The following is a 262,061-nucleotide window of genomic DNA, read 5'->3' as shown; positions in this document are numbered from 1 at the left end:
CTCGGCCTGGTCCCCGATGCCGGGCCCTCTCTGCCTCCCTCGTGAGAGGAGGGCAGGGCAGGACAGGGGTTCCGGGGGTGCCGGCAGGATGGAGATGGGCCTGTGCCCAGCTATGTGTGAATCAAGGGTATGGTGTGGTTCCTAGTCTCCAAGCTTGGCACGCGTGGCCTCCCCTAGCCCGCCTTCCCCGTCTGTGGGATTGGAGCAGCAGTGGGTTTTTCTGTGGAGTCCTGGGGGTCCTTGGCAGCCAAGGTGGGCACCACACAGAAACCACTTGTCCTTCCCTCCCTCGACACCCAGGACGGGCGGCTGCTCCAGGAATTTAACAAGATTGAGCCCCCGCTGATTTTTGAGTGTAACCAGGCGTGCTCCTGCTGGAGAAACTGCAAGAACCGCGTGGTGCAGAGCGGCATCAAGTGAGGCCCACCCCTGCAGCCTGCCCTCAGCCCATCTCTCCCCCGTGTCCCCCCACCTAACACCAGTCTCTCTCCCACCCCCCAGAGTGCGGCTACAGCTCTACCGAACGGCCAAGATGGGCTGGGGGGTCCGCGCCCTGCAGACCATCCCCCAGGGGACCTTCATCTGCGAGTGAGTAGGGGTCACGGGGTGGGTGCCCAGCCACAGCTCACTCCCAGGTCTCCCTCTGCTCTCCTCCCTGACGGGTCCCGCCCCTTCTCACCGCCCCTCCCTGGCCAGACTTCACCTGCCCCCAGCCTGCCCAGAATGCAGAGCCTCCTGCCACCACCGCCACATCGCCCCTCCCTGCCTTTCCAAGCTGGGAGACACACGGACATGGGTCGGAGCCGCACTCTGCCACTGGGCGTCCTTAGCCAAGTTCTTAACCTCTTTGAGTCTCATTTCTCTTGACTGCAAAATGGAGGTGATAATGCTACTTAAGGTGGATAAAGTCCGCCTCCACTTTTCCCAGCATCTGTCATCCCCCTGTCCCCTGCCTGGCTCCTCCACCACGGCTTGCAGACTTCATCTAGGCCTCCTGTGGCTTCATTTGCCTATTTAAAAGACCATCCATTTTCTCTCTCTCTCTTTTTTTTTTTTTTTTTAAGATTTTATTTATTGAGGTAGAGCACAAGCAGGGTGGGGGCAGAGGGAGAAGCAGACTCCCCGCTGAGCAGGGAGCCCAATGCGGGGCTCGATCCCAGGACCCTGGGATCCTGACCTGAGCTGAAGGCAGATGCTTAACTGAGCCACTCAGGCACCCCCATTTTCTCTTCATTGGGTCATCTCTTGACTGTTCAAGTGGCCCCTTCCTCCTGGACGTCAAGTTCCCCACAGCCGTATAGATCTGTGGGATCCATGGACGCAGACCGGGGCAGTTGACAGATGGTGAAGGAGGATTCCATGGGGTTGTGGGGAGGGGCAGGGCCTGGAGCTGGCTCCCGATAACCCCTGCTCACCTTCAGAACCACCGCTTCCTGCCCCACAGGTACGTCGGGGAGCTGATCTCTGATGCCGAGGCTGACGTGAGAGAGGATGATTCTTACCTCTTCGACTTAGACAACAAGGTGGGCAGGAGACCCCTCTGTGCCTTGCAGCCAGTCAGCAGATGGAAACGTGGGGAGAAGGGACTTGGGGTCCGTGAGTGGGGGGGGTTGGCCAGGCAAGCAGGGTAGTGGTGGATGTGAAGAGTGCCACCCTCCCCTCAGGATGGAGAGGTGTACTGCATCGATGCCCGTTACTATGGCAACATCAGCCGCTTCATCAACCACCTGTGCGACCCCAACATCATCCCCGTCCGGGTCTTCATGCTGCACCAAGACCTGCGCTTTCCACGCATTGCCTTCTTCAGTTCCCGGGACATCCGGACTGGGGAGGAGCTGGGGTGAGGTGTCTCCGATGTGTGCCCCGGGTGTGGGAGATGCAGCAAGCCCGGCACCAGAAGCCGAAGGCTGGGGAGTGCCTGGTGTCCAGGCATGGATTAGAGTCGAGCCTCTCAAGACATCAGTGTAAATGGAGTTCTGAGCCTCCCAGATTCTGAGTCAGTAGATTTGGGATGGAGTCCAGGGTTCTGCACCTCTGACAAGTCCACAGGCAGGGCCCGTGCGGTGGGTCCATGCACATAGAAAGGCTGGGAGCCTGTCAGGAGAGGGTGGGGGTGGGTGCTTTGGGGCAGGCCTGGGCCCTGGCTCTGGATCCCATAGCCCCTTATGCTCCTCTGACAGGTTTGACTATGGTGACCGCTTCTGGGACATCAAAAGCAAATACTTCACTTGTCAGTGTGGCTCTGAGAAATGCAAGCACTCAGCTGAGGCCATCGCCCTGGAACAGAGCCGCCTGGCGCGCCTAGATCCCCACCCTGAGCTGCTGCCTGAGCTCAGCTCCCTGCCCCCCGTCAATCCCTGACAGTGGACCACACATGCACCCCACCCCTGGATGGCCACCAGCTCAGCAGCCCCCTCTGCCACTTGCTGCTCATAGCCCACACTTTGGGGTGCTGCCATCCTCTCTCCCTTCCCCCTTCACACATTCCTTGGCCAGAGACCCCCCCAGCCAGGCCCTGGAGGTCTGACAGCCCCTCTCTCCCAGAGCTGGTTCCTCCCTGGGAGGGTAACTTCAGGGCTGGCCACTCCCTGTTCCCCATCCTCAGCTGAAGTTTGATGAATTGAAATTGGGCCTCTATGCCAGCTGGTTTCCTTTGTTCTCAATAAATACTGGGTTTGGTAATAAACTGTCTTACTGATTGTTGGGGGGCCAAGGGGTTGGTCAGGGAGGAAGCACACATGGCTAGAGGGAATGTGGGTCCAAGGGACAGAGCAGGATGGGAAGCAGGCTGGACAGGTGTGGCTGGTGTGGACAGCCACCAGAGGGGAGGGGAGGGTTTTGGGGAGACCACTGTGAACAGGGTCCAGTCCAGGGCTAAAAGGCAAATCTCAACACTTAATCTGGAGAGTATAGGTGTGAGTGAACCACAGCTGAAGTAATTTGCAAAAACATGAAGGATTTTCTTAAAGCGTGCCATGGTGCACGGAGAGGGCGGCAAGCAGGAAAGCAGCCCTGCGCCGGTCCCAGGCTCGGCCTTCCAGTCCTCCAGCAGGGCACTGCCCAGGCGGAGCTGAGAAGGAGGAACCACAGTGTGTCAGGACCATAGGCGGAGGTGGGGCTGTGACGTGTGCGAGGGCGGGGCGGGCGGCAGGTGAGTCGCTAGGTCTCCCTGGCTCCAATCACTCTGGAGACTGAACCATGGGGGGAAAACAGGACGGGGATGAGGCCCATGGTGAGTCTGAGGGCAAGGCTGGGGCAGAGGCCCAGAACCGTCGGAGGGCGGGGAGGCCAGTCTGGGCCTGCTCTGGGGGAGCGATGGCTGGGGCTGGCCCCAGGGAGAGGAGCTGAGGGGAGTCCTGGGTCCCCGAAGGGAGGGCACGTAAAGAGCTGGTGGAAGGAAGTAGAGTCAGGGTCCTGGGAGGAGGATTGGGTTCAGGGGCTGGGGGCTTTTGCCAGGGAGCCTTTGGGGAGTGAAGCTGGGGTCTCCATGAGGAGTTGGGGCTGGAATCTGGGTCCCTCAGGGCAGGGCCCTGGGAAGCAAAGCCTGAATGGAAGAAGGCAGGGTCAGGGTCCTGAGCAGGAGGATCGGGCTCAGGGGCTGGGAGGGTCTATGTGCTGCAGAGCTCGTGAGGGGTGAGCCTGGGGTCTGGGCCCCTGTCAGGAGGCACAGCTGGGGTCCCTGTGAAGAAGAGGAGTTTCAGTCTGGACCCTGGGTCTCTGAGGGAAAACGGTGCTAGAAGTCTGCTTCCCAGGGTCTCTGTGAGCAGTGACAGCAGAAGTGGGGTGTGTTTGAGGGTCTCTGTGAGGTGTTAGGGCTGTGGGCCTCTGTGGAGAGGAGAACGGGGCCTGCCTCTGGGGTCTCTGTTAGGAGGGGGAGCCTGAGGGAGGTACCATGAGAGATAGGGGCAGGGGCTTCACAAGGGCTTCCTGTGAAGGGTAGGGTGAGGGGAGAGCGAGCAGGGAGCCTATCGGCAGAATTTCCATGAGGACCCAGGGCTAGGAGCCTGTCCCAGGGAGCCCTAGGATTAGGGGTGGGGTGGTCTGAGATGAGAGGGAACTGGGACACCAGCCTCTGGGATCCCTGTGAGCAGGAAGGACAACGGGCCTGCCTGCAGGGGTCCCTTGGGGCTTGGAGGTCTGAGCTCCTGGTCTGAAGGGGAGGGAATCCCAAGGGAGGGGCCTCCCAGAGGCAAAGCTTGGGTTCCTAAGCAGGCTAGGGGAAGGAGCAGTAAGGCCTCCCTGGTAGACTTCCTGGAACAGCTTTGGGTCAATCATTGATCTCATGTCTGAGAGCCATGGAGGGACAGAGTCCAGAACACCTAAGGAGAATGGATCTCACCCCTTCCCACACTCTTGCCCAACCCTCTGCCCTCCCTCCTCTGTGCCAACACAGGACCCCAGCTGCCTGGCCCCACCTCCTCCCTGTGTGTACTCAGGGAGGACCAGGAACAGGACATGGCCACAATCTAAACCGACCACAATCTCAACCGCCAGGCTCAGGTGTCACCCTGACTGCTCACTCAGAGACTGGCAGCGGCCTGGGGTCCCTTTGGGTGGGGGGGCTTTACAGGGGCCCCTCCCTGCCCAGGTCCTGCAGGAGTTAATGCCTTTGGCTCCAGTTTCTTTCCCTATGGCTTTGGGCCAGAGAGTGGAGGTAGGGCCTGGGGCAGCTGTGGGGAAGGGCTGTGACCTCCCTGAGGTGTTCTCGATTTGTGCCCACCCTAGGCTGGGTACAGGGAGGGGAGAGGGCTAAGGATGGGGGCGGGAGAACCACTGAGGTGGCTTGACTGAGTCCCACATCCCAGCCACAGTGAGACGCAGGAGAAATGGGCCAGGATGGAGGCAGGAGGCGAAGGCTATTTCCCTGGCTGCCAGCCTTGAGGTGTGAGCTGGAAACAACCTTTTAAGGCCCCCTTTCCCCTTCCCTCCAAAGCCAACTTGGTAGAGTTCACGGTGAGCAGTGAAGCTGCTGACCAAGCCTTAATCCTACCTCTCCGGCTCTCCAGCTTCTCCTGCCAGCCCTGCCCCTGTCCATCTCTCCCCCCACCCCCAAACTCCTGAGGGGCAGGGAGGATCCTGGGCCAGGGTAGGATCATGCTGCAGGGAAGGATGTGGGAGGGACAGGAGATGCGGAGAGACATCCACGCAGGGCCTCACTCTCCCTACTCTTCCCTGTGCACCTCAGGGAAACCAGCCAAATATGACCCCTCCTTTCGAGGTCCCATCAGGAACAGGTGAGTTCTGGGCCCTGCCCCAACTAGGGGGTGGGGGTCTTGGTTTTGCATTGTATTTGCTGAAATATTGGTAAGAAGTTTATAAAAAAGAAAGCTCCCGCCCCAGGAAAATGGAGTCCTTGGGTGAACTCTTGTGTCTGGAGTGGGCACAAGGGGCCTTCTGGGGGTGCTTTCTATTTCTTGACCTGGGCGCTGGCTACACAGGTGTGTGCTCTTTGGGAAAATTCATCCAGCTAGGCACTTACAAGTTGTTCACTTTTCTGTATCGTACTTCAAAAGTTTACCCACCCAGAAAACGGTTATTTTGTTTTTCTGTCTTCACCCCCCCACACACACCTTCCTGAGGACAAATAGAAACAAGTGCTTCTTATTTATTCCCTGGTGCATTGTGAGAAAAAGGGTTTCTTAGAAAAATAAAATAAAACCTACCGACACCCATCCTCAGCTTCCCCCAGCTCCGACCCGTGAATCCTCCAGAGCACACGCCCTGCCTCCCCCTCCAAAGGCCTCCCCCACTTCTCTCCCAGGAGCTGCACAGACATCATCTGCTGCGTCCTCTTCCTTGCCTTCATCCTGGGTTACATCGTGGTGGGGATCGTGGGTGAGTTTCCAGCGGGGGTGGTGCTGGGGCGGTGGGGTTGGGCGGGGGGTGGGGGGGAGGCAGCAGGAACCCCGGGCTGGGACCATCCCCAAGGCTGCTCCCCCCCACACACAAGTCCTGCCCTCTGGTGACTCATCCCTGCGTCTGCTTCCAGCTTGGGTGTACGGAGACCCCCGGCAAGTCCTCTACCCCAGGAACTCCACCGGGGCCTACTGCGGGGTAGGGGCCAACAAGTGAGTACGAAGGAGGAAGAGGGGCAGATGGGAGGAGAGGTGGGTGGCGGGCCGAGAACACGATCCCAACACTCAACACTCAGGCTCCAGATCCTTCCTCGATTGCCCACGGGCCACAGCCTCCCTGAGTCTCACCATGCGACACCACGTTGAGCAGCCTCCCTTTCTGGGCAGTTGGCTTCTGATTCCCCCAAAAATGGGAGGCAGAGCCATGGTTAAGTGCACGGGTTTTAAAGTTCAGAGTTTGGCGTTTGACTCCCCAACTGGGCTAAGTGAGTTCTGGTCGTATGGCCTTGGGCAAGGTAGTCAACCTCTCTGAGCTTTGATTTCTTCATCTGAAACTCAGGGGTTTTACCAGAAGCCATTCCATCGGTTCCGCAGGCAGGAAACTTTCAGTAAATAATAAAACCTTAACAACGACAAGGCGTTTACTCTGTTCCGGGCAGAAGGTGTACTTTGCACACACAAACTCATCGAAACCCTATGAAGCAGGTCTTATTACCTTACGCCTGATGTAACTGAGGCAGTGGGCAGTCAGTGACTTGCTCAAGGTCATAAAACTCTTAGCCATTTGGTAGCAGTTTCAATGCTCAGTTACTCTGGGCCATCTTCCGGGTGCCTCGTTGTCTCTGCAGCTGAACGGAACTTCCTAAGGCCAGGAGCTGAGCGCTGTGCGTCAGGGTGTGGGCCCCGCACACGCTGCCGCTGGGCCCACTGTATTCTGGAGGCGCGGCCCCTGCCGTCCTCTCCCTGCCCCTGACCAGGCCCTGATGCCCACACTTCCTTCCCTCCCGCAGAGATAAACCGTATCTTCTCTACTTCAACATCTTCAGCTGCATTCTGGCCGCCAACATCATCACGGTCGCTGAGAACGGCCTGCAGTGTCCCACACCCCAGGTCAGAGCCTGGGACCCGCCTCTGCCCAGATCACCCCCAGGGTCCAGGCCGCCGCCCCTCAGCATGCTCTCTGCCCCCAGGTGTGTGTGTCCTCCTGCCCCGAGATCGCATGGACGGTGGAAGTCAACCAGCTCTCACAGAAGGTTGGGGAGGTCTTCAACACGGCAAACAGGAACTTCTGTCTGCCAGGGGTGCCCTGGGATATGGTGAGAGCTGCCTCCAGCGTCAAGGCTGTGGTCAAGGAGGAGTCACGTGGGTGGGGGGAGGAGTTGGGTAGGTGACTATGTGGGGGCGGGGGCTCCCTCCTTCACCCTGCTCTGTGTCTGCGTGTCTGTATGTCCTCCCCGACCCCCAGCCGGTGATCCAAAGCCTGCAGCAGGAGCTCTGCCCCGGTTTCCTCCTCCCTTCCACTCCAGGTGAGAAGCTGCATTCCTTCCTTGGGCAGCACTAGTCCTGTGTTCTCACTGCTCAAACGAGGAAACCAGGCCCAGAGAGAGTAAAGTCATGCAGCTTGTCTGGCCGAATTGGAATTAGCACGGGTCTTCATTCTGCTCTCTGCGGCTTGACCCTGCCGTCTTGTGCACCTGCTGGGCACGAAGCACCCAGGGGAGACGCAGGGCAGATGAAACTGCTCCGCGTTTGAGCTGCATTTTAGGTGCAGAGATCAGAGATGTTGGCAAAGACACGGCATGAGCGTCCCGTGGACACACAGCTGGGCAAATGTACCCACACGTGTTAATGTCTGCGCACTGGAAGCAGACTGGATGTCCAGCCAGACGCACAAGCAAATGTGTCTGGGTGCTGGGATCACTGTTGACTTTTTAATTTTTTCTATATGTTCTTCTTTCCAATAGTCAATGGTATTTTTAATAGGAAAAAATTTTAATTATAACATGAGAAAAGAGAGCCAATTCTCCATATAAGCACAATCAAAAGACCTCAAATGAATGCTCCAAACTCAGATCCAGATTCCAGCACTTTCCAGCTGTGTGGTCTTAGGCCAATTACTCAACCTCTCTGTGCCTTGTTTCCTCATCTTTAGAATATAAATGCCAAAGTCAGCCTGCCTGGCAAAGTCATTGGGAGGGTGGAGATAAAGTGCCACAGGAGATGGGGAAGGGGTGAGAAGACTTCCTGGAGGAGGTGACGTGGAGATGGAGCTGAACAGGGAGTAATGGATGGGATTTCTGGAGGGAGAACACTCAGAGAGAGGCTCAGGGAGAGCAGAGGTACGGAGGTGAGGGGAAAGCGGGCTGAGCTCAGATGGTGGGGCCTTGAAGCCTGGCCAGGGAGCAGGGTCACTCCAGGGCAGAGCTGCCAGAAGTGTCTGAGCAGCAGAATGCTCTAGAGCCCTGGAATGAGGCATGGTCTTCCTGGCTCTCGGGCAAGGGGTGGGTTGAAGGGTGGGGTGTAAGAGTCAGGCCAGAGGAAATGCGGGTCTCCACCAGCAGCGGCAAGGACGGGAGGAAGGAGTCCTGAGAGACAGTGAGGAAACTGGACGGGGTTCCCTGGGGCAGGAACTCCCTCTTGGCTGTGGAGTCAAGAGCAGCTCTCTGGGTGGGGGAGGGCAAAGCCCACCTCTCCTGCCTTCCCTAAGGCTACTGAGGTGCTGGGTGGAGGCCAGAGGCTTTCGAGGCAAAGCTCTGGGCCCTCCCACCCAGGAGCCCCGGTTCTCTCCCTCCAGCTCTGGGGCGTTGTCTTCCATTGCTGAACAGCACTCTACCTGAACTCCCAGGGATCTCCAGCAACACCTCCATCTCCCAGGGGATCAGGTGGGCATCCTCCTGCCCCCACATCTCTGTCCCGTACCCCTTCCCCCCCACAACAACCCCATCTGACTCTGTCCCTCCCCAGCAGTGGTCTTCTTGACAGCCTCAATGCCCGTGACATCACTGTTAAGATCTTTGAAGATGTTGCCCAGTCCTGGTATTGGATTCTTATGTGAGTCTCTGATTCCCCTACCATCTCCTTCCCTGCTGCCCTCCCCCATCCTCTGGCCCCTAGCCCAATGTCTGAAACAGAAACTCTGCACTGACCCCAGACCCAACAAGATTTATAAGAGAAAGGGGGTCTAACCTGGGGACATCGGGAGTGTGAGGCATTTGGGAGCCTCTGAAAGGGAGAAGATTTAGGGGACCAGGGATGACCCTCCACTACCTCCCCCTGCCTACAGTGCCCTAGGTGTGGCTCTGGTCCTGAGCCTGCTGTTTATCCTGCTTCTGCGCCTGGTGGCCGGGCCCCTGGTGCTGGTGCTGATCCTCGGGGTGCTGGGCGTGCTGGCGTACGGCATCTACCACTGCTGGGAGGAGTACCGAGTGCTGCGGGACAGGGGTGCCTCCATCACCCAGCTGGGCTTCACCAGCAACCTCAGCACCTACCGCAACGTTCAGGAGACCTGGCTGGCCGCCCGTGAGTGCCTGCCTGCTGCCGGACCACCAGCCACGCGGGGCTGCCCCGGGCCTCGCCGAGCCCGGGCCCTGACGCACGCCCCTCTGCTCCCTGTCCACCCTCAGTGATCGTGCTGGCTGTGCTCGAGGCCATCCTGCTGCTGATGCTCATCTTCCTGCGGCAGCGGATTCGCATCGCCATCGCCCTCCTGAAGGAGGCCAGCAAGTCAGGACCCGCCTGGGAGGGAGAGGGGGCAGAGAACAGGGGTGCAGGCATGGAATGGCAGTGCTGGGAAGGTGGCGGGGAGCCCCGGAGAAGGGCAGAGTTCACTCAGTGGTTAACTCTGCTGTGTGACTCAGTTTTTCTGAGACTCGATTTACCCATTTGTGAAATGGGGACAATAATAGTTCTTTTTTTTTTAATTTTATTTATTTATTTGAGAGAGTGTGAGGGAGAGAGAGCAGGAGCCGGGAGTGGGGGGCAGAGGGAGAGGGAGAAGCAGACTCCCCGCTGAGCAGGGAGCCCGATGTGGGGCTCGGTCCCAGGACTCCAGGATCATGACCTGAGCCGAAGGCAGACACGTCACTAACTGAGCCACCCAGACGCCCGGGCAGGGTTCGGGGGTGGGGGGGGGCAGCGGGCAATAATATTTCCTACTTTGTAGGGTTGTCATGAAGATTAAATGAGTTAGTATCCTGTCGGGTTCCCAGAACAGGAAGCAGGCTCTCCGCGAGGAGCAGTCAGAACGGTGGCTGCCGTTGTGCTGGTCGTGGCTGCCGGGTGGAATGGCAGGAGCCCAGGCAGGGAGAAGTAGCCGCTTGTTCCCACCCAGGACCTACCTGCCAAACCCGTCAGGAGACCCTACTTTGAAGACTCCGTTCCCTTAGCCTCCCTGAAGCTGCCCCAAGGGGCTTCTTTGTGATTCTAATTTCCTCCAAGGGTCCCTTGAGCCTGATTTATTCAGGTCGGTTCATTCAGTGAGCACCTACTATGTGCCCAGCTTGGGGGACAGAGCAGGCCCTGGCAAGGACAGTGGCGGGGACCTTGCCAGGGTCAGCCCCAGGACAGGGTGGGTGGGCGCTGGGGCCCGGGGCCATATTGATGGACTGCTCTTACCTCCCTACAGGGCTGTGGGGCAGATGATGTCTACCCTGTTCTACCCTCTGGTCACCTTTGTTCTCCTGCTCATCTCCATCGTCTACTGGGCCATGACCGCCCTGTATCCTTTGCCCACATGGCCAGGCCTCCTGGGGCGGGGGCGGGGGTCGGGGAAGGGGCGTTATTTACCTACACAATGCCTTAGTGCAATTGGAAGAAGGTGCCCCTTCCTCTGGGCAGACACAGGCCTGCCCCTGGACGGAGTCGAAAGACTGAGCCCAGGCTGATTTCCAGCCCTTTGTGCAGTGAACAACCCTCGCAAGTACCTGGGAAGGTGTCCCTGAGGGGGGGACCTGTGGAGACCCCCCGTGTGACTATGTCTTCTTCCTTGACTTCCCTCTGGGTACCTGGCCACATCAGGGCAACCCCAATATGTCTTCTGGGCCCCCAACGCCAGCTTGCCCAGCTGTGAGAAAGTGCAAATGAATGCATCATGCGACCCCACGGTGAGGGGATTTGGGGTGGACATGGTGGGGGGCACCAGTAGGGCTGAGGTGACCTTAGGGCCCGGCTAGTCCAAATCCCTCATTGCACAGCAGACACTTAGGACCAGAGAACAAGAGGAGTTCCCTCAAGGTCACACGACAGGCCCCCAGCAGAGCCAGAAAGGGAGCCGGCAGTGGACTCCGGACCCAGCCCACCTCCCCCTCAGCCACCCCTTACTCAGAGAAGGAAACTGAGGCTGGAGACGGCTTGCGGCCCTGGGAATGCCGGGTACCAGCGCTTCCCACCCTCCCCGGACTTGCCTCTCTGCCAGGAAGACTGTTAGCCACTTCCACCTCCAGCCTCAGTCCATTCATCTGTAAAATGGAGACACTCATAATACCCGTCCCTCGCCCCTCCGTCCCTCCAGGTGGCTGAGAAGATTCAATGACATCAGGCACATAAAGTGCTTTGTACGTGTCTGGCACCTGATAAGAGCTGATAACTGTAGATGGGTTTTGTTTCGTTTTTCAAAGCTTTTTGCCTAGGAACACAGTGCCTTAGGCCATAGGCAGAGGGGGGAGCCCGCCCGGAGAGAAGCTGCTTCCCCACACTGTCCCCTGTCAGGTTCCCGGAAGTGCACGGGACTGCAGGGAATTTGCTGTCCTCAGAGCTTTCGTGGGGCCACCTCTTGGAGCTGGGACGGGGGCTTTGCTCACAGGCACCAGCCCACTCTAAAACAGGAGAGGGAGGGAGGTTGGTTTACATTTAGGGAGGACCCACCCTGTGCCAGGCACCAGGTATGCAAAGCTCCAAATGACCTGGTTCTCCCTTCTAGCTTGCTCTGGGTCTCGCTGTGGAGACCGACCCAAACCGACAGTTACAAAGTGGAAAGTGGTTTATTTTCTTATAAAATTTCAAAGACACACTCAGCAATTTCAGCCATTCTCAAGATTTTTGTCACATTTGCAGGGAAGGTTGTTTTTTTTTTTTTTACTTCTGTGTTTTTTACTTTTTGTTATGGAAATTTTCAAACCCACACAAACCCTCAACTTCCCACTGTCGTTGTTTCATCCATCTCCACTCCCCCACCCCCATAATTCTTTTTTTCTGGAGTTTTTTAAGGTAAATTCTGGACATAAGTGCCAATTCACCCGTAAACACATCAGGATGGATCCCGACACATAAGGACGTTTTATTTTTTTATTTTTTTTTAAGTAATCTCTACGCCCAACGTGAGGCTCAGACTCCCAAGTCCGAGATCAGGATCTCAGGCTCTACTGACGGAGCCAGCCTGGCACCCGGACAGATGAGGACTTTTACAAGCATAACCAAAGGGGCGCCTGGGTGGCTCAGGTGGTTAAGGGTCTGACTCTTGATTTGGGCTCAGGCTGTGATCTCAGGGTGGTGACCTCAGGGTGGTGGTATTGAGCCCTCCGGTGGGCTCCCTGCTTGGTGGGGAGTCTGAGATTCTCTCCCCCTCCCTCTGCCCCTCTCCCTGCTCATACTCTCTCTGTCTAAAAATAAATCTTAAAACACACACACACACAACCAAAAAAATAATAATAATAATAATAAAATTCATTAAAAATAAATTAAAAGCATAACCACTATACCGTTATCACACCCAACAAGATTAACAATGACTCCTTAATACCATCTAATGCCCAGTCTGTTCATTTTTGCTAGAAAGCATTTTGGTTGAAGTTGCCGGGGCTGGTTTAGAGGGGATTGCTGATTGAGTGCCAGGGAGAGAGCTAGGTGCTGGTCACGCTGCCTTCATACCATTAAGGCTTGGCCCACACAGCCTCGGAGCTCTTGTGCCCATATGGAGACTGAAGGAAACCCAAACTCTCACACACTAGGCAATCTGAACCCAACTAAAACCTGGAGAAGAATCTTCTGGAAGGAAATGGCTTCCCCAACTCAGGGAGGCTGCTGCTTCCCTCCCTCTGCTCTGGGAGTGGCAGGAGTCCGCTGAGAATGACCCTCCTCTGTCACCCCCAGGCCCAGCCCGTGAACTCCTCATGCCCAGGGCTGAGGTGCGTCTTCCAGAGCTACTCATCCACAGGCCTGGTTCAGCGTTCGCTCTTCAACTTGCAAATCTACGGGGTCCTGGGGCTATTCTGGACCCTCAACTGGGTACTGGCCCTGGGCCAGTGTGTCCTGGCTGGGGCCTTTGCCTCCTTCTACTGGGCCTTCCACAAGCCCCGGGACATCCCCGCCTTCCCCCTGAGCTCTGCCTTCGTCCGCACACTCCGGTAAGCCCAGGGCAGGGGGCTGGCAATTGCGAGCCTGGGAGTCTCAGGGGTCCTGGAGCTGCCTCTGACTCCCTAGCCCCTCTGCAGTTACCACACTGGGTCGCTGGCCTTTGGAGCCCTCATCCTGACCCTTGTGCAGATAGCCCGAGTCATTTTGGAGTACATCGACAGCAAACTAAGAGGTGAGCCGCTGGCCCCTCGGGGAGGGGCGATCAGGGGACAGTGACCAAACATGAGCTCCGCCTTTCTCCAGGAGCCCAGAACCCCGTGGCCCGCTGCATCATGTGCTGCTTTAAGTGCTGCCTCTGGTGTCTGGAGAAGTTTATCAAGTTCCTAAACCGCAACGCCTACATCATGGTGAGGCCCCCGCACGAGCGGCCCCTTGCTCTGGGGTCCCTTGGCTCAGGCCCCTGCCCTGGCCCAGGTAAGCGCCATACAGGTGACTCTGACCTTTGACCCCACTCAGATCGCCATCTACGGGAAGAATTTCTGTGTCTCCGCCAAAAATGCCTTCATGCTGCTCACGCGGAACATTGTCAGGTCAGGCTCTCCCCCTCCCCCACGATCTCCCACCCAGGCCGGCTCCGTGGGCATGCCGCGCTCGGAAGGGCCTCGAGCTTGGCTGAATGTTCTGCTGCCTTCATCTTGAAGCGTGAACGATTTTCATTTTGCATCTGTCACAGCAACTTATATAGCCAATCCAGTTCCTAGCCCTGCCAGGCCCCTCATGCCCGACCCACCCCAACTTCCCACACAGGGTCTTCGTTCTGGATAAAGTCACAGACTTGCTGCTGCTCTTCGGGAAGCTGCTGGTAGTTGGAGGTGTCGGTAAGGGCCAGGGCTGGGAGTTACGGGGACAGAGGGCAGGGGCACAGGGCAGCCACAGAAGTGACCTCAGAGGAGTGATGACACTGACCTCCACACCTCTCCCACAGGGGTCCTGTCCTTCTTTTTCTTCACCGGTCGCATCCAGGGTCTGGGTAGAGACTTCGAGAACCCCTCCCTCAACTATTACTGGCTGCCCATCATGGTGAGTGACTCCCCAGCTCTGCCTCACAGTCCAACCCACGAAAGGAACTCTAACTTGCCCTGTATCTTCCAGATCTCCATCCTGGGTGCCTACGTCATTGCCAGTGGCTTCTTCAGCGTTTTTGGCATGTGTGTGGACACACTGTTCCTCTGTTTCTGTGAGTGACACCCCCGCCACTACCCCCAGATTTCAAGGTACCAGATTGTTTAGGGTTTTTTGGACACTTGGGTCTTCTAGAAACAGCAACTTTGTGAGTTAAAGGAGCCAAAGTCAGAGGAAGCCTCTTCCACCATCCTCAAGCCAGGGGCTTGTGGAAGAAAAGAGGAAGTGACCTGCCAGGCTGACAGGGTCTCCCAAGAAAGACCATTCCAGGGCAGAACCCTAGAAAACGAAGGTAGAAATTGGCCACAGAGACTTCCCAGCAGGTGGCTGTAGTGAGTGAGGATTTTCTCACCCTCCTATGACCATTGAAGAACCCCATTTTTTTCGATATAGTAAGTACTGTAAAGGTATTCTCTCTCCCTTAGGATTTTCTTAACATTTTCTTTTCCTTAGCTTATTTTATTGTAAGAACACAGTATACAGTACATATAACAACAAAATATGTGTTAATCAATTGTCATCAGTGAAGCTTTGGGTCAACCTAGGCTATTAAATTTGGGGGGAATCAAAAGTAACAGGCGGATTGTTGATTGCGTGGGGGTCAGCGCCCCTAATCCCTGTGTCTTTCAAGAGTCAACCCTACATCCATTCAGGGTTTAGTATGCACTGCAGTCTGCAATACGCGGTTGACACGCATTTTTTTCTGTTAAGCCCTAGCACGCTATGAAATACAGTATTATTGACCCCACTTTACCAAGGAGAACCTGAGATTACATAACCTACCCAGTAGGTTACAAAAACTGCCCCCAAAAGAACAGCCCGTGGCGGTGCAGCCTGGAAACCAGGCGACTAGTCTCGTCTTCCCCGATTTTCCCGGGAGTGGGGGGGCCCTCGAGGGTCCACTCTAAAGGTCTTTGTTGCGGCTCAGTGGAAGACCTGGAGAGGAACGACGGCTCCCTGGACCGGCCCTACTACATGCCCAAATCCCTTCTGAAGATCCTAGGCAAGAAGAACGAGGCGTTCCCAGAAGACAAGAAGAAGAAAAAGACGTGAGAGACGCGACCCTGATCCAGGGCTGCACCCCTCCTGTACAGCCTCCCAGCCTCACCCCGCCTTCCAGATCTCGATTTTGTAGTTTAAAAAAATTATTAAAGGTTGATATTTTGTTTTCTCAAAAAGTCCGGGACTTTTATTCACTCTATGACGACTTACAGCTTTTTTTTTTTTTTTTTTTGCCGCCTGGGTCTTTAAAATAGGCCCCGCCCCCCTAACCCGTCCCAGGTGCCATACCCAATCAAAAGGCTCCTGAGGAGTAATGCCAGCCCTTCTTCATCCCAGCCAATTAGTTTCTAGTCCGGGTCACAAGCTCCGAGGCTTCAAAAGGAGCCAATTGGAAGGTCCAGCTCCAAGGCGCTGAACGGTCATGTGAGGAGTCTGAGGGTGTGAGGGCCAATTAGAGTCGCGGAAGTGCGGCAGGTGGCTAGACTCTGGGCGGGTTGGGGGAGTTGTGGGCGGGGGGGGGGGGTAGTAGCTGGCATTTAAAGGGCCCGGTCAGCTGACAGACTCCAGCCCGCGTCTAGCCCTGGGGGCCTGGGTCCCGGCTGCCCAGGAAGAGATGATGGCAGACCGACCCGGCGCAGTGCTCCTGGGCAGACCCGGGGAACCCCGGATGCCGGGGTTCTGGGGAGGCTGTAGAGTTCAGGTATTTGCTGCGATCTTCCTGCTGCTGTTGTCTCTGGCAGAATTTGGGGCTGGGATAAGGAACGACTTCAGTCTGGTGAGTCTCCCCTCGTATATCCCCATCCCCAACCCACTCGGGTCGTCTATGCCCAGCGTCTCCCGGGATGCGGGCTGCTGAGACCCCGTCCTCCGAGGGACTCTCCGCCGCTCTCAGACCCGGTTGCCTCCATCCGCACCTAACCCCTCTCCTTCCCCGGCCCTTGTCCTCCTGCCCTCCGAGTCTCCTCTTCATTCGAGCTCGTTCCCCTTTGGAGCGCCCCACCCCCCCCACCCCCCCCCGCTGCCCAAAGGCGCCTTCTCCCCTCATAGCCCTTACCCGGCTCCGAGCCCCCAGCTTTGCTCCAAACTCTCTTCCGTTTCCCCTTCCTTATTCTGCCCCCGACCACACTCTGATCCCCAACATCCCGGCTTCCCCAGGGAAACTCAACTCCGAGCCACTATTCATCCGTCCTAAAACCCGAAGTCAAGTTTGTCCGTTGACCCTTCCTTCCTCCTGTCTTGGCAGGTTCAGCCGCTGGTGACCATGGAGCAGCTGCTGTGGGTGAGCGGGAGGCAGATCGGTTCTGTGCACACCTTCCGAATCCCACTCATCACAGCCACTCCTCAGGGCACTCTCCTTGCCTTCGCAGAGGCCAGAAAAATGTCCACATCAGATGAGGGGGCCAAGTTCATTGCTCTTCGGAGATCCACCGACCAGGGTATAAAGATGCCCGGGTGGCAAGGGCTGGTGTTAGGTTGCATGGGTGGGGAGCCTGACCTGCCCAAGGGTCCTGAGGATAGGATAGGACCCCTGGGAGAGCTGGAGCCCTGGGTCTCAGAGGGGTAGAGGGAACTTGAGGAGGGAAGCTGTCCAGAGCAGTGATCTAGAAGTTGTGATCACCTAGGAGTTGGACATTCAAACATTTATTGAGCACCTGCTATATGCCAGGCCCTGTTCTAGTAACAAACTATAGAAATGATCCCTGAAAGTATAGTCTTGCCAGGCCCTGTTCTAGATTCTGTGAATAGGGTTGTGAACAAAGCAGACCAAAAATCCTTGCTCTTGTGGGGCTTATATTGTCTGCGGGGAGACAGACAATAAACATAATAAGTAGGTAAATTTATTTTTTGTGTTGGAAAATGATAAATATAATGGAGAGAAATAAAACAGGGTGCTGGAGATTGGTTGCAATTTTTTTAAGGATTTTATTTATATATTTATTTATTTGTGAGAGATCGAGAATGAGAGAGCACAAAGCAGGGGGAGTTGCAGAGGTAGCAGCAGAGGGAGAGGCAGAGGGAGAAGGAGAAGTAGGCTCCCAGCTGCGCCTAACCGACTGAGCCACCCAGACGCCCCTGGTTGCAATTTTAAACAGGTGACTCTTGAGTAAAGGAGATGAGAGTAACCCTGAGGAAGAGTGTACCAGGCAGATGTCACAAGCCTGTGCAGAGGCCTCCAGGAGAGAAGTATTTGAGGAATGGGAAGGAGCTTGGGGGGCATGGAGTGAGCAAGGGTAGAGTAGATAAGGTCAGAGAGGTGAGGTGGGACAGGTTTTGTAGGGCCCTGGGGCCACTCCGAGGCCTTGGGTCCTTAGCAGGAGGTAGAATTTAACTGGGAGTGATAGAAAGGGCCCCTTCAGAGTGCTCACCCTGGATTACTTCTCTTTTCTCTTCAGGCAGCACATGGTCTCCGACAGCCTTCATCATAGATGATGGGGAAACCCCGGATGGGCTGAACCTGGGGGCAGTGGTGAGCGATATGGAGACGGGAGTGGTGTTCCTTTTCTATTCCGTCTGCGCTCATAAGGCTGGCTGCCAGGTGGCCTCCACCATGTTGGTGTGGAGCAAAGATGACGGTGTGTCCTGGAGCCCTCCCCGGAATCTCTCGTTGGATATTGGCACCGAGATGTTTGCCCCTGGACCAGGCTCCGGCATCCAGGTATCTGTCCTGAGATGGGTGGAGGGGCCTGCCTTTTGAAGAGTCTGGGAGATGCACCCCGTTGGGCTTCTTCCCAGGGAGAGAGTCTTATGAAGTCAGGTTTCTGCTTAGATGGGATTCCTTGGAAGAAAGGGATATCCTGGGAAGAACTCCCTCCCAAGGGAAGATGGAACTTTGTCAACAGGCCTGTATTAGCCCATGTGGTCCCTGGGCAGAATGGAAAAGGGCACCCCTCCCTTGGAGCAGACGCAAGCCTGTGCCATGGTGCACAGCTGGGCGAGTGAGCACAGCAAGCATGGCTTTAAGCTCCCGTGCACCCTGTGGCTTGACCCCCTTGTCCTGCACACAGCCTGTCCTCCAGTGTACATCCTGGATGTCCTAAGGAGCTTATTCTGCGAAAGAGCTCCTTGATTCAGGCAGTGGGTGTCGATGGGATCCTCCTGGGACCCTCAGTAGCTAGGACAGAATGGAAAGGGACCAGATGTGTTCTCACGCTTAGGAGGTGATATGTTCCCCTTCCCTGCCTGTGAGCCCCTTCAGTGTCTCCCTCAGTGACACCCAGCTTCCTTTCCCACAGAAACAGCGGGAGCCAAGGAAGGGCCGCCTCATCGTGTGTGGCCATGGGACCCTGGAGCGGGACGGGGTCTTCTGCCTCCTCAGTGATGATCACGGGGCCTCCTGGCGCTATGGCAGCGGGGTCAGCGGCATCCCCTATGGCCAGCCCAAGCGGGAGAACGATTTCAACCCCGATGAGTGCCAGGTCAGGAGTCCATGTCTGTTCCCCACCCGCTCCAGCTGCCCTGCCCTCCAGAGCACCCCTGCGCTCACAGACCCAGGATCTGGCCGCCCAGCTCTGTGCCACCCAGCCTGCTTCCTCAGGGACAGGGTCCTTTGCCCTGGCCCCTCCCTGGGTCTTGCTGAAGCGCGGTTCTCTCTGCTAGCCCTATGAGCTCCCGGATGGCTCGGTGGTCATCAACGCCCGGAACCAGAACAACTACCACTGCCGTTGCCGAATTGTCCTCCGCAGCTACGATGCCTGCGACACAATCCGGCCCCGTGACGTGACCTTCGACCCTGAGCTCGTGGACCCTGTGGTAGCTGCTGGAGCGGTAGCCACCAGCTCGGGCATCATCTTCTTCTCCAATCCCGCCCATCCTGAGTTTCGTGAGTGTCTGTTGGGGGGCCAGCGGGGGAGCCCCTGTTATCTAGAGAAGGCGTGGCCGGGGCGCCTCCTTTCCCTGACCCTCCTGCCCTCCCCAGGGGTGAACCTGACCCTGCGCTGGAGCTTCAGCAATGGTACCTCGTGGCGGAAGGAGACGGTGCAGCTGTGGCCGGGCCCGAGTGGCTACTCCTCACTGGCAGCCCTGGAGGGCGGCGTGGGCGGGAAGGACGAGGCGCCGCAGCTCTACGTCCTGTATGAGAAGGGCCGGAATCAGTACACAGAGAGCATCTCCCTGGCCAAAGTCAGCGTCTACGGGACACTCTGAGCTGCACACCTGCCACAGAGTACAAGGCCTTGGACTTAGCCTTCGGGACCATGGGTCCATAGAGGATCTGCTCGAGTTGCCTAAAAGACAGTTCCACCTTCCTAATTTAGACTCTAGCGTTTGGTGAAACCAAGTTCTCTTTGACAGGGAAATCGCTCTGTTAGGACTGCAAGCCTGGCTTCTTCCACACGGGAAGTCCTGCCCTCGCTGAGAGCACTTGCTTTCCACATCATTGCTGGGTTTGGCCCCTACCCCTTCTGCCTTCCCAGGGCGATGATTGGCCCTTTTCTTAGGCAGGACTAGGCAGGCCTGTGGAATTGAATAAATGCGAACTCAGGGAATTGGGGAAGGCCGAGCTTCCTCTTTGGGGTAAGATGCCGGCTACGGAGCGGGTTGATGAAAGTCCTGGAAGGGCAGTATTTGGATTCAGGGTAAAGAACTAGGTGCACTACCCACCTGGACTATTTATAAATCGAAATATTTGTAACTTAACTTTTTAATGAAGGCGAATGAGCATTTGTAGTCTGTGTGGTTCTGTCAGCGCGCATGTCCGTGTCCATTCTTCGCGTACACTTGTTAAGAGGCTGGGAACGAGCTTTGGGGAGGAAGCTGGTGTGCTTCTTGCCCGTGGAAATCGGACTTTGGCAAATTAAATCCTTTCCCTTTCACGTTCTTCTTTCTCACAGAAAAACACGTTCATCTTCATAGGTGTAATGAGGAGTAGCAGGGGGAGCCCCGTGAGATTTTTAAAAATTTGTCCTGTTGTCTGTTGCTAAGATGGAGTGCTCTGTGAGGCAGGGGCCAGCTGTGTGAAATGCAGATGGGAACCTCTCCAGGCCAGCGTGGCGGAGAAATAAGCCCTGTGACAAATCATATGAGAAAACAGCGCCATCCTCAGGCAGGCGCTGTGAAGAGAATGGGCGGCCTACAGATGAGGGGGAGAGCCATAGCTTTCCTCTGTAGGGAAAGAAAATACGATGCCTAAGTGAGGTGGTAAGAGTGTTAAAGACTGAGGAGTAAGGGCCACATTCACTTACAGTTAGAAGTTCATTTTACTTTCAACTTGCTTCTCTAGTTATCCTAACATCTAAGAAATGTTAGCATAATTCATTCCATCAGATAGAAAAAAATGGAATAATCTCACTATATGTGAGGATATGGTTCAATTTTATTGTATTTGATCCAGAATTTGTGATCAATAATGTAATACTTCAATTTTTTTCACTTACAGACGTTTTTAAAAACACAAAGGTAGAGAAAATAGCTTAATGAACCCCATGTATACCCCATGTGTTCAATATTTGCTTCCTCTGATTCTTTTTTCTTTTCCTCTCCTTGGTTGAAATATTTTGAAGCAAATCCCGGACTTTGTGACGTTCACCCCAATGTTAAGTATGTATCTCGTTCTTTAAAATGGAACGTTATACTGTGTAACTGTAACAGCACTGCACACCCAAGTCATTAAAAATGACTCTGTTATCATCTAATATCCATCCAGCCAATGTGCAAATTTCATCAAATGTCTCAACAATGTCTTATTTATAGTTTTTGTTCAAATCAGGATCCAAAGAAAACCTACACATTTCATTCTGATGTCTCTTAAACCTAGGTTAATCTGCCATCCCACCTCCCTTCTTTCTTTTTCTTGATACCATCTATGCAGAAATAGGGGCATTTGTCCTATGGAACGTTCCACTCTGATTTGTCAGTTTGCTATGCAGACTGTCATTTAACTTCTTCCTCCATCCTTCGCATTTCCAGTTATCAAACCTGAAGGTTCGGCCTCCGATTCCATTAAGGAGGTGGGGGCGGGGTGAGGGGGGCAGCAGGATCCCTTCCCAGGTGGTGTGTGCTTCCTGCTGCCCCCTCTCAGGGGGCAAGTACTGAATAAAGCTGGGCTTGAGCAGTGGGTTCAAGTGGCCACAGCCTGACCCCTCCTTTGTAAGTTCCCCCCGTCAACCTTCCAACTGACAAGTTCATCCACAGATGGTTTTGCCTGAATCAGTTATTTTGAGGGGTTGTGAAATGTTGATTTTTAAATTCTATTATTTCTATCCCATTTATTACCTGAAATTCTTCAGTAAAAGAAAGGGCTTTCCCTCATCAAAGTTGTTGGGTTACCCTGAAGCATGGTTTGTAGGGAAAGGCAGGATAAATGCTTAATTTCCCCCCTTTACTTGCCAGTTGAGTAAACCGATTGGTGTAATACTCTGCCTTGGCCAGTAAACCACACTGTTACCAACCACACAGGGGACATATAGGGGAAGAATCTGTGGCCTGCAGGAGGACATCCGAGGGAAGAAAGGAGGGAGAAACCCGGACCCCAGGCAGCGTGGTTGGTGGGGTGGGGGGTCTGCTTTTCTAATGAAGATCCTAAGATTGGTATGATGTGGGAAGAGTGGAGAGGGTGGTAATTGCAGCAATTGGGACAGTGCTGTCTAATAGCACTAAAAATTGCACGTCTGACAAGGTCTTGCTAACAGTGTTACTAGAAATACTGGGGGAGGGGGCGCCTGGGTGGCTCAGTTGGATAAGAGTCTGACTCTTGATCTCAGGGTTGTGGGTTCAAACACAGCATGGAGCCTACTTTAAAAAAATGCTGGAGGAAAGAGAAAATGATACCGTGAATGTCTGAGCTACTGTGCTATGAAGTAGATGTGGCAGAAGGCTTGTGAAGAGTGACCTTGTTCCTTCTTAGCCAAGAACCGTAGCTGAGAGAGGATTCCCCCCCACCCAGGAGGGCTAGGACTTCGCGTTTTTAAAATTTTATTTATTTATAATACAGAGAGAGAGAAATAAACCCTAGTGGGGTGAGGGGCAGAAGGGGAGAAAGAGGGAGAGAGAATCTGGAGCAGACTCCCCCCTAAGGGAGGAGCCCGATAACTGCTCGATCTCAGGACGCTGAGATCAGGACCTGAGCGGAAACCCAGAGTTTGACGCTCCCCTGACTGAGCCGTCCAGGTGCATGTCAATGGGAACCGCCCGAGAGGCTGATGCTGGGGACTTTGGACTGTAGTTTGAGAAACTTCCTTACACATTTAGCCTAGACTTAGGAAGAACAGACTTCAAAACACTGTAGAAAAGATTTCAAGGCGTGCCTGGGTGGCTCAGTTGGTTAAGCATCTGACTCTGCTTAGGTCATGATCTCAGGGTCCTAGGATCAAGCCCCACATCCGGCTCCCTGCTCAGTGGAGAGCCTGCTTCTCCTTCTCCCTCTGCCCCTCCCCCCTGCTCATTCTCTCTCTCTCTCTCTCTCTCTCACATAAATAAATAAAATCTTTCAAAAAATCTCAAAAGAGAAACAGTTTCAGTAGGAAGAATTCATGTCTAAAGAAACCAGTAACCCTAATAGCTGGTAGGGACCAAACGTGCCTGTTTACCCCAGCACTTTGAATGCCCACCACAGCATATGGCACATGGTGGGTGCCTCATACTGGAGGCAAGACAGATCCAGTGTGGGTAAGGACCTAGGCCAGTGGTTCTCAAAGTGTGGTCCCAGACGGGCACAGGGGATCTCTTTAATGTAAAAGGGGAACTGGAAGGAATGTCTGGAGGCCGTAAGGAAGGTACAGTGCTTATCCGTACAAATAGGACAGAGCAGACATAGCCTGCAGCCTGGTGAGTGCCTCATTCTAGACTGGAGCCCGGGGGCGGGGCAGCACAGGCCACTGCCCTTCACCCCTCCCATCCCGCTCCCCAGCCCCTTGGCTCAGGATTGAACTCTGGGCTCTCTCTCCCTGTCCTCAGGCTGCCTTCAAACAGTGGGAAAAGATCATAACAACTTAGGCTGAGCAGTTAATACCAGGGACCAGGCACCAGGTACACCTTTTCACTAGTCAGTCCTCACAACCAGAAATTGCTACCAGGAGGGAGCAGGAGGAGGTCAATCAATTTTGCCCAAAGAAAGATTAGGAGAGGGGCGCCTGGGTGGCTCGGTCGGCTAAGCATCTGTCTTCAGCTCAGGTCATGATCCCAGGGTCCTGGGATCAAGCCTCATGTTGGGCTCCCTGCTCAGCAGGGAGTCTGTTTCTCTCTCTCCCTCTGCCCCTCCCCCTGCTTGTGCTCTCTCTTTCTCTCTCTGTGTCAAATAAATAAATAAAATCTTTTTTTAAAAATTTAAAAAAGAATGATTAGGAGAGAAGATCTAAGACAAAAGCCTGCACTACTTTTTGACCAAACAAACCTGACTCAAATTACCACAATGAGAGAGTAGGTTTCCCTTTCCTAGTATTTCCTAATATTCTGGATAGAATAAAAGTACATTTTTAGGGGCGCCTGGGTGGCTCAGTCCTTAAGCGTCTGCCTTCGGCTCAGGGCGTGATCCCAGAGTCCTGGGATCGAGCCCCACGTCGGGCTCCTCTGCTGGGAGCCTGCTTCTTCCTCTCCTACTCCCCCTGCCTGTGTTCCCCCTCTCGCTGGCTCTCTCTCTGTCTGTCAAATAAATAAAATCTTTAAAAAAAAAAATACATTTTTAGCGTAAGGCTTAGCTGGCAGAAAAGTAAGGGAAATCTTCAAAAAACCATAAGTAGTAGAAAGCAAGAATCCAGAACATCAAGTGGGCCTGGAGGCTCTATTTGCCCTGGAGACATCAGCCAATTCTCAGCGCTGAAATCAGGGTTTCGGTGGATCTCAGATTTGCAATCAGGAGATAAATCCGGGGCCTGAGGACAGAAAATTAAACAAGAAAGTTCTTCCTGGGGGCGCCTGGGTGGCACAGCGGTTGAGCGTCTGCCGTGGGCTCAGGGCGTGATCCCGGCGTTGTGGGATCGAGCCCCACATCGGGCTCCTCCTCTATGAGCCTGCTTCTTCCTCTCCCACTCCCCCTGCTTGTGTTCCCTCTCTCGCTGGCTGTCTCTATCTCTGTCAAATAAATAAATAAAATCTTTAAAAAAAAAAAGAAAAAGAAAGTTCTTCCTGTCCCCTCAACCCATCCCCAACAAAGCAGGACTGCACTTTGGGTACATGATTTTTTTTTTATTTTTTAATTTTTTAAAGATTTTATTTATTTATTTGAGAGAGAGAGAAAGCACGAGCCGGGGGAGGGGCAAAGGAATACGCCTCCATAAGCCGGAAGCCCGATGCGGGACTCGATCCTAGGACACTGGGATCATGACTTGAGCCGAAAGGAGACACTTAAGGGACTGAGCCACCCAGGCTCCCCTGGGTGCGTAATTTAAGAGAACACCCAAAAACTTGGGAATCAAGATAAATCACGCTCGAATACAATATTTCTAAAAACCAAATTGGCAAACTACAACTCACAAGCTGGCTGCCTCTTTTTGTAAACAAAGTATCAAAAGGCTACGTCTTCAGTGCATGAACTGGCTCTGACTTTGTTCTGGATCGAGGCTGGAGAAGTGTCTCTGGAAAACTCCTGTGGGACTAGGACCAGAAATCACATGCTCTGTGGCCACCAACTCTGCAAGCCGCACGTTTAGCGGTACCAGAGCCTCAGCTCAGCGGTAAGTACATGTTGTTTATTAGTCTTTAAAGTACACGTAATCAGGGGCGCCTGGCGGGCTCAGCGGTAGAGCATGTGATGCCTGATCCCTGGGTCATGAATTCAAGCCCCACGCTGGGCCTAGAAGTTACTTTTAAAAAGTAATAATAGTAAACTGTACATTATTATTAGACACACTGTATATATGATATATACATAGTTGGCTTTTTGCCTCAGTATCTTAAGCCCATCTAACTTTGCTATGTTGCTGTCAATTAACCAATTTAAGGGACATGTGTTGTTTGACAATTACCGATCTTGGTTCCATTATTTTTAAATCCCTGGAGATGTGGAGATGCCCTGCTATTGGGGTGGGAGCCTGGTAAAGAGCAACATCCAGAACTATCGTGGGTCCGCTGAGGATGTCATGCCAACCAAGCAGAGATCAGGGGAGGACCAGGGTCTCAGCATGTCTGGGTCTCAGCAAGGCATTTGATAAGGTCAAAGGGACCACGGGGAAGTTTCCTGGATCCACGCATACAAAAAGGAGAGGGAATTCATTTGCCACCTGCTGGAGGAGACTTTCATACCAACTCCTTACACACACAATACTGGAAATAAAGGGGAAAAATGAATCATTTATCCTGCCTTTGCGGTGGAAACAAATAATTCAGATTAGACAAAATACCAGTTGATGAAATGACTTATTTATTACTTGTTTTACAGAAGAATATCATCTAATGAGTGGAGGAAGGATAATCAAATTAGAAAAATCATCATTTTGCAAACCTGAATGAACTAGGGTGAAGGAATTCAGAGCGTGTCGCCCCACAACATGGGGTGTTGGCATATTGACTATTTTGAGTTAAAGGCACTTGAGAAACTGCAGGTGCAAAGGAGGCTCTCTGTCCTTCCTTTTTCTTCCTGAAGGCAGGAAATGAAGCTCCCATGTGAAAGGTGCCCGCCCTGTAGCCAGAGGAAGGAAGACATTCTCATTATCAAGGATGAGAGGCTGAGATTGAGCGAACACTACACAAATACCGACCGTGTTAAAACAATTCCGATTTCCGGGGCACCTGGGTGGCTCAGTCATTAGGTGGCTGCCTTTGGCTCAGGGTGTGATCCCGGAGTCCTGGGATCGAGCCCTGCATTGGGCTCCCTGCTCTGCTGGGAGCCTTCTTCTTCCTCTCCCACTCCCCCTGCTTGTGTTCCCTCTCTTGCTGGCTGTCTTTCTCTCTGTCAATTAAATAAATAATCTTAAAAAAAAAAATTCCGATTTCCTCTTGCCTCCCCACAGTTTAGTCGCTTTGTCACAACTGCCTCTCTTTGTTCAACCCAACAGAAAAGCAAGTAATTTTCACCATGTCCTTGGGTCTTCATTTCCATATAAAGGCTCCAGTGTCATGGGAAACTTACATTAAATAAATTTGTGCGCTTCCTTTCTGTGTGTTTGTCTTAATGTTCAGACCCAGCCAGGAACCCTACGAGGGTCAGGGAACACTTTCCTCCTCTACACAGGACAAAGATCATCAATGAATGCTAAAACCATTAGGTTAAAGGTTGATGGGGAATTGGATATTCATTCATATGGTGCCAAATCTTGTCAATCACAAGTGGGGAAAGGACCTTGACAATGAAGAGATCTAGGGGTCACCACTTCAACTGGGTGATCAAGCTGAGATCAAGAATGGGACAAGTATGGAGCGCCTGGCTGGCTCAGTCAGTGGAGCATGTGACTCCTGATCTCAGGGTTGTGAGTTCAATCCCCACATTGGGCAAGGAGCCTACTTTAAAAACAAATAAATAAATAAATATGGGACAAGTAGATATGATGATCCCCCTGATCCAAGGCCCTGTGAAGCACATAGCATGTGGTAAACTGAAAATCATCGCCTAAAAGATATCCACATCCTAATCCCTGAAACCTGCGAACACTAACTTTCACAGGGGAAAAGAGAATTTGCAGGTGTGATTCAGTCGAGGATTTTGAGATGGGAGTTTATCCTGGCTTATCCGGTGGACCCTACATGCAATCATTTATACGGTTGTATCGGGAAGCAGAGGAAGAGTCAGCACACACAGAGTGAAGGGAAGGAGGCGATATGCACAGAGGCAGACTGCAGTGATGTGACCACGAGTCACAAGGAAGGCCAACAGCTACTAGAAGCTGGGAGACAAGGAATGGATCCTCCCCTAGGGTCTCCGGAGGGGACAAGGCCCTGTGGACACCTTGATTGTGGCCCAGGGAAACCCTTTCAGACGTCTGGCCTCCAGAACTGTGAGGGAATAAATACCTGTTGCTGTAACCCCCAGGTATGCAGTGCTCTGTTTCAGCGGCCACAAGAAAGTACTACACGGTGTCAGACATGAAGTATTCTTGCCCAGGCGATGTAACCGGAATCTACATAGGCCTTTAGGGGCAACTTCCCGTTTAAAGAAAATGCAGAGAAGATTGAGGAACAAGTTCAGAACACCAAAAGGGCACAATTAGACAAAGCCAATACATGGAACATTCTACAAGATGACTGGCCTAGTCTCTTCAAAAGATCATCGTCTCAGAAAGGAGAAAAGAAGGAGATCATTCTAGAATCAAAAGACTAACAAGATGTAACATAAAATAAAGTGCTTGATCCTTGATTGGATACTGGCTCGCTAAAAAATGGTAACTGCCAGGGTGCTTGGGTGGCTCAGTCGATTGTCAGACCATTGATCTCAGCTTGGGTCTTGATGTCCGAGTTCAAGCCCTGTATTGGGCTCCACAGAAGGTGTGGAGCCTACTTAAAATTAAAAAAACAAAAAACAACAAAAACCTGCCACAAAAGACATTTTGGGAACAGCTGGAAAAATCTGAATATCAATTAAATATGAGTAAAATTAGGAATTATGGTCAATTTTCTTAGGTATGATAGCAGTGTAGTGGGTATGTGGGTAAATGTCCTTACACTGGACATACTTATGCATGCTGAAGTATTTAGAGATAAAATGTCTTGGTTATTCACTTTGAAATGAGCTTGCCGAACTTGTATATATGCATACGCATACACGTATATAATTTAATATATATTTTTTTAAATTTTCTTTTATCATTTTTTTAAAGCAGGCTTTAGGGGTGCCTGGGTGACTCAGTTGTTAAGTGTTAAGTGTCTGCCTTCGGCTCAGGGCGTGATCCCAGGGTCCTGGGATCAAGACCCTCATCCAGCTCCCTGCTCAGCAGGATGTGCGCTTCTCCCTCTGCCCGTCCCCCTGCTTGTGTTCCCTCTCTCACTGGCTGTCTCTCTCTCTGTCAAATAAATAAATAAAAATCTTTAAAATAAATAAATAAATAAATAAATAAATAAATAAATAAAGCAGGCTTTTGGCCCAACATGGGGCCTGAACTCAGTGACCCTGAGATCAAGAGCCACATGCTCTACTGACGAAGGCAGCCAGGAGCCCCTACATATTTTTATTTTTTTAAAACTCTTTTTTAAAAGATTTTATTTATTTATTTGAGAGAGAGAGAGAGATAGCAAGAGCAGGAGGGAGAGGGAGAAGCAGGCTTCCAACTGAGCCAGGAGCCCCACATGGGGCTTGCATCCCAGGACCTTGGGACCATGACCTGACCATTAACCAACTGAGCCAGCCAGGTGCCCCACTGACATATTTTTGAATACGGAAAAATGTTGACAATTGTTGGGTTTAGCTGTGGGTATGTGGGTGTTCTTTGTACTATTTTTTCGGGTTATTTTAGGGGGGGAGGAGCTAGAGAGAGGGAGAGAGAGAATCATAAGCAGGCTCCACACCCAGTGCGGAGCCCAGTTCAGGGCTCGAGCTCACGATCCTGAGATCATGACTTGAGCCAAAACCAAGAGTTGGATGCTTAATTGACTGAGCCACCCAGGTGCCCCTACCTACTGTTTTAAAAGCCTCAGGGGCACCCGGCTGGCTCAGTCATGAGAGCATGCAACTCTTGATCTGGGTCATGAGTTTGAGGCCCACATTGGATGTAGACCTTATTTTTTAAAAAGTTGCATAATAAAAAGTTTAAAAACTAGTTTTTTATAACAATTGCTTGGCCTCCTTTAGAAGAAAATAACAGGTGTGGAGCACAGCCACTCCCTGTATGCCAGTAGGAAATGGGAAGCGCCCTGACCCCAGTGATTCCTGCTGTTGCAGGCTCTTCAGAGACAGCTCCCACACCTCCCCACCCCACCCTAGTTTATTACCTGATGTCAGCAGATAACTGGGGATTATTGATGACGTCTCTATCTTTGCTACATTCTTTAGAATTTAGTGGCTTACTGTCAGGCAATAATCAGCCTAGAATTGACCCACTACCACCTGAGGTTCACCTGATTGCCAGAAATAATATTTAGCATTTTAAGAGTCAGCAGATACTTTAACCCTTAGGCATAGCCTGTTTCCTTATTCTTTGAGAAATAACACAACAGGGGCACCCGGGTGGCTCAGCTGGTTAAGCATCTGCCTTCAGCTCAGGTCATGATCCCAGGGTCCTGGGATCGAGCCCGGCATTGGGCTCCCTGCTCAGCGGGGAACCCGCTTCTCCCTCTGCCTGCTGCTCCCCCTGCTTGTGTGCGCACGTGCTCTCTCTCACTCTCTCATGAAGAAATAAATAAAATCCTTAAAAGAGAGCAAGAGAAATAACGCAACAATGAATCATGGGAAAGTAGGATGTTAGTGGATGGGAAAGTACTACGATAAACAATCGAACAGATGGCCCTGAGCTGCTCCAAGCCCGATGGCCCTGTGTGCCCCTGGGCAGAGCTGTTCTGGCTGTGGCATTGTAACAGACCAAGGCAAGGGCAGCTCTACGCACGCAGTGCTGAAGGCTGGGGCATCTCACACCATCCTTCGTATTAACTTCCTTTTCAAATTATTCACCTGTTTTTTAAAAAAAGTTATTCACTTGTTTTCTCTGCTCCACTCACTAGTTTTCTATTCAGTTGTTCTGTTATTTAACTTGTTTATTGTGCTTACGTACTCGCTCATCTCAATTTGAGTATTTCTGCTTGTTTTTTTTTTAATTAAAAAATTTTTTTAAAGATTTAATTTGGGGGGGTGCCTGAGTGGCTCAGTTGATTAAGTGTCTGATTCTTGGTTTCTGCTCAGGTCAGGATCTCATGGGTCGTGAGATTGATCCATGTGTGGGGCTCCATACTCTGTGGGGAGTCTGCTTGAAGATTCTCTCCTTCCCTCTGGCCCTCCCCTAAATTGTGCTCTTTATCTCTCTAAATTAAATAAATAAATAAATAATCTTTTATTTATTTTTTAAAATATTTTATTTAACAGAGAGAGTCACAGCGAGAGAGGGAACACAAGCAGGGGAAGTGGGAGAGGGAGAAGCAGGCTTCTGGCTGAGCAGGGAGCCCGATGTGGGGCTTGATCCCAGGATCCTGGGCTCATGACCCGAGCTGAAGGCAGATGCTTAACGACTGAGCCACCCAGGTGTCCCAAATCTTTTAAAAAATGTGTTTAAGAAAATTTTTTGAGAGCGAGAGCAAGCCATCAAATGAACAGGGTGGGGGAGGGGCAGAAGGCGAGGGAAAAAGAGAATCTCAAGCAGGCTCCACAGAGCCCGAGGCAGGGCTCGATCTCACGACCCTGAGAACATGACCCAAGCCGAATTAAAGATTTTATTTTTTTTAAGATTTTATTTATTTATTCGACAGAGAGAGAGACAGCCAGCGAGAGAGGGAACACAAGCAGGGGGAGTGGGAGAGGAAGAAGCAGGCTTATAGCAGAAGAGCCTGATGTGGGGCTGGATCCCATAACGCCAGGATCAAGCCCTGAGCCAAAGGCAGACGCTTAACCGCTGTGCCACCCAGGCGCCCCTAAAGATTTTATTTTTAAGTAATCTCTACACCCAACTTGGGGCTTGAACCTACAACTCCATCATCAAGAGTCGCATGCTCTACTGACTGAGCCAGCCAGGTGCCCCTCACTTGTTTCCTTTCCAAATCCATCTGCTCTTTCTTTGTAATACCCTGTTTGTGCACAATAGATTAAATTCTTTCCTTTATCTCTTTGAACATCCTCAGCCTTCGTGCTGCTATCTGAGTTTCTTCGCTATAAAGTCACCTGCTGTTGGGTCTGCTGACTTGCTCCTGCTGGGGCGGATGCCCAGGGTTTTGGAATCTGGCTCATTTTGGATGTCTTCCAAGGGAGCTCCGTGTGTGAGCTTCGCAGTCTGCACGTGTCCCTGTGGGAGTGACTTAGCGTTTGCCTTTGCTCAGCCCTTCAGAATTCACAGGTCCCAAACCATGTTTTAAAGTTATTAAGAGGGGTGCCTGGGTGGTAGGGGCGCCTGGGTGGCACAGCGGTTAAGCGCCTGCCTTCGGCTCAGGGCGTGATCCCGGTGTTATGGGATCGAGCCCCACATCAGGCTCCTCCGCTATGAGCCTGCTTCCTCCTCTCCCGCTCCCCCTGCTTGTGTTCCCTCTCTCGCTGGCTGTCTCTATCTCTGTTGAATAAATAAATAAAATCTTTTAAAAAAATAAAGTTATTAAGAAATAGTTCAGACATACAAAAATATGAAAAATTATAGTGAGCTCCCATGGAGCCCCTATGTACACACCTCCTTGACTGCCTCACTCTCTACTCACCCCCTGGTCACAGCCCAGGTCACTACCAGCTTGAAGTTAGCATTTAGCAATCCCATGCATTTCTTTCACTATATTATATTTAACTCTAAACAATAGTTAAGCTATAAATATTATTAAACATACATACTACATTTGGGCACCTGGGTGGCTCCGTTGGTGGAGCGACTGACTGCCTTCGGCTCAGGTCATGATTCTGGAGTCCCAGAATCAAGTCCTATGACAAATCCCTGCTCAGCAGGGCGTCTGCTTCTCCCTCTGATCCTCCCCCCTCCTGTGCTCTCTCTCAAATAAGTAAAAATCTTTAAAAAATCTTTAAATACATTATATACTACATATGTATTCTTTTGTAACTTGTCTTTTTTTCCCTTCACATTATGTTTTCGAGAGGTTAATCCATGCTGCCATGTTAGTCATACCACTACGTGTAACACATCACTGCTCTGTGGTATCATATTTTATGAAAATACTACAATTTGTCCATTTTCCTGTTGGCGAACATTTGTTTCCTTCCCCTCTCCCCCTTACAAACAATCACCCATTACCAATAGCCCATCATCACCAAGGACTTTTGTCTACATAATCTCACATACGCATGGAAGTTTGGTTAGGGTGCACTGAAGGTGTATTCCGGAAGTGGGAACATCGTGTTGAAGAGAGTGTGCGTCACACTTCATAGGTATTGCCAAACTGTTTTCCAAATGGATGGTATAAAGTTACAGTTCCACAAACGACGTCCAAAACAGTTCTTACTCCTCCACTCTAGGACTTCCTCACCACCCAAATTACATCCACAAGCTCTGCTGACACAAGTTTCAGTCTCCCCTACAGACGAAGGCATGTGGTTGTGACCCCAGCCGGCAAGCAAAACCTTTACTTCCAACATTGACAGGAGAGCGCCCACCAGCTCCTGGCTTCATGCTATGTGGCTGAGGCGGAATGGACAGTAGATGAGTTCAGAGGCAACAAAGCTAGACCTGGGAGGTCCTTGTTGGGTGGTCCTTGTGAAGACTTTGGCTTTCAGTCTCAGTGAAATGGGAGCCATTGCAGGACACTGAGCAGGCGGGGGGGAGAGACAAGTCCCAAGTCATGGTGCGGAGAGAAACTCTGGCTGCTGTGTGGACATAAGGCCACGATGGGGTAAGGGTGGCAGCCAGGAGACCCTAGGAGGCTTTGTTGGAGTCATGTAGGTGAGCTGAGGAGAGCGCCTACCAGAGCGGAGGTCTGAGATGCAGTCCGATTTGGGTGTTATTTTTAAGGTGACACCAGCAAGATTTGCTGACAAATTGGATATGTAAGGACAGGAGACTATTCAAACGCACATGCACGTATAAGGATTAATGTACACAACAGTCCTCGGTGGTGGGGCGCTGGGCTAGCTCCGTCAGGAGAGTATGTGACTCTTGATTTCAGGGCCATGAGTTGAAGACCCATGCTGGGTGTAGAGCTTACTTACAAAAAAATTTTTTAAAGTCCTTGGTGGTATTGTTTGTAATGGGGAGAAAAAGAAGTAACACACATATTCTCCAACGGGGAAATGGATAAATTGTGGCATATTTGTAAAATAGACTATCGTAGAGCAGTGATGTGTTACATGCAGTGGTGCTAGGACTAACATGGCAGCGCGGATTAACCTCACAAAGATAACATGAAGAGAAAAGGCAAGTCACAGAACACATACATGGTATGTAATGTTGAAGAACACGCACAGCGAGACAAAGTATCGTTTAGAGTTACGTAGAACGTAAAGAAGTCGAGCAAACTCCAAGCGTTCTGAGCAATCAGCAGGGCAGAGGTGTCACCTGGGGGGGCTAACAGACTGGCCGTTGGCTGAGGCTTCCAGAGAGGAGAGGCCTGGAGAGACAGGCGGAGGCCAGGCCCTGGGAGGTTCACTGTCTGTGGCGGCTGAGAGAGGCCAGCCTCTGCCCAGAGTAGTATAGAGAGCTGTGAAATCTGGCCAATGGGTTAGGAGGGCTGTTTACTTCTGAAGTTACTCCTCTTGTAGAGCATGGAATGTTCTGGGATAGAGGTGTTAACAAATCACCATCACTCCTGAGGGGACACGCTGGGGCTCAAGGATGCAGAAGGCTGGAATGTGATTTCCATACCTGAAATAAAGTTCGTGCGACCCTCGCCATGGCTGTAGCTCAATCTTACACCCCAAACCTGGAGCTGGTTCAGGAAGGAGGGTCCCAACACCCGGGGGGAGGACTTGGACCAGACAAATAAGGGCAAGAGAATGCAGAAGAGACCTTACGTACAAGAAAGGAAGTTGACCATCTACTAGTCACTAGTAGGATGAGTAAGTGAAGTACTGACTAGGCTATGCACATTAATGATTAAGCTATTTGAAATAATATAACTGTAGCTAATACCTAAATAGGGTTTAATGTGTGCGAGGCACTGTTTAAGTTCGTTTGCACATATTTAAACCTAAAAACTCTTTGTAAGGGTAGGTACTCTCACCCACTGACAGATGAGGAAACTGTGATAGAGTGGGTAAGTAGCCTAGACAAAGTGTATCAATCTTGCTCCAGGATCTTGACCAGTCCCCCTACACTCCTATGTGATACCATTAACCTAGAAAAATGCACTTACAAATAGAAGTCCCCATATATAGTACCCAGAGACACCCATCAATATAAACAAAGTTTTTAAAGTTTTTTTCCAAAATAAAAATGGACAGAAATGTATATGGAAGGGTGAAATCTAAATTACAGGAAAACAGATGAACAACAACAACAAAAAAATCAAGTTGCAGGGGTGCCTGGGTGGCTCAGTTGGTTAAGCATCGCCTTAGGCTCAGGTCATGATCTTAGAGTCCTGGGATCAAGCCCGTTAGACTCCCTGCTCAGTGGGGAGACTGCTTCTCCATCTCCCTCTGCTCCTTCCCCCTGCTTGTGCTCTTTCTAATAATAAAATCTTTAAAAAAATCAAGTTCCAGTAGGACTACATGAACAATTATTCCATATTTATTAAGTTCAAAAAGATACCAAACATAGCATGTTGTTTAGGGATATATTCAGAGTAAAAGTGCAAGAAAAGTCAGGGAATGGTAACAGCCACAATTCAGCTGGGTAGTTCCTCTGAGTGGGAGGGGTTAAAAGGGAAAATGAATCAAAGGAAGGTTGGTTCAGTTACTGGTAATGTTCTCAAGCCAGGTGACCAGTATAGCAGACAGAAAGGAATTTGAATCCAGACTGATACTTTCTGACCTCAAGCTAATTATCTCACATCCTGAGCCTTCCTTTCGTTGACCCTGAAGTGAGGTAGATAGTATCAAAGTTACAAGGTCGGGTTTTAAGGGTTCAGTGAAGTGAAGCACGTGAAAAGCTTAGCGCAGATCCAAGCACTGCTGGCCGTGAAGATCAAACAGGATGATGCCTGAGAGCCAAACACAGTTACGTGCTTGGGACCTTGTATCATAAACTAGTACGTTCTTAGTGGTACTAATTCAGAAATCCATGGAGGAATAAGTCCAAGTCTCCTCCTACCCTCACCCACCCCAGTCTCAATCCCCTCCACAAAAGTAACCTTGACTGATAACAGACTAGTTTGGTTCTTGTCTTAAGAACAAAAACCCAAGTGAGGGATTTAAAGAATCTTAATTAAGTATTACCTACTTTAATCCACAAAGTTTTAGAGAACAAGTCCCTTTTAAACAGGACTAATCCTAAGGTTTTGGGCCAAGGACTGAAGCCCAGGGAATCCTTTACTAGGGAACAGCAATAGGAGCAGCCAACTGCACTCTCTCTTCCAGGGAGTACCAACCAGGGCAATGTCAGGAAAAAATAAAACTAGCAAAGGTGATTAAGTAAAATAAAGGTTGGGGGAAATCTTTCCTAATTTATTAAGATTTATTTTAGAGAGAAAGAGAGCTAGCATGTGCACAGGCAGAGGGGCAGAAGAACCTGATTCCTTGCTCCATTCCACAACCCTAAGGTCATGACCTGAGCTGAAATCAGATCATTCAAGTGACTGACTACACCACCTAGGCACCCCAATCTTTTCTAATTTAAAGTGGTGGTGGGTATCTGCATGGTTCAGTGGGTTAAGTGTCTGACTTTGGCTCAGGTCATGATCTTGGGGTCCTGGGATGGAGCCCTATGTAGGCGTCCCTGCTCAGCAGGGAGTCTGTTTGTCTCTCACTCTGCCCCTCCCCAGGCTTGTGCTCTCTATTTTAAAAAATTGAAGTAAAAAAGTGGTGGAGACCAAGCTATAAATGCTCAGGAGGCAGGGGTGTCTGGGAGGCTCAGTTGGTTGGGGGTCTGCCTTCAGCTTAGGTCTGTCTCCAAGTCCTGGGATGAAGGCCAGGCCCTGCAGGTTCCCCACTCAGGGGGAGTCCGCTTCTCCCTTTCCCTCCCACCCTCCCATGCTGTCCCTCTCTTGCAAATAAAATCTAAAAAAAAAAAAAAAAAAAAAAGGTTCAGTAGGCAAATACAGAAGAAATGTTAATTTTTAAGAGATGATTAAGTAGGGGCATCTGGCTGACTCAGCTGATGGAACAAAGGACTCCTGATCTCAAGGTCTGAGTTCGAGCCCCACATTGGGGGTAGAGATTACTTAGTGACAAGTTAAAAAAAAAGACTAAAAAGTAGTAGGAGTTAATAGCACCAAACTGGTGCCAAAAGTTACCCCTGGGAGTAGTGATGACAGGTATAGGGAAAACAGGCAACCTCATGCGGACACGGATGTCACCGAGCATAAACTCGTACAACCTTATGGAATATACTGTGCATTGTTTTACATGCTTAAATCCTTTGAAAATTCTACTTTTGGAAGTGTAGTCTACCACACAACTTCCGATGGGTTCAAGAAACAGGGAATCAGCACTGGTTATACAGCATGACTAGAAACCTAAATGCCCCCCTCCCACGAACTGGATAATTTAGAAGTTTTATAGCAACAGAAATTTGTACATGCTGGTGGAAAATCATCCTTGAAATAACAGACAAGTATGAATATGCTTTCTTTCCCAATTTTTACTGTGGTGAAACACACATGAAACTTACCAACTTTTTTAAAGACTTTATTTACTTGACAGAGCTAGAGAGAGAACACAAGCAGGGGGAGCCATGAGAGAGGGAGAAGCAGGTTCTCCACGTAGTCAGGCTCCAGCCCACCCCAGGACCCTGGAATCATAACCAAAGGCAGACGCTTAAGCAACTGAGCCACCCAGGCACCCCCATCTGAACCATTTTTAAGCACACAATTCAGTGGTATTAAGTACATTCTGTAATCTTGAGCAACCATCACCACCATTCATCTCCATAATTCATCTTGAAAAACAAACTCTTTATCCATCAAACTCCCCATTTACCCCTTTCCTCAGCCCCTGGCAACCACGATGGGTATATACGCTTTTAAATATAGACCCAAAAGCTTTTAAATATAGACCCAAAAGGCCAACTAAGCATCTGTGTTAGTCTTTCAACACCCTAAAAACCTTATTTGTTAACATCTAGTCCATTAAAATCCTATGGCAGACCACCTAATTTTAGTGTCAACCTAGTTTTAACTTTTTGTACACAGTTGCAAAGAGGTATAGCTAGCTGTCAGCTGTGATGCTCATTCACAGACGGTTACCTTTCACTTCCCGAAATCTTTTTGTACCACCTCGTTTTTATGGAAACCAAACTTTTATTTTGCTTTAAAATATTTTATTGGAATCCTTTTCATAAGAACAAGTATTTACATTAAACAAGTCTAATTGGTCTAAAAATATTTAAGCGTCTCAATATTTCTGGACAGTTTCTTTCCTCCAGTAAGTTGACAGCTGCTCACACAGGTTAATGCAGGAAAGCCAGAAGGATGTCCTAGGATCTGCCCAACACCAGATAGGAGATATCCTCTGCATTAACAAAACCCTGAAATTTCAAAAGAGAACATATATTAGAATGATGCAGGCAAATGGAATTGAAACCTGAACCTGGGCACGTAGGGGAAACTACACCAGTGGTTTCAAAGACCCTCAGAGAAATGCTCGTGGTCCAAGAAGGTTATTGTTACCACTCTGGGGCTGCAAGAAAAAAGGGCACTCACCATAGTAGCCAGGGAGAAAGAATGTGGCTCTTCACTGCTCATCACAGCCTGGAGGTTCAAGTGGCAGGAGCCATTACCTAGTCGTCACAGACATCTCTACACAGCATTTCTCCAAGAGGACGAACTCCACCTTAACCCACCAGATCGGTACCTCATCTGAAAGGGCTTCCAGAATAATCATGCTAGAAAGATGAAAACAGGACAGACAACCAATGAGAAGGACAAACCAAGTTTAGGCCCCCTTGTCGGCCCCTTCTCTGAAACTCAAGTATCCAGTTCTCCAAATGAGTCAGAATTTAATTTTTGACATCAAGACCAGCATCAGAGACTCTAGTCTGAGAGATCATCATTCCCATTTAAGGAGACCTGGGTCAGGGGAGGCCATGCTGGGAAGGGATGTAATACACTGAAAGGCAACTGCCCCAGTATAAAGATGTATTAAATGAAGAGTAGAGATAGAAATGGGAATAAAGTGGGGGGGGGGGGACACACACCTCAGAACTGGAAAAAAAAAAAAAAAAAAAAAAACCTCCACCAAGGGAACCCAGAACGTAGGAGTGTACAGTAGGAAAGTAGGTTTAACCAGGCTAGGACAAAAACACGGGGAGTTACAAAGGATTTTTCAATAGTCACAAAAGAAATGTGAACCAAAAAAAGTAGTCCTTGGAAAGTCCCCGGTAAAACTTGCATTGCTTCCCGTGTTCATTAGAAAACAGGTTCCATACTTGCCCCATGAAAGAGAGAGCTTTGGAGACAAGATGGTGAGACGCACTGAGAAGGATCTCACACCTAATACTCACGTTCATTCAACGGTAACGCACCGGCGGACATCTTAAAACACCTAACGGATAAATCAAACACAGGGATTCGTTACTAGTGAAGGTTCTCAGCCACCAGCTTCTCCCCAGCCCACGTATTAGGAAACCCCAGCCCGGGGGAGGGAGATGGTCAGCGCGCTGCGGTGATGGCGTCAGCGAGACACTCGGAGTCACCTGGGTTCATCATTACCCCCGTCTTCCCCCAGGACCACCACCAGCCACTCCATCTCGCAGTCAATCCACTCACCCTCGTGGTGCTGCGGACCAGCCTGCGAGGACCAGGGGCCTGGGAAGAAACAGGGCGTCAGCCGAGGCCGGGACGACTCCAGCCAAGTCCCCCCTGACCTGGGCTGGGTCAGTTCCAAACAGTGGCGTCATGGACGCATCAGAAACTCTAGTCTGTAATGGCAGTTCATCCTGCTCAGCCCGAGACTGCGGCCCCCTCAACCGGTAGGGCCCCGAGATACCTACACGCAGGAAGCCGTGCGAAGACAGCGCAGGACGCCGGGGCCGCCGCCTCCCCTTGGTGTAGGGGAGGGAGCCCCAGCTGCTCCCAGCAGCACCGCAACATGCCCAAACTGAAGGAGTCAGACCGTCGCACAAAAAGAGCGGCGATGGCGGGGCCCAGCTATTTATAGCAGCGTGCGGTTGGGGGCCTGACCGGCATGGCTGTCTTCGTCGATGCCGGGCTCGACCCACGGCCTCTTCCCCTTCGTTCGTCCAAACAAGAATAAACCAAGTGAAAGAGAGGCCAGGGGTGAATGTTTCACACTCTTCCGGGCAAATATTAGGGCATATTTTGTTAATTTTGAAAAACAAAAGACGGATGACTGTCTTTCGACTGGCCGGGCCGGACGCATGCGCAGCTGAGCTCACTTCCTTAGTGGCCGCCCCACGCAGGCTAGTACCCCCTGGAGTAATGACCTATGGACCTGTCTCTCGTCCTCACCGGTGCCCGCGTGGGATCCAGGTCCCTCCAGGAGGCTGTCACCCGCTTCGTCTAGCCAGCGAAATCTGAATTCGCAACCCACTCGAGCCCTCAGACCTGTCAGGCACATTAACCTTAGTGTCTTTTTTTTTTTTTTCTTTAACAGCTTTAAGATATAAATGACATACAAGAAACAATTTCAAAAACACCGTTTGAGGGTGCCTGGATGGCTCAGATGGTTAAGCGTCTGCCTTCGGCTCAGGTCGTGATCCTAAGGTCCTGGGATGGAACCCTGCATCTGGTCCCTACTCTGCGGGGAGTCTGCTTTTCCCTCTCTCACTCTGAATCTGTGTCTCATGAATAAATAAATAAAATATTTTAAAAAATAAAACAAAATACACCACTTGAAAAAAAACACCATTTGATAAGTTTATTTATCTATTTTCAGGTATTTTTATTTATTTTTGCTAGAGAGAGCGCGCGACTATGAGCAGGAGGGGAGGGGCAGAGAGAGAAGCAGGCTCTCCACTGAGCAGGGAGCCCTATGCGGGGCTCCATCCCAGGACCCTGGGATCATGACCTGAGCTGAAAGCAGACGCTTAGGGGGCTGAGCCACCCAGGCGCCCTGCTCCCCATTTGATAAAGCATTCTAACCTCTTTAAAGTGTACAGTTCAGTAGTGTTGAATGTATTCACGTTGCTGTGCAACCGATCTGCAGAACTTTCTTATTTTACCGTACTAGAACACGATACCATTAAAGTACTCCATTAAGCTAAACTACTCCCGTTAGACTACACCCCATTTCCTGTTTCATGTTCTCTTTATGAGCAGTGCGTGGCCTGGGAGTTGGCTGAACAGCAGACATGTTCAGTACACTCGATATAGCACCATACATCTCGGCGGTGGGGGGGGGGGGGTTGGAAGCAAAACAAATTATGGTGGTGTAGCAACATCCAGGCCCTGTTCTCCCTTTGCTAGTTTTTGCTCCCCCAGAAATCTGGTCATTTGCTCTTGGCCACTTAATCCATCAACTCATAAATTATCTCAGATCCCACCTTCCTGGACACTTCTATACCTCCTCATTTATTAATGCAGTTAATGTTTGGTCATGTATGTTGACATCTTCATCTTTTGTGAGAAAGCCACTTACGTGAGGGGATGAGTTGGGGGTTCCAGAACATAGGAAATCAGTCTTTTTTTTCCCCCTTAGTAATCTTTACACCCAACATGGGGCTTGAACTCACGACCCCAAGATCAACAGTCGCATGCTCTTATCAACTGAACCGGCCAGGCGCCACCAAAATTAGTCTTAAGTCACATAATTTAGGCACAGTGAACACATTAAAATTTGGAAGGAGGCCACTGTGGGTGTAGGAAATAAATCTTTTACTTCTGCAGTCATCATTCATTCGGCCTCCCTTGCCCCACGATTTCAGACTTCCATCAAAAAATCTCTCCCAAGGGGCACCTGGCTGGCTCAGTTGGGACAGTATACAACTCTTGATCATGGGGTAGTGAGCCCCAACTTGGATGTAGAGTTTAAGAACAAAAATAAATAAAAATAAAGAATAAAAACAAAAAAATCTCTTCCAAGAATCCTATAGTATTCACTTGTACATTTGATACATTTCTCAGCTCCCAGGGGCTGAGTTCCACCCATAGCTGATGTTGCAAAGTAACTTTGCTTTAAGTTCCAAGATGTGTGTATGTGCAGTGAGGCGAGGCGATGATTTCTCATGTTGTTTTGTTTTTTTAAAAAAACATTTGGAGGGTTTTTTGTTTGTTTTTCAAACATTTGGTGGTGGGTTGTTTTTTTTTTAAGGGTTTTGTTTTAACTCTCTACACCCAACATGGGGCTCAAACTCAGGACTCCGAGATCAAGAGTTGCATGCCCTTCAGGTGCTCCTGAATTCTCATATTCTTTTTTTTTTTTTAAGATTTTTTTTATTTATTTGACAGAGACAGCCAGCCAGCGAGAGAGACAACACAAGCAGTGGGAGTGGGAGAGGAACGCTGGGATCACGCCCTGAGCCGAAGGCAGACACCTAACGACTGCGCCACCCAGGCACCCCACGAATTCTTCTATTCTGATGTTGTTTCCTAAAGAACAACTTCCCAGCCTCAGGGATTCTCCTTTTTGAACCATTAAGCTGTCCTGGGAGATTTCCCTAACCTCTACCACAGCTGCTGCGTTAATCAACACTCCAAGGCCTTTCAAGCCTTCAGGTTCCCCTTCACAGCAGAAAGACCCTTCCCACTAACTGCTGCTCCTCCAAGCCCGGACAACTTCTTCCCTCTCCCATGCCCCCAGCCCTCTAAAGATGTAATCAGGAGCAGCTTCTGATGCAATCAGTTTTCTCAACATTGCCTGCACATTAGAAACACTCAGGCAGCTTGAATTCTCTACAATGCCTTAGCCCACTCCCAAAGATTCTGACTCCTAGTGGAGGCCTGACAGTGGGTATTTTTTTAGCCTCCCCCAATGATTTTTAACACACCACCAGGTTGGAGAAATATGTCTCCAATAGCTTGCAGCTATTTATTCTCTCTACACCTGGCAGGTTGCGGGGGTCAATAAAAGGTACGAAAGCCCACAACTCCTGCTGCTGCAGCAGTTCAAGTGCACTTCCTACAGCCTATGGTAGGAGCCTGCAGTGTTACATAGTTCATTATTTTGTAAGACCGGCCTTTGAGAATTGGTCCAGGAACCAAAAGAACTTACTATATTTCTTCTCCTTTACAAGCTTTCAAGGAGGGCTTCCTCTACTTTGTCATTCCTAAAGCATTGGATTTTTCCTAGAGGGTGAAGATTTATTGAAACAGAACTTGAATTTTAATTTGTTTTTATTTTGGAGTAGTTATTTCCAGCATCAGTATTGGGGAGGCAGGAGGTTGGGATTCTATCAGGCTAAGGAAAATGTTAAGGACCTTTAATCTAACTGCTAGGGCAGGAAGAATCCCCTAGGGAAGGGTTTGTATGGTAGAAAGCCCATTTCCTTGATCTTGTCAGCTCTATGCTCTAATTTGATGTTACTTTAAAGTCCTACAGTTTTGAGAATGTCCCTAAAAGGAAAAGGAGGTTACTGATCGTTGCAACTGGGGTAAAACCATCCCTTAGAGCCAGACAGGAACCCAATGTCAACAGTGTTCAGGCAGTGTGGAAAAAACCCCAGCACTTGTTGCTAATTTGCCCTGGATGTAGTTGAGGTGACCACTTCCACATGTTAATCTATAAAAAAATTTTAAAATACCTAATTAGAAGGAGGGGAGATGAGAATTACTGAAGATTACTGGGGTGAAGCAAAGAAGCTGCTTCATTGTCATGCCCCCCAAACCCTCAGACTCTCCCTCCTCCATGCCCCTGCTTGGGTAAGTGCAGCTGGGGTGACCATGGCTGAAGATGCTGCTTGTCTACGGCACGTTTCTGCTCAAAATGATGTAGAACTTTAAAAGTGAGGTCATTCAGACAAACTGCTTTATTTTAAAATGAGACAACCAAAACTAAGGCTCAGTAATTTGCACTTGGTCACCCAGCTGGGATTTACAGAGCTACACTGTGAACCTGCATCTCCTTTTTGCTGCTTTACACACCCCAACATCATTCATAACCTAAATAAAAGACTAGAAGACTCACAGCTCAGCGGGGACAAATTAAGGGCTCTGCACACATTAAAAGTGAGAGAATAAGGAACCATGAACCTCTCTCAACACTGCCTTTATTTTTTTTTTATTTTTTAAAAATATTTTATTTATTTATTTGACAGAGAGAGAGACAGCTAGAGAGGGAACACAAGCAGGGGCAGTTAGAGGGGGAGAAGCAGGCTTCCTGCTGAACAGGGAGCCCAACGCAGGGCTCAATCCCAGGACCCTGGGATCATGACTGAAGGCAGATGCCCAATGACTGAGCCACCCAGGCGCCCCAGCACTGCCTTTAAACCCACAATAACTTCCCCCCAAACCATTTTTGCAGCTCTCATCCCTACTTCTCCCCTAAAAAGGTGCACCCACAAAAGTGGGCACCTGGAATTGTTTTCTAGCACAGATGTCATTTACAACCTACAATTAAGTCCCAACATAAATAGCCAAAGTCATGGCTCCTCACAGTGTACATCCCTTCAGAAGTACTGTCCCTTTCACCCGTCTATGGAATTCAGACATTCCAAGAAGAGTCCATTATCCCCCCTCAAATAAAAGTAGACTCATATTTTTAACATTTTATTTTTCATCATGAAGTATACAAATTATAAAAAAACCAAACCAACCGAAACAATCCATGACTTCTAGTGTTTACATAGCCAAATTGGACAGAGGGTGGCAGTGTTTACTCATTGTACAGAGAAGAAAAAAAAGACTTAACAGTACCAATTACATTAAATGCAAAAAATTCTACTGAACACATTAGTATACCACAAAGAAATAATAAAGACAAGTACTATCAGGTTATAACCTAACTTTAGAACGAACTGAAATAGTAGAAAACTGAAGGTAGAAAAACAGCCCAGTGCAATAGCAAGGTCGTCAGGTCACCTCTGACTTGAAAAGAAACATGGAGCAAGGAAGGTAAGGACCCTAATCCACCTCCTCGATGGTGGGGCCAGACCCAGAGCCCCCTTTGGGGGCCTGAGCCCCAAAGCCGCCAGCCCCAGGGCCACCCGCCCCCTGGTACAGTCTGGTGATGATGGGGTTACACACCTGCTCCAGCTCCTTCCTCTTGTGCTCAAACTCATCCTTCTCGGCCAAGGTGTTGGCGTCCAGCCAGGAAATCACCTCCTGGCACTTGTCCAGCACCTTCTTCTTGTCGGCCTCGCTGATCTTCCCCTTGAGACCCTCATCCTCCACGGCACTCTTCATGTTGAAGGCATAGGACTCCAGGGCGTTCTTGGCAGACACCCTCTCACGCTGCACCTCGTCCTCAGCTTTGTACTTCTCGGCCTCCTGCACCATGCGCTCAATCTCCTCCTTGCTCAGGCGGCCCTTGTCGTTGGTGATGGTGATCTTGTTGGCCTTGCCCGTGCTCTTGTCCGTGGCCGTGACGTTCAGGATGCCGTTGGCGTCGATGTCGAAGGTCACCTCGATCTGGGGCACTCCCCGGGGGGCGGGGGGGATGCCACTCAGCTCGAAGCGCCCCAGCAGGTTGTTGTCCCGCGTCATGGCCCTCTCACCCTCGTACACCTGGATCAGCACGCCGGGCTGGTTGTCCGAGTAGGTGGTGAAGATCTGCGTCTGCTTCGTGGGGATGGTGGAGTTGCGCTTGATCAGGGCCGTCATCACGCCCCCGGCCGTCTCCAGCCCCAGCGACAGCGGAGCCACGTCCAGCAGCAGCAGGTCCTGCACGTTCTCAGACTTGTCCCCCATTAGGATGGCCGCCTGCACCGCAGCCCCGTAGGCCACCGCCTCGTCGGGATTGATGCTCTTGTTGAGGTCGCGCCCGTTGAAGAAGTCTTGCAGTAGCTTCTGCACCTTGGGGATGCGGGTGGAGCCCCCCACCAGGACCAGGTCGTGGATCTGGGCCTTGTCCAGCTTGGCGTCGCGCAGCGCCTTCTCCACGGGCTCCAGGGTGCTCCGGAACAGGTCGGAGCACAGCTCCTCGAACCGCGCCCTGGTGATGGACGTGTAGAAGTCGATGCCCTCGAACAGGGAGTCGATCTCCAGGCTGGCCTGCGTGCTGGACGACAGGGTCCTCTTGGCCCTCTCGCAGGCGGTGCGCAGCCGCCTCACGGCTCGCTTGTTCTGGCTGATGTCCTTCTTGTGCTTCCTCTTGAACTCCTCCACGAAGTGGTTCACCAGCCTGTTGTCAAAGTCCTCCCCTCCCAGGTGGGTGTCCCCGGCCGTGGCCTTCACCTCGAAGATGCCGTCGTCGATCGTCAGGATGGACACGTCGAAGGTGCCGCCACCCAGGTCAAAGATGAGCACGTTACGCTCCCCCTTGCCGGTCCTGTCCAGGCCGTAGGCGATGGCGGCGGCCGTGGGCTCGTTGATGATCCTCAGCACGTTCAGCCCCGCGATCACCCCCGCGTCCTTGGTGGCTTGGCGCTGCGAGTCGTTGAAGTAGGCCGGCACGGTGATCACCGCGTTGGTCACCGGGTAGCCCAGGTACGCCTCGGCGATCTCCTTCATCTTGGTCAGCACCATGGACGAGATCTCCTCGGGGTAGAACGCCTTGGTCTCCCCCTTGTAGCTCACCTGCACCTTGGGCTTATCCCCGTCGTTGATCACCTGGAAAGGCCAGTGCTTCATGTCCGACTGCACCACCGGGTCGCCGAACTTGCGGCCGATCAGCCGCTTCGCGTCGAACACCGTGTTCTGCGGGTTCAGCGCCACCTGGTTCTTGGCCGCATCCCCGATGAGCCGCTCGGTGTCGGTGAAGGCCACGTAGCTGGGGGTGGTGCGGTTGCCCTGGTCGTTGGCGATGATCTCCACCTTGCCGTGCTGGAACACCCCCACGCAGGAGTAGGTGGTGCCCAGGTCGATGCCGATGGCCGCGGTTTTCGCCATGCCGCTGTCCTGCTCCCTCGCCCCGCGCTCTGGTTCAGGCTCTGTGAAAGGCGGTCGGTCGGGATCCGCGACGAGATGCTCGGTCTCTTCCGAAGCTGCACACCCGAGAACGTGCGGGATCCGGACGCAGCAGGTCTGCGAAAGTTGCGCTGACGGACACCACACGAAACCCTGCGGGCTGTCTGTGGGTTTGCTGTTTGTCAGCGGCGGGGCGGCTCTGTGCTTATAACGCTTCAGCCAGCCCCGCCTTTCCCGTCCTCGGCCAATCGCGGAGCTCTGCGGGGCTGCCAGGTCGGGAATATTCCAGGGCTTTCGGCTCGCGTCCTGCCTCCAGGCTTTCTGGGACCAATCGGCATCCTGGGTGCCGCCCCTCCCAGAACTCTCCAGACTCTTCTGGGATTCTTGGGAAGGAACTCGAGTCCTAAGGGGAGGGAGGAGAGCAGCTGGGATGGGTGGATGTTGATTCCGCCCACCCAGTCTCCGAAACCCCTGGCGATGCTGTGCCCCGGTGTTGAAATTGACCAGAAAGACTAGCACTCGGCTGGTAATTGTAGTGCGGTGAGACGCTCGTGGGGTTCAAACTAGTTTGATGGTTTAAGATAGGATGAAGGGCTACACGACTCCCGGGAATACCCCAGATACAGAAAGTTCCCGAGTTTCTCGAAGTGGGTGGGGTAGATGTGGGTCAAAGAGACTCTGATTGGACTGTGGTGCTGACGGACGGGGCCGCGTTAGTGGATCAGTACAAAGGCCTGGGCTGCCTGAGGATTGCTTTGGCTTTCTGCGGCTTTTTTCCCCTTGGATTTAAAGCGGAAAAGAGAAGGAAAGATAATGCAATAATAGTTTTGACATCATCTTTAACCTACACGGATGGAATATCTGGGGATGGGGAATTTGAATCTTTTAAAAGAAAATCAAGTAAACAGGTGGTTCTTTAACTGGAGAACGTCCCCGTTGCCCCAGAAAGAACAAGCTGGGTCAAGGGCGGGGGGGAGGGGAAAGGCAGGGCTGGATCCGCTGAACCCATTTGCCTAGGGATAAGCTCAGGCGGGAGGAAGAAAACAACTTTCCGTAGGACTTCTGCTGTCTTTAAGGCCTTTGGGGCTTTTCAGTTTCCCTGTTCTTCCCAGCCTGCAGGTCTGGGCCACCCTCTTCCCTCTTTTCCGTCTGTTAATTCCTGGTTCATACTCAGAACCCAGAATTCGGTCTTCTGCCCTCTCCCTTTCGCCCTTAGGCTGTCCACCCTTTTTAAATGAAATGCAGAGGATGGGGAGCCGGCGAGGGAAGGGCGGGGATATTCTGTCCTAAACAGCATCATAAGCCACAGCTGGTTGCAGGTGGTCCCTTTTAAACAAACTGGTCGGGAATCCAGATGGTGAAAGGTGGGAGGGGTTGATCCGACCCAGGTTCTACTTCCAGCTCCTTTAAAACTAATTTGTCATGCATTTAATCCACCCACTTAGTTTTTATCCTACATTCCAACTTCCTGCGGGTTATCCTCCCTCCTGCTTTGAATACAAACACTTTTGATCATTCATTCCACCCCCCCCTTTTTTTTTTTATCATTTGCAGGCATGGAAAACCATTTGTGGGGTGCCTGATATGAAAATCTAAGGGACTTTAAAGTAATAGCGCCGGGCTCACAGCCCACCAAAAATAGACTCATTCTGTTTACACATAGTTGAGCACAGTAAACACAGTGGAAGAAGGCAGTTTTTTGTATGTTTGTTTATATATGAGAAGGCAGTTTTTGATGAAGGGAAGGAATCTTGCTTTTGAACATTTTGCTCAGTTGGAATTGCCTTCACAATCCCGTGTGTGTTTGTGCAGGCAAGTGATAACTTTTTTTTTTTTTTTTGCATTCAGAGGTAGCTCCCTAATGAGTCACCTCCTAATCTAGTCAAACTGGTCAAACTTAAGGAATTTTCCATTTCTTTATGCAATCTCTGGCGACTCCCCAAGCTTCCGTTTCAGCTGCCCGATGTGTCAACACTTCTAGGGACCCTTAACCTCCTCTCCTCCTCCCTAGGGAAGCTTCCTTGCCATTAGCTGCTACTAGAGGCAGTCCTGGATTTACTCCTTCCTTCTCTCCAGATCTGCAATTTAGAATATTTCTTTATTGGCCGGAAGCAAAGGGCGTCACTTTACCCACTGCCTGGTAGGTAGACATGGGGATAGGATCTCAAATCTTGCTACTGTTGGTGTAGCAGCAAAAGATCCACTAGAAATAGTTTTCCGTGAATCATCAGCTACACCCTATAGCTGACCTACCTTTTGAGTTAAATCTCTCTTTGTTGAGGGGTCTGGGAACCCAAATATCTATATTCCTTTGCCACTTCCTGACAAGGAGAGGGTCTCCATTTTACACTGGTTGCCTCCCAAGGCAAAACCCAGTCACCGTTTAATTGGTGTCTAAGGTTACTGTAAGAACCCCAAGAGATTTTCCAGAATTTTATTTTGGCTAATTTTGCAGTCAGGTTTTTATCGGATTTGGCATTTTAAAGGCTCAAGTGTCAGGTTCCCCAAGCTGGTGTGGCTGTCAGGTACTTCTTTAAGGGTGGGGAACAAAAGAGAGAGAGCCAAGAACTTGGTGGTTCAGGAAGTGCGGAGATGAGCTTTCATCACCCTGAAGCTGCGGGTGTTGGTTTTTTTCTTCTTTCCTTTTTCCTGCAGTTTCTCAAACAGTTTTCTCCTCAGTTCTTTTAGTTTTAAAAGATGGTGCAATTCTAAGGTTAGTTAGAAAAAAGCCAAAGAGATAACTGATATGAAACCTAGAGCCAGGCATAAAGGTTGCAGTAACTGGGGAGCGCTGCAGATTTCCAGAAGCTTGGGGAAACCTGGGGAAGGGAAAACCTGCGTTTGCATCTGACTCTACTTCCTTGTAAATAAAGGCCGTTTTTCTTCTTTCTCCCTGTCCTCCTTCTTCTTCACCATGCAGTACTTGTAAGTTAACTAACACAAGTCTCTGTATGTCTAAAATAGAATTAACAATATCCTTCTTATAGGATGGTAGCATCAGGAATTAATAGGATAATGCTTCTCAGGCTTTAGTTCTGTGCCTGGGACAGAGTAGTGCTCAAAAGTTTGCTCCCTTTCTCCTGTCTTTGTTGGGATCCCACACTCTAGGGTCTGACCTCTCAATCTTTCTTCTTGGGGTGCTTACAAGGTTGGGGACTACTGCCAGGACAATGGCATTGCTTTCAGTTTACTGATTTTTAGGCAGAGGCCATTCAGCCAAACTTTTTCTTTTCCAGAGATGAACACAGAAGATCAGAGGTGTTCAGTGGCTTAGTCTGGTCACCCTGAAAGCTAATTATAGAACTGGTGATTGAGCCTACATGTCCTTATACTCCCTATTTTGGACTCCATTCAATGTTGGCATATGCATCCTAGCCTTTCATTCTCTTAAGAGAGGAAAACAAATGGCCACAGAAGGGAATGAAGGGAATGTCAGGGCTCTGTGCGCATTAGGGGCACCACGCGGGTATGTGACCAGCCGGGGACTCCCCTCCTGGCTGCCACTTCTGACTCTTGATCATCCTCCCCGCCGCCCGCTCCTACCTTTCCAACCCTTCCAGATCTCCTAGCCCCGCCTCCCCTTCCCTTCATAACAGACTGTTCGGTCGCAAAGGGGAAAGCAGGGGGGAGGGGGGGAGCCCTGTTACTATGGCTAGGCTGGAACACAGTTCGCAGAATCTTCTGGAAATTAAATATAGAGCCATGACTAAGCTTGATGTTTTAGGGCGGGGTTGGGGTGTGTGTTGGGGGGTGGAAACGGGACAGTTTGTTGAAGAGTGTTCTTACGAGTCAGTCCCCGCCCCCGAACCCAGAAAACTCCAGAAAGGTCCTGACAGCGGTTAAAAGGGGGACAGAGCGCCAGCCCCCGGGACACGGACGGGGCGGGGCGGGCCGCGGGGCGCGGAGGCCGCCGCTGGGACCTAGCGGCGGGGCTGGCCGCAGGATTGCCTGGCCGGTACCGGGGTTTTGTGCTTGTGTTTTCAAGATGGGATGAAAAGAGAAAAAGGTCGAGATCTTCACAGTTCCTCTCACACTGGGTAATTTATGCGACGAAAGCACTGGAAAGTCTTGTAACTCCTACAACTAAGCCGAGGAGTCGGTGGCCGGACGCCAGAAGAGGAGGTCCCCAGAGCCCGAGGCGAGCGCGCTCCCGGCCGGCGGGGACGCGCGGCGGGCGGGATCCTGCTGGCCTCGCTCTGCCGCTCCCTCACCGCCCGCCCTCGCTCCTCGTGCCCGTGGGGACGTTGGGAGCGGTAAAAAGGTCAAAGGCCCTGGGAAGTGATTCTCGTCTTCTGGACTCCGTCTTCCCCCTGCCCCAGTGCTCCCCGGTTGTGCCCTATCCTTCGATCCTTGAGTGGGCGCGACGGGGACCGACGGGCGGGGCGGGTTCACCCCGGCCTCCGGAATTCGCTCCTCGGCCCGAGCCCTTAGACTTTCTGGGAGCGGTGCTCGGAAAGGGGGCGGGACTGGTGGCGTTGCCCTGTCCCAGTACAGCGGATTCCCAACAGGTGACCGAAGGGGACCGATTTACGGTTTTCCATTAGAGCAAAGGTTGATGACAGTTCCTGTTTCTTATCTCTACCGTAAGGATCGCCCCCTCACCTGAAAACAACCCCATCTCCTCTTTTAACCGAAAGCCCATGTCCCTACCCACTTCTTTAATATTTATAAAAAGTTTGTTGTTTTGATTATCTTTTTCATTTTTGATGACAATCTTGTTAAACACCAGAAATAACAGTAAGTATATATGTTGCTAATAAAGCAGTATCTTGGGCTCAAAAGGCATATACAATCATTCGCATTACCATAGCCACTGGCCTTCTGAGGGCTGGCATAGGGAGATGAGTGGGATTGCAAAGGAATTACGGGAGGTATTTGATTTAAAAAATTATTTCCCCGCCCACAGTTACTTTTCTTCCATGTACCTCCCCTACCCCCAAATTTTCTTCTGTTACCCAAGATATCACTTTCTCCAGGGATGGCACTGCGTTCTCCTTACTTTAAATCTACAATTTTGGGATGCCTGGCTGGCTCAGTCCGTTAAGTGTCTGCCTTCAGCTTAGGTCATGATCCCAGGACCCTGGGATCAAGTCCCCTGTCCAGCTCCTTGCTCAGCGGGTAGCCTGCTTCTCCCTCTGCCTGCTGCTTGTGTGGTCTCTGACAAATGAATAAAATCTTAAAAAAAAATAAATTTATAATTTCATCAGTCTGATCTCTTTTGACCTTACAAACTGATTATTTAAGTCCTCGGTGCAAGGGTATGCAGGTTATAACTTCTTATATTGATTTCTTAATATAAGAAATCCCACTCAATAACTTGACTAATTGGGCCATAGAAACTTATTTTTGCCAGAGGTATTTCTGAAGATTTCCCTGAACTCTCTGATCAAAGGCGTTTGGTAGGTCCTTCCCAAACTCCACCTTTTTCTGTCCACCCTCCCTGTCCCCTGCCACCTCTCTCCTAAGCAGGGGTGGTGGCTGCTGCCTTGAAGAGCCACTGTGTTATCTGCAAATGATAGTCACAAATGTTCCTGCAAGCTTCAAGGGGGAGAGGAGGTCCTGTAGCAAATGCATATCCTCATGAAGACTGGTTTATATCGTGGCTAGAGTCCACAGCCCTACAGTACAAGTGTCTTGAAGGTTAGAAGTGCCTTTATAAGCTGGCCTGGAAGCCTAAACGTCTGTTAGATTTCCATTTTCATACTTCCGGGACAAAGTCTACATGTATGTGCCATTCCCAGAATACTGATTTTCTTCAGAGGCTACTATTTACTAAAAGGTTTGGTGGGCTCTGAAGAACACACAAACTCAGAAAATGCTTTTATGGAATGTTGAGTGAGACCATTTTTTAAAAGTTGTTTTTGTTGTTGAAGTGAAATTAACATAACACAAAAACCATCTTAAAGTGCACAATTGGGGGCGCCTAGGTGGCACAGTGGTCGGGCGTCTGCCTTCGGCTCAGGGCGTGATCCTGGCGTTATGGGATCAAGCCCCACATCAGGCTCCTCTGCTAGGAGCCTGCTTCTTCCTCCCCCACTCCCCCTGCTTGTGTTCCCTCTCTCGCTGGCTGTCTCTATCTCTGTCGAATAAAATAAAATAAAATCGTTAAAAAAAAATAAAGTGCACAATTGAGGGGCACCTGGCCGACTCAGTCTGAAGAGCATGCAACTTGATCTCAGGGTCACGAGTTTGAGTCCCACGTTGGGTATAGAGATTACTTTACAGAAAAATAAAAAATAAAGTGGACAATTCAGTGGTACCAAGTATATCCACAATGATCTGCAACCACCATGTCTATCTTGTTCTAAAACAATTTTGTAACCTCCAGATGCAACTGATTTTTAAAGGGGTTCACTCCCCAAGCCTTGAGGATTGCAGCAGGGCCTTTTCCAACAAGGAGGTTGTGAAGGGGATTATTTCTAGAATGCTAGCAGCTAGGATAAGGTAGTGCATGGGAAGGGTACCTGTAGTAGGCCTCCCCTCTTCTAAGTTTCCCCCTTCTAAGTTAACAAATACTAAGCCTTTGTTATCAATCCTAGTGTTTATCTGATATAATTGTATGGGATCCCATAACGTAAAGGCAAAGGGGTAATGATTGTGAAACCCAAGGTAGAACCAACCCACAACCAGGCATAGTTTAAAAAAAAAAAAAAAAAAGCCCCGTGGACCTGGGACAGCCTGGCAAAAACTGATGAAACTAGAGTTGGAATCCAGGTTTTAACACCTTTGTCCAACTGGAAATTTTTTTAACCACTTAAGTAATTTTAGTGAAGCCAGTAACTTTGAAGTCTTCCCATGTGTTCACCTGTGCAACCTGAACACTACCTAAACTCAGTGTGGTGGAATGAGGATTCATAAACATATAAAAGGCCCCAAAACAGTGCCTGGTACATAAAAGCACTGAAATATTAGGTCCTTCTGCTGGGGCACCAAACTCAAGGACAGTTCCTTGCAGATACTCACTGGGTACTTAAATAACCATTGACAGAAATGTGACACTTCTATCTCAGTAACCTTTCAGAAACTAGAACTATAGACTGAGGCATCAAGGCCAGACTCTTTCATTATAACATATTAGACCGAGAGGTCAGAGTAACTAAAGCCTAACTGGGCAAGCCAGTGCTTGAACTCACATTTCCTCACTACCAATTTAGGACTCACCTGTTCTTTCATGCTGAAACCAGATTACACATCATGGCTCTGACGTATCAGGCGCACTGACAGTAATGGGCAGCCAGGACCTTCCCACCTAACAGCCTCTCCCTTCTCTTTTGCCAGCTTCTCAAGGAACACCCACCCCACACCCCTTTTCCAGGCCACCCTTACACAAGGTCAACCCCTTCATCAAACGTAAGGCCACTATGTCGGTAGCCCTTAACTTTTTCTACACCAACAGACCCAACCCACTCAAAATAAGCAGTTTTTTTTTTTAAATCTCCCAAAAATACCATTTGCTTAAAAGAAAGAGATCACAATGCAATATATAGACTTACTTCTCCAGATCCTGCACCACTACCTAAGATACAAATTACCATTCAGTTTTAGACCAAAAAGACAACCTGTACAGACTCTAATCTCAATATAAAACACAGAAGCAGGCAAGACAATCAAATTATTGAGTTTATTTACTCAGCAGAAAATAGTTAAAACAACAAAACAAAAAAAGGCCCAAGTTTGGTGTGGATATTACAAAAAAGAAAGGCACAAACGATGGCAGTATAAATTCTTGCTACATTTAGATTCTAGAAAAAAAGGAACTTCGTGACTCCACCAAAAGAGACAGTTGAAATTAGGCAAACAACAGGCAAAGTTGAGAGCTGATGAAACGCAGACATGTAAGGCAATGCAAGAGTCCTGAATCCCAACAGTCTCTGAACCAAACAAACAATTTGGGGAAGAAGTCCTAATCCACCTCCTCGATGGTGGGGCCAGACCCAGAGCCCCCTTTGGGGGCCTGAGCCCCAAAGCCGCCAGCCCCAGGGCCACCCGCCCCCTGGTACAGTCTGGTGATGATGGGGTTACACACCTGCTCCAGCTCCTTCCTCTTGTGCTCAAACTCATCCTTCTCGGCCAAGGTGTTGGCGTCCAGCCAGGAAATCACCTCCTGGCACTTGTCCAGCACCTTCTTCTTGTCGGCCTCGCTGATCTTCCCCTTGAGACCCTCATCCTCCACGGCACTCTTCATGTTGAAGGCATAGGACTCCAGAGCGTTCTTGGCAGACACCCTCTCACGCTGCACCTCGTCCTCGGCTTTGTACTTCTCGGCCTCCTGCACCATGCGCTCGATCTCCTCCTTGCTCAGGCGGCCCTTGTCGTTGGTGATGGTGATCTTGTTGGCCTTGCCCGTGCTCTTGTCCGTGGCCGTGACGTTCAGGATGCCGTTGGCGTCGATGTCGAAGGTCACCTCGATCTGGGGCACTCCCCGGGGGGCGGGGGGGATGCCACTCAGCTCGAAGCGCCCCAGCAGGTTGTTGTCCCGCGTCATGGCCCTCTCACCCTCGTACACCTGGATCAGCACGCCGGGCTGGTTGTCCGAGTAGGTGGTGAAGATCTGCGTCTGCTTCGTGGGGATGGTGGAGTTGCGCTTGATCAGGGCCGTCATCACGCCCCCGGCCGTCTCCAGCCCCAGCGACAGCGGAGCCACGTCCAGCAGCAGCAGGTCCTGCACGTTCTCAGACTTGTCCCCCATTAGGATGGCCGCCTGCACCGCAGCCCCGTAGGCCACCGCCTCGTCGGGATTGATGCTCTTGTTGAGGTCGCGCCCGTTGAAGAAGTCTTGCAGCAGCTTCTGCACCTTGGGGATGCGGGTGGAGCCCCCCACCAGGACCAGGTCGTGGATCTGGGCCTTGTCCAGCTTGGCGTCGCGCAGCGCCTTCTCCACGGGCTCCAGGGTGCTCCGGAACAGGTCGGAGCACAGCTCCTCGAACCGCGCCCTGGTGATGGACGTGTAGAAGTCGATGCCCTCGAACAGGGAGTCGATCTCCAGGCTGGCCTGCGTGCTGGACGACAGGGTCCTCTTGGCCCTCTCGCAGGCGGTGCGCAGCCGCCTCACGGCTCGCTTGTTCTGGCTGATGTCCTTCTTGTGCTTCCTCTTGAACTCCTCCACGAAGTGGTTCACCAGCCTGTTGTCAAAGTCCTCCCCTCCCAGGTGGGTGTCCCCGGCCGTGGCCTTCACCTCGAAGATGCCGTCGTCGATCGTCAGGATGGACACGTCGAAGGTGCCGCCACCCAGGTCAAAGATGAGCACGTTACGCTCCCCCTTGCCGGTCCTGTCCAGGCCGTAGGCGATGGCGGCGGCCGTGGGCTCGTTGATGATCCTCAGCACGTTCAGCCCCGCGATCACCCCCGCGTCCTTGGTGGCTTGGCGCTGCGAGTCGTTGAAGTAGGCCGGCACGGTGATCACCGCGTTGGTCACCGGGTAGCCCAGGTACGCCTCGGCGATCTCCTTCATCTTGGTCAGCACCATGGACGAGATCTCCTCGGGGTAGAACGCCTTGGTCTCCCCCTTGTAGCTCACCTGCACCTTGGGCTTATCCCCGTCGTTGATCACCTGGAAAGGCCAGTGCTTCATGTCCGACTGCACCACCGGGTCGCCGAACTTGCGGCCGATCAGCCGCTTCGCGTCGAACACCGTGTTCTGCGGGTTCAGCGCCACCTGGTTCTTGGCCGCATCCCCGATGAGCCGCTCGGTGTCGGTGAAGGCCACGTAGCTGGGGGTGGTGCGGTTGCCCTGGTCGTTGGCGATGATCTCCACCTTGCCGTGCTGGAACACCCCCACGCAGGAGTAGGTGGTGCCCAGGTCGATGCCGATGGCCGCGGTTTTCGCCATGCCGCTGTCCTGCTCCCTCGCCCCGCGCTCTCGTTCAGGCTCTGTGAAAGGCGGTCGGTCGGGATCCGCGACGAGATGCTCGGTCTCTTCCGAAGCTGCACACCCGAGGACGTGCGGGATCCGGACGCAGCAGGTCTGCGAAAGTTGCGCTGACGGACACCACACGAAACCCTGCGGGCTGTCTGTGGGTTTGCTGTTTGTCAGCGGCGGGGCGGCTCTGTGCTTATAACGCTTCAGCCAGCCCCGCCTTTTCCGTCCTCGGCCAATCGCGGAGCTCTGCGGGGCTGCCAGGTCGGGAATATTCCAGGGCTTTCGGCTCGCGTCCTGCCTCCAGGCTTTCTGGGACCAATCGGCATCCTGGGTGCCGCCCCTCCCAGAACTCTCCAGACTCTTCTAGGGCTTTTTGGGGCTAGCGAGCCTTCGGGGAGGGTGGGGTCGGTGCAGGAGGTGGGAGGGGCTGGGAGGGGCTGGGAGGGGCTGGGAGGGGCTGGGAGGGCCGGAGGCAGGGCGGGGGCGAGAGTGTTGACGCGGCTCCCCCAGACGCGTTACAATGGGGGTGCTGCCTCTGACCTCATGCGTTAGTAAGCAATCGGGATGGTAGGACCGGAGTCCGCTCAAAGTTGTAGGGCGGGGCGGGTGGGGGGTGGGGGAACACCGGCTGCGCATTTTGGATGTTGAAGGAGCCCCCACCCTCAGGGGCTCCGCAATCAGAATATTATCAAACTGGATCGGAGGCGGCGGGACAATAGGTGAGCCTGGAGGGCTCTCACTGAAATGGAATGGCAGTAGGCAAGATTAATAGATCCGTGTTGAGAAAATGCTGGAACGTTCTATAGTTTTAGTCTAAGGTAATGGGGCATTGACCAATCAGGGAAGGGGAATTCTGCGGTATGAGCCAAAGTGGGTGGGATTTGTCAGAGCTGCTGGAAAGAGGTGGAGAAGCTCATCTATTAGTGTCTTCAGATAGGTGTCTTTTTCCAGAGGATATCGGAGGAAGAGATTGCATGTTGCGCTCAGTCTCGTCTGAGAAAGTTTGTGAGAGTTTCATTGGGTTCCAAGCAGCCATTTTCAGACTGGCCCAATACTACTCCCAACAAATCCCTAACTGAGAGTAAGGGAGCTGTGGAAGGTAGCTAAACTGAAGGGTGGAGATTAATGTCTCCGGAGGAGACCAGAACATAAAATAATCTTAGTTAAGCAGGAAGACAGGTACAATCGCAGAATAAAACATCACAGATAAAGGAACAAGACAGTTGAGGTAGGCTATGTGAAAATTGAACACAAAATATGCTCACTGCCTCCCACTTGCTTCCAGTTCGCTAAGAATACTTTAGTCCAGAAAGCACTCTCTGTGAAAGAAGGGACTGGAAAAAGATACTTGTACACCGAGTTTATGGCAGCATTATTCACAATAGCCATAAGGTAGAAGCAGGCCAAGGGTTCAAGGAGGGAATGAATAAATAAGCAAAATGTGTTATATACATATAATGAATATCATTCAGCTTTAAGAAGTAAAGAAACTCAGACACATGTTGTAACATAGATGAACTTTGAGGGTATCGTTCTAAGTGAAATCGGCCAGTCACAAAAAGAAATTACTGTATAATTCTATTAATATGAAGGCCTAGAGTACTCAAATTGATAGAGACAGAAAGTAGGGTAGTGGTTGCCAGGGTCTGGAGGGAGGAGGGGAATTGAGAGTGGCTTAATGGGTATAGAATTCTAGTTTTGCATGTTCAAAAGATTTCTGGAGGTTGGTCAACAATATGAATGAACTTACTGCTGAGCAGGACACTTAAAAAACAGTTAAGGTGGTAAATATCAAATTATGTGTATTTTACCACGATTGAAAGTAATAAAAGAGCACCATGCCAAAACTTCATCTCATTTTTTCCTCTCAGGCCTCGGAAGACCATGGCTGCTGCTAAAGGAATGGCCATCGGCATCGACCTGGGCACCACCTACTCCTGCGTGGGGGTGTTCCAGCACGGCAAGGTGGAGATCATCGCCAACGACCAGGGCAACCGCACCACCCCCAGCTACGTCGCCTTCACCGATACCGAGCGGCTCATCGGGGATGCCGCCAAGAACCAGGTAGCCATGAATCCCCAGAACACTGTCTTTGATGCCAAACGTCTGATTGGCAGGAAGTTTAATGATCCTGTAGTACAATCAGATATGAAACTTTGGCCTTTTCAAGTAATCAATGAAGGAGGCAAACCCAAGGTAATGGTGTCATACAAAGGGGAGAAAAAAGCTTTCTATCCTGAGGAAATCTCTTCTATGGTACTGACAAAGATGAAGGAGACTGCTGAGGCTTTTTTGGGCCACCCTGTTACCAATGCCGTGATCACTGTACCAGCCTATTTCAATGATTCTCAACGCCAGGCCACCAAGGATGCAGGTGTGATTGCGGGTCTCAATGTGCTAAGAATTATCAATGAACCCACAGCTGCTGCCATTGCATATGGCTTAGATAAAGCAGGTCAGGGAGAGCGACACGTCTTGATCTTTGATCTAGGTGGAGGCACATTTGATGTGTCCATCCTGACCATAGATGATGGAATTTTTGAGGTAAAGGCCACAGCCGGGGACACCCACCTGGGAGGGGAAGACTTTGATAACAGGCTGGTGAGCCACTTCGTGGAGGAGTTCAAGAGGAAGCACAAGAAGGACATCAGCCAGAACAAGCGAGCCGTGAGGCGGCTGCGCACCGCCTGCGAGAGGGCCAAGAGGACCCTGTCGTCCAGCACCCAGGCCAACTTGGAAATTGATTCACTTTATGAAGGCATTGACTTCTACACATCCATCACCAGAGCCCGGTTTGAAGAGTTGTGTGCAGACCTGTTTAGAGGCACTCTGGAACCTGTGGAGAAGGCCCTTCGGGATGCCAAGATGGATAAGGCTAAGATCCATGACATTGTGTTAGTGGGGGGCTCCACTCGTATCCCTAAGGTTCAGAGGCTGCTGCAGGACTACTTTAATGGTCGTGATCTCAACAAGAGCATCAATCCTGATGAGGCGGTGGCCTACGGGGCGGCAGTGCAGGCAGCCATCTTGATGGGGGACAAGTCTGAAAAGGTACAGGATCTGCTTTTGTTGGATGTGGCTCCCTTGTCCCTAGGGTTGGAAACGGCTGGGGGTGTCATGACAGTCCTGATCAAGCGCAACTCCACCATCCCCACCAAGCAGACACAGATTTTCACCACCTATTCAGATAACCAGCCTGGGGTATTGATCCAGGTGTATGAGGGCGAGAGAGCCATGACCCGAGATAACAACCTCCTGGGGCGGTTTGACCTGACTGGAATCCCTCCTGCACCCAGGGGAGTGCCTCAGATTGAGGTGACCTTTGACATTGATGCCAATGGTATTCTCAATGTAACAGCCATGGACAAGAGCACAGGCAAGGCCAATAAGATCACCATCACCAATGATAAGGGCCGCCTGAGCAAAGAGGAGATCGAGCGCATGGTTCTGGATGCTGAGAAGTATAAAGCCGAGGATGAGGTTCAGAGAGAGAAAATCTCTGCAAAAAATGCTTTAGAATCTTATGCTTTTAACATGAAGAGTGCTGTGAGTGATGAAGGCTTGAAGGGCAAGATTAGTGAGTCTGATAAAAAGAAAATACTGGATAAATGCAATGAGGTCCTTTCGTGGCTGGAGGCCAATCAACTGGCTGAGAAAGAGGAGTTTGATCATAAGAGAAAGGAATTGGAGCAGGTGTGTAACCCAATCATCACAAAACTCTACCAGGGAGGATGCACTGGGCCTTCCTGTGGGACGGGGTATACTCCTGGAAGGGCGGCCACAGGCCCCACCATTGAAGAAGTAGATTAATCTTATCTGGAGTTGGAGAGTTCTAGGGTGCCTCTAAGATGAATTTTGTTCCCCTCATCTTCAAACATTGTTATAATTATTGAATTGACTGTCCTGAACCTAAGTTACCATCCCTCTGGATTCTGACAAAAGAGTCTCATATACCATCTTTTCACAATCCATATTTCTGACTCTTAGGAAAACTAGGCCCCTCTGAACCATTTGACGAATTTGAATGTCTGTTATTTATTTCCAGCCTCCCCAACTTTCTTCTTCCTGTGTGGATGGTTAAATGTCACTCAGTAAATTTGTTCCTAAAACAAATTTCTTCTGGTATCTTTATTGATTCATTATTTTTTAAGTTCATTTTTACTTATTTTAAAGATTTATTTATTTTAGAAAGAGTACGCACATACGCGTGAGCACATGTGAGAACGCTGAGGGGAGGAACAGGGAGAGAGGGTGAGAGAAACCCTAGCAGACTCCACACTCAGCTCAGAGCCCGATGTGGGGCTCGATCTCACCACCCTGAGTTCATGACCTGAGCTGAAACCAAGAGTCTGATGCCCAACTGACTGAGCCATCCAGGAGCCCCTATTTTCTAAAATTTATTTATTTACATAATCTCTACACTCAGTGTGGGGTTCGAACTCATGATCCCAAGATGAAGAGTCATATGCTCTTCTGACTGAGCCAGCCAGACACCCCTCTTCTAGTATCATCAGACTGTGAGTGTACCTTGAAAAGGTACAGAGTTCATGAAGAGCATGAGTGTGGTCTGATTGTGAACTCATTGTGAATGATTAAACTGGTAAGAGGAAAGTATTTGAATTTTCATGAGCTAATTGTTTCAAGCAGGAAAATAACTTTTGATCATCAGGCACTTTTAGCTCCAGCTAGACCAGTGGCTAACTATAGTTTCTGCTTATACTCAGTGATAGACTGGTTTAGGTTCTTAGGGTTCAGCTGGGGGGGACAAACTTCTGCTTGATGTCCTTATGACATTTATAGGTGGGGTCTAGGACATGCAACGTCTGTGTACTCATAGAGTCTATTATTACATCCTTTACATGCAGAAAACATTTTTACAACAAACTGTTGACAAATGGGTAAGATGAGAATTGGGGGATTTAAATCTTATTCCTTGAAAAAAATATTTCACCTACTGTGTCATAATATCAAGTATTTATAAAACCCATAGGGGGCATGAGTACAGAAGTCTGTATAACTGTGCACTTGCGTCCTTTAGTGTTTGAGGGGGCATATTTGGAAGTGAAATATTAGAATGGGAATTTCTACCCCTGAGCAAGCTTCTGTTTGGTTTTACTCAGTCCTTTACAGGACAGCCCTAGGCAAAAGGGTGTAAGAAAGCTGGACTGAGATTGGGTCCTTGGGAGAAATATGTTTACTGGGAACCTTGAATAAAATCAAGATTAGCGCTCAGGCTCCTGATCTCGGGAATTCTGCAACATTTTATTTTTTAAACTTTTTATCGAAGTGTAATGGATATAGAAAAGTGCACAACACAGGAGTTTCCCCAAGTTCCTCGACAGTTTTCAATAGAGTGTCTGCGGGTGGCTCCAACAAGAAAAACCCCAGAGAGGCGATAAGCGTCTTCAAAACTCCGGTAACAGCTCGGGCTCGCGCCTGCGTGGTGCAAGCCCGCCAGTCCGGGAGGAAGTGGGAAGGCAGGAAGACCCGCCCCTTTCCCGGCTTAAGCGCCCCCTGGGCTCTCTCCCGCCGGTTCTCCCCGAGCCGCGAGTTCGCCGCGCGCTCCTGCCATTACTCAGAGCTTCCGCGGCTCTTTTCGTTGCGCCTGCGCGATTCCGTCCCGCCCCACGCGCGGGCTCGCATCCCGGCTGCCGCCCGGCCCCAAGCCCGCTGTTCCCGGCCCTCGCCTTCCAGGTCCGGCCGGCAGCCCGCGGCTTGAGCACCATGGTAGGTACAGTGACGTCACAAGGGGGCGCCCTGGTGGGGGGAGCGCGGGCGTGCGGGCCGGTCGGAGACGGCGGCGGCGGAGAGGCGGTGTCTAGGCTTTGACCCTCGCGGCCAAAGTTGGGCCCTGGGGTTTGCTCCTGTTCATAGTTCCTACGCCTCACATTCTGGGGGGACACACCTGGGAGCAAATGGGATTTTTTTTCCCCCTTGAGTGGGAACAAAACAAAAGAAACGCGCGGGAGAGTTGGGGACAGGAAGGGAGGGAAAAGCTAGATCTCAAGGAGTATTTCTGTGACGGAGGCCAGGCTTTGGGAGGGCGAGAATGGGATGCTTTCTACAATTCTGCCCACTGGGGGTTGGGGGGGCGGCAGAAGCCCAGGAGAGGTGGTCGATTGAGAGACCGAGCCGGAGAGCCCGAGGGGTGCAGGGCAGAGCGTCTCTCTGGAGCTTTAAATCAGGGGCTCAGTCAAGTGTATTTGGGCTCTAGCCAGTCATCTCTGTCATAGTATTGTTTCCTGTGAAGTTTTGAGAACTGTCAGAGATGTGGCGGGGATCCCAATACCAGTATTTGGGAATACTAGCAGAGGGAGGGACACTCCTTCCTACCGGGTACCTTCCCATATGATGGTCTTCCCTCTCTGGCCCGATAGCTCTTCTATTCCTTTTTCAAGTCCCTGGTGGGCAAGGATGTGGTCGTGGAACTCAAGAATGACCTGAGGTAGGTACCTGTTCCAGCAAGTCGGTGGTGGGTGGCTATATGCAGGGCTCTGGAACCTCTTTGACGGCTGGGCAAAGTGGGAGAGATAAAAAAGGAATAAATGACCTGTGCCTTAAGCTTAAGGTACTGGAGAGCTGTCAGAGGGCAGAGGCATCAATTTTTTTTTTTAACAAAACGAACATTGTTTAGTTTTTTTCTGATAAGTTATTTACTCCTTTGACCCAGCTTATAGAAATGTATGAATCAGTTCCACAAGTAAAAGTGTATTACAAAAGTGTTTGTAGTTTTATTTGCCATAGACCCAAATTGGAACAAATAGCCATTTACAGGGAATGGGTTAAGTTGTGGCACTTCCATACTATGTAGCTGTCACAGAGGAATAAGATATATTGATATGGAGAGCTGTTGCAGAATAGTAGATGTGGCACGATCTCCACATTGTTGAAGAAAATGTAAAGGATAAACCAAAGACCAGTGCAGTCCCTTCTGTCTACTGCTTTACAGCCTGTACCCCCTTGTGTCATTAGCTTCTAATTAGCATCCAGGCATGGATAAGTGCTGTATCCTTGGAGAGACTTTTTTCCTGGTCCTTCTAGCCGAGTAGTATCTGTCGTATAGTCTGTTTTCTTCCTAGTGGGTGCTTGTCAAATTGTGATTTCATAAAAGTATGTTTATTGTTTACAGCCTGTCCTTCCTACAGGGCCAGGACCATGTTTAAGCTCACCTTTGTGTGTGTACCTAATGTCTACCGTAGGCCTGGTATATTGTAGGTGCTTAATAAGTATGTATGGAAAGAAAGAGAAATAGCTAACATTTGAAAACATCCTATCAACTAAGCACTATTCTGAATACATTTATTAACTCATTTAATTCTCATAATTCCTCTATAGGAGACATACTGTTGTTGCTATCTTACACATGAGGAAACTGAAGCATAGATAGGTTAAGAAACTTGCTCAAGTCTGCACAACTAGTAAATGACACAGCCAGAACTGAAGTCCAGTTCTGTCTGGTGTGTGCACATTTGCACACTCTCTTTTATTTTTATTTTATTTTATTTTTTTAAAGATTTTATTTATTTATTCGACAGAGGTAGAGACAGCCAGTGAAAGAGGGAACACAAGCAGGGGGAGTGGGAGAGGAAGAAGCAGGCTCATAGCGGAGGAGCCTGATGTGGGGCTCGATCCCAGAACGCCGGGATCACGCCCTGAGCCGAAGGCAGGCGCTTAACCTCTGTGCCACCCAGGTGCCCTTGCGCACTCTCTTTTAAATTAAAAACGATCTGTCAGAGAAAGACAAATACCATATGATTTCACTTGTATGTGGAATTTAAGAAACAAAATAGATGAACATGGGAGGAAAGAAAAGAGAGAGGCAAATCAGAAAACTCCTTTTTTTTTTTTAAGATTTTATTTACTTATTTGACAGAGAGAGAGAGGGAGAGAGCACAAGCAGGGGGAGCGGCATGGAGAGGGAGAAGCAGGCTTCCCTGCCGAGCAGGGAGCCCAACTCAGGGCTCAGTCCCAGGACCCTGGGATCATGACCTGAGCCAAAGGCAGACGCTTAACCCACTGAGCCACCAGGTGCCCCCAGAAAACAAACTCTATTAACTATAGAGAATAAACAGGATTGCTGGAGGGGAGGGGAGGGGAGGTAGGTGGGGGCATGATGGGTATTAAGGATGGCACTTGCTATGATGAACCCTGGGTGCTCTATGTAAGTGTGAATCACTAAATTCTACACCTGAAGCTAACATTACACTGTATGTTAACTAACTGGAATCTAAATAAAAACTTGAAAATAAATAAATAAAATGGGGTCATATTCTTTATTCAACTGTGAAACTTGCTTTTCATTTGGCAGTATGTTGTGGATATTTTCCATGTCAATAAAGTTGATCTTTAACATTCTTAATGTCTGTATGGCATTTTTATTTAGCTGGCGGCAACTAATTTAATCAATACTTTGCTGTTGGACATTTAGGCTGTTTCCAGTTCCTTGCTTTTACAAATGATGCTGCCCTGGACATCCTTATGTGTGCAACTTTGTACACATCTCTTTCTTTAGGGAAACAAAATCGTTTAAAAAAAATCCTTTAAATGAAGTATACATTTAAAGTATTGTTACTTATTACCTGACTCTCCTTTAGAAACTTCTATTTATTTATTTAATTTTCTCAATTTTTAATTTAAATTCCAGTTAACATAAAGAGTAATATTAGTTTCAGGTGTAGAATTTACTGACTCATCACTTACATTCAACACCCAGTGCTCATCACAAGTGCCCTCCTTAGGGGCGCCTGGGTGGCACAGCAGTTAAGCGTCTGCCTTCGGCTCAGAGCGTGATCCCGGCGTTCTGGGATCGAGCCCCACATCGGGCTCCTCCGCTATGAGCCTGCTTCTTCCTCTCCCACTCCCCCTGCTTGTGTTCCCTCTCTCGCTGGCTGTCTCTATCTCTGTCGAATAAATAAATAAAATCTTAAAAAAAAAAAAAAAAAAAACAAGTGCCCTCCTTAATACCTAACTTTTTTTTAAGGATTTTATTTTTAAGTAATCTCTGCACCCAGGGTGGGGCTCAAACCCACAACCCCAAGGTCAAGAGTCGCATGCTTTAACAGACTGAGCCAGCCAGGCGCCCCTCCTTTAGAAACTTTGAGTCAGTGTATCCCCACACCCCCCTGCCCCCAACAATATCCCCCACGTTTCTTTGTGATATAATTTCTCAGTATGGGAAACATTGACATGGTATTGATGGCATATAGATTGGGGCCATATAGTGAGTCAAGTATGGAAGTCAGAACCACCTAGGCAATTCTATGAGATAATTTGTGTCAGAACCACCTAGGCAATTCTGTGAGATGATTTGTGTCAGAACCACCTAGGCAATTCTGTGAGATGATTTGTTTTTGGTTTTCCTCTTTTCTCCTTTCCGGGTCTTCCACATGGCAAGAATAACTTAGCAGGAACTTAAAAGATTTGAAGGTAGTCCATTGGTATGGGAAAAGAGCTCTCTCACACTTCTTGTCAGACCATTGTTGTGCTATATATTGTTGAGACTGAATGAAATGACACCACCTATGCAGTTTCGAAAGTTACTTCACCGCTGCAGACGGTAATAGGGTGTTGTCACAGTCTTCCCAGCAGCCTGGGATGTGGGGAAACCACCACCGAGGAAGTATGTCTCTCAGGCAGTGGATTTTAAAGACTTAGAATTTAGCGAAAATTGGGGTCCAACAGAGACTGCCAGCTTTATTTTTGGCAAGATAAGTACCTTTATTTATTTTTTTTAAGAATTATTTATTTTAGAGTGAGGTAGAGAATTTTTTTTTTTTTAGAGGGGAGAGGGGCAGAGGGAGGAGGAGGGAGAAAAGCAGGTTCCGTGCTCTGTGCGAGCCCCATGTGGAGCTCGATCTCAACCCTGAGATCATGACTTGAGCCAAAATCAAGAAATTAAAGAGTCAACACTTAACCAACTGAGCCACCCAGGTGCCCCGGGGAGAGAGAGCCTTAAGTAGACTGAGAGTGGAGTCTGATATGGGGCTCGATCTCATGACCCTGGGATCAAGACCTGAAGAACTGAAAGTGGCTGAAACCAAGAGTCTGACAAAAATATTTTATTTTCTTTTTCATTACAATGCTTTTTAAAAAGATTTTATGTATTTATTTGAGAGAGACAGATCATGAATGGGGGCAGGAAGCAGAGGGAGAGGGAGAAGCAGACTCCCTGCTGAACAGGGAGCCAGACACCAGGCTCAATCCCAGGACCCCAAGATCACGACCCAAGCTGAAGGCAGATGCTTAACTGAGCCACCCAGGTGCCCCCAAGAGTCCGACGCTTAAGCAACTGCACATTACAGTCATTTCATTAAATTTTTTTTAATAACAAAAAAATAGCAAGGGCAATCAAAGTTATTCTTAGGGAAGAAAATATTGACAACCTTTAACATACTACATATGCACTCAACACAACGCTATACTAACTTGTGTTTCTTTGTCTCAGACTTACAAAACCTTTGAGCACATATCAGTGTTTGAGAACCACAGTTCGAAGGAACATAGAATCTGGTGATGACATGCAGGGTGGTTAGGATAAATGTGGCCAGGATGGCGGCTGGCCTAGATTGAGGTGTAATTAGACCTTGGCTTGTAGAGTCAAACTAGAAAGAGAATTATAGAGATGTTAGGAAAATGTCACCACACGATGGGGACATGGGTCATGGAGGATGGTGAAGCACAACTCAGGATTTGAGGTTGTGAGACTGTTGAGGCCATTGCCAGAAAGTAAAGAAGTTGGGAGAGAGGTTGCATGCCTTGGAACCCTGGTGTTCTGATAGCATTCCTCATTCACATTTCAGAGGGCCCAGGGATTGAGGAAGGGAGAGGACATCCTTGTGCCTGCATCATCAAGAACATTATTAAGCTACTTTGTATACTTTATTATTTTTTTAAAAGATTTTATTTATTTATTAGAGAGAGAGATAGCAAGAGAGCATGAGCAGGAGCTAGGGAGTGGAAGAAGCAGGCTCCCCACTGAGCAGGGAGCCCGATGCAGGGCTTGATCCCAGGACCCTGAGATCATGACCTGAGCCAAAGGCAGACGCTTCACTGAGTGAGCCACCCAGGCGCCCCTTGTCTACTTTACATATGGGGTTCCAATGCAACAAATGTTTGAAAATAGTTGATGGTTTGGGGGATCAGACAGATGTGGACTCAAGTCCCTGTTTGTTCTGCACTTGGACACATTACACAATCTCCGAGCCCCCGTTTGGTAATAGCTACCTTGTGAAGTAGCTGTAAAGATTGCAAATACTATGTGGAACACGGGCCTAGTTTGTAACAGTTGTTTAATACCAGCTGCTAAGAGTGCCTTGGTTTTAGGAGATGTGAGGTCTAAAATAACACACTGTGATAAAAGCTTTGTCTTTCTTGTTCCTGGGCTTAGGAATGCCCCCTTTTGGTTCTCTCTTTTCTTGACTTCCCCCAACCATGTTGTTATCCATGCTCTGAAGTCATCTCTCTGTTGATTTTGGTGTAAACTGATTTCTTTCCTCCTTCTCCCCCAACAGCATCTGTGGAACCCTCCATTCTGTGGATCAGGTAAGATATGTAGGAGCTTAGAATGGGGTTTTGGGGAAGGAGAGGGGGGGTTTCAGGGTTGGGTACTTGCATCTTGTCTCTAGAGCTAATGATGGTGTTCATTTTCTCTTCTTAGTATCTCAACATCAAGCTAACTGACATCAGTGTTACAGACCCTGAGAAGTATCCTCACATGGTGAGTTGGTGATGGTGAAGAGGAAACAAGCAGGACGCTCCTGGGTGGATAGCTGACATTCTTTTTTAAAGAGTTTATTTTTATTTATTTAAGAGAGAGAGAGAGAGAGCGTGCCCACGCGAGCTGGCCAGGGGACGGGGGGGGGGGGGGGGACAGGCAGACTGGGCACTGCCCAGTGAAGCACCCTGAGGTCACTACGTGAGCTGAAATTGAGTTAGATGCCAAACCTACTAAGCCACCCAGGCGCCCCAGACAGCAGACGCTTTTAAGGGTGTTTTCTAATTTGTCCATCTTGGTCTAGTTGTCAGTGAAGAACTGCTTCATCCGGGGCTCAGTGGTCCGCTATGTGCAGTTGCCGGCAGATGAGGTGGACACACAGTTGCTACAGGACGCAGCAAGGAAGGAGGCCCTGCAGCAGAAACAGTGATGGTTCCTCCTCCCCGCCCTGCCCCTCTTCTGTTGGTAACCTTTCACCTCAAGCTGCAGGACCCCTCCCTCCCATATTTGAGGGTTTTTGTCTTTTTTTTTTTTTTTTAATAGTGGTGGAGACTTTTTTTTTTTTTTTTTCCTTTAAGGGATGAGTGGATGAGAATAATAATAGTGGGGAGCAGCTCTCCTGTGTTGAGGAGGGGAGGATAAGTCGGCTGGGGAGCTGCAAAGCCTGCCTTGTCCTCAGCACCTGCCTTTCTCACTCCTTCCCTGGATGTGGTGGGAGAATCTCCCAGATCTCTCCAGGGCAGCATGTGATTCATTTTGGGGATGGAAGGAATCTGTCCCGCATCGGGAATAAACTTATGATGCACACTTGAGTTCTGGTTCTGCGTGTGTTTTGGGACAGAGCCGGGAGCGTGGGAAAGGGATGTTGAATTCATCCAAGCCCTGCTACTCTGTTACGCCAACCAGGAATCCAGCCCAACTTCCCAGCATTATCTGCCACTGTTGTCCCTGGTGTAAACCGCATAATACCTCACCTGGGCTACACCATGTTTCTTGAACTTGCCCCTACCTGTACGGCTCTCCTAGGGTGGTCGTCTGTTCGTGCTGTACCCACGAGTACCTGCTGCCTTTCCATCTCTGTCCTGTTAACCTGACGGTTAATGTTGCGACACCAAAATGCGTTTGATGCTGCTGGATTGCCTCCTCAACCCAGCCAAATCACTGCACGCTTTCTGAATATAACCAATACGACTAATACGAGTGGCATAATTTCTATCGTGGAGAGTTAGGACTGGGAATGAAGCAAACTGGCTCATTCAGCAAACAGGAGTTTCCTCTACACAGGCGTTCTCAGTACTAAGGACCTCCCGGGCCGTTCAGCGCGACGCCTGCTTCTGCGGGAAGGACCGGGCCACCGGGAGGAGGCTGGGCGCCCCCTGGGTCCTCGGCCGCCAGCGCCCGGCCCGCGGGTTCCCCGGCTGCCTGCTGGGCGCCGCCCTCCCGGCCGGCCCGAGGACCCGCGCGGGGTGCCCGCGGTAGCGCCTGACGGGAGCGCGGTCCCGGGAGCGTTCTCCGCTGTGTGCCCGCGGCCCGCGCCGGCCCTCGTGAGCGCGGCCGGCGGCGGGCGGCGCGGCCCCGGGCGGGTGTGGGGCAGGGCAGCGCCCGGCCGCGCAGGCGGAGCACGGCCGCCCGCGCCAGGACCCGCGGGCCCGGAAACGCTCGTTGTCACAAAGGGGGGGAACACGTGGGCGCTCACGGCCCGGCGGCGGTCGCAGGGAGCTGGGTCGCCCGGAGAACCGCCCACCGTCCCCGCCCGCCTGACTCCTCGGCCCCGGCCGCCAGGCCGGTCCACCTTCGGCCGGCGTTCGGCCTTGAGGTGGCTGTCCGTCTCGGTGTGACCACCTCCCGCCCGTACGTACCTGCGGCCGGAGCCCGCGTCCTGCCGGACGCCGCGGGGCCGGGTTCCCCGAGCCGCCCGCAGTCCCCGAGCACGCGCGATCATGGGGAGTCTCCCACTGGCACTACCACTCCGAGAGCCGGGCCCTTGGCTCTAAGGCCCGGTCAGACCTCCAGCCCTGGGGGTCCTGGGCGCCTGCGGTGCGGGAGTCCCCACGGGGTCCCCTCTGTTCTCCCAGTAGGATGCCTCTGGGTCCCTCAGTCATCCCCTGTCTCTCTTGCTCCTTAGGTTTTCTTCCACCTCGTTCGGACCCCCTGCGTAACCATGTCCATCCTGTATGTCTCCCCTCACCCCGACGCCTTCCCCAGCCTCCGTGCCCTTATAGCAGCGCGCTATGGGGAGGCTGGGGAGGGGCCGGGCTGGGGAGGAGCCCACCCCCGCATCTGTCTCCAGCCACCCCCGACCAGCAGGACTCCCTTTCCCCCACCCCGCCTGCCCGCCCTGGAGCAGGGGCCCGGTGGGCTCTGGGTGTGGGGGGCCACCGCTGTGGCCCAGCTACTGTGGCCGGCAGGCCTGGGGGGCCCTGGCGGTAGCCGGGCCGCCGTCCTGGTCCAACAGTGGGTCAGTTATGCCGACACGGAGCTAATACCAGCTGCCTGTGGAGCGACGCTGCCGGCCTTGGGACTCCGGAGCTCTGCCCAGGACCCCCAGGTGAGTGGGAAGAAGGAAGAGGGGGAAATTTAGAAGAAAGATTAGAATGGGTAATGAGACAGGAAGACAGTGTGTCGGAAGTGGAGAAACACTGATCAAATCCCAGATTGCCACCTGGTATGATAACCTCAGGCAGGTGTTTCAAACTCTGAGGCTTGGGCTTCCCATCTTTGAGAATGAAAGTTTTCACGTTGAGGCGCACGTTGAAAAGATGAAAAGAGGTGTGCAGAGCACAGTCTCGTGCGGTGTGTTTTACAGCCTGGGAGTAGAAGTTTGAGGAGTCGGAAGCTGATGAAGGTGGTTATTGAGAAACATAGGAAAAGACTGGAGAGAGGAGGGGCAGGTGGTGCAGGAGAGGTAGCCATCCTCCCGCAGATGGAGGAGAAGGCAAATGAGGGAAGGAAGGGAGAGGAGAGAGAACTAGACCAGATTGAGTCTGTGTGTCCTTCCAGAGCGGGCCATCTCCTTGCAGAGTTTTGAGCACGTGGTAGATCCTTAGTATTTCATGAAAGAATGAATGAATGAGACGAATATGTGTTTGAGACCCTGGCTTGCTCCCCTATCCAGCTTACTCTGTCTGCCATAGAGGTCCCCTCTCTGGAATGCCTTGTCCCCCTCAGCCTTATTTATTTTTCTTCAGAACACTTACAGAGAAAACTAGGGTAGTGCATTCTGTATTTGCACGTTTACTGTCTCCCCCACTGGAGTGTGAGCTCCATCAGTCAGGGCCTGTGCTTGTCTCCACACTCCTTAGAGAAGTGCCTGTCCTGTAGAACGTGCTAAGTACTTCTTGAAGCGGTTACTGTGTTGCTTCATGCAGTCTAACTTCTGATGTTTAATATATTGCATCTGGCACATAGTGTTCAGCACGAATTTATTGAACAAATGGGAATATTTTTGTAATGACCATTTGGCCTCAGAGGTGGTGATTTGTGGGAGCAGAAGGGGGCCCCATGGATTGGGTGGGGTAGGGGTGGGGATTGAGGTGGGCCCAACCTTGTTTCATACCCCTTCCCTTTCCTGCTAGGCTGCCCTGGGGGCCCTGGGTAGGGCCCTGAGCCCCTTGGAAGAGTGGCTTCGGCTGCACACCTACCTGGCTGGGGAGGCCCCCACACTGGCTGACCTGGCGGCTGTCACAGCCTTGCTGCTGCCTTTCCGTTACGTAAGTCACTGGGGCCTGGAGAAGGACGAGGGCAGCTCCCCTCAGACCTCGCTATAGGGTGACTAAGCATATTTCATTTCTTTTCACCCTCCCAGGTCCTGGACCCCTCTGCCCGCCGGATCTGGGGTAATGTGACTCGCTGGTTCATCACATGTGTCCAGCAGCCAGAATTCCGGGCAGTGCTGGGAGAGGTGGTTCTGTACTCAGGGGCCAGATCCCTCTCTCAACAGCCGGGTGAGGAGGGGTTCCTCGGGGCCTTCTCTGTAGCTCACTTTCCTTTTTTCTCTTAGGAATGACAGGAAGGGGCCTGAGGGAGGATGAGGTGGGAGACCAGCATGGGGAGCCCTGGGCAGCTGGAACGGCCCACCTGAAGCATCGTAGCCTGATGGACTGAGAGGATTCCCCAATGGGCTAAGTTGGCATTTCTGTGCCTCTGTCTAGGCCCTGAAGCCCCTGCACCCCCAAAGACGGCTACTCAACTCAAGAAAGAGGCAAAGAAACGGGAGAAGCTAGAGAAATTCCAACAGAAGCAGAAGACCCAACAGCAGCAGCCCCCCCCAGCGGAGGTGAGAAGCTAAGGGTAGAACTGGAAGGTTGGTGCCATGGTGGGTAGATGATCTCTCTGCCTACATCTCTTCCCTCCTAAGCAGAAGAAACCAAAACCAGAGAAGAGGGGGAAACGGGATCCTGGGGTCGTTACCTATGACCTCCCAACCCCAGCTGGGGAAAAGAAAGGTACGGGAAGGGGGAAGGGACCCCTACCCTTCATTTCCACCCTCCTCAGCTTCTGCTTTTCTTGGTGCTACCCCTTCCTGCTCTGTCCTTGCTCCCACCACTTGGCTTTGGAGGATTTGCACACACCCCAGATCTCCCAATGCCTGTCTGTCCTATGATATGAGCAAGAGAGGCCTGGTGCCTCTGCTGGACCATCGTGCCAGCTGCTCCCAGCCTCAGGCACTGACCCTCCCCATCTCTCCCCCAGATGTCAGTGGCATCATGCCTGACTCCTACAGCCCTCAGTACGTGGAAGCTGCCTGGTACCCTTGGTGGGAGCAGCAGGGCTTCTTCAAGCCCGAATATGGAGTGAGTGGGCTCTTCTGCCCAGGCCTGGAGGACACGTGGGAGGGTGACAGCAGGGCCGAGGGACCCACTGCATGGGAGGGGGCCGGGAAAGGTGATGTGAGACCTTAGCATGTGTCCATCCTTCCTCCCCTAGCGTTCCAGCGTGTCCGCACCGAATCCCCGGGGAATCTTCATGATGTGCATCCCGCCCCCCAATGTGACAGGCTCCTTGCACCTGGGCCACGCACTCACTAATGCCATCCAGGACTCTCTAACCCGATGGTAAGCTCCTGTCCTCTCCTCCAACCGGTTCCCTCGGCCTTCTCCTCCTCACTCTCGTGCTCCCTTCTCTGCCCTGAACGGCCGGCTGTCCTTCTTCCATATGGGCCCTCAGCTCTGCCCCCTGGTGGTGCTCGGCTTCTCTCTCCATTAGTCCCATCTCTGATCATCAGCACCCTCTCCTCGGCAGGCAACCAGCACCCCTTGCTTGCAGACTCTCTTGTCTCCCTTCTCTTGTTACTAAAAATAGCATAATTTTGAGTTAAACAAGAAATATGTGAATATACTTTTGTAGGAAATTTAAAGGTTCAAGTCTCTGACTACATCCCTGTAGCCCTACTCCCTCATGAAATTTAGCCAATTTTACCACTTGTATGTGTATCATTCCAGATCTTTTATCTATTTACTTACAAATACGTGTATCCATAGAAATTTGTAGTTTTCTTTTTGGGTGGGTTTTTCTCTCTCCTGTTCTTTCACATAAGGGATTCACACCAAACGTGTTACTCCACAACTTTTTTTCATACTTAGCCGTCTGTTTTGGAGATCTTTCCTTGTTCTTGTGCACAGACTGACTTCATTCTTTTTCATTGTGGTGTAGCGTTCGACAGTGTGGCTGTACCATAACAGAGTCACTTTCTTATTGATGGTTGTTGCCTAATTTTTCTCTCGAACTCCTGGCTGGAACTCACATTCCTGAATATACTTTCTCAAGTGCGAGTGGAAGGATCTCTCTGGTGTACTACCGGGATGTGAAACTGCTCGGGTGGACGGGCTGCTTATGTTAAGTTGCCTCCAAAATGGCTTCAGTGACTTACACCTCCATGATTGCCTGCGAGGGTATTCGTTCCCCATGCTCTTTCCGACCCTGGCCGTTTTCCGTGTTGGTTTGCCATCCAGATAGGCAAAAACATGGTACCGCTGTTACTCCTGATTCCCGAGGCCGTGCCTGTTCATGTTTCTCGGCCAGTCAGGTTTCCTTGTGTATGAATCGTCTGTACCTGTCTTTCATCCATTTTTCTATTAATTCTGTTTTTTTTTCTTTAATTGGTTTGTTGGACGATTTTTTAACATTCTGGATATTGGTGTTTTGGTTTGTTACATATACTATAAATGTTTTCTCCAGTTCCAGCACTTGCTGCTCCCCCGACACCCTAACAGTGTTGGCAAGTATATAACCTAATATTCCACAAGACGGGTTCCTTTAAAAAGGTATTTTTTATTTATTTGAGAGAGAGCACAAGCGGGGAACAGGGCAGAGGGAGAGGGGGAGAGAGAGACAGAGAAGCAGACTCTCCAGTGAGTGCGGAGCCCAGTGCAGGGCTCTCAGTCCCAGGACCCTGAGGGCGTGACCTGAGCTGAAACCAAGAGTCGGACGCTTAACCAACTGAGCCACCCAGGCGCCCCTAAAAAAAGTATTTTGAAACAACTTTTTGTCTTTGGAAGCCAAGGTTTGTTTATTATATTTTAAGTTTTGAGAAGTTTTTCTAGGGTCCTACTTACCAGATTAATTTGGTCGAAAAATACTACTGGACAGCACTATGTGCCAGCTCTGCTCTGGGCACTGGGGATATGTCAGATTTAAAATTTTGCGAGGAATTGAAAGCTGGAAAAACAGAGTTGGTTAAATACATATAACACAATGGTCAAGTTACTAACAGAAAAGAATGAACACTTAGAAAACTCTTAAGGTAGCTTTTTATTTATTTATTTATTTGAGAGAAGAGCGAGAGGGCGCAAGGCGGGGGGAGGGGCAGAGAGAAAGGGAGAAGCAGGCTTCCCGCTGAGCAGGGAGGCCAATGTGGGGCTCGATCCCAGGACTCTGGGATCATGACCTGAGCTGAAGGCAGACGCTCAACCAACTGAGCCACCCAGGCGCCCCGGTTTGCCAGTGTTCTTCAGCTTTGTGTCTTGTTAAAGAAGGCCTGGCCTGCCTCAAAGTTAAAGTCGTTTTCATCTGTGTTCTGTTCTGTTCTTTCTTTCTTTTTTTTTACTTTTGAAAAGTGTGTCATTTTTTTCTAATGCTTTTCTAATAGTGTTGAGTTCATGAATCGGACTAGAATTTATCTTTGTGAATGTTGGGAAGTAGGGAAGTAATCAGCTAGTTGTCCCAAACAGATGTATTCAATTGATTGTCCTTTCCCTATTGATAGGAAATGCTACTTTCGACGAATGCTAAGTTTGCTCAGATCTGTTTCCAGACACCGTTTTGTTCCCTTAACCTGTAGCTCTGTTCCTACGTAGTACCTTACTGTTGGAATAATCGTAACCCTTTCCTATGTTTTTGCTTTCTGGTTGGACACAAGCCTCCTATTTGTTCTTTTGTCAAATTGCCTTGGCTGTCCTTGCACGTCTCTCCCTAATTTTAGAATTGGGAGGATCCCTCCTCACCTCCCCTTTCTTTCCTGAGTCCATTAACTCCCTGCCCAGGAGCCCCTTCTTCCTTTGGTGCCACGTCCGCCGGCCCACTCACCTCAGGTCCTCCTGGCTCTTCCCACAGGCACCGCATGCGAGGGGAGACCACCCTGTGGAACCCTGGCTGTGACCACGCGGGCATTGCCACTCAAGTGGTGGTGGAGAAGAAACTCTGGCGCGAGCAGGGGCTGAGCCGGCACCAGCTGGGCCGAGAGGCCTTCCTACAGGAGGTCTGGAAGTGGAAAGAGGAGTGAGTGTGCAGCACCCCGTCCCCTGTCCAGATAAGACGTCTATAGTGTCCAGCCCTGGCTGCAGGGCCAGACCCTCACGGAGGCTGAGGGTCAGTTGGCTCTGGGGCCCAGGTCACTTTCAGAGGGACAAGTGATCCCCGTACTGTCCCGTCAGCCAGCTCAGGTCTCCCTCCAGCCCAGGCCTGAGTGCCTCCGGGCCTGTCCGTCCACTTCCAGGAAAGGAGACCGGATTTACCACCAGCTGAAGAAGCTTGGCAGCTCTTTGGACTGGAATCGAGCCTGTTTCACCATGGACCCTGTGAGTAGGAGGGGGCTCAGGCCTGGGGCAGGAGTGGGAAGCTCCTTAGAGCGAGTAACCCACAGAAGAGAGCACAGACGCTGTGGCCCTCCCCTAGGAGGAGAGCCCACTGCCCCTAGGCAACCACCAAGGGCTCAGCTGCAAATACCACTTCTCACCCCTTCTCGTGGCCCTTGTTACCTGGGAGCTCACATTCTTCCAGGTGGCACATGATAGGGCCTCACTCTCCTGTGGAGCCTGGACTCCCAGGATTCTCTTCACCAGCACCTGGTCCTAGCTGGGTGGCTTCCCTGCCATTTCCAGAGTCCTTGGGCTTGTTGCCTGCCTTTGTGTCCCCATAGCCCTCTCTCCTCTTCAAGAAAAGTACTTCTCTTCTCCAGCCCTCAGAGGGGTCTGTGTGCTGGAGGGTGGGACTTCGGCCAGCCCAGGTCTCACCAGATCCTGCCACCTTGGCAGGTCTGCTTGGGCCCCTAGGCACCTAGGCGCATCTCTGCCTCTCCCTGCTCCCTAGAAACTCTCCGCAGCTGTGACAGAGGCCTTTGTCCGGCTCCACGAGGAAGGAGTCATCTACCGCAGTACCCGCCTTGTCAACTGGTCCTGCACCCTCAACTCAGCCATCTCCGACATTGAGGTGTGCTCCCGCCCCAGGCTCTCTCTGTTTCCACCCCCAGCCCTGGCTCCTAGGCCACTTCTCTTAATACCCGTGTCACAGGTGGATAAGAAGGAGCTGACAGGTCGCACTCTGCTCTCCGTGCCTGGCTATAAGGAGAAGGTGGAGTTTGGGGTCCTTGTCTCCTTTGCCTACAAGGTCCAAGGCTCAGGTAGGAGCTGGGGGGACCAGGGTCCTGGGCTCGGTGGAGAAGGGGCCAGAGCTGAGACCACAAGGCCGCATGTCACCCCAGACAGTGACGAGGAGGTGGTGGTGGCAACCACTCGGATCGAAACAATGCTGGGAGACGTGGCCGTAGCTGTGCACCCCAAAGATCCTAGATACCAGGTGCGGCAGGCGTGCTGCCCACAGCTGGGGAGGAATGCTGGCTGGACGGGGCTCCCTCACTGTGAGTGAGGGTGGGATGGGCACTGAGCCCCTTGGCGGAGGAGAATATTGGCTGAGAAACTCATCTTCAGCTCCTTTCTGGCGCTGAAGATGGAATTTGGGTGTTGGGACAGTCAGGGCCCTGGGGAGGAGGGAGTTGGGTCCAGGCCTTCTTGAGTTTTTGATGTCACCCTTCGTCCCCAGCACCTGAAGGGGAGGAGCCTGACCCACCCATTCTTGTCTCGGAGCCTCCCTGTTGTCTTCGACGATTTTGTAGACATGGAGTTCGGCACAGGTGAGTAAGGGGCTGTCCTCTGGGGAGAGGAGGAGGCCATGAGGCACACTCCGGTCATCCATCTTCCCTCTCAAAGAGAAAGAAACAGGCTTTTCCTGAACCAGCAGGACTTGGGCTAGGTTTCAGGGAACTACTAGAGAAGTGGGAGACGAGGGTGGTCTGGGAGCCACATCTTTCAGTAAAAGGGGGTGTGTGTGGAAGGAGACTCCGCTGAGTCCCTCGTGCCCCGGCACCCCCACGAACGCCCCAGGTGCAGTGAAGATCACCCCCGCACACGACCAGAACGACTATGAGGTTGGGCAGCGGCACGGGTTGGAGGCCATCAGCATCATGGATTCCCGAGGGGCCCTCATCAACGTGCCCCCGCCTTTCCTGGTGAGACTGCCGGGGGTGTGGCGGCCGGGTCGAGAGCCGATGGGGTACCTCGGCGTGGCCGTGACGGGGCCCGTCTCCCACCCAGGGCCTCCCCAGGTTTGAGGCCAGGAAGGCGGTGCTGGCGGCCCTGAAGGAGCGGGGACTCTTCCGGGGCGTCGAGGACAACCCCATGGTGGTGCCGCTCTGCAAGTGAGGCTGGGGGCTGGTGGGGGGGGGAGAGGGGGAGGGGGTCCTTGGGGCGCTCACCACTTGATCCCCGGACCCGTGTGTCCCCGCAGCCGGTCCAAGGATGTGGTGGAGCCTCTGCTGCGGCCGCAGTGGTACGTGCGCTGTGGGGAGATGGCCCAGGCCGCCAGTGCCGCTGTGACGCGGGGCGACCTCCACATCCTCCCTGAGGCCCATCAACGGACGTGGCATGCTTGGATGGACAACATCCGGTGCGTCGGCCCCTCGACGTGGCGGGGGGGATTGGGCGAGAGGCCAGGCAGGGCACAGGCCAGGGCACCTCCCTCCCCTGCCTGACTCACCCCCATCCCCCTTTGCAGGGACTGGTGCATCTCCCGGCAGCTGTGGTGGGGCCACCGCATCCCAGCCTACTTCGTCACAGTCAGTGACCCAGCCGTGCCCCCAGGGGAGGTGAGAGCTAGGCCGGAGCTGGACACTGGCCCATCTCCGGGAGCTGTGGTTTCCTGGGGTCTTTGCTGGCGGGAGGGGGCGGGGCAAGGCAGAGGCTCCCCCTCGGCCCTCACTCTGACTGTGGCAGGACCCAGACGGGCGGTACTGGGTGAGCGGGCGCAGCGAGGCCGAGGCCCGGGAGAAGGCAGCCAAGGAGTTTGGAGTGTCCCCTGACAAGATCAGTCTCCAGCAAGGCAAGGCAGGGCCTGGGGTGGAGGGCAGAGCCGGGGCCCTGATCCTCATCTTTACCTCCTCTGACCTCTGACCTTTGGCCTCCTTCAGATGAGGATGTATTGGACACCTGGTTTTCTTCTGGCCTCTTCCCCTTCTCCATCCTTGGCTGGCCCAACCAGGTATGTTCCTGAGGAACCAGCTTGGGGTGGCGTGGCGGTCTGGGAGGTGGGTGCTTGGCCCACCATCATGCCCTACTCTGCCCCCAGTCTGAAGATCTGAGTGTGTTCTACCCGGGGACGCTGCTGGAGACGGGCCACGACATCCTCTTCTTCTGGGTGGCCAGGATGGTCATGCTTGGCCTGAAGCTCACTGGCAAGCTGCCCTTCAGAGAGGTGTGAAGACTGCCGAGACCCATCCCACAGTCCCTACCTAACCCCCCTCCCGTGCCCCAGCTCGGGCTCAGCACGCATGGGGACGCAGGGCACAGCCCGTGGACAGCTGTGGGTGGGCCTGGCCAGTGAGGGCTTGTGGAGACTGTAAGTCGGCCGGGGTTCCACGCAGTGATTCTGCGCCCTGGCTTCCTGGAGGAGGGAGTACCTCTAATTCCCATGAAGGTGCCGAATGTACTGGCAGGGACACCGAGGGGTCTAAGGTTCAGAATGGGGCCAGCTAGGTGCAGGGCCCAGGGCAGGCATCGGGGTCTGGGTGAGGGGAGACATGGTCACGGGCCTTCCTTGCCAGGTCTACCTCCACGCCATCGTGCGAGATGCCCACGGCCGAAAGATGAGCAAGTCTCTTGGCAATGTCATTGACCCCCTGGACGTCATCCACGGAGTCTCCCTGCAGGTGGGGCTGCACTCTGGGCCAGGCCGCGAAGGGCTCTGGGGCTGCGGCCCTCTGACTGCTCGCACCTCACCCTTAGGGCCTCCACGACCAGTTACTGAGCAGCAACCTGGACCCCAGTGAGGTGGAGAAGGCTAAAGAAGGGCAGGTACTGCGGGCGGGCTGCAGGGCTGCGGTGTGGGCCCGGGAGGTGCGGCCGCCTCAAGGTGCCCGCCATTGACTCCTCCCCACAGAAGGCAGACTTCCCAGCAGGGATTCCCGAGTGTGGCACTGACGCCCTCCGGTTTGGACTCTGTGCCTACACGTCTCAGGGTATGGCCTCCAAAACCTCTCCGCCCAGTCCCTTCCCCTTCCCCGCGGTGGGCACAAGTCGGGAGGGAGAATGGGGAGAACTCACCCTTCACTCCCACCCAGGTCGTGACATCAACCTAGACGTGAACCGGATATTGGGGTACCGCCACTTCTGCAACAAGCTCTGGAATGCCACCAAGTTTGCCCTCCGGGGCCTTGGGAAGGGTTTTGTGCCCTCACCGACCTCTGAGGTGAGGGCCTGCCAGGCAGCCAGGTGGGCAGCACCCCCGCAGGCTGCACACCGGCCGCTCTGGCCTCAAGCGTGGCCCATGCTGTGTCAGGATCGCAGCCACAGAGTTGGGTGGCCCAGCCCCTGCCCTGGAGGAGCCTTCATGTAACTGAGGGGATGGATGGACACAGGACAGACAGTTACAGTGAAAGCATGGAGTATTGGGGGTCCTCCCCCAAGGGGGTGGGGGGGGCCTGTCCTTTTTCCTCCACACACTGGGTACGTGATGATTGCTTCGGACCTGTCAGGCTCCTGAAATGCAGACGTGCCCATGGTTGCTACCCCCGTGGGCTTCTGCCTCCTCCCCCTGGGCATATAGCGCCTCCTAGCTGACAGGCTCCTTCTTCCCAAGCCTGGAGGCCACGAGAGCCTGGTGGACCGCTGGATCCGCAGCCGGCTGACTGAGGCCGTGAGGCTTAGCAACCAAGGTTTCCAGGCCTACGATTTCCCAGCTGTGACCACTGCCCAGTACAGCTTCTGGCTCTATGAGCTCTGTGATGTCTACCTGGTGAGGAGAGACGGAGTGGGCGGTGGGGGCAGCAGAGCCCTGGGCCTCACTTTGCCAGTGGCTGGCCACGAAATGTGGGCCAACCTGTCACCTTCCCAGTCCTCACAGGCACAGGGAGGGCTGGAGGCTAGACCTTTTCCACCCCTGAGCCCTGTGCTTCCCGGTCCCCTAGGAGTGCCTGAAGCCCGTCCTGAATGGGCTGGACCAGGTGGTGGCCGAGTGTGCTCGCCAGACCCTCTACACCTGCCTGGACGTTGGCCTGCGGCTGCTGTCACCCTTCATGCCCTTTGTGACCGAGGAGCTGTTCCAGAGGCTGCCCCGGCGGACGCTACAAGCCCCCCCTAGCCTCTGTATTACTCCCTATCCGGAGCCCTCAGAGGTACGGGGTATGGCCTGGGGGTGGGGGGGTCTGGCTTGCCCACCAGCCTCCCTCACTGCCTCCTCCACCCCACAGTGCTCCTGGAAGGACCCTGAGGCAGAAGCTGCCATGGACCTGGCCCTCAGCATCACGCGAGCTGTGCGCTCCCTGCGCGCGGACTACAACCTCACCCGGATCCGGCCTGACTGTGAGCCTCCGGCCCCCACACCCGCCTTGTCCCACTGTCCCTTCCATCCACTCGGACCGTCATCTGGCGCGGTTGCCTCGTGTCACGTCTCCTGGGGGCCACATCTCTCCTTCCTCCTCCTGCATAGGTTTCCTGGAAGTGACCGATGAGGCCACAGGCGCTCTGGCGTCGGCAGTGTCGGGCTACGTGCAGGCGCTGGCCAGCGCGGGTGTGGTGGCCGTCCTGGCCCTGGGGGCTCCTGTGCCCCAGGGCTGTGCCGTGGCCCTGGCCTCCGACCGCTGCTCCGTCCACCTGCAGCTGCAGGGGCTGGTGGACCCGGCCCGGGAGCTGGGCAAGCTGCAGGCCAAGCGCAGCGAGGCACAGCGCCAGGCACAGCGTCTGCGGGAGCGCCGCGCTGCCTCGGGCTACCCTAGCAAGGTGCCCCTTGAAGTCCAGGAGGCAGACAGAGCCAAGGTGTGTGGTGTGGGTGGGCACTCCTTCGTGTCCCTCACCGGCCGCTCCCTCCATCATCACACCCCGTCCCACAGCTGCACTCTGCCCGGCCCTGGGCAGTCACGGGGGAGCCGGTAGCCTGAGCCCCTTGAGCAGGTGGGGTCCATGTAATCTGTCCTCTTACACGAGGGGCAGGCAGCAGCGGGGGCACAGCCCGGGGTCACACTAGCAAGGTGAGGGTGGGAGGCAGACCTAGAACCAGGTATCCTGCCTCCCAGCCAGAGCCCTTGTGCCTCACCCAGTGCCCGGAACGTGGCATCCCACATGGCCGGGGGCCGGTCTGGGGACCACCTATAGTCAGGAAGCCCAGCGGGTTCACCTGGGGTCTCCAGAGAGGAGCAGTGGGGTGAACCGTGTGGACGCAGAGAGACATGAGCAGAGGCCGAGTTAGGAGCCTTGGCGGCTGAGTGGGGCTGTGTCCGTTCTCCTGGAAGCCCGCGCAGGGCTTGGGGTATTACCGTTGCCATTTTACAAACGGAGGCCCAGCGCCTGCCTAGGAGCCTGCATCCCTAACCTCTGTGCTCCACTATCCACCTGGGGACGGGGCTGCTGGCCCTGAGGCCCCTTTGTTTTTGGGGACTGACCACTCTAGCAGAAGGCAAGACCTGGGAGGTCAGTGATGCTGGAAGAGAAGACGGGTGCTGCTGGGGAGGCTGGGGAGAATTAGGGGGATGCAGGCCGGCCAAGCTCACACAGTCCCCGAAGTACTCCCTGCCTGTGGTCCTCACCCATCTTTCCTACTCGGACCCCTCGGCCATTGTGGGCATTGTGGGTCACCTGTGTGACCCTGGGCTGTGCCCCCGCTCCTGGCATTTGTCTCCTCTCTTGGGCCTGGGTCCTCACCACCCACCACCTCCTCTCTCTTCTTCCACCCCCAGCTCCAACAGACAGAAGCAGAGCTCAGGAAGGTAGATGAGGCCATTGCGCTATTCCAGAAGATGCTGTGATACACCCGACTCCAATCCTCATAACCCCCAGTGTCCACCGTGGGGGTGGCAGCAATAAAATATTTTACCACAAAGCCATCTGTTGTCTGTGTGTGCTGGGGCTGGGGAGGGGTGCTGAGGGCCCGGATGCCTGCACCCTCGGACGCAGTGGGCGCGAGCAGTGCTAGGGCTGCAGGCCAAGCCAGAGGCGCTGGATGGGCAGAGAGGTGCGTCTGTCTGGGTCTGTCCCTGGCACTGAGCCAGGCCTGAGTCATGTTGCTCACTCCCTTCCTCCTCCCAGCTCTTCTCCACTCACCTCTGCACTGCTGCTGAGGGAGGCCCGCCCTGGTGCCAGCTGCTGCTTGCGGCCTTGGGCGGACATGAGTAGAGGGGCCAGGGGCTGCCGGTGCTGCGCCCCCCCCGCCCCCGCCCAGGCCTCCCTCCCCCTCCACTGAGTCCCACTTAGGTTAATTATAACTCTGACCTAAGTGCCCTGTGACGCCACACCACAGCGGCCCTACGGAGACCCAGCAACCAGGTAGGGGAGAGGCCTGGAGAGGGGACTCAGACTTTCTGTATGTACGGGGGTATGGGGGGGTATCAGTCTGGGGGTGGGGAGGGGGGTTCTAGGGGAGCAGCCTCAGCCCGTCTCCTGCAGGTGTCTGTCCCTATTAGCCTGATAAGGCCCTCAAGTTATCTGGGCAACAGAGGGGAGAGGGGGGAAGCCAGCTTGTGACCCGTCAGGTGCTCGAGGCAAAGCAGGTGCCCAGGGAGACAAACAGCCAGACCCACCCTGGATTTGCAGCTGCTTCCTACCCTTGAGAGCCTCTGTCCCCCAGGTCCATGTCCCAGCCATGCTCCCAGCAGACGTGCCCCTCTCCCACCTGAGTCCGTCCGCGCTGCTGCTGCTGCTGCTGTTGCCCCCCACATCCTCCTTCTTCCCCAACATCTGGAGCCTCCTGGCTGCCCCGGGCTCCGTCACCCACCAGGACCTGACCGAGGAGGCGGCCCTCAACGTCACCCTGCAGCTCTTCCTGGAGCAGCCGCCCCCAGGTCGGCCCCCACTTCGTCTTGAGGACTTCCTGGTGAGCGTCCCCAGGTCCTGTCTCAGCTGGATTCCCCAGTTCCCTGGACTTCTACTCCCTGAGGGCCCTGCTTGCCAAGAGAAGGGACATCCCCACTAACTCGCCTCCCCACCTCTACCCCCTGCAATGACAATAGCTAAGAGTCCTGGTCCTGAAATCAAGAATCCCCACCCCTTAGAAAGGTCCAGAATTGCCCCTCCCTCGTAGGACCCAGCTCCCTTGTGGGGCCCAGTACTCTCAATTCCTGGCACACCTAACCCGAGTGACAGTTGCCGAGGAAATGCGGGCAATGGTCCAATCCCAGGGGCCCCTGTCCCCTAACCTCTCTCCAGGGCCGCACCCTCCTTGCCGACGACCTCTTTGCTGCCTACTTTGGACCTGGGTTTCCTTCCCGGCGGTTCCGAGCAGCCTTAGGTGAGGTGTCTCGTGCCAACGCAGCCCAGGACTTCCTGCCAACATCCAGGAATGACCCCGACCTGCACTTCGATGCCGAGCGGCTGGGCCAGGGGCGCACGCGCCTGGTAGGGGCTCTCCGGGAGGCCCTGGTGGCGGCCAGAGCCCTGGAGCACACCCTGGCCCGCCAGCGCCTCGGGGCCGCGCTCCATGCTTTGCAGGTGAGAACAGCCTGAAATGGTCAAGGGGTCTTCACTCCAGCTCTTCCCATCCCCCAGACAGAGGCTTCCTCACGGTGCCTCCTTGATCACACCTCTCCCTGCTCCAGAAGGGATGGGGCACTGCTTGCCAAAGCCCTGAGGCTGGTCCCTCGTCCCTGCCCCCCCTCCAGCCGGCAGCAGCTCGGCAGGAGAGAAGAGGGAAGCGAGAGGTCTGAGGTGGGCCGGGGGATCCGGGCGAGATGGGAGGAGACGCTGGGAGACTCCCACTTGGGGAAAGCTCCCTCCTAGGCAACAGGCAGAGGGCATGGAGGGCACGTGGGGTATCTGACAGCGGCAGCAGCGGGGGTAAGAGGAGGCATTCCAGATGGGGAACTCCAAGGAGTGGGAGCAAGGGCTGGGGATTGTGACGACAGTCCCCTCTGCCCCCTCCCCCCAGGATTTCTACAGTCACAGCAACTGGGTGGAACTGGGGCAGCAGCAGCCACACCCTCACCTCCTCTGGCCAAGGCAGGAGCTCCGGAGCCTGGCACAAGGTACCACCATGACCCTGGGGCTGGGGGAAACCCACAGAGCCGCGTCCTGTCAGCCTACCCAGCCGCTGTCACATCCTCAGGTCACATAGGATGTGAGGTTGCTTCTCCTCTGGAACGACCCGTGAAGTCCCCCAGCCCAGCCAAAGGCCAGGTCACTTAGATAGCTTCCCCAAGGTCACACAGGGGAGGACAGAGCCAGGACCAAGGTCTGCAGACCTCAGTTGAGTCCTCTTTCATGTGGCTTCCTCCACCAACATGGCATGGAGCATACAGTCCCTCTTCCTTTCACCTAACTATGACCAGAAGCTGCCTCCTGCCCACTACAAGTTGGCTCGTGTCCACAGCTCACAGAGGGCTCAGTCCCTGCAGTACTGCTTCCCACGCTTCTGGGTTTCCTAGCACAGTCCCCATCTCAAACACTCAGTCTTATCACCAGACGATCTCCAGGTTTTTGTTCAGAAAGCCTAGAAGGGTACATATGGGCTTTGGCCAACTGGGGGGAAAGCCAAAGTTTGGATGGATGGGGATAAAGGTCAGTGGTGGCAGAATCCTGGGCTCTAGACCCCTGTCCTCTCTTCCCAGTGGGCGATCCTACCTGCTCTGATTGTGAGGAGTTGAGCTGCCCCGGGAATTTGCTGGGCTTTACACTGCTCACGTCTGGCTACTTTGGAGCTCATCCCTCCAAACCTCCAGGTACCAGGCAGAAGTAAGGGGAGAAAGTCCTTTCCCTTCCCCTGGCCCTCTCCCTGGGGACCTCAGAACTGTAGGCCCTTGTCCCATTTCCTGGGAAATGGCATTGCATCCTGGAAAAAGGCGAGGATGTTGGGAACTGTCGGGTAGGGGAAGATCTTCTCACTCAGCCGGTGAGACTTCTCCGTTACCCAGCGGCAGCTTTGGGGGGCTGACTGGAGGGATCAGGGGATCCACCGTGTACTGTGATGACTGACCCCTCCAGATTTACTCCAGATTTGCCCTCCACAAAACATCATCTTTCTTGCTGATCCTTTGCTGAAGACTGAGAGATCAGGCGAGTCAAAGAGGGCCTCGTTTTCTTAGGAGGCAGTGGCTTGTTTACCTTCATCCTCCAGATCTCTTTCCCCAACCCAGGGAAGTGTAGCCATGGGGGCCGTTTTGACCGGAGCAGCTCCCAGCCACCGCGGGGAGGCATCAACAAGGATAGCACGTCCCCGGGCTTCTCTCCCCACCACACGCTGCACCTCCAGGCGGCAAAACTGGCCCTTCTGGCCTCCGTCCAGGCCTTCGGTCTCCTGAGAAACCGCCTGGGAGACAAGGGTTTCTCCAGGTGAGTGGCCTCTGTGAGATGCACTCCTCAACGGACGTGTGCTCCTGGGGGACCTGAGTGAACAGGGGCTGGGGACAAACGTGCAGACTCTTCCCTGGGTCTCCGGCCTGCTCCCCAGACTGCTGGACATCAGCCCGGCCTCCAGCCTGAGCTTCGTCCTGGACACCACGGGCAGCATGGGTGAGGAGATCAATGCTGCCAAAATCCAGGCTCGCCACATTGTGGGACAGCGACGGGGCAGCCCCATGGAGCCTGTCCACTACGTCCTGGTGCCTTTCCATGATCCAGGTAACCGGTCTGGCGAGGATAGTGGAAGGAAGGGAAGTCCAGGGCAAGGGGTGAATGCCACTGATGGGGACGTGGGCCTCATGGCTCCACTTCCTCAACAAAATGGTGACGCTTCCTGTGGTTGAGTCTTTTGTGGTACCTGTGTGCATATAGGAAACCATCGGCCACTCTGCTGTTTCCAAAACAGTAGCACTTTCCACATGAGGGTAATCGCGGTCCGTGCTTAGGCAGGGGCCTCTGCTTCCATGCTAATCAGCCATTCTCAATTCTCTCCATTTCCTGTAGCCGGAGGTTTGATGAGGACGTGGGCTGGTGGGTGCAGGCCCCCATGAAGCCTCTGAGACAGCTAGTTATAGTGTATTTCCTTCCCCCACTGAACTGGAAGTCAGTCCATCTGACCTGGGCCGACCAGTCACTGTGCATCGTTAGGCTGATCATTTAGCCTTTTTGGCCTCAATTTCATCATCCATAAAATGGGTCAGTACTTGTCTTATCCTGCCTATCTCCTAGGGTTGAAATGACCATCCAATAAAATACCCATAGGACTGAGGATTCCCTACGGGCAGGAGTTGAGTCCGATTTGCCTGCATAAATCTTACAGTAGCTGGCATTTAATATGGGCTTAACACATATTTGATGATGTTTTGAATAATTAAGAATTTAGCACTTATTATGGGTCAAAGCACTATTCTAAAATTTACAAAATCAACTCATTTAGTCCTAATGACACTCTGAGGTAAGTACTGTTATTTTTCTGGCTTTTCTGGTGAGAAAACTGAGGCCCCAGGTGTTTTTCATACACACATACCCAATAGAGGCCCACTCAGGACCACAGGAGATGCTGCCATTTTGCTAAGGAAATGAGGTCCACTTTCCCCCCAAGGGTAACTAGCCTTTGCCCTTGCCCTGCCCATATAAATATATGGGAATATTGTTATTTCAATACTTGTTCACCCCTGGAGCACAGCAGGCCTCTTGACCGGGGAGGTGGTCCTGGGTAGGGAGGGATAAGGGACCCCTCTCCTCACTCACCTCAACCTCCTTTCTGCCTCCCCAGGGTTTGGCCCTGTCTTTACAACCAGTGACCCTGACAGCTTCTGGCAACAACTCAATGAGATCCATGCCTTGGGGGGTGGAGATGAGCCTGAAATGTGCCTGTCAGCCCTGGAGGTCTGCCCTCCCCCTCCCCTTCTTCTCCCTCCCTTTCCAGGTCCCACCACCAAGGGGAACGAGAGCCTTCCTGGGACCTCCACCTCCCACCCCACCTTCAGAGCCTAGTCCCCCTAGCTTCCCTCCAGGGTTCCAGGGTCCTGTTTCCTTCAGTTCTCTCCTCCCTGGTTCTACCCATTACCCCGCTGCTGCCATTTGTAATAGCAGTGCTGTCGCTCTCTGCCAGCTGGCTCTGCTGCACACCCCTCCACGCTCCGACATCTTTGTCTTCACTGACGCCTCCCCCAAGGACGCCATTCTCACCAACCGCGTGGAATCCCTGACTCAGGAGCGGCACTGCAGAGTGAGCACAGCTGATGGGAGGCCCGACGTAGCCACCCAGGGATGCGGGGAACCCCGTGACGACAGTCTCGTAAAGAGCATCGCCCCACACTCTGGTGGCTGAACCAGCCTTGGCCTGGGGCGGGAGAAGCAGACAATGGGTATAACGTTTCCGGATCCCTTCTCTGATGCTGAATTCATATTCGAACCTGTTGCCAACAAGCCACTTGAAGAACTGGAGAACTAGTTGCCAACAATCCGCTATGTGGGTGACATATGGTGACAGTTACAAGAGAGTGGCAACGACTAAGTGAAGGCCTAGGGGCTGTGTCACTGGGAGACCCCGCAGCGGCAGTCAGAGGGCAGACAGGGACCTCGCCACTAGTCATCAGCTCTGCATCGCTTGGGCACGGGAGACCCCCATTTACAGTGGTAGACGGCACTGGGAGTACTCAAGTACTGGCCTCTCTTCTGGTCACAGGTGACGTTCCTGGTGACTGAAGACCCATCGAGGCTTCAGGGCCGAGCTCGGCGTGAGGTCTTATCCCCTCTGCGTTTTGAGCCCTATGAAGCAGTGGCCTTGGCCTCAGGAGGAGAGGTCATCTTCACCAAAGACCAGCACATTCAGGATGTGGCCGCCATTGTTGGGGACAGCATGGCTGACCTGGTGAGTAAGTATGGGCACCAGAGGGGCTAATTCTTTCAGCTGAGAACTACGGGTGTGGGTGACACAGCCTTTCTTTCTCATAGGTTAATGGTTTAATCCTGCAGTCAGAGGGTGGGAAAGGAAGTTTCTCTCCCCCTGAGATCCATGGCTACCCACCTTCCACATAGCTCCTTCCCTATGAATACTGCCCCCTGTCCCCCAACCTTGGCCTCCAGTAGTCTGTCCTCAGGGCTACCACAGGAAGTCCTGCCATCTTTTAAGGAGGGGCAAGAAGCGATTGCCTCACCCTCAGTCCCTTGCCTCTACTTTGTCATTGACCGTAACTCCATCCCTGGTCCTGTGCCCCTCTCTATCACGGGCCTCCCTTCTCATGTGTGACTTAGTTTCTTCCTGTCTCCACACTTCTCCTGTCTTTGTTCCCACCTCGTTTACTGCTTAATCTTCTCCCCCATTTTGTTAGGTTACCCTTCCCCTGGAACCTCCCGCTGTGGTGTCTGGGAGGCCGCTCGTGTTCAGGGTGGATGCGCTGCTCCAGAGGGTCACGGTTCGGATCCACAGGGAGGTCAGCAGCTTCTGGATCAGGAACCCTGCAGGTACTTCCCCGTGTGTGTCTCGGGGCAGAGGGAAGAATGGAGGAGGATGAAGGGTGACGTACTAAGGGACGGGAATTGTCTCACGTGCCAATCTCGTGCTCTCCTACTCCCATCAGGGGTCTCCCAGGGCCAGGAGGAAGGCGAGGGGCCTCTAGGTCACACGCGCCGCTTTGGGCAGTTCTGGATAGTTACCGTGCATGACCCCCCCCAGACAGGGACCTGGGAGATCCAGGTCACAGCTGAGGGCACGCCCCGGGTGAGAGTGCAAGGTAAGGGGGGAGGTGTTCCTGGGAAGGGAAGGCTGCAGAGCTCAGAGAGCACGACCAGTCACATTCATCTCAGGAAGTTCTCTGATTGCCTTGGCCGTCCTCAGCTCAGACATCCCTGGACTTCCTCTTCTACTTTGGGATTCCCATGGAGGATGGCCCCCACCCTGGCCTCTACCCCCTGACTCAGCCAGTTGCAGGTATATCTACCCGCCCCGCCACCCCAACTTGTCCATTATTATTTTTTAAAAGATTTTATTTATTTGAGAGAGAGAGAGCACGTGCAAGAGAGAGCACAAGCAGGGGGAGCAGCAGAAGGAAAGGGAGCAGCAGACTCCCCGCTGAGCATGGAGCCCGATGCAGGCCGGATCCCAGGACCTTGGGATCATGACCCGAGCTGAAGGCAGATGCTTAACTGACCGAGCCATCCAGCGCCCCCGTTATATATGTTATATATAATTATCTATTTAATTTTTTGTGAGTTTTAACATATCTAATGGAGTGCGCTGAACTCCATCATACACACAGCCGGATGGGTTTCGTATAGTTGCACCCATGTAACCACCCGTCAGTTCAAGATTTAGAACGTTTCCAGCATCCCCAAATCTCTCCTGACCCTGCCCAACAATATCCCTCAGAGGTAGCCCCTTTTCTCCATCCGTTCTCCCCAGGAATAACCCTGATTCCAAACACCATTCGTCTTTTTCTCTCTGTCTCCGACTGTCCTGCGGACCATCGTTCTCCCCTCCCGTCCCCTGTCCCAGGCCTCCAGACCCAGCTGCTGGTAGAGGTGACAGGGCTGGGCTCCAGACGCAAGCCCGGAGATCCTTGGCCGCATTTCTCCCACGTGGTCCTTCGAGGGGTCCCGGAGGGTGCCGAGCGGGGCCGGGTGCCTCTGGAGCCCCTGGGACCGCGGGAGCGAGGTCTCCTCGCCGCCTCGCTCCCGCCCGCGCTTCTGTCCACCGCGGGACCCTTCTCTCTGGAGTTGATCGGCCGGGACGGAGAGGGGCGGCGCCTGCACCGAGCGGCCCCCCAGCCCTGCACCGTGCTCCCGGTCCTGCTGGAGGTGAGACGCCAGGGGAAGGTGCGCCTGCGGCCGGCCAGAGAGAGCTGCAGCCGCGGCTCCTGCCCTGACCCGCCTCCTCCGCAGCTCGGCGGCTCCCCGGGCTTCCTGGCCCCCGGCAGCAGGGCCCTGCTCAGCGTCCGCGTCGCCAGCTTCTCGGGTCCTCAGGATCTCGACCTTAGGACGTCTGTCAGCCCCAGCTTCCCTCTCACCTCCAACCTCTCCAGGTACAGCCCCCGAGCCCTGCTGCTCAGTTCTGGCCCACCTTTTGGCTCCCGGGCATGGGGGCTTCTGGTGCCTTAAGCCCCTCCTCGCCTCGCCTTGCCTCCCCTCCCGAAGCGGCTTGGCTCGGCCCCTCGGCCCCTCGGCTCTCAGCTCTTCAGCTCGCGGGCCCTCGGCGCGGTGAATGTGTCCACTTGGCAGGGTTCGCCTGGAACCGAATGAGACCGCCTGGGGACGCCTATGGTTGGAGGTCCCGGACTCAGCCGCGCCAGACTCGGTGGTGGCGGTGACTGTGACCGCGACAGGTCGAGAGGCCAGCCCAGTGCCCCCGACCCACGCCTTCCTCCGACTCCTGGTGCTGGGCCCGGCCCTGCAGGTGAGGCACCCCCACTTCCCATCGCAGGCCACGCAGGGTCAGGAGAGGTCGCTGTAGGCTTAATTTGGGTACGGACACCCTGACAGTCTCTCCCCCTTCTCCCCAGGACCCGCTGGCCGCCCCTGCCCACTCATCTGGCCCCATCCTCCCCTCAACCAGCCCGGCCTCCACTTGGGTGACTTGGGGAAGGGCCGGGGGAGGGCGAGTGGGCAACCCCTGGTGGGGCACAGTTGGAGGGGTGCTGCTCCTGCTAGACCTGGCCTCCTGGTGACACAGGAGGGATGGGTCTCCAGAGCTATTTTCAATCTTGCCCCGTTGGTGAGAAGGTGACATGGGCCTGGGGACCCCACCTCTCCCAGCTGCGATGGAGGTTTTCCTTCTCATGCACTTGTCCCTCTCTTTCTTAGTGAGATTGGGACAGAGGACAATGGATTTTCCCACAGTGCGCTTTCTCTAACCCCGGTGGGAACCAAACCAAATACCTCTTTTTGGAGAACGTTCGTTCCCATCTCTCCACAGCATCTCTTTACTCCACTACTCATTCACGCTTTCCCAAGCTCAGGTAGAAGGAGAGGTGCATGGGGAGGAGACTACGCTTGGGAGTGGGGTTTATTTATAGAACTGTTCTTATTTGAAATTCTGAGGAAGCTCCTATTTTATTTTTGTATTTAAAGTTGAAGGACAGTTTCAATAAACATGTCTTCTCTAGAGAGGGATTTCAAAGAAAGATCATTTATGCATATCATATAAGGGAGACTGAGGGCATAAGACAGCGAGAAGATGAAATGGAAGTTTTCAGTTGCAGAGAAGAAACTTTACACCAAGATGTTTGGACTTCAGTTGACCCATGACCTGGAGCCATTTATCTGTCAAGAGGCAGAATGAGGAGACTGGGGGTTCTGACTCAGCCTCCCCCCTCACCAAATGAGGAAACCCAGAGGAGGCTTTATACACGGGTTGGGCCCTGCTGCATCTTGGGGCAGCCCGGCTGAGCGGTCTTCCATTTTGGCTGAATGCTTCCCTTCTGCTGCCTTGACAACTCCTGCAGAAGAGGAGAGAAACAGTGTGGGCATCTGTGCTCCCCCTCCCCCCCCACTCCCCTACAGTTTACCTGTTGCTGCTGTAAGTTCTGCTTCCTTGGCCTTCCCTTCCAGTCCTGGGCAGCACAGGAATTAGCCTTATTTAAGGCATGTGGGGAGAACTGGGGGGAGGAGGGCGAGATTTGCTTTTTTCTGTGAAACCAGTGTTGATCCCGAGTCCCCTCTCTACCCGCACTTCCCAAAAATCTAAAGGAAAAACAATAAACTCACCTTCTCCTGAATCAGATTCTGCAAACACATGTTCACCTTTTGAATCTGGGCTAACTGGGGGCCACGAGGCTCTGAGTGTAAATCTGTTAGAAAATTCTAGAGGAGGAGTTAGAGGCTGAACAATATGGTGAAAACGTGAGATCCATCTGCCACTCTATCTGTCACCACAGGCCATACATCTTCTCCATCTGGATCCCCCTCAAGGCAGGTGGAAAAATCTGATATTCTCCACTCCCATCTCTTTAACAATCCAGTTCCTCCACTCTCCTCCCCCCCATAGCACAGTACCCCTTTCCTTATTCTGTATGGATCCTCCCTGTCTAGTCCTGACCCATTGGAATAATCCAGGCCACTGCCCCATCTCAATGGAGTGATCCAAGCCATGTCCCTCTGAATGGAATGCAGGCGGCCTCCTCCAATCCCAACAATGAACACCAACCTAACACGTGGTGGCATCCAGTCATTACAATGCTGCTTCCAATTCACATCCCTGCCCGTTAACTCTTCCCTTTCCAGGGTGGTGTCGGGCTGCGTCCACATGTCCCTGCTCCCCCACACCGCACAGCAGCCCCGTACCTCACCAAGAGCCCCTAGATGCAGCTGTCGTTGCTGTGCCTCCCTGAGACGGCCCTCAAACCAGGCCCGGCCATGCCCCAGCAGCTCCAGCCCCTGCCACAGGGCATCCTGCTCCCTCTCCAGAGCCTGCATCCTCTGCAGCTGGAAGGCAAGAAGCAGACGCTGGCTTGCTCCACAGCAGGGCTCTGGGCCGCCGCCCTCCTCTCAATCCTTGGTTGGGTTCGCCGTCTGGTCACTGAGTGTGAGCCCAGACTGACCGCTGAGCACCTGGAGGTGAAGGAGCACCAGGGAGAAGACTTACGGGCCCTCAAAATTGAGTGGAAATATAGGGGCAGATCCAGGGATGGGCTTCCCTGGGGCCTCTTGCTGGACTAATACTCACCCAGAGGAAGAAGCTCCGGGCCCCTGGGTCTCGGCGGCTTGTCCCCAGTGGCAGCAGCAGCACCGTGTAGGGAGCCCGGACCCTGGGCGGCCCACCGGGACCCTGGCTCCCCATGGCTCTGAGGTGGGAAGGGTGGAGCCACGCCCACTGGTGCCAGGGCTGGTCCCTCCCCTTCCCTCCTGCCTCGTGCCAGTCCTGCCTTGTTTTTCAGCCTCCCCGAGCCCTTTCTGCTGTGTCTGAGGCTGGGGTGTTCCTGCTTAGGGGAAAGACCGTCTCTGTTGGGCTTCTCGGTCTTCTCATCTGCTTTTGTAGGGTCTGTTGAAAAGGCTGGTTCTCGTGACGTCCGGGGTGGAACCCAGGTGTCTTCCTACAGCAGTGTCACTGTGTATGTGTGTGTGTAAGCGGATTTATTTTTAGTAATCTCTACGCCCAACGTGTGGCTTGAACCCATGACCCCAAGATTAAGAGTTGCACTATCCCGACTGCACCAGCCAGGCACCCCGGGTCCCTGTGTTTTTAATGAGGCAGGGCAGGCCCCTCTGTGGACTTCGCTTGGTGTTTTATCTCGTTCTCATTCTTTTGTTTTGTATTGGCTGGTCGAAAGAAACAATAACTTTGAAGTAAACTTTATTTCTAATATGAAACAAAATTTCCAGGAAAGCTGAGAATTCTGGGTCTGAGGGAGATGTGGAAACAGAGGGGGCATGCCAGCCGGCTGGGTTCTCAGGAGGTGGAGGAGGGCCAAGGAAGGGCTCTCAAAGGATGGCGGTGGCAGCAGGCAGCACTTCCTGACTCATGAAAAGGTCCAGGTCCAAGTTGGGATCTTCCAAATCCAGTTTCAGAAATTTGTCTACTAACGTCTGGTAACTGAGGGGAGAGAGGATAGCGGGGTTTATGGCAGAATAGAAAACTGAGTCCCCACGCAGAAGGGAGAGGCTGTGGCATGGGGAACCCAGGAAAATTTAGGGATTTCAGAAACAAATCATGGGCCTTTGAAGGACAAAGGGGCTGTCTGGGTCCCTGAAATGGGGAGAAGAGCTGCAGAACATGCTGGAAAGAACCAGGACACTGGTCCGCAGGCTCACTTTTCCATTTGCTTCTCCTTTAGCAACTCCTTGACAGGCTTTATGGGTTTCCCGTTGCGGATCAAGTCTGAGACCTGGCAACAAGAAGTGGGGGGTGGGGGGTGGGGGTGAGGGAGTTGGGTAAGAGAACGGGGAAAAAAAAGGGTCAGAAATCCCATGGACCAGAAAGCCAGGCTCCTGAGAGGAGCAGTCACAATGGTAGGGAGCCCTGACAGAGGTGTTTGACCTTTGGCTCTCACCTCCTTGCCACGAGTAAGGAGTTGGTCAGGAAGCCCCGCCTGGGCAGCTGTGTGGGAGGCATGGCTGGCCTTGGCAATACCTTCACACACCTGATAGAAGAAGACTAGGTCGTCCCCATCCTCACAGGTCTCCATGGTCTTAAAAGAGATAGAAAGGGACAGCGTATCATGAATCACTCTGCGTCCTGCCCTGAAACCCTGGGCCGATCCCTGTGGGGAGTGAGAAACGGGAAGGAAGCCTCTGTTCTGAGGAGCCTGTTCTGGGTTCTGGGAAGTGCTCATCCTAGGGACCCCTAGATGGCTGGATTGGTGTCCTTACCAAGTACTGCACAAGAGGCCCCTGTGGCAGCAGCTGGAGCTGAACAAGGCTCAGAAAGTTGGTGGCCACAAAGATGTGAGGGCACATGGGTCCAAGTGCCAGCCAGTGTCGTAGGACAGCGGCCAGAAGCGCGAGCCCATCCACCTGCACAGGGCGGGGGGAGGGTACGGAGCCACAGGTGTCCCCGTGTACACCTCTCCACCTGCCCTAGCCGTCCCCGTCTTGCGCTTTCCTGTTTCTTTTCTGCCCACATACCCCCATTCCTCTCCTGAGCGCCCCCCCCCCCCATTTTCCCCTCCTCGGTTTCTCATCAGTTTGTCTCCTCACCGTGTTGGTTCCCTTTCCAAATTCGTCAATGAGGACCAGAGACTGCTTGGTGGCATTGTTCACTGCTTTCGCCACCTGCTGGGCACCAGGTGCACAAGGGAGAATTTCAGTAGTGTTCAAGGCCTGCAAGGCACTGACCGCAGTCTGCCTGGGAGGAAGGCTGCCTGTGTGTGTCCACCCTACTGGACTGCAAGTTCATGAATGACGAGACTCGTGTTTTGTTCATCCTTTCATTGCCAACAGGGCCTCATGCAAAGCAACAGTTCAGTAAAGGTTCACGGTGTTGATTCTCCCAGTCCCTGAACTCGGTGCTCCCTGCCCCTAATACAGACAGCACGAGGGAATGGTTTTCGTGTTCTGATCATTTTTCAAAAATAGAGTTCCTTCCTCATTAACACCCTCCCCCAGTCCCACCCCCGTTTGCTCCCTTTGACCTGGTTGAGGTCGAGCATGAAGGTGGAGAGGCCCAGGGAGATGGATTCACAGCTGTGGATTCGGGTGAAGATGGCGTCTACAGCCCCGATTTCAGCTTCCTCTGCTGGCACAAAGCTGCCCACCAGCGCCATGAACGTGATCAAGCCTACCTAAATATGGAGGAGACAGGGTCTTGGGCCTGGTGGTGTGGGCCGGGGTGGGGGTGAGGGTGAGGCAAGGCTGAGGGGTGAATTATAGATCAAGGAGGAGTGGGCACAGTTTAATAGGAGAGGATAGCCCCCTCAGCTCTCTTTAGAATCAGAAAAGAAGGCAGGAGAGGGGGCAGAGGCACACGGGAACAGCACGGACCTGTTCAGAGATGGGAGAGGCTTTCAGGGCACAGAGGGATCTGTTAGAGCACGGCTCTCCCTCAAGTAGAGAGGAGAACATGCAAGGAGCAGGGGGTGAGCACGATGGCCTTTCCATGACCGGTCAGGTCAGAACACCAGGCAGGAGCTGCAGGGACCTGGGTTTGCAGGCGGGTGGGAGATGGAGACAATGAAGAAGATGCCAGAGGCCCAGTGTGCAGGGACTGTCCTCACCTGTTTGAGGTATATGCTCTTCCCTGAGGAGTTGGGTCCAGTGATGACTTTGACTCTCCCTCTGTCCCCACCACATTCTGCAGAGTTGGGCACGAAGGTTCGGGCACAGAGTTCCATCAGAGGATGTCTGCAGTGGGTAGAAAGGTACCTCCCCCGTGGCCCCTGAATGCAGATGAATGAAGCCACCAGAAGATGGGGCCTTTGGGCTCCTTGTGTCTATGCCTCCACCCTCTTCTGTTCTCACCTGCCATTCTGGATTCGGACCCCCAGGAGTTGGGGGGAGTAACGGGGCCTTGAGTAGCCATAGTCCCGGGCAGCACTGGCAAGAGCCAGCAGGACATCCAGGCGGGAGGCAAGGTCTAACACCCGGCTCAAGACAGCGGCCCTTGCCAGCACCTGGCACTGCAGCTGGTACATCCACAGGGTCTCCTGGTCTGGAGGCAGGGGAGGGAGGGAGCTGGGCATCAGCTCCAGGGGAAAATGAAGAGACAAAGAAGGCAGCAGACACCTGGAAACAGGCTTGCAGATATAGTCTGAGACACCCCAAGACATTGAGGGGAAAAGGTGCAGAGTCAGAGTGAGAGGGAGAGCAGAAAGAAAGGAGCCTCTTAGACTGTCCTCCAAGCTGCCCGCTCCCCTCCAGCGCTTCGCTTCTCCTCACCGCGGATGTCACAGTGCAGATCCCCCAGCAATGCATCCAGCTCCTTGGTTCGAGCACTGCGATAGTGCAGCTTCTCCTCTGACAGAAACTGGGAACAAGGGCTCAAAGCTGTGGGCTTTGCATTCTTGGTCCCCATCCTCTCTAACACCACCTCCGGCCCCACCCTGACTTTTTTTTTCTTTTAAAAAACTTTTACTTAAAAATATAACAGATACAGAAAACTGCATAAAACAAATATATGGCTTAAGGAATTATTATGAGGCAAATACCCTTGTAACCAACCATGTAGGTTGAAAAGTAGATTAAAAAACTACAATTTTGTCAGCTATCCCAGAGAGCCAACCTAATCACGAACCTCTCCAACTCCTCAAAATCACCTCTATTCTGACCTTTCCGGGAATCTATTCCTTATTTTCTTTATAAGTTCATCACCCAAATATTCTTTTTTTTTTTTTTAAGAGAGAGAGGGAGTGGGTTGGGGGAAAGGGGCAGAGAGAGAGGGAGAGAAAATCTTAAGCAGGTTCCTTGCTCAGTATGGAGCCTAAGGCAGGGCTTGATCTCATAACCCTGAGATCATGACCTGAGCCGAAATCAAGAGTTGGATGCTTAACTGACCACTCAGGCTCCACCCCCCAAATATTCATCTTTATAAGACCTTCCCCTGATGATTTCTACAACTCTTTTTTTTTTTAATTCCAGTATAGTTAACATACAGTGTTTTATTAGTTTCAGGTGTACATTACTCAACAATTCTGCACATTACTCTGTGCTGGTCAAGGTGAGCGGACTCTTAATCCCCCCTTCACCTGTTTCACTCATCCCCCACCCACCACTACCCCCCACCCCTGTAACCATCATTTTGTTCTCTACAGTTATGTATAGTTATGAGTCTGTTTTTTGGTTTGTCTCTTTTTCTCTTTGTCCATTTGTTTTGTTTCTTAAATTCCCCATACGGTGAAATCATATGGAATTTGTCTTTCTCTGACTGGCTTATTTCACTTAGCATAATACTCCATGCCATTGCAAATGGTAAGATTTCATTCTTTTTTTATTGCTGAGTAATATTCCATCGTATGCAACACCACATCTTCTTTTTCCATTCATCTGTCAGTGAACACTTGGGCTGCTTCCACAGCTTGGCTATTGTAGACAATGCTGCTATCAACACAGAGGTGCACAGTTTTGTGTTCTTTGGGTATATTTGGGTAAGTACTCAGTAGTGCAATTCCTGGATCATAGGGTAGTTCTATTTTTAATTTCTTGAGGAACTTCCATACTGTTTTGCACAGTGGCTGCACCAGTTTACAACCCCACCAACAGTGAGGGATCCTTTTTCTCCACGTCCTTGCCAACACTTGTTGTTTCTTGAGTTTTTGATTTTTTTATTTTAGCCATCCTAACAGGTATGAGGTGATATCTCACTGTGGGTTTTTTTTTTTTAAGATTTATTTATTTATGTATTTGAGAGGGAGAGAGGGGAGGGGCAGCAGGAGAGGGAGAGAAGCAGACTCTGTGCTGAGTGCAGAGCCCACTGCAGGGCTCGATCTCATGACCCTGGGATTGTGATCAGAGTCAAAATCAAGAGTGGGCCCACTTAAACGACTGAGCCACCCAGGCGCCCCTCATTGTAGTTTTGGTTTGCATTTCCCTGACGATCAGTGATGTTGAGCATCTTTTCCTGTGTCTATTGGCCATTGGGATGTGTCTTCTTTGGACAAATGTCTGAACGTGTCTTCTACCTATTTTTAAATTGTATTATTTGGGTGTTTTGGTGTTGAATTATATACTTTAAGTTTTATTTATTTAAGTAATTTCTACACCCAACGTGGAGCTTGAACTCACAACCCTGAGATCAAGAGTCTCATGCCAAACACCCCTTAAGTTCTTTATATCTTTTGGATACTAACCCTCTATTGGGTATGTCATTTGCAAATATCTTCTGCCATTCAGTAGGTCGTCTTTTATCGGTTGTTTCCTTTGCTGTGCAGAAGCTTCTTATTTTGACATAGTCCCAGTAGTTTAAAGATTTATTGATTGATTTACTTATTTATTTTAGAGAGAGAGCACGAGTGAGGGGAGGGGCAGAGGGGAAGGGAGAAGGACAAGCATACTCTGTGCTGAGCAAGGAGCCCAACGCAGGGCTTGATCTCACGACCTGAGCCAAAACCAAGACTCAGAAGCTTAACAGACTGACCCACCCAGGCGGCCCTATGTAGTCCCAATAGTTTATTTTTGCTTTTGTTTTCCTTGCCTCAGGAGACATATCTAGAAAGATGTTGCAATGACCAATGTCAGATAAATTACTACCTGTGCTCTCTTCTAGGATTTTTATGGTTTCATGTCTCACATTAAGGTCCTTAATCCATTTTGAGTTTATTTTTGTGTATGGTGTAAGAAAGTGGCCCAGTTTCATTCTTTTGCATACAGCTGTCCAATTTTCCCAACACCATTTGTTGAAGAGAATGTCTTTTCCCCATTGCATATTCTTTCCTGCTTTGTTAAAGATTAATTGACCAGGGGCGCCTTATTTTATTTATCTATGTGAGAGAGAGAGCACAAGCCAGGAGTGGGGGAGGAGGGAAGGGAGAGAAGGGGCAGAGGGAGAAGCAGACTCCCCACTGAGCAGAGAGCCCAACACAGGGCTCAGTCCTAGGACCCTGAGATCATGGCCTGAGGCAAAGGCAGATACTTAACCAACTGAGCCACCCAGGCGCCCCATTAAATAAAATCTTGGGAAAAAAAAATTGACTATATAATCATGGGTTTATTTCTGAGCTTTCTGCTCTATTCCACTGATTTACATGCCTATTTTTGTGCTAACTTCATACTATTTCGATTACTACAACTTTGTAATACAACTTGAACTCTGGAATTGTGATAACTCCAGTTTTGTTTTGTTTTTTTCAAGATTGCTTGAGCTACTTGGGGCCTTTTATGTTCCGTACCAATTTTAGGATTGTTTGTTCTAGTTCTGTGAAAAATGCTGTTGGTATTCTGATGGGGATTGCATTAAATCTGTAGATTGCTTTGGGTAGTATAGACATTTGAACAATATTTGTTCTTCCAACTCCAGAGCATGGAATGCTTTTCCATTCTTTTGTGTCTTCAACTTCTTTCATCGAGGTTTTATAGTTTTCAGAGTACAGGTCTTTCATTTCTTTCCTACCCTGACTTCTTTCCCTTTTATCTCAGAGCTGGTAAGGATCAAAGTAGAACTATAGAAGAGACATCCCATATTGGACAGTGCTGATGGGTTAAGGCCCTCCCTCAGCTGCTGACTTATTTCTCTTATCACCCCCTAAAGAGGTCAAGGGTCTTACCATGAAGTCCAGTCCTTCAATCTCAAAGTCACTGGCCTCTACCATGGAAGGCAGGCGGGGAATAGAGAGAAGGAAGCCAATCTGAAGAGAGTAAAGAGGTAAAACAGGGAGTAAAGTACGGGGCACCGTATCTCCCTGGAGGACACCAGAGACCCCTGAATTCGACAGTGCTTCCCTCGGGGGCTTAAAGCTACCACAGGGTGTTCATGTTCTTCAGGCTTCTCCAGGAGTTTTCTCATCTAGCAGTGTGTCCTTCAAAAGTTTAATATCTCCCATAAAAGATCCCTGGGGGTTACATCCACCCTCCTGCCCTCACCAGAGGGATGTAGATGACACTGCATGAAGGAATACGGGAGTCCAGATTCTCTAGCTCCTTCCGGGCGACCTCAGTGAGGAAACTGGGAAGTCCCATCAGCCTTCGTTTTTCTAGGAGGGTGGAAGATGTGGGGGTATCAAAAGTAAGGTTCCCACCCTGTGCCATGGTTATCCCTGGTTGCAGTGGCCACCTACTGATGATGGTACCCCGTCACTGGGTGGGCTCGTGTTTCAGGGCTCACAGGCCCAACTGCACACCCAACACTCACTTTCATCAATGTCAGGATCTATGTTGGGGAGGACTGTGAAGCGATTTTCAGCAAGACTGCCCTCAAAGTCCACCTGAGGAGATAAAAAGTCCAGTTGCTCATCACCCAGAACCATCCCCAGTCCTGTTCCTCACCTCTCCTTGGGCTTCTATTCTCCTTTCATTTCCTGCTTTGACCCTAACCCTCCAAGCATGTCTCTGATGTTCTGCCCCCTCCTCTCACCATCCCATTGTTTGGTCATCCAAATGACCTTGATGTCTCCCATCTTCAACACCACATTCCCCAGAGCCCGGTCCTTCTCCACCCTCCAATCCCACCTTTCTCCCCTAGGTCCCTAGGAGCTCTGCCTCTTTCTTCCACTCACCACCTTCCCAATGAGGCTGGCAATATGGTGCAGGTCATCAGAGAACTCTTGGGCAATGTCCTGAAAGAGCTGGATGGCCTGGGGCAGGGAGCGGCAGGCATCCCTCAGACCCAGGGCACTGTACACAGTCTGTAGCAGAAATGGACAGAAGGTGGGCTGAGGCGACAGGGAAGGACAGAGGAGAAAACACATGAGAAAGACAGAAGATCTCAAGGGCAAAGAAGAAACAACAAGTGAGGAGATGGCCTCTGTAAAACTCTGTGTCAGGCACTCCACTCAACAGTGAGGCCACGAAGAACTAAAATATGGCCCCTGTCTCGGATGAGTTCGTGGTCTAGTGAGGAAGACAGAAATACACCCAGAAGATTTAAAAGTAAAGTGGTAGGTTATTTAATAGGGGAGAGGACTTCATATTGAGGAAGGAGACAGAGAAGTGGGGGTATGAAAGGCAGAGAAGTACATGAGCAGAAGGGGCAGGCACGACGGCACTGAGGTGAGGGAGCAGGGAGAGAGGAGGGTGAGAGTCAGTGACAGTTAACTCCCCAGGGTGAAGGTTAGTGCCCTGCCAACGTTCAACTGAGTGAACACACTGACATCTACTGAGCCTTACTCGGTGGCAGAGGACACAAGTATATAAATCAAAGGGTTTACAATCTAGCAATGACGGAAACAAACAAGCAGCAAAAACAATGCCTACCCCACAAGACTGATTGATCAAGTTATGAAACTGACTAAAATTAAGGAAGCTCAGAGAATAAGACTAATATGGGCTAACATCGTTGGGGATATCTTTACAGAGAAAAGGAAACGAGGGGCCCTTGGGTGACTCAGTTCATTGGGCATCTGACTCTTGATTTCGGCTCAGGCAATGATCTCAGGGTCCTGGAATTCAGTCTGGAGTCAGGTTCCACGCTGGGTATGGAGCCTGCTTGAGATTCTCTCTCTCCCTCTCCCTCTGCCCACCCCCATCTTCACGGGCCACCGAGAGTGTGCTTATGCATCTCTCTCACTTTCAAAAACAAAAAAAAGGAACCAAACTGGGTCATGAATAAGGCTATTCAAAGGAAGGAGGGTATTGTTGAGAGCAAGAGCACGGGCAAATAGCAGTGGGAAGAAGAGCTAACACTTCCGGAATGCTTACTTCCTGAATGCTTACTAAGTGACAGGCAATGTTCTAAAGTCTTCACATATATTAATTTCATTCATTCCTCAAAATAATCTGAGGAGATAGGGACTAGCATTATCTCCATTTTACAGACCAGCAACCTGAAGCACAAAGAAATAACATAATTTGCTCAAGGGCTCACAGAGTAAATAAAAGAGCTGCGATTTGAACCCAGTTGTCCGGCTTTTAAACACCACACTATACTAAGCAGAACACAGTGGGTCTCCTCGGCAGAGTGCCCAAATGCAGAGCCGGCCTGGCTGAAGCAGAGGATGAATGTCGAGTAGTGGGAATGGAATATACAAATAGTTACATACAACTGCTCATGTTCATAGGAAACTGCTGTAGGTAATGAGAAATGGGTTTCACACTGTCAGAGAAGGAAGTTGCAAATGAGGAAAGGAGGAATACCCTGTGGTATTGACCTGGAATCAGAGGTATGAGTATGAACTCGTGGGTTCTTTAATATATCAATAGATCAATTCAGGAATATAGATGCGAATGCATGGGTTAGCATATAGCATACATGGATTTATTTCTTTTTTTTTTTTTTTAAAGATTTTATTTATTTATGTGACAGAGAGACAGCCAGCGAGAGAGGGAACACAAGCAGGGGGAGTGGGAGAGGAAGAAGCAGGCTCCCAGCGGAGGAGCCCGATGTGGGACTCGATCCCGGAACGCCGGGATCACGCCCTGAGCCGAAGGCAGACGCTTTAACGACTGCGCTACCCAGGCGCCCACATGGATTTATTTCTTAGCTCTGTCTGTAGTGAGAAGTGACAGATACCCCAGTAGCAATAACCACATCCAGTGTCCAGACCTTGGTTTCTAATACTATTCTTCAAAGAAAGTAACCAGGACTCCTTGGAGAAATGGTTGATTCCAGGGCTGGGGCAAGGAAAATGTAAGATGAGCCTGGAGCATCTTGTAGTGGTAGAAAGTTAGGGAGTGTTCAAAAATGGACTGGGGGCCATGTCAGAAAGGCATTATCAAATCCTGTATGAATTTGAAAAGCCAATCTGAAGGCCAAATGGGCACATTAAAAGTCAATCTGAAAAGAACTCTCAAGGATCTAAGCTAGAAAAATTTGAGCAAAAATAAACAATGATAGCATTGAATTATAACTCATAAAATATTTATGAGATATTTGGACTACAGTGATGTAACATGTTAACATTTTTTATAAGATGTTAACATTAAGGGAAGCTGAGTGAAAGGTATTTAAGAACACCCTGTACAATTTTTGCAGCTTTTCTTTACGTCTTAAATTATTAAAAAAAAAAAAGAAATTAAAACAAAACAACAGAAGGATAAATCTTAAATTTTTTTTTAAGAAAATGTTATCTATAGGTGGAAAGGGGGAAAAAGAAACAAGAATTAGTTGCCTAGCCCTTGTTTGGGAGATTACATTTTGGAACTGTGTAAATGTTTTACATAATTATAAAGGTAAATTAAATTTAAAAAACCAATTCCTAAAAATAAAAAATAGAATGAAACAAATGAACATAAATGTATATTTAGATAGTGACATAAGCAAACAGAGAGGAACTATTCTAAGTGACTAAAACACAGTAATTTGGCTGTATCCTTAGTAGAGGCAAAAAGAACTTCCCTTCTCCCCCCAACATTTCTTAAATTATTTTCAGCAATAATCTCGTTGGTAGTAGTGTTGGTATTGCTATACTAAGATTGTTGTGGATGTAATGTAAGAAAAGGCAAATGAGTGATATTCTAATCTTAGCATTACTGGTGTTATTGAGAACCAGAATCTCCGCTATGGAAGAAGAAATGTTGAAGAGGATAGTATAGGAATATACAACGTGAGAACCCTGTGCTTCTGAGTTTAAATTGTTCGCATCAGTACTAATTTATCATGTATTTTACTTTTTAAAAATTTCTAGATATTCTGTAGAAAAGCCTTTAAAGCAATAAGCAAAACATGCCATGCACCCTCTAGGATTTAGACTGTGATACAGAAATGCCATTTTTCACTAAAAGGAACCAGGGCTCTTTGGAGAAGTATCTGGTTCTGGGTCAGAACCAAGAGATGTATGGGCGTCTGGCTGGCTCAGTCAGTACAGCACACAACTCCTGATCTCAGGGTTGATTTCAAGCCCTGCCTTGGGTGTAGAGATTACTTAAAATAAATAAATAAATAAATAAATAAATAAATAAATAAATAAATAAATAAATTTTAAAAGATTTTAATTTATTTATTGGAGAGAGAAAGACAGCCAGCGAGAGAGGGAACACAAGCAGGGGGAGTGGGAGAGGAAGAAGCAGGCTCCTAGCAGAAGAGCCTGATGTGGGACTCGGTCTCATAACGCCGGGATCACGCCCTGAGCCGAAGGCAGATGCTTAACGACTGAGCCACCCAGGCGCCCCTAAATAAATAAAATTTTTTAAAAAAGAAAGAACCAGTAGATATAAATGACATATCTGGTACATCTTGTCAAGCCAGAGAGCAGGAGGGAAGCTAACAAGTGGGGACGTCTGGGGGTCATGTTTAAAGGACTCAGAAGCCAACATGAAGAGGCTCCCATTGGCCACAGATGGAATAAGCTGAACATGTAGAAAGATTAAAAATGCAGTGGACTGAAACACATGTGTAAATCTGAGTTCGTGATGATATTAAAACAACAACAAAAAACACGCTGGCTACCTTGGGGCATGTTAGGGAACTAATAATTTCCTATATGCTGAGTGCTGGTAAGTAAAGGCAGGGGAGAAAATCAAGCGATTTCTATGATATGAAATGTACCACTGAGTAACCAAAAGCAGATGAGAGGAGGTTTCTCTTTACAGAAACATTCAGACTAATAAATGGAGAAAGAATGACAGAATAACGCTACTTTGCAATCCCTACGGAATTAATGGACTTAGGTATTAAACATCAAAAGCTGCTAACATCACAAAAGGAGAGACAGACATATCAGGCATTATATTCCTCTGCTTATAAAACAACATTGAAAAAAAATCAAACGTGGATTTCAACAATCTTCTAGATTCAACTATTTACAAAAAAATCTAGAAGAGAGTAAAACATGTCAAAAACACATATAGAATGTAATCCGCAAAATCCAGCTTAAGGAAAACTCTACTGGACAAACAATCCAACTTCTTCACCAAATAACTTGCATGGGGAAAAAGAGAGCTGAAGATTGAGATAGAGATGGAAGGAGAACAGTAAAATGAAAAAGGAACCCACAAAGGGGATTTCAAGAGACATCATCCCATTGCCGTATGTTGAACATATTTGCATGCTAATCAAACAAAATGTATTTTTTTTAAATCATGACATTTAAGAGAGGATTAGAAATGTGAACATCAGATAATTGATGATATTCAACAATTATGCTAATTGTTAGTAAGATCATGGTATTGTTATTCTTTTTTTTTTTAAGACTTTTATTTATTTGACAGAGAGAGAGACAGCCAGTGAGAGAGGGAACACAAGCAGGGGGAGTGGGAGAGGAAGCAGGCTCCCAGCGGAGCAGGGAGCCCGATGCGGGGCTCGATCCCAGGACCCTGGGATCACGCCCTGAGCCGAAGGCAAACGCTTAACGACTGAGCCACCCAGGTGCCCCTGTTATCCTTTTTTTAAATTAATTTTCTTTTAGAAATCATGCTAAAATAGTTATGGATGAAATGATATGATGGCTGGGAACTGCTTCAAACTAATCCAGGAAGGGGAAAGGGGAAGAAGATATACATGAAACAAGATTGGTATCAGTCTAGGTGTTAAAGCTGCATGGTGGGTATGTGGGAGTTCATTATTCTAAATTTTTTTGACAGTTTCCATAATACAGAGTTGTTGTTAACGTGTTGGGATAAAGTTGGATGGGTAAGCAGAGTACAGAGGGTCTGGACTGCCTGCTGAGAGGCTTAACCTGGACCTCTGGGCTTCTAGAAGGGAGGCCTTACCTTGTACAGAACTTGCCAGTCGCTGGCCTTGGTGTGGGACAGCTTCATCCGTTTCAGAATCAGCTACAGTCAGACAAGGGGACGGCCACTGTTTTCCTTCTCCCACTCTAGTGCCCCTCAAGACGCCCAATGTCCACTATTGACCCTCAAGCTCCCTCCCCACCTCCCTGCCCCACCCTGGGCTCACAGGCACATTCTTGATATGACCCAGCAACCGATGCAGCATTTGAGCCATGTCCAGATTCTGAGGTAGGAGGAAAAACTGAATGACATCCAGCCGAGAATTTAACTCTCCCAGGTCCAGAGTTGGACGTGTGAACCACAGTCTAGAAGTGAGGGATGAAGTAGGGGGGACCAGAGATTACATCTGTTCTCATCATTTTTTTTTTAATATTTTATTTATTTGAGGGAGAGTGAGAGAGAGCGAGCACGAGGAGGAGGGAGGGTCAGAGGGAGATTCAGATTCCTCGCTAAGCAGGGAGCCCAATGCAGGGCTCGATCCTGGGACTCTGGGGTCACCTAACCAACTGAGCCACCCAGGTGCCTCCTCATCATTGTCTTGATCTCAATTTGTGTAAGTGTGTGTTTGGAGGGCCCTGGGGATTGTGGTGATACGTATCTGTACTGGCAAGCCCAGTGTCCTATCTATGCTGGTGTGTTTACACATATCTACTAAAAATCTCTGCATGTGAGCATGACTCTGTTTATCATGGTTTTGATGGATGTGTTTTGAATGACCATGTGTCATTCCATGTGGATATGCAATGGAGCTTGTCAATATTTAGAGGGAGAGCAGCCTATTGAGGTATTTGTGTGCCAACACTCTAGCTTTCTCTGCAGCTGAGTAGGAGAGGGTGAGTCAGCATGAGTTTATCTGCATTTGGCTGTGAAAGTGCCTCTGGGTGTAATAGCACAGACGTTCGTCTTTTCCTGTTCTTCTGTAAAAGTATATAGCCATTCCATGTGGAATGGTAAGTCCTCAATTCATGATAATGGTCATCTCTGCAGAGAAAAAAGGATTGGGAAGGGACACTTAAGAGGCTTCAACAACAGCGTCTTTTTTTTTTTTTTTTTTTACTTTTAAATTTATGTATTTATTTATTTGAGAGAGAGAGAGAGAGCAGGAACATGGGGGGGGGGCAGAAGAACAAGCAGACTCCCTGCTAAGTGGGGAGCCTGATGCAGGACCTCCATCCCAGGGCCATGAGATGATGACCTGAGCCAAAGTCAGACGCTGAACCAACTGAGCCACCCAGGACCCCCTCCTTTTTTAAGGAAGCTCTATGCCCAATGCGGAGCTTGAACTCACAACCCCAAGATCAAAAGTCACATGCTTTACCAACTGAGCCAGCCAGGCACCCCTTTAATAATATTGTCTTATTCTTAAATTTGCAGGTGCAAACAAAGAGGTTTATATCATCATCATCATCATCATCATCATCATCATCATCACTTCCTCCTTTTGTGTGCCTGAAGTACTTTCTAATAAATTAAATTAGTATATAATAAGAAATGTTTCATCTGGGTTTGTCTAATTCTGGCTGTCCCTGTCTTTCTATGGCTGTGAAGAATGTGAGACTCTGCAAGGACCTGTGAGCCCATGAATTCCTTTCTGCATTAGAGCATGCTATCTTGTGTAAGAAGCAACCTGTGGAGACAATGGGCCCTGAGGATATGCATCTCACACTATAGTTAAGGCCCAGTTACCCCGGGTTAGAAAACCTCAGGTTAGGGGCGCCTGGGTGGCACAGCAGTTAAGCGTCTGCCTTCGGCTCAGGGCGTGACCCCAGCGTTATGGGATCGAGCCCCACATCAGGCTCCTCCGCTATGAGCCTGCTTCTTCCTCTCCCACTCCCCCTGCTTGTGTTCCCTCTCTCGCTGGCTGTCTCTATCTCTGTCAAATAAATAATAAAAAAAAAAAAGAAAGAAAGAAAGAAAGAAAAGAAAACCTCAGGTTAGAGTGAAGCAGAGGGTTGAGTGGGATTCGAGGGTGGGTTTTAGGCACCCCTGCTCCTTAGCCACAGGCAGCTCCACCTGCCACAGTGTAGGCCAGACTGTGATACCTGTCCTCCCTGCTTGGAGAGCTTTGCCAAGCTGCCTGTTTTGTAAAATCCTGATGTTTTTCTGACTCATGTATTGCTCGTGCCAGTAGAAATCTTAGTCAAGCTAAACCTCCTAATTTTACAGCTGAGAAAATGAAGCCCTTAGAGAATAAGCAGCTTATCCAAAGTCATCATGCTAGTAAGTATAGCTGGGTCTCAAACTCAGGTCTGCAGACAGCTAGGACAGTGCTCTTCAAAGCATACTGTGACATTCAGTCACCTTCCTGGTGCCCTGTCCAGGTGGGCCAATTGGGTCCTTAGTTCATAATTCAGGTTATGATTCCATGCCCTGCTGGAACCTACGTGGGGGATCTGTACTCCTACCCACCTTTAACTCTGTTCTCTTCTCCCCTAAGAATTCCTTCCCTCTCATCCCTGGCTGAGAGATCTGCACCTGTAGAATGTGGGGGTAATTAAATGATCCCAATTACCGGGAGATGACCTTAGGGATTATCCTAAATTAACCTCCAAAAGACACAGTGCAGGGCAGGTGAGGTGGGGAAAGAATTGCGCATCTGTGGGCCAGCAAAGCTTTCAGCTCTGAGTTTGCAGAGATGATGTGACCAGTGTGCTTGCATCTATGTACCGTGCTCACTTGTACCACATCCAAGGCCGTGCCAGGCACTGAGGTCACAAGCATGACTGCTATATGGAGCTTGCAGTTATGAGAGCGAGCAGGTTCGCTGACAGCTAACTCTAAGCTGATGTGACTGTGCAGGCACAAAACATAAACAGGCACTAAGCAAACGGGAAGGTGCGTGTCGGTCTCCTTACAGGCGCTTGTGAAAGTTTCACGGAAACTGTACTGGGCTTGCACCTTGAAGAGGAAAGACTTTCCAGAAGGAACTGCATAAACACAGGCTTGGTGTATTTCCATGACAAAAAGTGGCCCAAATGGCTGGAATATAGGGTGGATCCAGTGAGAAAGGATTTGGGCCAGGCTCGAGAAGATAATCATGGAGATTTAAGCTGAGGTGAATGCGAGGGGCTTTGAACACCACACTGCTAAAGATGTCGGTCTTCACTCCCGCAGGGAATGGGGAAGCCTCCTGAGGTTTATGTTACTTTGTTTCTACTTAAGGTTTAAAAAAGTGGAGTGAGGTGTTCAGGTATCTACTTTGGAATGACAAGTATTTTGGAAGGAAGGACAGATTAGAAAAAGAGATTACAAGCAGAGAGACCAATTTGAAGGTGACTGTGATGCTCCAGGTTGGAAATGATTATAGCCAGAATTAGAGCAGTGGGAAGAGGGAGAGAGATGGCTGAGAATCAATAGGCCTTAGTGAATAATTGAATATGAAGGGTGAAGGAGAAGCATCAATCCAAGGTCCGGCGCTTGAGAAGCAGTATTGCCAGCAATGCCATTAGCCAGAAAAAAAGGATGCACGAAGAGGAACGGGTCCAGTGGGGATCAGTTTAGACGCTCTGAGTTTGAACTGCCTATGGCCTATGGAAACTGCAAGTGGGGATGATGTGGGGTACACACTCCACATATGGAAGTTGGAACTAGAGACTCAATTTTGAAAGTCATCAGAGAACAGCTCAAATTTGAAGTATGGTTTTTATAATTAAAGATACTACCATGTGGGGTGCCTGGCTGGCTCGGTCAGTAGAGCATGTGACTTTCGATCTTGGGAGAGTGAGTTGGAGCCCCACGTTGGGGGGTATATTGTACTTAAAATAAAAAAATCTTTCAGGGGTGCCTGGGTGGCTCATTCAGTTGAGCATCTGACTTTGGCTCAGGTCATGATCTCGGGGTCCTGAGATCAGCCCTGTGTCAGTCTCCCTGCTCAGGAGGGAGTCTGTTTGTCCTTCTCCCTCTGCTCCTTTCTCTCTCTCTTAAATAAATAAAATATTTTTTAAAAATCTTAAAAAAAAAAAATAAAACCCAGGGCACTTTGGTGGCTCGGTCCATTAAGGATCTGCCTTCAGCTCAGGTCATGATCCCAGGGTCCTGGGATCGAGTCCCTCCTGCTCCATGAGGAGTCTGCTTCTCCCTCTCCCTCTGCCTGCCGTTCCCCCTGCTTGTGCTCCCACTCTCTCTGTCAAATGAATAAATAAAATCTTTAAAAATAAATAAATAAAATAAAGTCCTACCATATGAGGTAGAAACTTCCAGTTATTAAAAAAAAAAAACAATGTACAGCATAAGGAATATAGTTAATAATACTGTAACAACTTTCCATGGTGACAGATGGTAGCTAGATTTATCGTGGTGATCACTTCATAATGTATATAAACGTTGAATCACTATGTTGTACACCTAAAACTAATATAATATTGTATGTCAACTACACTCCAATAAAAAAGAAAAAGATATTATCATGCGTGCATTAGTGTTTCGGGACTGTGTTTCTGCTGCTTGTGTGCACGCAAGTCTACATCATCAATGGACAACTAGCTACCACAGGGGGTTGTTGTAAGGATTCAATGCATTTAGCCAGCATCTGGGAAAGGGCAGTTGTTTTTATTACTACCGGAGAGAGTGGTGTATGTGAGCCTATAGACTGCATGCATGAGCCTGTGGCATGCCTGTCAGACTCACCTGAGCAGCTTCTCTCCCCACTTACAACGGCATCTGTTGAGGATTCCTGCGGGGAGCAGGGGCAGGGAGTAAGCGTGTTACAAGGGAGGGACAGGGAAAGGAATGTGTGAATGTGTCTAAACCGAGGCATCCGGGCCAAAGGTTCGGGTTTTGGGCAGGCTGGCCTGGGGGCGTTCCCCAGATACAGAACACAAAGGCAGCTAAAGCCAGCGCCTGGCCAGAAGTCTGAGCCAGGATTACCTTACATGGGCTTAGGGGAGGGACGGGCACTCCCAGGAACAGTCAGCCAGAAAAATACACAGACTGGTTGTAGTTGGAACCACAAAGAGCCCAACACATATATGTAAACATTAGACACAATCCACCGAGATATGCACAGTGAAACCATGTGGATACTTGGGGCGATGTCCCCACTACACCCTAAAGCAGAAACAACTGATAAAGACTCAATGCCAATAAAATAAAGGCAGTTATGTAACCCTCTCTATACACGGGGCCTCCCCAAGTCCCTGGACAGGTGCACAACTAGCAGAAACATCCATACAAGCCCAAGGAATGAACATGGAATTGGTAAAGTCAGAGAGCATAGGCAAACGACACTGGGTAACAGTGGGCGAGGGGAGATGCCCAAGCTCAGGGAGAGTACAAAGAGGATAAGAGAGATGGATGGGAGTGGAAGAGACATCTGGCAGTGGGAGTGAAGTGGGAAGAGAAGGGCTGGGACACGTGTTTGGAGGGAGTTGCTTTTCTGGCAGGCTTCCGCAGTATGGGATGAGGGAAGGGGCATACCTACCAAAGAGGCTGAGCCCCTCCTTCAGTCCACTGGCCACTTTGTACACTGAGGGATGGGACTCACTCTTAAATATCTGCAGAACGCTGTCAGGGAGAAATGGAGGAGTCTGATGTAACTTGGGTTTTTAAAGGGAACTGAGAAAATGGAATGGAGGTTGGGAATACACTCCTGAGATCAAGTGTTGTAAAGTCTGTCCCCGCACTCAGGAAGGTAGGATATCTATTTGACACCTTTGTGTTTTTCTTCCTTTCTCTTAGCCCTCTCTTCCCTTTCCTTCAAGGAGACAGACCTTAATAACCCCAGGATTAAAGAAACTAGAGCCTCTTTAGGATTATTAGAGCATTAAACTTAATCCCTTTCCCTCCCCAGAGACGACAGCCTGCCTCCATCTCCTTACCTGTACGTGTCTTGATCTATGCTCACCAAATGGGTCCTGAGGACAGAAAACAAGCAAAAGGGAAGGTGGCTGGGGTAGGGACAGTGTGAGTTCATTGCTAAGTTCCACCCTTCTCAGTCGTCTCCCCAGACCTCCACATCCCCTTCAGGTGCTCCTATGTGTTCTAGAGCACTTTACCTGATGGGGCACCGCCCACTCCTCCTACCCCAACCCCGTCTTACTATTCAGGCCTCCCAATCCCACCTAACTTTGCTTGAGGTTAGGGTAAATCACCTACAACACAAATTTCTTAAAGCCCAGGATGGGGACGCTGACGTTATAGTCTTCCAGTTCAACCCCAATTCTTCTTCGACCCAGGAACTTGAGCAACCCTCCAAGCGCCCGAACCTGGGAGGGGATCAGGAATGGAGTTGAGGTCAATCCCAATGTCTCAAGGCTGGACAACACCAGGGAAAACTATTATTTTCCAGGGCTGGACTAATACTTCCTAGGATTCAACCTTAGGAATGAGGTGCTTGTCCCTTCCCCCAGCCTGCTGCATCCCAGCCCCTGCATCCCAGACCGTTCTCACCGTGAGGAGGCAGTCAAAGGGAATAACGGAAGAGAGGAAGAGGATTTTCTCAGTGGTAGTCATGGAGTCTGGAATGAAGGCATAGTTTCCAGAAAGGAGGCGCTGTTTGCTTATCTCCAGACCTATTTTGGGAGAGGCATAGGAGAGAAAGGTAATGAAGCCCAATTTTTCACCCCATTTTAAGAATGAGACAATACTCTCTAACAAATAAATAAAACCAAAAACAAACAAACAAACAAAACAAAACAAAAAAACGACACAGTAGAAGCAAGAGATGATGTGACTTGCCAAGCTGCTACAGGGAGTTAATGGAAAGCTGGAACAAGAACCAAATCTTCAGATTCAGTCTAATTCTCTCTTTTATATTTAATATAAAGATCTTTGGCTGAGAGCACAACCTGAGAAAGATAAGTGACTTAGGAAGGTATCTATTTGGTATTTGATGTCAAAAAGATCATCATTAACAGAGGAATGAATAACACTAATGTCTTAACATCTAATTAGGATAGAACATTTCCTATCCTTTTTCCAAGCCTGGGAAGGTGATGTAAGTACCTTATGGATCATCAGAGTCACTTTTTTTTTTTTTTTTTAAGGGACAAATGGCTTGGTCTAAAAGGTGAAAATTCCAATAATCAAAGCTATCCACAAAGTGTCACCACTCCTTCTTCTCAGGGAAGGCCCTCATCCCTAGACTTGTCTATGTGGAAGTTTCACAAGGTTTCAGGTTATTAAAGGTTAGGGAGCAGGAGAGATCTTGAGGACACTGGTTATGGGGCTTGGAGAACACAGAGGTTAGGATGAGATAAAGCTAAGGGAAGACTTCTGATGATGGGGCTGGAGTAAGGAGAAATGGTAGGGAAACTGGGATGGGGGGCTGGGCAGAGCAAGGAAGTACCAAAATCCACACTTGGCAAAAATATGATTTCAGGTCTCTTAGGTTCTTTGTGCTCCTGGGAGGCTGTGGGGGAAGCAAAGAAAGGGCCATCAGTCCGGACATCTCAGTCCCCTGCTTCTGTCCCACCTTCCTACTCACCCAACTCTAGCCTCCTGGCTGTAGCTCCCTCCAAAGCCCTTTAGTCTCCTGGAATATTCCACAGTTTAGTCCTTCCCCCATTTTCGCTTTTCCCTTTACCCAGTCCTTACCAAGCTTCCCTAGAAACCGAGCCATATTCTCATCCTGTTTAGCACTCGTAACAATAGACCGGGGATTGATTTCATCCAACACTTAGAAGGAGAATGGAGACCAAATGAGTTAAAGGATCTTTATCCTCTAAGAAGGAACCCATAGCCCTCCCCTTGCTATTTCCCTCTAACCCCTCCAAGAAACCCCTCAAAAAACAAACAAAAAAACACCCTCATTTCCTCCCTCTAAAAGTAAGGGGTGCTCTGCACATTGGGAGCATAGGTACGGGTTAGGCATGATGTTTTGGAAAAGAGTAGTAAGACTGGCAGGATGGTAGGAGGGAAGAGGAGTGGCCTGGAGATTGTCACTAGACTATAAACCTCTGAAGGACAGACATGACTGTTTTGCCCAGGACTATATGTCCAGCACTTGATACACTGTAAACACCTAATAAATGTTCCTTGAGTAATGAAATGAATTTCTACAAACAACAGAGAGAGCCTCTAAGAGTCAAATAATAAAACAGATTGAGTCAGGTGAGGATATATGAGTGAAACACAGGTCCAGTCCCAGAGTAGAGGAACCCATGGATCTGCCCCTACCTCTCTGGAGAAGCTTGAGACTTTCATGATCTGGGGCATCTGGCATGAAGTGGATGGTGGAGTCACTAGTGTCGTAATAGGCAATGCCCAGGAATCCTGAAGTCCACAGGACACACAGATGGATCTGTCCGGGGAGGAAGAAAGGAAACAGATATTTGAACTGGGTTATGCAGGGTTAAGCCATGTCTTGCTTAATTGTAATGATTTTATCAAATCCCTGAGATAGTCATCATCATCCCCATTCAGTAAGTGTGAAACAGAGCAGAGGTAAGCGACTAGCTTGCTCTTCCCAGCCCATTTATTATTATTTTTTTTTATTAAAGATTTTATTTGACAGAGAGACAGCCAGAGAGAGAGGGAACACAAGCAGGGGGAGTGGGAGAGGAAGAAGCAGGCTCCCAGCACAGCAGGGAGCCCGATGCGGGGCTCGATCCCAGGACCCTGGGATCACGCCCTGAACCGAAGGCAAACGCTTAAAGACTGAGCCACCCAGGCGCTCCCCAGCCCATTTATTCTAACATCCCGACGAGAGTCCAACCGAAGCCCCACTCTCCGGATCCAAGCGCCTGCTGCTGACAAAGCCACCCCAGAGACCTCCGCTGGCTCCTGCTCATTGTCCTCCTCCTCCTCCTCGGCCTCCCGGTGGCCTGGCACCGGGGCCGGGCTGGGAAAGCTGGCCGAGGCGGCCCCGGGCACCGGGCACTGCGGCGTCCTGCCTGGGATCGCTCTGACGATGGAGGCCATGGCCTTGGACGCTCTGCGGGAGCAGAAAAATGAAGGCGGTTCAGGGGCGAAGTTTCACTGCGAAGAGTCTGGGGTAGGGGGTGCGCAGAAACGCAAATCCACCCAGGACTTCTGGAAGGGGGCTGAGGCTCAGAGCTGCGAGGGCCGGGGAGAGCTGCGGAAACATTTTGTTTTTAACATTTGTGGGACATTTTGACGGGCGACTTCTCAGGTACATCACTGAAGTCCAGACTGCAAAACTCCACTCGCGCCGCCCTCATTTCGGTCGTCCAGAGGTTGTACTTTGGCTGGAGGGCCCTGTGCGGGTTGTCTGTACCTCTCCTCTCTCCGCCATTACCAACCACACCCCTACGACCGCACCCCTAACCTCTTGACTTTCCTACCCCAGCCGTGGGCAATTCGCGGCGTTTTCCCGCGTTTTTAGTCACCTGGGTCGCTACGTGCGCGAAACCGCGTCACTTACAGCCTTGCCCCCGCAGGAGGGGCATACCTGCGTGAGGACGGGGTGCGCGCGCACACGCCCCGCCCTTCTTAGCGGCTATTGGTCAGAGAGATCTGGATCCTGCCTGGAGATCCAACCGAGCGCGCGTGAAAGAGAATAGCAGTTACTAGGACGGCTGGACACTGATTGGCCTATTCGCATATGGGGCGGTGCCAGAACGTTCAAACTTCCCGCCTGTGCCGTGCTTATCCTTCCGGCCTCTGGTCTTCCGGATTTCTGGGCTTTGATTGACGCGAGGTAGAATCCGTGAGAAAGTCGGAAGCGGAGCCTGAGTCAGAACCCAGGGAACTGGTCTAGGGGTATTGGCGGGGAGCTGGCTAAAGGGGCACAGGGGAGTTGCATGTTTTTCTGGAGAGTGGAGATAAGCAACATTAATTAAGCCTGTGCCAACAACTCTAAATTAATATTTGTACCCATGAGGGACGCCTGGGTGGCTCAACTTTGGTAAAGCATCTGCCTTCGGCTCAGGTCCTTATCCCAGGTTCCTGGAATTGAGTACCGCGCGGCTCAGTAGGAAGCCTGCTTCTCCCTCTGTCTCTGCCTATTGCTACCCCTGCTTGTGCTCTCTCTGACAAATAAATAAATAAAATCTTTAAAAAAAATTGTACCCACTGATATTTATGAAAGCTTAGGACAGTGCCTGGTAAACTAGTAAGAGCTTCTGCGTATTTCAAATAAATAAGCAGAAGTAAGTGAGACTCCTATCTTAGCCCTCCTTTGCCTATTTCCTTGGTGCAGGGTATGACCACCCCCACGAGGGCACTACTGGGCCTAATTTTAATTTTGGTCTCCCCAGAGGAGGTAAAAGCACTCAAATTACACCAAATTCTGGGGGAGAGAAGTAGACCTGGTAACAACTACACCCCCATTGAGACATGTCTACACCCCTCTGCAGGTGCACACACACCCACAGCCTTAAAGACAGAGGGGTGTCATTTATTCACCCAGCAACTATTTAGTGCCTACTCTGAGCCAGGTGGTAGACTCAAAATACTGAACATTAATTAAGTATGGGCTTCATGAAGCTTGCTTTTTAGTGTGTGTGAGATTATGAGGGAGACAAATAAATACATACTTTAAAAAACAGATCCCTTGGGACGCCTGGGTGGCTCAGTCAGTTAAGCATCTGCCTTCAGCTCAGGTCATGATCCCAGGGACCTGTGACAGAGTCCCACATGAGGCTCCTTGCTCAGGCGAGCCTGCTTCACTCTCAGCCTGCCGCTCCCCCTGCTTGTGCCCACCTTCTCTCTCTGACAAATAAGATCTTTTTTTAAAAAAACAAATAAAAAATAAAATAAGAAACAGATCCCTTAAAATGCACCTTCCTCTCCAGCTTTGTCCTAGGAATCCTGATGGGGAGATCCCATTCAAGAGGTTAGAGAAAATGGTGGGTTAACCCGGCTCTGCTAAACAATGTTTGGAAAATCCCCTCTAGCAAGAAAGGTGGGGGAGGGAGTTAAGGACTAGGTTAATGCTTACCCCTGGCAAACTGTTGAGCAATGGAGCTATGGAAACCTGGAAAAGACCGTCACAACTCTTAAGGCGTGGCAGGGAGGGACACACCTTCCAATCTGGGGTGAAAAGAGATTAGGGACTGGTTTACCAAGCCAAGGAACTAGAGGGAGTGAAAAAAAAAAAAAGCCACCCTTTGAAGGAAAGGGTAGATACTGAGACAGGAGAAAAGCAGGGGTAAGGAGATGAGACTAGAGGGAAACCTCTGATGCAGGATTTGGGGGTACAGCCCAGGGGACACTGCTGGATAATACCAGGAGAGGGCAGCATTACCTGTCATCTGGTAAACTGAGGCGAAATACCTTGTGGGTAGCCATGCCAGCCAGCCAAAGTCAATATTGATGATCAAGCCAGCTCTAGCCATAAAGCTGTAGGAGAGAAAAAGGCAAGAAGCTGCCAAAACCTGTTTGAGCTCAGGGCTGGCCCCATCTGCCTGAGGCGTCTCCCAGAAAGGAGATCTTTGTGGGGCAGATTCTCTGATGGACATTGATCAGCTGGAACAGAAGAGGACCCTAAGAATAGGGCTGTTTTGGCCTCCTTTCCTCAGATGGAAGGGATCTTGTGTGCAGAATCTGAGGGTCATCCATGGAAGACACTCCCCCCCCCAACACACACATTCATGGAATCATTTGAAGACCTTACAGGATCTTACAATTCAAGGGAGCAAACACTGAATATATCTCCTCACTGGCAAGGAGAGAGATAGGCCTTCCCCCAGGGAGGAGAAAACCCACAGAAGAGGAAGCAGGAGAGGAAACCACTAACTGCTGGGTTTCCAGCAGCACGTCTCCACCCCAGACCTCCCTGAAGTCTCCCGTTCTTTAAGTGTCAAGGCCTGTTCTGCTCCTCTATGTCCTTGCACTCCACGGTGTTTTTCTGAAACTGTAGGTCTCTTGTTAGCAGGTGGTGAGGAAGAAACAGAAGGTATGGTAGGGTAGGAGAGAGATGCAAGATATAGAGGCCGGAATATGTCCAGTTTGAAGGACATATTAAGCCGTTTTTCAGCAGATCATAAAGAGTTTGACAAAACTCAAAAAATCAAGCTATTCTTCCTGTACCTCTCTACTTATTTGTGTCCCCAAGGACTCCATTTACATTATTCCCTCTAATCTTTGCTTAGGACCAGCTACCACCCCCTCCAGGGTCAGTGCAGCTCTATTCTAGGGCCACAATAACCCCACTCCCCCCTCCCCATTTTCTCATCTTCAAATGATAAGTGAGAAAAGGGCAAGGGGCACAGGGAGGGGCCCGGGATGGGGGCAGAAGTTGAAGCATTAAAGCTGACTAGGCTACTGAGGACAAGCAGACCTCCCCCAGCCATGAGGCCCTTTGGCCCAGCTTCTTGTTTCCCTAGCAGAAGGCCTGGGTATCTCCCCTCCCATCCCCTGCCCTACCTTTCACCACTCTCTTCCCCCAATCTCAGTGTCCACTTCCAAGTCCCTGTCCTGCTAGAGTCTGGAAGGAACGTGGGAAAAGGAATAAGCGACCACCTTTACATTCTGAAATTCCCTCCCTGGGCCCTCATGAGCTTGACCAAGCTGTTGGTGTCGTTTCTTGTGTGAGGGTGGAGTGAGAGTGTCCTCTGATTAATGCAGCAGGGAAACTGAGGCAGAAAAAAAAATCCTGTGTTCAAGGACAGACGGGTGGAGAAACAAGGAGGTTCCCAGGATTCCCTCTCCTTAACGCTCCCATCCCTTACCCTCTCCCCTCTGGACCCACTCCCTAGACCGTCGAGTCCCGCCCCCCTCCTGTCCCCTCCCCAGGTTCAGGGCGGGGCCGGTCGGTGAGTCAGCGGCTCCCAGATCTAGCCCGGGAGGGGGTAGAGCTGGAGGGGCGGGGTGTGGGGTACCCTGGGCTGGTGGGGAAGCCGTGTCTCGTGTGAGCGTGTCTCATCGGGCTTGTGTTGCGCTGAAGGGACAGCCCGAGGTCTGGGGGAGAGAATCCCTGCCTGTGAGACCCGCCTTCCCGGCCCGGGCCCCTCCCAGTTCCCCCAGCGCCGGCCGCTTCCTGGTCCCCGTCGCAACCATGGCCGAAGAACAACCTCAGGTTGAATTGTTCGTGAAGGTAGGAACACCTTCTCGCGCGTAGGCCAGCCTCCCAATTCTGGAAGGCAACTCTCACCTTTACCCAGCTCCGGCCTTAACGCCCCAATCCCTTCCCTCCCGACCCCCACCCAACCCCACGTGCAGTCTTCAGTGTGCGCGCGTTGTGGGGGCGGCCTCGGGAGGGGAAGACGATTGTTGTGAGTGCGGGTATGAGAATTCTGTGCGCGACCCTGAAAAGTTTGTAGAAGTGCAAGTTTTCAGCAGCCTAAAGGGCCGGAAGGTAGAGAAGAAAGTCCCAGGAGTTGAGAATATTGCCGGGCTGGGGCGGGGGGGGGGGGAGGGACAAGCTGATGGGAAGACTGGGAGAGAAGGGGGCAGTGGGACCCAACAGGGTGTGGGAGGATCAGAGGGAAGCATCAGGACAGGTGGTCCTACGGGAAGACCAGAGTGAGGGGTGTCTTGGGGGAGACTTGGACAAGTGTGCGAGTGTGTGTGTCTGTGTGTCTGTGTGTGTGTGGCAAGGCAGGTTTCAAGGAAGAGGGTGTGGTGAGGGAGGCTGAGAGGAGATCCAGGGGCAAGGACTGGTGGGGTGGAAGGAGATGGGAGGGTGGGAGTGGAGTAGTAGCGGGGCTGGAGAGGGGGTGGGCCCGGAAGGGTCCCCGGGACTTGGAGAAGCAAGAGAAAGGGAGGTGGCCAGATGGGAGTTTAGCTGGGGCTACCAGGATAAGTGGGGAGACGGATCAGAAGGAGGAAGAGATCTGGGTTAGGGTGTTTAGGGTTTGGGGGTTTTAGCAACAGGAGGAACAGGGTTGCCACAACTCTGTCCTGTGTGGGTGTGGATGAGAAACGGTGGTCCTTTGGCCTTCAGTGATGACAGCGGAGACAGCGGACTAGCGGACTTCACTCTTTCTGCTCTGCTCCCCTCCCCACTCACTGCAGGGGTGTTCTTACCCAATCCTGGACCTCATCTCTGCACCTCCCTCTCTGTCTGTGCCTCCTTGTTTGCACATTCCCCCCACCCTTCACTTTCCTGCCGCCTCTCTCTCCACTTCCCCCCTTTGTTCGTCCTTCTTTGTGCATTCCTGCCGCTTTCTCCCTCCTTGCTGCTTGGGGCTTCCTGGGAAGCCATTCCCTCTCCCTGTGCCCAGCCGTGCCTGGGTCCGCCCCCCCTTAGGTGTGGTCCCCACCTCACTCACACTCGCCTCAAGGGCCGTTTTTATTCCTGGCTGAGGCTGCGCTACAGATTCTGGCCTTGGGTCCAGTGAGAGGAGAGTTATCTGGAGCCGGGGCCGTGTGCTGGGAGACCCCGCAAGTAGTGTGTGGGGAAGAGGAAGGTGGCCCTCCGCTGCCCAGGCCTCAACCTCACAGGTCCCTGCCCCCACTCCTTGCCAGGAAGGAAGCTGCTGAGGCCGGAGACAGCGTGAGATGAATCACCCTCAGCCTAGGGGGAGGTCCCTTGGGGGATGAGGTCACCACTTGCCAATTAGAGGGCAGCCCCCCTCTTGCAAAGCCCTCTGCATCTTTAGGGTGAGGCTCTGGGCCCCTTGACTCCCCACCCAGCTGCCAGAAAGAGGGTGGAGGTATAGAGAACCAGAACTCTGGCTTTCAAACGCCACCATACCTTGTCCATTCGCAGGCTCTACCGCATTCAGGAGTCCAGGAATCCAGGCCTCTAGCCTACAACCCTGGCTTCACCAAAGTCCCTCTCTAGGGATGTGAGAGTTAAATAAGTTTTTGTATGTAAAGTGCTTAGAATAGCAGGTTAAAACTGTATTACTCTTTGTCTTCTCTCTCTAGGGTCGAGATCCTCCTGAGTTCTCCCAAATCCAAACCCTCTGCCTACCTCCCACCTGTCCTGAACTCTCTGGGGAACCAGAAGCTGACCTTTGCAGAAAACTTTCCCACTGATCTGCCCTAGGTTTGCTCCACCTCCAGAGTGGAGAGCCCACGCTGGGGAGAGCTTTTAGTAGTGAGACTGCATGTCATGACTAGGCAGAAAACAGCGTGATCTGAGAGTAGGAGGTGCAGAGAATGGCCTGGGGTAGGTGGGGTGTACCAGGCCTGACCTTGGGGTGGGGGTTACTTTTCAGGCTGGCAGTGACGGGGCCAAGATTGGGAACTGCCCCTTCTCCCAGAGACTGTTCATGGTGCTCTGGCTCAAGGGAGTCACCTTCAACGTCACCACTGTTGACACCAAGAGGTGGGCCAATTTCTGTTCCTCTAAACACCCCTTGTGCACACACATGTGCACACACACGCTCACCCATCTTAGTCCTTTCATCCTGCTCCTTTTCCCCCTCCCTCTACCACCCAGAGCTCCTTTTTCTTCCCACATCCCTCCACCTCCCCTTTCTGATTCTCCCTGACCCGCTTTTCTTGTCCTGATGCCTGGCCTCTTCTCCAGGCGGACCGAGACAGTTCAGAAGCTGTGCCCAGGAGGGCAGCTCCCATTCCTGCTGTATGGCACCGAAGTACACACAGATACCAACAAGATTGAGGAGTTTCTGGAGGCAGTGCTGTGCCCTCCCAGGTACAAGGGCATTTGGAAAGGAAGGGGTGAGTAGGGTAGCTGGGAGACTCTAGGAAAGAGAGAGGTTGAAGAAATGGAAAACTGAAATGGTGGTGGGCTGGAGCAGGGGAGCTGAGGCTTTTCCCCAGAGGATATCTTCTCCTGTTTCTCCTCCTGGCTTTCAGGTACCCCAAGCTGGCAGCTCTGAACCCTGAATCCAACACGGCGGGGCTGGACATATTTGCCAAATTTTCTGCTTACATCAAGAATTCAAACCCAGCACTCAATGATAGTGAGTCTCAAGGGTTGGAGGCCGGGGTCCTAGGAGGAATGGAGAATATCCAGGGATTGGGAGGCATTGGGGCACTGGAAATTCTGATATTGGGGAGATGGAGCAGATTTTGGCAAACCTTCACTGCCTCCCACCCCAGCCCCCTTATTTTTGTTTAAACCCCATATTTCCTTGCATTTTCATTGGCTGTGACTTTTAAGTTTCTCTCGTTTGTCAGCTAGCCTCTCCTGCACCACTGGGGAGGTTAGTTGGGTTGGCTGCTGGCCTGTTTTCTGGCAGAAGAGGGTTGTGCTTAAGAACAGTGACTCTAGGGGCACCTGGGTGTCTCAGTTGGTTGTGTCTGCGTTTGGCTCAGATCATGATCTCAGGGTCCTGGGATCAAGCCCTGCATCCAGTCCAGCTCCCTACTCAACAGGGAGTCTGCTTCTCCCTCTCCCACTCTCCCTGCTTGCGCTTTCTGTCTCTGTCAAATAAATAAAATCTTAAAAACAACAACGACTCTAGATCCAGACAATCTGAGTACAAACCCTACTAGCCATGTGACATTGGGCAATTCATTTAATCTCTCTGTAAATCCATTTCCAGATCTATAAAATGAGGATAACAATGCCTATTTCATGGGTTGATGTGAGAATTAAATGAGTTTATGTAAAATGCTTAGAATAACACATGGAAAACGAACTATATTTGTGTCAGATACTATTATTTTGGACTGGCCTCACCATTAGTATTCATTCACCTCCCACTCCCCAGGACCTCCAGGACTATGTCACTCTCCTGATGTTCTTACCAATTCCCCTTTCTTGCACAGATCTGGAGAAGGGGCTCCTGAAAGCCCTGAAAGTTTTAGACAATTACTTGACATCCCCCCTCCCAGAGGAAGTGGATGAGACCAGTGCTGAGGACGAGGGCATCTCTCAGAGGAAGTTTCTGGATGGCAATGAGCTCACTCTGGCTGACTGCAACCTATTGCCAAAGCTCCACATAGTACAGGTGGGTGGTCATTGTATGAGCAGAGGGTGGCCACTGGGATGGCTCTTTAAGAAGCTCCCACACAGGTTTCCCATGACAACCACTCCAAAGGTGGTTTCTTTCTTAAGATGGTTTCTATGGATTGCTACCAACAGCAGACACACCTCATTCCTTCTTGCCAGTCATTGCTGCAAGGCCATTGCTTGAGAGAATTACGTTCCATGATACAGGCTGTGGGTGCAAACAGACTGGCCGGGAGTGACATACCCCAGTGTTGCTGTAAGAGCGCTCTTCCTGTCTCTCTCACTGCCGAATCCCCCCATCAGACAAAGCAGGCTTTTCTGAAAATCAAAGCTTTAACTCTTTTTATAACATCGGTCTCCACTTTGTCTTGTGGCGAAAAATGAAAACTGCTGGTTCCCATGTTTGTGTCTTAGCCTCAGAGCTGTGGTTTAGTTTGTGAAACATAGGCCTAATGTCAGTCTGCCACAGACCTCTGTATTGAACTTCTGTGTACTAGGCACTGAAAAGATAGATGACGATTGGTCCTTGCCCTCAAAAGATTTGAAATCTAGCTAGGAAGATAGAACAGTCACATGAAAGTTAAATAGCAAAACATGATTAAAAGCCAAATGAAAAATAGGGACAAAAGTCACTATGGAAATTCAAGTGGAGAATTTTCCGATTTGTGAATTAGCATCTCGGTAAAATCAGGAAGAGAGAAAGGCACCTTGGAACTGGTGGGCTGAGAAGGGGTTGGTTGTAAATGGCCAGGATTTCAGTGAGTCGAGAGGAAGGGCGGAGACAGAAGATCGTGAGGAGTTAAGAAAGCCGACTGGAGAGGATGATTCATATGGGAGGTAAGAATCACAGGAAGAGAAGCCAGAGAGTGGGGGTTCTTGAATGCCTGGACAGGAAGGCTAGATTTTATCCTGTTAAGTCTTGGGAGAAGGAAAAGACCAAGAACCTGGCAGCCAGTGTGGGTCCCCTGAGGCTAACATGTTGGTCCCTCTGCTCTCCGCACCCCCAGGTGGTATGTAAGAAGTACAGGGGATTCTCCGTCCCGGAGGCGTTCCGTGGAGTGCATCGGTACCTGCGCAATGCCTATGCCCGGGAAGAGTTTGCCTCCACCTGTCCGGATGATGAGGAGATCGAGCTGGCTTACGAGCAAGTGGCCAAGGCCCTCAAATAAGTGCCTCCTGAGGCTCTGTCTCCCCTCTCCATTTTCTCTACAAAGACACCAGCGGGTTTCCACGTGGCTATCCAAGGGACACACTCCAAAATGGCCAGTGGGCAGAGAATCCTGGAGCACTTGTGCAGGGCTGGCTGGGGGGCTGAGGGGAGAGATGGGGAATCTAGGTAAGATTTTTATTGTGGGGTGGTGCGGGTAGGACAATGTATTTCAGTAATAAAATACAGAATGAAAATACAGTGTCGTTTTACACAAAGGGGGCTTGAGTGTGGGTAACACGGAATGAAAGGTGGGTCAGTGACCTTTAGCTCAGGGCCGAAGCCAGGAATTTAGAAGAGGGGTATTTGTGGTCAGGCTTCCATCTTTCGTGCCGGTCCACCATAACGCTGTCTTGTGGTCCATGTCGCATTTGCAGCCCAGCCGCCAGGGCCAGCCAGATGTGGGTGGGCCTGGGCAGCACTCACGGGGCGGGGCCGAGTTCTGAGGAGGGGAACGCGGTCCCCGTGGGGTGGGCGCGGCGTAGCAGGGCGGAATGGGCGTGGTCTCGAGAAGCCCTGCCCCGTCCCGCTTAGACAATGCCCCGGAGCCGCCAGACCGTCGCGCCCCCGCCCCACCGTAGTTCTTGAGCTCGCCTACCCAGGGACCCCTCAAAAGCCAAGAGCTCCAGTCCCCGAGGCTTGAAGACTAGGACTCCCATCTCCAACCAACTCTGTCCTCAGGGGGGTGGGACCCCAGCCAAGATCACAGAGCGCAGGAGTCGCGGTGGCCGCTGGAGGTGAGTCTAGGGGTTGGCGATGTCCCCTGGACGGTGTGCGGGCCGGAGCTTGAGGGTGCCGGGCCCGTGCTTGCAACGGACAGAGTGCGGGAGGCCGAAATTTGGGTGCGGAGCTGAATGGGGTAGACTTTGGGGAAGATGGACCGGGAGACAGGGTCCTGGAGCCGGGAGCGGCGTCTGCTCCCTGGGACCACGCCCCCGGTTTCCCCGCCCCTTGGATTTCGTTTTTAGACCTCTCCCAGTCCTCCGGGACTTGGTCTGGTTTATACTGGGTCGCGCTAGGGGCAGCACGACCGGCCGGGTTGGAGAGAAGCTATTTAACTCCTTAGGTTCTAATTCCTCCCTCGTTGCCCCTCTTCCGCTCTCTCGTTTGGGCATTAAGGACTTCCACTTCCCTGTCCCTGAATCTCTCCCCAGCTGTCTCCTCCTGTCCCATAACCCCTTTGGGTCCCTCGCCGCACTTCGGGTCCCTATGGCAGCGAGCAGCTGAGGGTTAAGGGGGCGGGGCCGTTGCATTTTTGGGGAGTGAGCGCATCCTAGCGGCTGCCAAGAGGGGCGCCTAGCAGGGACCTCGCGAAGCCCCCGAACAGGGGCAACAGGTGTTTTGAATATTAGGGGTCCAGGTCTTGTTGCTCGGACTCCCTCCCAAGAAGCAGACCCAGAAGGGTGCGGGATGGAATGGGGTCGGCAGGAGAGGAAGGTCTGGAGGGGGTGGGGCGAAGTGGGAGGGGCGCCCGGAGATGGCAGAAGGAAGACCCGGGCGCTCTTAACCACCCCCCTACGCCCTTCTGTGGATGTCTCTTTCTCTGCCTCCCCCTTTCTGTCTCTTCTCCCACGCAGGTGAAGTAAAAAGAGAAAACTAAGAAATCAGCGCGGCCGGAGAGGGAAGACTGTGTGGATGGGATGGGGACGCCAGGGGAGGGGCTGGGCCGCTGCTCCCATGCCCTGATCCGGGGGGTCCCGGAGAGCCTGGCTTCGGGGGAGGGTGCGGGGGCTGGCCTCCCAGCTCTGGACCTGGCTAAAGCTCAGAGGGAGCACGGGGTACTGGGGGGTAAACTGAGGCAGCGATTGGGGCTGCAGCTGCTAGAACTGCCTCCTGAAGAGTCGCTGCCGCTGGGACCGCTGCTTGGTGACACCGCCGTGATCCAAGGGGACACGGCCCTAATTACGCGTCCCTGGAGTCCCGCCCGCAGGCCGGAGGTGAGCACCAGGGTCGGGGATTGGAGGGTAAGGGGAAAGGAGGAGCTGGACGTGCGGGGCTTTAAGAATTGCGGGTGGGAATGTCTCTGCCCCGCGCCCTCTTTCCTGCCCGAAGGTCGAGGGAGTCCGCAAAGCCCTTCAGGACCTTGGGCTCCGGATTGTGGAGATGGGGGATGAGAACGCGACGCTGGATGGCACTGATGTTCTCTTTACGGGTGAGGCTGAGGTGCCTGCATCCCTGGGGCTTGGCATTGGGAAGCATCGTTGGGGAGACTAGGCCACGTCGGGCCTTGTTTCCAGCTCAGTCTCGCTCTCAAACCTCCGCGGCCTCCCTGGGCTCAGGCCGGGAGTTTTTCGTAGGCCTCTCCAAGTGGACCAATCACCGAGGAGCTGAGATCGTGGCGGACACGTTCCGGGTGAGGAGCGGGACCAGCTTCGTGCTGGGGAAGTGGGGAGCGGATGGGGTAGGAGGGGCGCAGGGAGGGGGCGCGGAGTAGGGAGGAGCCCAGAGCAATCTGTGTTTGAGGGAATCCCCTCACCCCTCCCGCGTCCCTGAATAATTTCCCTTGTTGCCCCTAGGATTTCGCTGTCTCCACAGTACCGGTATCGGGCCCCTCCCACCTGCGCGGCCTCTGCGGCATGGGGGGACCCCGCACTGTCGTGGCTGGTAGCAGCGACGCTGCCCAAAAGGCTGTCAGGGTGAGGAGGGGCGGGGTTGGAGTGGGGCAGGTTGGGGCGCGGCCAACAAAAGTGGGCGTGGCTCCTGGCTCGGGAGGCGGAAAGCCGGGAGGTTCAGAGACTTAATTCCAACCCCGGCCCTCACGGAGCCGTCCATCTAGCATGAAAACACGTCAGAAAGCAAGAAGTCACTATAGCAGGACAGGGACGCGGAACACAGTCGATTAACATCGTCTTCCCGGGTTTCAGGAAACTTCCCAAAGGTGGCATCTAAGCTATGACGAAGAATGGATGAGATTGACTGGTGGGGGCTGGAGAAGGGGAGAAGAGGGTTGCGGGTAGTAAGAACTGCGTGTGTGTCCGAGGTGGAACCTAACAAAGGTCACTAAAACGCTTAGAACAGTGCCTGACACATACTAAGGGAAGTGCTTCCTATCATGATTATACAACAAATGTAGCTGTGTCCCCAGTCCTTAATGGTGGTAGGGCCATCAGACTTGGTTGTGCAGTGGCTCTAGGACGTGACCACTTCCTCTTTCCTCTCTCTCAGGCGATGGCAGTGTTGACAGACCACCCCTACGCGTCCCTGACCCTCCCAGATGACGCAGCTGCTGACTGTCTCTTTTTGCGACCCGGGCTGCCTGGTGTGCCCCCTTTTCTCCTGCACCGTGGAGGCGGGGACCTGCCCAACAGCCAGGAGGTGAGGGAGAGCAGGAGCTCCACCACCACCAACAACCAGAGGAAGGAGTCTCAGGCCTTCCTGGTGGGATGAAGATGGGGTACCTTCTCTAGAAGCAAGGGGGGGGGGGAGTGCCACTCTGAGCTGGCTCCAAGAAGGGCCTGGCTGTGGCCTCAGGGTCTTACTCCCCTCTCCCCGCTTCATGTCCTCCCTGCAGGCACTGCAGAAGCTCTCTGATGTCACCCTGGTACCTGTGTCCTGCTCGGAACTGGAGAAGGCAGGCGCCGGGCTCAGTTCCCTCTGCCTGGTGCTCAGCACGCGCCCCCACAGCTGAGGGCCTGGCCTTAGGGTTCTGGCTGGCCAGGGTTAGGGCAGCATAGGGAGTAGAAGGGGAAGGAGGCTTAGATAGAGGACGGTGAATAAGTAGTAGTGGGGAGAAGGCCCCAAAATGGGGGGGAGGGCTTAGTGTGGGAAAAGGGATAGAGTCCATTGGGTGAGTCCTCTTCCTCAGAACTAATAAAACAGAACTGACCTTTTAGACTGGGCTGTGGCTGGTGTCTTACTGGGATAGGGCAGGGCTGAAATCTGAGGTTGAGGTTAGTCTTTCATTCATCAAACCCTCGTTAGGCACTTACTGACTCACTGCCCAGCCCTATCGTAGGTTTTTGGGCACAAGACGGACAGGATAGCATTTCTGTTGTGGGAAGCGTTTATGAGGTAGAGAAGAAAGAATAGGGTGGCTCACTCAGTTTATCTAAATGTCAGATGATTCAGAGACTGGTAGATTACCAACCCACCCCTAGTTGATAGAGAAGAAGAAGAGAGGCTTCCAGGGACGTCCATTTTCATTCACTCATTTACTGAGGCTTAGCAGTAATATAAAAGGGTCAGTCTCCCGATAGCAGGGAACTCACAGTACATTGAAATTGAAATACAGGTTGTGATGGAACAAGTCACAGGGTGTTGTTGCTAAGAGATAAATAGGGAGACTGCCTGCAGGATCAAAATGTATGCAGGGGTGGGCAGAGAGGGTCAGGCATGGCTTCCCAGAAATGACTACATTTCAACTAAGTCTTGGGGCTAAAGAAGAATTAGCCAGGAAGGTAGTGGGGAGGAGGAAGAAGGGTGACCCAGGACTTGTGTGGCGTGAAGGCACATTTGGAGGCTGGGATAATCTCTCCCAGGCTGGCATGCTGTGCGTATGTGGAGTGACAGAGACAAGCCTGGAGGGTAGGCAGAGTGCTGCCAGCACCTTGTACCCAAAGCCAGGGCCCATGGGTCCAGAGCTGAAGGTTACGGAAAGAAATCCTGCAACTCTGGAAGACAGGCTGTGAGGAGAAGCTTCACATTTGGGGAGGATCTCTCTGGCTTCAGGGAGGAGGGCAGGGGCAAGAGGATGAGGTGGGGCTGTGAGTCACCCAGGGAGGAAATGAGGAGAGTATATTCAGGTGGCAGCCCTGGGCGTGAAGAAGGGTATGGATTTCACAGTGACATTAAAATAGAAAGACAGGACTTGGTTCATTGTGTGGGAGTGAGCAGAAGGAGGTCTGCATGACTCCCAGTTTCTGGCTTAGGCAACTCATCAAGAGAGACTGCAGAGGAGGATTAAGTGAATGACGATGAGTTGGGTTTTGGATATGCTGTGGGCAAAATGCCTACGGCCAACCAGGCAGGGATATCCCGGGGATGAATGGGAAATCCCATTACTTGAGATCTGAGCTGGAAAGAGTTCTGAGTTGGTGTTTGCAGAGGTGAGGGCTGAGGACTGGCTGTGGATGACAGATTACCAGAAGAGAGGGAAGTCAGATAAAGAACCTAGAACGGTGGGGAATACTATGGGGGTTGGGAGCAAGGAAGAAGAGTCCAAAAGGAAGACGCCAGCATTAAAGAAGGAAGAAATCAAAGACCAAGCTAAGAACTCTACTGGGTGTGGCCATTAGGACCTCACTGGCAACCTCATGGAGAGCTGATGAGCAGTGGGAGTGGAGTGAAGGAAAAGACAAGGCGTAGGCCCCTGGTTCAAAGAGCTGGACTGTAGAGGGAAGGGAAAAGACAGACAACTATCTAGGACTTGTTGATGTCTTAAGAGAGGGACGCAGGGCTGGATCAGGTTTAGAGAGGGCACCAGTGGTGAAGAACACATGTAAGTTATAGGAGATATGGGGTAACCGGAGGAGCAAGGTCAGTGGCAGAGATAGCAGGGAACCCAGGGCTCCTGATGCTCAGGCTAGCACTCATTTCTATCCTGTGGTGCATTTCTTTGCCAGGTGAGGGGCCAAGAAGGGGTGGGGAGTTGTGGGGAGGTGGGAACCTCCAGCTTGTGAGGTTTGGAATAAGGGCTTCCCTTCAAACTACAACCGCATAGATGGTGGAGGCATCAGTCGGGACCACTGGGGACAACCGCAGGGGCCTTCTGAGGGCCAGATGATCCAGGTCTGCGTAGAGCAGGCTCTGAAAGATGGGGAGGAAGGCAGGAAGGTCTCAGAAGTCTGACTCGCTGGAGGATTCGGGGATTCAGACCTCTTTCTCGGTCTACTTTTCTCGGGGATTCTGGCCAACCCCCTTCCAATCCCCAGGCCCTTACCGCCTCCTGGTCCAGGTCCCCTGCAGTCTTAGGCTCCTCCTCCTTTACTGGCCTCTGGGGCTTGACTTTCACGAGTGGATCTGTATAGCGGAGACAGAGCTGAAGAACTGAGAGGGAGTGACTTACACTGTGCTCCCAGCAAGGGCTCAGACTCAGGAATTGAGAGGTGGGAAATGTGGGAGCAGTAGAAGGAAAACGGGGTGGAGTTAGTCTCACCAAATCTGGGGAGTGGTCGAGGCGGGTGCGGGGGTGATCGTCTGTAACGGATGTATAAGTCTTTGAGAGCCACCAATTTTGTCTCTCGTCCTCCTCGGGGCCAACAGCAACCCAGCAACTCGAAGGCTCAGACCCGCAAAACAATTTAGGCTCCACCCCCACAGATAGTTCCGCCCACGCTCTGATCCAGCTCAGGCTCTAGCTTCGCCTCCCTAGCCAGGGCTCCGCCTACCAGCCTGCGGCCTCGGCCCAAGTGTTGACCTCCACCCCCCCCCCACCCCCTTCTTCTCTAAACCACACGCTGGAGCTCTAGGTCTAGCTTCTGTCTGAGAAGGTTATGGTCCTGCCCCTCCCGCCTCTGGTCGCGACCCATTTAACCAGGCCCCGCCCATTGTGCTCACCTGAGCCACCACCAGACCACGCCTAACGCCCCGAGTCCCAGCACCAGCCCAGCGCCCAGCAGGGGGATCAGGAGCTGGGGATTCATGGACCCTGGGGGAAGGGAGGGCGGGGTGGTGGTGGATACTGAAGTCAGGGGTGTGAAGACAGAGAACTAGCGCTCCCGCCCAGGAACCCCCCAGCCAAGGCCTCTCTCCCTCCCGAGGGTGTGTGTCCGAGTTAAGTGCCGTGAGCAAAGGCCTGGACCTACCGTGGGTAGGCCCCGGTGCCCTGCAATCAGCCCCGTCCCCTAGCACGTGAAGCACCGTTCGGCTTTCTTCCTCGTGGCGGCCCCTGCAGAAAAAGGTGCCTGAGTCCCCCGCGCTCAGGAGTAGCTCCAGCCGCCGGATACTAGGGTCCAGGGCACGTAGGCGACCAGCAAAGGGCTGGACTGGAGACACGGTGGGGGTCCCGCTCGATGAGGCCCACAGGATTGGGCGGCGTCCTTTGGCCAGGCCCTTGCAGGCCGGGAAGCTAGGGGCCCAGGCCCAGCGGATGGGATGCGAGACCCCTACGCAGGAGAAATTCAGCCGGTCTCCAGGGCGGCCGTCCAGTGAAGCTGGGGTTGCAGGAGACAGGGGTTAGGGCAAGTCCACAGGGCGAGCCGAACCCCACTCCCGTCTCCTCCCTCTGCCCCCTCTCCCCTTTCCTCTGCGCTCCCGCCAGCCTGGACCATCCCACACACATCAACCCTCCCCTCCCCATCGCTCGCCCCTCCCTCAGTCTTTCTTCGCTTCCATTCCAATTTTCCTAGGGGGAGATGGCTTACCCCCGGGGTCCCCCTGGGCCCTTGACAGCAGCAACGGCAGCAGCTGCAGAACCAGAGCCATGGCTGGGATGTGGTAGGGATAGGAGGCGAGTGTATCAGCGAAGGAGACCGGAGGGAAACTGGGGGGTGGGGAGGGGCGCGTTGGGGGCTCCGATAAGAGCGGGGCGGGGCTACCAGCTGCCTGGATCCCTCTGGGAGTCCTCGCTGGCTCGCTCACAACCCTCAAACAATACTCAGTTGAAAGTGGTACTCAGACTGGTTACAGAAGCACTTTCTGGTACTTTGACTCCTGCAGGGTAGCAGTGGCCCCGAGCATCCTGGCTGTCTGAGTTCAAGTCCTGCCTTCGCCAACTACTAGCTGAGTGACGTGGGCGAGTCGTTTAACTTCTCTGGGCCTGTTCGTTCATCTGTAAAACAGGGATAAAAGCACCTACCTTCTAGAGTATTGAGAAATAAAAAGAGTAATACATCTAAACCGCCTAGAACAATGGCGGGCACACAGAAGCCCTGGCTGCTCACCATTACCATCATTGCAACTTCTGTTCTTGTTCTAGGTTCTACTTCACCTCTCTGTGCCCACGCTGTCCCTCCTGGCCAATGGTCCTCCACCCAAACTGGCAGGTTTTGATTTGGGAGACACTTTGGAGCCGGCCACATGCCCCACACCCTGGACATCATTGGCCCTCACTGAACTAGAGCAACCCAGGCCAGGCCAAGCCCTCGTTTAGCCAGGGCAGGTTCCAAGAACCTTCTATGCGCCTGAGGCAGCACTTCGGCAGGCAGCCCCAGCCTATGCCTCTGCTGTTGTGACATCACAGAAGCCCTTGTTGACATCACAAACCCTTCATCCTTCATCCTGTGGCTGAGCAGGGGTTGGGAAGACCATGTCAAGGCTGAATCCAGATTAAGTTGGCCCCTTCTGTCCTCAGTTTCTGCTCACATGCCCCTACCAACGCCCCCCAGGAACCCAAACTGGGCAATTAGTGTGGGCCGCACCACACTGCCCATTTCCCAGGAAGCAGGCGGCACTGCCACCACAGCCGCTGTAACATCACAGGGGCCTTGATGATGCCTTTTTAGAGGACTGGGCAGGCAGGGCTGTCAGCTGGAAACCAGGAGGGGTGTCTTGGCCTGAAACCAAGAACCAAAATGGAGCTGGCCCTGAGTGTACCTACCCTGCACTACCCCTCTCTCCCATCCCTACTCCCTCACCGAGTTCTGCTTAGTCCCTCCCCACCCCTGGTCATCTGGGTGTAAATGGGGAAGGAGGGGCCACCAGAGGCAGGGAAGGGAGGGACCGTTGGGATTATAAATTCCAAAAAGGCCACTCAACTCGCAGAGCTGGATCCCTGAAAATCTCTCTCAGCTGCTGCACTAGCTACCATCCCCGGGACCCTCATCATGAAAGGCCTTCTCCTGCTCACCCTGTCTGCTCTGCTCTGCTGGGTCTCAGGTGAGCACCGGGGGGCCCTAGGGACTTCTACACCTTACCCCACCCATTGCCCTCCTTTGCCCACTGCTCGGGATCCCAAGAATCCCTAGCCCCAGCCAGCACAGCTCTCCCACGCCTCCCTGTGACAGGGCCCTTGTTCCATTTCTCAAGGATCCATGTGTCCTTCACACTTCTCCCCACCTCCAAGACCCACTCTTTTAACCTGCCAGGGCTCCAGGTCCCCTGTCCCCCATTCCATGACCAAACCCAGCTTACTGCTTTCTCCCCTCACCACCTGCACTCAGCGGAGTCCTCCCAGAAACCTAGGCATCCAGCCTGGGGCTTCTTGTGCGCCCCACCCTCCCCACCTACTCCTTCGATTCTGTTCTGTCCTTCAAGCAGTGGCCTTTACTAGTTCAGCGCTGCTATTCCCTGGGGAGCATACCCTCAGGGACACAAGCTTTCTGGAGGGTCCCAGTGATCTCCCAGAACCTCCTGGGGAACTAGAGAGATACCCCAGCCTTCTAGGGTGGGAATGCCAGGGCTGCTCGCCCCCAGGATGAAGTGGATTTGTTCCACAGAGGTGCAGTCACTGGGCTCCTCTACCCTTGGATTGAACCCCACCTTCACCAAACTTGGCTCATGCAAGCCTAGAATTAGCTGAGGTGGGAGATTGGAGGGTGACACTTTCTGCACCCACCCTCTCCATTCTCATAAGGTGCTCAGACAGTACCTGCTTATCTTCTCCCCACATATTATTCCTTCCTGTTCGAGAGCTGCCGGGGTGAGAGGATCCCACTCGGGTCCGGTTCCTCTGCCCACTCTCGTGGTGGCCCCAGGTGGTGAGAGTAAATTGCTAACGCTGGCCACAGGTGGCTTTGTTGCCAGCCTCAAGTCCCAAGCCATTGATGCAAGTGTTGCAACCATGATTTTTATTTTATTTATTGGTGCTTTTTTAAGATTTTATTAATTTGAGGGGCGCCTGGGTGGCTCAGATGTTAAGTGCCTGTTTTCGGCTCAGGTCACGATCCCAGGGTCCTGAGATCGAGCCCTGCATCAGGCTCCCTGCTCGGCGGGAAGCCTGCTTCTCCCTCTCACACTCCCCTTGCATGTGTTCCCTCTCTTGCTGTCTCTGTCAAATCTTTTTTTAAGATTTTATTTATTTGAGAGAGGGTGAGCGAGCACAAGCAGGGGGAGCTGCAGAGGGAAAGGGAGAAACAGGCTCCCAGGGAGCCCAATGTGGGGCTCGATCGTGGGACCCCGAGGTTGTGACCTGAGCCAAAGACAGACGCTTAACCAACTGAGCCACCCAGGCACCCCAACAACAACATGATTTTTCTTTGTAGTATTTCTTCCCATTTCAAGTCTCCGTCTGTGACGTCTTCTGAATTCCTTCGTCTTTTCCCCCACCTCCTCCATTCCTTGCCCACGGTACTCTCACATTCCATCTATCCCTAGCCCCATGTTTTTGTTGGTAGCTCTGCCCCTCTTGACTCATCCCCAATGGGGTGGGGTGCAGGACGATATTTAGGGTGTAGACATTCACAGAGCAACAACTCCACCCTCACCCACTTCCACTTTTTCTGCTTCACTCACCTGCTCTGTCACCACCAAACCCAACAGGTCAGAACACCTACTTGATTGGCTCTTCTCCACCCTACCCCACAGCTCGGCTGGTCCTCAGGTGAGTCAGACACCCCATCACGTCAGCCTGACTTGTGTCTTCCCAGCTGACATTCGCTGTCACTCCTGCTACAAGGTGCCCGTGCTGGGCTGTGTGGACCGGCAATCCTGCCGCCTGGAACCAGGACAGCAGTGCCTCACAACAAATGTGTACCTCGGTAATATCCCCCTCTTTAGTGGGGAGAGGGGGCCGGTGGGAGACTCTATGGCGAGGGCCGAGACCCAACTGTGGCTCAGACTGAGATGGGACAGTCCCAGCAATGATGATATTTGGCCAAGGATTCTTATGTGCCAGGCACCATTCTATGACTTTACATGTATTGTAGACAGTAACAAGTCCAAGGCCTCACAGCCACAAGTCCAAGGACCAAGATGGGCGTGAGGGCGGTGGGGGACAGAAGTGCAGGAGGACAGTCAGACTTACTGAGAAGAGATAAGGAGGGGAGGGCCATGGGAAGAGTCAGGAAGGAAGCCTGGTGGGTGCATGGGGAGGGGAGGTGGACATAGGCAGGCCAGGCACCCGTCCTAGCTGACCCCATGGCCCACTCCTACCCTCAGGTAAGATGTGGGTTTTCTCCAACCTTCGATGTGGCACACCGGAAGAACCTTGTCGGGAGACCTTCAACCAAACCAACCACAAGCTAGGCCTGACCTATAACACCACCTGTTGCAACAAAGACAACTGCAATAGCCCAGCCCCTCGGCCCACCCCAGCCCTGGCCCTTGTCCTCCTCACCTCTGTGGCTGGCCTTGGCCTCTGGCTGCTGCACTGAGACTCATTCCATGGCTGTCCCTCCTCCCACCTGTCTTAGCCTGAGTTTAGCCCTGTGTCTCCTTGTCCGCCAGCTCCCTACACTGGTCTCTCCTTAACTCCCTTCACTCAGAAAAGCATTTCTCCAGGCTCTTCACATTTCTTTAATTAGACAGTGGTCTCCCCACCCATCCTTCCACCTTACATCCTCCACTTGGCTTTTCCCGAGTCCCTTCCCACATCCCTCTCAACCTCCCAGATCCTCCACTGGTCCCCAGAAGAGCTCTGCCCTTTGTGTCCTGCACTCTACTGTGCCCAGCGTGGGGAGGGATAGAGATCTGGGCCTGAAACAGGGCTTCTGTCCTGTCCCCTGCAAAGGCTCCCAGGAAAGACCTGATGACCTCACTGTACGGGGTTGATTCCCCAAACCCTGGCCCCCATACATACCTCATACGCATGCTCACCTCTTTGCATTTTGAGTAATAAATGTCTATGTCTGATAAATTGTGTGTTTATTGTCAAAAGACCTGTTGTCAGAGGCCCCCTCTCAGGAAATAACACTCTCAGCTCCTGCCCTTCTCCAAGAACCCTCCAGGTAGTTTCCCTGGGAGGCTGGGCTGAGGCGAATGGAGAAACGAGTTTTTCAGGCCTCCATCCTTCCTTCCTGTGTCTGGGATTGGCACACAGGTCCCAGGGTTTGGAGCAACAATCCTTATCCCAAATTTAGCGCACACCTTTGATGTTCTGCCAAGAAGGAGTTGCAGCCTGGCTTGAGGGCTCCCCCAAAAGGCTAGGAGGGCTGCATGGGGATCCTCGTAGCAAGCCCCAGTCCCTCAGGTTAGACTCAAGGGGCTCACATGGCCAGGTTACTAAGCAGGGCACCAAGCAATCCTCCCATCATGGTGCTTGCGTTTCCTTTCTCAATCCTATAGATTCACATTGGGAACCAAGTTGCAAACGGGAGAGGGGAGAACAAACCCAACCAGGTTCTTTGATTCCTGGTGACCCCAACTCAGCCCAGAGCCCACTCCCCTCAGTGGTCCTCACTGCTAGGGAGGATTCTCCCTAGCAATAGGATCCAGGAGTCACTTAGGGCAGAGTCTCCATTGCCCTTTGGGGTTTCATTGGTTAAGGAGCACACTCTTGGGGCGCCTGGGTGGCACAGCGGTTAAGCGTCTGCCTTCGGCTCAGGGCGTGATCCCGGCATTGTGGGATCGAGCCCCACATCAGGCTCCTCCGCTATGAGCCTGCTTCTTCCTCTCCCACTCCCCCTGCTTGTGTTCCCTCTCTCACTGGCTGTCTCTATCTCTGTCAAATAAATAAATAAAATCTTTAAAAAAAAAAAAAAAAAAAAAAGGAGCACACTCTTGTAACTAAGTCCTCTGACACTTTGTAACTAGAGCATGGATGTCCCCATAAAACTCGTGCAATTCTCCCAAAACAAAAGATAGATGGCATTTTCCAGTCAGCTCTAGAGCGGTGGATAGATTTTAATGGCTCACAGAGGGGTGTTTGTCTTCTCACCTCGGATCTCCTTTGTTCCTCTGCTTCCTTGCTCCCCTCCCTTTCCCAAGCCTACTAGCCTCGCCACAGTGCTGGCAAGAGCAAGGCCAGGGCAGTGGCTGCTGTAGTCAAGATGCGTGGCGGGGCCGCAGTGCTTGCCACATCGCTGTTACACAGGTCTCCGACGCAGCAGTCCCTGTGGGCTGTGTAAGTCACGTCTCCCACCAACTCTGTTTCCACTTGATTGCAATGATGGGCCGCCATGCAGTCTGGATAGTGATGAATCAAGGTCACTGAGGCTGAGAGAGAGAACAAGACTGGGGTGTTGGACTCTTGACTTGAGGGCTTGCCTTCTAGGGCAGAGTGGATGTGACTTCAAGGAGCCCAAAGGGATTCTCTGCCCCCTCCAAAAAACACCTCCATGAAACCAAGTGACCAAAATTAACATCGACATCGTGAGCCCTCTGATTCGATGGCACTGAAAAGGACCGACCTCCCTTCTGTGCTTTTCTGGCCAAAAATTCATGACTGCAATCTAATTATGAGAAAATAGTAGATAAATCTAAATTGAGGGATGGTCTCTAAAATAACTTATGGGGACTCTTGAAAAGTGTCAAGGTCATGGAAGACAAAGACGCAGAACTGTCGCAGACCGGAGAAGACTAAGAAGACAGTGCTAAATGCAATGCGGGATCCTGGTTTGGGTCCCGGACTGAAGCCAACATCCTTCTTGTCAGTTCAGGTGGAAAATGTCCCGTCACCCACAGGCACAGCCGGACCGGCCGAAGAACACACACGCCTAGGCTCAAGGGGTAGGAATGCTTGCTTATCACTCAAAGGAACCTGCGGGACGAGTAGTTAATCAGTGCTATCCGAAAGACATATCGTTGGATATGCCTAACGAAATGTCTAACATAGAGAATAAAGGTATTTTTTAGATTCCAAGTCTCTGGAGATGGAAAAGACCTCCAGGGGACCAGACGAAGTGGCAGCAGAGCGCCTGCTAGCATGACCTCGCAGGCCTCCAGTCAATAGCGCCCACCTTCTCAGAAAACCCCTAGCCCCAATTTTGCCCTCAAAAACTCTCACGTGCAAGCTGTCAAGGGGCAGGGGTGGGATTTTGAGCATCAGCTCCCCACTCCTCTGGGCGGCACCACTCCAATAAATAGCCTATCTCTCTTCACTGCAAAAACCCTGTGTCAGATTTCATTGGCTTGCTGAGCACCGGGTAGACGCACTCTCATTTGGTTTGGCTATAGGACCAGAAAAAAAGACATGAGTAGCACATCCGGCTAAACTGAATAAGGTCTGTAGAGTAGTTGGTAGTACTTTTTTTTTTTTTAAGATTTATTTATTTATTTGAGAGAGAGAGAACAGAAGGAGAGGGAGAGAATCTTTAAGCAGACTCCTTGCTGAGCAGGAAGCTCAACTCAGGGTTTGATCTCAGGACCCTGAGATCATGATCTGAGCTGAAATCAAGTGTCAGGAGCTTAATCGACTGAGCCACCTAAGTGCCCCTAGTCAATAGTATTGTCCCAGTGTTATTTTTTTATTTTGATCATTGTACTATGGTTATATTAGATGCTAACATTAGAGGAAGGGAGGTGAAGGATATACAGGAACTCTACTATTTTTGCAACTTTTCTGTCAATCAAAAATAATTTCAAAATCACACACACACACACACACACACACACACACACACACACACACACCCAGGTCCTTAGCTAATGTCTGCAAGTTTGGCTTAATATTTTGGCCCCTACCTTCAAGGGACAGAACTTTTTCAACCACTTACAAATGAATGGCCTGTGAGACTCCGGAGAGTGAAGAGGAGAAGGTGGGAGTACGTGGACGGTGGGCTGCTGAGGGGCTCAGTGCCAGAGCCACTAGCGGCTACGGACTGCTCTGCTCTGCCATGGCGCCATCTGCCCAGAGCCAGACTGAGCCTGGAAGGTTCTGGACACCAGAAGGATCCAAGTAGGAGCTGGAGGCAGGGGAGGGCTGGGGGAAGAGGGAGAAACTGAGGACTCACGGTTTCCAGACAGCTTGTTCTGCCCCTGGCCAGGCTGGGGCTTGCGCTCTGGGAAGCCACAACGCCCCTCCTCCCCGCAGGTGGTCACCGTTTCTTTGCAGGAGCTGCTGGGGCCTCCTTTGCACTCGAAGCACTGCCTGTGGTTTCCTGGCAGGAGAGAAGAGGCGCTTGACCTGAGCTGACCGGGAGCCAGCTGGTAGAGGGGGCCAGGCTTTGGCTGCCTCCTTACCCAAGGCAGACCCCAGCAGGATGCCGATCAGGACCGTGGCAAGTAGGGAGTTCATTGTGTCAGCATCACCTCTCTCCCTTCCCCTCTCCCTGGCTCTGATCAGCCAGCCTTATATCCCCCTTGCCTTGTGCTTTATAGGGCAATAAAAAGGGAGGAAAGAATCTCCCCCAGCAGGCACTGGGGCCCCATTGGGGACAGGGAGGGCCCCCCGCGGGAGAAAGAGCTGCTGGCATCCTCCATCCTCCGGAATCCCCAGATCCCTCCATCCTCAGTGGTGCTCAAGCTGTGGCCCCAGAACTCCTGGCCAGAGGGCCCTCGGTGGTTTTCTTTTCCACCTACATATCTACACAAGGTCGGCTTTTCCCAGCATACTGCAACCAAAACAACATATCCCAACAGCCTGAGCGCAGAAGCAGGTGTGATAACCCGGCCATCTTCCATTCAGCCTGACTTCTACGTAATTCCCAAAGTGTAGAGCCACACTCCTCTGCTGTTGGGAGAGAAGTTACTTTTCACAAAACTGTATTTTGTTAACATGTAATAGGTTTATTATTTTTATTTTTAAATAAACCTATTTAAAATGTTCTGTTTTGATTTTGAATATAGTAAATACTATAGTAAATACCAATATTAACTCACACAAAGAAAAGATCTTTTGGGTCTTCAGTAATTTTTAAGAGTATAAAGAGATCCTGAGATTAAAAAAAAAAAAAAAAAAGGATATCCGTCTCCTCTGCCCTCCTCCATCCCCTGTCTTACTCCTGACACATCCCTGCTCTGATTCCCCAGATCAGGCTCTCCTCCTCAATGTCTTAACCTCAGTTTTCCAGAATCTACCACCACCTCCTATATACTTTCTCTGCATTCCTTCCTGTCTTTCTGAACCTCCCCCCAGTGGAAACACATCTGTCCCTCCGGCCCCACCCATGATTAATTCCTTCCTCCGCAGTAGTAAAGCTGGGAGAGATAATTATGGGGTACAAATGTTGAGGCTTGGGGGGATCAAAGGGATGTGAAGCTGGGTGGGGTCCCACTTACACAGCTGAGCTTTGTGTGGAGGGGGCAGGTGGGAGAGGGTATTCTTGATTCCACATCGAGACACCACGCCCGGGACAATCCCGGGCCAGGCCTTCTGGGAGGGTGACCTTGAGAGGCTCCAATGCACGGAGAGGGGAAAGATGGAGCAAACAAAGACAGGGAGCTGAGCTGACAGAGCCGAGAACAGCTTGAGACAAGGGGAGGTGGGGAGGAGTGAGGGGGAAGGTGACAGACAGAACTCTGGAGCGGCAGACGCAGCTGAGAGCAACAAACACAGAGCAGAGAAGACCCTGAAGGCTCCAGCCGACTGAAGTAGGGGGTGGGGAGGATGTGAGAGGTGTGGGGCGCAGGAGCCGAGGGCCCATGGCCCCTACTGCGTCAGGCTGGTGAATCTGGTCCCGGTTCCACCCCCCAGATTCACTCCCTAGGTGTGTTTGTTTACTGGTCCCTCCCTGTCTTGCTCAGTTGCTCCAGCTCTCGGGATCTCAGGGTGCAGATCACATTCTCCCAGACTCCTGAGCCCTGGGTCCAGCCATGGGCACCTCCAGCATCTTCCTGTGCATCCTGTTCCTCTGTGGGGCACTGGGTAAGGGGGGCCGGTGGGGAGAATCGGGGAAGATGCTGAGCAGAGAGCTGCCTGGGCTTTAGAAAGAAGAGCTCCCAGGAATGGCCTCAGGCCAGGAGAAGCTGGAACCAGAAGTTTCTTTTCCAAGGCATTTGAGAATAACTCTCTGCTCCTTGCAGCATCTTGACATGCCTCTGTCCTCCTTCTCCCCTGTTCCTTATTTCACCTCTTGCTTCTTTGCGGGGACCCCGCGGTCAGTGTAAATTCTTACTTGCTCTCTGTCTGCGGCACCATCTGCTTAACTTCACTGCCACCCCGCCTTCCTAGGTCTGACTTGTGGTGTCACTCTCTGCCTTCCTCTCTGACTCTCTTGGCTTCTGTCACGCGTCTGTGCGTTTCTCACAACCTCTGGATCCCTCTTGCTGCTGTGTCTTTTTTTTCCCCGAGTTGTCTCCCCTCCCTTCCCTATGTCTCTTTTTCTACTTCTATCTGCCCTTCTCCTTCCCTTTCCCCATTTCCCTCTCCCCACTTTGTGTGTCACCTCTCTGCATGAATCCCTGTCCCAGATCTGAGCTTGAGCCTCTCACAGGCCCCTTGGCCTCTCCTGATCTCTGCGGATCCCCACAGGTCTCACCACGCCCCCACCCCCTGCCCGGGGTCGGCTCCGCTGTTACACCTGCAGCTTTGCCAAACCCTGCTACCCTGTTCCCACCAAGTGTCAGGACGATGAAGCTTGTGGCATCAGTATTGGCACCTCAGGTAGGACTTGGGCCCAATGGCCCTTCTCCCGGCCAATCTCCATCCAACCATCCATCCATCCTGCTTTCCCTGTTGCCCCACAGCCCTTGCCTCCTTCCTTCCCCGGGCCTCAGCATTCTCTCTTTGTCCCACAGAGCAGAATGAGATCATCGAGCGGAAAGGCTGCCTCCCACGGGCCCAGTGCCCTCTGCAGGGCCGTGCCACCTACTGGTCGCGCTCCTACGCTCTGCGGCACCACTGCTGTGAGCAGGACCTGTGCAACACGGCCACCACGCTGCGGCCGCTCCCCAGCCCCCTCCTCACCGCCCTTCTCCTCCTAGTGGCCAGCTTCACCTGGGGAGGCCCTCTCCTCCGCTGGCTTCACAGTGATCTGCAGCCTTCAACCCAGGACTCTGCCCCCATCACCACCGCCCTCGAGACACCTGCATCTAAGATATGCCCAAGAACCTAATTCTGTAGAGACCTCAGATGCCCAGCCTCACACCCTCCCAGACCCCTCCCAGGCCTGGTTCCACCTAGCCCCTATAGGCACCTGCCCAGAGCCCCGCCTCATAAAGAACACCTGTTCTAGGTCTTTTGTCTTTTCTAGATGCCCACTGCTGATGCCCTATCTCAGCTCCAGGTCTTGGGCAAGGCAGGCAGTTTGATGGAGCCGCGGGTCCCAGGCAAGGGGCTTGAAGGGGCACCAGGTATGGTGAGGAGAACAGTCTTGCTAGAAAGATTAATTTGGCAGGTCGGGAACTCAGGAGGGAGGTTCTTGGGGGAACTGTGAAGAGTAAATTTAATAAAAGTGCTATCTGGGACATTGCTCTGTGTGTGTGTGTGTGTGTGTGTGTGTGTGTGTGTGTGTGTGCGCGCGTGCGCACTCTCTCTCTCTCTCTCAAAACAAACTAGACCTGTTTGGTGGGTTGGGCTGGGCTGCTGGGTCCTGAACTGTAACTTTCACCTCATTCTCCATCTGTGTCATTCGCGTCCTGCTTCTTGCTAATAGCTTAGCTGTAGCATGAAGGCTTTCGGTGAGACTTCCGCGAAAGCTTTTCTCCAGGGAGGCCCAAGCTTGAGCAGACTCACAAAAGGGCATCTGGTGGAGCTGCCTGTGAGGGCGTGGTGGGCAGTCTAGTTCCTCTCTGCCTGACACTGGGAATGGACCAGTTAGGAGCATCAGTGGCCTCCCCTGCTTGACCAGCCCAGGCTTGTCCGTGGTTCACAGACAGCCCAGGACACACCCCACCAGGGAATCCACCCACCCACCCCTGTGGACACTCCCTCTACGCAGGGAGATAGCATGTGACTCTTGGGGCTCCCAGGATGTCAGGATGTTGATAAGCCTCTCACTGCTCCGGACGCCACATGAAGCGCTAGGATAAGGAGGGTGACTCGGAGTGGGGACTAAGCATAACCACCCCCATCCTGAGTCAGTGCCCTCCCCATCCATGCAAGGAAGTCTGAGGTCTGATTAAAGGTGCGTGTTCTCCCTCAACTTCTCTGTGCGAATAAGATTGAGTGGGGATGAGGGGATGGGGGTGGGGGGTGACCTGGCTTAATTTAGAGGCAACCCGAGTCTTCCCATTCTCTGTTATTCAGTCCTCCCGCTTGGTGCTTCTGTTGTTTTCCCTCTCTGCCCGTCTCTTTCCTCTAACTTGAGTCCCTTCCCTTCCCTCTTCTTCAGTTCCCTCCGTTTGTCCTGTGGTTTCCCCAAGACTGACTCTCCACAATTGCTCAAGTCTCTGGATTCTTCTATCTCGTTTCTGCCCATCCCCACCCCTCCTCACCCCCTCGTCAGCCACCCTGGGCTCCCCTCAATCCCACGGTACTGGGGACTCAGGGCTGCCCCTTCACTGGCTGCTATGAAACAGGAGACTACACCTTCTCACAGGTGACATCACAGAATAATGCTTCTGCATTCCTTCAGTGCCTCCCCAAAACACACACACACGCACACGCACACACGCACACGTACACACACACACACACATAGCTTGGCTGCTGGAGACCAGCTGTAAAGTAGCACTCTCAGCCCTTCCCCCCTTGCCAAGGTTTTCAGGCGAAGCCTTCAGGTGCCAAATGGCCAGAGAGACAGCAGGTCACACTTCCAGCAGATGTCACGGAGATCATCTGATCTTGGGAGCAGGTGGGCTGTGGGTTTTGTGAAGTAGAAAGACAGATTAAGCATACTTCCATTCTCCAACTCCTCAGGAACGGAGACCCCCATACCCACCCCAACCCCAGTCTCCTCTGGGATTTAAGCCTGCACCCCCTAGTGTTCCTCACCTGAGATGGGCCAAATGGATGTTCTCATAGACCTGGATTTCAGGTTTGAACTGAGGAATCGAGGCATCTGGGAAGAAGGAGCCACCTGGGGTACAGCAGAGAAATCACCAGATAACTCAGAGCTATATTTCTTACCATCCTCCTCCCCTGGAGAAGATCGGGTATAGAGGCAAGATGTGAGCTCCACCCTCTGCCTCACACCCACATGTTCTCTTCTTTCCCTCTGGGAGGGAGGGACTCACCTTGGCGCTGAGCCCCCTGGACCCTCTGTCTGCAGAGCATGACGCTGAGGGCCAGGATGGTGAACCCCTGACCCACTGTGAGCGACAGCATCAGGATCCAGGACACATCCCAGCCCGTGGAAGGGGCACAGAGGGCAGGGGAGGCATCCATGGAGGCTACAGTAAGGGCAAGACAATAGGGATAAGGAGGGAGGTGGTGAGGGGTTTGTTCCTGTGCCCCAAAGAAAGGCTTCCCCTCATAGTCTAGTGGGCTCTTCCCACCAAAAAAAACTTCATAAGCTTCTTTGCCCCCAGTTTCCACCAATCCACTTGGCCCATTTTCAAGCCTCTCATGCTGACCCCGTCAAGCCCTGTTGGTAGCGAATATCGACACACCCCCACCCACATATGGACAGCTAACTCCAGAGCAGACCGTCAGCCATAACTGCAATCTTTCCTCAAATCCTTAATAGTAATCCAAACTTGCAGGAAAAAGTAGTGCCTTCCAATTCATTCATTTTTTCACTCATTTACTCCATAAGCATTCCCTGAGTGCCCACCAAATGCCAGGTGCCATACTCGGTGCTGAGGTTGTAGAGAGACCCAGTCACTCTACCTGGCCTTTGCTTACCAAAATAATTGCCATTTGCTCCTCCCTCCTGCCTTGTTAATGGGTTATTCTACATCCAATAGCATTCGTCTGTGTATAATGGACTTCTAATTATAAAACAATTATATATATTTTTCCCCTTCTATTTTCACTCTCAGTAGTCGTTATAACAATAGCACATATATCTTTTCTTCAAAAGACAATTCCCCCATCAATAATTCTTCTTCTCTTCCTCTCTGCTAGGAGATAGTCCACAAAAGACATAGATTACCCTATTTCTAAGTAATGGTATATTCTGCCAGAGTCCTCCTCACCCTTTTTGGCCAATGGTCTACTCCACCAGAGAATTGGCTTAAACAACCCCCTTCTCTGTTAGGGAGTTAGTCAGGGAGAAAAAAGCCCCCCTCCTACAGGTGATGGTCTGTTCCACCAGAAATAATCCCCCACCCAAATCTGGCCAAGTACAAAGTCTCGTGCTCCTCCCCTAGCCAGCAGGTGCGGAATGCACCAGAGGCAATATCCTCTCCCACATTCTCCCTCAGTTTACCTGCCAGGCTAAAGCTGACTCCTTTGTGGTGAGGCACGAGGCAGCGGATGATTCTTGGTCTGTGTTCCCCGGGCTCAGAGAGCCCCTCCCCAGGACACACCAAGAGCAGGGCAGCTCCATCTCCCCAAAATGACTGTACATGGCCCCTCACAGAACCCTTTCCCTCTAGCCAGGTCACAGAGTCTAGGCGTCTGGCAGGGGCCACAGAGCACAAAAGGACAGAGCAGGGGGATCCATCTGCAGCCCTCGCGGATAGCTGGGATCCTGTGGGGAGAGAGGGACCTCTTAGTTCTCTGCTGGACTTCCTGGTCCCCAGTGGCCCCTAATCCACATGCCTTCACTCACCTCTGAGCACGGAGACATCATACACCCTCCAGTTCTGGTACTTGTGGTGCTGACCCAGCACGGCACACCAGTACCGACCGGCGTCTGCCTCTTTGGCCCCTTCCAGCCACAATGAGTAGTTCCCCAGCACTTTGAGCCTCGATGCCCTTATGGGCTTCCCAGGGTCCGGGGCTGGTCTGGCCACTTGGACTTGGGCCACCAGGGCGGTGGAGGAGCCTGCTACAGGACTGCGGAGCCAGGACAGGAGTTCGTCTCCACTCAGCGTGGGTGGTAAGGGACATGGCAGCTCCATTGCCTCCCCCAAGGCTACATAGATGGTCTGGATGTTGTCTGCGGGGTGGAGGTTGTATGAGACTAGAAAGCTCCATCAGATCAACAGCTCCCACTTGACCTCCAACCCCCAGCTTCTGCCCTCTCGGGGATCTCCCAGCATGGATCTGTCTATGAGCACGTTTCTCAAGTGACAGCTACAAAAAAGTGAGGAGGGGAGGAGAGGGCAGGGCCTTCCTCCCCTCTCCTCCAGTCGGTGAGGGAATCTGAAGGCAAGAGAAAAAAGGCTAGAATAGTTGGCAAAGGCCCTTTCTCTTCCTCTCATTGGATGCATTTTCTCATCTATTCTTATTTTCTAAGGGAAATTATACATAACCAAAAAAAAAAAAAAGAAGAAGAAGAAAGAAAAAGAAAAGAAATAGACTGTACAAAACAAAACAAAAGCTCCCAAAATTAAAAAATTAAACATTAGGGACGTCTGGGTGGCTCAGTTGGTTAAGCACCTGCCTTCTGCTTAGGTCGCAATCCCAGGGTCCTGGGATTAAGTCCGGCATTGGGTTCCCCGCTCAGCGGAGAGCCTACTTCTCTCTCTGCCTGCTGCTCCCCCTGCTTATGCTCACTTGCTCACTCGCTCTCTCGCTCTCTCATTCTGATAGATAGATAGATAGATAAATTAAAAATTAAACATTAAAAAAAGAAAGAAACTGTACATGACCTGGACCCTCATTGTCTCTGGGTCTTCCCCAGAATTAGAGGCAGGGGGAGTCAGTTGGGGTAAATCTATCTTCTTGAGTCAGATGCCTTCCCCAGGCCTCTAAGGAGAAATAGCAGTAGTTCCTTACAACCTTTGGAATAGGCAAAGAATCCCCCACCTCCTGCTCCTTACCTGCAGCAGCCCGGGGGGGTCCACATAGGAACGGAAGGAGGAGGAATAAGGCGGCCATGGGGAGAGCCTGCCAAGTTCTCTTGCCCAGGACCTGGTGCCCCATGGAGGAAGCAGAACCCAGATAAAGTCCCACGCTCTCTGGTCTGCAGTGACATGGGCCTCTAAGGGGATGGGAATGCTGGGGAGATAAAAGACTAGCTTCATGTCTACTAGGGAAAAAGTGACCATCACCTTTCAGTCCCGAGGGGTACAAGACCCAGTCCAGGGTGTTCTGAAGATAATCTCCTCACACTTCTGACTCCACATCAGCTGAAGGACACAGATCAAAGACTTCATGCTAAAAAGCCTGTGCAGAAGGGGGCACAGCTGTCCACCTTCATTCAGTCTCGAAGTACATTCTGTGCTCTCTCCTCCATCCTGAGAGAGACGCCAACCATGAGCGAAGAAGCTGAGTCTTCATGTTGGTCTCCACACAGCGCAGCATAAGGCTGCATACCTGGTCAATACTCCATAAATAATTTAGAATGGCTTTCCCTGTGGCTGCCTGGCACACCACAGACCTCTTCTGAGCCCCTGATGAGTGGATTAAGTTACTTCCGAAGGAAAAGGATAGCAGGAGCCTGGAGAATTCACCAAATCCCGTTACCCCAGGCAGGATTCTCAAAGCAGTTCTTCATATAGCTTTAATAGTTTTTAATGTGTTATTTATTTTTAAAGGTTATTTAAAATTTTTATGGTTGATATATTTTTAATTATTTATTTTTTAAAAGATTTTATTTATTTGAGAGAGAGAACGCATACGCCTGAGAGAGCACAGTGGAGGGGGTGGGGCAGAAGGAGAGGAAGCTGCAGACTCCCTACCAAGCAGGGAGCCCAATGCAGGGCTCAATCCCAGGACCCCCGGGGGATCATGACCTGAGCCAAAAGCAGATGCTTAACTGACTGAGTCACCCAGGAGCCCCTTTAAGTTTTTATTTTAATTCCAGTTAGTTAACATACAGTGTTTTATTAGTTTCAGGTGTATAATATAGTGTACTTCTATACATCACCTGGTTCTCATCACGACCAGTGCCCTCCTTAATCCCCATCACCTTTTTTACCCATGTCCCACCTCCCCAACCACAAGTTTGTTCTCTATAATTAAGAGTCTGTTTCTTTTCTTTCTTTCTTTTTAAGATTTTATGTATTTATTTGAGCCACCCAGGTACCTCAAGAGACTGTTTCTTGATTTCTCTCTCTCTCTTTTTTCCCTTTGCTTGTTTGTTTTGCTTCTTAAATTCCACATATGGGGGCGCTTGGTGGCTCAGTCAGTTAAGCGTCTGCCTTTGGCTCAGGTCATAATCTCAGGGTCCTGGGATGGAGCCCCATGCAGGCTCCCTGCTCAGTGGGGAGCCTGCTTCTCCTTCTCCCTCTGCTGCTCCTCCTGCATGTACTCTCTCGTGCGCACTCTTTCTGTTAGACAAATAAATAAAATCTTAAATAAAATAAAATCTTTAGAAAAAATTCCACACGAGTGAAATCATATGGTATTTGTCTTTCTCTGGCTGACTTATTTTGCTTAGCATTATACTCTCTAGCTCCAACCATATCATTGCAAATGGCAAGATTTCATTATTTTTATGGCTGCATAATATTCCATATATATGTGTGTGTACACACCCACAAACGCACATACACATATCTCACATCTTCTTTCTCCATTCATCAACGGACAAATAATGCAATAAACATAGGGGTGCCTGTATCTCTTTGAATTGGTGTTTTTTGTCATTGTTGTAAAATTGTTTCTTTTTTTTAAAGATTTTACTTATTTGAGAGCAAGCGAGCACAAGCAGGTGGGGGGGGGTAGGGGCAGAAGGAGAGGGAGAAGCAGGCTCCCCACTGAGCAGAGAGCCCAACATGGGGCTCCATCCCAGGACCCTGGGATCATGACCTGAGCTGAAGGTAGACCCTTAACCGACTGACCCACCCAGGCACTCCATTAAAATTGTTGCTGATGAAATATTCCATGCATACCGAAGACTATATCAAATGTAACATAACAAGTAAAAGAAGCAAGAAACAAAGAGCATGATTTGTATGATTCCATTTACATAAAGTATAAAATTAGGCAAAACTAATCTATGAATTTAGAAATTAAGATAGTGTTTACCCTTGGTGGGGCAGGTAGTGACAAATCAAAAGGAAGAACTTGTAGATGTGGTATAATGTATTCTTGATCAGGATACTGATTACATGGAGATATTCAAATGGTGCACTTTTCTGTATAGGTGTTTACTGCAATAAAAAGCTAAAGAATGTATATATTATGTAGGTGTAAGGTACAAAGAAAAATAAAACAAACCTGAATATCTATTAAGAAATAGTATTACCATTTCAAAGATCCTCTATGCTGTGTTACACTATTCTAAATTTGCTCTTTATCTTTCACTCTCTTGATCGTTAAATTTTCTTTTTGGACGTTATACAATGGTGTCATTTTGTATGTAACCTGTGGCTTTCTTTTTTCCACTCAACATAATGGTTTTGAGGTTTTGAGATTCATCCACGCTTAAGAACGATAATTATTCTTTTTTTTTTTGACCAGTATTTCACACCCCTTAACAATACTGAGTCCTCCTACCAATGACTGCGATGTAGCTCTCCATTTATTCAAGTCTTCGTTTATCTCTTTCAAAAACTTGTGTAATTTTCTTCATAAAATCTTGCATTTCTTTGGTTAGGTGTATTCCTAGACACTTTTTCTTTTTTGTTGCTATTGTCAAGTGCTCCTAATTTTACCCTTCGTTCCCACTGTCGCTCGACAGCCTGCCAACATTAAGGAATTAAAAAAAAAAAGGACTTAACTACGCCTGATGATCTAACTCGCCGCGATCTAAACGCCTCCAACTAATTTCTGACCATTGCTCTACCCGTAGGTCCAACTGCACGAAAACCGTCCCAGGCAGCGCGGAAAATGTCTCCCTCGGCACGAGGCGGGGCCGGTACGTGCTGACGCCAAGGGCACGCAATACCTTAGAGGCCGGGAAAGGGCGGGGCCGGCAGGGGGACCTGCTGCTGGGAGAGCAGCGGCCGGAGCGGGGGCCATGGCGAAGCTGCTGAGCTGCGTCCTAGGCCCCCGGCTCTACAAAATCTACCGGGAAAGGGACTCGGAAAGGGCCCCGTCCGGCGTCCCCGAGACTCCAACTTCAGTCACTGCCCCCCCTTCCAGCTCCTGGGTGAGTCGTGTTCTCCCCTGGTCAAAAACATGGTACGGCCCAAACCCTTTTGCGGCCTTCGCTCCCCAGAAGGGCCCATTACTGGAAATCGGGGGAGCCTGCTTGTCAAGCCAGTTGTCTGCAAAGTGCTCTTTGTGCTTCCTGGGTTAAAGCCACGCCTGCGGACCGGCTGCCCCTTTATCGCTGTTTGCCACCGCTTTCTCGTTCTGACTGCCACTCCTTGCTTTTTCCTCACGCGGCCCCCCACCCTGTCTTTCGTGGTTCGTGCTGGTCCCAGTTGACTCTAAGTCCTGGAAGAGACCCTGCGCGGATTCGAGAGCTGGATGATTTTGCCGTCTGACTCTCGATTTCTTCTGACTCGGCGCCTTCCCCGGTTTTGTTTTATCTTCCTTCTACCCTGGCCTTGAATTTCAAGATGACTTCGACATGTGTATCCGCTACCTCCCACCCGACAGCCCACCCTATCTTGGAGACCCCAGGGTCATCGCATCCGTGAAAGCTGGGGGTGGTGGTAGACTGTGCCCCTACATTTTCTCTACCTTTTCATTGGTAGTTTCAGATTGTGTTTATTGCCCTCCACAACTGCCTGCTCTCGGCCACGTTCTCTTCCTTAATCACCCTACTGTTATTTCTGATCTTCTTTCCCTCTTAAAGTTGTCATGGTGTCTCCTTTCTTCTCTAACTCCTCTCCCCACACGCACATGCCCACAACTCATTTGAAACTGGGTTGTGGAAAAGGAGCACAAAATGTCCAGTGAGGCTTTGACTTTTCCTCGCAAGTCCAGGCCCCTATGTTCTCATGGTCTGGGGTAGAAAATCAGGTTTGGAGTGGGGGTTGGGAAGAGGGGCTTTTTCCAGAGCCAGAGATGTCCCAGAAGGGATAGCTTTGGAGGCTAGAACCAGAGGACACATCAGGGCTCTCAAAGGGGAAGGGGAAGGGCTTGTCAATGGACATGGTCCTTGACACAGCCATCCGTTTTGGCAGGATACGTACTACCAACCCCGTGCCCTGGAGAAGCATGCTGACAGCATTCTGGCACTGGTATGTCTGCGCTGGCGTCTGGGACAACTGCGTCTTTTCCTACCCGGTTGGCCTCCCGAACTTTCTCCTCCCCAGCCTGGGAGAAGGCAGCGCCCCTGGGGGTGGGGGAGGTTCTGGGCTCTGCAGCTGACCTCTCCAACACACACGTGGACACACTCTCAAGCACACATACTTGGCACTCCCCTTTTGTGTGTGCACTGCTTTCTCTGGGGCAGCCTGAACCCTGAGGAAAATGTGTTTACTCTTGGGACCATCTGCAGGTGCTGAGTCCTGTGGTCCCCAGTGACCTGTCCTCCCTGGCAACTAACCTCTTTGGCTGCAAAGACAGCTGTTTTCTCTGGCAGGGTTCCGATGGTGACGTTTGTGCATCTCTTGGGGACCAGGCCAGGCGCTGTCCTGAGCAGGGCTGATTGAAAAGGCTTGATGAACTTGAGCAGAAAAAGAAACTGGCCTTTAAACATGATGAAATTATGTTCGGAGAAAAAAGGAAGAAAACAACCTGTACCTAATTTCCCCAGCCTCTGTTAGGCTTTGATACATTGCCTTTCAACAAATATTAAGCACCTACTGTGTTATGCACAGAATAGGTACTTGGTAACAACCTCCCTCGGGTTATCCACTTTGCTCAGAGACTAGGCCTGGAAATGGCAGACCTCTGTGTGTACTGATTGCTTGTCCCTGTCTCCCTGCTGCAGGCTTCAGTCTTCTGGTCCATCTCTTATTACTCCTCTCCCTTCGCCTTCTTCTACTTATACAGGAAAGGTCAGTGTGGTTTCAGAGGTGGTGGGCAGGTTGTTGGCAGATGAGCTGACCCCCCGAAAGAGGAAAGGGGACCTGTGAGGATGGCTTGGCTTCCCTCTTCCATCAAGCATCTTCTTCCTCCAAGGGCATGGCTGTCCCAAAGAGAGGGTATGGGGCGGAGGTTGGGGCTGACCTGGGAAGAGAAGCCAAGGAGCAGTGGGGAAAACTTCTCATATAACACCTTTCCCCTCCCAGGTTACTTGAGCTTGTCCAAAGTGGTGCCGTTTTCTCACTATGCTGGGACATTGCTACTACTCTTGGCAGGCGTGGCCTGTCTCCGAGGTAGGTCCAGAGAGAGCCTGGTTTGGACCTATCCTTCCCTGGGTAAATATTTATTAAGTATCTTTTGCAAATGTAATTTTGTGCTGGGCCCTGAGGGGGAATAATTGGGAATGGTGAAGACATGATCTTTTCCTTAAAGGGCTTGGTTGTAAGTATGAAAAACTAAGTATGGCAGAAAACTTTGCTGTTACCTGGAAAAGATGCATACACCCTACAAGAATTCCCCATATGTCCGTATATATGTTTGTAATAGTCCGAAACTGGAAACAAGTCCATGGCCACAAAGAGTAGGATGGATAAATACGTTAGAGCGTCCAGTTCTACAACAGAACACAACACAGCAATGCAAGTAAACAAATTTAAGCTACCCCCAGCAGTGCAGATGAGTCTCACAATTGTAATGTTGAATGCAAGAGGCAGACGACCAGATAATGTATGCAGCGTGTTTCCATCGATGTAAAGTTCAAAAGGGATGCATATAGAAGTAGCAAAACACAGGCGTGGTTATCTTGAAAGTTAGGAGAGTGATTACCTGGGAGAGGGAGGGAACGGGATGGGGTGGACTCCTGGGGGGACGTGACTGTCTTCTCTTCCTTGACTCGGGTGATGGTCACATGAATGTTTGTCTTGTATTTTTTAAACTGAATGTGTGTTGTATGTTATATCTCACAATTTAAAAATGAAGAGATGATCCAAATCATTGCCCCTTGGCAGGTGCACATGACAAAAACTGGGCAAGGGAATGCTTGGAGAGGGAGTGGCGGGTCAGGAGCTGGATGGCTGCAGTTGGGCAGGGGTGAGGACCTTCTGGCTGCGGTGTTCTGCCTCCTGATCTCCACTGGGCTGAGCTCCCTCCTCAGAGAGGCCTTCGCTGACCTCCCAATCTAAAAGTAGCTCCCACTCCTTGGTTTTGTCTTACTTTTAAATTTTATTTGTTTTTGATTTGGGCACAAAAATTAAATACAGAAAAGTCCAGAGAACACAATATCATAATAATTATTTTCCTAAGATTTTATTTATTTATTTGGCACACAGAGAAAGCAAGCACAAGCAGGGGGTTGGGCAGAGGGAGAGGGAGAAGCTCAGCAGGGAGCCCGACACGGGTCTCCATCCCAGGACCCTAGGGTCATGACCTGAGCCAAAGGCAGACACTTAACCGACCAAGCCACCCAGGCACCCCATTATCATAAAGAACTGAAATGCTTATGTTCTGTGATATTGCTTCAGGTACCTTTTGTCAATACCTTTTGTCAGAGTTGGCATTCCCATTGGAATCTTCCCCAGTTCTGTGTTCTTCTTTCCACAGAAGTAACCATTGCCATTTGGCGTGGTTTCTTTCCTGGTCCACATTTTTATACTTTTGTGAAAGATAGGCCTCATTTTATCAAATCTAGGCTGTTATGAATTGTAAACTGCATTCCGATTTCAGTTTTCAAATGTGAAAGAAAAATAGGCATTTTAGAACCTATGAAATATGGTAACTGAAAACAATATATAGCCATTCTTTTGTTCATTTTACATTTTTGGCACAAATGGCATCACGCTGTACAAATCATTTTGCACCTTGCTTGGTTCCGTAGTATTTTCTGGGGTCTCTACCCCTGATGATGATAGCATTGTAGTTCGTTCTGGTTTTATTTTCTTGATAGCACTTACCCCTCTCTGAAATGTACTTGTTTACTGGCTTACCGTTTTTCTCCAGCGAACCCCACCCCCAACCAAAGCCCCAGCCCTCAGGGCTAGAACCTGTGTGTCTCATTTCCAGTGCCTCCCATGCCAGTGGTGCCTGCCCCTGTCAGGTCAGTGGAAGCAGAGAAGTCAGGGCTTGAGACTCCTTGGCAGTGAAGAGAGAGCAGACGTGATCGCCAGAGGGCCAGGTGAAGAGAGGAAAGAGAGGAGCATTGAGGATGGCTCTTGTTGCAGACAGGAAAGTGGAAGGGAGGCTGGGAGGAGCAGTCTGGGAATCGGAAGGTGGCAGAAAGGGACCCAGGAAGCGGAGGAGGAAGGAATCTCGAGGGACAGTTGGAAGAGTAGGGACAGAGGAGGGGCACTCGGATTCAGTGAGGAAGTGATTATGGGGCAGGAGCGGGAGCCAGGAAGCCAGATGGCAGGGAGTTAGACCGTGTGGGAAAGAGATGGAAAGCAAGCAGCAGAGAACGCTGGCAGGGACAAGAAGAGAAACTCTGTGCTCACCGGGGTGAATAGTAAGGTTGCATGACGCTGTGGTAAGACTGGGAAAGTGAACATTCTGGAGGGTGGAGGGTTGGTAGCCTATCAGGAAACAAACTAAAGCCGCTGGGTGGAAGGAGAACACTGAAGCCAGATACGGAGGAAGGAGGTCAGTTCGACTCTCCTATTTCCCCAGACCCTGGGCCATCTGTTCCTTTTCCTCCCACTTCTCTTTCTGGGGCCTTCTCCTTGCCCATCTCTAACCCTCTTCCTGAAGCTTACTCAGCTTGCTCTTCCCACTTTTCCTAACACTGTTTCCTATCCTCTCTCTACCAGGCATCGGCCGCTGGACCAACCCCCAGTACCGGCAGTTCATTACCATCTTGGAGGCAACACATAGGAACCATTCTGCAGAAAACAAGGTGAGAGGTGCCAGACGGGCGCCCTGGCAGCAGTTTCCTCAGCTGTGTCCCCGGAGCGCCGGGCGCCAGCTTCTGCCCAGGGGAGGAGGTGGGTTTTGCCACAGACCACACTGGGTTTTCGCTTGCCCATTGCTATATCCCTTCTCCCCAGTGCAAGTGAACTGTCCACCCAAGGGATCTTCCTCTCTACCACTGCTAATGGAATGTTCCATGGTGTTTCTTAGAAGGGGGTCTTCTATCACAGCAGCTCAGTTCTGTAAATGGTGTTTATTTTGGCCGTGTGCATCGAACACTATGCTAGTTTTGTTCAGGGATGGGACAAGATGGACAGGTATGTCCACTCTTGTGCCCGGAAGCACAGTGTGGTGCCAAGAGGGAGAAAAGCCAGGGCCCAGTGTCCTTGGAGTTGTGCCAGCCCATCTGGTGCTGGAGTGTGATTATGTTGCAGAAGGGGCTTTGGGGCCCCGTAAAGTTCTTTCCTGTTACAAAGCGGTTCCTGGGAGCAAACATCCATGACCACCACCATCATGCCCCCGCCGCCGTTTGCGGAGCAGTGGAATGATGCTCTGGCACGCCGCCGTCTGAGGCGTTTTGCACACACCCTTCCCGACCCTCACAACAACCACAGGAGGTGCTATTATTACACCTCGGAGGGAACAGACATAAAGAGGTTAAGTGACAAGCAGAGTCACAGAGCAAAGGAAGTGGCTGGGTCTGGATTTGCGTCCAGGTCTGAGCAAAGCCTGCCTGAAATTTGCTTTTCTTCATTTTGTTTTGTTTTGCCATTTACATTTTTGTACAGTGTTTCTATTGTTCCCTCTTCGTCAAGTTATTTCTGAAAATGTCAAAAAAATTCTGTGACGGAAAATAAAAAACAGCTCTGAAAATAGAGTGCTGGGTGCTCCGGGGGTGAGGGAGGGAGCACAGCAAAACAGAAGACACAGCTCCCGCCACCCTCAAAAAGCATGTGGGCGGACTCGGTGGGGTGACTGGAGGCGTAGATAGTCTGGGAGGCGTCCCCAGCCCCTGGCTGCAGAAGCTGAGGGAAGGGAGGTGGCCATGAGGATGGAACAGTCAGAGAGGGCCTCATTCAAAAGGTAGTCCCAATGCAAAGGAACCACCGTAGGCATGACTTCCCTCTTTCCCTCTCACCCAGCCTCATCAGGACCCCATCAGGTAAAGGACCCAGTAGGGGAGGGGGGCATGACGAGCCAACAGACCCCCCACTTCCTCCCTCACAAGCACCAGCACCTCCAGCCACCCATTCTGGGAGTGGGTCTGTCTTACATTTTGGAAAAGCAAGACTGTTAGGTTCCTCTTCTGGAAGCAGCCAGGGCAGTCTTGATAGCAGATAGGGCATCCCCTCTTGCCTGATTTTTCTGGCCATGATGGAGCTTACCCTCTGTAAACTGGGGGGGCAGGGGGCGGGGTGTTGACTTGTCTCCCCATGATTGGGGGGGCCCGTCCTGTGGATGATGAGGTTGACCAGGGTGGGTAGGTAGGCCTGTCTTCTGAGTCCCCCTTTGCCTCCCCTCCTCTTTCTCTCCCTGCCCACCACAGAGGCAGCTCGCCAATTACAACTTTGACTTTAAGAGCTGGCCAGTCGACTTCCACTGGGAAGAGCCCAGCAGCCGGTGAGGTCCCAGTTCTTTCACTCCCTCCCTGCTCTGCCCTGTCCTACACCTCCAGCCCCATCTCCTGCAGCTCCAGGGCCTGCTGTCCAGCGCCATCTCCTCGTTCCTAGACCCCCCTGCCCTCCGGACCGCAGATGTCCAGCTTTCCGCTCCTGACTCCATCCTCCCCCGCATCTTTCCATCCTCAGGAAGGAGTCTCGAGGGGGCCCTTCCCGCCAGGGTGTGGCCCTGCTTCGCCCAGAGCCCCTGCACCGGGGGACAGCAGACACCCTCCTCAACCGGGTCAAGAAGCTGCCCTGTCAGATCACCAGGTGGGAAGCAACAGGGAGGGAGGCCAGCTGGGGTGGAGGGGATGTGGAGCGGGGACTCCAGGACTGGGTGCTCCATTGTAAGGTAGCTGTCATTTATTTGGCCTCATGCTGTGTACTTTGCATTGTTTGTGGGAGTTTCTAATCTAGATTTTTATGTGAAGAAAAGATACTCAGAGAGGTCCAGAGTCTCACAGATGGTGAGTGAAGGATTGGAATACTAACACAATTCTGTCTGATACAAAAGCTCTTTCATTTTGTTATTTTAAAAATTTATCTATTTAAGTAAGCTCTACGCCCAACATGGTCCTTGAAGTCATGACCCTGAGAGCAAGAGTCACATGTTCTACCAACTGAGCCAGCAGGGCACCCCACAAAAGCTCTCTTAATGAGGCTGGGAGGGAAGAATGAGGTTGGGGGTGTGGTGGAAACACATAGCCTTAGCCGGAGCAATGCCTGGTGGCAGCTGTGTCCCTGTCCTGGGCCCTCTGCACCTTGGCTATTCTACCTTAAGCAAGCTACAATTTCTGCATCCGTGAATAACCCACCTCGTAGGATTGGTGAGGTTAAGTAGGGTAACATATTCACAAGGGCTTCCAGCTTGCCTGGGGGCCTGAGGTCAGAGCACATGGCAAAGCCCAAGTAAATCACAGTTGAGGACACTGATGATGTCAGAAGTAACAGCAGTAAGTGTCCATATCTTACGTGGCTCAGATGCTGGGGGAATTTTCTGTTGCTGGAGGCTGGGAGGCAGGTTCCGGGATACCAAGGAAAGGGGAGGGCTTAGTGATCAGTGTGGATAGTGTGCGGATTGGTCAGAGGGGAAAGCCAAATTTTCAGTTTTCAGGGGATGCTGGACAGAGTGGTACGGTGTTTTTCTGGGGACAAATCCAATTTCAGGATTAACTGGAAATGATTAATTGTCTTTTTCAGGAACAGCACCTCCCAGTCCGTCAGGATTAGCTCATTGGTTCAGTAACTATTTAAGCCCCTACTCTGTGTCGGGCTCTGGCCACCTGCTACATGGCGGAGACAGGGCACATGGCAGTGACTAGAACAGTCAGGTCTCTGCCCTGGCGGGGTCTGCAGTTTAGTTTGGTGTCTTTCAAACTGTGGATCTTGAGGCGCTTGGGTGGCTCAGTTGGTTGGGCGTCCAACTCTTGATTTTGGCTCAGGTCATGATGTCAGGGTTGTGGGATTGGCCCACTTCTAGCGCCGTGCTTGCTGGGGAGTCTGCTTCCCTCCCGCTCCATCCCTCCCCTCATACACATACATACACTCTCGTGCATACACACACACTCTCTCTGTCTCTCAAATAAATAAATAAATCTTAACACAAAAACCAAACTATGGATCTTGACCTGTTTGTGAATCTTGAAATCAATTAAGTGAAGTACAGCTGTCATTTTTTTAAAAGTATTATTTACTTGGAGACTTTTAATAAGGTGCATTTTTTAAGATTAATTTATTTGAGTGAGAGAGAGCGAGCGCATCCGTACACAGGCACACACGGGGTGGGGTGGGGTGGAGGAGGGGCAAAGGGAGAGAAAATCTTAAGCAGACTCCGCACTGAGCCCGGAGCCCCATGCAGGGCATGATCCCACGACCCTGAAATCATGATCTGAGCCGAAACCAAAGGTTGGACGCTTAACTGACTGCGCCACCCAGGCGCCCCTGAGTTGTACTTACGCATTAACAGAATCATAATTAATAATAACTTTACTTTTACTTATCATATACAGAAAACATCATCTCCTAAACTTTTCAGTATTTGTACGGATGTGTGTACTGGGCCACAATGTAAAATGTGCCCCTTATAAAGGTTGTAGTAAAAAAAGTTTGAAAAACACCAGCTTGGTACATATAATTTCATTAAGTCCTTCAAAAGGCAAACAAACCAAACCTGTAAAGGTCAAGAAAACAAAACTGAAGGTCAGGGGTGAAGCAGGCCCCACGGTCTCTGGGTGCTAGGGCTGGGTTGGTCCCTAGCCCTCCTGAGGTCAAGGGTCGGTTAACCCCCCCTCCCTGTTCCCCGCAGCTACTTGGTCGCGCACACCCTGGGGCGCCGGATGCTGTACCCCGGCTCAGTGTACTTGCTCCAGAAGGCCCTCATGCCTGTGCTGCTGCAGGGCCAGGCCCGGCTGGTGGAAGAGGTGAGGCGCCCCCGCCCCTGCGCCCCGATGCTCCTTCCCCCCCAACCAGGGTTGTGACCTCCCACCCCTCACATGTCCCTCACTCAGTGTAACGGGCGACGCGCGAAGCTGCTGGCCTGCGACGGCAATGAAATTGACACCATGTTTGTGGACCGGCGGGGGACAGCCGAGCCCCAGGGACAGAAGCTGGTGAGGAGCAGGGAGCCCAGAGGCAGTTGGGGGCGGTGGCAGTGGAGGCTCTGGGGATCGCAGGTCTCCAGCAGCCACAAGGAAGGACAGCTGGGGATAGTCCCTGTCTCAAGACCTCTTGGTGTCGGAAAGCCCTGCCATAGCAAAATGGAGGAAGTAGGAGTTGCTATTCAAGGACCAAAAAGTAATCTCGTAATAGTTACCGCTTAGACAGCATTTGTCACATAGAAGGCATATATTTCATCCTTACCACGACCCTGTAGAATAGGAACTATTTTTATATTGCAGCCCATTTTACGGATGATGAAACTAAGGCCTGGGATAATTTTCCCAGATCACATAGTAAGTGAGAGAGCTGGGATTTGAACCCAGGCAGCCTGGCCTCCCAAGTGGCCTGCCTCCATGAAGCAGCCGTGGAAGGAGCCCTGAGCCAACAGTCTAGGGAGCTGGCTTCTGGTCCCGGCTCTTCCCGACTGCTGAGAGAGTCCATGCCAGCCCCGCCATCTCTGGGCTTCGGCATGGGGCACTGTGGAATTAGAGTTTATCTGACTGTAGGTCTGGAGCCCAGAGATGGAAAGCGAGTAGCATACCACACAAAAGAAACAGTCATGGGAAAAAATAGACCCCAAAACTAGAAAGGAAACAAAGTATCCATAACCCCATTTCTGAGAGCCAGCCCCCTGCTGGTCTTCCAAGGAGAAGCGGACACTGTGCTGGGTGGTTGAGCAGTTCCTCTTCCTCTGAGGGCTCAGTTTGCTAAGCCTTTGCATCCACTTTGCTTCTCTTCTTACGCACCTTGTGGGGTGAGAAATTTCCATTCCCCTTGAAGAGAACAGGCCCTTTCCTCTTCCCTACAAAGCGGCCACATCCTACCGCGTGGGGGATTTTCTGTCCCAACGTGGCTCCTTCCCAGCCCTCCTTCCGGCCTCCCTCCGTAGGTGATCTGCTGTGAGGGGAACGCGGGCTTCTATGAGGTGGGCTGCATTTCTACGCCTCTGGAAGGTAGGCCCGCGCCTCAGCTCTTTTGCCCCTGCCCTTTGGAATGGAACAGCCCCACCTTCCCACACTGACAGAACCTCCCTGGGCCCGATCACCTCATCTGAGCGAGGTTTAAAACGCTCACATCAGGGGCAAAGTGTACTCCCCATTTGCTTTGCTAACTGTACATCGCTCCCCTTGGGCTGTGTCCCTAACAGGATGGCCTCTTTCTGTCCCCCCTACACAATCACTTATCTCTCCCTTCTGCTGCCTCAGAACCTCTGGTGTCATCTCCCCATTCTGGGAAGGCTTGGAGTTCCTCGCCTCTGAGTTTGGGGGTGTTTAGAGCTCCACCGTTCTGTTGCTCTTTCCCCCAGGGCTGGAAGGGAGGGAGGTGTGCTCCATGAGGTCCTAGCCCCTCTCCCTCCTCTGTTGCAGCTGGATATTCAGTCCTGGGTTGGAACCATCCAGGCTTTGCTGGAAGCACGGTGAGACCCTCTCTGAAATCCCTTTCTTTTCCTGAATTATGGTCTGTTTACCCCTGGTCAGCCACTGGAGTTAGGGAAAGGGGTGTGTATTTTTTTGGGGGGCTCAGCAGGAAGTCAGACCCCTCCTCTTGCATTGGGGAGTGGTGGGCAGGCTGGTTTCTGGGGAGTGCAGCCCCTCCCACTACCCTTTTCTTCTGCACCCTCCCTGTCTGTTGCAGGGAGCTGCAAGAGTCCATGCTGGGAGCCTGCGAGTAACCCAGGTGGCATTTGGTGCTGACTCACTCCTGCCTTTGCCCTTCCTCCTGCAGGGGGTGCCATTTCCTCAGAATGAGGCCAACGCCATGGATGTGGTGGTCCAGTTTGCCATCCACCGCCTGGGCTTCCAGCCCCAGGACATCATCATCTATGCCTGGTCCATCGGCGGCTTCACTGGTACCAACCTGCCTCCTGCCTCTCCCCTCCCAATTTGTGCCACCCCTACCCTACCCCAAGGAGAGGTAGGGAAGTGCACTGGGGGCCCGGCAGTGGGGTCGAGGCTTAAGGGAGGAGAGGATGGAGGTGGGATATCTGCTTGGGTCTGGAAGATGGTATCCTATTTGTATACATTCACATTTCTTCTACTCTTATGCCCATTTTTTTTTTTTAAGATTTTATTTATTTGAGAGAGCGATGGGGAGGGGCAGAGGCAGAGGGAGAGAGAGAGAGAGAGAATCCCACGCAGACTCCCCGCCAAGTGTGGAGCCTGACACAAGGCTCAGTCTCACCACCCCGAGATCATGACCCAAGCCAAAACCAAGAGTTGGATGCCTAACTGACTGAGCCACCAGGTGCCCCTCTTTCGCCCATTATTAAAAGAAGTAGGGCAGGGCCCTGGGCAGCGTGGGGATCAGGAAAGTGAATCTTTCCTCTGCACATCGTCTTTGATGCCCTTTGATGTTCTCTCTCCATCCTCTCTGGATAGTACCCTGGCCAAGTGAATTGAGGGGTGAAGGGAGACCTGGGGCTAGCCTAGTAGGGAGGATGGCGTCAGCCTGTGGGGTCAATGGGACAAGGGTGGGGTGGTGGGCAGTAGCCCCTCGGTCTTCACCCTTCTTCCCTGTCCTGGTACCAGCCACGTGGGCAGCCATGTCCTACCCAGACATTAGTGCCGTGATCCTGGATGCCTCCTTTGATGACCTGGTGCCCTTGGCCTTGAAGGTCATGCCAGATAGCTGGAGTGAGTGCAGCTCCCAGGCCTGCCCTTCCAGGGAAGGGGTGGGCTGGACCTGGGAGCTTAATTCTAACTGGAGATGGATCCTTTTTCTGTGGGTGGGGAGTGGGTCCGCCCATTGTTGAGAAGCAGGAGGACTCCCCTGTCAGGGGCCTCAGTTTTCTTTTTCTGTGAACAATGGGGACCTTTGTGTTGGGCAAGGGCTTTGTCTTTGTCGTCCCTTCACTTTTATCCCACTCCAGGGGGCCTGGTGACCAGGACTGTGAGGCAGCATCTCAATCTGAACAACGCAGAACAGCTGTGCCGGTGAGGGCAGGCCAGCGCCCAGCATGTAGCACCCTTCCCCACCTCCCCCTGCACAGGCTCAGCTGGGTATTTGAGCAGATCTCCCAGTAAGGCCAGACTTTGGGCAATGCCCATTCTTAAATATTTTCTCACCCCTGGGTGATGGGCTAGCCCATGGCTGGGGGTGGCCAGTTGTCACCATCTCCCTCTGAGCACTCCCTCCCCACAACTCTCTCCTCTGAAGGTACCAGGGCCCTGTGCTGCTGATCCGCAGAACCAAGGATGAGATCATTACTACGTGAGTGCCTGGGAGGCTCTGCCCTCCTGGATCCCAGACGGAGCTAGGAAGTTGCCCCTCCCACCTCTGCCTACCAGAAACCTGGGTATCCAGACCCTTCCTCCCCAACCTCCAGCCCCTGCAGTATCCATTCTTCCCACCCCAGGGTTCCCGAGGACATCATGTCCAACCGAGGCAACGACCTCCTGCTGAAGCTCCTGCAGTATCGGTGAGCCGGGGCGGGGTGGGGGGTGTGTGTGTGTACATGTGTGTACTGCCACTGGCACGGCAGGGAGGGAGGGAGAAGGGTTTTGGGGTGAGGAGCGAAGGGAATTGGGTCCTGACCTCCCGTCCTGGTGCTCCCTCTGTAGGTATCCCCGTGTGATGGCAGAGGACGGTCTGCGAGTGGTGAGGCAGTGGCTGGAGGCCTCCTCACAGCTGGAGGAAGGTGCCAGGGGACGCCGTGAGGCCTTTGGGTGGGGACGTGGCAAGGCCAGGTCACTGACGGGCGCCCCTCTCTCTCCCTGAGCAGCTTCGATTTACAGCCGTTGGGAGGTGGAGGAGGACTGGTGCCTGTCCGTCCTCCGCTCCTACCAGGCAGAACACGGGCCTGACTTCCCCTGGAGTGTGGGTAAGGAGGTCCTGGGGCAGGAGCGGGTGTCGGGAAGAGTCCAGGAGGGGGATGAATACCGGGATGTATGTATGGTCCCTGTGTGAGTGCCTCTTCCCTGCAGGGGAGGACATGGATGCAGACGGAAGGCAGCAGCTGGCCTTGTTTCTGGTGAGCTAAGGGGTGGCAGCAGGAAGGGGGTGCCGGAACGGCCAGGGGGCGCGTGTGGGGCTGGGGGGCAGCATTGGAAGCTGCGGCTTGTAGAGAGTGAGCGGTTTCAGGGGCCGTGGAGGCGTTCGGTGACTGCTGCTCACCGCAGTGCTCTGCACCGCACCTGTCCTGCCCTCTTTCTTCAGGCTCAGAAGCATCTGCACAACTTTGAGGCCACACACTGCACCCCACTCCCAGCCCAGAACTTCCAGATGCCCTGGCACCTCTAGCGACCACAGTGGGACTCGTTCTGAAAGAGTGGGACAGGAGGGGACATGAGGAAGGATCCTCTTATTTGTGATTCTCTGTGTTCATGTTGCTGTTTATAGTTTGTGGAAAGTGGGGGACTGTCCCCCTTCTCACTGCCCTCTTGCACGTTTCCCCTCATCCATCCGGCAGTACCTAATCTTCCCCAACACACACCCTGCATTCAATGAATGGGTTATTCCTAATAATTAATAAAAAGGTATTTTTTCTACCTTCTGGCTAATTGTTTGACTTCCCAAATGTCCAGGATCCTGTGGCTGGTAGTGGGGACAGCTGAAGTCCCGAAGGGCTGGGTTTTGGGAAACCCAACCCCGGCCAGCCAATTTAACCCTCCCCATCCCTGCTGTTCCCCCAAGCCTTCAGCCCCCAACCTGAACTGTCCTCATGCAGTGGGTCCCCAAGCCTCCCCGTCCACTGGTCTGTCTAGTAGTAGTACCACGTACAGCCTCCCCTGCCCGCGCCCCAGTCTGTCCTGCGTGACCCTGCAGCCGTCCGAGGAGCTCATGGTTGCCCGCTCTCTGCTTACAGCTTCACAGCTTTGTCGCTTACAAAGTGTTTTCTAGTACCTGATTTCCCCTACTCTGTACTCTTCTCCTGATTTCCAGATTCAACCCGCGTGGCTTCACCATCAGTGCCCCCAGTGTTCCTTGCTCAGCTCTTGTTATTCCCATGGGGAGTGAGGAACACCCACCCCCCACGTCTTAAGCAGCAAACCCTACACACCTCCTCACCGTGTCATCAAGTCTGTCTCCTCACACATTTGTTGCAATTCCACAACAGGGCCTGCCAGGGGCTGAGGCCTGGGCACCAAGGGCTTATGATCTCCCAGAGCCACACTTCACCCTTCTGGACAACTTAGAAGAAATTCCTTAGGTTGAACCTGAGGAAATTAGTTTCCTCTAACTTCTGTCCTATTTCCAATCCTTGGATTTCATGAAACAGAATTGGTCCTTCTCCCACCCATCAGTATGTTCCCTGGCCACCTCCTTCTTTGGGAACCTCTTTTCTAGATGAAATTCCCACAGATTTACCCTCCTTGGCCACTGTTTTGAACAAGCTTAACATGGGGAAGCAATAATGCTTTGATGTCCCAGATGGCCTCTGGCTAATTTCAGGGTCTCCTGGAACCCCAGGGCATGAAGCTCCTTCTGCAGTCTCTGGGGCAGAAGCAGACTGAGTCTCCACTGGAAGGGTGATCTCTGGGACTTGTCAGGTGATATGACACCTGGATATTTGGGGTTAAAAGAGAGGAGGTGGCCACAGTTCCAGAATGCTCCACTTCTGGCAAATACTGGAGAGTTGATGCTGGCACTCCGCTCCTCTGCCTGTCCCAGGGGGCACACAGGGTGGGAAGCGTGGAGCATGAAGCTGTAGGGCCAGTTGCTGGATTCTGAATGTCACCCTCCCTGACCTACCAAGACAGTTAATCCCCTAGAAAACAACTCTGTTCAGCTAAGTTAACAACCTTCTTGAATGCAAATAGGGGGCACCTTCCACACCCCGGAGACAAAGGACTTCCCCTTCCTGGCCATGGCCACCAGGAACTCTGTTGACCTGCCTCAACCACCATTTCCCCCTCCCCTCTTCTTCCTGCACGTACTATAAAGAACAGTGGATGTTATGAGGAGCCCTTGGATATCTGAAGTGGATGGAGAGGGGGAGGGAGATTTGAATTCTGGACACCCCCACCCACCCAGGGGCCTCCGTCTACCTCCTTAGATTACTCCCCACCTGATAAAGCTCACATCAGCTGTTTGTTTTCAGAACAACCCCTCACCAGGGTGGAACCAGCTCCCTGTCCAATCCTCACCCCCTATAGCAGGGTTCCAACAGTCTCAGGAGAAGAACAGCTGAGATGCAGATCCCACAGCTGCTGGGGCTCTGGACCTTGCCTTCCTGGGCACCAGGTAAGGCCCGGACGGCCAGGCGTCCCCGAGGGGCTGGGCACACTGGGAGAGAGGATGGAGGCTGAGACAAAAAAGAATTAGCACCTGGGCAGGAAACCTGGGAAGGAGAGGCGGGCCCTAGCCTGGGCCATTCCTCATCCTTCCCTATCTTTTAGGCGCTGGCTCTACCTGCGCTGCGTTCAGTGTGAGCTGCAGGAGTCGGCTCTGGGCTCCATGTTTGGCCTGAGGATTTGCTCCACTTCCCCGGGAGGGGCAGGTGTCTGCTTCACGGCTGTCACAAGTGAGTGAGGGCCACGTACCTATCCATTCATTCAGCCAGCCACTCAACAAGCCATCCCAACTCCCTGAGGAACCAAGTCATTCATTTCTTCCCATTCATTTATATTCGGATTAAAGATAGCTTCTCCATGTCCTTTCCAGACCACCTAGTCTAGCCGTTCGGCTAACAGAACTTGGCTCTCGCCCAGCCCAATCATCTACGGCCCCGCCCCCTGTTGGCCCCGCCCCATACCCCCTGACTGTAGAATTCTGTCCTCAGGCCCCACCTCCTTCTTTCGTCACTCGGCGGCTTACCCCCAGGTATCCCCTGTCCCGGGGGAGGGGCACTCAGCGCAGATACCGCCCTTCGCTGCTGTCACCATGGCGACTATAGAAGCGCCCCGCCTCTTCACCCAGGGAAAGCCTCCTCGGAGCCCGTCACCATGGCAACGAACTCGGGAGGCTCTGCCAGCGCGCTGGCCGCGCCGGGTGGCTTAGACTGGGGAGTAACAAAACGAAACAGGGGCAGCATGGATGGCCCTGAGGCCACGCCCCTTCCGAACAACACCTCTTCCAGCCCCACCCAGCCCAGCTCCGAAATACCTCTCCTGTCTTCCCTCCCGCTCCGCGCGGGGCGCATGGTCTCAAACTCCACAGCGAGTCTTCCCGGACCTCTCAGGGTGACTCCTTCAGGGAGCCCAGCCTCAGCTACCCATAACTCCCTAGTGCTTGGACTTTGAGCTGCGGTTGTATTCGAGAGAGGGATTCTGAGGACGCTGTGAAATTCCCTTTTAACTCCCTTTTGCCCCCTTCGCTTCAAGAGGAGCTCCCGCTCTCTGATTCTCTTCGTCTACCACTCTGTCGTTCATTCAACAGACATTTCGGCTGGTGCCAGGCGGCCCCCCACTAACTTCATTACTCTGACTTTTCAGTAATACATTTTTCTTATTTCATTCATCCCAAGGCTCTTGGGAGCGCAGTGGCGTGCGTTTTCCTTTCGTGTTTCTTCTTTCCCGTGCGTCTCCCTTGGGGCGAGTCTTCGTCCATTTCTTCCCATCTTCCCCATCAGCACCTCGAGGCCGGATGATTCTTGGATGGTCCGGGACTGTAAGCAGGGAGCCCTCCTGCAAACGGATAAGTGAAATCTTAATAAAACAAAAATAAAGTGAAAACCCCGAGTCCCTCAGACAGACTGATCTGGAGAGGGGCATGCAGAGGGCCCGCCAGGTGGAGAAGCCGGGCAGGCACCGTCCCCCGCCCCCCGCAGAGGAAGGGGGCGGGCGCCTGCGACGCCCACCGCCACTTATTGGTTGTTAAGTAGCCTCGCACCTGGGAGGGTTGGTGGCGCCACAGCGCCGCCTTCCGGGGAAGCCTCATAGTGCTCTGGGTGTCCGTTAGGGGTGGATGTCTGGGTCGGATGCGGGCGTGGCTTTCCCAGGTTTTCTTCTCAGCGGCTCCCGGCCGAGAATGGAGCTCGGCCTGGGGGCCGCCCCCTCATCCTCCTGGGAGCCTTGAGATGCAGTCAAGCTCGGAAAGCGAGCGCACGGCGCCGGAGCCTGTGGGCGCCGGAGATCAGAGCCACTGACCTGCTGCTGAGCTTAGGCGGGGCTGGGAAAGGGGGGCGTAAGGAAATGTGCTGGCCACCCGGAACCCCCACAGAGGCCACTGGACTGAATAGGACACTGGGGACCCAGGTGTCCTCGCTTTGGGATTTCTTACCGTTCCACGTTTTCCCCATCTTGGAAAATGGTACCACCAATCACCTCCTTGTGCAAGCCTATTCCCCCACCTTCCCTCTTTCCATATTCAGTCTAACTCCAAATCTGTCCAGTGTTTCTTCCAAATATGTGTCAGATTCATTCATGGCTTCGCCTGCCTCTCTTCTGCTAGAGCAGGCCGCCATCTTGTGACTGGACTCAGGAATAGCTTCCTAAATGTTTCCCCGGCCTCGCAATCTTTTACAAACAGAAATCTGATCTCACTGCTCTTTTGGTCAGTGCCTCCCGGGAAGCACTCGTCTCCCCCCCCCCCCCATTATTTCTTGTCTCCCCCACTAGACTGCTCTGTGAGGGCAGGGATTTTGTGCAATGTTGTATCCCCAACACCAGATACCGTGAATAAACTTCTGTAGATTAAATATGAAAGAAAGTTTCCCTCTCATTTCCCTCTTGCCAGGGTCCTGTCCCCAAGCCAGGAGGTTAGGCCTTAGAGTGGTCATGGGTGAGGACACTCTGTCTCTCTGGCTATTCTGGCACTGATTGCCACCCCAAATGGGTGTTACCTGTCTCCTTCCTCTTGGCCAATTTCTCTTCCATCAATATAAGCCCCAGCTGGAGGCTGGTGGGCAGTCATGCATTTTATGGCAGGTCCTGCAGGTAGTCGGAGTATGGGGCCCCTGGGCCTCCACAGCACCCCCCAAGCCCTTTGCATGGTCCTTTCAATAGCGCTGGTCATGATGAGCTTGGTGTTTGGTAAGTGGCTCTAAGAGGTCAGACGGGTCTCCTGGTCTGCAGGGTAGAGAAACCCACAGACACCAGGTGTCTGGGTCCATCTGCTTAGGATGCTCAGGGAAACCCAGGCGGGAGGAAAGATGGGATGGATGGGCTTGGTGGGATAATGCCTGGGGATTGGTAATGGACTGATGTTCACTCTGAGGGAGATTTCTAGTTATCACCCCAGGGCCGTCTCAACAGCAGTGACCTGAATGGAGATATTGAAGGGACCCATTCCAATCTGGGGCAGTGCAGAATAGGAAGGGTTCCAGGAATGTGCTAAATGACAGAACCAGGATCCACAGACTAGAACAAGCCTCAATCCAGCCTGATAATCTCCTCACTTGGCTGCAAACCACCACCTATGTAGAAACAGGATTCAAAGTGTTTGTTCAGTATCTGCCTTACACTAAGTGCTCCGCTGGGTCTGGGGACTCACAAACATGTGGTCTGGGCCTGGGACCAGAGGAAGAGGGAGGTGTATATACTCGTAGTGGGGAAGGGCTTTGGTGACGGAGTTTAATATGAGTCTTTCCAGTGATAAGACCACCAAAGGAAGAATGTGGTGGTGGGCTGCTTGAGGTCTGTCTACACAAAGCACAGATTCCTCCTATCCTGTGATGATGCAGACTTGTTTTCACTTCTGAACACTACAGATTAAGAAAGCATATTCAAAAGCGAGTCCATAGGGATGAGGGACTGTAAAACAAGAGCCAGAGGACGAACTGTCTTCACTGAACTGCCCAAAGCTGGGATGAGCTGTCCCTGCCTAACCTTTGAACTTAGAAGCTTGCAGAGCGCTGGGCACACGTTAGCACCTCAAATACATGTTGAATGAGTGAATGAAATCCTCTTAATGAGTTCCTTATTTTAGGATGTGTAAGAGCAGAGAATGGAGATTTTAACAAGGACTAAAGCCTCTGTTAGAGAATTAAGCGAGATGGTTTTCAAGAATTGGTGATTTTATGGTTTTCCAAGATCGGGAGGTACGGAGGGGGTTGACCAGCCAGGAAATTAGGTGGGTTTGAAGTTAGTGTTTCTCTGTGTTCTAGGTAACTTTGATCCTGAACCCCCTCATCCAGTTCAGCTCCCCAAATACCTGCGCTGCTATCGATGCCTCTTGGAGACCAAGGAGTTGGGATGCCTTCTTGGATCTGACATCTGCCTCGCCCCCCCTGGCAGCAGCTGCATGACTCTCCTCATAAAGAACAGTGAGCTGCTTGTCTTTGGCTCAGCCCATTCCCAAAATGCATCTTTCGGCTGCACCCCGCGCCAGGTTCCTGCAACTCCTAGACGCTGCTCCCCATCTTGGTCTCTCTTTCCTTACCTTCAGAGCCATTCTCTGTCTCCGCTTCCATGCTCCTGTTTCCTCAGGCTGCAGCTGACCGGCTTCTGCCTTCCTTACAGCACCCAGCCTTGTGGGGGACCCTTGTGATCACCAGATCCCCCTGCCTGTCCTCAGGCTGCCTTCTCCCTGCCTGACAGCCACAGGTCCTGCAGACATCTCTGCTTCATCCACTGCTTCTTCCCAGCCTCTTTCCCTTGGTCTTGCCTTATTCTCCTTGACCCTTAAGGGTTCATGTTCACCAAAGTTCAGGCCTTAGCTGTCTTCCCGCTTTACTCTTCCCACAGAGGATTTGCTCTGCTTCCTCCCGAATTTGAATGTTAAGCCAAACTGTCATGTCAAATGGCCCTCTGGACAGCTCCACCTCATTTTCAATTTGCTGAAAATTGACTATATTCCCCTGTTCCTCATGCCTGCTCTTCCACACAATCCCTCACACTTTTCTTTCTCTTCTCCTCTTTTCTTTCTTCTTTTTCTTTCTCTTTCCTTCCTTCCTTTTTCTTCTTTCCTCTCTCCCTTCCTTCCTTCCTTTTCTTTTTCTTTCTTTCCTCTCCCCCTCCTTCTTCCTCTTTCCTTCCTTCCTTTTCTTTTTTCCTTTCCTCTCTCCCTCTTTCTTTTCTTTCCTTCCTTTCTTTCCTCTCTCTCCCTCCTTTTTCCTTTCTTTCCTTCTTTCTCTTTCTCCCCTCCCCTCTCTCTTTTCCTTCCTTCCTTCCAGCTGGGTGCCCCTCCCTTACCCTTTTTAAAACACAAAACATGTATTATGTGCCAGCACCATTCTAAGCACTTACAACCCTCTGAGGTAGGTATTGTTATTACTACCCCACCCCATTTTACAGATGAGGAAACAGAGGCACAGAAAGGTCAACACCTTGCCCAAGTCTCCTAGAAGCTGAGTCAGTTTGTGGTGATTCCAGAGATGGTGCTCTTAACAACCACTACATGAAATTACCTTCAAATTCAAATTCAAGTCTTTTTATTACACTTCTTAAACATAGATATGGACCAATATCAGAGTACTCAAACATATCAAAGAGAAGCCTCTCCCAACTTCTTATATGGTCCCGGCCAAAGTGATGGTTCTCACCCATCAAGACCCAACTCAGCCCCCTACAACCATCATCATATTTTGAATGGCTCTTTCCTACCAACCTTCCACAAATCCATAGCTGGTGACTCCTGGGCATTCCCAGCCCCTGCCCAGTTCCAGGAATCTTTGCCTTTTGGGGGTCCAGGGAAAGGTGTGGGGGCAGTGATCCTAAGTCCATATGGAGTGAGGGGGTGGAAGGGTTTGGGGCTGTTCCTGGGGCCTGGGATCTCTGTATCACTGGTTGCTGCCACCCTTCCCCAGACAGTGGCCCCGACATCATGGTGAGTGACTGCCGCCGCAAGGAGCAGATGAGTGATTGTTCATATACCCGCTCTTCTCCAGTGTTTGGCTTCTGGATATTTTCTCGATGCTGCTTCCGGGAGTTCTGCAATAATCCCCAGAACAGAGTCTTCTATATTCCTTAGAATTTCTGCAGAAACTTTTAGAATAAAATCCTGCCAGTCGCCTTTCATCTTCCTGATTTCCAGCTGGCTGGCACAGCCAGAACAACTTCCAGTTCCTTCTACCAGGCCTCCCAGCCTCCCTCAAGTTACTGGACCCCAGCCCTATCTGCCTCTTGGTTGACACCCCTCAACACCCTATTCCCAACGCTGTCCCTCTCAGCTGCTTTTTTGCCCAGCTTTGTCCCTTTTCCCACCATAGGCCTCTCTCACCTCACGTCCCCAGGTGTTCCTCCCAAATAAATTGTTGTGCAAAACATACGGCTTGTGTCTCTTCTGGTAGTGGTGGAGGCTGACAGAGGCTGAGGTCCTGCCTGACTGCCCCATTGTGGGGGCAGGTAAGGGGCTCCCAACTCTGCTGAGCTCTGCTCCTGCCCGGACTCCATGTCTTGGATTCAGCTCTAGGCACAAAAAAGTGAAGAGGAACAGGAAACACTCCTGCAAGGAAGGCCAAAAGGGAAGGGGGCATCCTTGGCAGTGGGGTCAAACCCAGAGCTGTGTGAGAACTGGAAGGGAAGTCCACAGGGGCAAGAGAAGGGTGCTGGTGGGAATGGAGCTATGAGAGGCCAAGGCCCAGGGAGAGGGTTGGGGAGGCACTCTGTGGAAGAGTCCCTAGGTCTCATGGAGCCCTGGCCGGATCCCAGCCTCAGCTTCCCTCTTCAAGGACTGTGTGGGAAGTTACTGCAGTTTTGGGCCTTGCATTCCTCAACCTCTGAGACCATCCTCCACTTGACTTGCTAGAGCTGCATAAACCTAGACTTTTACACTGAAGTCAGAGGTGTTGGAGAAAGTGGCCCCAGACAGAGGCGAGGCACACTGAAGGTTTGGACCTATTTTTTCTACCTCCAACTGCTCCCTGACCTACAAATTAGTATCGGTGCTTCCTGCCAGAGCACAGGACACGAAAGGGGCACAGAGCTCTGTTAACATACGCGCAAAATGTGTTAAGTGAACATATATGCTGCATGATGCCATTTGTATCAAGCACAGACAAAACTCCTCTAAGCAGCTACAACTCAGGACATTGGCTACTGCTGAGTTGGGGATGTGCCTGGGAGGGTGCACAAAGGCAGTTTTTGGCGCTGATAAAGGCCTTTATACTGACTTGGAGACTGGTAACACAGGTGTGTGGTTTATAAAAACTCAAGTTATGATGTATGCAAGGTTCTGTGTTTTGCCAGAGGTTTAAAAATAGGCCAAAGGGGCACCTGGTTGGCTCAGTTGGTACAACTTGTCACTCAATCTTGGGGTCGTGAGTTCAAGCCCCATGTTGCGGATAGAGATAACTTTAAAAAGTAGTAATCAGGAACTTGGTGGCTCAGTTGGTTAAGTGTCTGCCTTTGGCTCAGGTCATGATCCCAGGGTCCTGGGATCAAGCCCAGCATCAAACTCCCTTCTCAGCTGAGGGTCTGCTTCTCTCCCTCCTCCCTGCTTGTGCTCTCTCTCAAATAATAAAATCTTTAAAATTTAAAAAGTAGTAGTAATAATAAATACATACATAAATAAATACAAATGCCACAATCCGTATGTACCTTTGTCCCTAAGGTATGTGTCAATTTTGGAGGCTCTAATTTCACCTGTGCACACACTTACGTGCATTCTTTCAACCCTATGAGGTACTATCCTTCCTTGACAGGTGACCAAACTAAGGTAGAGACTAACTTACCCAAATGGCAGAGGGGCTGGGACTGGGTCCCCCAACCACAAAGCTGCACTACTTTTCAGAGAAAGGTTTCACAACCCCAGCACTGGTTTACAAGACTCAGAAGGGCAGGCACCCAGCTGTATTCATGAACATCAAGCCCAGAGCAGTGTGTTTATTGTATGTATGGAAAAAGTTATGAATATTCATTATTGCTTTCTTTATGCTTGTGGTTTTTTGAATGAAGTATTAAAGATCTAATCATGTATCTCTGAACACCCCCCAACACCCCAACCTGCTCCGTAATGAGGGGTCCTGGGTGCCAGTATCCTAAAAAGAACAGGCACGAACGAACTCAGATCCCTCAGTACCAGGTAACTTGAGATACAGACCTGGGCCCTTTGGTTTGTTCCCGAGTTTTCCTGGTTCAAAAGAGAGTTTTCCCCCCCTCTCTTATCTGGAAAACCCTGAGGTAACCAGGGGTTTAACTTTCTAGGTTTTGTTTCTAAGGCAAGTTTGTCTGTTTTTTTAATTAAAGATTTTAAGTAATCTCTACACCCAACATGGGGCCCGAACTTACAACCCCAAGATCAAGAGTCACATGCTCTACTGACAACCAGCCAGCCGCCCCTGTGGGGTAAGTCAAAGGCTGACAGAAGTCATACTCCTCATCGCTGAACAGATCTCTAGCTAAGCAGAAGGTGGGATGGTTATAGGCTCTTAGGGGGCAAGCCATGAGGAAGCCACAAAGGCCAAGTGGAGTGGGCCAGGCTGTAGATGGTTTGATCCCATGCCCAGTCAACCTTCTTTAACTGGTCTATACTTGCCCATACCTGAGCCTGACCCCATAAACAGTGTGACACAGACTTAGCCCAGTCCATTTATTGTGGAGGTTGTGGAGAGCAAGCAGTAGATGTGGAAGAGAGCAGGCCAGACCCTCGCCTCTCCTCTCCTCTCCCCTGGCATCTATTGAAGTGGGTGTCAGGACTCAGTGACGCGAAGTGGGGCTGAGAAAGCCAGGGACTGCAACGAAAGGAGAGCAGCAGACAACCAGGGCAAGGGTGGGGGTGGAGGCAGTGAGGCAGGGACACCACAATGCCTAGTCAGGAGATGTGCACAGAAGTCTACCCTTCATTCTTCTTGCTTCAAGTTCAGTCTGGGTCTAAAGACAGGCATAGGATGTGATCTACAACCAGATCGGAATGGGGACAGCAGATGACCAGATTGACAGGGGACTGGAAAGATGAAGGGGATGATGGACCCCGGTGACAGGAAAGGGACGAGGAAGCCACTGTGTCTTCCCAGGCCAGCCTGGGCAGACTCTGACCTCATTATTTTCTGGGAGGTGCACCACCACCAGTTTCTGGGCAAGAAAAGACACCAAAATCGTAGTCATGATAGAAGTACAGTGGAAGGGAGGCCAGAGAAATCACAGAGCAGAGAACGTGGGTGTTCTAGGAGGGCAGTGCAGGGGGCTGTGGTGTTAGGGGAGAGATGCTGGAATAGAGTGAAATCCAGGAAGGCTAAGGCATCAAGGCCTAGCCCAGGGAAGAACCAAAAGCCCCGAGCTGTTGAGGAACAAATATATGCGGCGCAGGTCAGCAATGGACAAGCTCAGGTTCGGGGGCAGGATGGCCGGGGGGTTCGGGCCTTCGGGCTCCTTCCCAGCATGGAAGCTGTGGAGGGGCAGTGAGAGGTTCAGGGCCTGGTAGAACCACTGAATCTGGGACTCGGACAGAGGCACAGCCCCGGCCCCGGCTGGGGGATCAGGCGGGGAGCTGTGGAGCTGGGGGCTGGACCAGGAGTTGCAGTAATCGTACTGGCAGCACTGAGCCTGGTACCAGTACTCCGAGAAGTAGGTATTGCGTTTTTCTTGGCAGCGGTAAGAATTATACTGTCCACAGCCTCGGATGAAGAAACGAATCTTGGTATCTGGAGAAGAGGGAACAGCTAGCTGATAACCCCCGCTGCCTCCCACAGTCCCCAAACCTGGTATCCTTACCCTAGACTCTCCCCATCCCTCACCCAGACTTCCAACCCAGACTCCTCCAGAAGGGGCCAGAAAAACTGGCTCAGCAGCTCCCCCAGAACCCTAGACTACTCCTTCCAGGATCCTGCTGTCTTCCTCTTGCACCCCAGGCCCTGAACAGCCCTCATCTGAGAGGAAAGGAGGCCAAGCCATGGTCTATCCCGCCAGCAACCCCTTCCCGGGGCTTGACTCACCATAATAGATGGTGATCACCATACATGGCGATGGGGTGCTGATGGTGCACTTCTCTGAGCCTGAAATGCAGCCCGTAGAAGGGTCTTCTAAGAGGCAGAGGTGGCAGGTTCGGACTTCAGGAACAGGAGCTGGGAAAGCAGCAGACAGGAGGGATGGGAGTGTTGGCTCATTTCAAGTTCTCTGCCTTGTGGGGAGCCCGTGAACCAGCGTTACAGCCCCACCCTCTTCCAGGACTCAGTCACCCCTCCCTCCTTGCCCCTGGGCCCCACTTACCTTTTCCCACTGCGAAGCCCACCATGACCAGCACACCTACAAGCATACGGCCCTTCGTGATGGGATTCGGGGGGAGAGGGCAGTCCCTGCGGGGTATCCCGAAACCCCACCTTCCTGTGACCATGCTCCTTGATCCTGAGCTGCAGGGTGGTTTGGACAGACAGTTTGAGCAGGAGCTGTAGACGCAGAGCTATATTCCTTGGCTGGGGGAGGAAGTTATTAACTTGGCTGGAGGACAGCATGTCCTCACCCACAAGGTCGGGTTCCTGAACGTGGGAGCAGCGGCCCAGACACCACCACCTAGGCCTTTATCCAGCTGTCTATCTTTGTCCCTCGTGCCCTTATAAGATTTATTCCCACACCTCAAGGGTCCATGGATCAGCTTCTGTCTCTGGTACCACATGCTGTCCTCCCTACACAACAGAACCATCCCTACTGTGCTGGGAAAAACTTTGGCCAGGCACCCAGGGCCCCCATCCTTCTGAGATGAGCATTGTCTTAGCTCCCCCAGCAGGGGGCGCACAAACACCACCTGACAACAATTCTAGACCTTGTCCCTCTCTCCACCCCCTGCAGTCCTGTTTATTTCAGGACCACTTGCCCTGTAAAATCAAAATCGAAGATTTTGCTGTTGATTATACTCCTTACAGTATAAATATACAGCCTTAGGTGGCCGAAAAAGAAGAAATATGTCTCTACACTTTGAAATCTGTTTTCCCCTGGTCTTTTCCTTGTGGCCTTGCACATCTCCATATCCAGTACTAGAAATTCTGCTCTACTGCTAAAAACCTCACCCAAATCCACTGGGGATCAATCTGTGCTGGTTTTCAACTTGAGGAGGGTGGGCTGGGCCATGAGGGTCCCTGGAATCAAGCACGGCTGTACCCTCCCGTCCCCCAACCCCAAGCACCAGCAGACCAGCTCATGGCCTTTTCTTCCACTTTATTTCATATTCCCACCACAATAATGACTCCTTTAATTTAAACTAAAAACCATAGAGGGTTCCTGAAAGGGTTGCAGCAAAGGATCGGAGGTGTCAAAGACTGAGGGACAGGTGGGATGGGGAATCAGCGAATCGTCTTGACTGGGCTCTTGAAGTTGCTGGCGGCTTGGAGCTGCAGCTGGTAGGCCATTGGATGGATCTTGAAACCGTAGAGCCTGGGCCGGGGCAGAGGTCAGAGAGGCAGCAGGGTGAGCCCCACCCTGGCCCTGCCAGTGGCCTGAGTTTCTACCTCCCCACCCCAGCTTCTCCATGGGTCTGCTCAGTGCTTAGGACAGGGCTCCCAAATATCTTCCCTCCAGAATATTGGGAAATGCACCTTAAACAGCCATTAAAACTCAAAGTCTAGGCTACATGTAAACACACACACACGTAGGTGATTGTGTGTTTGTGTGTGTGCAGATCAGCGCTTATTTCAATATAACACCAAACTGTTCTTCCCAGTAAACATGATATTCCAGAAACACAAACCACACTTTCTCCTGGCAAAAGGCTGAACATCCAAGATGATGACAAGAACAGCTACCATTTAAATGGTACTTCAGGTGCCAAATGCTTTTCAAAGCAACTATCTAAATACACCCTATTGGTCAGATACTATCATCATCCCGGTTTCATGGATAAGGGAACAGAGGCACAATGAGGCAAATACCTTCTCTAACGTCACTTGCTCTGGGAGAAGCAAACCTCAAGAAAGGACCATGCCCTGTCCTCCCTTCTTTCTGGGGAATCCCGAACCTTTCCTTTGACCCTGGGTGACTCTATCCCTGCTCCCCACCTGGGCACAAACTGGTTGGCGGGCCGCTTGGGCCGGTACTCGGGGTGCACCATGAAGAGCATGTGAGGGAAACCGGTGCCGAAGTAGGCGCCGTCCGTGTGATGGTGCCTCGATGACTTGGGTGTGTACACGTCCATGCACTTGGGGCAGTAGAGCTTCACCATGGCCTCACCTGGGATGTCCGAAAGGCCTGGGAGACAGCCAGACTCAGCAGGCCGGGCACCCCCAAGCCTGCCCCACCTCCCTCCCAGACTCAGGCCCAGACTTGCTGAGCCCCAACTTCTTCCCAGGAGGACCGGCCATTTGACGTGGCCTCCTTTCCCTCCTCCAACACTTACCGATGGGAAGCATTGGCTGGTTCTCACAGTACACACGGGGACAGTAGCCAAAGTCTCCCTGCTGGTACTTTTCCAACTGAGGTGAATAAAATGAAAGGGGTTGGTGGGTAGGTATGAAGAGAAGAGGCGATCCCCTCATCAGCCCAAACATTGCTCTGTCCTCCACTCCTGCCTTTCTGTCCAGAGACCCCCTTCAAGCTGGCCCAGATGGGCCCTCATACTCCCCTGCTTCCTTTCCTCCAGTTTGGCAGGTTACAGACCATCAGAGCCATTCGCTGTTTGTTCCCTGAGGAAGAGGCAGACTGCGACAACTTCCTGTCCAAGGTCATGTCTCCCTCCCTGTAAACACCTCAGTCAGCACGACCCCAATTAGGATTTAATTCCCAGGCCCCATATCTGGGGTTCTTCCCCTCTTCTCAGCTACATTCCTTGACAAGATTGAAAACATGTGACTCCTCGCTGTAGGAACCTCGGTTTCCCTTACTGCCTCAGAGGAGTCAAATGGGAGCAGAGAGGCCTCACCATCTGGGCGATGCCACGGTTGGTGAGGATATAGCGGGCGTGGATCAATCCATAAAGCATCTCGGCTGCCTGCTCAATCAGGTCGCTCTGGTTGGGGTTGTCTTCCAGCTCTTCATCTGAAACATGGCCCCAGCCAATTGCAACCACTTGTCTTACAGCTTTCTTAGATGCCCCACCCACCTCCAGGGGTTGCTGGCTACAGTTTGCCTGGCACCCATCTTTGCGCCACCCATCACCTGGGCATTTGACCCAGAAGCCTGGGCCTCTGGCCCTTCCACCAACCCAAGGCAGCTCTGCCTTCTCTCTATGCCTCTGCAGCCTTTACTCTCTGCTCTCCCTCCCAACTCTCTCCTCAACAAATAAATGAAAAATATCAATGCAGAAGAGGGAACTCTAGACTAAAAGGTGCAAGGCAAAACAAAGAAACGGGAAATAAGACCCATGGGGAAACTAGCATTAGGGAATAGAGCCAAATTACAGGATCAGAGCATGGAAACAGGTGGTGTAAGTCACAAAACCAGGCAAAAGTCAGATGAGGGACCAAAACGGACAGGACTTTGGATAAAGGGAATCAGAGAACCAAAAGAAAATTTAGAAATTCAAGAAGCAGATAAACAAGAATATGAAACGAAAGAAAAAAACCCATACACACACAAAACCACCCTGAGGGTGCCTCACCAGGCTCCAGGTCCAAGATCATGTCTAGAGCTTGTCGATAGTGAGGCACCTGCTCATTGAGTCCAGTGAGATTGAATTTGTCCTGGATGTAGTCTTCATCTACCTGTCAGGATGTGGAAGTCAAGAAGAAACCCATAGCAGAATCCTCAGCTTTGACCTGGGCACGTTGCTCTAACTGGTGCCTTATTCTCAACACAACTGCTTCTGTTTCCCGCCATTCCCCAATTCCAACTCAGCAGAAGTACTTGAGTCTTTTTCCCCAGTTCACATACACTGCCTTCCCATAAAAGCTCCGGGCTTTTTTAAAAAACAGCTACAACAATCCCCTCCTTAAAGAAACATTCCTTTCAAAATCCCTGTTCCTACTCCTGCCCCCCATCTCTACAAATCAGTTTTGTCCTCTCCTTAGGGGCAGTTGGATCTCTAAGAAAAGTGGAGACTGAACAGCTTGGGTCCTGTGGGCAGTTACAATCCTTTGTGTTATTAGCACACAACTTTGCACATTATAAAACATCTTCACAAACAGCATTTTAATTCTAAGAGACTCCCAAAGTATGGACTACCAGTACCAGTCTAATAATAGTAATAATAACAATAATAATAAAGTTGACTTGTCCAATGTTACATTGCTGGAGAATAACAGGCTTGGGATTTGGGCAGTCTTGTCACTTCACAATTTAGTGAGGGGGTTACTGAAAGGACTCTCCCCTGACATGAGAAAGTTTCTATGGCAGCCTGTGAGAGAAGTGTGTGGAAGCTAAATATGTGGGAAAATACAGAGACAAACTTTGTGTGGAGATAGCTGGGAGACTGAGAAGAACTCACTTCACAGAAGAATTCATTGCCACGGAGCCCACAGAACCAGGAAATCCAGGACACCTCCTCTGAGCTGCTCATCTTCACGTCAGCTGGGGGGGGTGCGGAGAGTGTAAGTAAATCCCAAGCTCTCCCACCCTGCCTCTGGTATCCTCCCTCCTCCCACACTTTGCTCCCCAACCATGGAAGAATTTGGGGCCACCTTTCCTTAAAGGATTCTAGACTCTGGAGCACCCCTCTCCAGTACCTGTTATTCACACCTCGGCCCCTTTTCTGAAGTTAGAGAATCTCTGGAGTTCCACCACTTTCGAGAAACCGACAGGTCTTGACCTACCAGTCCTACCCACATCCCTAGCGCTCCCGAAGACCTGCCCCCTCTCCTCTTCACGTCCACTCCGGCAGGGCTCTCGGCTCCAGATCCCTATCCTGCAGGTCTCTGTATGTCCCCCGCGCCTTTCCCAAAGGTTCCGAAGTTTATCCTTTCCAAGCAAAAGCTGGGCCCCTTCTTCTCTCACGGCCTGGGGGTGGTGGTGAGGTCCCTTTCCCGCCTCCGCCCCTCAGGCCATCCCCCCCTCCCCCAGTGCCGGACGGGGTCACTTCCTTCCCCACCCCCACATCACCGCGCGGAGACCCCATGTGCCGCGCCTAAGGACAGAGGACTCGGCGCGGCGACGACCTTAGACTCACCGGCTGGACGGGGACCGGGAACAGGGTGGGGGAGGGGAGTTGCTTGCTTCCAAGGAACCGCGACGGCTACAGCGCAGGCCGCGGACCCAACCGCGGCAGGCGAAGTGGGGTGGGGGGGGGAGTGGAAATTGGGGAGGGTGGGGAGAGGGCAACGCGCAAACGCCAAGGGTCGGGCGCCGCAGTGAACGCCGGGAAATGGAGTCCCCGGTGAAGAGAAACTGGCGAAGTGAGGGAAAAGCGAACTACGAATCCCAGGACGACTCACGAACGACCCTGGCGTCGCGAGGCCCATGAGCCAGACGCTCGGGGGCGGGGCGCAGCGGGGTGCCACCGGAAGCGGAAGCGCAGTACCCCGTTCTGGGCCAGGGAGTATGGGAAATAGAGTTGTAGGATCTGGCGATTGAGGGGCCGAGAGGGGGCGGGGAAAGGAACGAGGCCGGCAGGCTGGTTTCCTGTAGCTCCCCTCACGCAGCAAGGGTTTGCTTCAGGCGCTCGCCTGATGCCCAGGGTACTGACCTCATCCCCGGGTAACCCACTGGGTGCTCACTGCCTGTCGAGCCTCTCGCCCGAGTCAGGCCTGCCGCTGGAGGCCCCGTCGGGGCCCGTGTTTCACCCCGGGGTCTGGTCTCCTCAGGCGGGAGGTGAGGCCGGGCTCCTTGCTGAGGGACGTGGGAAGGGTGGGCTGGGCCGAGGTGAGTGGTGTAAGAACCAGGACGGCCCCGTGCGCTAACCTGAGGTGGCGCCAGCCATTCTGCTACTCGTCCCCTTGCACTTCTCCATTCCTCTGATGGGGCCTTCTGCTGCGGGCATTAAGTGTGACCTTCGAACCCTGGTCAGAATAATGGTGAGGGGCAGCGTGACGTTATTTCATTTCACAGCTTCGGGGCATTCCACGGGTTTCCTTCCGCCTCCTCGGAGCCTTTCTTAACTCACAGAGTGGTTTCACGGCTCCAAAAAATGAGCTCGGAGCGGGGTCCACGTTCGGGGAGGCGAAGGGCATTGTGGGGGCGTTATGTAAAAGAAGGACCCCAACCGACAGATCCTCTGACCTCGCGCTACCTAGGCACGTGGCATTTTGAGCGGATGCTATTGGAAAGATCCCGGGGCGGGAAGCTGAACCTGGCGCTTTGCACATGCCTGAGCCCTCAAGTTATGTTTTGCGTTGTTGTTGTTGTTTTCCAGTTACGCGTGTGTGTTCGGGTCGTGTGGCTATTTGATCATCAGCTCCTTTGCGTAGAGTAGCGCCATTTCGCGGTACGGAGACTACAAAGTCACGGAGACTGGAGCTTCTCCCAAATCTGCTGCTCACTTCCGTAGAAGCGTTAAAGTCTGTTTTTGTTGGGGAAGACGGACCCTGACATAGGATCGAGGAAGATTTAAAGGGCCAGGCTGATTGTTTTCTTAGTGATAAGTCTTACCTGGTGATCAAGTTTCAGAGAGAAGCTGTTTTTATTTATTATTGGTGAGGATGGGGGCAGAACGCAGGACCTCTGGGCAACTCTCATTGAATCTTCGTTAAATTTACCTTTACTAAACAGTATGGGCTGTTATCCCCAGTTTTTCCACATGACCTATGATCCTTAGGCCCTGCAGGGTCCTAGGCTGTAGTCACTTAGGGAACAAGAGGATTTTTTTTTTTACTTTAAGGGTATTTTTCCTCCTCCCAGCAGATCTCTGGGGGTGGCTTTGGTCAGTGCAGAGCCACCAAGGGATTGGCTTGCTTTTCTCACACTCCCTTTATCTAGTCTCATCCTCTCAGTTCTCCCAAAAGCCATGTCCAGGCCCTCCCTCATCACCTTCACCCCAGCCACCAGCCCCAGCGACCTCTGGAAAGATGGGCAGCAGCAGTCACAGCCTGAAGAGGTGGAGCCCACCTTGGATGGGGCTGCAGCCCGGGCTTTCTATGAGGCCCTGACTGCAGATGAGAGCAGTGTCCCCGAATCCCAGAGATCTCAGCCTGAACCTGCCAGTAAGAAAAAGAGGAAGAAGAGAAGAATGATGAGGGAAGCTGCTGCAGGAGCCTCCGGAGGACATGGACAAAGGAGATCCCTTGAGGCAGAGGACAAGATGACCCAGTGGATACTGAGGGCAGCTCAGGAGGGTGACCTGGCAGAACTAAGAAGGCTGTTGGATCCCCGTGAGGCAGGGGGAGCTGGGGGCAATATCAATGCTCGGGATGCCTTCTGGTGGACCCCCCTGATGTGTGCTGCTCGAGCAGGCCAGGGGGCTGCTGTGCGTTATCTCCTGGGCCGTGGAGCTGCCTGGGTGGGCGTCTGTGAGCTGGGTGGCAAGGATGCTGCTCAGCTGGCCGAAGAAGCAGGTTTCCCTGAGGTGGCGCGCATGGTCAGAGAGAGCCATGGAGAGACGAGGAGTCCAGAGAACCGGTGAGGGGAAGCCTTAGCCCATGCCCATCTTTCAATGTGTTCTGCCCTTCCTAGCCACTCCACACCAGAGGCTCCAGCACGGAGCTGAAGTTTCTATCCCTGATCCCCCAGTATAGGTTGATAAGATGGTGTAATAGAGTGATCATAAACATGAGCTTCCTGGGTTTAAATCTTAATTCTACTTACTTAGGCAAGAACCGAATTTTTATGTGCCTAATTTTTCTTATCTGAAAAATGGGGGTAATAAGAGCACCTTTATTAAAGAGTTGTTAGGATTTAATGGGTCAATAATACGGAAAGTGCTGGAATGATGCTTACCACGTAGTAAGCATTGTATACATATTAATTGTAATCGTTATTATGCTTTGCCCAAGAGCTTGTGAGGCCTGGTTGCCATTTCTTCTCCCAAATGTTCCCCTCTGGGTCCCTCATTGCTAAGTGGGTTGGAAGGCAATTTGTTTTTTAGCAGAAAGACTGGAAGGACTTCCCACCTTGCCACCCCCTTCTGAGGCCTCAACTCTTTCCCCTGCCCTGAACTCTTTCTCTTTTTTCCTCTGCAGGTCCCAATCCCCCTCCCTCCGGTACTGTGAGACCTGCGATGCCCACTTTCAAGACTCTAACCATTACACATCCACTGCTCACTTGCTCTCATTGCCCCGTGATCTCAGGTCCCCCAGCCTGCCCCTTGGGGTGCCCACCTCCAGCCCAGGCTTCAAGCTGCTGCTGAGGGGAGGCTGGGAGCCTGGAATGGGACTGGGACCCCGGGGTGAGGGCCGCACCAACCCCATCCCCACTGTCCTCAAGAGGGACCAGGAAGGATTAGGCTACAGATCAGTGCCCCAGCCCCGAGTCACACACTTCCTGGCTCGAGATACTCGGGCTGTGGCTGGGAGGGAGAGAGCCCCTCGGGTGACCACACTGAGCCGGAGGGAGGAGAGAAGGCAGCAGGAGAACGACAGGGCCTGGGAGCGGGATCTGAGGACATACATGAACCTTGAGTTCTGACCTTGGTAAGGTCTGATCCTGGTCTATTGCCAAAGTCTGAACTTTGGCTTTTACTTCCTGGGGTCTGTCCAGGTCCCAGACCCTCAGATTTTAGTCAGTGGAGTCTGCCTTTGGGAGAGAGGAGCCAAGAGCTGAAAAATAAATCAGACTTCTTCTCTTTTGTGTTTATTGACTTTTCTGGAAGCTATTGTGGGAAAGCCAGACAAGTCTGGGGGCCACATGCAAGTCCCACCTGAGCCAGAAGGGGTAGCCCTTCCTGGTGGCATGATAGTGTCACCTCCCTGCCAGTCTGGTTCATTTTTAGGTCCTAGCCCTTGCGTGGAATACCCCACTGTTCTTTCAGTCCCCTGAACTAGGAATTGCCCAAGCTCTGTGCCAGTCTCGCCTACCCCAGGAAGCGCCCCATGAGCACTGCAGCCAACTCAATCACTGTTTTTGTTTTATTTTTTTTCAGCTGCTGATTTTAAGGTCATATACTATATGCTAAGAAGGGGAGTAAGACATAGTCCCAACCTTCTAATTGCTCATCGCTAGAGGTGGAAGCAGTTATGTGATCAAATATACATACAATGCATGGTGATAGGGGAAGCCTGGGAAAGCTTATGAAGGTGATGAAAGTAGTAGGGTCTTGCAGGAAGAGGCCAGTGGGCTGGGAGGGCCTAAGAATAGCCAGCCTCCTCGCGCATGGGTGGCTTAGTCGTTAAGCGTCTGTCTTCGGCTCAGGGTGTGATCCCGGAGTCGTGAGGCTTGATCAAGTCCCATACCTGGCACCTCCGCTGGGAGCCTGCTTTTTCCTCTCCCATTCCCCTTGCTTGTGTTCCCTCTCTCGCTGGCTGTCTCTCTGTCAAATAAATAAAATCTTAAAAAAAATATATCTAGCTTCTACGGTGATGTTGGCTGAACTAGAGCCAGAACCTCTCAGTGTACATTTGGCCTCCCAAGAGTAACCTTTAAGTCAAGGCTCTTCATTTTAAGACCTGAAAACGCCTGAGGGCAGGAAGCACATTCTATTTGTTTACACTTCTCTCCCTTCCCTTCTGCTGCTCACACCAGATGCTGGGCTCAAGGAGAGCTCACTGTTGTCGGATCCAGGAAGTAAAACCTGCATGGAGGGGCAGGGAAGAGCAACACAAGTCCCAGAGAAGCAGCTTGCTTTTCAGGAAAAGCCTTTCTTGAAGTCATGGACATGAAAAGGAGGAGTTGGGGGGGTGGTGCAGGGAAGAACCAAAGGGCAGGAGGCTAAAGGGAGCGGAAAAGTTTACGGGAGCACTGACGGCCCAGGGACCTGTGGGTGACGAGGAAGGATGGCTGGGTTTATATTCCCGCCCCCGGATCGCGGCCGGAGCCCTGCGGAGCGGCGCGTACTAACGGCGCGGGGGCGCGGGGGGCGGTGGATCTGCAGGGTCCGCCCCGCGAACTGCGGGCTCCGCCCCCGTCTGTCCCTCCAGCCCCGGTGCAGCTGCTTCCGGGCTCTGCGGCTCCAGGCGGCCTGCTGAGGCCGCGGCCCCGACGCCAGGGCGGGACGGGTCGCAGCGTACAGCTCCCGGACGCCTGGGTCCCCCGCCAGGGGACCCAGGCTTGGCCTCGCGACGAGGACCTCCGAGGACATTTCTGGCCTGACCTTGCGGAGACCGCGCCTCAGCCGCGTGCTCGGGCACCGGTCGGGCCGCTTTGTAAGATTCCTAGCTCTCTAAATCGAGAGAAGAACGCTGCTGGCTGGAGTTTGAACACCTCTCTCCTAACCCCCAATAAGAGACTGCCTGTTCTTGAGCTCCCTTAGGTCAGCAGTTCAGGACTCTCCAGATTGGGAGCACCTGAGACCCAGGGCCACCTTCCTTCCTTGGATGGAGCACCGCCTCCCCAGTTTCTGGGGCACCTTGGGGCGTGGCCTTGGTGAGTGAAACTTGGGGTGCTGCCTGCAGGAAAGGAAACCCAGAAACCCAGGAGGGACACGGTGGGGGTGATCCAGGCCTTGTCAGGTCCTGGGGATTCTTGTCCTGGATCTTTTGTTTGGGGTGGTGGTAGTGAGTGAATTTGTATGTGCCTCCCTTCTTTACCTCAAAACTGAAAAGGAAACAAGCCACTTGCTACACTCAAGGCTGCAGGACATCCAGGGAAGTGGGGAGCCACTTCTAAATTCAGAGTAGGACTCACGAAACAGATAACAGTTCTTCGGAGCTTGAACAGACTCTGGCTTCTGAGGAGACATTCAGCCCCCAAACCTGAGAATCGAAGCAGTTCCAGGAAGCAGCCCCAGGATTTGGGGGCTCACTACACATCCCAACCATGTTCCTGCGGCGGCTTGGTGACTGGCTACCTCGCCCTTGGGGCCGCCGGAAACCAACGAAGCCTGACCTGCCTACCCCAGAACTCAGACGAGTGGACAGCTCCTCTGAGAATTCAGGGAGTGATTGGGATAGTGCCCCAGAAACCATGGGAGATGTGGGGCCTCCCAAGACCAAGGACCCAGGGGCACGGAGGAGCTCTGGGACTGCTCCAGAACCAAGTAGGGAGTCCCAAGATGAGCAACTGGGGAGCAACAGAATGGATTCCTTCAAGTGGGACAAGACTGTCTCTAACACTCAAGAGTCTGGGAGACTCGAGACTGGAGGGACCGTTCCCAAATGGGGCCGGGATCCTGTGGGCTCAAGTGGTGCCAGACCTGGAGTGTCCCCTGAGGGGGTACTCAGCCCCCCTGGGCCGAAAGTCCCAGTGGAGAAGCCAGGGCGGCGTCAGAAGCTGCTGGGCTGGCTGCGGGGGGATCCAGGTGGGGGAGCAGGGGCTCCCTTGCAGTACCTGGGGGGCCCAGAGGAGTGTCTGCAGATCTCAACCAACCTGACTCTGCACCTGCTGGAGCTGCTGGCCTCAGCCCTGCTGGGGCTGTGCTCACGGCCTTTGAGGGCAGCTTTGGATGCATTGGGCCTGCGCGGACCGCTGGGCCTCTGGCTGCATGGGCTACTGTCCTTCCTGGCTGCCCTGCATGGGCTCCATGCTGTGTTGAGCCTACTTACTGCTCACCCTCTGCACTTTGCCTGCCTCTTTGGTCTCCTACAGGCCCTGGTGCTGGCTGTCAGCCTCCGGGAGCCCAGTGGGGAGGAGGAGGCCACTGACTTGGAAGGCGAGAAGTTGGAGAGGGAGGGTGAGGAATAGAAGGGAGACCCAGGAGAGGGGCTGTGACTGCAGGATAGGGTGTGACCCAGTGCCCCCATCCTGAATGGGGTGGGAACAAATTGAAGATAGTGTGGCCTGTAGGATAGTGGGGGCCATGACCCAGATTGTAAGCACAGGGACCTCAGGGATGGGGAAGAAGCCCCAGAGTATGAGGGCATGGCCCCCCTTCACACCCAGGAGAGAGTAGAGCTGTTTAGGCTATCTGTTTATGGACAATGGGGATATCGCCCTTGAATTCACCAGCTGTTGTTACTTTTTGCTTTTACATTTCTCCCACTTCCAGTTTTTTCTTTCCACCTTTACTTTTTAAAAGAAATAAGTGTGGTGGTGAAAAATAAAGACTAAAGAGTCCTCTTTACCTTTCAAAACTACCCAGGGGTGGAGGAGACCAGAGGCAGGACAGACAGGCCTCTGACTAGGGTAAGAGGGTGGTTGGAGACCCAAGGGATCCCTTGGATCCTAGGATCTGAGCCACCTAGGGAAGAGGGACTTCAGTGAGGTGGGTGGATTAAGGGGTGTGGATAGGAGCCTATGGTGACAGGGATCCTGCAGGAAGGATCTGGGTGTTCCTAGGAGCTAGGGGGAGTGGGGATGGTGCAGGCAGTGTTGAGTATTGGCAGGAGGGCCAATTCAGAGGGGTTGGCAGCTCAGACAGGCAGTATGGGGAAGAACTGGAGCTTGGAGTCCCCGCTCTGGGGTTAGGGGTTTGCACACTCAGCAATAAACAACTGTATCACACCAAATCCTAAATATACCACTACAAAGAGTTACCACCACTCAGTGTCCTTCCTGACGCCGCCCAGCTGGGGGTTTATGTGGTGGAAGGTCCAGGAGGGAGTACTGAAATGGAGGTGGGGGGAGACAAACCCAAAATGAGATGAGGATTGAAAAATCATCTTTATTACTCTTGAAAGCGAGTTGGGAGTCTCCAGCTTCTCCTCCCCCACAGCACAAATGCAGCTCCCACCATATCCATCTGGGGGCACAGATGAAGCCACAGGTCAGTTACTGGACAACTCGCAGGCCTCTGGTGGGAGGAGGGAGAAAAGAAGAGGATGGAAAGGACGGAACTCCAGGGAGATAAGCAAGGTTGGTGGTAATGGGGTGGAGGAGAATGCATTCCCGCTTTCCCCCCGCATCAAAGAAGGGATCCCTGAGGCCTTTTTCCCTATGTATCTAAACCCCTGCCCCTTTTATCCACCACAAAGTCAAGAAACCTCTCTTTTGAGTAGCCCAGAGCCCATCTGGCTCCCTCAGGTGACACCACAGCTCTTGGCCACATCCTTCCGGTGCCATCACAGCCTATGACACAGATGGAGGTGTCAGCACAGCCACTTTAATGATGTCAGCCTTTGACCATGCCCTTCAGTGACATCACTTGAGTCCCTTTCATCTGGTACCTGCAGAAGACTTGGTGAGTCCTAGTTCTCTTCTGTGGGACTTTACCCCCTCACCTTGATTCCTGGGAGTCAGTAAGAAGGCCTTGAAGTCCAGGCAGGAGGTCAAGGACTGGAATTCCTCCAGGCACTTCTCAGGAGGGTGTGGTGAGCGATCTGAAAGAGTGGGGCAGGGCCAGGCCCATCAAAGTCCCAGCTTCTCAGTACCACCCTGGTGAGGACCTCATGGAAGCCCCCAGCCCTTCCTGGGGTGATATCATAGCGCCCAGAGTGAGAGGCTCTCCTGTCCTCCTGTTCTTTCTCTCCAACCCTGCCTGCCTAGCATCCCCACTCACTGTAGAGGAGGTAGCGCTGGTAACCCTGGCCCGACTCTTTCAGCACGATTCCACCTGGGCATGAGCTGGAGAAGAGCTTGGTCTTCATGTCAGGGCGGCCTGTTGGGGCAGGGGTTGGGGGGAGAGGGTGAGGACAGAGATGCAAAACCAAGCAAGCCCAGGGGACTTGGGGAGGGTGAGGGCTGGAGAGAACTAACCTTCTGTTCTGAGATCTGTGCTCCCCTCAGTCAGGTGGTAGATCCACTTTCGGGGCACACAGAGCCCATTTTTCCTGTGGAAATGGTGGCAAGGACGAAAGACTGAGTGACACCCCAGTCACACAGTACCAGCCTCTATTTATTCCATCTTACTGTCTTTGAAGCCTGGGTCCCCTTGGGTTTCAAGCTACCAAGGGACAGTTGGTTAGGCCCATCTCTCTTCAGAGGGAAACTAATAGAACTGTTAAACTCGGTAGGCCAAAAATAGCGGGTATCACAAAGACCCTAGCTCTTTGTGGGTGAGTGCTCATGTTTTGGGCAGAGACTGCACCCCCTGGTGCCTCTGCCTCCTCACCACTCACATTCGGATGGTAGCGCGAAGCTGGAGCTTCTTGGGGGCAGAACCTGTAGCCATGTTGAAGACAATGTTGTCCACAGGGTCAAAAGTCACCAACTCCTCCTCGGTGGGAGCTGCCCCTGCGATAAAGTACCACCTGCCCAGGTGTGGCTCTGGGAACTGCAGAGAACGAGGGGATCAGAAGAGGGTGGGTCCCCACTACAGGGCCCATTCAACCTCTTCATCATCACTCTTAAGACGGCAGGACTTAGCAGTGGCGTGGCAGCTGGTTTTTTCCAACGAGGGGTTGGGTTATGACAGGAAGTCATTAAGCGACTTTTCCTTTGTAGCCCCAATTAACCTGAGTAACCGTCCACCTCCCAATTCTACCATGTTTCCACATTGATGGCCAGAGTATTAATACTTTTACTTATTCATGCATTCATTATTGTGATACTCATACCCTTTCTCCCTTCCTTTTCCAGCGTGGCTTCTGGTCATCCAAGGCCACCCACCCAAGTCCCTCGGAGCCCCCACCATCAGCTCCCCCCTTCTCAGTCCATACCTCTTTCCCATCCACTCCCTGGGTTGTCAGTGGACTATACTCAGGGCACTGGTAGATGGAGTTAAGGAGAACAGCACAGAGGTAGAGCAGAGCTGCCCATATTTGGTGGAACATCTTCAGGAAGGAGGGAGCTGGTGCTCTTCGTGAAGTGGCTGGTGCCTTAACTGCTCTCTCTCCCCCTGCTAGTTATTCAGTTCACTCTGCTTCCAGCCCCCTTGCCTCGACCCTTGACCCTTTCACCTGCTAATGAGTAACTTCAACCTTGTTTTCCAACCCAAACCTGTATTAACTACAGTGTTTGGGCCTTCCTCCCCCTCTTCTAGATGCCATCAGTCCATAATATACCCTGGCATGTCCAGGGTCTCTCAGGAATTATGAGAGCTGAGCCCTTTAGGTAGAAGCCTGTGGTCTTTCAAGTCGTATCTGAGCTGGGTACCTGCTCTGTTATACAGCACTGAAGAGAGTTGAACTGATTCTTTCATTCATTCACCTAGCAAACTGTTGTGAGGCCCAGCTGTTTGCCCAGCTAAGCCCTAGAGACATAAAAATGAATGACATAGTCCCTGGCCTTCAGAGCAGTAAAACAAAACAAAACAAAACAAAACAAAAAACTAGCCTGATAAGTTCTTTAGAACAGGTATGAACCAGGTGCCAGGGCCTGGTGGATGGGAGGCCTTCTCTCTGAAGTTTGTAATTAGGGAAACAATGTGTACACCCCTGAGAAAAGTTCACTGACACGAGCTCATTCACTCAACATTTATTACTAAAAAGAGGCTACATCATGTAAGGGTTAGAGGATAGATACTGGTGTTGGGCAGAGTGGGTGCACACCCTAACTCCACTATTTGTTAGATCTTGGACAATTTTATTAAACTCTATGCCTGCTTTTTTTTTTTTTTCACTTGTAAAATGACCAAATCATCAATCTCATAGGATTAAAAGAGATAATGCATGTAAAACCCTTAGCAAAAGCCTGCACATGGTTAAGTCCAAAGTAAATATTCACTATAATTAATGTTTGTAAAGGCACTTACTGCAGTTTCTGGTGGACTATAGGTTCTCAAACAATAGTACGGAAAGAATTGTCAAGAGGCACTCATTGGATAGTGCCAAGTGGGTGGAGCAATTAATGCAATGAAAGACGGGTCTTCCTTAATAGATTATGTATAAACCAGACTGTCAAAAAATTTCTAAGAGGTAAGGCTTGCTGTGGGCCTGCGATTTAGTGAAAAGAACAAAATTTGAGTGATGGGTATATGAGGGCCCATTATAACGTTTGGGGGTAATGTTTGCCACTTTTTATAGTAAGAAGCATATATATATATGTGTGTGTGTATATATATATATATACACATACACATCTGATACAACAATTTATTGGGGCACTAAAGTAGAAGTGCTTGACCCGGGGTCTGGTAGGCCTGGACTTGTCAGTTCTGCCTAAGTGTACTCCCCTATAAAATGGATGTAATAACTATCTCAGGTGTTGAAAGGCTTTTAAATGGGGCAGTTCGCAAAACCCTGAGCAAATTGGCTGGCACAAACCAACTGCTCGCTAAACAGGTGTTTATTAGAACTCTTAACTGCAACAGTCCTGGGACGTGGGCAGAAACTACGAATCCCAGAAAGGCTGTGGGCACCGGGGGCAGACAGAAGTTGCAGCGCCGCGGGGCCAGGGCCCTTGCCCGAGGGCGGGGCGCGGGCTTAGCCGGTAAACACTGCCCAGTCCACCCGTCGACCCGGATCAGCGGAAGCCCTTTGGTGGCCCCTTCAATACCCCAAGATCGGGAGCTTGTGCTTTGGTCCAGTCTGACTGCACTCGCTCCCAATTCCCAAACTTGGAGGCGCCCTTTTCGACGAAAGTCCTGAAAAGCAGTAAATCCTTAGTTCCTCCAGAACATGGCGTGTCCTTCCGGCCGCACTCCGCCGGCGAGGAACATGGCGCCCACACCCGGCCAAACGCCCACCGGCAGCACCGAGGTCAGTCCCAACGACGCGACGGCACGCACGAGCACCTAGAGAACCACCTCCAACCGCCTAAATAAAGGATGACTTCCGGAGGCGCGGAAGGAGGAGCGCCGCGAGGGCCAGTGAGAAGACAGAATTTTAGGAGGCCAGCACAGTGCCGCCTTTCAAATTCTCTACCGGCCAAGACTTTAACATAGATTCATGTGGCACAATCCCCAGAGCCCAAACTCCCAAGAGGCACACAACTGTCCACAGCCTTTCGAGGGATAGAATCTCATCTGGTAATTATTTTCAGGCACTTACAGTAGCCACCTCAATCTCCCACGGCTCATGCGCGTGCACAGAAGAAATGTACAGCGTTAGCGGGGGGTGGGGAGGTGCCTAAGAGTGTACGCATGCGTAGTGCGACGCACGCAGGCGCAGTACGGTCCCCCGGGCGACGGTGGTGGCGGCTCTTCGGGGTGCTCGGCTCCCTCCCATCCAGGCCGGCCCCGGCCCGTCTCACCCCAAGGAACTCACTGTTTGGGGCCGCGAACTTCCTCATCGTGCCCCACAAAAGTAAAGCTTGGGGGGAGCCGGAAGTACCGCCTAGAGATCCCCAAATACTATCGGGGAAACGGAAGTGGCCATAGGTGGCAAGTTGGGGGAGACCGGAAGTGACGGTACCGTGGGGAACTCGGGGGCGGAGCCCGGGGTGGTGGTGGTGGTAGTGGTGGGGTGTGTGTGTGTGTGTGTGTGCGCGCGTCTCTCTCTCTCTCTCTCTCTGGTGTGTGTTTGGTGTGTGTGAGTTGCTTCGCTCTGCTGGAGCATCGAGGGAAGGCGGAAGAGGGGGGCAGTCCGCTAGCCAGTCTGGCCCCCCGTGAGTGTCCATCATCTCGGGTCTGTCGTGACTTAGGCGGGTTCGATGGGCGTGGCGTGGCGCGCGTGCGCGAAACCACTGTCTCCGCAGAGTCTGGCGCGACCCCCCGTTCTCGTGTGCTCCCTAGGGTTTGCCGACCTTTGGGACCTTTGTCGTATCGCGACCGGTGATGACACTGGTCTCCAGTTTCCTACCTTCCCGGCTTCCTAGCCTGACTGGCCCTCCCTTATTGTAATTGGCATTGTGGAGCCCCTCCCATCTCCCCGTCCTCCAGCTCCCTATGCCGTCGATCTCCTGCCCTTTGTGTTTCTCTCTCCGTGCCCCGGAATCAGAAGGGGGATGGGGGCGGGTGTGAGTGTGTGTGCTTGTGTGGGAGAAACTCTTTAGGTCTTAGGGCGGAGACTCAGGCCAGGGAGGCTTCCGGGTATATAAAATCTGCTTTGGGCGACAGCAGGCCTCCCTCCCTCTATTCTTCCTTAGAGAGCTGTCGGCCATGGAGCCCGGTGATAGTACCAGTACCACTACCAGTATGGAGGAGCCTGACAGCCTGGAGGTGCTGGTGAAGACCTTGGACTCTCAGACTCGGACCTTTATTGTGGGGGCCCAGGTGAGACCCCAACACTTCTGGAAGACACCCATTAACTCTTCCTCTTAATAGGCCACTTATCCTGAGAGAAGAGCCTGATTTTTTTGGTCCTCGAATCTTCTTTCATTGGTTCCTTTGTTCGTATTTTAGACAGGACGTTTTCTGGTGTTCCTTGTTGAGTGAGAAGGTGTGGCTTCTGTTGAGTGAGGCAGATTTTGTTCTTCCTTTTTCCACCTTGATAGAACTCAGTGTAGAGGGAAATGTGGAGGAAGGGGAAATCTGTATGCCATCATCATGAGTGAACTCCAGCCCATTGGAGACATGGCTCCTGCCTTTGGGAAGGGAAACAGAACAGAGATCCAAAACTCAAATCTTAAAAACAAAAATTAGGTCTGTATTATGTTTTTAAAGGCTAGAAATCAGAGCCCATAGCGCAGGTAGATAGACCCCTAACAAACTGTTGAGTGGAAGTACTAGTATCTGTGGCATAATTTGAATGTTTTCATTTTAACGCCAGAGCCACAGCTGTCCGTGCCATTAATTCCTGTAATACTTGGAGACAAAATCATGAGGGGTTGGTCCATAGCTTTTAAAACGCTTTCAAAAAACTGTATAGGCTTGTGTGATTAGATGTATATAAACAATCTGGTACTTGCCAAGACTCACTCGTCCAGTTCGGAAAGTGTTATTTTCTCTCTTTCTGCTCGGTTGAGCCTTCCTTCCTTAACTTGATTTCCCACTCTCCCTTCCTTGTCATTGCATTTATCTTTGAGATTGCGGAGTTGTATCATTTTGTGTTTGGGGAGGGGTCACTGGTATCTGTAGACACACATTGCTTTGGGAGCCAGGGAGAGAAGGGAATGTCAGTTAGCTTTTCTGTTTTTCAGCCACATAATTTTCTTCTGGGCACGTAACTTGAAGTTTGTTAACATTTGTTGTCTGTTTTGACAGGTGTTAACATGTCTTAGTTTGGTGCTTTGCACAATAATTACCTCACAATCAAGACAAATGGGTAGTGATGTTATGATTGGGTGATGTTTTTTTTTTTTTTTTTTAAAGATTTTATTTATTTATTCGATAGAGATAGAGACAGCCAGCGAGAGAGGGAACACAAGCAGGGGGAGTGGGAGAGGAAGAAGCAGGCTCATAGCAGAGGAGCCCGATGTGGGGCTCGATCCCAGAACGCCGGGACCACGCCCTGAGCTGAAGGCAGACGCTTAACCGCTGTGCCACCCAGGCGCCCCTGATTGGGTGGTTTTTACCCCTCACTCCCAAAAGTCAGTCGTCCCCCTTCTGTCCTTCCCCTTTTCCTACTTTCGCTGATAGTTTTTGGTCTCTCTTTGCTTGTAGATGAATGTAAAGGAGTTTAAAGAGCACATTGCTGCCTCTGTCAGCATTCCTTCTGAGAAACAACGGCTCATTTACCAGGGACGAGTTCTGCAGGATGATAAGAAGCTCCAGGAATACAGTAAGAGTTTGGGGGAGACAGTTCAGAGGTTGAGGGATGAGCTGAGGATTTGGGCTTACCTGATCATGTAATGCTTTGCTGTGTGTCTTTTTTTTCCTGCAGATGTTGGGGGAAAGGTTATTCACCTGGTGGAACGGGCTCCTCCTCAGACTCAGCTCCCTTCTGGAGCATCTTCTGGGATAGGGTCTGCCTCAGCCACCCATGGTGGAGGACCTCCACCTGGTACTCGGGGGCCTGGGACCTCTGTTCATGACCGGAATGCCAACAGCTATGTCATGGTTGGAACCTTCAACCTTCCTGTAAGCTTGTGTTCCACATAGGCTGGTTTTTGTGGGGAAGGGTGGTTTGGTTGTGGAAATAGCAGAGAGCTCATAAGATAGGTCTCGGTCTTTAGATTGGGTTTCCAGGCCCCTGAGGTCTGTTATGGTCTCAGTCTTTGAGAAAAAGGGTGGGGCTCCAGAGAATGAGTTGGGGGTATGGGGGCCTTAGTATTTGGCTTCTCCCAGAGCAACTTCCCTTACCCTTTTCCCAGAGTGACGGCTCTGCTGTGGATGTTCACATCAACATGGAACAGGCCCCGATTCAGGTATCACGGGCCTGGGAGGGTCAGGGAAGGGGATCTGGGAGAAGGAGGCCATGAGGTGGGGGGGGACCTGGCTGAGGAGCTGGCTGGGTCCTGGTTCAGTGGGTGGTAGAGTTCATGGCTTCATCTCAGACGTACCCTCATTTTATCTCTTTTGTCATATAGAGTGAGCCCCGAGTCCGGCTGGTGATGGCTCAGCACATGATCAGGGATATACAGACCTTACTATCCCGGATGGAGGTCAGTGGGCAAGGCTGGCTAGGGTCTGTTTGTCTCTTCATTCTCCCTTACCGTTCTGTGTCCGCCTGACAGCAGAGGCATGACTGGCCATATCAACCGGATTCTTCCTGCCTAATCTGGTCTCTTCTCTGCAGTCTTCATTCTTTGGGGCAGAAAAAGTATCTTTGTCGGGCTATCTTGTCCCTGCCAATCCTCTGGTGCCTCGTATCTGGGAAGTTTGTTGCAGACTTATCAGATAACTCTCGTGGCATGTTTTTTCAATTACAGAAGCAGTCCATGCTTTTTTAGTTTCCTAATTACTGTGTTTGATGCTGAGGTGTTCGAATTCCATTGGTTTGTGCTGTGACTATAGCGAGTGATGTTTTTTACTCTTCTTGCAGAGGTTTAGGGAACCATCGTTTCTCTCTTTTGTTAGTAACTCTCAAGTATTACAGGTTATTTATTACGCGTCTTGTTTAAGTTTTGTGCTGGTTGCTGGGGAGTCAGAGAGACAGATGCAAAGCCCTGCCTTCAGGGCGCCTAGTGCGAGCTCGTTCTCCACTTGCTCTCCGTTGACCTAAGTAATCTGCAGCAGTCTCATCCTGCCTTTGGTGTCCCGAATCTCTGCCCTTCAGTGTCGAGGGGGACCCCAAGCACAGCACAGTCAGCCGCCCCCACAGACGCCGACTATGGCCCCGGAGCCTGCAGCCTTGAGCTCTCCGACATCAGAAGCAGTCGAAAGCGAAGTGCCGCCTCGGGAGCCCATGGAGGCAGAAGAAGTGGAGGAGCGTGCCCCAGCCCAGAGCCCAGAACTCACCCCTTCTGGCCCAGCCCCTGTGGGCCCGGCACCTGCCCCAGAGACAAATGCACCCAAGTGAGAACCAAAGGGACCCTTTGGGAGAGCGGTGGGGGATCGAGAGTAAAGTATGAGAGTCGGGAGGGGTACGATGGGAGAAGGGGACCGCTTGGCAGTCTTACCTGTAGGGTTAGCAAACGAGGTTAGGGCTGGCAGTTGAGCCGGAAGCACTGCTGTCCTTGGGGCGAGGAAATGCCAGATGGTATTTCCCCAGCCGATCAAGAGTTCACACAGGTGACGTTTCTTCCTTCAGAGTTTGTTTCTTGACATCATAGGGATGGGATCGTGTGGTGCGGGAGGCGGAAGCAATTATTTTCTTCTCCTTGTCTTCCCGTGGGTGCAGGTGAAGGATGGATGTTCTGCTGGTCCCAGAAGGGATTGGGCCAGGGGTCTGGGAGGTTGCGGAGAGACAGGGCAGTGTAGTTTAGGTCAGCTGGGAGGTCGGGGATCTGAGGACAGCCTCGGCTCACTGCGTCTCGGGGTTGCCCACAGCCATCCTTCCCCTGCGGAGTACGTCGAAGTGCTCCAGGAGCTCCAGCGGCTGGAGAGCCGCCTTCAGCCCTTCCTGCAGCGCTACTACGAGGTTCTGGGTGCCGCTGCCACCACGGACTACAACAACAACGTGAGCGCCACCCGCCCCTCCCCCAGGGTGTCCCGCGTGGAACGGGCTGAAATACAGCTGGCCCTTTCTCTCCAAAAATGCCATTGTCTGCAACAAAACGAGTTCTTTATAGACTCGTGATGTTTTCTCACTTATAGGGACGGTGACAGTCTTGGTGACACTTGCTGTTTTTGTGTTGATTCCTTGAGCGAGCTTCTCAGGAAGCTTACGTAGAGCGAGGGAGACGAGGAGATGACGTGCTGATTTTCTAGGGCCTGTTTTAATAGGGGACTTCCTATGAATGTGGAGTAAAAATCATTTGCTGAGACCGGGCCTGCCAGGAAGCTTCCCTGGCTGTGCCCAAAGGTGTAGAGAGCATGGTGTTCTTCAAGGGTGCTTTCGTTACCGGGGTTCGTTCCAGCCTAATGTCTTGCCTTCCTGTGCTTGGCCCTGGGGGGCACAGCAAGAGGGCCGCGAAGAGGACCAGCGCTTGATCAACTTGGTGGGGGAGAGCCTGCGGCTGCTGGGCAACACCTTCGTGGCCCTTTCTGACCTGCGCTGCAATCTGGCCTGTGCGCCCCCACGACACCTGCACGTGGTCCGGCCCATGTCTCACTACACCACCCCCATGGTGCTTCAGCAGGCAGCCATCCCCATCCAGGTGGGTCGGGGGAGCCTGGAGGGACGGACGATGCAGGGCTGTGGGCGGAATGGCCCAGAGTAGCTGTCAGGCTTGAAGTGAGAAGGGGTGGGGACTTTGGCGATACAGAGCCACGGAGAATGAGGAGGCTGAAGAAGCGTATATCAGAGTGCCCTGGGTTAGGCTCTTGTTTTCCTCACTCCTGTTTCATCCATCTCTTCCAGATCAACGTGGGCACCACTGTGACCATGACGGGGAACGGGACTCGGCCCCCCCCGGCTGCCAATGCGGAGGCAGCTCCCCCTGGTCCTGGGCAGGCCTCGTCCCTGGCTCCCACTTCTGCCACGGTTGAGTCCTCCACCGAGGGGGTTCCTCCGCCAGGGCCGGCTCCCCCCCCGACCACCAGCCACCCGAGGGTCATCCGGATTTCCCACCAGAGCGTGGAACCCGTGGTCATGATGCACATGAACATCCAAGGTGAGTTAGGGCAGTCGTCGTCGTCGAGCAGAGCTGCACGATGCAGGAGGAGGGTGGCGTGGAGGTGTGCGAGCACGAGGGTGGGGAGGGGAGAAGCCAGGACCGGCGCCGGAGCCGGGGAACCAGGGCAGAAGCTTTAGTCAGCATGTGTGGGGAGGGGCAGGAGGGACTGCTTGTCCTTGCAGATTGGTGTGTGTGGTGAAGGGAGTGCCTCCTTCCTGTCCAGATGGAGGGAAAGGCAGACTTTGTGGTGGGGGAGTAGGGGCCTGAAGGATGCTGGTCTCAGGAGGATACAGTTAGGCCTTGGCCCCGCCTGTCTCAGGGCCGCTCTCTCTGTCTCCCTGCCCAGATTCTGGCACACAGCCCGGTGGAGTTCCGAGTGCTCCCACTGGCCCCCTAGGACCCCCTGGTCATGGCCAGACCCTGGGTAAGAGTGAGGGCATCAGAGCAGGCTGAGTTCTGGGTAGAGAAGGGGTAGGGCCAAGTGGGTGGGTTGAAGGGGGTCCAGGTTCAAGGTTACATCAGACCCGCCCCCCAGGCTCCACCCTCATCCAGCTGCCCTCCCTGCCCCCTGAGTTCATGCACGCCGTCGCCCACCAGATCACTCATCAGGCCATGGTGGCAGCTGTTGCCTCCGCGGCCGCAGGTAATGACCCGGAAGGGGAAGCTTGGGAGGTGGGGCACGGTCCACGGTGGTGGGTGCTGTTGGCTGGCGGGCCGGGGCCCAGCCCTCAGCCCTCTTCGGTCTCTGCCCTCTGCCACCCACAGGACAGCAGGTGCCAGGCTTCCCGACAGCTCCGACTCGGGTGGTGATCGCCCGGCCCACCCCTCCACAGGCTCGGCCTTCCCATCCTGGAGGGCCTCCTGTCTCGGGTACTCTAGTGAGTAAGGGTGGGGGAGTTCTGGTGGGGGAGAGTCTGGGGAGAGAATCCTGTGGTGGGGAATGGACAGGGCAGGACTGAAGGCCTCCCGTCTCTCCGTTCAGCAGGGCGCCGGGCTGGGCACCAATGCCTCTTTGGCCCAGATGGTGAGCGGCCTTGTGGGGCAGCTTCTGATGCAGCCCGTTCTGGTGGGTGAGTCCTCGTTCCTCCCCGCCTCAAACTGAAGGGATGGCCACAGCTCTAGAGGCTGGTGCTCCTCTCTTAGTCTCCTCATGGGTGCTTTCCAGTTCTTTCTGTAGGTCCTCTGTGCTTTCCTGCCAGGGAGACCGGAACGGAAATGCTGTGGTGTCTCGTTTTTCCTCAGCGTTCAACTTTTTTCTTTCGGTCTCTGTAGCTCAGGGGACCCCAGGAATGGCTCCACCTCCGGCCCCTGCCACTGCTTCAGCCAGTGCCGGCACCACCAACACAGCTACCACAGCCGGCCCCGCTCCCGGGGGGCCCGCCCAGCCTCCACCCCCTCAGCCCTCCGCGGCCGACCTGCAATTCTCTCAGCTCCTGGGGAACCTGCTGGGGCCGGCAGGGCCCGGGGCCGGAGGGCCTGGCATGGCTTCTCCCACCATCACCGTGGCGATGCCTGGCGTCCCCGCCTTTCTGCAGGGCATGACTGACTTTCTGCAGGTGAGTGGCTGGCTTGCTCTTCAGCTCAGCCTCCCTTTCCCTCGGCCCAGCCAGGTGCTGGCGTCTTGTTGCTGTGATGTTGCTGCTGGGCTACAGCCTCTGGGGGCCTGTCGGTAGGAGGGAGCCTGGGAACAATGTTCATTGGCTCTGATTCCCCCCGTTTTGGAGAAGAGGAAGACGAAGCTGTGCAGGCAGAGTCGCTCGAGGGAGAGGGGCTGGCGCTCCACCTGACTGTGCCGCCTAAGCGCACGTCCTTGTTCTGCTTCGGGGAGCAAAGACCAGAGTGGAGCTCTCCATCTTCCGGGCTCCTTTTGGTTTGTGCCTTTCTGGTGTCTTGTCCCCATTCTCACCTTGTGTTTTGTTGTGTGTTCCTTCTCTGTCTGCCAGGCAACACAGACGGCGCCTCCGCCCCCTCCGCCGCCCCCGCCCCCGCCCCCGGCCCCCGAGCAGCAGACCATGCCCCCACCGGGGTCCCCTTCTGGTGGCGCAGGGAGTCCTGGAGGCCTGGGTCTTGAGAGCCTTTCACCGGAGTTTTTTACCTCCGTGGTGCAGGGTGTGCTGAACTCCCTGCTGGGCTCCCTGGGGGCTCGGGCTGGCAGCAGCGAGAGTATCGCCGCTTTCATACAGCGCCTCAGTGGATCCAGCAACATCTTCGAGCCTGGAGCTGATGGGGCCCTCGGTGAGCAAGTCGGGGGGTGCCTTGGCCTTCTCCAGGGAGGGGTAGGTCGTGGCCTCTGTCGAGGGGTGTTGCCGAGGCGGGATGAGGCCGACGGGCTGGTGGTGGGCCGGCAGGCCAGGTGGGGAAGGCCACTGCTGACTTTGGCCTCTGTTTCTAGGATTCTTTGGGGCTCTGCTCTCTCTTCTGTGCCAGAACTTTTCCATGGTGGACGTGGTGATGCTCCTTCACGGCCATTTCCAGCCACTGCAACGGCTCCAGCCCCAGCTGCGATCCTTTTTCCACCAGCACTACCTGGGCGGCCAAGAGCCCACACCTGGTAACATACGGGTAAATGAATACCCTGGGCCCCAGAGCGCTCTTTTTCAGCTTCCATTCCTACTTCCTGTTTATCTGTCACCTAAGGCGACGATTGCTCCAGCCCAAGCCCTGGACTTACTGGAGGTGGAGGGGAGGGCAGGGTTCTAGGGCTGGGGGTTGGGTCTAAGCTTGCCATGTTTCCCCCATAGACGGCAACGCACACATTGATCACGGGGCTGGAAGAATATGTGCGGGAGAGTTTTGTGAGTAACCCCCGTTCCCTCCTCTCCCGCATGTGGTCACGGGAGCTGCTGTTCCTCCTGCCTCCTCGATCTCTAATTCTGCAGGGCTCCTGACTTGGGGGTCTTGGCGTGTCTTGTTTCTCAGTCTTTGGTGCAGGTTCAGCCCGGCGTGGACATCATCCGGACGAACCTGGAATTTCTCCAAGAGCAGTTCAACAGCATTGCTGCGCACGTGCTGCACTGCACAGGTCGGGGCGGGCACACGGGGCCGCGGGCGTTGGGGGTGTTAGAGGCGCAGGGTGCCGGTGCCAGCGTCCCCTCCTCACATCTTGCCCACAGACAGTGGATTTGGGGCCCGTTTGTTGGAGTTGTGTAACCAGGGCCTGTTTGAATGCCTGGCCCTCAACCTGCACTGCTTGGGGGGACAGCAGATGGAACTTGCTGCAGTCATCAATGGCCGAATTGTAAGCACCACCCAGCCTCCCGATCTCCAGCCTTTTGTTTTCTTAGGGTTCCATTCTCTCTGCTATCCTGCAGTTCTTGTTTTGTTTTTCTTGTCCAAACTGCCATCCTTTACCCTGTGATACCTTTCAAAAGCTGGTTGAAGATGTTGTGCTCCAAGGCTGCTTTCTGCCCTCAGCGTCGCATGTCTCGTGGGGTGAACCCGTCCTTGGTGAGCTGGCTGACCACTATGATGGGACTGAGGCTTCAGGTGGTTCTGGAGCACATGCCCGTGGGCCCTGATGCCATCCTCAGATACGTTCGCAGGGTCGGTGATCCCCCCCAGGTAAGGGCCCTGATGGGCTATGGGGTCAGGGGACTTGAGGGAACTGGAGAGGCCTAAGAGGGCCTTTTGTGTTCTCCTCCTCTGTCCGATTTCATAGCCACTTCCTGAGGAGCCAATGGAAGTTCAGGGATCAGAGAGAACTTCCCCTGAGCCTCAGGTACCAGGGAGAGGTCGAGGGGCCAGATAACGGGGGGCGGAGGGCTGCGGGTGGAAGGGCTGGAGGCTGGGGATGCTGAGGCCTGCATCTTCCCGCTGTCTGACTCCCAGCGGGAGAATGCTTCCCCGGCCCCGGGCACGACGGCAGAAGAGGCCATGTCCCGAGGGCCACCTCCTCCCGAGGGCGGCGGCTCCCGTGAAGAACAGGATGGAGCTTCGGCTGAGACAGAGCCTTGGGCAGCTGCAGTCCCCCCAGTAAGTGTGAGGAGGTGAGCTGGGGGGCCAAGGGCAGCTGGAAGTGGTGCCAGTTCCTCGTCATCTTATCCCTCCCCAGGAGTGGGTCCCGATTATCCAGCAGGATATTCAGAGCCAGCGGAAGGTGAAGCCGCAGCCCCCCCTGAGCGACGCCTACCTCAGTGGTATGCCCGCCAAGAGACGTAAGGTTGGTCTGCCTCTTCCCCGAGGACCTCTCTTTACCCACATTCCCCTGTCGTGTTTAGAATCAAACTGGTTAGTGCTAGAAGGACTTCTTCCAACCTTTGTCCTGTCCCTGAGTGGACGAGGAAGCCTTCCTGGGACTGGACTTGGCTCACGGCGGTGGCAGCACACCTCGTGCGAGTGCGTGCCGGCACTGCTGTCCTCCCTCGGCCGCCTGACCCCCATGTGGCTAGGGCCCGTCTGGTCAGGGCGGGCTCCCTGTCGTGGACTAGCTCTGAGTGCCGCGTGGCCTGACTCGTCCTGCCCCTCTGGTTTTGAAGAGCAAGTCCAGCACACGCAGATGCCCTCTTGGCCAGAGCCAGATTTAACTAGGAAGGCATTTCTGCGGTCAGAACTACCTGTGGGCTGGCTCCCTTCTCTTCACTAGCCTAGAAACTCAGTGGTTGGCTCCTGGAAAGGGTGAGCTGGGTGGTGGCATTGGATCTGACGTTGATCCTCTTTTCCCTCCCGACCCCCTGTCCCCCAGACGATGCAGGGTGAGGGCCCCCAGCTGCTGCTCTCAGAGGCCGTGAGCCGGGCAGCTAAGGCAGCCGGAGCTCGGCCCCTGACGAGCCCCGAGAGCCTGAGCCGGGACCTGGAGGCACCAGAGGTTCAGGAGAGCTACAGGCAGCAGGTGCCCCCACCTTGAAGCAGAATAGGGATGGTCTAGCGGGAGGGGTCGGGCTAGGGCCCCTCTTTTCTGGTCCTTTCAGAGACAAACTGGTCAGTCTGGGCCTACTACGTGATGTTTTTAAAGAGTTTTTCCCTAGTGGCATCTGGGAAGGCTCAGTGATGCCATATTGGGCTCCTGACAGTGTGGCTGGTGGGAAGTGCTGGCTCCTAAGGGATGGCCTTGTGTGCTTGCTGGGATCCTAGGGCCTTGGCCAGTGCCCCTCTAACCTGCTTGCTCTCTCTCTCTAGCTCCGGGCTGATATACAAAAGCGACTGCAGGAAGACCCCAACTACAGCCCCCAGCGCTTCCCTAATGCCCACCGGGCCTTTGCTGACGATCCCTAGCTCTTTGCTCTATGGCCCTCCCTGAACAGGGGACCATTTCCCCCATCTTCCTTCACAGTATTTAAGAAATAAAAGTCAGATTTTCCTGGCTCTTTTGTCTCTTAGTTGTCTTTCTTAAGTCGTCTAAGTACTTCAGTCTTCTGTGAGTTTAAAGTGAATAGTCCCAGGGCACCTGGGTGGCTGTCGTTAGTCTGCCTTCAGCTTGGGTGGTGATCTGGGGGTCCTGGGATCGGGTCCCACATCAGGCTCCCTGCTCAGCTGGAAGCCTGCTTCACCCTCTCACATTCCCTCCCCCTGCTTGTGTTCCCGCTCTCTGCTGTCTCTGTCAAGTAAAATCTTAAAAAAAAGTGTGACTAGTCCCTAGGAACCCAGCTATAGAAGACCGCTTTTAACCTTCCCCAGTGAGCAGCCGCGCACTACCATGTTTTACTGTTCACGTGGCACAACACAAACAAAGCCTGGCAACGGCAGGTTTCAGGACACAATTTCACGCACAAGCATTTTACGTGTAAATGAAAGAACGGAGTTCAGAGATGGACAAAACCTATTTCTAGGCTAGCATACAGCTCTCAAACCATCCGGTAAAAAACCATTTAATTTCCAAGCAGCTGCAGACCTAAATACAGTTTTAGCATGCCTAGCCACGTCTGACAGTGGCGGCGCTCATCTACCGGGTTGGACGGACCTCCTGTCCAGGTGCTTGAATGCAGAGTCCACGCGACAGCTCTAAAGGCACATTCTCTCAAGTTTGTAGCCAGGACCAAAATGATATGAGGCTGCAAATTCCTTGCTACTCCCTGCGAGAGACACAGTTACACTCCCCTCCCCATGTGCCAGCTTAGTGCTGGACCTACAGAATATGGCCGAAGACATGCTAAGGCCAGGCCGTATACTTCACAGCTTCCACCAGGACCTCTTGGGACACTTAACTCAGGGTTGTTAAGAGGCCTGATGACTCAACTATCCTGCTGGACAATCCAGTGGGGTTCTAGCTTCTAGACGCACCACCAAAGCCCCAGACACACAGGAGCAGCCCAGTTGTCAGCTCCAGACTGGTAGCCAACAGACCTCCCTCACTTGCACAGGAAACTATTGCCCAGGGGAGGCAGCTCTAACTCCCAGCCCGTAAGACTTCAATTACAACTGAATGGTCCAATTTTGAGGTGGCTTGTTACAACAGATCACCAAGGTAAGTAAATTCCCCAAAACCACTCGACAGATCCCTGGGCACTGTACTGCTACGAGAGATTGCTAACAACCGACCCATCCCCAAAATCACTGCAGAAAATTTTTTTAATCCTTTTATTATTCTTTTTTAACAAACGGCCCCAGGGATAGGGGACCAGGGGAGGGGGGTGGAGGGGAAGCGAGGCCCCAGCCCCACAACCCCTCCCCACCCACCCCTTTCCCCCTTATATATTTATAATCTATATACAAGCCCCGGGGGATGGGGGGCAAGGGGAACTCCCTCAGCGGGGTGGGGGCAACCCAGGCTCCTTGTCCCCTCGGGACCCAGGCTCCTCTGCCCGTCGGGAAGACCCCTCTCGAGAAGGTGGTCCCGTCCGCTCCCAGGGCTTCGGCATCCAGCGCAGGGCATCCGGTGGGGAGGCCTGGGGGATAGCACACAGGCAAGGATAAGTCCTACTGGGAGGCCAGGGATGAAAAGACAGGAACTCAGAGGGTACTCTTCGATTCAGACTTGGGGCCACAGGGGTCTCTCCTTCACCTGCTGGTAGAGGTCGATGCGCTGGGTGCGGAAGACTCCGCTGTAGGTAGAAGGTGGGGCCTTGAGACGGGAATTCAGGCTGGAGAAAGACCTACAGGAGGAAGAGCGTTTAAGGCAAGTCTGACACCTGCTCCCTGGTCCCCTAAGTAAGAAAGCCCTTAAGGATGAGCAGTCTGCATCCCCACTCCCTCTTCTTGCCTTCCAGCTGGGGGAGTGCGTGACGACCCGGGTCCCCCAAGGTTGCTGCTCAGTTTCCGATAATCCTGGAACGGCTTCAGTTCCACTGGGTGCAGCTGAAGGGAAAAAAACCTCATAAGCCTCCTGCCTCTCAACCTTATTCCTCTTGAGATACTGAATCCCCTACCCCTAGCTCTCGGGAGAGCCCTAGCCCTTCAGTTCCTGTACCTTACCTCTGCTCGCCCCAAGCTAGGGGGGAAAGGTCTGGCAGGTGAAGGCAGCACCCGAGTAGCAGGAGCAGGTGGGGGCCGCACAGCCAGGCTGGGGGGCTGCAGAGCAGGGCCCACAGGTAAGAGAGAAAGGGGTGGTGGGGCAGGAGGTGGCGCTGGTGGCAGGGAGCCAAAGTTCACCACAGGCAGCTGTGAGTCCACCATGGGTAGAAGCATCTGCAGTAAGAAATATGGGGTGTGGGGGGGGTGGGAGGCAGGAAAGAATGTCAGAAAACCAGAAATACAATAAGACAAATAAAAAAGCCAGAGGCTGGATAGAGAAATAGAACGAAGAGCAAGAGGCAGACAAAAGGTACCTGCTGGGTAGGGGCCCCTGAGGGGAGGAAGCCACTTTGGCCACCAGGTTGCAGAGGAGTAGAATAAAAATCTGACGGGGATGGCAGATCCTGGCGCACCTGTTGGGGACCACAGGGACCAATGTCAACTCCCCCAAAAGCATTCCCTCCCTTTCTACTCCTGAAGCCCAGCACCTGCCCACCTCTCACCTGAAGCAAGGGTGGATCGGGCAAAGGGCTAGGGCAGAAGGCTGGAGAGTAAAGGAAGGAAGGTGGAGGGTACAGGATTCCTCCAGCTGACAACTTCCCCAGCTCTGTTGCTTGCAGTGCAGAGAAATCCAAAAACTGGCCCTTGACAGCTACCCCGGAAAGCAGTGCCGAGGGGGGCGCTGGGCCCGGGGGGAGGTACAGGGGCTGTGACCTGGAGAAAGAAGACCGGGGTGGGGGGGGATTCAGGTGCAGGAGGGGGGTCAGGAAAAGGAAACCAGAATCATTTACTCCTTTGTTCTGAGCTAAGTCTACCACTTTTGATACCTCTGAAAGAGGTCTTCCCCTTCCCTCCACGAAACACAGTTCCCCCTTTCCTTCTGAGATCAACAGGCATCTAGTCTTACCTGTAAGGGTGAAGGGAGGGTGTCCCAGGGCGGAAGCCTCCATTGCTGGGATGTAACTGAGAGTCTACAGCTCCCCCCGAGACCTGCGGGACGACAAGGCTGGAAGAGCTCCAGTTTTTCTGGTTAAGATCACCCACCCCCCCTACTAGAGTAAAATCAAGAGGAAAAACAAAATCATACGTAATGAGGGTTTACAACTACACAAACCGGAAAGGCTGGATTGTGAGAAACAGCAGGCAGAAGGGGGTAACGGGATAGGAAGCAGGACCTACCTGTGAAGTCGGAGGCCCAGGGCTGCCGTAGAAGACCTCAGGGTACAAGCGCTGGCCTGAGGAGCTGGGCTCTGGGCCACAGTGCCCGGAACCCAGATTCTTGGACTGTGGCTCGGCTGAGGCAGCAGCACTAGGGAGCAGCTCCCAGTCTCGGGATATGGGCACGGCCTGTGAAGAAGCCTGGTGAGGTGCACTATCGGCTTCCTGGCCGTCCAGGTCACATCCAGCCATTTTCTCCAGAAACTGAAGGCCTTCCCACCCAACGCTCCCACTCACCTCAGTGACTGATGCTGCTAGCTCCTTCTCTGCTTTTAAACTGTCTCCGACCACCAGGCGCAGGTCCGAGTCCTGTGGTAGTGACACAGGGGAGAGCATCCCATGACCCAAGATGTGTATCCTCCATATCCCACCTCCGGTCCACCCCAAGATACTCAGATCTTGCCCACGCACACCTTGTCACTGGTGCCAAACTGGACGGGGGGGCCAGGTCGATGGGATGGCCGGAGGGAGCCAGGCTCTGGGCCTCGGTCTGTCCGCTGCAATCGCTCTGTGCCAATGGGGCCGGGGGGCAGAGGCTGCTCCCGGGGCAGCTCCTGGGTTGGGCAAGTAAAAGGAAGCCCAAATGAAAGAATGTCCAGAAGACACAAGCATAGGGAAGGAGGAGACAAACGTAGGGCCGAAGTCCCAGAGTCCCAGAAACATTCCTCTTAACTTTTCTTGGTCTTTTACCTTTCTGTCCCCATCATGGGGAGCAGGTGGCCGTCTCCTAGGAGGTTCAGAGGGTTCAGAGCCAGGCGGACCCTCACCAGGAACAGCATTCAGGGGTGAGGGGCCTCCAGGCCGCTTGGGAGGCCCCTCTGCTGCCCCTTTGAGTCCTCCATCAGGGGAACTTCGCTGGCTGCAGGGACCTGATGACACCTGAGAATCCCCACTCAGGTCCACCCCACTGTCAGACTGACTCATCTGAGAGGAGTGGAGAAGGAGTTAGTTAAGTCAAGGTAGAAAACACTCCAATACCTAACTGATGCTTACAAATACACAAATGGAAGGAAGGAAAGAACTCCGTGAGTAGCCCCAGACAACCCAGAACAGGTGGGGAAGAATCCCAGCCCAGATACCTTCCCATCATCACTCACCTCTGTTCCAGCCACGTCCTCAAAAGGGCTCAGGGGTTCCATCCAGGGCTCCATGGAGCCAGGCCGGTAACTCTTCCGGCCAGTGGCTGGGAAGAGCACCACACAGCAGAGGTGAGAGACTGTCCCAAGACCACCCTGCCCTCTCCGCCCTCTGACACAGCCCTCCCCCTGGCCCCTCAGGCTTAGTCACCAGTATGTAAACGGTTCCAGATGTGAGGGGTCAGGGCCTCTGTCCCTGCGTCTCTGCACTCTCCCTGAGGGCCTGGGCCCTCGGGCTTCGGACCCAAGAATCCAGAGCTATGAGAAGGCGGCAAAGATTCCTAAAGGTGAGAAAGCCCAGAGGCAAAACATGAATGAGGTGGGAACTGGGGACTGGAAGATGCTGGGCCAGAGTGAGGTGTGGGGCAAAAAAGGGGACAGAGGAAAGATAAGCAGTGACTAATACTGAGAATTTGGGGTGAGGACAGTGACGAGAACAGAGAAATGAAGAAAATCTAAGCCAGAATCTACAGGAGTAAGAGCAGTGAAGCACGACCTCAAGCTCCATCCCTCACCTCCTGCAGCAGCTCCGGCTTTCTGGGAGGCCGCTCCCGCCGTTTTGGGGGGAAGGAATTAACCCCAGCAGAGTCCCGGGGAGTCCCGCTCACCCCCCTCACCATCAGCCCTGGCTCCTCGAAGTGGGAGTCTAGGATAAAGGGAAAATCCATCGGCATCCACTTTGCTCTATCACTGACCCTAGCTTTTCCCGTTAGCCCACCCAACCCTTCCACCCTTGCTCAATGCAGACACCCAGCATCAGGGCCCCAAGCGAGACCCTTTCGCCCCTGCCACTTGACCTTCTCTGGGGATGGAGACGTCCCCACCCTTAGCCCCTCCAGCTTACCCGAACTGACACCGTTGTTGGTGGCCCTCTGAGGGTCATATCGGGTTGGCGGCCGAGGGGAGGGGCCTTGAGGGGTTTGGGGAGGCCCAGGCTTGGGCCTTGGGTGCCCGCCTGGTGCAGCTGCACTCCCCTGGCGGCTGCTGAGTTGGGCCAGAGCCTGTTGGATGCCAGCAGGGTTGCTGTGGATCACTTGGTCCAGGCGGAAGACAGCAGAACTGCTGGGCGGCGGGGGAGGCAGAGGAAGCCCTGGGGGCCGCTCCTCAGGAGGGCGGCTAAAGAAAATAGCATCAGCTCCCATATTCTCGGAATTATTAACACTTTCCCTACCAGTCCAATCTTCCAACTCCTCCCTCTTCCCTGTTAAAATCCAGGTGTTTCTGAGTACGTCTAACGAATTCTATGTATACGGGTCTTTAAGACAAAAAGCAAAGAACCAAGGATACACGCGCACTCCTGACTTGATCAGTAACTGCTTTCCAGTTACCTTCCCTGGATATGGCTGTTCAGGGCCTAGCAGCCCCTGTGCCCTTAGACCTCAAACTCCACCACAGCCCCCTTCCCTTTCCTTCAGGTTCTCTCCATCCCCCACTGCTTAGCCTTAGGAATAAACTCAACAGCCGGTCCCTACCCACCTCCGGTTCTTGGGAGAGGGCCAGCTCCTCTTGTCCCCTCGACCTGGGCCGGTCCTCCCTCCAGGTCCCCCTCCACCTCCGCCACTGCTGCTACCACCGCTGCCAGCCTTGCTGCCTGGGCCCGGGCGCCGGTTCTGCCTTTCCATGCCCGGCCGCTGACTCGAGAAGCTCCGCTTGCTCAAATCCTTGGCTCTCTGGCTCAGATCTCCACGGGACATGGTTGAAATGCCTGGTCCGGTTCCACCTCCACTGCCCCCAGGAGTTCCCACAGCTTTGGGGGCCAGCAGTGCTGCTGGGGGAGCCTCCTTGTCCCCCCGGCGCTCACTGGCAAAGTCGCTGCTCTCTGATGCAGTCTCCCATTCCTCATTGGCTTGATCGGAGTTCTGGTTTGACAGATCAGGAGACTTGGCAGCTGCCCGGCGAGGGGGTGGGGGGACGGACACTGTTGTGAGTGTCTCCTCCGCTCCAGAGGTGGGGGCTGGAAGGCCTAGGGAAGAGGGCTTGCCCTCGGCCCCTCTGGCAGCATTCTCCCGTTCCTGTTTCAGCCTCCGGAACCGAGGTGGTTTGTCCTGCTGCTGAGCCCTCCCATGCCGCCTCCGTCGGGGCCGCTCCCCGTCTTCCACACCCATGCCGACGTTGCTGCCGCCACTGCTGCCTCCCCGGGCCACGGGGGACAAAGGCCCTGGGATCAGCTTCTCTTTCAAAGGCTCCTTACTTGGTGGCAAAGGAGCTGTTGGAAGCTTTTTGGGAGCCAGGGACTTGGTGGGAGGGCTCCAGCCTGGACAAATGGGTGGAGGGGGCCGCCCGCCCCCTCGCCCCCGGCGTGATGGCACTCCTCTGGGAGTGAAGACGCGCCCGCCTCGGGCGGTGGAAAAGCGGGCTGGGGCCGGTGAAGGAGGGGCTCCCGATGGTGGTGGAGCAAGAGGGACTTGGGTGAGCACTCCTTCCTTGGGCGGAGGAGCCTCCTTGTCTGAGGGGGCCAGATCGCTCTCATGGGTCTCACTGCCCGTTTCTGAGCCCCGCTGCCGACGCCGCTTGGGGATTTCTTCGTACTCCGAACCCTCGCTTCGCGTCTCACTGGCAGTACGGCCTCGAGGAGCAGGGGGATGGTTTGGTCCCCCTGCTCCACCACCACGCCCATCATCTCCCCGGAACTCTCGGTAACTGCGGAACTCTCGGCTTCGGGCTCCCCGCCCCCGGCCCCCATAGGTCCCCCGAAAACCCCTCCCTCTGGCAAAATACTCGCCTCGGCCCCGGCCCCGGCAAGAGGCAGGACCCACTCTTTCATAAGAGTAATCCCTCCGAAGCCTCGGGGCAGGGGAAAGATTCCCACTGGGTGGGGTCTCCTTGGGGACCCCTATCTTCCCCTTTGCTGTCTTGAGGAGGTCTGGCTTCGCAACCTTGGGGCTGTCATCGCCTTGCTCCAGAGGCTTGGGTGGCGGCTCTTCAGCTTTCGTAAGTGGTAGGGGTTTCTTTATAGGCCCAGCCCGGCGGGGAGGGACCCCTGGCTCCTCTGGAGGGATCCCACGACGACTGCTGCCTGGGCGAGGGCCCCAGCGGGTCTCAGTGCGGCTCTCTCTGCGAGGTGGAGGGGGACCTGGGCCTCCTACTCCGCGGGTAGGCTTTCGGCCGGCTTCCGGTCCCGTCAGCTGTGGAGTCTCTTCCTTGGGGGTTTCCTTCTTGGGTGGCGGACCTTGTATCTTGGTAGCTTCATCGTTGCCTGGGGGCCAGGGGAGTGGACGGGGCCCTGGGGGAGCTGGTTCATCCAGAGGGAAGCGAGGGATCGGGGGCCCAGTGGCTCCATTCTCAGGAAAGCCTGGATAACTGGCCAGATAGGGTGGTGGTGGAGGTACTGGAGGGGTCTCACTCCTAAAAAGGGACACAGAAAAAAGTGGAAATTAAGTGTCTTAGCATGAGAAAAACTGGAACTAGATAAACAAAGAGAACATTGTATTACCACCCCGACGCTCCTCTCACATTTATTCCTGTCACCTCACCAATAATCCAAAGAACCTCTCCTCCTAACCCAGGTCCTTTCACTGGCAGATGCACCCACTTCCGCTACACAGACTCACCGCATCCCCTTGTCATCCTCCTCGGCAGCCTGGCGCAGTGGGGAGGTAAGCGGGCGGGGATCAGTGGGTGTGGTGGTGAAGACATCTCCTACCCAGGCCAACTTTGGATCCACTGGTGGGGTGCCCCGATCCCGTAAGAGGGGAGGTGCATGGCGCTCAAACGGTTCTGAGCTTGAACCCCCACTGTCTGAGCGCTCCCGGGGAACTAAGCCTAAGAAAACAAGAGGGATGAGAAAGCTAACCCTCTTCTATGTAACAGGCCCTCTGGCTCAAAAGGCATCTCCCCAATCTACTTCTGTCAGTCACGTCGATGTCAACTCCTCCGTCTCTTATTCCCGACAAGTCTGAGCCTGACACACTCTCCTGGAAGAGTTATCCACTCAGCTTCCCTATGAATGAATTGATGAATCCCCCCCAAGTAAATCCTGGCCAATGAAAGCCCACTGCTTCTTTCCCAAGGCCATTCCTGAAACAAAGAGCGATCTCACAGCAATACTTAGCACATACCCTCCCTCCTTTACCCATTACCCTTCATCCACACAGCAAGATGCAGATGGCCACTTCCCAGGACTGCGGTGTCCCCTACCCATGCCCTCGAGGGCCCTTACCAGAGGGATGCACACCAGGAGGGTAGAAGTCCAGAGGGGGCCGACCCTGGAGGAGCCGGGGGTCCACATAAGGAGGTATCATCATCCAGCGGGGATCAAAGTTCATCGGGGGCATGGGTGGGGGCCGGCCCAGAGCACCTGGGTACAGGGCCTTGGGGGGCGGTGGTGGAGCCTGTGGAGCTGGCACAGCCCCAATGGTCACAGGCTGCGGTGGTGACGGCGGTACCGGAGCAGGTGGGGCAGAACCCTGTTGATGCTGCTGCCACTGCTGCTGTTGCTGCTGCTTCAAAAGCTGCTCCTGGGGAAGGACAGCAGAGGGGACGAGAGAGGCATCAAAACCCCTGCCCCTAACAGGAAACAAGCCCAGAAGCAAAGTTAACACACAGATGTGACAAATACTAGGACTAGACGGACACAAGGGTGACACACCAGAGACAGAACTGGTAGAGGGACCCAGAAGACACCTTCCGAAAGGGGTACGCATGTGAAGCCAGGGAAGGAAACTGCTCTGACCAGGAGAAAGAAGGCTCTCACCTGCTGCTGCCGCTGGAAACGCGGTGGCAACGACTTCTGGTATTTGGGGTAGCCCAAGCCCTGGCTGGGGGGCTGCCGGGTGGGACCAGCCCCATCACCCTTGGGTTCCACTTTTGGGACCGGGGTTGTGGCAGGAGAGGGAACCTCTTCTGGTTGTTCAGAACCCTCTTTTGAGGGCAGTTGGGGTTCCACTGCATTGACAAAAAGATTATCGTTAGAGTGACCTAGTCCCCCGAGAGACCTCCCATAAACATGAACAGCCCCACATGCTCCACTCTCACCTCTAACACCCTCTCTAAAGATAAACGCTTACTTCAAGAGCCAATGACAGTGGTGTGAACTGCCCACAAAACCACCAAAGCAACAGACCCTGTCTTTACTCTCACTCCATGCTAAGCTTTTGGCAAGTGCTTTTAGATTGCTGCTTATCCAGGAACTCATAGTAAAACCTCCCCCACCTTAGATATCCACATGAGCAAAGAAACCCCCCTTTTCCTCCACCACTGATAATCCGATAAACCCAAACCACTGATTTCTACTTCATTTCCTCCCATCCTTACCACCTGTGCCCTCAGCCCCAACAGAGAAGAAACAGGACACCCAGTAGTACCCTATCCCATCTCCATACCTGGGCTGGCTTCGAAGCTGCCACTGCTGGTGCTACTAGTACTGCCACCACCACTCACCAGGGTGGGAGCTGGAGCCACACCTGGAGTGGGGGCGGACTGCGCAGGAGGGGACTGTGTCGGCTCTTCCGGTTCTTTTTCTGGTGTTGGGGCTGGTGCTGGTGGAGGAGCTGGAGGTGCAGAGAGTTCTTTGGGAACTGCAGGTGGTGGAGCTGGGGCAGGAGGGGCAGCAGGTGGGACAGCAGGCTCTGCTTTGAGCCGCTTGTCAGGCGCCCCAAACTTCTCATCAAGTCGCTTGAGCTTTTCAGCGCAGGCTGCCCGGCGCTCCTCCTGCATGCGACGCTCTTCCTCTTCTCGCCGGCGTCGGGCCCGCTCCACGGCCAGGGAGATCTCAGATGAAGACTGTTTTCGCCGCTGCCGCCACGCCTCATCCTCGTCTTCGGGAGCTGGGGGCTTGCAGGGAGGGCCCCCCCGATCCTGTCAATGGGCAGACCCGGCAGGGCCAGAGGTGTCAGTCGTCAGATTTATCTTTTTTCACAGACTGACCAACTGTCTCTAGCTGTGGGGACAGGAACTGGCCTTGGGTTGGTGGTCTCTTTGGGTAGAGACAAACTCATCCTAATCTTGTTTCCTTTCTCCTTTCAGAGACCTAAACACCAGGCCTCCTTGTTTTTCCTCACTAGCATCCCAATTTTGTTTAACCCAGACTCCCGTAACACCAAAGATGTCCCAGAGATGCTCTGGATGCTTTTCAGAGATGCTCCACTTTTTTCTACTTCCTGTGGCCCATTCCTGACCCGCCCCCCAACTTCCTCAATTACTAGTGCTTCAACTTCTCAGCCGACACTCATCTCCCACAACTGACCCTTCTCAATGCCCTCATTATAGACACTCACTGGGTAGTCCCCAGGGGGGCCCCAGTTCCCGGCGGGGCCCCGGTGAGGTGGGGGTGGGGGAGGCTTTGGGGCAGGAGGCCCCGGCTCTGTCTCTGGAGGCCGAGAGGTCTCTGCCCAGGCCGTCTTGGGAGGGGGCGGTTCGCTGCCAGGGGAGTTGCCCTTTTTGCCATCTGCTTCAGGGGGCCGTTCCTCACCAGCAGCTGATTGGGACTCCTTGCTGTGAGCAGACCAACAGTGGAATTAAAATCAGTTGGAAACCAGCTCCTTTAAGAGGATATTACTACAAAGGAACTGAGCCCCCTAACTCACTGGCCCTCAGCTCCCTCCTCATCGGAGTCTCGCCCGTCTTCCTCATCGCTGAACTTGAGCTTTTCAGTGTAATCGACCTCTTCGTGGGCCCCTGTGCGGAAAAGTGAAAAAGCAATAACCCAAGCATTCTGCTCTCCAATCTCAGATAACTTCTGGAACACAGGAAGGGGTCTGGTATGATGTAGTGCGATGCACGCCCAACACCAACCCCCCCTCTGCATGAAGCCACACTGTGAGTCTTGGCATTCCCACACCTCTCAGTTCTTTACCAGAACTTGGCTTTCCACCACGTGCCTGCCCTACCCTTCAGCATCTCCTTTTCTCCCACACAATTTCTCCCACACAATCCCCTATTTATTCATCAGATTTTGACTTTTGAGACCAAAAGGCTTCATCTTTCATATGCACTAACCTGCCCAACCATCATCATTCTCCTGATCCAACTGGTCAAACTCTTTGAGGTTATCCTCTTTAAGAATCGAAGGCCGACCTACAGGCTCTACAAGGCGCATTGGCGGCCCTGAACCCCGAGGGCCCGCCACACGGGGGAAACGGCTACGTATGAAAAGACAAATGGGAGAGAGAGTATCAAAGATGGCATGTTGCAGAACCATATACAAGACTCAGCCTCTGGGCCAGAAGGCCATCTCCCTTTCTAAGAGGCTTCCCCTGCCCCCAACCAGAAACCCAGACCTGGATTACTCACCTGGGCCCATCAGGAGTAGGGTATCGGTAAGGCCCCTGGGGTCCATAGGGTGGAGGGAACGGGAGATATGGGGGATACATCTGTAAAACGGCCCAACAGCAGATGCTTAGAGGGACAAATATGCAAACTAGCTCCCTAAACCTATTATCCTTTCCTCTGTCAAAGGCCCCTGCTTTCTTTCTGTTCCCTCCAAAGGCTAAGTCCTAGTTGCTAACTCTCTAGTGGCAAGTGCAACCATCCCAAAACAAGATATACAAACTCACGAAGGGCGGCATCATTCCGCGGTAGGGAGGGAACTGGGGTGGGCCCGAAGGCTGCAGCGCCCCCCGGGGATCATGGCTGTGATGAAGTTTGGAGTCTGGGCCCTCCAGCTCATCAGGGCCACGCCCACCTCCGTCCCTCCAAGTTGTAGAATCTGTATTTTGGAAAAGGAAAAGAGGAAACATAGCTAAAAATGATGAAGAAGGTGAATAAGCCAGCACTTGGCTCTGAGATGGAGTAAGGTACTGTTCTGGCCAAAATATAACCAACCACTCACCCACGCCACTCAACTCACAAATGGCAACCACTCACTTTGGGGGCGGAGGCTTGGTCCGGGCCCAGACGACTGTTCGGCAGACTCCCTTTCCTTGGCAGCCTTGTCCTGGTCGCCAGCCGCCTGCAGGGTCGGAAATTCCTCTCGAGAGAATCGTGACAGTAGGCTTGATGCCCTTCCACCTGTTGGTAGTACAGAGTAGCAGACCAAAAAATACCAAAAAAACCCAAACAAACCGTATTTACTGAGAATGGACCACAAAAATCGAAGGCTCTGATAGTACCAGATCAAATTCCTGCTTTCAAACTCACTCCCTATACACTGTGTACTCATTCCCCAATAATCAAGGTCAGTTCTGGAACACCCCCCTCAGCCTCACGTAAGACAGAAACGAACTTGCTCACGTGGCCCATGAAACTGAATATGGGGCCCAAACTTAGCCAGAGAACTGAGAACACCTTGCTGAAGGTATAGTACAGGGTTCCTGCCTATCACAGCGCACAGAGAAAGCTCCCCAAGTAGCCCTGCACTCACCATCTCCATGTGCTCCATGGGTGACGCTGGCTTGTGCCCAGGACTTTACCCCGCTTGGAACCGAAGGAGTGTTCTGGGGAAGCAGAGAAATAATAAATGGTGACCTGGGTGGTAGAACTACAAATCATTCTTGCCCCCAGACCTTTAATACCCTCCAATTCTTCACATACCTCGGGGGCTACTGGGGGTCGTTTCTGTTGGTTGGAGGCAGGCGTCTGTGAAGCCGGCAGTGGCTGCGATTCCGGCGGCTGAGCGGTTGAGGCATCGGAACTAAGGGGATGGTAGGACAGGAAGGTTATCCAGGACCTGAGATGCTTCCCCTACTTGTCCAATTGATGGGGGAAAGGAAGTGAACCCAAGCCCATTTGTTACTATTTACAAATATTTGTGACAAAATACTATAACTTAGTCACCCCATGTAGGCTGTCATCTGTTTTGTTGATCCCTTCCTTCTACCTCACTTCTTTAGAAAGCTAGAAGTGTCATTCCTTAGTTCTCTAACAGGAGCCCTGGAATAACCAAGAAAGGGCTTCCCTCGGTCTCTGGATCTTATGTGGCTGGGCTAGACAAGCCCTATTTTATCCTGAAATTCAAAGTTAAAGTAGTCATCACTCTACATCCCCCAAACCTCTGTCTACCTCTTGGGGTCGGACTGCTCCTGTTTGCTTGCCCATCCTGTTCCGTCTTTCGGCACTAGTGAGACGTTGGGGTCATTGCCTTTGTTCTCGGCTTTCAGGCTCGGAAGGTTGGCTGGGGGTGGCATACGCCGGGCAATGGCAACTTTCCCGAGACTCTGCAGGCCATGGCGAGGGGCAACTGGAAAAAAGATGGGAGGGCGAAGAACGCCCCACATGGGTGATTGGACACCTTCCTACCCTAGGCCCCATTTGTACCTCCTCAACGTCTTATTATGAAACTTCTTTTAGAAACCACTCCTTCCTTTGCCCTCAGCAATTTCTGAAATTCCACTGGAACACTAAGATGCATTACACTTGACGCTTCTTTGTTGGATGGTTCATCTTGAGCCTGCAGGGAGCAAGCTGGCCCCAGACTTCTCCAACTCCACGTTTCTTTGCCTCCAATTCTTACGTGTCCAAAGACAGGGAACTATAGACACGCCTTTGTAGGAGGGTCACTGGTGTTCATCCAAAGCCCAACATTCCCTAGGGGACCCAAGATAAAGCTGGGAAGTCTCTAGTGTTCTTCTAGTCTTGTGATACTTGTACTATAACCATTTTCCTTCTAAGAGCTTTAAAATGTATGCCCCATTCATGCCCAGACTCTAGGAATTAGGAACATCTTGGCAGGACCCTCACCAGCGGGTTTCTGGATCTCTAAGGACTTGCCCTTATACGTATCAAACAGGTTGAGCGAGGAATACTTCTTTCCATCCTTCCCCTTGGCAGTCGGCCCCGAGCGATCGGACATTGCGCTGGAAGCTCATTGAGTACGTTGGGTCCTGCAGGCACCTCCCCCAAAACGTGCCGGAGCCTGTGGGCCAGACACCAAGTGTTTCACTCTCTGTTCCCTAGATGCTCCTTTGCATTTTCATTAGGGGCCCAAATACTTGGTCTTCTGATGTCTTTTCCTCCAGCCTATTCAAACTTCCTGTCCCTTTAAACAACTCCCACAGAGCCCAAATGCCATGGTCCCTCTTTCCCCCAGACACCTCTTGCCAAACAAATCCAAATTAAAAATCTAGTATGCTCCTAGTAGTAGACACACACTTTCTTTTGCGCCAGTCTATAAAGGGTAGCCGCTTCTTCATTATCCCAAGTAATAATCTTTTCTCCCTTCACAAAAAGCATTCCGGAGAGGTACAATAAATCGTGGCAAGTCCCAGCCCCAGAGAAAACCAGAAAAAGGCATACAGCTCCATCCTACAAGGAACAGAGCTTTAAATCCCTGACTTATTAGACACCAGCTCCCTAACTGTGCCCCAGGTTCCTTTCCCAGCAGCCTCACTCCCATCTGGGGAGGTTTGCACAAAGGTATGCCGGGAGTTTAACGATTTTATGAGCTTGCTCAGCCAGGCTGGGGGCTGGTGCCAGATAATTCCTCATGGAATTGGGGCTCTACATACTCCCAAGCTACAGAACCCCAAGTATTTGGAATATTCACCCTATCTTTTCCTACACTTGCCCCCATCCCAGCTCCTGGGAAAAAAACCTAGTCTCCAGATGAAAACACTGGTGGGCTCTGGCTTACCCTATGCAGATGTGAGAAAAACAAAACATTATGAAGCCACCTCAAGCACACTCTGTAACCATGGGGCCAAAGCCAGAATCAACTTCATTTTCCTGCCCTCAGTAAGAATGTTCATCAGAAGTCATTTCTTTTCCCAATATTCCTTCCTCCCCAAGCAGGCCAAACTCTGCATCGTCAGTCGGTTCCTGAGTGACCAGGCATTCATTTATAGGAAGGAATGGCGTACAGGAAAGAGATGGGAGGTGGTGGGAAATCCAGGCAGGCCCACGATAAAAACTGGGTAAAATCAGGATGAAAACCAGGGAGAAGTTTAAGACAGGTAAGATGAAGGAGTGGGAATTGGATTGGAGTTTAAAGACTCCAATCTTTGAAAAATAAATACATGAAGGAAAAAGAGATAGACAAATGGTGGAGTAACACTAATAAAAGAGGATCAACACAAAAGCAGGTGATTAATACACTTAACCAGAAATGGTAAAGAAAAGCTACAGAGCAAAGTAAGAGGGCAATGTCAAGAGACCCAAGAAAAAAAGGAGGGGGTGTTGAGACAGAGGAGAAAGGAAATAGGAAAAACGAAAAAGCAGATAAAGACTGAGGAACGTAGAAAGCAAAGATGTAGGATAAAAGCAGGGTTCCAGGGTGGGAGTGACTAGACGCGAAGAGGGGTGTCAAGAATGGGGAACCTAAGCACTGGGTGATGGGAGGGTGGCCCAATATGGAGGAAAAGAGACTCTCCGCGGATCGGCGGGCGCGGCCCATCCCAAAGTGGCGGCGGGGAAGGGGACCCACAGATTGGGGTGAAGAGGCCAAGAGCGCAGCAGAGGGTGGGGAGTTAGGGGCCCAGAAGAGGGGGTCGTCCCATGAAACCAAGAATATGGGTAGTGAGGGGCAGGCCATAGATTCTGTGTGAGGGGTTGGAGGTGCGGGTACCAAGCTGGGGTATCAGAGGGGGAGGGGCAGGCAAGCCCCGGCAGGAGGAGGACAAAATGGCGGCGGCTAATGGCAGCTTCTCCTCCCCCCCCCCCCCCGGCCCGCCACCGCCGCCGCCGCCGCCGCTACCACCGCTCCCGCGCCGGAAAAGGACGTTAGCACTCGGCTCCCCAGACTCACCTGGCCGGGTGCGCGGGGGTCCGGGACCGGGGCCTAGGGGCTCCCCGAGGTGGGATGGCGGTGGGGCGGGGGCGGATGGCGGCGGATGGCGCCGGGTTCGGCTCCTCCCGTCTCCCTCGCTCACTCCGCGGCTGGGCTCCGACTAACGGCCCATCCGGGCAACCGCCGCCCCCGGGAGCAACCCCCCCCACCTCCCGCCTCCCTCAGCGCATGACACGCCCCCTGATTTGCATAAAGGGCGGGGCACCTTCTACCCTATCACTCTTTACTTCGAGGGCTGTCCTTATTTAAAAAAAAAAAGCAAGGCCTGCGGAGCAGGCTAGGTTATTTGCATAAAGAGGAGGGACTTTCGGGCGCTAGGACTCCGGTTGGCTAAAGAGACGCGCCCTCGGCGCCGGCCGTTAAGACGCGTAGAGGGGGCGGGAATGCAGTGCCTGTCTACCCGGCGGTTAGGGCGCAGAATTTGCGCGACAAATCGGGGAGGGGGGGGAAGGGGCGGAGCGTGCGTCGTGCGTTCGTGGAAAGATGGGAGCGGAGAGACGTAGGGACGCGGGGAGTGGAAGGAAACGATGCAAGACTGGCAGCGCTTTCAGCGGAGAGGGAGCGAGAGCTCGGGGCGGAAGGGATTAGCTGCTGGAGGGCGGAGCTTTACGTAACCAGGGAAGAGTCCCAATTCACGCGTCCATTCGCGAGAGGTGAAAGCATTAGAGAGGTGGGGCATTCTAGTTATTAAATCACGTCATGCAAATACAGTGGATAGACAGGCCAATCCTGGGGTCCCGGGGAGTGTACCGTCGGCCCCGTGCAGTGTCGGCATTCTTTTACTAGTTCTATCTATTTGCATAATACATGCAAATCATTTGAACAAAGATAGGGTTGGAATGACCTCTTCATCAACATATCGGCAGCCAATGACTAAGACATTTAATTTTATAACCTATAATTTTCATGAATATAATTTGTATTCTCTTCACAGTAGGTTTCATTCTACGAAATGTGGTACTAGTTCGCTCCTTTGTCTCTATTATTGTATTCCAATCAGACCCACTACCCGTTCAGCAGATCATTCGACAACTATGTTTCGAAGGCGTGAGAGATAACCACAATATGTTATGGAAGTAGAGGAATAAAATCAGATCCTGCCTGGGGAGGTTCAGAAATGATTCTAGAAAAACGTGGATCTTATTAATAAATGTGAAGCACTAGTTAGTATTTAGCCAAGTTTGAGGAGAGGGTGCACAGCTCAGGCCCAGTGAACTGATGAGCAGAGGCATGGTCTTAGGGACCCGTGCCTCAGCTGGTGTGACTAAATTAAGAGTCTACCTGTCCATTATGGAAAATGAGAGCAGAAAAATTAGCAACTATCCGATAAGAATTTTATCCTGAGGCACATTGAGATAGTTGAGATGACTTCAGTTCTTAAGCATTCAAAATTATTTTCTTGTCCCCCTCTCCCTGGTCACCTACCACAGCAAAATTTCTTGGAAGAGTTATCCATACTTACTGTCACCAATTCCCTCCTGTCATTCATTCTTAAACCAACTCCAGTCAAGCCTTCACCCCAATCTTTTACCCAGCATGAGTGTGTCAAGGACATCAGTCTCATGACGTGAAATAGCATTTATGTGCTGATGACTCCCAAATGCATATCTTCACTGCAGACCTCTCTCCCAAACTCCAGACTTGGAGTACAAGTACAGCTATGTACTTGACATCTCCTCTTGATTATCTAACAGATCATTTCAAATTCGGTATGTCCAACACCGAACATTTGTTCTCCAGACCCTCAAAATTTGTTTTCTCCACAGCCTTCATCATTTCAGCTGATGGCAATTTAAAAATTATAGTTAAGCCCAAAACCCTGGAATCCTCATGGACTCCCTTCTTTATTTCGCTCCCCACTTTCAAGCAGACAGGAACTCCTGTCATGAGAAAATATCCAGAATCCAGCCAATTCGCTTATGCTGCTTCCACCTTGATCTCTCACCTGGGTTACAGCGACAGCCTCCTAACTTGTCTTTAGTCTACCTCTAGCCCTACTGCCTGTTCTCTGCGCTGCAGCCAGAGTGGGCCTTTTCTCAAAGGAGACCGCAAAGGACTCCCTTGCTCAAAGTCCTACAATGCCTCTCAGTTTCTCTCAAAGTCCTTAGAGTGGCCTACAAAACCCTAAATTACGTGGCTCCCTAATTTTATCACTTTCCCTATTTCTGCCAGGCATGTCTCACCTTGGAGCCCTTTTGCTTCTCTTTCCTCTGCCAAGTTGATTCTTTTTCTTTTTTTTATTATAATTTTTTTATTATATTATGTTAGTCACCATACAGTACATCCCTGGTTTTTGATGTAAAGTTCGATGATTCATTAGTTGCGTATAACACCCAGTGCACCATGCAATATGTGCCCTCCTTACTACCCATCACCAGCCTATCCCATTCCCCCACCCCCCTCCCCTCTGTGCCAAGTTGATTCTTCACACAGAAACCCACGTCCCTCACTCCTTCACCTCCATGAGGTCTTTGTTCGGTGTCGTTCGTCTTCTCAATAAGGCCTACCCTGATTACTCATTCAAAATAGTAATCTTCCCTGACCATCCTGTTACCCCTGATCCCCTTTAACCTGCTCTACTTCTTCTTCTAACATCATATAAATTTTAAATTATATTTATTGTTTGTTGTCTGTCCTCTTCCCATACCATTTCCCACAACAGAACGTAAACTTCACAATGGCAAGGATCTTTGTTTTGTTGATTCTTATATCCCAAGCACCTAGAATGGCACAAGATTGATGCCCAAGAAATGATTTTTATTTTTTTTTAAAGATTTCATTTATTTGTTAGAGAGAGAGAGAAAGAGAGAGAGAGAGAGAGCACAGGAGCAGGGGGAGGGGCAGGCAGAGGAAGAAGCAGGCTCCTTACTGAGCAGAGCTCAACTTGGTGCTTGATCCCAGGAGCCTGGGCTCATGACCTAAGCTGAAGGCAAATGCTTAATCAACTGAGCCACCCAGCCCCCCCAACCAATAAATGATTTTTTAAGTCTTTTTATCAAAGCATATTATATCTATCTATCTATCTATCTATCTATCTCATGAATTTTCACAAACTGAGCAGAACATGTTGCCAAAAATAAAACCTTAATTAGTGCCATGGAAGCTGCTAGAGGGCCTCTTCCAGTCACTGCTCTCCCCCAAGACTACTATCCTGACTTATAACAACATATATTAGTTTTACTCATTTTTGTACTTAATACAGATGGAACTGTACAGTAAGGGTTCTCCTGTGTCTGTTTTCTTTTGCTCAAATTGTGTTGAGGAAGTTCATTCACATTGTTGCATGTAGTTGTGGTTTGTTCATTCTTGTAGCTGTATAATAATCGTCTGATGTGTGAATAGAACCCAATTTATTTATCTTGAATGGATGAACTATTTAAGCTCCAGCTCCTTTGTATCCTCCTTGGTGTCACCAGGGTTGTTGCAAAGATTAGGAGAATTAGTACACAGAAAGCATTTAGGATGGTATACAGTGGGTGCTTAATAAGTTTAGCTGTTGATTTTGTTATGTTCAGATATTTTATCCAACTTCCGGTGATCTCTTCCTCATCTGAAGCCCCATACAGTTACTGTAGCACTCTTTAGGAGGCCAACCTGTCTTCACCACTGGGAAGAACCAACATTCTGTCCTCAGTACATGAAACAAGCTGGGCTAATTGGATTACCCCTTCCCAGAAAGTCAGGAAATCTGAAATAGTGCCCAGATACTGGGAATTGCTAGAGTTAACTCATCTGGACCTGTTGAGGGAAAGGTCCAGGAATAGCCTCACTGAAGGCTTGGGAACTCTGAGGTTCCTTCCTTCCCTGGGATTTGCTTTTTAATCCTTTCTGCCATCCAAGTATTCTGAATCCCCAGTATCTGTTCTCAATATCCTCCAAATAGAAGTCCCCTTTCCCTTCGTTAGACTCAGTTTCTGCAGCTTGTCCCCCCAAAAGACCTCAATGACTCATTTAATGCTTAACTTTAATCAGACGTTATAGTTTTGTGAATCCTTTATTCAATAACATCAGTTCTTTTATCCATCCATCTATCCACACATCCATTCAAGTTTTAAACATTACTGAGGGCTTATGATATGTCGGGCGCTGTGAGGTAGATCATACTATCCCCACTTTCAGGTGAAAGACTCAGAGAGGCTTAGTGATTTGTTAGGTAACAAAGACTAATGATGGAGAACATTGGTTCAAGATAATCGTTGCTCGGGGCGCCTGGCTGGCTCAGTCAAAAGAGCGTGTGACTCTTGATCTTGGGGTTGTGAGTTGGAACCTCACATTGGGTGTAGAGATTACTTTTAAAAAGTAAAATCTAAAAAAAAAAAAAAGAAGATAACCCTTGCTCTTCCCCATGGGCTTGGGTGATATTTTTTTTGTCTGTACATGTCTTTTGTCCCATCTAAATTCCTTGAGATCAAGGGTATCATATATCTGGAATCTCCCTTGAAACACAAAACCATCTGTTGTAGTTGACACATTACAGAATTGTGGATGGATTGCTCATATGAGCAAATCTTTGCTGCCCTTCCCTCAAAGATGCTTCACTTCTTCCCAAACCCAGGAAAAAAAATTTCCCCCAAACAGAGACCAAGCTGACTTGATCTGGAGAAGGATAGTTTTATTTAATTTAGTGTACCTCTGGCTCACAATTCTGTGTCCTTTTTCCATGTTGGGGTCATTAGAAGCCCCACCAATCCCACCACATCTACCCTAGCACAAATCAGGGCAACTCAGAGATATTTTTCTTGGCTGGGGGACCTGCTGGCTTCTCCTGTTCTCTCGCTTTCTCCTCGTACATCAGGATCCTGGTTGAGATAGGAAGAGACAGAGGGATCAGGGGACAGTCTTCTCAAGAGAATAAATCTAAGGCTGCTGTGAAAGTCTGGAAGACGACAGGGGTTATTATGGTGGGAGGAAGAGAAAGAAGAGCAGGGTTGGCTGTGCTGGGGGTTGTAGGGACCAGAACAATGGATAGGGATAGGAACTTGGAAGTGTCCCTCAAAGGAGAGAAGAAATGGAGGCTAAGTAATGTGCAGGTGAGCCTGGGGATGGGGGTAGGGTTGAGGAGAAAACGGGTAAGCATAGGAAAGGTTGGCAGTGGACCCTCACATTTTTAGGATGGCAGATCTCTTGCCCAGCATCATCTTGAGGAAGTCAGAGTAGCTGAAAGTTTCCCCAGAGCTGCCGGACACCTCCCTGATTAATTTCTTGAGCTCCAGGTGGGTCTTGGGGACCCCAAGTTTCTCCAGCATCCGCTTCAGGGACATGATATCTAGAGGCAGAGGAAGGGGGTGAGAAGAGGGGAGCCCCTCTCTCTCTCTCTGTCTTCACCTTCCCATTCCCATTCTAGTCCCTCCTATTCTGGTAGCTGGGCCCTCTCCCAAACCACCAGGAAGGGAGGACGGCAGGAGAGACCTCCCTCTTCCTGGGTCTGCACACTCCGCCATCACCCTTTTCTCACCGATATCTCCGTTTCCATTCAGGTCAAACTCCATGTATTTCTCTGGGTGAGGGGAGAAAGCAGATAGGGTAAGTGCTGGCTGGAGGGTCCCAGGCAGGGGCAGGGCAGGGGAGTGAGAGAAGGGTGCCAAGCGCTAGGTGGGGAAGATGTGGAAGCGGGAGGTGGGGCAGGCAGAGGAAGTGTGGGTTGGGTTGAGGGGCCCTGTTAAGGTGTAGGGAACCTGGGAGGGTGCTGAGAGGGGCAGCCCATGGAAAGAGACTGCAACCAGGGGGAACAATAGAGGCAGCCTCCCTTTTTCCCACCACACATGTAGACTGCGTCTCTGCGGTCCGTCTCTGTTCTTGAGGAAATCCTACCCTCCCCACTCCCCCTCTACCCCTACGGTTTTCCCCTCACTCTTGAAGGTTTCCAGTTTGGAGGGCAGATCGTCGTCACTGCTATATTTGGGATCATCCAGGAATTGCTGTGGGGAGAAAGCAAGAGCCAGGATAGGTCCCTTGGTCCAGGGGCCCCTCCCCCCAGGCCCTGCCCCCTTAGATCTTCCTTTTACCTTGTTGATTTCTTCAAGTCTGGCTTCCTGCTGGGCCTTCAGCATCCCGAAGGATTTTCCTCCTGAGGGCACAAAGGTTAATGTTTCCTTACCCCGCTCCATTCCCCTTCTTTCCCCATACCGGCCCTGGGTCATCACAATTCTGCCCTCCTAGGCCAGCTCACCACCTCCTAGCCCTGCCCAGGTCTGTCCATCTCCTTGCTCCCGTTTTAGGCTCTGCCTCTTCTGCCTTCCCTACCCTGTAAATCCCTGGTTTGGCTCATAGCTCAGCGGATGTTGATGGAGAGACCGGTAGATAGGTGGATAGAGACCGAGCTGGTGCTCTGTCTGTCTGCCGGTTCTCCTCTGCCATCAGCCTCCTCTGAGGCCTCCCTCCTAAACTTCCCCTTTCCCCTCATTCCCTCCTCCTCCAGTCCCAGGCCTCACTTCCCCCTCAGCTTCTGCTGACGCGAGCACCCTAGGAGGAAGGGACTGGTGGCTCTAGGATTGAGATGAGAAACTAACATTCTCCCAAATTCCTCTTAGGGAGAGCCCAGTCTGTGCAGGAAAGAAAGAAGCCACTGGAGGTGTGGGGGAGGGGTATTTACTCTCAGGAACAAATAAATGGTCTTTGAACAGGTCCAGAGGGTCAGATAAATCTTAAGGCTTGCATTTTGTTGTGTGTCCTGAGTCTGGGCACGCAGGTTTGGATACACAGCCGAGGAAGGGCTGACTGGACTTTTCTATGCTGTCGGTGAGAGAAAAATCTGAAGGCTACTGGCAGATCTAAAAGGATGGCAAGATGGTGGAGGGTCGGAAAGGGAGAGAAGCTTCACCCCCAGTCTGGCAGCTCCACAGCGGCACTTGGAAATATGGCCATGCCTAACACATGAAGTGTATTCGTTCACCTCAGGATGTGCAATGTAACCCCTCAGCTTATCTCCCTTGAAATATTTAGTGAAATCTGCAGAGCTCAGGAATTCAAGAATTTAAGTAGATTCTTTGGAGGAACTGAAAGTGGTGCTAGAGACAGCATATGTGGACACAAGAGCCAGGGCATGAAGCCAACGTTAGGAGCGTGTGTGTGTGTGTGTGTGTGTGTGTGTGTGTGATTCCGTGCCAGTCACCATGGGTTCAATAGAGTGGGTAAGTAGCCTCTAATAAATGTTTCCCCCACATGTATCCTTTTTCCTTTTTTGTTGTTGTTGTATGGGTAGTTGCTTCCAGCGGAAGTAAGCCTGGCCCCTTACCCTCACTGAGACATTTTTGTTCAAACTCCCTACCCAGGGCTGCCTGGGTGGTTCCGTCGGTTGATTGACTCTTGGTTTCTCAGGATTGTGAGATCTAGCCCTGGAGGGGGCTCCCAGATCAGTGGGGAGTGTGCTAAAAGAGACTTGAGATTCTCTCTCTCTCTTTGCCCCCCCTCACTCTCTCAAACAAATAAATACATCTTAAATAAATACATAAATAAAATAAAAACAAACTCCCCACGCAGAGCTCCACCCACTCTACCCCAGCATCGATGGAGACACCTTCCCTTCTCCTCTCTCCTTCACCTTACTTCCCCTTCTGCAGCTGGGAGTATTCACTTCTCACTGCCCTCTCCCTGACCCATGCAGGTGGGGGGAGATGCTGGGGTGAACTCTGAATTCTGGACTTCCCTTTGCTGTAGCTGCCTCTCCCCTTTCAGAGAAAGCTGCAACCATACACTCAGGTCTCAGTGCCTAGTGGGGGGAATTCATTTCTTTATTCATACATTCATTCCACAAAGAAATATCAAGTGCATACTATATGCCACCTCAGTGATCCGAACAAATGTCAATTTTTTTAAAAGATTTTATTTATTTGTTTGACAGAGAGAGAGACAGCCAGAGAGAGAGGGAACCCAAGCAGGGGGAGTGGGAGAGGAAGAAGCAGGCTCCCAGCGGAGGAGCCTGATGTGGGGCTCGATCCCAGAACGCCGGGATCACACCCTGAGCCCAAGGCAGACGCTTAACGACTGAGCCACCCAGGCGCCCCAAACAAATGTCAATTCTTGTCCTCATGGACAGTCTAACTGCAGAAGACAGACCATAAAAACAAACATATTGGGGTGCCTGGCTGGCTCAGTCAGTGGAGCATGTGACTCTTGATCTTGGGGTTCAAGCCCCATGTTGGATATAGAGTTTACTTAAAAAATTCTAAAAATAATAAACATATTAAAGGCGGCAAGTACCTATGCAGAAAAACAAAGTAGGGAAGGGGGACAGGAAGTGCTGTGGTAGACTGCAGTTTTAATTAGATTTTTAAAATTATTTTTAAATATTTTATTTATTTATTTGAGAGAGAGAGAGAGCATGAGCTGGGGCGGGGCAGAGGGATCAGGAGAGGGATAAGCTGAACAGGGAACCTGTGGGGGGACTTGATCCCAGGACCCCGAGATCATGATCTGAGCTGAAGTCAGATGCTTAACCGACTGAGCTACCCAAGCACCCTGGACTGCAGTTTTGGAGGAGGTGATCAGAAACGCTTCTCTGAGAAAATATTTGAGCAAAGATTTCAAGTAGGGGGATATCTGGCTGGCTCAGTCAGTGCAGCATGTGACTTTTGATCTTGGGATTGTAAATTCAAACCCCATGCTGGGTGTAGAGATTACTTAAAAATAAAATATTAAAAAACATTTTCAAGAAGGTATGGAAATAAGCCATGTGGCTATATGAGAGAGGAGCGTTTCAGGCAGGTGCAAAGATCCGGAGGTGAGAACATGTCTGGATATCTGGAGTATTTGTGAAGCAGCAGGATGGCCAGTGTAGCTGGAGCCAGGTGTATGAGGGAAAACAGGCAGGAGATGAGGCCGGATTGTGTAGGGCCTTACAGGCCATTGGGAAGGCTCTGGCCTGTATTCGGGGTGAGGCTGCCTCTCAGACTGTTCTTTCCATCAGGGATGGTTTGGCAGACTACCATAGTGGAATAGAGCTTAGATGCTCAGAGTAACTTCCTGGGATAAAGTGATAGCTGCTGTGACGCGGGACAGAAGTGAAGAGCAAGAGGATCTAGAAGGACGAAAGGGTGGAGAACAAAACCCAGCCTAAACACAGACGTGGGGAAAGACTGTGAAGAACAGACATACAAGAAGACATCGCCCACCCAGGCTCAGGGGCTCAGCCCCCACGGTCATAGAGAAGGCTGGCTCCTTGTGGTAGGGGTGAAGGGGAGGGGGGGCTTCTGGGCAAGGGTGGGAACGGGGCTGCGGGGGTGCATTAGAAGGCAGCTTCGAGGAATCCAGGAGAACACACAGAGATAAGGGAAGTAGATAGCTCTCTGACAGGCTGCAAAATCTAGATCTGAGCAGAGATACGCAGAAGCTCCTTAAAACAGTGGCTCTCTCTGAGTGGCCCTTCCAGCAGCATTATGTGAAGCATGGTAGAAATGTACCTGGTTGGGCCTCACCCCAGACCTACTGAATCAGAAACTCTGGGGGTGGGGCCTGACAATAGCTTTTTTTTTTTTTTCTTAAGATTTTATTTATTTATTCGACAAAGATAGAGACAGCCAGCGAGAGAGGGAACACAAGCAGGGGGAGCAGGAGAGGAAGAAACAGGCTCACAGCAGAGGAGCCTGATGTGGGGCTCGATCCCATAACGCCGGGATCACACCCTGAGCGAAGGCAGATGCTCAACCGCTGTGCCACCCAGGCGCCCCTGACAATAGCTTTTTAACAAGTGCTTCAGGTGCTTCTGATATGTGGTCAAGTGTGAGAGCCATTGCCCTAAAGCAAAGGAGCCTGCCGAGCCTGTGGGGCTTGCTGAACCCACGCTGAAGGTGTCAGCGTAGTTTAAGCATGGGTTAGTGGGTGATAGGGCTGGTCAGCCTTGGAGGAAGAAGAAAAGGAGGAGTCATGGAGGCCAGAGGTGTTAGTGTCCAGCCAAGCAGTCAGGGTGACAACGCTGAGCTGGCTCAAGAAATGACCCGCTAGAAGAACCCCATGAGATTAGAATCCCTATGGAACCTGCACCGTGTTGCTAAGGGCCCTTGTTATGATTCCATGCCCTTGGGGAGCACTGCTGCTTAGAATTAGGCCCCGCGGAGTGTGCTTACGGGGAAAGCATACATGGGCCAGAAAACTTGGTGTCTGTGTCTTGTTCACCCCTCCACTTTCCCTCTCCCACTCTGCTCTCTGCCGCAGGAGGCTAACCTGCACAGAGCGCATCAAGGGCACCTCTGGCTTCCGGCTGGTTTTGGCTGTTGGGAGAGCCTGCAGGAAAACAGCAGGAGGGAGGGCATTAAGCTGCGGGTGTCCGTTCCTCTGGCTCCCTTCCCATGAGGTCACCTCAGGCTGGCCAAAACCTGCACTTAGAGGCCTCTCTGCAGGCGACCTGCACTGCAAAGTTCTTTTTCCTGGTTTCAGTAGCCCAGGAGATGTCAGGGGGTCCATGAACTTGGAAAGGAAAAAATGTACATCCTTTTCTCATATTCAACATTACATGTGTTTTTTGTAAAAAAACCACATCACAGTTTAAAGTTCTTTTTTTTTTTTTTTAAGTTTATTTATTTAAGTGATCTCTGTGCCCAACGTGTGGCTCGAACTCTCCGCCCTGAGACCAAAAGTTGCATGCTCTTCCAACTAAGCCAGCCAGGGGGCCCCCCCGTTTAAAGTTCTTGTTCAAGCCAAGCAATAATATAGTTCGCACTGATGTGTCTTTATTTATTAAAATCTAACTTCTACATGCCTGTGTTTTAAGTGAACTCTACCCCCCACGTGGCGGGGCTCAAATTCATGGCCCCGAGATCAAGAATCAAACGTTCTACTGACTGAGCCAGCCAGGCGCCCTAACTATATCACTAATGAAGTTATTTTTCCATTATTGTAAATAATACTGTCCATTTGAGTACAGAAAGCTTTATCCACTTCTATAATTTTTTTAAAGTAAACGCTAGCACAAGCAGGGGGAGCTGCAGAGGGAGAGGGAGAAGCAGGCTCCCCGTGGAGCAGGGTGCAGGGCTTAATCCCAGGACCCTGGGATCATGACCTGAGCCGAAGGCAGACGCTTAAGCAACTGAGTCACCCAAGCACCCCTTGCCTGTATTTTACATGTTTTGTCTTTTATATAATGTGGTAATAAAGTACATGATTTATTCTATTGCAACTTTTTTTGGAAGTTAGTTAGTTATTTTTAGTAATCTCTAACCCAACGTGGGGCTCAAACTCACAACCCTGAGATCAAGAGTCGTGTGCTCGTCTGACTGAGCCAGCCAGGTGCCCCTCTCTTACAACTTTTTATTACTATTTTCGTAACTGGAATTCAATGTGATTGGTTTACTTTGTTATATATATATATATTTTTTTATTTTATGCTTTACTAGAATGCCAAAGACATCTGTGATACAAAATGAGTAAGAATCCCTGCTGTAATCTCTTTCTCGCCTCATTCCTTTGGACCTGGGGTGGCAATATCCCTTGGGATTCCACTATACTCCACTCACCTTTGTAAATAAACTAGCTCCTCAAGTTAGCCTAATTAAAAAAAATTTTTTTTAAAGATTTTCTTTATTTGAGAGGAAGAGAGAGAGAGAGAACGAGCGTGGGGGGGGAGGGGCAGAGGGAGAAGCAGACTCCCTGTTGAGCAGGGAGCCCCATGCGGGCTCAGTCCTGGGACTCCAGGATCATGACCTGAGCCGAAGGCAGATGCCCAACAGACTGAACCCCCCAGGTGCCCTCAAATTAGCCTAATTTGAGGGTGCTGTTTCCTGTTGGGACTCGGACTGATACAGTGTGCATACGTGTGTATATAAGGGAGTGCAGGGGCTGGGAAGAAATGGATTTCTGAAGCTTTATGTCTCACCGTAAATGGGCAGAAGGGCTTCCTGGTGTAGGCGCGCACCGGACTCGGGAGCTTGGTTAACAAGATGCTCTCCCTGAAGCAAGGCGGAGAAGCATTGGCCTTGTTGAGAGACTTTTCTTTTGTAGGATGTCTTTTTAGGCACCTGGGTGGCTCAGTCAGTTAAGTGTCTGCCTTTGGCTCTGGTCGTGATTGCAGAGTCCTGGGATTGTGTCCCGCATCGGGCTCCTTGCTCAGTGGGAAGCCCGCTTAAGCTCCTCCAGCTTGTGCGTGCGCTCTCTTTTCCGACAAATAAATAAATAAATAAAACCTTTAAAATAAATAAATAAATAAATAAAATCTTAAAAAAACAACAACACGTCTCCTTGTAGGGCTTTGAGGGAAGCATAGCTGCAGTTTACTCCTAAATTCCACCTCTTGTCTCCTGGAAACCATATCCAGCAATAAGGAGATTGGTCACACACACACACACAGAGGCATGCACGCTACATTTTCACTGACGCTAGGAGACACAGCATACCTACAGACTCCCAGTTCAGTGTTTGTGTGCCCAGATTCCACATCAAACAGTCCCCAGCAGTGCCTCAGGGAAGATCAGGGAGAGAGGGAGGGTCCAAGTGTCAGCTCTGAAAAAAGCAAATATTCTGGGGCGCCTGGGTGGGTCCTTCCTTAAGGGTCTGCCTTTGGCTGCAGGGGTCATAATCCCAGGATCCTGGGATCGGGCCCTGCATGGGGCTCCCTGCTCAGCGGGAAGCCTGCTTCTCCCTCTCCCACTCCCCCTGCTCGTGTTCCCTCTCTCGCTGTCTCTCTGTCAAATAAATAAATAAAATCTTAAAAAAAAAAAAAAAAAGCAAGTATTCCCTCCTGGGAGGAAAGGCCTCAGCCCCAGAAGGAGAAGCTGAGCTCAGGGCTGACCAAATGCATTCATGGACTGGTACAGGTGGAGAGAGAATGTTTCGAAGTGCCCAAAAGGACCCAGAGGTGGCACGTCTCAGAAAGTCCTAGCAAGGGGCGCCTGGGCGGCTCAGTCAGTTAAGCGTTTGCCTTGGGCTCAGGTCATGATTCCAGGACCCTGGGATTGAGTCCCACATTGGGCTCCCTGCTCAGCAGGAAGTCTGTGTCTCCCTATGCCTCTGCTGCTCCCCGTGCTCATGTTTTCTCTCTCGCTCACTCTCTCTCTCAAATAAATAAATGAAATCTTAAAAAAAAAAAAATTAAAAAAAAGACGCCTGCCTGGCTCAGTTGGTAGAGCATGCCCCATGCTTGTTAGAGTTTATTTAAAAAAAGAAAAAGAAAAAGAAAAAAAGAAATGAACAGAGATTCTGTTTGATTAACTATGAGAAAAAGGTAAAAAAGAGCAACACAAAATCTTGCCATTTGCAATGACGTGGATGGAACTAGAGGGAATTAAGCTAAAGGAAATAAGTATTATGCTGAGAGAAAGACAAATACCATATGATTTCACTCATATGTGGAATTAAGAAACAAAACAGATGAACGTAGGGGAAGGGAAGGAAAAATAAAAAAAGATAAAAACAGAGAGGGAGGCAAACCATAAGAGACTCTTAACTATAAGGAACAAACAGGGTTGCTGGAGGGGAGGTGGGTGAGGGGTTTGGGTAACTGGGTGATGGGCATTAAGGAGGGCACTGATACAATGAGCACTGGGTGTTATGTACAACTGATGAATCACTAAATTCAACCTCTGAAACTAATAATACACTGTATGTTAACTAAATTGAATTTAAATTAAAAAAAAAAAAAGAGCAACCCAATTTACTGACAGATGACAACACACCAGAAATACACTGCCAAAAGCTGATGGAAATGGTAGCTCAAAATTCCATCATGAATTGAAAAGCAACAAAACTTGATGTAGCCTTTTAGCAGCGAAGGAAGGACATATATCAGAAACGCAAGTACTCAGTGAACAGATGGTGGATCACGAAAGGGTATGAATGGGAACAGGAGAAAAGCCATAGAAGAAAACTACAAAACTATTTCAAAAATGAACACTAAATTTCATGGGAGAATAAAGACACACATTCGTAATTTTTAAAATCATAAATGACTGTAGTGAAATATTTTCCTCTTTCTCTTTTTTAAAAAGATTTTATTTATTTGCAAGAGAGAGAGAGAGAGGGTGCGAGCAAGGGGGAGGGGCAGAGACAGAGGGAGATGCAAACCCCCCGCTGAGCAGGAAGCCTGATGCAGGATTCCATCCCAGGATCCTGGGATCATGACCTGAGCTGAAGGCAGACGCTTAGCCATCTGAGCCATCCAAGCACCCCTGTTAATATTTTTATTAAGGTCTTTTTTTTCTCACATCTATGTTCATGAGTGAAATTGTTTCATAATTTTTACTTTCTCAGATTGCCCTTACCTGCCTTTTGTATCGAGATTACATTAATCTCATGAAATAAGTTGAGAAACTTTTCCTGTTTCTAGATCACTAGAACAATCTTTATATGATTGGAATGATCTGTCTTAAAGGTTTCATTACTACCTGGGCTTGGTGATTTTTTTTTGATGGCTAATTTTTTTCTAAGTTTATTTATTTATTTAAGTAATCTCTACGCCTGATGTGGGGCTTGAACTCAAGACCCTGAGATCAAGAATCATGTGCTCTGGGGCGCCTGGGTGGCACAGCGGTTAAGCGTCTGCCTTCGGCTCAGGGCGTGATCCCGGCATTCTGGGATCAAGCCCCACATCAGGCTCCTCCGCTATGAGCCTGCTTCTTCCTCTCCCACTCCCCCTGCTTGTGTTCCCTCTCTCGCTGGCTGTCTCTATCTCTGTCAAATAAATAATAAAATAAAATCTTAAAAAAAAGAAAAAAAGAATCATGTGCTCTTCCAACTGAGCCAGCCAGGCACTCCATTGATGGCTAAATTTTAAACAACTGATTGAATTTCTTTAGTGGTTATAGGTATATCAGGCTTTTCATTTTTTCTTTAGTCACTGTGGTCATATATTTTTCTAGAAAATTATTCATCTTGGGGCACCTGGGTGGCTCAGTTGGTTAACTGTCCGCCTTTGGCTAAGTCCTGATCCTGGGGTCCTGTGATGGAGCCCTGCTTGGGGCTCCCTGTTCAGCAGGGAGCCTGCTTCTCCCTCTCCCTCTGTCCCTCTCCCCACTCATTCTCTCTCTCTCTCGCAAATAAAAAAATAAAATCTTAAAAAAAGAAAATTATTCATCTTATCAAAATTTGTGCTGTAAATATTTACTGTATCTGACATTATATTCCCTTTAAATTATTTATTTTTGTGTGTGTTTGCCTTTTCTCCCCTTTTCCTTTTTGCATAATCAATTTGGTCAGAGATTTTTAATATTACTAGTCTCTGTAAATATGTAATAAATACTTAAAAACGTTTCCTGCTCTATTGTTTCTTTTTTATTTCATTAATTTCTAAAAATATCTTTATTATTTTCCTCCTTAATTTTTTATGATTACTCTGTGCTCTTTTTCTAATTTCTTTTTTTTAAATACCTTATTTATTTATTTATTTATTTATCTATCTATCTATCTATCTACCTATCAGAGAGAGAGAGAGAGAGCGCATGCACGCACACATGTGGAGAGCAGCACGGAGCAGCAGCCAGAGGGAGAAGCAGCCTCCCTGCTGAGCAAGGAGGCCGATGCAAGACTCCATCTCAGGACTCCGGGATCATGACCTCACCCGAAGGCAGACACTCAAGTGACTGAGCCACCCAGGCACCCCTCTTTTTCTAATTTCTTGAAATACCTGTCCAACTCAATGACTTTCAAACTTTTTCTTTCTCTTTTTTATTTTATTTATTTATTTTAAGGATTTTATTTATTCATGAGAGAGAGAGAGAGAGAGAGGCAGAGAGAGTACAAGCAGGGGGAGAGGCAGAGGGAGAGGGAGAAGCAGACTCCCTGCTGAGCTGGGTGCCAGACCGAGGGCTTGATCCCAGCACCTGGAGATCATGACCTGAGCTGAAGGCAGATACTTCTTTTTTTTTTTTTTTAAGATTTTATTGATTTATTTGACAGAGAGAGACAGCGAGAGAGGGAACACAAGTAAGGGGATTGTGAGAGGGAGAAGCAGGCTTCCCACCAAGCAGGGAGCCCAACGCGGGGCTGGATCCCAGGACCCTGGGATCATGACCTGAGCTGAAGGCAGACACTTAAGGGCTGAGCCACCCAGGCACCCCTGAAGGCAGATGCTTAACCATCTGAGCCACCCAGGCGCCCCCTCTTTTTTTTTTTTTTTTAAGATTTATTTATTTATTTGAGAGAGAGAGAGAGCATGAAGGGGGGGAGGCAGAGGGAGAAGCAGGCTCCCCGCAGAGCAAGGAGCTCTCAACAGTTTAAACAGGCAGGATTTTTACTATTGTTCAGTTCAAAATATTTTAAATTCTATTATTATATTTTCTTTAACATTTGAATTATTTAGAGGTAAGTTTCTAAAGTTTCAAAATACATTAGAAAACATCTAAAATTTTTTCTAAGCATATAATAAATATTCTTTGTTACTGCTCTTAAATTGTCATGGCTCTTGGTCAGCAATTGTATTCTATATAATTTTGATTCTTTTTTCTAAATGTCTATGTTGTACCTGAAAAGAATGCATATTTTCTAGTTTTTCTAAGATTCTACATATTTCCCTTAGATCAAGCTTGTTAACTATCTGGTTTCACTCTTCTTTGTCTTTCGTAATTGCCTGTTTGATTTACCAGTTTCTGATGGATGTGAGTTAAAGTTTTCCTTTAATATTTTAGATTAATTTTTTTTGTTTTTTTCAGTAAAGAACCTGGCACAGAGAATCTGAAGGCAACTGGGAGTGGTCCCAGCCAGCCTTGGTGGAGTCCGGGAAAGCTTCTCAGGAAAGGAGCGATCAGCGCCCAGAGGAAGAGGGCAAGTGCCTTGCCAGCCTTGACTCATTCTCCCATCCAGAGAGAAATGGAGGAGAAAGAGAATGAGAGATGGGTTGGGAGAAAGAGATGTGCTGGGAAAATGTAGGGAAAGATGGGGAGGCAGAAAGAGATGTGGAGAGAAATGGGGGAAGAAAGAGAGGGATGGAGAGAGAGGTGCCTGGCGTACAGAAGGTGCTCACCAAATATTTGTTGAATGAATGAACTAGTGAACAAGCAGCTGGATGTGGGGGAGGGGGTAAAGATGTGTGGACAGATGTGGGGTGTGGGTAGAGACTTAGGGAAGAAACAAATGATATGAATAAAGATGGTGAGAGGAAAGAGTCGTGGACAGAGATGTGGGAGATAGGAGAGAGAAGGGGAGAGGTGAAGAAAGATAGAAGGGGAGAGGGAGGCAGAATGTCAGCATGTGGGAGTAAAACCATTGTTGAATGGATGGATGAGCCCCAACACTTGGAGAGGGAGGTATGGAATGGATGTTGAGAAGAAACCACACCGTCCATCAGAGAAGCTATTTCATCCTGAGATGACGAGGGCCTTAACTAGCAGCGACAATTAACAGGTGGAAAGATACTTGAGATATTTTCGAGGCAGAATGGACAAGACTTAGAGATTATTTGCATGGGGGAATTGAGGGAGAAGACAGAAAAATATAAATCCCAGGTTTTTGCCTTAACTGATGGGTGGATTGTGCTTCCATGCACTGAGATGGGGACTAGGAGGCTGAAGCTGATGATTTTGAAATGCCTGTGGAACACTCTGGAGGAGATGTCTAGAGGACAGCCAGATAGTCCAGACTTGGACCCCAAGAAAGAGGCCTCAGGTGAAGGTGTAGACGGACATGGAGATAGAGACTGCAGTCTGGACAGAGAATAAGCAGTAGTTAAAACTGGCTACAACAGGATTGCCTAGGTAAGCCCATGGTAGATGTTCGCATTTGTTGAATGAAAGTGAGAGAGAAAGAACCCAAAAGTCTGCCAACAGCCGAATCATGTGAAAGCACATGTACAGGGTACAGGAGTCTGGAGGGACTCAGGCCCAGTTGCTTTTATTTCTCTGGGAAAGGGGCAGTAAGGTTCCAAAGTGGAGCAACTTCCGTGGTGACATGGCCTAAGGTTTAGGCCATGTGGAAGCAAGGTGATGGTTGAAGTAGACCAGGTAAAGCAACTGTGAAATCAGTGTATTGAACAATCATTTATTGGGGCACCTGGGTGGCTCAGTCGGTTGAGCATCTGACTCTTGATTTCGGCTCAGACCATGATCTCAGGGTCGTGGGATCGAGTCCTGAGCCGGGCTCTGTGCTCAGCACGGAGTCTGCTGAAGATTCTCTCCCTCTGCCCCTCCCCACCCCTCGTGCACACTCTCTCTCTAAAAAAAAAAAAAAGAAAAGAAAGAAAGAAAAAAGAAAAATCATTTGTAAGGTGTGTACGAGAACACTTGTTCATGCAACCCACTTGTACATCAGCCGGTGAGTGGATAAACTGTGGTACCTCCATTTTATGGAATACCACTCAGCAAAAAAAAAAAAAAAAGGAACAAGCTACTGATACACACAACAAGAGATGAGTCTCACAGACGTTACACAGAATGAAAGAAGCTGGATACAAGAGTGTATACTATGTGATTACAAGTTCAAGAATAGAGGTATAATATAGGGGTATGCATTTATAGGGGTATAAATCAGCGGTTGCTTCTGGGAGGGGAAAGGGACTGACCAAAAAGAGGCATGGGGGAATTTTCTAGAGTGATAGAAATGATCTGTATCTCACTTGCAGTGTTGTTTACAGGGGTGTGTAGATTTGCCAGAGAACATTGAACTGTGTATTTAAGATCTGTGCACTTAAAGACTTTTTTTTAAAAAAAGATCTGCATCTTGCTGTATATAATTATATTTCAGTGTTTAAAAATATCATTTATGCAGACATGAAGTCTCCCAGAGAGATGGCAGATGTTGAACTACAGAGGAAGCTGGAGAGTTAGCCGCCTGCTCTTGGTGAGTGTGAGGGAGATTAGACCGTGACGGCAAGGGGGCGGAAGGTGGTGAGGTCCGATGCGTGAGCCTCAGAGGAGAAGCTGTGGTTAGAGACTGAAAGTGGAACGTGGGGGCCCCTAATTCGTTGAAAATGTTTATAAGGACTTGGCCAGAGGAGAAGTCACCCACATCTCACCACTAACAACACAGGAGGAAACCCCTGATAAGATGGGATCACTGGGCTGGGATTCCAGAGTTCCTTCTGGGCCTTCTTCGCCTCTTTTCCTGCTCTGAGCTCTGACCACCCTCAAGGCATCCCACGGTGAGGTGTTGAAGAAGTTAGACCAGAGGGGTACCTGGCCCGCTCAGTGGTGGAGCAGGTGAGTCTTGATCACGGGGTTGTGAGTTCAAGCCCCATGTTGGGTGTAAAGATTAATTAAAAATAAAATCTTTAAAAAAATAAAAAGTTGGTTTCAAAATAAATAAATAAAGAAGTTAGACCCAAGACGGGTGCACAGCCACTTCACAACTTCTTTATTTGTTGCCCTTCCTCTTGAGTCCCCGGTAAAAATTTCTTTTGAAAAAGTCCATCCTTGGGCTGATTAGTGCAGCAGTTCCCATCCTGCAGGTTAAAGTTCCCCAGAGTCTCAGAGCTATTGAAAACGGTCCCTGAACCTACAGATATGCCAGGATTTATTCTAGATGGACTTTTTTTTTTAAGGTTTTATTTATTTATTTGACAGAGAGAAAGAGCACAAGCAGGGAGAGCAACAGGCAGAGGGAGAGGGAAGAGCAGGCTCACTGAGCAGGCAGCCTGATGCGGGGCTCGATCCCAGGACCCGGGGATCATGACCTGAGACGAAGGCAGACTCTTAACGACTGACCCACCCAAGCACCCCTCTTCTAGATGGACTTAAAAAAATCCAAGTACAATCTTTGGAATCCACAACATTTTTGGATATTGGAAATCTTAGGTAGAGACAAGAGATGGAGAGAGCAAGGAATCCCTGAGTTCAGGCACAGCTCTAACAATTGCCATCCTGGCCCCGGACTGGGGAGGCACTGGGGGCTAACACACACTGAACATCCAGTACAGTGAAGTCTGGAAATTGACAGATGTTGTTCTCATCTCACAGATGTGTGAGTAGTGGAACCAGGACTCCAACTTAGGCTGACTTCACTGCTGAGACACATTGTCCTGGGGCGTGGAGCAGCGTCCTGTGTGTACCGTGAGAGTAAAGAGCTTTATCTTCAGGCCAGTTCAGCCCTACACCCCACTCCACTGGTAATGATCTCTACTCCCTCCTCAAACTTTGGGCTTCTCATAGTTGAGTAGAAGAGACAGTTACCTCCACATTGACTCTTTGGGATGGACATGGGCTGTTGATCGGACGATGCGAGGTGAGGGACTAGGCAGAGGCTGGAATGAAGGCCCATTCGGGGAAAAACCACCCATCGGGGTCTCAGGTCGCCCCGTGCTGCGTTGACCACCAGGGGGCAGCCCTTGCCTCGCCATGGCACGTCTGTTCCACACCCTCGGGTCAGAGGATGGAGGCCGGCTGAGTCAGTCCTCCCCAGATGATGCGGTGCGTGTGCTTGTGTAGGTGGTTCGGAGAGGTTAAATAATTTGTTCAAGATCTCACAACTAGTTTGTGAAGGAGCTGGCATTTGAAGCCAGGCTGACTCCAAGCCAGCATTCTTAACCATGACATTGCTGCTTGTCCAAAGCAAAACTTTAGATCACTGCAGTGAAGAATGGGAATTTCACACTGTGAGACAGAGCTAGAAACAGGGACACACAGGGAAAAAGATGCAGTAATATAAAAGGAGCCAGAGAGAACTGTGCGGTGAGGGCTGGCCGCATGCCTCCCCTGGCATTGTTCGTGTAATCCTCCCCTTCTGTGTGCTGTGCTGTCTCGTGCAGGTGTGACGCATGTACAGGAATGGGTGGCGTATTCTTGTACCAATCCCTGTATAGCCGTGGAGTCACGAACTCAAAGTCTTTCCTTTGTGTCCGTAAGAATATTTTTCATGGAAGGGGCACTTGGTAGTTTCTCAAGAAATGCTAGCTAAACAGTGAATAAAATAATAGATGAGTGGGTTTACCAGTGGGCGACAAGTACTTGCAGAACACAATGAGTAGAGCAGACCTCAGCGAGAGGTATATTCCTTTAACGGAGATCTGAATATGAATGAGTCCAGACCCCTCCAGCCGTTGCTTTCGCTCGGCCAAACCACCCAAGTCAAAGCGATCTAAGTAAAATAGGTCGATTGCTATGCAAATGAGCTTCCAAACAAAGTCCCTAGCAACCGCCTGCTACCACCACCAATCAGCTTGCTTCTCCTAATCCCCTCCACGATAGAATTTCTAGAGCAGTCCTGGGGGCGGGCCAGCCTAAAGGCAAGGCAACAGATGGGGTGGGCCTGGGCACTGCTGAGCCAAGAGAGGGGGGAGTCGGTTAGCTCTGGGCCCAGGAGGGCGCCTGGAGGCTAATTCTGGGTAAAGGGTTAGTCTTCTTGAACCTCAGGAGGTAGGGGAACCACATCCTGGTCTCACCCACCCGCCCTAGTGTGAGCTGTCATCTCAGCCCTACCCTCCCCCTCAAAAAACTTGGGCCACTTGACCATGTGTTGTCCCCGCCTCCTAATGACCCAGATACTGCCCTTAGCAGCATCCTCTCTCCTCAGGGAGGCATGCATGGGGTGCCTGAGGTCCCAGACAGCTGAGGTTCTCGATAAGTGATGTGTGAGTCCTGTGTGCCATAGGAAGCTCCGCACCTGCCTCTGGTGACCAAAGGCCTGGCCACAAGCAGTAGGTTGTTCTTTCTCCACCCAGACCTTACTTCTCAGGTCCCCTTGCCAACTGGAACAGCCTCTGACATGACCCGGATGCTGTTGCTCATCTTTACCATGGTCCATCCAGGTGAGAGGGCTTTCTCCCAGAACCCTGAGGGGTTGGGAAGAGTGAGGATGGGAGAGGCTGACATTGAAGCCTGAGGGGAGTGGCCAGGAAAGGAGAGTGGGCGCAGGTGGGGTCCTCTGGAAGCGAAAGCAACGTGGAAACCCCCAGTTCACAGTTCCCTCCATTTCTCCATGTTGCCCACTGGGAGGGTCACACCCCAACTTCCATCTCAGCGGTCCTTTCTTCTCAGCCACATCCCAGGAAGATAAAGTTGAAGAACCAGGGTAAAGGGCTTGAAGGGAGGAAGAGGTGAATTTTTTTGAACGGGTCATTTTTAATTTGATGAGCTTAATAAGCCTATTAAACAAGGCTTATTATCTCGGGTCTGGATGTAATTAGGAGTTTGAGAGTCCTAATTAACTCAAATGGAAGCTTCTTTTTTTTTTTTTTTTTTTTTAAAGATTTAATTTATTTATTTGACAGAGATAGAGACAGCCAGCGAGAGAGGGAACACAAGCAGGGGGAGCGGGAGAGGAAGAAGCAGGCTCATAGCGGAGGAGCCCGATGTGGGGCTCGATCCCACAACGCCGGGATCACGCCCTGAGCCGAAGGCAGACGCCTAACCGCTGTGCCACCCAGGCGCCCCCAAATGGAAGCTTCTTAGTGAAACTGATTTTAACTAACCAAGAGACGTTAACTATCAGCCCTATCCATGAACTAAATGCAGTGCAGACTCCAGACCTGCAGCTTTAGCCTCAGCTGGGAACCTGGGGCAAATTCGCAGGCCCTACGCTAAACCCGCTGAGTAAAAAACTTGGGGGGGGGGTCGGGCCCGGGAATCTGTTTTAATAGACACTCGGGTGATTCTGATGTGCTCTCAAGCTTGAGAACCACTGAAATGGAAGCACGGCGGGTAAATTTCACGAACTGGAGAATCTGATAGGAGATTTTACTAATTGCTTTAATTCATCAATTTGGTTGAGTTAAAGAAGGATTTCAATCAATTATTGCTATGTCTTCACCTTCATTAGTTAATGCTCTTTAACAGAAAACAAAGTAGCAGGGGTGGTGTACTGTGTGAAAATAATACCTGGAATAATAGACTTAATTATTAGGTACGAGGCAGCCACACTCATTAGCTCCAATTTCAATGGGACAGGTTAAGTTTCAGCAAGACACTACTAGTGAATGTAGCTGGAGAATGATGGGATGGGGTGAGGATGAGAGTTGGTATAGGAAAGGATTTGAAAAACTATTTAATAAGCAATGTTAAGAAATGAGGCTGGTGGAGAGGAAGGGGTTTCATGAGGTAGCAAAATGCTTGTTCCTCTGGGTTCTCCGTGGTGGGGGAGCTGGGATACTCTACTGCGAGCTCTCTTCTCCTTTCTCTATATTGTAACTGGGGAGGTGTTTCTCTGGCTCTTCTCTCTGCCTGCCAGGATCCTGTGCTCTCTGGGTGTTCCAGCCCCCTGAGATTCGTACCCAGGAGGGCACCTCTGCCTTCTTGCCCTGCTCCTTCAATGCCAGCCGAGGGAAATTGGCCATTGGCTCTGTCACGTGGTACCGGGACAAGGTGGCCCCAGGGAAGGAAGTGAGGAATGGGACCCCAGAGTTCAGGGGCCGCCTGGCCCCTCTTTCCTCTTCCCGTTTCCTCTGTGACCATCAGGCTGAGCTGCACATCTGGGACACCCAAGACTATGATGCTGGAGTCTACGTGTGCAGGGTGGAGGTGCTGGGCCTAGGTGTTGGGACAGGGAATGGGACTCTGCTGTTGGTAGAGAAAGGTGAGATGGGAGGCCCCACTCTTCCTGGAAGCTGGGAGTCTTTCCCTGAGGCCCCCTGCTCTCTGTCCCTCCCTGGGCCTGGGCCTGCTTCTTCCTTAGGCCCCCTTCCCCCCTTCCTTCTACCGCCCCCATGCAGGACCTCCTCGGCTAGGGGCCAGCACAGTCCTCCTCCTTCGGGCTGGACTCTATGCCTTCGGCTTTATCTGTGTGGCCATGGGCAGCACCGTCTATTACCAAGGCAAATGTAAGGAAGGGGGCCAGGGCAGCGGTGGAAGAGAGCTGGAGGAGGGGGAGACAGAGGGCAGCAAGAGGAGGGCCGTGGCGCCCAGCAACGAGCAACTCCTTTCGTCTCTCCTGCAGGCCACCGTCACCTGGAACACGCTGCCACTTCTCAGACGGCCTCTGATGAGTGATTCCAGACCCCAGGCATCCAACTCTCTTCAAGAGACCCCAATAAATCCTCCTCTGCCCTGCTGCTAATGCCTACTTAAGAGTCTCATGTACTTCCTTTTCCATTCTCCAGGTACTCCCAGTATGCCCATCTCCGGGGTCCCCCGACTCTTAACTCTCCCTTCTACCAAGCCGGGCCTGGAAGGGTCCAAGAAGCGAGCTTCCCAGTAACTGCGCCTGGAGCCCCCCCCCGCCCCATCACCATCCCAGGGCTCAGCACCTCCACCTGTCTGGGGTGCAGGAGGACGAGGTGGATTCTGCTGAGAAATGGGGAGCATCACATCTGATGGGCCCTCCGTGTCAACTCCCCATTCCAGCCAGGCCCGTGTGTGTACTCTTTCTGGCCTTCAGGGGAGCTTGGGTTCCTCAACACCCTTCTTCAACTGAGAAATCACTACTCGACCCCAGAACGGGTGGGAAGATAAGTCGCTTAAGTTTTAATGGTGGCCCTGTTGAATGGGACAGAGTTGAGTTGGACTGAGAAGCTTGAGACACGGAAGGTGGTGAGACACGGTTTTTACTGGGTAGACCACAGGGTCCGCCTGGGTTCAGGGGGGCAACTGGGGGAGCGCCAGTGGCTTAGTTCTTGGCAATGCAGGCATAGTCGGTGCTGGGGTCCTCGTTGGCACCTTCCCTGTGGCTGAGGTAGGGCCTCTCGCTGCAGGGCAGGGGCAACAGAGATGCGTAGTGTTGCTCTTGCTCCGAGAGCTGGGCCTGGGGCCGGGGAGAAGGTGCTACTGGGAGGTCTCCAGGGGGTCCCCCTCCCCCGGTCCTTCCTGCGCACTGCTGCCCACCCCCCTGTACCTCACCGCCTTCTCAGCGCCCCCTGCCCTCTGTCTCCACCGGCCTGAGCCCCTGCACTCTTCTCTCGTTGCCTCTTCTCCCTGGGTCTCTGTTGCTCTTACTCTCCCTCTCTTTCTCTTACCCTGTGTCTCTCGAGCTCTCCGTTTCTCTCTCTGTCTCTCTAGTTTCTTCCTCTCTTTCTCCTGTCTTATTCCTTTTTCCTTTCTCTGCACCATTTCTCTCAGCTCTTCTCATTCTTACTTCTCTCTTTCTGCCTCTTTTTTCTCCTCCTCTCCAGCTCTCTCATGCCCCAGCTTTCCCTTGCTTCTCTTGCCTCCACCCGCCTCAGCCCTCAGCCTCCTCTTGCCCCCATCACCTGTTTCCCAGCCCCCAGACTCACCCAGCTCCTCTCCAGCCTCCTCACTGGAAGAAAAGAATCAGTTCAGCAGACCCTGTCCTCGCACTGCCCCCACCCCAGAGGGGGTTTCCTCCCTTGCTGACATCTCTGTGGTTCCCACAGCACATGGCCAAAGCTGCGGCCTCTCTGTTCGGACACTCTCCTCTCTCGCACCTTCCTCTCCCAGGGAGGGTGGGAACTGATGGGGACTTCCGGGAAAGCAGTAGGAAAGGGTGTGGGTGTGCTGACCCGGGGCATTGCTGTGGGCGATGGGGCTCACCTTTCCGATGGAGCCGACACAGACAGGCTGACACAATGACCACAGCCAGGAGCAGGAGCCCCCCCAGCCCCAAGCTGCCGCCATATAGGTAAGGGCATAGACCTGCAGGGAAAAGGGGTAGGTATCAGGGACCCATTTCCCCTTCGGCTTACCCCATCCTCCTGGTTGGCCATAGGCATCACAGGCCTGCTCTCCAGCAGTTTTAGAGGCAGAAAAACATACTCAGCTTCCTCACCCCAGATCGGGTTACCTGACCTCCTACGAGAGGTGCCCATCTCTCACCAGTTACTCACTCATACCCACGACCTCTCACCCCTCAGGGTCTTCCCACCGCCATCCCTGCTGTCTCTGGGTCTCCCCAGGAGGTCCCTTGCCCACCCACACCAGCTGTCCCCTGGCCATCTACTCAAGAATGCACATATACTGCTTTCTATCCTCTGTTCCCTGTACACCCCCCACCCTCCCTGTGCAGAGGGTTACCTTACCTCTTTCCATTCCTTACAAGCTGCCATTAGGTCGAGCACTGAAGACTGACCTGGAGGTCAGGAAACCTAGCCCTGCTCTGCGAGGCTAACTGGCCTGAGCCAAGTCACGTGCCTCCAGTTCCTCATCTGTAAAGTGCGGGGCCCTGTGTTACAACCGTTCCAGAGCTGAGGAGCCCCACTGATGTGCCAACTCTGCCCCGGGCACATTCCCTTCGTCATCGCTAATCCCCACAACGGAGGGTACTATGGTGCCCGTTTCCCTGGTGAGGACCCTGAGACTCAAGTCCAGACTCTTACAAGGAGGTCCAGCCTAGAAGTGGCAGAGCTGGCCTTGAACCCCAGAGCTCCTGAGCATACCCCCTTTCCTCTGCCCTAGGCTTTCTAGGTGGTTCATAGGGGCCTCTCCAGCACTGGGTAGTTCTAGGTTGTGGTGAGGGGCTGACGGAGGAGGAGGAACCAGGGTTTCCAGTGTGTGTGTGGACCAGTGAAACACAGGGAGGGTGGTGTCCAGTGCTACCTGGCAGCCAGGGCCCCTCCCTCAGCCCAGAGCCACTCTGGGAAGCAGGGCCCTGCTTGGCTGGTGTGGGGAGCTACTTCCCACGGACAGATACTGCTGGGGCCGAAGTGGGGCATGGAGGAGTTTCTGGGCCCCATAACTTCCCTTCAGGCACTTCCTGCCCTGCAACCACTGGTTCCTGTTTGAGGGCAACGAGGGGTGTCACCGACTTCACGCCACCAGAGCCAGCTGCACTGACCAGGGTCTGGAAACTGGGACCCTCCTGGGCTCAAGAGGAATGCTTGGGGTGTGTGTGTGGGTGGGTGGGGGAGCAGAAACACAGGCCGAGAGGAGGACCTGTGGTCGCCATGAGGGGAAGTGGGGGCAGAGTGGATTGTATTTAATTCTTTGGGGAGCAGAGACAGAGGCTGAACAGCAGATGCCTCCAAGGCTCAGGGAACCCCAAAACCATTCTCTCTCCATCATCTCAGCTTCCTCTCACTGTGGGGTGTGACTGCCCCTCCCCACCCCGTTTTCCCCACCAGGGTTCTTGCTCTCTCCCAGCTTATCCAGAGCCCGTGGCCTGCGGACAGACAGACTCCAGACTGCCTGGAGCTGCCTGGGTGGAGAGGTGTTGCCACTTCAAACATTCTTGCCCCTCCTCTGGCTTTAACGTCTCCCCCAGTCTGGATGCTTCCCTAGCTTTGTCAGGAGAGGAAGTTAGGCTTTGAAGGTTAGGGTTACACCATCTTTCGTCTCAGACTCGTAGGACTGTGAGGAAGCCTATAACCCTCAGCTCCAGCCACCCTATTGATGGTGCAAGCAGTCGGTGAATGCGCACCTCCTCGAGTACCTTCCCTGCCTGACTTCTCCCCAACTGCCCCTCGCCCTGCATCCGCCGAGAGCTCACGACCCCAGTGCGTATGTGTAGACACACACCCAGGCCCCCGCGTCAGACTGGGGGCTCTGGTAGATTTGGGGTAACTTGCCTGCTGTTCTGGGGCTGTACCTAGCAGGGCGCGTGACTGATTAACCAGCAGAGTCAGCGGCGGCTAGACTAGATAGATGCACAGGAGCACATGAGTACTGCTGATGGTCCAGGACAGAAAGCTGGTGACAAGTTGGTGTTGGGAAAGGAAGTGAGGGCAATCTAGGTGGACTTCCTGTAGGAGGCAGCATTCTGATGTTGAGCACAAAAATAAGGACAGTGATCTGAGAACTTCTGGATGGAGACCTGGATGATGGCCTCTTAGTGGCACCGAGATAGGGAGTTGGGTGCTGGAGGACTGCACATCCAGTCCTTAAGGAGGGTGAAGACTGGGGGGCTCATGTGGAGGCAGGAGGTAAGGAGGATAATCTGTGCCTTGGTCCATGTGCATTTGCATTTCCTTCTTCAAATTCAGAAACTTTCTGGCATTTCTTTCCTCTCTCCCCGTCCACAATGTTCCCCATGTTGGACAGCAGGACAATATTCACGTTTTTTTTTCTTCACACATTTTATTATTAAAATATTCGAGCAGAACAAAATTGAAATAATTTTACAGTGAACATATCCCTACCACCTACATTCTAAAATGGACAGTTTTCTGTATTTGCTTTATCACGTACCTATCAATCTATCTCATTTTTTGGATACCTTTCAAAGTTGCAAACAGCAGTACACATTTTACCCCTAAACCTCTTACCATGCTTATCGGTGACTCGAGTCCAGCTTTTGTTTCCCCATTTCTTTTTTGGGGGGCTGAGGAAGGCAAGATTTACATACATTAAAATGCACAAATCTGAAGTCAGCACTCAGGGGTTTTTTTTTGTTTTGTTTTTTTAAACTGTCTTGTGGTCAAGGCTCTGGAGCCAGACTGCCTGGGTTCAAATCCTGACTCTGCCACTACTGTGTGGCCTTCTATAAGTTCCTTAACTTCTCTGTGCCTCCGTTTCTTCTTAGAGTTTTGTCGGGATTAAAAGAATTATTATATATAAAGTGTGTAGATCAGGGGCGCCTGGGTGGCTCAGTCGCTAAGCATCCGCCTTCCTTCGGCTCAGGTCATGATCCCAGGGTCCTGGGATTGAGTCCCACATTAGACTCCTTGCTCGGCGGGGAGCCTGCTTCTCCCTCTCCCTCTGCCTACCGCTCTCGCTGCTTGTGCTTGCTCTCTCTGTTAAATAAATAAAATCTTAAAAAACAAAATTAAAAAAAAAGTGTGTCGATTGGTGGCAAGTACTTGCTAAGTGCTATTTGTATAATAGCTATATATTATTATTATTATTATTATTACCTAATTGCAGAGATGTCACCAAGAAGGGGACGTGATCTGAGACCACCTCCAACTTCCTTGGACCTGGTCTTTCCTCCCACTGCACTGTCTACCATACCATTCGTTGCTGCTCTGTTTTGCTTCCTCATTCATTCATTTTTCCTTCATTTGTTCATAAACATGTAGTCAGCACCTGCTAAATGGATGGGGCTCACTCTAGACAGCAAGCTCTTTGAGGGTTGGGGCCGTGCCCTATTGCTCTCCCATCTACACTCTGTGCAGCAAGGGACGTAATGTAATGCTCATTTCCATCCCTCCTCAGTGAGTCAATAGTCAGTGGGGAGGCCGAGGCCCCTTTCAGCTGCTATTTCTGTGGATTGGCTTAACTCTGCTTCTCACCAAGCTCTGGGGGTTAGGGGTGAGCGAGGGAATGGAAGGAGGAGATTGGTCTAGTGCGGGCATAAGTTCTTCTAAGGGACTCGGATATCCATCCCTCAAGACCTCAGTTTTTGTCCTCCTATCCCAGCCCTTGACCTCAGGGAAGAGGACACAGCCCTCCTTCCGGCACCCACCACTGGGGTATAGAAGAATGCAGACCGCCCTGGAAATCTGGAGTGCGGTGCTCTCCTCGCAAAGCCGTGCTGCCTGACTTTCTGTAAGCTACCTTCCCTACCTAGGCCTCAGTTTCCCTCCCTGCTGAACCAGAAGATCTCTAAGGCCCCCTCCAGCTCTACCCTGCAAGCCTGTCTCCTCACCCCAACTCCTTCCCCAGTTCAGAGAACCCGGGCATCCAGCTGCCCCACCCCAGCTCTGGGTAAACAGGAAGCTGGGTGAGGGGAGCAGGGGTGTGTGGAAAGTCCCAGCCAGGTGTGTAGGTCTATGGGGAGGGGGTGGCCCCACCCCTGAGGTATGAAAGCCCCCCTGCCCTGGCTCTGGCTCAGTCTCAATGGGGGCACTGGGGCTAGAGGGCCGGGGTAGGAGGCCCCAGGGGAAGGGCTGCCTCCTGCTGGCTGTGGCAGGAGCCACTTCCCTGGTGACCCTGCTGCTGGCTGTGCCTGTCACTGTCCTGGCTGTGCTGGCCTTGGGGCCCCAGGACCGGGGAGGAGGACTGGTGAGTAGCTGCAACAAGCCCTGGAGGGGCTGGACAGTGCTGAGGCTCACTTACCTCTAGCTATGCCTGGGGCTCTCTGGTCTCATCCTGCTCAGTCTGTCCCCGGTGGGGATGCTTTGTCTGCCTCTTCTGGTCATCTTTCCAAGTTCCTGTGATGCTGTTGTGTCCTGAGAGCTCCAAGCTCCTTCGTATTCTCTGGCTGTCTCCTCTCCTCTTCCCCAAGACATACTCAGGCCTCCGTCTCTGCCCAAGCACATATGCCTTGCTTGCTCTCCCTCCCAGGGAGATGTGTGTTGGGGATGGGACTGGTAGGAAAAACCACAGGCCTGGAGCTTGGGTCTACGTTGGGAGGGGTGGGGTTGGCATCAGCTAACATTGAACTCTGGGCACTGTGACCCCACCCACCCAGGTAACAGGGACCGCTGACCCGGGGACCCAGGCCCAGGCCCAGCAGCGATTGGGTAAGAGCAGACCATCTCCTCCCCCCACCCTTCAGCCCTTCAGGGATGCCCAGCTCCATCCATCTGCATCACCTCATGCACTCTTCCTCCCCGGAAACCTGCCCTGGCGCCCTGTCTTCTTGGGGGGGCCAAGCATGGAAGGCTGCCCTAGCCCGCAATCGTGGACTCTTCCCCCCTTCCAGGGTCACAGGAGCTGCCAGAGGAGAAGGAGGCAGAAACAGATTTCAGTTCCAGGCTCCCAGCCGCCCACCTCATAGGTAACTGCTGCCCACAGTTAGAGTCCCTTTGCTCCTTTATTGCAGGGCTCGGTTTCCGACCTGCCTCACCACCCCTGGTCCCTAAAGTGCCCACCTTCCGCTCCTCCCGCATTCCATCTTCTTGCTTTCCTCCTGGAGCTGTCAAAACCCCGCCTGGATCTCTCCCCCCCCCCCACCGCGCTCCGCACCCCACACTCGGGTGCCCTTGGTCCCCTCCCCCAAATCACTGCAGAGGTGGCGCCGCACGCCCTCGCCCCGCTCCCCGGCTCGGTTCCTGCAGGGGGTTAAAAGCCCTCTGTCTCCCTCCTGCTCACCCTCCCAGAAGTCCCGGGCCTGGGGCCTTCCTCCAGGATCGGGGTCCCGAGCGCCGACAGGCCCCCGTTTCTCCACAGGCGCTTGGACGAAGGGGCAGGGGCTCGGCTGGGAGGCGAAGAAAGAAGAGGCGTTTCTGAGGAGCGGGACGCAGTTCTCGGGCGCCGAGGGGCTGGCGCTCCCACAGGACGGCCTCTATTACCTCTACTGTCACGTCGGCTACCGGGGCCGGGCGCCCCCTGCCGGCGGGGGCCCGCTGGACCCCTCGGTCACGCTGCGCAGCCGGCTGTACCGGGCGGGGGGCGCCTATGGGCCGGGGACCCCCGAGCTGCTGCTCGAGGGCGCTGAGACCGTCACCCCGGTCTCGGACCCGGCCCGGACGCGCGAGTACGGGCCCCTGTGGTACACGAGTGTGGGCTTCGGCGGCCTGGTGCAGCTCCGGAGGGGCGAGAGGGTGTACGTCAACATCAGTCACCCCGATATGGTGGACTACAGGAGAGGGAAGACCTTCTTTGGGGCGGTGATGGTGGGGTGAGGGCGGGGGAAGCCACTGCCTGGTAGGGACGCGTGACTCAGCCCAGATATTGGGGACCCAGACTCCAGGACCCCGTGGCGGTGGGGAAAATGCAGGACACTGTCTGGAAACTGATTGCGAGCCTGAAGAAAATAAAGAATGTAAAGCGTTAGTGCTGCCGGACGCGGGTGCCCAGGTCTCACCTGTCTTGACTCAGCGTGGGTACGCAGGGGGCAGTTACATAGTCTCTTCTGGTTGCTCGAGACAATTCACATCACTTCCTATGGCCTCTGCCCCCTGAGAAGGCCATCTGCTGGTTTCCCACCCACCTGTCTCTGAATGAACTTGCCCCCACATTAGCCCAGTGGGAAAGTGGAAGAAGGGGATCTCCTCAAACCCCAAAGCATCTCCAAGCTTCCTTCTCAGATCCTCGGAGTCCTCACTGACTCCACCTGCATTCTTTTCTCTTGGGTTCCTTCCATCAGTGAGAAGGATCCTGACTGGGGAAGGCCAGCCCTGCTCCGAGAAATCAGGCTGGGGAGGAGGAACGAAGCCGAGGGCCTAGCGCTTCCTCCCTGCGGCCTGCCTGGCTGCCTGCAGGCCCTTTTAGCCACTACCCCACAGTCAACTGTCCTCCAAGGAAAACCCCACAGCTCATTGGGTGTGAGGGAGGAGGCCGAAGGATAGGGCCTGGGACACCAGTGCCATGCTGGGGAGGAGAGGGAGGAAGAAAATCTGGGGCCATCGGCCCTGTCCAGGGTGAAATGGAAAGTCCTCACCCTTGTTCACACCTCAGGTCCGCTTTCCATACGTCGGCAAGTGTGGGGGCCCCAGGGTGAGTAACAGCAGCCCCCTCACCCCAAGCACCCCATGACCGACTTTCAGCTCCAGGCTGAGGGAGGCAGAGAGGGACCCAAGGCCCTATCTAGGTCACCCCAGTGGGTCATCCCACCCCTGCGGCATACCACACAAGTTTCCCCTGCCCAGCAGCCTGGCAGGAAGGAAAGCCCAATTTCCGAACCCAGTGGGGACTCCATATTTGTGTGTGACTCTGTGTCCAGAAGATCTTTCCTGAGGAGAGAGGGTGCTTTTCTCTTTCCAGCCCATCACCTCATGACCCTCCCCTCATCATTCACCAAGAACATCTGTGAGAGCTGGCCTGTGAGTCCTTCACCCGCATCCCATTCCTGTTTTTAAATTTTCTTTCGTCTCTTCAATTCCACTCACTGAGAGATGGAAGCAGATAGAACGGCTGGCGCCTGGACAAAGAAGAAAGTCAGAATTCACTGAATGCTTACTATGCCAAGGGCTATGCTGGGTGCTCTCACCTAGCTTAGGCCTGCTATTCTCGAGGGGCCGCGTATGCGGAAGGTGTTCCTGTCTTCATGGGGAGATGAGGCCCAGTAACTGATTCAGGGTGTAGAGTTAGGGCTGCTGGGGGAGCCTGGGATCAGGCGATTTGGAGCCCTGATGCCGGAAGGTCTGGAAGTCCTTGGCTGTGATTCAGGCGCGTGAGAATGTGGCCCTTTCCAGACTCTGCAGGCTGCAACAGCAGGAAATCTCACCTGAGCGCTTAAGGTGCAGGACTTCCCCGTCGGAATTCCCGGAGTCGGAAATTCCCACGCCCGAGGGAGAGGTGATTAGGCTCAGGCTCCAGTCTCCGGGGGGAGGGGCCTATGTGCCGGGCCTTTGTTACAGGCAGGGTCTCCCGAGCGCCCGCAGGCTCCTGAACCGCACGGTGTTAGGAATCTTTTTTTTTTTTTTTTTAACTTTTATTTATATTTATTTTATGGGTTCAGGGGTCTTTTTTTTTTTCTCTAAGATTTATTCATCTCTTTGAGAGAGAGAGAGAGAACGGTGGACGTGCTTGTGAGCAGAGGGAGGGGCAGAGAGAGAGAGAGGGAGAGAAGCAGACTCCCTGCTGAGACGCGGGGCTCCATCCCCCCAGCCTGAGGTCGTACCTGAGCCAAAATCAAGAGCTGGACGCCCAACCCACTGAGCCACCCAGGTGGCCCAGGTTCAGGGATCTTAAGGCTTGCAGAGAGAGGACTTCGGGGAGTGGCCTTCCACCCCCAAGGAGAGGAAGATGCAGAAGTAATTCCAAGAAAGAGACCGTGTTTCTTTTCTAAGCACATTTTATTTCTCGCCACTGACCAGTAGGGCGGTTACAGACACAACTCCCCTGGGGAGCAGAGGTTCAGCGCTGTAGCGACAGTCAGTCACCAAATCAGCATTATTTAGATAACTCGATCAGATAAATATTTTTGAAAAACATAAGCAAAAGGAGGCACAGAGGCCAGGAGGCCCGGTGGGAACAGCCTCGAGTTCAGCTCCGTTTTCACAGAAAACATGTCTGAGCCAAGGCAGCCCCTACATTTGGTCTCCCAGGACACCCCAACCTCCCAAATAAATACATCCATCAGTAAATAAATAAATAATAAATAAATAATAAATAATCACAAGTGCAAACATAAATAGAGAGAGCTGGCCCCATGTAGGAGGGACTGCGCTTTCCTTCTCAGGAAGAGTCTGGAAACATTCGAAGAAAGGGAGGCCTGAGGTCCGTTCATGTCAGGTTCTAGGTGAGATCTTCTCAAGGGATGTTCTGAAGTGTTCCAGCCAGAACTAAAGGTTCCCTGACCCCCACATTCCAAGTGTTTCAAGTTGTATTCGGCGATCCAAACCTGAGGTCTCCAGCGAGTGCTGGAAGCCCCAGTTTACATTCTTGGTGGTGGCCAGTGCTCCATTGTCTGGGTCGCACATCCCTGGATCTTAGGTTTCTAAGTGTTGTTGCTTGGGGCCCAGCCCTGAGCCCCTAATTCTCTTTCTAAGCCAGAAGGGGATGAGGGGGTCAGAGAGAGTGGATAATAAAGGGGTTGAGGTGGGTAAGGATGAATGTCCCGCCCCCTCACAGGGCAATGATTCCAAAGTAGACCTGCCCAGACTCGGCAAAGTCGAGGTAGTCAGGCAGGTTGATCTCAGCGCTGAGTCGATCACCCTTCTCCAGTTGGAAGACCCCTCCCAGGTAGATGGGCTCGTACCAGGGCTTGGCCTCAGTCCCCTCTGGGGTCTCCCTTTGGCAAGGGCTCTTGATGGCAGAGAGGAGGTTGACCTTGGTCTGGTAAGAGACAGCGAAGCGGCTGATGGTGTGGGTGAGGAGCACATGGGTGGAAGGGCATCCTTGGCCCTTGAAGAGGACCTGGGAGTAGATGAGGTACAGCCCGTCTGATGGCACTATTAGCTGGTTGTCTGTCAGCTCCACACCATTGGCCAGGAGGGCATTGGCACGCCGGCTCAGCCACTGGAGTTGCCCCTCAGCTTCGGGGTTTGCTGGAGGGAAGGAGAGAAGGAGGGAGGGGTGAGTCAGTGTGACCCTGTCAGTTCCACTCTCCACATCCTGGCCCTCAAGTTCTGCCCACCCCCCACATCCGGTTCCTGTCCCCTCTGTCTGTCTTCCCACATCCCATCTGGCCATGAGGTGCTGAGTATCCCCCTCAAGGCCAGTGAGTCCTTCTTATACCATCTCCAAGGTCTGTCTACCCTCAGCCTGAGTACAGCCCCCAAATCATGTGCCTCCACATCCTATCTGCTTCACCATCCCCCAGCTGAATCCTCAGAGCTCTTACCTACAACATGAGCTACAGGCTTGTCACTTGGAGTTCGAGAAGATGATTCTGAGGAGGAAAGAAGAAAGAAAAGGTGAGACCCTTAAGCTTCCCAGAAAAGATCCCCCTACTTTGACCTCCATGCCTCCTCCCCTCAAACCAAAACCCTGAATTTCCCCCACTGCTGCTATCCCAGGACCAACCCCCACCCCCTCCCCCACCCAAGCCCAGAATCAGGAGAGGGGCTTTGGAGACACTTACTGACTGTCTGGGCCAGAGGGTTGATTAGTTGGAGTCCATCTGGGAGCTGTTGGAGAGAAGAAGGAGGTTTAGCAACAGAGCAAGTCACCCCTAAATGAGAAACAGCCAGGCTGCGTTATGTAGCTCGTACCTTAGTTTTCTCTCACCATTCTTCCATTCCACAATACTTTCACTGAGTGTCCTCCACGAACCAGACACCCTATCTTCATCTTTCCTTATCTCTTTCCTCACATCTCCCCTTATCTCTCTCTCATATTGTCTACATCTCTCTGTCTCACCATCTTTATTCCTATCACTTGTTCTGTTCCCATCTCTCTCCCCCACGTCTCTCTTTACGGAAGTCTGCAGGCTCATTCATTCATTCAAGAAGCATTCAGTGAGCACCTTCTGTGAGCTCCTCCCTCTCTCTCTTCCCCCATCTCTCTCCATGTCTCTTTCTGCCTCCCCGTTTTCTCTCTCACCGGTCCCCATCAGCACACCTCTGCCCCCACCCTGTCTCTCTCTGGGTGGGAGAATGAGCCGAGTCTGGTGAGGCACTCACCTCTTCCCTCTGGGGGCCGATCACGCGGAAGTGCAGCAGGCAGAAGAGCGTGGTGGCTCCTGCGACGAGGAGGAAGGAGAAGAGGCTGAGGCACAAGCACCTTCTGGAGCCCTGGGGGCCCCCTGCCTTCTTGGGGAGTGCCTCCTCGGCCAGCTCCACGTCCCGGATCATGCTTTCAGTGCTCATGGCGTTCTTGGCAGAGGGGCTCAAGTCCAGCTGGGAGATGGTAGAGCCCTGGGGCAGTGTGTATTAGAGGGAGAGAATTGCCTGGCTGCTTGTCCCAGGGGGGTGTGTCGTCTGAGAGGTTATTTCCAGGGGGGTCTGGAGTTGCTTCTCTCTCTCCTGGCTGGTGCCCTGGTGTCCTCGCTGAGGGAGCTTCTGCTGGCTGGGTGTGCAAACAGCTGCATTTATATGCCCGTGGGGCGAGAAGAGGGCGGGGAAAGGCTCTCGTTCAACCAGCGGAAAACTTCCTTGGTGGAGAAACCCATGAGCTCATCTGGAGGAAGCGGTAGTGGGCCCTACACCTTCTGTCTCGGTTTCTTCTCCATCGCGGGGGTGGGGGTTTGGAAAGTTGGGGACACCCAGGCATCAAGGATACTTCCTACCCCACTTGGATTCTGAGGGAGGTTGGCTGGGCCAGTCACTGCAGTGTATGTAGGACCCTGGAGGCTGCACCCCAGTTTCCCTCTGCCCCCAATTTCCATTTCCTCCTTTTTTTTTTTTTTTTTTTTTTGAGGCTCAGGTCTGTGGCCTGTTTTCCTCTGATTTCCAGACTGGACTTAAGTGGGTGTAGAGCTAGACATGGGAGGGGCTTCAGAAAGCCAAGCATTTGATGGGGAGAAAACTTGGGGGGAAAGCTATGCTGGGTCCTGAGACATGTGTTTGGGTCCCTGGGGAAAAAGGAGCTTGAGAGAAGGGAGCTTGAGGTGGGGGATGTAGATGGGGTCTCTGAAAGGGCTGGGGAGGGGTTGGTAAATGGCAGGGACACTCCTGGGACAACCCCAGTGGGAGCGAAAGCAACCCTGGGAATTCACGAACCCCGTGAAGGCAGACCTTCTCCTTTCATTCTGACCAGGGACTCAGCAGTACTGGTTTCAGTCTTGGCTTCCAAGGGAATCTGAGGGCCTGATTTTTGCATGAAACCCCCATCCATTGGAGCCCCTGTGTGTGGCCATGTATCCCAAAGAACTCCAGCACCCTCCAGATTTCTGGAGATAGCCCTAGCTCTCAGAGCTCCTCTGCATGACCATGTCTTCTGAAACGTCTCCTGTATTCCTCGTCCCCCCAGCCTTGGGGGTCTCCCACTCCATTCTTCCAGAGGGTCCCCATGTCCACCCCCATAGTCCTGAACACCCTTTGGTGTGGTCACTTCTCCCCAGAGGACTCCTGTAACCCTCATTCCTCAGAGCCTCTACACATGGCCATATCTGCCAGTAGTCCCCTGACCTCTATTCCTCCAGACCTTGGACCCCCACTTTTCCTTTTTCTTCCCAGCTTATCCTGTGGCTTCCCTGCTGCAGTCTGGCTGCCTCACCCTGTGATTCCACCACATTTCCCCAGAGCTCCTAAGGCCCCTTCATCTCCTTGTAGTCCACAGTTCCTGTCTCTTCTGAGGCCCCTGTCCTCCTTCCTTTTCTTCGGGACCTGGGAAATTCTCCCCTCCCAGACAGACAGACATAGTCAGACAGCATTTCAGAGAAAAGAGGTTTATTGGGCTTCATTGAAAGTGCAGATGTCTCCTCATGGGATGTTCAGTCAAGCAGTGGCTGGATCTGAAGAATCTTTTGCTTCCCTCTGGAGTTCCCCGGTGTCTCAGCCACGCTTGTCTCCTCTTCAATGGTGTTATCCTTATGCCGATGTTCCCTCTCTCTCATCATCCCTTGGGCGTATTTCTCTCTCTCTCTTTTGGTGGCCCTCTATTATTCCCTTCCCTCCATCCTCCATAAATAAATAATTTAATTTTTTCCCTTCATAAATAATTCCCCCTCCCATGCCCCCCGTCATCCACCCAAGCTCCTCCTGGAGTCTGCCCCCTCCATGTCCAGGGCTAGGTCATCCTTGACTGGCAGGACAGATGAAGAGCTCTGGGCAGGAATTTCTAGGCAGACTTGAAATCCTCAGCCTAGCATTGGGTTTTGCTGAAGGGAAGTATGGTCCCCTGGGGTGCCTAGAATTCCTTCTTTGGAAGCTCCAGGTAACACGAGCAGGGGAGACTTGAGGCTATTGGAAGGGTCAAAAGAGAGGTTTAGTGACCCTTGAAGTGGTTGGAATGGAGGCTAAATGGCGAGAAGTTCTTAAAACAAATTATTTTTCTTTCTGGATTTTTCTACAGAGCAAAGGCTCCAAAGAAGACACTACTGGGGCTGAGGAGTAGGTGGGAGACACCATCCGTGTGAGTGGAGAGCTGATCTCCCTGGGTGAGCAGGAACACCGCTCCCTGGTACACAGAGCGCACCCAAGGTCCCTGTGGCCCTGGGCACACAGACTTCTGAGCACTGAGGAGAGGCACGTGGAAGGGGTACTGGGAGGAGAAGAGCTGGACCTCATGGGCCAGGTAGAGAGGGGTGGGGGTGGCCTTGGGGAAGCAGCCTTCTCCAGAGAAGACCACCTGGGAGTAGACAAAGTAGAGGCCACTGGTGGGAACCAGGAGGGAATTGTTGCTCAAAGAGAAGCCATGTCGGAGGAAGGCACGATCCGTGTTTGCTCTCCAGCGCAGTGAGCTCTGGGTGCTGGGGTCTCCTAGGAAGAGCCAGAGGGGATGCGAGAGGTCAAGAACCTGGGGGTCAGCAGTCTTAATCCCTGAGGAAGTAGGTGCTGGGCCGAGGTCCTGGGGAATGGCTGGGAGCCCAGATGGCAGTGGGATACCTCTGTTCTGGGAGGTGGGGGAAGCTGGGTCCCTTGAAGGCAGGCCCTTGAATGGGGTGTAGGAGGAGAGCTGGGGGCGACATGTCCGGGGGGCCAGGTGATGTTTACCAATAAGATGAGCAGCTGGTTTGAGGGTGCCTGGTGCGAAGTGCTTCTGAGGGTGCTGGTAGGCAGTCCGGGCAGCTGAGGGTGAGACGCCGACCCCAGGAAGCCCCTACGGGACAAGAGATTGGAGGGTGGCTCTAGGGTCCAAAGTTTGGCGGGCCACCCCGCAGACCCCATTCTCCTGCTGCCTCACCTGGGCCTCAGGCGGCAGGGCCAGCAGCAGCCCCAGGAGGAGGAGGGGGGGGGCGCTGCACACCCTCAGGAGGTAGAGCCGTCCAGGAGGTGTCATGGGGAGAGCCTGCAGGGAGAGAGACGGTGAGCGGGGCGGGGCGCGGGCTGCACGACGGCCTCTGCCGGGCAGACAGCCAAGGGAGAGCCAGGGCAACAGAGGAGAGAAGGGGACCAGATGCAGGCAGGAAAACCCCCGCGGGAGCAGGGGGGCACGAGAAGGGAACAGAGAGGGATCGTGGCAGAAACAGAGAACGTGTGACAGAGACAGAGAGAAAAAAGACTGACTGATGAAGAGTCGGAGCGAGGGGAACAAAGCACACGGAACCCACCGAGGCCCAGCCCAGGCAGGAGGCACCGGAGGCGCCGGGGCGCAGGCGGAGGGGCAGAGCACCCAGGGGAGTCTGCCGCCCGGGCGGCCCAAGGAGATGGGGCGGGAGAGTCTCACCTGCTATGCGGGGCCCCTGGGCCTGGACGCCTGGGTCCCTTTATAGAGGAAGCGGCGGCGGCAGCGTGGCAGCGTGGCAGGCGGCGGGCGGGTTCTAGGCCCCGGGCTGGGCCCGGGGAAGCCCCCAGGGCTTAGAAGATGCTGCCGTTTCAGTCGAAGGCAGGAAAGGCTGAGGCCTAGGAGTGAACCACAGGCTGGGGGCTCAGATGACTGAGTTCTGGGAAAGGGAGCGGGGTCAGGAGAACTGTGGGCTGGGGGGCCAGGGAGCGGGGTCAGGCTTAGGAGTTCCAGAGAAGGGACAGTCAATTCGGGGAGGAGGGGGAGCAGCTGGGGCGTGGGCTGGAGGCCCGGTTCCCTGAAGAGCTATTATACATAACACCTCTGCACCCTTGGGTGATTACAGGCTACTCTCGGCGCCCATTTCCTCCTCTGCTACCCCCGTCCTTGTCCCAAATGGTTCAAGTCACACGCGTCCCAGTATGTGTACTTTCCTGATCGTCTGGCAGGTTTTCTACCAAGAAGTGGCATTATATACCCCTTTGCCCGGGATGTTCTGGTTTATGCCTGCTGTCCTGGTGAAAATGTTCATGGATCTCCCTTTTGCTCTCACAAGTGTCCTGGTTTGGAAGAGAAATGTCACGGCTCTCCTACCGAGAGATGTTGCCATGCGCTCATGCATGATGAGGTCCCACCTCACTCCTGGAGGATGTCCTCCACCTTGCCCCACCTTAGGCGGCCTCTACAGATCGGATTTATATTTTTTAATATTTTATTTATTTATTTATTCGAGAGAGAGAGAGCATGAGCCGGGAGGAGGGGCAGAGGGAGAGGGAGGAGTAGACTTCCGACTGAGCAGGGAGCCCAGCTTGGGGCTCGATCCCAGGACTCTGGGATCATGACCTGAGCCAAAGGCGGACGCTTCACCGACTGAGCCACCCAGGCATCCCAGATCAGATTTATAGAAATTTATTTTTTGAAAGATTTTTATTTATTTATTTCAGTTAGAGAGCCAGCAAGAGAGAGCACGAGCATGAGCGGGGAGGAGGGGAAGAGGGAGAGGGAGAAGCAGACTCCCTGTTGAGCAGGGAGCCTGATGTGGGACTTGATCCCAGGACCCTGGGATCATGACCTGAGCCAAAGGCAGACGCTTCACCAACCGAGACACCCAGGTGCCCCAGATCAGATTTATATAACCCCAAACAAACACACACTCTGGGATTGAGGAGTGTAGCAACTTCCAAAGTTCTCTATAGGGAAGGCTTTGGAATTCCACACTGGATGGGGCTTGAGGGTGGTGAGCTAGGGTAGGGTGGGGACAACCAAAGGACTTGTCCAGAAGCTGCATTTGCAGAGCCAGGGATACTATTCAAGATTTCTCCCTTTTAACTGGGGTACAGTAAGGCATACGTTTTTTTATGTTTCCGGCCTGATGAGTTTTTCCATCTGTTTATAGCCATGTACCCACCACCCAGTTCAACATATCTTCAGGTCCCCAGAAGTTTCTCTCATGCCCCTCTCCCAGTTGACACCCTCCAAAGATAACCAACCACTTTCTTTTTTTTTTTTTAATTTTATTTATTTATTTGACAGAGATAGAGACAGCCAGCGAGAGAGGGAACACAAGCAGGGGAGTGGGAGAGGAAGAAGCAGGCTCATAGCGGAGGAGCCTGATGTGGGGCTCTATCCTATAACGCCGGGATCACGCCCTGAGCCGAAGGCAGACGCTTAACCGCTGTGCCACCCAGGCGCCCCAACCAACCACTTTCTGACGTCTATCACCATAGATAAGTTGTTCCTGCTTTTGAATGTCATAAAAATGAAGCCACACAGAATGTACTTGTTGGGTTTGGCTTCTTCCCCTCAACATGATGTTTCTGAGATTCATCCATATGGTTGCATTTATCAGTATGGGTTTTATTTTTCATTATGATGTAATAATTTATTGTGTGAATATACTCTAACTTTTAATTTACCCATTCTTCTGTTGATGGACATTTGGTTTGTTTCTAGTTTTTGGCTACTATGAAAGATGTTGATATGAACATTCTTATACATGAGCCAGTTTTCACTTAATTTGTAAGTAAAAAAAAGCAAGGTTTCTAAAGACGATTTTATCCATGTTTCAGAAGATTGAGAAAATAATAACTGGCTATCTCAAATATCATGATTATTTTTATTGATGTTAATATGCTTTCATTTTGAGGGTTTTGAATGGCTAAAGCCCCCCCCCCCCCCCCCGCCGGCATTGGGCATATTGCTGTTCTCTCTGGCACAACGTTCCTGAGTGGTCTTGGTGTCCTGTGGCACATAAGTAACATTCAGGGTGTGTGTGAGCCATTTCTCCTGCTTTCCTCCCCCTTCTTGAGGCCCTTTGCCTTTCATGCCTTCCTAGTTCGATAATACTATTATTTCTTTTCATTTTCCTTCCACCTCTTTAGCTTTCTCTCTATTTCACAAACTTTTATTGAGCACCTTGTACACGCATTGAGAAGTCCGTATGACTTCTGGGAGCTCAAAAACCAGTGTGGAAGATAAGAAAATTAGCAGATAATTACAATAAAGTGTGACTGTGGGCTTATGGCAGTCCATAGAAAAGCCTTGGGCTTGACCTTGGCCTGGGGAGGGGTGTCAGGCATTAAGTGTTGAGATAGAGTCCGAGCAGTGTGGGAGGGAGAGGGAGAGAGAGTCTTAAGCAGGCTCCATGCCCAGAGTAGAGCCCAATGTGGGGCTTGATCTCAGAACCCTGAAATCATGACCTGAGCCCAAATCAAGAGTCAGGTGCTTAACCGACTGAGCCACCCAGGCAGCCCTTCACTAGCACTTTAGAATCACTTGGCGTTCTACCAAGATGACCTTGAAAAACTTGATTTGGGTAAACTCAATTGTCTCATTCTCGGAGCTTTCTCCTGGGTTGCCACACATTGCAGGAGAGTCATGTCACCAGAAGAGGCCTTCTGCTCATCCTGGCCATCTAACATGAGAGGTATTTCTCAATCTTTCTTTCTTGATTCCCTGTTATACTCCTGCAGGTGATGTTCTAAATCTCTGTGCCTCTTACACCTCAACTTTACCTCTTTACTCTCAGTTGGTGAAGCTGTCGTCTATCTCATTGAGCTTAAGGCCATCCAAGCTGATCTCTTCACTTCCTTCTTTTTTCTTCATTTTACTTACATTTCATCTTTTTTTAATTTTAATTTTAATTTTAATTTTATTTTATCTTTTTTTAAAGATTTTATTTATTTATTTGACAGAGACAGAGATAGCCAGCGAGAGAGGGAACACAAGCAGGGGGAGTGGGAGAGGAAGAAGCAGGCTCCCAGCAGAGGAGCCCGATATGGGGCTCGATCCAGGACGCTGTGATCACGCCCTGAGCCAAAGGCAGACGCTTAATGACTGAGCCACCCAGGCTCTTCTTTTTTTTTTTAAAGAAATTTGAATACAACTTGTATTTTATTAATTTTTTAAAAAGATTTTACTTATTTATTTGAGGGAGAGAGTGAGAGAGAGAGAGAGCGAGGACAAGCAGGGGCAGTGGCAGGCAGAGGGAGAGGGAGAAGCCCCACTGGGCAGGGAGCCCAATGTGGGGCTTGATTCCAGAATCCCGGGATCATGACCTGAGCGCCACCATTCTGAAGGGTTTAAAACCAAGAAAAAAAGTTTAGATTTCATTCTAATTATGATGGGGAGTCACCAAAATTTTTAAGTGAGAGAGGTACTCATGCAGATTGGTACATCAGAAAAATGAGTCTGGAAGCTGCATGAAGAACGGATTGGGGTACGGGAGTTGAGGGGCTGGAGAGAAAAGCAGAAGGTGGAGACCAGTTAGGAAAGTTGTGCAATAACCCAGCAAGGAGATGACAAGAGCTTACATTTACACTGAGGCAGCAGCAGGAGGATAGAAAGGATGATAGAGTTTCTAGGCAAAATCTACAGGTGTGGGGGCTGAGTAGATATGATGGAGGAAGAGTAGCCACAGATGCCCCTTTTAAATATCTTGGTCTAGTGGCACCTGGGTGGCTCAGTCAGTTAAGCATCCAACTCTTGGTTTCGGCTCAGGTCATGATCTCAGGGTTGTGATATTGAGCCCCAAGCCCCACGTTGAGCTCTATGCTCAGTGGGGAGTCTGCTTGAGATTCTCTCTCTCCCTCTCTCTCTGTCCCTCCCTCAAGCTCTTGCATGTGCTCTCTCTCTCTCTAATTAATAAATAAATATTTTTTAAAGATTTAGTTTATTTATTTGAGATAGAGAGTGAGAGAGAGAGAGATCACGAGCAGGGGGAGGGGTAGAGGGAGAAGCAGACTCCCCGCCAAGCAGGGAGCCCAATGTGGGGCTTGATCCTAGGACCCTGGGATCATGACCTGAACAGAAGGCAGATGCTTAACTGACTGAACCACCGAGGCGCCCCTAAATAAATAAATCTTAAAAAAAAAAATCTTGGTCTATAGCTTGTCTTCTTATTCTTTTAACCTACTGTCTTTTATGTCACTGTTGGTTTCCCTCTTGGTCCCTGATTCTTTCCTTTTCTCTGTGTCTCTCTTTCTCTGGGGTTCCTTTTCCTTCCTGTTGTCTCTTTCTGCCTCTCTAATGGTAGGAGCTGATTGACTAAGAGACCTCAGTTATATTAAAATATAAAACAGTGTTGCAATTGACGATGAGAAATCGAGGAAGGGAGAAACTTAGGTCAGAGAGGAAGACATTGAGGGACAAAAAGGGGAAGGTGA

At 52.1% G+C, this 262,061-nt stretch overlaps 32 protein-coding genes, 2 long non-coding RNA genes, 3 other non-coding genes and 1 pseudogene across 99 annotated transcripts in view; 18 read left to right on the top strand and 20 right to left on the bottom strand.

Annotated features, from left to right (window-relative positions):
* The window catches only part of EHMT2 (euchromatic histone lysine methyltransferase 2), a 12,237-nt gene extending 9,551 nt beyond the window's left edge, over positions 1 to 2,686 (top strand). For all 4 annotated transcript variants that reach the window (XM_026482532.4, XM_026482530.4, XM_026482529.4 and 1 more), the window contains 5 exons: positions 301 to 416; positions 502 to 588; positions 1,445 to 1,523; positions 1,665 to 1,840; positions 2,181 to 2,686. In XM_026482532.4, coding sequence (XP_026338317.2) covers positions 301 to 416; positions 502 to 588; positions 1,445 to 1,523; positions 1,665 to 1,840; positions 2,181 to 2,361 — 639 coding nt within the window. In that variant the 3' untranslated portion in view covers positions 2,362 to 2,686. The remainder of the gene's footprint in view (positions 1 to 300; positions 417 to 501; positions 589 to 1,444; positions 1,524 to 1,664; positions 1,841 to 2,180) is intronic.
* Positions 2,687 to 3,162: 476 nt separating this feature from the next.
* Positions 3,163 to 15,479, top strand: SLC44A4 (solute carrier family 44 member 4). 2 transcript variants are annotated; one of them, XM_057305020.1, is made up of 21 exons: positions 3,163 to 3,232; positions 5,186 to 5,234; positions 5,762 to 5,835; positions 5,990 to 6,068; positions 6,866 to 6,965; positions 7,046 to 7,171; positions 7,321 to 7,381; positions 8,650 to 8,737; positions 8,823 to 8,906; positions 9,139 to 9,374; positions 9,479 to 9,578; positions 10,480 to 10,575; positions 10,858 to 10,957; positions 12,942 to 13,195; positions 13,283 to 13,377; positions 13,449 to 13,552; positions 13,662 to 13,735; positions 13,953 to 14,023; positions 14,131 to 14,225; positions 14,298 to 14,382; positions 15,256 to 15,479. In XM_057305020.1, the coding sequence occupies exons 1-21, from the start codon at positions 3,199 to 3,201 to the stop codon at positions 15,378 to 15,380; spliced, it is 2,130 nt and encodes a 709-aa protein (XP_057161003.1). In that variant the 5' UTR covers positions 3,163 to 3,198; the 3' UTR covers positions 15,381 to 15,479. The 2 variants fall into 2 exon arrangements, with proteins under 2 accessions (XP_057161003.1, XP_057161002.1); XM_057305019.1 differs by having other exon boundaries at positions 8,820 to 8,906.
* A 330-nt stretch (positions 15,480 to 15,809) lies between these two features.
* NEU1 (neuraminidase 1) lies at positions 15,810 to 19,994 on the top strand. The gene is made up of 6 exons (XM_026482555.4): positions 15,810 to 16,104; positions 16,573 to 16,765; positions 17,723 to 17,985; positions 18,563 to 18,745; positions 18,927 to 19,149; positions 19,246 to 19,994. The coding sequence occupies exons 1-6, from the start codon at positions 15,943 to 15,945 to the stop codon at positions 19,470 to 19,472; spliced, it is 1,251 nt and encodes a 416-aa protein (XP_026338340.1). The 5' UTR covers positions 15,810 to 15,942; the 3' UTR covers positions 19,473 to 19,994.
* Positions 16,967 to 17,045, bottom strand: LOC113243910 (small nucleolar RNA U3; annotated as a pseudogene).
* Positions 19,995 to 36,524: 16,530 nt separating the features above from the next.
* LOC113243766 (uncharacterized) lies at positions 36,525 to 39,058 on the bottom strand. Its single transcript, XR_007191459.2, has 5 exons — positions 38,843 to 39,058; positions 38,619 to 38,657; positions 38,354 to 38,394; positions 37,554 to 37,735; positions 36,525 to 37,378 (listed from the first exon to the last, which is right to left on the bottom strand). It is a non-coding gene; the product is annotated as an uncharacterized LOC113243766 (long non-coding RNA).
* LOC113250208 (small nucleolar RNA SNORD52) lies at positions 37,840 to 37,907 on the bottom strand. Its single transcript, XR_003313972.1, has one exon. It is a non-coding gene; the product is annotated as a small nucleolar RNA SNORD52 (small nucleolar RNA).
* Positions 38,500 to 38,562, bottom strand: LOC113243906 (small nucleolar RNA SNORD48). The gene has a single exon (XR_003312243.1). It is a non-coding gene; the product is annotated as a small nucleolar RNA SNORD48 (small nucleolar RNA).
* Positions 39,059 to 43,503: 4,445 nt separating the features above from the next.
* On the bottom strand, positions 43,504 to 46,009 carry LOC113250194 (heat shock 70 kDa protein 1). The gene has a single exon (XM_026491553.4). It carries the CDS (start codon positions 45,792 to 45,794, stop codon positions 43,869 to 43,871), a length of 1,926 nt encoding a protein of 641 aa, XP_026347338.1. The 5' UTR covers positions 45,795 to 46,009; the 3' UTR covers positions 43,504 to 43,868.
* A 7,405-nt stretch (positions 46,010 to 53,414) lies between these two features.
* Positions 53,415 to 55,843, bottom strand: LOC113250195 (heat shock 70 kDa protein 1). The gene has a single exon (XM_048225591.2). It carries the CDS (start codon positions 55,639 to 55,641, stop codon positions 53,716 to 53,718), a length of 1,926 nt encoding a protein of 641 aa, XP_048081548.1. The 5' UTR covers positions 55,642 to 55,843; the 3' UTR covers positions 53,415 to 53,715.
* A 287-nt stretch (positions 55,844 to 56,130) lies between these two features.
* LOC113243744 (heat shock 70 kDa protein 1-like) lies at positions 56,131 to 59,784 on the top strand. 2 transcript variants are annotated; one of them, XM_026482550.3, is made up of 2 exons: positions 56,131 to 56,390; positions 57,543 to 59,784. In XM_026482550.3, the coding sequence occupies exon 2, from the start codon at positions 57,556 to 57,558 to the stop codon at positions 59,479 to 59,481; it is 1,926 nt and encodes a 641-aa protein (XP_026338335.1). In that variant the 5' UTR covers positions 56,131 to 56,390; positions 57,543 to 57,555; the 3' UTR covers positions 59,482 to 59,784. The 2 variants fall into 2 exon arrangements, with proteins under 2 accessions (XP_026338335.1, XP_026338336.1); XM_026482551.3 differs by having other exon boundaries at positions 56,144 to 56,489.
* A 781-nt stretch (positions 59,785 to 60,565) lies between these two features.
* Positions 60,566 to 68,196, top strand: LSM2 (LSM2 homolog, U6 small nuclear RNA and mRNA degradation associated). The gene is made up of 6 exons (XM_026482589.4): positions 60,566 to 60,569; positions 61,049 to 61,398; positions 62,049 to 62,116; positions 67,182 to 67,212; positions 67,328 to 67,387; positions 67,689 to 68,196. Exons 1-6 carry the CDS (start codon positions 60,566 to 60,568, stop codon positions 67,812 to 67,814), a joined length of 639 nt encoding a protein of 212 aa, XP_026338374.2. The 3' UTR covers positions 67,815 to 68,196.
* A 777-nt stretch (positions 68,197 to 68,973) lies between these two features.
* Positions 68,974 to 81,964, top strand: VARS1 (valyl-tRNA synthetase 1). Of its 2 annotated transcripts, none has more exons than XM_048225592.2 (30): positions 68,974 to 69,235; positions 69,510 to 69,932; positions 70,960 to 71,094; positions 71,190 to 71,328; positions 71,536 to 71,660; positions 71,742 to 71,829; positions 72,077 to 72,177; positions 72,311 to 72,438; positions 74,936 to 75,100; positions 75,318 to 75,399; positions 75,911 to 76,030; positions 76,112 to 76,220; positions 76,302 to 76,396; positions 76,640 to 76,730; positions 76,981 to 77,105; positions 77,191 to 77,294; positions 77,384 to 77,542; positions 77,651 to 77,741; positions 77,869 to 77,974; positions 78,063 to 78,133; positions 78,221 to 78,346; positions 78,696 to 78,800; positions 78,877 to 78,945; positions 79,031 to 79,109; positions 79,212 to 79,339; positions 79,730 to 79,885; positions 80,058 to 80,264; positions 80,340 to 80,451; positions 80,579 to 80,904; positions 81,822 to 81,964. In XM_048225592.2, the coding sequence occupies exons 2-30, from the start codon at positions 69,546 to 69,548 to the stop codon at positions 81,888 to 81,890; spliced, it is 3,798 nt and encodes a 1,265-aa protein (XP_048081549.1). In that variant the 5' UTR covers positions 68,974 to 69,235; positions 69,510 to 69,545; the 3' UTR covers positions 81,891 to 81,964. The 2 variants fall into 2 exon arrangements, with proteins under 2 accessions (XP_048081549.1, XP_026338319.1); XM_026482534.4 differs by having other exon boundaries at positions 68,976 to 69,235; positions 71,745 to 71,829.
* Positions 81,965 to 82,044: 80 nt separating this feature from the next.
* Positions 82,045 to 91,687, top strand: VWA7 (von Willebrand factor A domain containing 7). Of its 3 annotated transcripts, XM_026482590.4 has the most exons (17): positions 82,045 to 82,407; positions 82,709 to 82,954; positions 83,287 to 83,568; positions 84,005 to 84,101; positions 84,684 to 84,794; positions 85,209 to 85,404; positions 85,523 to 85,692; positions 86,750 to 86,862; positions 87,089 to 87,205; positions 87,665 to 87,850; positions 88,311 to 88,443; positions 88,560 to 88,712; positions 88,817 to 88,909; positions 89,474 to 89,775; positions 89,860 to 89,999; positions 90,196 to 90,370; positions 90,477 to 91,687. In XM_026482590.4, the coding sequence occupies exons 2-17, from the start codon at positions 82,724 to 82,726 to the stop codon at positions 90,639 to 90,641; spliced, it is 2,664 nt and encodes an 887-aa protein (XP_026338375.2). In that variant the 5' UTR covers positions 82,045 to 82,407; positions 82,709 to 82,723; the 3' UTR covers positions 90,642 to 91,687. The 3 variants fall into 3 exon arrangements, with proteins under 3 accessions (XP_026338375.2, XP_044234216.2, XP_044234217.2); XM_044378281.3 differs by lacking the exon at positions 88,560 to 88,712; XM_044378282.3 differs by lacking the exons at positions 88,560 to 88,712; positions 88,817 to 88,909.
* Positions 91,317 to 92,752, bottom strand: SAPCD1 (suppressor APC domain containing 1). Its single transcript, XM_026482593.2, has 5 exons — positions 92,639 to 92,752; positions 92,257 to 92,397; positions 91,681 to 91,776; positions 91,482 to 91,571; positions 91,317 to 91,412 (listed from the first exon to the last, which is right to left on the bottom strand). Exons 1-5 carry the CDS (start codon positions 92,750 to 92,752, stop codon positions 91,317 to 91,319), a joined length of 537 nt encoding a protein of 178 aa, XP_026338378.2.
* Positions 92,753 to 93,252: 500 nt separating this feature from the next.
* On the bottom strand, positions 93,253 to 115,050 carry MSH5 (mutS homolog 5). Of its 11 annotated transcripts, none has more exons than XM_057304872.1 (25): positions 114,951 to 115,037; positions 114,373 to 114,535; positions 113,779 to 113,902; positions 113,197 to 113,277; positions 112,949 to 113,011; positions 112,051 to 112,172; positions 111,757 to 111,866; positions 111,480 to 111,515; positions 111,083 to 111,165; positions 110,290 to 110,335; positions 105,830 to 105,968; positions 105,643 to 105,705; positions 100,554 to 100,709; positions 100,190 to 100,262; positions 99,922 to 100,031; positions 99,606 to 99,686; positions 96,286 to 96,373; positions 95,869 to 96,058; positions 95,625 to 95,751; positions 95,043 to 95,192; positions 94,609 to 94,683; positions 94,282 to 94,425; positions 93,963 to 94,100; positions 93,724 to 93,797; positions 93,253 to 93,505 (listed from the first exon to the last, which is right to left on the bottom strand). In XM_057304872.1, exons 2-25 carry the CDS (start codon positions 114,520 to 114,522, stop codon positions 93,394 to 93,396), a joined length of 2,535 nt encoding a protein of 844 aa, XP_057160855.1. In that variant the 5' UTR covers positions 114,523 to 114,535; positions 114,951 to 115,037; the 3' UTR covers positions 93,253 to 93,393. The 11 variants fall into 11 exon arrangements, with proteins under 11 accessions (XP_057160855.1, XP_026338324.2, XP_057160856.1 ...); XM_026482539.4 differs by having other exon boundaries at positions 100,554 to 100,682; XM_057304873.1 differs by having other exon boundaries at positions 114,906 to 115,004.
* A 3,276-nt stretch (positions 115,051 to 118,326) lies between these two features.
* Positions 118,327 to 123,781, top strand: CLIC1 (chloride intracellular channel 1). 2 transcript variants are annotated; one of them, XM_026482582.4, is made up of 6 exons: positions 118,327 to 118,600; positions 120,672 to 120,781; positions 120,986 to 121,111; positions 121,276 to 121,382; positions 122,194 to 122,375; positions 123,385 to 123,781. In XM_026482582.4, the coding sequence occupies exons 1-6, from the start codon at positions 118,562 to 118,564 to the stop codon at positions 123,544 to 123,546; spliced, it is 726 nt and encodes a 241-aa protein (XP_026338367.2). In that variant the 5' UTR covers positions 118,327 to 118,561; the 3' UTR covers positions 123,547 to 123,781. The 2 variants fall into 2 exon arrangements, with proteins under 2 accessions (XP_026338367.2, XP_057160854.1); XM_057304871.1 differs by having other exon boundaries at positions 118,353 to 118,600; positions 122,194 to 123,781.
* Positions 123,782 to 124,095: 314 nt separating this feature from the next.
* Positions 124,096 to 127,416, top strand: DDAH2 (dimethylarginine dimethylaminohydrolase 2). Of its 2 annotated transcripts, none has more exons than XM_026482573.4 (7): positions 124,096 to 124,321; positions 125,162 to 125,521; positions 125,637 to 125,736; positions 125,864 to 125,937; positions 126,101 to 126,220; positions 126,750 to 126,899; positions 127,096 to 127,416. In XM_026482573.4, the coding sequence occupies exons 2-7, from the start codon at positions 125,225 to 125,227 to the stop codon at positions 127,210 to 127,212; spliced, it is 858 nt and encodes a 285-aa protein (XP_026338358.1). In that variant the 5' UTR covers positions 124,096 to 124,321; positions 125,162 to 125,224; the 3' UTR covers positions 127,213 to 127,416. The 2 variants fall into 2 exon arrangements, with proteins under 2 accessions (XP_026338358.1, XP_026338360.1); XM_026482575.4 differs by lacking the exon at positions 124,096 to 124,321 and adding an exon at positions 124,350 to 125,021.
* A 300-nt stretch (positions 127,417 to 127,716) lies between these two features.
* MPIG6B (megakaryocyte and platelet inhibitory receptor G6b) lies at positions 127,717 to 130,983 on the bottom strand. 2 transcript variants are annotated; one of them, XM_026482583.4, is made up of 6 exons: positions 130,886 to 130,983; positions 130,328 to 130,675; positions 130,080 to 130,170; positions 129,679 to 129,719; positions 129,463 to 129,542; positions 127,717 to 129,329 (listed from the first exon to the last, which is right to left on the bottom strand). In XM_026482583.4, the coding sequence occupies exons 1-6, from the start codon at positions 130,944 to 130,946 to the stop codon at positions 129,225 to 129,227; spliced, it is 726 nt and encodes a 241-aa protein (XP_026338368.1). In that variant the 5' UTR covers positions 130,947 to 130,983; the 3' UTR covers positions 127,717 to 129,224. The 2 variants fall into 2 exon arrangements, with proteins under 2 accessions (XP_026338368.1, XP_026338369.1); XM_026482584.4 differs by lacking the exons at positions 129,679 to 129,719; positions 130,080 to 130,170.
* Positions 130,984 to 132,218: 1,235 nt separating this feature from the next.
* Positions 132,219 to 135,245, top strand: LY6G6C (lymphocyte antigen 6 family member G6C). The gene is made up of 3 exons (XM_026482588.4): positions 132,219 to 132,338; positions 134,048 to 134,158; positions 134,559 to 135,245. The coding sequence occupies exons 1-3, from the start codon at positions 132,287 to 132,289 to the stop codon at positions 134,771 to 134,773; spliced, it is 378 nt and encodes a 125-aa protein (XP_026338373.1). The 5' UTR covers positions 132,219 to 132,286; the 3' UTR covers positions 134,774 to 135,245.
* A 988-nt stretch (positions 135,246 to 136,233) lies between these two features.
* LY6G6F (lymphocyte antigen 6 family member G6F) lies at positions 136,234 to 146,110 on the bottom strand. Its single transcript, XM_048225595.2, has 6 exons — positions 146,031 to 146,110; positions 144,875 to 145,204; positions 144,530 to 144,793; positions 143,394 to 143,549; positions 138,290 to 138,436; positions 136,234 to 136,553 (listed from the first exon to the last, which is right to left on the bottom strand). The coding sequence occupies exons 1-6, from the start codon at positions 146,086 to 146,088 to the stop codon at positions 136,330 to 136,332; spliced, it is 1,179 nt and encodes a 392-aa protein (XP_048081552.1). The 5' UTR covers positions 146,089 to 146,110; the 3' UTR covers positions 136,234 to 136,329.
* On the top strand, positions 140,039 to 141,678 carry LOC130542221 (lymphocyte antigen 6G6e-like). The gene is made up of 3 exons (XM_057304884.1): positions 140,039 to 140,142; positions 140,749 to 140,880; positions 141,015 to 141,678. The coding sequence occupies exons 1-3, from the start codon at positions 140,091 to 140,093 to the stop codon at positions 141,329 to 141,331; spliced, it is 501 nt and encodes a 166-aa protein (XP_057160867.1). The 5' UTR covers positions 140,039 to 140,090; the 3' UTR covers positions 141,332 to 141,678.
* Positions 146,111 to 149,047: 2,937 nt separating the features above from the next.
* ABHD16A (abhydrolase domain containing 16A, phospholipase) lies at positions 149,048 to 162,784 on the top strand. 2 transcript variants are annotated; one of them, XM_026482520.4, is made up of 20 exons: positions 149,048 to 149,248; positions 150,234 to 150,290; positions 150,986 to 151,052; positions 151,287 to 151,373; positions 153,879 to 153,964; positions 155,525 to 155,598; positions 155,787 to 155,909; positions 157,945 to 158,059; positions 158,147 to 158,248; positions 159,187 to 159,250; positions 159,665 to 159,714; positions 160,023 to 160,146; positions 160,826 to 160,930; positions 161,167 to 161,230; positions 161,454 to 161,507; positions 161,653 to 161,715; positions 161,858 to 161,934; positions 162,019 to 162,117; positions 162,221 to 162,267; positions 162,453 to 162,784. In XM_026482520.4, exons 1-20 carry the CDS (start codon positions 149,117 to 149,119, stop codon positions 162,534 to 162,536), a joined length of 1,674 nt encoding a protein of 557 aa, XP_026338305.2. In that variant the 5' UTR covers positions 149,048 to 149,116; the 3' UTR covers positions 162,537 to 162,784. The 2 variants fall into 2 exon arrangements, with proteins under 2 accessions (XP_026338305.2, XP_057161047.1); XM_057305064.1 differs by lacking the exons at positions 149,048 to 149,248; positions 150,234 to 150,290 and having other exon boundaries at positions 151,048 to 151,199.
* A 53-nt stretch (positions 162,785 to 162,837) lies between these two features.
* Positions 162,838 to 170,380, top strand: LY6G5C (lymphocyte antigen 6 family member G5C). Of its 2 annotated transcripts, XM_057305067.1 has the most exons (4): positions 162,838 to 164,480; positions 164,636 to 164,760; positions 168,283 to 168,441; positions 169,924 to 170,380. In XM_057305067.1, exons 2-4 carry the CDS (start codon positions 164,694 to 164,696, stop codon positions 170,085 to 170,087), a joined length of 390 nt encoding a protein of 129 aa, XP_057161050.1. In that variant the 5' UTR covers positions 162,838 to 164,480; positions 164,636 to 164,693; the 3' UTR covers positions 170,088 to 170,380. The 2 variants fall into 2 exon arrangements, with proteins under 2 accessions (XP_057161050.1, XP_026338304.1); XM_026482519.3 differs by lacking the exons at positions 162,838 to 164,480; positions 164,636 to 164,760 and adding an exon at positions 167,089 to 167,209 and having other exon boundaries at positions 169,924 to 170,171.
* Positions 170,381 to 172,632: 2,252 nt separating this feature from the next.
* LY6G5B (lymphocyte antigen 6 family member G5B) lies at positions 172,633 to 175,078 on the bottom strand. The gene is made up of 3 exons (XM_026482517.4): positions 174,263 to 175,078; positions 173,989 to 174,117; positions 172,633 to 173,697 (listed from the first exon to the last, which is right to left on the bottom strand). The coding sequence occupies exons 1-3, from the start codon at positions 174,384 to 174,386 to the stop codon at positions 173,297 to 173,299; spliced, it is 654 nt and encodes a 217-aa protein (XP_026338302.2). The 5' UTR covers positions 174,387 to 175,078; the 3' UTR covers positions 172,633 to 173,296.
* Positions 175,079 to 175,187: 109 nt separating this feature from the next.
* On the bottom strand, positions 175,188 to 179,870 carry CSNK2B (casein kinase 2 beta). 2 transcript variants are annotated; one of them, XM_026482518.4, is made up of 7 exons: positions 179,082 to 179,870; positions 178,404 to 178,486; positions 177,579 to 177,681; positions 176,901 to 177,016; positions 176,379 to 176,454; positions 176,041 to 176,230; positions 175,188 to 175,420 (listed from the first exon to the last, which is right to left on the bottom strand). In XM_026482518.4, exons 1-7 carry the CDS (start codon positions 179,371 to 179,373, stop codon positions 175,330 to 175,332), a joined length of 951 nt encoding a protein of 316 aa, XP_026338303.2. In that variant the 5' UTR covers positions 179,374 to 179,870; the 3' UTR covers positions 175,188 to 175,329. The 2 variants fall into 2 exon arrangements, with proteins under 2 accessions (XP_026338303.2, XP_057161048.1); XM_057305065.1 differs by lacking the exon at positions 176,041 to 176,230.
* On the top strand, positions 179,379 to 182,634 carry GPANK1 (G-patch domain and ankyrin repeats 1). 2 transcript variants are annotated; one of them, XM_048225598.2, is made up of 3 exons: positions 179,379 to 179,722; positions 180,264 to 181,465; positions 182,026 to 182,634. In XM_048225598.2, the coding sequence occupies exons 2-3, from the start codon at positions 180,855 to 180,857 to the stop codon at positions 182,468 to 182,470; spliced, it is 1,056 nt and encodes a 351-aa protein (XP_048081555.1). In that variant the 5' UTR covers positions 179,379 to 179,722; positions 180,264 to 180,854; the 3' UTR covers positions 182,471 to 182,634. The 2 variants fall into 2 exon arrangements, with proteins under 2 accessions (XP_048081555.1, XP_048081554.1); XM_048225597.2 differs by having other exon boundaries at positions 179,426 to 179,925.
* Positions 182,635 to 183,794: 1,160 nt separating this feature from the next.
* On the top strand, positions 183,795 to 186,411 carry CUNH6orf47 (chromosome unknown C6orf47 homolog). Its single transcript, XM_026482513.4, has one exon. The coding sequence runs from the start codon at positions 184,757 to 184,759 to the stop codon at positions 185,618 to 185,620; it is 864 nt and encodes a 287-aa protein (XP_026338298.1). The 5' UTR covers positions 183,795 to 184,756; the 3' UTR covers positions 185,621 to 186,411.
* Positions 186,412 to 186,520: 109 nt separating this feature from the next.
* On the bottom strand, positions 186,521 to 190,821 carry APOM (apolipoprotein M). 3 transcript variants are annotated; one of them, XM_026482515.4, is made up of 6 exons: positions 190,744 to 190,821; positions 187,933 to 188,087; positions 187,571 to 187,644; positions 187,374 to 187,472; positions 187,096 to 187,194; positions 186,521 to 186,668 (listed from the first exon to the last, which is right to left on the bottom strand). In XM_026482515.4, the coding sequence occupies exons 2-6, from the start codon at positions 187,983 to 187,985 to the stop codon at positions 186,643 to 186,645; spliced, it is 351 nt and encodes a 116-aa protein (XP_026338300.2). In that variant the 5' UTR covers positions 187,986 to 188,087; positions 190,744 to 190,821; the 3' UTR covers positions 186,521 to 186,642. The 3 variants fall into 3 exon arrangements, with proteins under 3 accessions (XP_026338300.2, XP_026338299.2, XP_057161049.1); XM_026482514.4 differs by lacking the exon at positions 190,744 to 190,821 and adding an exon at positions 188,473 to 188,679; XM_057305066.1 differs by lacking the exon at positions 190,744 to 190,821 and adding an exon at positions 188,473 to 188,680 and having other exon boundaries at positions 186,521 to 187,194.
* BAG6 (BAG cochaperone 6) lies at positions 190,222 to 202,033 on the top strand. Of its 34 annotated transcripts, none has more exons than XM_048225601.2 (26): positions 190,222 to 190,721; positions 191,780 to 191,906; positions 193,236 to 193,353; positions 193,456 to 193,652; positions 193,886 to 193,939; positions 194,102 to 194,176; positions 194,791 to 195,029; positions 195,504 to 195,633; positions 196,076 to 196,273; positions 196,477 to 196,729; positions 197,052 to 197,156; positions 197,268 to 197,375; positions 197,498 to 197,610; positions 197,715 to 197,802; positions 198,005 to 198,288; positions 198,676 to 198,967; positions 199,125 to 199,294; positions 199,474 to 199,527; positions 199,652 to 199,754; positions 199,846 to 199,970; positions 200,147 to 200,293; positions 200,391 to 200,450; positions 200,561 to 200,704; positions 200,784 to 200,891; positions 201,414 to 201,560; positions 201,848 to 202,033. In XM_048225601.2, the coding sequence occupies exons 2-26, from the start codon at positions 191,793 to 191,795 to the stop codon at positions 201,941 to 201,943; spliced, it is 3,522 nt and encodes a 1,173-aa protein (XP_048081558.1). In that variant the 5' UTR covers positions 190,222 to 190,721; positions 191,780 to 191,792; the 3' UTR covers positions 201,944 to 202,033. The 34 variants fall into 34 exon arrangements, with proteins under 34 accessions (XP_048081558.1, XP_048081556.1, XP_048081583.1 ...); XM_048225599.2 differs by lacking the exon at positions 190,222 to 190,721 and adding an exon at positions 190,845 to 191,102; XM_048225604.2 differs by lacking the exon at positions 190,222 to 190,721 and adding an exon at positions 191,155 to 191,299 and having other exon boundaries at positions 197,079 to 197,156.
* Positions 202,034 to 202,602: 569 nt separating this feature from the next.
* On the bottom strand, positions 202,603 to 218,258 carry PRRC2A (proline rich coiled-coil 2A). Of its 2 annotated transcripts, XM_026482493.4 has the most exons (31): positions 218,090 to 218,258; positions 216,088 to 216,262; positions 215,410 to 215,587; positions 214,942 to 215,041; positions 214,772 to 214,844; positions 214,276 to 214,419; positions 213,966 to 214,117; positions 213,703 to 213,782; positions 213,409 to 213,551; positions 212,997 to 213,087; positions 212,688 to 212,904; positions 211,794 to 212,268; positions 211,166 to 211,356; positions 210,632 to 210,929; positions 210,024 to 210,234; positions 207,949 to 209,817; positions 207,317 to 207,588; positions 206,988 to 207,118; positions 206,624 to 206,753; positions 206,434 to 206,519; positions 206,027 to 206,260; positions 205,750 to 205,890; positions 205,574 to 205,645; positions 205,298 to 205,465; positions 205,026 to 205,108; positions 204,622 to 204,832; positions 204,433 to 204,531; positions 204,080 to 204,292; positions 203,868 to 203,962; positions 203,670 to 203,760; positions 202,604 to 203,553 (listed from the first exon to the last, which is right to left on the bottom strand). In XM_026482493.4, the coding sequence occupies exons 2-31, from the start codon at positions 216,197 to 216,199 to the stop codon at positions 203,413 to 203,415; spliced, it is 6,501 nt and encodes a 2,166-aa protein (XP_026338278.2). In that variant the 5' UTR covers positions 216,200 to 216,262; positions 218,090 to 218,258; the 3' UTR covers positions 202,604 to 203,412. The 2 variants fall into 2 exon arrangements, with proteins under 2 accessions (XP_057161019.1, XP_026338278.2); XM_057305036.1 differs by lacking the exon at positions 204,080 to 204,292 and having other exon boundaries at positions 202,603 to 203,553.
* On the bottom strand, positions 215,773 to 215,903 carry LOC113243907 (small nucleolar RNA SNORA38). Its single transcript, XR_003312244.1, has one exon. It is a non-coding gene; the product is annotated as a small nucleolar RNA SNORA38 (small nucleolar RNA).
* Positions 218,259 to 222,727: 4,469 nt separating the features above from the next.
* On the bottom strand, positions 222,728 to 224,526 carry AIF1 (allograft inflammatory factor 1). Its single transcript, XM_026482492.4, has 6 exons — positions 224,375 to 224,526; positions 224,137 to 224,198; positions 223,983 to 224,049; positions 223,587 to 223,628; positions 223,235 to 223,397; positions 222,728 to 222,930 (listed from the first exon to the last, which is right to left on the bottom strand). The coding sequence occupies exons 1-6, from the start codon at positions 224,397 to 224,399 to the stop codon at positions 222,846 to 222,848; spliced, it is 444 nt and encodes a 147-aa protein (XP_026338277.1). The 5' UTR covers positions 224,400 to 224,526; the 3' UTR covers positions 222,728 to 222,845.
* Positions 224,527 to 238,197: 13,671 nt separating this feature from the next.
* NCR3 (natural cytotoxicity triggering receptor 3) lies at positions 238,198 to 241,946 on the top strand. Its single transcript, XM_057304880.1, is given in 6 exon segments — positions 238,198 to 238,204; positions 238,298 to 238,403; positions 241,113 to 241,489; positions 241,626 to 241,733; positions 241,850 to 241,858; positions 241,861 to 241,946. Coding segments are annotated over 6 exon segments (693 nt in total).
* Positions 241,947 to 242,229: 283 nt separating this feature from the next.
* LST1 (leukocyte specific transcript 1) lies at positions 242,230 to 243,955 on the bottom strand. Of its 2 annotated transcripts, none has more exons than XM_044378329.3 (4): positions 243,885 to 243,955; positions 243,400 to 243,501; positions 243,123 to 243,145; positions 242,230 to 242,597 (listed from the first exon to the last, which is right to left on the bottom strand). In XM_044378329.3, the coding sequence occupies exons 1-4, from the start codon at positions 243,892 to 243,894 to the stop codon at positions 242,457 to 242,459; spliced, it is 276 nt and encodes a 91-aa protein (XP_044234264.1). In that variant the 5' UTR covers positions 243,895 to 243,955; the 3' UTR covers positions 242,230 to 242,456. The 2 variants fall into 2 exon arrangements, with proteins under 2 accessions (XP_044234264.1, XP_026338275.2); XM_026482490.4 differs by having other exon boundaries at positions 242,439 to 242,653.
* Positions 243,956 to 245,857: 1,902 nt separating this feature from the next.
* Positions 245,858 to 248,994, bottom strand: LOC125283562 (uncharacterized). The gene is made up of 4 exons (XR_007191463.2): positions 248,776 to 248,994; positions 248,277 to 248,397; positions 247,798 to 248,082; positions 245,858 to 246,551 (listed from the first exon to the last, which is right to left on the bottom strand). It is a non-coding gene; the product is annotated as an uncharacterized LOC125283562 (long non-coding RNA).
* Positions 247,167 to 249,463, top strand: LTB (lymphotoxin beta). Its single transcript, XM_026482483.4, has 4 exons — positions 247,167 to 247,743; positions 248,153 to 248,204; positions 248,387 to 248,461; positions 248,854 to 249,463. The coding sequence occupies exons 1-4, from the start codon at positions 247,579 to 247,581 to the stop codon at positions 249,306 to 249,308; spliced, it is 747 nt and encodes a 248-aa protein (XP_026338268.1). The 5' UTR covers positions 247,167 to 247,578; the 3' UTR covers positions 249,309 to 249,463.
* Positions 249,464 to 251,404: 1,941 nt separating this feature from the next.
* On the bottom strand, positions 251,405 to 254,077 carry TNF (tumor necrosis factor). The gene is made up of 4 exons (XM_026482481.3): positions 253,695 to 254,077; positions 253,154 to 253,199; positions 252,914 to 252,961; positions 251,405 to 252,617 (listed from the first exon to the last, which is right to left on the bottom strand). The coding sequence occupies exons 1-4, from the start codon at positions 253,878 to 253,880 to the stop codon at positions 252,196 to 252,198; spliced, it is 702 nt and encodes a 233-aa protein (XP_026338266.2). The 5' UTR covers positions 253,881 to 254,077; the 3' UTR covers positions 251,405 to 252,195.
* Positions 254,078 to 255,742: 1,665 nt separating this feature from the next.
* On the bottom strand, positions 255,743 to 256,953 carry LTA (lymphotoxin alpha). The gene is made up of 3 exons (XM_026482438.4): positions 256,858 to 256,953; positions 256,668 to 256,773; positions 255,743 to 256,433 (listed from the first exon to the last, which is right to left on the bottom strand). The coding sequence occupies exons 1-3, from the start codon at positions 256,951 to 256,953 to the stop codon at positions 256,021 to 256,023; spliced, it is 615 nt and encodes a 204-aa protein (XP_026338223.1). The 3' UTR covers positions 255,743 to 256,020.
* Between the last annotated feature and the right edge of the window lie 5,108 nt (positions 256,954 to 262,061).

The sequence above is a fragment of the Ursus arctos genome, unplaced genomic scaffold (assembly GCF_023065955.2).
Source record: "Ursus arctos isolate Adak ecotype North America unplaced genomic scaffold, UrsArc2.0 scaffold_31, whole genome shotgun sequence".
NCBI lineage: Eukaryota > Metazoa > Chordata > Mammalia > Carnivora > Ursidae > Ursus > Ursus arctos.
The sequence above is the reverse complement of the archived record's forward strand: the minus strand, read 5'-3'. Positions and strand labels throughout refer to the sequence as shown.

Coding starts and splice junctions, on each gene's coding strand:
- SLC44A4 (XM_057305019.1), top strand. CDS start 3,199: ATGGGGGGAAAACAGGACGGGGATGAGGCCCATG. Junction 6,069..6,865: donor TGCGGGGTAGGGGCCAACAA/GTGAGTACGAAG, acceptor TCCCTCCCGCAG/AGATAAACCGTATCTTCTCT. Junction 13,736..13,952: donor CTCACGCGGAACATTGTCAG/GTCAGGCTCTCC, acceptor CTTCCCACACAG/GGTCTTCGTTCTGGATAAAG.
- NEU1 (XM_026482555.4), top strand. CDS start 15,943: ATGATGGCAGACCGACCCGGCGCAGTGCTCCTGGGCAGACCCGGGGAA. Junction 17,986..18,562: donor GACCAGGCTCCGGCATCCAG/GTATCTGTCCTG, acceptor CCTTTCCCACAG/AAACAGCGGGAGCCAAGGAA. Junction 19,150..19,245: donor TCCCGCCCATCCTGAGTTTC/GTGAGTGTCTGT, acceptor TGCCCTCCCCAG/GGGTGAACCTGACCCTGCGC.
- LOC113250194 (XM_026491553.4), bottom strand. CDS start 45,794: ATGGCGAAAACCGCGGCCATCGGCATCGACCTGGGCACCACCTACTCC.
- LOC113250195 (XM_048225591.2), bottom strand. CDS start 55,641: ATGGCGAAAACCGCGGCCATCGGCATCGACCTGGGCACCACCTACTCC.
- LOC113243744 (XM_026482550.3), top strand. CDS start 57,556: ATGGCTGCTGCTAAAGGAATGGCCATCGGCATCGACCTGGGCACCACC.
- LSM2 (XM_026482589.4), top strand. Junction 62,117..67,181: donor GAACTCAAGAATGACCTGAG/GTAGGTACCTGT, acceptor CTCCCCCAACAG/CATCTGTGGAACCCTCCATT. Junction 67,213..67,327: donor CCCTCCATTCTGTGGATCAG/GTAAGATATGTA, acceptor TTCTCTTCTTAG/TATCTCAACATCAAGCTAAC.
- VARS1 (XM_048225592.2), top strand. CDS start 69,546: ATGTCCATCCTGTATGTCTCCCCTCACCCCGACGCCTTCCCCAGCCTC. Junction 77,295..77,383: donor ATGGTGGTGCCGCTCTGCAA/GTGAGGCTGGGG, acceptor GTGTCCCCGCAG/CCGGTCCAAGGATGTGGTGG. Junction 80,265..80,339: donor CCTATCCGGAGCCCTCAGAG/GTACGGGGTATG, acceptor TCCACCCCACAG/TGCTCCTGGAAGGACCCTGA.
- VWA7 (XM_026482590.4), top strand. CDS start 82,724: ATGCTCCCAGCAGACGTGCCCCTCTCCCACCTGAGTCCGTCCGCGCTG. Junction 87,851..88,310: donor GGGACAGCATGGCTGACCTG/GTGAGTAAGTAT, acceptor CCATTTTGTTAG/GTTACCCTTCCCCTGGAACC. Junction 88,444..88,559: donor CTGGATCAGGAACCCTGCAG/GTACTTCCCCGT, acceptor TACTCCCATCAG/GGGTCTCCCAGGGCCAGGAG.
- SAPCD1 (XM_026482593.2), bottom strand. CDS start 92,752: ATGGGGAGCCAGGGTCCCGGTGGGCCGCCCAGGGTCCGGGCTCCCTAC. Junction 92,398..92,638: donor CCCGGAGCTTCTTCCTCTGG/GTGAGTATTAGT, acceptor CTTGCCTTCCAG/CTGCAGAGGATGCAGGCTCT. Junction 91,572..91,680: donor AGAATCTGATTCAGGAGAAG/GTGAGTTTATTG, acceptor TCCTCCCCCCAG/TTCTCCCCACATGCCTTAAA.
- MSH5 (XM_057304872.1), bottom strand. CDS start 114,522: ATGGCCTCCATCGTCAGAGCGATCCCAGGCAGGACGCCGCAGTGCCCG. Junction 105,706..105,829: donor GTCATATCAAGAATGTGCCT/GTGAGCCCAGGG, acceptor GTCTGACTGTAG/CTGATTCTGAAACGGATGAA. Junction 100,263..100,553: donor CCAGCCTCATTGGGAAGGTG/GTGAGTGGAAGA, acceptor TTATCTCCTCAG/GTGGACTTTGAGGGCAGTCT.
- CLIC1 (XM_057304871.1), top strand. CDS start 118,562: ATGGCCGAAGAACAACCTCAGGTTGAATTGTTCGTGAAG. Junction 120,782..120,985: donor ACCACTGTTGACACCAAGAG/GTGGGCCAATTT, acceptor CCTCTTCTCCAG/GCGGACCGAGACAGTTCAGA. Junction 121,383..122,193: donor AAACCCAGCACTCAATGATA/GTGAGTCTCAAG, acceptor TTTCTTGCACAG/ATCTGGAGAAGGGGCTCCTG.
- DDAH2 (XM_026482573.4), top strand. CDS start 125,225: ATGGGGACGCCAGGGGAGGGGCTGGGCCGCTGCTCCCATGCCCTGATC. Junction 125,737..125,863: donor CACTGATGTTCTCTTTACGG/GTGAGGCTGAGG, acceptor CCCTGGGCTCAG/GCCGGGAGTTTTTCGTAGGC. Junction 125,938..126,100: donor TCGTGGCGGACACGTTCCGG/GTGAGGAGCGGG, acceptor TGTTGCCCCTAG/GATTTCGCTGTCTCCACAGT.
- MPIG6B (XM_026482583.4), bottom strand. CDS start 130,946: ATGGCTCTGGTTCTGCAGCTGCTGCCGTTGCTGCTGTCAAGGGCCCAG. Junction 130,676..130,885: donor GGCCCAGGGGGACCCCGGGG/GTAAGCCATCTC, acceptor CTGCAACCCCAG/CTTCACTGGACGGCCGCCCT. Junction 129,720..130,079: donor GTGGTCTGGTGGTGGCTCAG/GTGAGCACAATG, acceptor CATCCGTTACAG/ACGATCACCCCCGCACCCGC.
- LY6G6C (XM_026482588.4), top strand. CDS start 132,287: ATGAAAGGCCTTCTCCTGCTCACCCTGTCTGCTCTGCTCTGCTGGGTC. Junction 132,339..134,047: donor TCTGCTCTGCTGGGTCTCAG/GTGAGCACCGGG, acceptor GTGTCTTCCCAG/CTGACATTCGCTGTCACTCC. Junction 134,159..134,558: donor CACAACAAATGTGTACCTCG/GTAATATCCCCC, acceptor TCCTACCCTCAG/GTAAGATGTGGGTTTTCTCC.
- LOC130542221 (XM_057304884.1), top strand. CDS start 140,091: ATGGGCACCTCCAGCATCTTCCTGTGCATCCTGTTCCTCTGTGGGGCA. Junction 140,143..140,748: donor GTTCCTCTGTGGGGCACTGG/GTAAGGGGGGCC, acceptor GGATCCCCACAG/GTCTCACCACGCCCCCACCC. Junction 140,881..141,014: donor CATCAGTATTGGCACCTCAG/GTAGGACTTGGG, acceptor TTTGTCCCACAG/AGCAGAATGAGATCATCGAG.
- LY6G6F (XM_048225595.2), bottom strand. CDS start 146,088: ATGGCCGCCTTATTCCTCCTCCTTCCGTTCCTATGTGGACCCCCCCGG. Junction 138,437..143,393: donor CCAGGGGGCTCAGCGCCAAG/GTGAGTCCCTCC, acceptor CTCTCCTGCCAG/GAAACCACAGGCAGTGCTTC. Junction 136,554..138,289: donor GAACAAGCTGTCTGGAAACC/GTGAGTCCTCAG, acceptor TCTCTCTCTCAG/CCTCAGTGACCTTGATTCAT.
- ABHD16A (XM_026482520.4), top strand. CDS start 149,117: ATGGCGAAGCTGCTGAGCTGCGTCCTAGGCCCCCGGCTCTACAAAATC. Junction 153,965..155,524: donor ACCATTCTGCAGAAAACAAG/GTGAGAGGTGCC, acceptor TGCCCACCACAG/AGGCAGCTCGCCAATTACAA. Junction 158,060..158,146: donor AGGCCCGGCTGGTGGAAGAG/GTGAGGCGCCCC, acceptor TCCCTCACTCAG/TGTAACGGGCGACGCGCGAA.
- LY6G5C (XM_026482519.3), top strand. CDS start 167,089: ATGCATTTTATGGCAGGTCCTGCAGGTAGTCGGAGTATGGGGCCCCTG. Junction 167,210..168,282: donor CATGATGAGCTTGGTGTTTG/GTAAGTGGCTCT, acceptor TCTGTGTTCTAG/GTAACTTTGATCCTGAACCC. Junction 168,442..169,923: donor GACTCTCCTCATAAAGAACA/GTGAGCTGCTTG, acceptor ACCCTTCCCCAG/ACAGTGGCCCCGACATCATG.
- LY6G5B (XM_026482517.4), bottom strand. CDS start 174,386: ATGGTCACAGGAAGGTGGGGTTTCGGGATACCCCGCAGGGACTGCCCT. Junction 174,118..174,262: donor GGGCTTCGCAGTGGGAAAAG/GTAAGTGGGGCC, acceptor CTGCTTTCCCAG/CTCCTGTTCCTGAAGTCCGA. Junction 173,698..173,988: donor GGTGATCACCATCTATTATG/GTGAGTCAAGCC, acceptor CCTCTTCTCCAG/ATACCAAGATTCGTTTCTTC.
- CSNK2B (XM_026482518.4), bottom strand. CDS start 179,373: ATGGGCCTCGCGACGCCAGGGTCGTTCGTGAGTCGTCCTGGGATTCGT. Junction 177,682..178,403: donor GCAATGAATTCTTCTGTGAA/GTGAGTTCTTCT, acceptor ACATCCTGACAG/GTAGATGAAGACTACATCCA. Junction 176,455..176,900: donor ACCGTGGCATCGCCCAGATG/GTGAGGCCTCTC, acceptor TATTCACCTCAG/TTGGAAAAGTACCAGCAGGG.
- GPANK1 (XM_048225598.2), top strand. CDS start 180,855: ATGTCCAGGCCCTCCCTCATCACCTTCACCCCAGCCACCAGCCCCAGC. Junction 181,466..182,025: donor ACGAGGAGTCCAGAGAACCG/GTGAGGGGAAGC, acceptor TTTCCTCTGCAG/GTCCCAATCCCCCTCCCTCC.
- CUNH6orf47 (XM_026482513.4), top strand. CDS start 184,757: ATGTTCCTGCGGCGGCTTGGTGACTGGCTACCTCGCCCTTGGGGCCGC.
- APOM (XM_057305066.1), bottom strand. CDS start 188,586: ATGTTCCACCAAATATGGGCAGCTCTGCTCTACCTCTGTGCTGTTCTC. Junction 188,088..188,472: donor AGGGAGTGGATGGGAAAGAG/GTATGGACTGAG, acceptor CGTTCTCTGCAG/TTCCCAGAGCCACACCTGGG. Junction 187,473..187,570: donor CACAGATCTCAGAACAGAAG/GTTAGTTCTCTC, acceptor CTGCCCCAACAG/GCCGCCCTGACATGAAGACC.
- BAG6 (XM_057305037.1), top strand. CDS start 191,469: ATGACACTGGTCTCCAGTTTCCTACCTTCCCGGCTTCCTAGCCTGACT. Junction 199,971..200,146: donor CAGTCATCAATGGCCGAATT/GTAAGCACCACC, acceptor TTCTGCCCTCAG/CGTCGCATGTCTCGTGGGGT. Junction 200,892..201,413: donor TGCCCGCCAAGAGACGTAAG/GTTGGTCTGCCT, acceptor CCTGTCCCCCAG/ACGATGCAGGGTGAGGGCCC.
- PRRC2A (XM_026482493.4), bottom strand. CDS start 216,199: ATGTCCGATCGCTCGGGGCCGACTGCCAAGGGGAAGGATGGAAAGAAG. Junction 213,783..213,965: donor GCGGAATGATGCCGCCCTTC/GTGAGTTTGTAT, acceptor GCCGTTTTACAG/ATGTATCCCCCATATCTCCC. Junction 210,930..211,165: donor GTTTCCAGCGGCAGCAGCAG/GTGAGAGCCTTC, acceptor GTCCTTCCCCAG/GAGCAGCTTTTGAAGCAGCA.
- AIF1 (XM_026482492.4), bottom strand. CDS start 224,399: ATGAGCCAAACCAGGGATTTACAGG. Junction 223,629..223,982: donor CAAACTGGAAACCTTCAAGA/GTGAGGGGAAAA, acceptor CCCCTCACCCAG/AGAAATACATGGAGTTTGAC. Junction 222,931..223,234: donor AGATCTGCCATCCTAAAAAT/GTGAGGGTCCAC, acceptor TATCTCAACCAG/GATCCTGATGTACGAGGAGA.
- LST1 (XM_044378329.3), bottom strand. Junction 243,146..243,399: donor GTGTCGGCTCCATCGGAAAG/GTGAGCCCCATC, acceptor CTTTTCTTCCAG/TGAGGAGGCTGGAGAGGAGC. Junction 242,598..243,122: donor GGAGGCTGGAGAGGAGCTGG/GTGAGTCTGGGG, acceptor CCTGCCCTGCAG/CGAGAGGCCCTACCTCAGCC.
- LTB (XM_026482483.4), top strand. CDS start 247,579: ATGGGGGCACTGGGGCTAGAGGGCCGGGGTAGGAGGCCCCAGGGGAAG. Junction 248,205..248,386: donor CCAGGCCCAGCAGCGATTGG/GTAAGAGCAGAC, acceptor CCCCCCTTCCAG/GGTCACAGGAGCTGCCAGAG. Junction 248,462..248,853: donor CCCAGCCGCCCACCTCATAG/GTAACTGCTGCC, acceptor GTTTCTCCACAG/GCGCTTGGACGAAGGGGCAG.
- TNF (XM_026482481.3), bottom strand. CDS start 253,880: ATGAGCACTGAAAGCATGATCCGGGACGTGGAGCTGGCCGAGGAGGCA. Junction 253,200..253,694: donor TCGGCCCCCAGAGGGAAGAG/GTGAGTGCCTCA, acceptor TCTCTCCAACAG/CTCCCAGATGGACTCCAACT. Junction 252,618..252,913: donor GCCTGTAGCTCATGTTGTAG/GTAAGAGCTCTG, acceptor CCTTCCCTCCAG/CAAACCCCGAAGCTGAGGGG.
- LTA (XM_026482438.4), bottom strand. CDS start 256,953: ATGACACCTCCTGGACGGCTCTACCTCCTGAGGGTGTGCAGCGCCCCC. Junction 256,774..256,857: donor CCCTGCCGCCTGAGGCCCAG/GTGAGGCAGCAG, acceptor CTTGTCCCGTAG/GGGCTTCCTGGGGTCGGCGT. Junction 256,434..256,667: donor ACCAGCTGCTCATCTTATTG/GTAAACATCACC, acceptor GGCTCTTCCTAG/GAGACCCCAGCACCCAGAGC.